This window comes from Neoarius graeffei, chromosome 19 (assembly GCF_027579695.1).
Source record: "Neoarius graeffei isolate fNeoGra1 chromosome 19, fNeoGra1.pri, whole genome shotgun sequence".
NCBI lineage: Eukaryota > Metazoa > Chordata > Actinopteri > Siluriformes > Ariidae > Neoarius > Neoarius graeffei.
The window spans coordinates 59731095-60005459 of NC_083587.1; the positions used below are offsets into that span (position 1 = coordinate 59731095).

At 42.2% G+C, this 274365-nt stretch overlaps 1 protein-coding gene across 2 annotated transcripts; it reads left to right on the plus strand.

Moving 5' to 3' along the window:
• The first annotated feature begins 51293 nt into the window (after nucleotides 1-51293).
• ext1a (exostosin glycosyltransferase 1a) lies at nucleotides 51294-239939 on the plus strand. 2 transcript variants are annotated; one of them, XM_060900379.1, is made up of 11 exons: nucleotides 51294-53034; nucleotides 182080-182173; nucleotides 195530-195637; nucleotides 204932-205051; nucleotides 212039-212171; nucleotides 217248-217366; nucleotides 221987-222082; nucleotides 222450-222539; nucleotides 222658-222818; nucleotides 225201-225372; nucleotides 236921-239939. In XM_060900379.1, exons 1-11 carry the CDS (start codon nucleotides 52115-52117, stop codon nucleotides 237107-237109), a joined length of 2202 nt encoding a protein of 733 aa, XP_060756362.1. In that variant the 5' UTR covers nucleotides 51294-52114; the 3' UTR covers nucleotides 237110-239939. The 2 variants fall into 2 exon arrangements, with proteins under 2 accessions (XP_060756362.1, XP_060756363.1); XM_060900380.1 differs by having other exon boundaries at nucleotides 236924-239939.
• The last annotated feature ends 34426 nt before the right edge of the window (nucleotides 239940-274365 follow it).

Genomic DNA, 274365 nt, shown 5'->3' on the forward strand with positions numbered 1-274365 from the left:
TTGTCTCATTTGTTTAACTGGGTTCTCTTTATCTACTTTTAGGACTTGTGTGAAAATCTGATGATGTTTTAGGTCATATTTATGCAGAAATATAGAAAATTCTAAAGGGTTCACAAACTTTCAAGCACCACTGTATGCTGCTCTCCTTTTAGTGGTTGATAAGGAGTCATCCTTGCGACAAAATCTTGTTATGACATTGCTCTCTGAGGCAGCCCTGACTAACTGTCTCACATTTAAATAATCTACGTCTGTGTGTTGTTTCAGAATGTCCTTGACTGTATCATGCAGCAATGGCTGGGAAAGTTCACATATCTGTAAAAGCTGTTGTATGACTTCTTGTACAGAACTTTCTGAAATATGAAGAATGGTTTGCATCTTTAAAAGAAGAGCAGCTAGGTTGTGCTCCAACTGTTTCGCTAGCTCATCAAGCTCTTCACTACTTGAACCCTCGCTGTCCTCTAAATCTGGGGTATCATTTATAGGAACAGTTTCTTCCTGGGGGTGGCACGGTGGTGTCGTGGTTAGCGCCGTTGCCTCACAGCAAGAAGGTCCGGGTTCGAGCCCCGTGGCCGGCGAGGGCCTTTCTGTGTGGAGTTTGCATGTTCTCCCCGTGTCCGCGTGGGTTTCCTCCGGGCGCTCCGGTTTCCCCCACAGTCCAAAGACATGCAGGTTAGGTTAACTGGTGACTCTAAATTGACCGTAGGTGTGAGTGTGAATGGTTGTCTGTGTCTATGTGTCAGCCCTGTGATGACCTGGCGACTTGTCCAGGGTTTACCCCGCCTTTCGCCCGTAGTCAGCTGGGATAGGCTCCAGCTTGCCTGCGACCCTGTAGAACAGGATAAAGCGGCTACAGATAATGAGATGAGATGAGATTTTCTTCTTGGGCCATTTCATTAGTTACACTACCAGAGACTACTTCTGCCTTGAACATCCTCCAATTGTCTGTTCTGTGCTGTTTACTGATATGTGCATTGAATGTGGAGTACACAGTTGTATGAAAGTCACATCCTTTATATGGACACTGGACTCTGTCATCTCATCTCATTATCTCTAGCCTCTTTATCCTGTTCTACAGGGTCGCAGGCAAGCTGGAGCCTATCCCAGCTGACTACGGGCGAAAGGCAGGGTACACCCTGGACAAGTCGCCAGGTCATCACAGGGCTGACAAATAGACACACAATCATTCACACTCACATTCACACCTACGGTCAATTTAGAGCCACCAGTTAACCTAACCTGCATGTCTTTGGACTGTGGGGGAAACCGGAGCACCCGGAGGAAACCCACGCGGACACGGGGAGAACATGCAAACTCCACACAGAAAGGCCCTCGCCGGCCACGGGGCTCGGACCCGGACCTTCTTGCTGTGAGGCGACAGCGCTAACCACTACACCACCGTGCTGCCCACTGGACTCTGTGATTAACTTTTAAATGTGTACTACGCAGGTGAGTGAAAAAAACTGCTTCCGTGCAGGGAGCAGAAAAATCACATGACTGACATTGAAATATCACTTAGGCTGTTTCACACAGTTGTGCATCCTGGGCTTTTTGGTGGATCTTAGATAAGTGGACTTTAAGTGCATTAATGGAGTTAAATGTGCACACACATTCTTGGTGTAAGCAAGGAAACGGTACAGTTCTACTGTAGCCCCCATGTTTTCACCTGTAATGTTTTAAGAGGTAACCCCTTTTATCAGTTAAAAACTCACAATACTTACAATTCCACTGCATCTTCACAAGAACCTGTAAAAACAGAAAATAAGAAAACTTTTAGCTCAACATCTCAGTCGCAGTAACATTAACTCCACTGCAAAACATGATCCAACCTCTGCAAATAACCAACTAATGATGTCGTCATTTGAAAAGTTCGCCAAGTTACTGCTAGAACAGCAACGCATCACTAATATGCAGCCTTTACATCATTTTGAATCGGACGTTAGCGACCGTTAGCCACAAGCACACGTAAACACACATTAATACTAAGCTAACTTAGCTTTAAGCAAACTTGTTACAACCGGACAGGTCTTAATCATTGCTTTACACACTCGCCTTTCCACTTCGTGTAATTAATGCTGCCTTCAAAAATCCACTGCTTATTTTTTTTTTAAACCCACAATTTAGCTTTCTCGAAGTAACGTTAACATTACATTGTCGCGCGCAGCAGGTATAAACTGTACCACCAGGACGTCGTTAGCACATTAACACTAAGCTTACTTTAGCATTTACCTGACTTCTCGTCACCGGAACGGTCTTTCGCCTTATAAAATTTCCCCAAAAACTTTCCACATATACTCACCATTCGACGTGGTGTAACTTTGGTTCTGAAAATCCACAACTTTCTTTAAGATGGCGCAGCGGTCAGACTCAACCACAGAACTTGCTTGTGTCGTGCTCGTGTGTTCGTTGAACTTCAAATAGGCCCCTCTCGTCCCTTTCAGAAACATAACATTCTAAGTTAACTCTGCTTTACATGATCATTGCACTGTATATTTTCAGCTCGATAATTCAAACAGGCGGCACGGTGGTGTAGTGGTTAGTGCTGTCGCCTCACAGCAAGAAGGTCCGGGTTTGTGGCCGGCGAGGGCCTTTTTGTGCGGAGTTTGCATGTTCTCCCCGTGTCCGTGTGGGTTTCCTCCGGGTGCTCCGGTTTCCCCCACAGTCCAAAGACATGCAGGTTAGGTTAACTGGTGACTCTAAATTGAGCGTAGGTGTGAATGTGAGTGTGAATGGTCGTCTGTGTCTATGTGTCAGCCCTGTGATGACCTGGCGACTTGTCCAGGGTGTACCCCGCCTTTCACCCATAGTCAGCTGGGATAGGCTCCAGCTTGCCTGCGACCCTGTAGAACAGGATAAAGCAGCTAGAGATAATGAGATGAGATAATTCAAACAAGTAATTTGATTTTGTAATGATATCGCTTTTTTACAAAACATGACAGCATAAGTAATGGCCACTAAAAAGTTTAATTAAAAACAAAATCTGGGTTTACAGTGCAGTTTTCAACCAATCATCACTAAATTTCACCTGAAGAATACCTCTGGGCTGAATTAAGTTGCTCTGACTTTTGGTGCAGATCTGGATCACCGAACTGGAATGACCCATGAAAAACAGGAATTTTTCCTCACTAAGCATCATTCTCTGTCTCTTACCATTCTGGATCTATAGGGTACAGTGACTAGACGTCCGGGTTTGTAACAGCTAGTGCAAATTACTGTGACTTTAATCACAGTCTCTATCTCGTTATATGATTATTATTGTAGTCACATTCAGCTAAATAGTTCATTAACACTATATGATTCCTCAAACACAACGTTTTTATAATAATTCCAACATGTGCTGTGGTAAAATTTCCCATACATGGGCACATCTGATTCCTACTGTGACTTCTCAACATGTAGTCCGAGCTAACACATCTCTCTGCTTTCATGCAGGGAGCTGCAGGTCTGCTTTGACCCCTATTGAATCGCTTACCAACGGGGAGTCATTAGAGCGCTGAACTCCTTTCATGGTGCTAAGTTGATTTGAATTCAGCGAGGAGATTAAAGAGAGTTTAGGGGCACTGACGTGAAGCTGTGATCCGCTCCTGATGTGTCGAATCTTTAATACAGGAAGTGGGAAGCACAGCTAGGAAAGGATGGATATGTGAAAGAAATACCTTATGTTTTTATAAAAGCAAGAGCTGTACAGTGTATTTATATTATTGTGCTTAGCAGGAGATTTAATCCAAAACATCAATCCTCCATGTTTGGTTTATTCACTCAGCTTCTCCCCAACAAGCCAGACACATTCAGGAATGCTATGAAGGTAGAGTATGCCACAAAATGAAGTCAAAATTATGAAGCGTTTACCAAAGAACTGTAACTTGTAATTTGATTTCATTTCCACTTAAAAAAAAAAGTGACTGATACAATCCGACAAGTCGTAGAAAGCTAACTAGCTAATACTAATGATAGTTAGCTCGCCAGTACATTGTGGGGTATTTTAGTTAGTTATATGTTGATACAAAACTTGGCTAGCTAAGCAGCTAATACAGGTTCAACATTAATCCTAAACTCAATGGCTAGTATCAACTAGCACTGAAAGAACAACTTACTGTGAGGAACAATCTCAAAAGTTAATATTAGCATACTGATACTTCTTGTTGTTCTTGAAATAAGATATGCCGATGTGACTTGGGGACATACTAGGCCTTTCAAAGTGGGCTGTTACCTTCGTAGTCTGTCATAACCTGAGACAGAAAATTGGTGAGTTAGAAAAGTGTCTCGGCGGCATGGTGGTGTAGTGGTTAGCGCTGTTGCCTCACAGCAAGAAGGTCCGGGTTCAAGCCCTGTGGCCGGCGAGGGCCTTTCTGTGCGGAGTTTGCATGTTGTCCGCATAGGTTTCCTCCGGGTGCTCCGGTTTCCCCCACAGTCCAAAGACATGCAGGTTAGGTTAACTGGTGACTCTAAATTGACCGTAGGTGTGAATGTGAGTGTGAATGGTTGTCTGTGTCTATGTGTCGGCCCTGTGATGACCTGGCGACTTGTCCAGGGTGTACCCCGCCTTTCGCCCGTAGTCAGCTGGGATAGGCTCCAGCTTGCCTGCGACCCTGTAGAACAGGATAAAGCAGCTAGAGATAATGAGATGAGATAATTCAAACAAGTAATTTGATTTTGTAATGATATCGCTTTTTTACAAAACATGACAGCATAAGTAATGGCCACTAAAAAGTTTAATTAAAAACAAAATCTGGGTTTACAGTGCAGTTTTCAACCAATCATCACTAAATTTCACCTGAAGAATACCTCTGGGCTGAATTAAGTTGCTCTGACTTTTGGTGCAGATCTGGATTACCGAATTGGAATGACCCATGAAAAACAGGAATTTTTCCTCACTAAGCATCATTCTCTGTCTCTTACCATTCTGGATCTATAGGGTACAGTGACTGTTGTCTGTGTCTATGTGTTGGCCCTGTGATGACCTGGCGACTTGTCCAGGGTGTACCCCGCCTTTCGCCCGTAGTCAGCTGGGATAGGCTCCAGCTTGCCTGCGATCCTGTAGAACAGGATAAAGTGGCTAGAGATAATGCGATGAGAAGTCTAAAGTCCTTCCCGCACCATATCCTCCTAAGAACCAACCCACAGACTTGTGTCCTCTGTAGCTGACATTTGTTTTATGTGCAACCCTCTTACTCTTTCAAGCTACTCACTTGAATCCTGGTGTCTTGTAAAGAGTACATCCTGGGCTTTCCAATGATATATCATGTGACTAGGAGGGTTGCTGGGAAATTCCTCGTAAGGAAATCACAATCAAAGAGAAATTGAGAGACGCATTTTTTTCTTGGTTCCCAGGAGGATATGGTGCATAAGGCGGCGCCGATCTCCGTTTCTGTAGCCCTCGGCCTCTTGCCTATTACATAGTGAGGATTACAGTGGGGGGCTAGTCCTCTGGTAACCGCAAGAGTTTGAGCAATATATTTAGCAAATGACTCCTTGGAAAGAAAATGGAGATGTCGGGTTGTTGTTTTTTTTGCACCAAGTCTTTTTATTTATATTTGTGCATCAAAAGATAATGTACAAAGTACATACATTCAAGAACGTATATGATCAAAAATGACACAAATATAAACAACAACAACCCCACCCGCCCATCCCTGCAACAATAATACTGTACTGGTGTGCAACCACTTACATTATAAAAATGATACAGATAGAGTAAATAAAGAAAAAGAAAAATAAATAAATAAATAAATAAATCAAACATTAATTAATTCAAACATGTAGTTTGAATTTTAGTTTTGATGGAAGTCCTGAAAATTTTCAACCTGATATTAGTGTTGTGCTTGAAGCATTTCACGGATGACATTTTGAACAAGTTTGCGCAATATCAGCTGGGCTTTGTGACAAAGCTGATACTGATATTGAATGATGGAGCTGTGCGTACTCTGTTGGATTCGGTCACTATTCTACAAACCATAAGTAAGTAAAAGTAAAATTCCCCCCCCCCCCAAAAAAAAATTTAATACTGGATTGGATATTGTAATAGACTTCTCCTTTTGGCCTGAATCTTATTTCACTTGCATGACCAAGCAGAGCCGACAGGTAACATTACCCAGTCAGCTAACGTTAACACACTTTCTCTGACACTGAATTTCGATCAAACATGTCGTTTGAAATACATAGTTTGTAAAGCTACCTCACCTGAATTGAACATAGTTTTGGAGTAATAAGCAACTCCTTCACTTCAGGCTGTTAGCTGTGGCTAGTTCAGGTTAGCTTAGCAAGGTGGCTTATACAGTGTTAGGGATGTGACATGTAAATACTTTTCAAACAGAAAGAATATTCGTTTCATAGTATGTACACAAGGATCTGGATTTTATCATAAAAACATCAATGTGACGACTGCAGCAAAACAATTCCATGGTTGTCTCATCTCATTATCTGTAGCCGCTTTATCCTGTTCTACAGGGTCGCAGGCAAGCTGGAGCCTATCCCAGCTGACTACGGGCGAAAGGCGGGGTACACCCTGGACAAGTCGCCAGGTCATCACAGGGCTGACACATAGACACAGACAACCATTCACACTCACACCTACGGTCAATTTAGAGTCACCAGTTAACCTATCCTGCATGTCTTTGGACTGTGGGAGAAACCGGAGCAAACCCACGCGGAGAACATGCAAACTCCACACAGAAAGGCCCTCGCCGGCCACGGGGCTCGAACCCGGGCCTTCTTGCTGTGAGGCGACAGCGCTAACCACTACACCACCGTGCCGCCACACATTAAAGTAGCTGGAATTTTAGCGAAGCTCCATACTTCAGAGAATATGCTAATGCATCGACCTGATTTCTGATGGCTTTTGCAACCATACTACGACCGTACATACGAACAACATCCGTGTATTACATCAGGGAACCCGATCGTAAGCAGAAGGCAACGTATGTCATCAGCACTCAACCACCGGACAATGAAATCTGTATCTTTATTTACATACGATAGACAGGTTTTTATCCAGTGCTTATTTTTAATTTGCTTTTCAAAAAATAACGTGGGATTATTTGCGAACACATTTCATGGAAAATATTCACGACAGTTTCCTGTTAAACTAGTTAAAACAGTTTGATTCATCCACTAACTTGATGGGCAACTGACAGTTGTAACCAGACCAACCAACTATTGTTTTGTTCAATCACAAATTTCCATGGATTGATATGGATTAGTTATCACATGTGATAATATTGGATGGTAACTCTATAGTACTGATGTAAAGTGAAAGCGCTGGTTCACTACTGTCCACCAGGCACCCAGCAGAGTCACACCATAATAAATGTCGTGGTGTTGTTTCTGGCGCACGGCATGTGGCGTCAAAGAAAGGAATAAATATGTATTCGTAACTGCGATGCGTATCTCATGATTGGTCTCACTGTCACAAGACAATGCAGCGATTTATTGACGTGAAATACACAACACGACACAATTCGATGGTTCATTCATGGTGCTGTAATATTATTATTCTATTGGAGGTTGACTTTGTGTCCTTTCGAATATTTTCCTCATAAACTCATCAGGAGCCCTGCTTTTAGGCAATGACTAAATATCTATCTATTTATCTATCACCGTCCACTTTAATAGGAATTTGTTCTTCATTCTAAGATCCCTGTTCTTGGCTACAGGAGCGGAACTCAATGTGTTCTTCTGTTGCATGCTGAGATGCTTTTCTGCTCACCACGGTTGTAAAGAGTGATTACATGAGTTACTATATCCTTCCTGGCAAAAAAGCTCGAACCAATCCGTCCATTTTCCTCTGACCTCCCTCTCTTATCAACAAGGCATTTGTTTCCACCCACAGAACTGTCGCTCGCTCACTTGATGTTTTTTGTTTTTTGTGCCATTCTAGAGAGTAAACTCTCGAGACTGTTGTGCGTGAAATTAAAACCCCAGGAGGAGCTCAGCAGGTTCTGAAATACTCAAACCAAAAATACTCATCTGGCTCAAACCAACACCCATGCCACAGTGAAAGAAAGTCACACTGCGAAATCACAATTTTTTCCCATTCTGATGTTTGAAAGGGCGGCACGGTGGTGTAGTGGTTAGCGCTGTCGCCTCACAGCAAGAAGGCCCGGGTTCGAGCCCCGTGGCCGGCAAGGGCCTTTCTGTGCAGAGTTTGCATGTTCTTCCCGTGTCCACGTGGGTTTCCTCCGGGTGCTCCGGTTTCCCCCACAGTCCAGATTTATTTATTCGGTATAAACATGTAAAAATTGTACATAAATATATAAAATATTGACATAATCATACCAGGATAACACAATAAAGCGCACAGCGCTTGTTTCCATTGTGCTCCTTGGGTTAAGTGACTAGCATGTGACAAGTGACTAAAAATGAAAATGGAATATTATACAAATTGTTAAAATAAATTTAACAAGATAAAGAGTATAAAATGAAAATGACTAGTAATATACATAAGGACTGTGTTCCTGGTTAATAAGTTCACTGAATAAAAACTGTTTGACTAGCAACTTAAAGAGAGACCTGCTTTGTGTACATTGAATATGAGATGGAAGCTCATTCCAGGCTAAAGTACCGGTATAAAAAAAAGAGGTGTTACCAAAAGATTTGACATGAGGAACATGGAGAGAAAAGGTGTTGGATCTTGTACCAATGCCGTGAATATTACGGGTAAGGGTAAGGGACTGAGAAAGGTAAGAAGGGGCGTTTCCATTGACAATTTTATGTACTAAATTTAATTTAAGTTGTTTAATATGAAGTTCCACCGGCAACATCCTAACCAGGCAAAATTCATCAGCTCCAACATGGCTTTCTGACGGTGCATTCAAAAGGTATCTAATGATTTTGTTCTGAGAAATCTGTAACCGAGACCGATGTTTCTTGGTTAATCCAGAATACCATGATGCACTGGCATAGTCATAGTGACTTTGGATTAAGGCTGACACAAGCAGCTTTTTAGTTTCAAGGTTGACATTTTTAGTCTGTCTATACAGAAACTTTAGTTTAGCATTGGCTTTCTTAACTATTTTATCCACAATGCATTCCCCATCCAGGGATTGGTCCAATTCGACCCCCAAATACTTAACACTGGATTGACATGTCAAAGTACTGCCAGCACATTGCACCTGAATGGAACTAATTTTGTTGAGTTTTCTCTTAGGCTACATCCACACGACAATGGCAACGAGATGTTATTTAAAAATATATCGCGTCCAAATGGGCAACGATCAGTAAAATATCAGGTCCATATGGCAACACAACACTTGCTGAAAACGATGCAATACACATGCCACACCTCTAGGGGCGCTGTAAGACAGTCCCTTTCGAGACACCAGAACAATAGAAGTAAGGACGCATGCGCATAAACTATTATGCGCGAGACTTCATATTAGCCACAAAGTCAGGAAAATCTGTTCGTAAAATTACGTTATAATGACCAAATACAATGAAAAGTATTTTTCCAGTCTCACCTGTGAAAGGTAATCCCATTTGATCTCGTTTGGACGGCAAACCTGTTGGTACAGTTAAACGCAGCTAATCTTTATTCTCCGCTTTGACCTATCCAATATGGCGGCAAGGATGACGTATGATTCTACGCGGAAGGCGGCGTCTTTAATGGTCCGGAATAAATTGAATGCTACACGTTGATGGATTAATTTGTTGTTTCTCACCTGTGAAAGGTAATCCCATGTGATCTCGTTTGGACGGTAAACCTGTTGGTACAGTTAAATGCAGCTAATCTTTATTCTCCGCTTTGACCTATCCAATATGGCGGCGAGGATGACGTATGATTCTACGCGGAAGGCGGCGTCTTTAATGGTCCGGAATAAATTGAATACTACACGTTGATGGATTAATTTGTTGTTTCTCACCTGTGAAAGGTAATCCCATGTGATCTCGTTTGGACGGTAAACCTGTTGGTACAGTTAAACGCAGCACATGAATCTTTATTCTCCGCTTTGACCTATCCAATATGGCGGCGAGGATGATGTATGATTCTATGCGGAAGGCGGCGTCTTTAATGGTCTGGAATAAATTGAATGCTACACGTTGATGGATTAATTTGCTCCTCTATGCCCTTTTTGAGGAATGTATTGTCGGACTTAAACCAACATCTGAAGAGGTGAGATCGCTCCTTTTTTTCCCTATTTTTGCTGGCGGGATTGACTCTGCCCTAAGGGCAGAGTCTCTCTCTCTCTCTCTCTCTCTCTCTCACTTTGCACCATTACACAATAAATATTCACAGTGAAAATATTTTGTAAGCGCGTTTCATGAACCAAGTTATAGGATTTGTTGACAACTCGCATCGCATCGCAATGAGAAGATCATTGACACTACTGGTGTTAAGAATCAGACCATTTCATAAATGAATATTTTGCTGTAGAGCTGCAGTGTTTGTACAATTGCATGTTTTTACTTCACTATTACTGTCATTATTCTGCTTCTTGCATTACTACTGTGAACTAACACTGAACATAATAATAATAATAATAATAATAATAATATCCAAGCTCATGTTTCACTCTCACTAGTGCTCTGTAAGGCTTTTTCCTGGTGATATCCTGGTGATATTCGTTACACTTCTACCCGGCGTGAAGCACTCACAGTCATGTGGTTGTGACGTCATCGTAAACAAATCCGTTCTACTCATCCAGACAACTTCACAACGGCAACGTTGCCAGATCTTTCCACTCTGGAACCCGTTCTCAAAAAGATTGCGTTTTGGGCACCCAAAACGCCGGTGCCGTGTGGACGCCAGGCCTAAACGATAAGCAATTATATCGGAGTCACCTGAATCCGTTGCCGTGTGGACAGGGCCTTAGATCCAAAGAGAATTGACTCCGTTTTGCCAAGATGTAAGGAGAGCTTATTGTCAATCAGCCATTCCCTGATTGACTCTAACTCCCTTGATAATCTATGTTGAATTTCCTCTGGATTGCTGCCTGGTACAATTATTGCCGAGTCATCTGCATAAAGCAGAAGTTTACATTTAACAGCTGAGGAAATGTCATTGACATAGGTTAACTGGTGACTCTAAATTGAGCGTAGGTGTGAATGTGAGTGTGAATGGTTGTCTGTGTCTGTGTGTCAGCCCTGTGATGACCTGGCGACTTGTCCAGGGTGTACCCCGCCTTTCGCCCGTAGTCAGCTGGGATAGGCTCCAGCTTGCCTGCGACCCTGTAGAAGGATAAAGCGGCTACAGATAATGAGATGAGATGTTTGAAGTGGAGCTCTTGACTTGTATCTGCATGATTTGATGCACTGATATAAAGAGAGATTGCAGTTTCTTAAAGGAGATATACATATTATTCCCCTTTTCAATTATTTTATATCATTTTATCAACCCAGACTTTTTTTTTTCCAAGTAAAAACCTCACAAAAGCATCTCAGGGAAGGAATAATATATAACCGTTGAAAAGTCGAAGTCATACCCCCTTTAAAGTCCAGAATGAAGCTAATTCATATTCTCCACTTTTTTCTTGCTTTTCCTTTGACGCGTTGCCTCCATTTGATTCTTTCAATTATCTTCAGTGTGATGTGAAATTGAATCAAAAGTGTTGATTAGCAGATCACTTGGTTTGTCTTCAGCAGAAACAGTATTGAGTGATAGCCCTAATCGAGAAACACATATTAAAAGGGCTGTAATTTGATGCGACTTGATTTGGTTTGGTTAATATTCCGCTCAGGCCAGTGTTCAAACTGAGAGTCTGAAGTGTTGTGGAGTGCATACATGAATCACAGCATGTCCACAGATCCGTGTCCTGCATTCGGGAAATGTGCACTGAGCTCTGAGTGTGTGTGTGTGTTTGATTTTTAAATGTGTGCAAGTTCAATCCTGACCATAGAAATCTCCCTGCAGTGATTTATAAGGCTCTGTAGAAACAAAGAAATTGATGCTCGATAATACACGAAAACATTTCTGAGCAACATGGCAGATTTTATCCGTGTTAATAAACTTGAATATTTCACCAACCTTGACTGATATTATTAATGCTGTATAGATACAGCACCACCATTCATTCAGTGGAATACAGGTCATATTTTGCTTATCTTTGCCCAAATATTCCATCATAAATGAGGCTTAAAAGGCTAACAGTGAGACACGGCCAAGCAATTAGACGAGTGTGAGATGGAAAACATCCAGCAGGGGTTCCCTGTGGTTCGGATCTGAAATTAGTCTCGATCAAGCGGCTGTCTTTATTATGGAAACTCATTGAACATGTCAGATAGATTTGCATATAAATGGTCTCCCCCGGCCAGACGAGAGGACGTGGACTGGCACAGACGACTTGGACACATCTCTGTCGGACAGGTTCGGGTTTACGACCAGCTTGTGCCGTTGAGGAATGAGTCATTGTGCACAAGCCTTGGTCTGTATGTCAGAAGTCCATTTTCTTGACATCAAGAGAACATTTATGAGCATTTAGCGATTTATACAATACCACATGCACTGCCGAGGCACCTAAGACCAGGCTATTACACTTATTTAATCATGAACCTACCTCTCTACGATTGTAAATATCTTACTTATTGTTTTATAATCTTCCCATCTCTGATATTTTGATTTCTAGCTTCTGTTTTGTGCAACCTGAGACCTTGGCCCACCCTTAATGAGTTTCCCGAGATTTATGTAATTGGAGTACAGTATAATGGAATAGTATAGAAGTGCAAAGTCATCCTAGCTGGCTAAATACCAAATCTCTTGTCCAGGCTAGCTATCCAAGCTCTGTTTCACAGTGCAACAACAAACAGGTCTGGATATCTGCCGAACGCATTCTTTAACTAATATAATGACGTTTACAGGCGGCACGGTGGTGTAGTGGTTAGCGCTGTCGCCTCACAGCAAGAAGGTCCGGGTTCGAGCCCCGTGGCCGGCGAGGGCCTTTCTGTGCGGAGTTTGCATGTTCTCCCCGTGTCCGCGTGGGTTTCCTCCGGGTGCTCCGGTTTCCCCCACAGTCCAAAGACATGCAGGTTAGGTTAACTGGTGACTCTAAATTGACCGTAGGTGTGAATGTGAGTGTGAATGGTTGTCTGTGTCTATGTGTCAGCCCTGTGATGACCTGGCGACTTGTCCAGGGTGTACCCCGCCTTTCGCCCGTAGTCAGCTGGGATAGGCTCCAGCTTGCCTGCGACCCTGTAGAACAGGATAAAGCGGCTAGAGATAATGAGATGAGATGCTTGAAGCCATGGAGTGTAGCTTGTGCTGCCAAGCTCATAATATGATACTTGGATTAAAATACGTGATGTTGTTCCAAAAACATGGGAGTTTCAATGTAAAATATGAATAAGGTAGTGTGCTGCATGCATATCATGGACTATGGTGCAACCGTCTGGGGAGAGACCTTAAAGGAGATATGCAGAACCTTTATCTTTAAACACTTTTCTCCATCTTTGACTCTTGTATTGCTGCATAAATGGGAATAATTTTTTTTTTTTGAGAGTTAAAATCGACCGCAAAGTTGGCATTGGAGCTGCCAGCCCTGAGTGAGTGACGTCACAGCGGTAACCGGTTTTAAGGCCAAGGCCTTTGGCAGCTATAGACCAAAGCCAGACTCGGCAGGCGAGAGCGGTTGCAGTGGCCTCTTTGTTCGGATTTATTGGAGAGTCTTCAGATTCCTCAGATAGTAATACATCTGACTGTGATAGTCCTGAAATTGGAGTGTGTGTACATGCTACTGCTGTACATGTAGAACTGTATCAGTTCGAACCATCAGAAAGTGAATCCGATAGTAACACGTCGGACGAGTGTGAGCCAGACTAAAACAGGATGGGTGTTATCACTTATGCAACATACATGTACAGTGGTGCTTGAAAGTTTGTGAACCCTTTAGAATTTTCTATATTTCTGCATAAATATGACCTAAAACATCATCAGATTTTCACAAAAGTCTTAAAAGTAGATAAAGAGAACCCAGTTAAACAAATGAGAAAAATATTATACTTGGTCATTTATTTATTGAGGAAAATGATCCAATATTACATATCTGTGAGCGGCAAAAGTATGTGAACCTCTAGGATTAGCAGTTAATTTGAAGGTGAAATTAGAGTCAGGTGTTTTCAATCAGTGGGATGACAATCAGGTGTGAGTGGGCACCCTGTTTTATTTAAAGAACAGGGATCTATCAAAGTCTGATCTTCACAACACATGTTTGTGGAAGTGTATCATGGCACGAACAAAGGAAATTTCTGAGGAGCTCAGAAGAAGCGTTGTTGATGCTCATCAGACTGGAAAAGGTTACAAAACCATCTCTAAAGAGTTTGGAATCCACCAATCCACAGTCAGACAGATTGTGTACAAATGGAGGAAATTCAAGACCATTGTTACCCTCCCCAGGAGTGGTCGACCAACAAAGATCACTCCAAGAGCAAGGCGTGTAATAGTCGGCGAGGTCACAAAGAACCCCAGGGTAACTTTTAAGCAACTGAAGGCCTCTCTCACATTGGCTAATGTTAATGTTTATGAGTCCACCATCAGGAGAACACTGAACAACAATGGTGTGCATGGCAGGGTTGCAAGGAGAAAGCCACTGCTCTCCAAAAAGGACATTGCTGCTCGTCTGCAGTTTGCTAAAGATCACGTGGACAAGCCAGAAGGCTATTGGAAAAATGTTTTGTGGACGGATGAGACCAAAATAGAACTTTTTGGTTTAAATGAGAAGCGTTATGTTTGGAGAAAGAAAAATGCTGCATTCCAGCATAAGAACCTTATCCCATCTGTGAAACGTGCTGGTGGTAGTATCATGGTTTGGACCTGTTTTGCTGCATCTGGGCCAGGACGGCTTGCCATCATTGATGGAACAATGAATTCTGAATTATACCAGTGAATTCTAAAGGAAAATATCAGGACATCTGTCCATGAACTGAATCTCAAGAGAAGGTGGGTCATGCAACAAGACAACGACCCGAAGCACACAAGTCGTTCTACCAAAGAATGGTTAAAGAAGAATATACTTAATGTTTTGGAATGGCCAAGTCAAAGTCCTGACCTTAATCCAATCGAAATGTTGTGGAAGGACCTGAAGCGAGCAGTTCATGTGAGGAAACCCACCAACATCCCAGAGTTGAAGCTGTTCTGTATGGAGGAATGGGCTAAAATTCCTCCAAGCCGGTGTGCAGGACTGATCAACAGTTACCGCAAACGTTTAGTTGCAGTTATTGCTGCACAAGGGGGTCACACCAGATACTGAAAGCAAAGGTTCACATACTTTTGCCACTCACAGATATGTAATATTGGATCATTTTCCTCAATAAATAAACGACCAAGTATAATATTTTTGTCTTGTTTGTTTAACTGGGTTCTCTTTATCTACTTTTAGGACTTGTGTGAAAATCTGATGATGTTTTAGGTCATATTTATGCAGAAATATAGAAAATTCTAAAGGGTTCACAAACTTTCAAGCACCACTGTATATGCATGCATTTTCACTGATAAAACATAAAAGGCTAATTAAATAATCAGATGAACTGAGACAATCACATTCTGAAGCAAATTAAATAATCTCATACCAGTAACTTAAACACACAATACAAGTTATATGTATTAATCTAAATGCAGGTAAACAACAAGTGCTGTTGTTTTTGTTGTTTTGTATCCAAACGAGAGTCGCATCTTACCCATCTGCGTTCTCACTTCTTGAAGGCCGACCTTGTGGCCGATTGTTTTGAAACAATCTGACTTTCAGTTCTTTGTTCATTCGCTTCTTCTTACACGTAAGGGCGAGATATTGCTGCTGAGGCGAGCATATCCAACGGAGAAATCTGACGGCTGGTCCACTCATTCTCCATTTTCTCCATACTGAGTACTCCGCCATTACTGCTCAGCTCACACTCCGGGAGAACTGGTGCAACTGAACTTACTTTCATTTCCTTGTAGTTTTCTTTTCCTTTAATTGTTGGTACTCCACCCTTTCAATATGGGCTTATAGCCAACGCTCCTCAAGAGATCAGAGGTCTTGTATGAGTCTTCAGTGAAATGTCTTCAGAGCAGAGGAGAGACCACTTCGTAGGCGCCCAATGTGCCCGTGAACTTCTCGCAAAACGCGTCCAAATCTTTGCAGTTTGAACATTCTTGGGCCATGAATGCAACGTAAATCCACCATTTGTCGTGTTGCTGCACCCGCCAGCAACACATCTACGTGGCACGGCGATAAATTAACTCAAAATGGAGGATTAGAGTTGCAGTCAGCTCTGTGTTTTAGTATAGCGCAAATGGTCATGAGACCGATAGACTTCCTGCTGTGACCTCACAGATGTCAAGGTCATTCACTCAGACCGCTACCTATATGAATCAGTTTAATTGTAAAAATTACGATATTAGATTTATTGTTTATGCTTAAAACTATTCCTGTGCCATTCTTGAGGTCTCAAGGCATTTATAAACAAAAAGTGAGGCCATGGTTCTGCGTACCTCTTTTAAAGAAACATGCGGATGGGATGCTTATCCTCCAGAATCATCATGGATGTGGCATGGGATCATCCATCCGAAAGCCTTTTTTAAAGCACTTGATATCATGCCATTCCATACTCGAGTAAAACGCATGAAATGCACCTTAGTGTTCAAGGCTCTTAATGGTCTTGCGCCGGAATACCTCAGGAAAAGGTTTGTCAACTTCGCGGAGGTCCATGGAAGGAACACTCGACATGTGAACACGAATGTTATCCTGCTGCATTTTAAATTGTTCTTTCAGCGATAAAACGTTTGTGTTCAGTGCTGCAAAACTGTGGAACTCACTTCCTCTGGACGTAAAACAATGCAAATCTCTTACGGTGTTCACAAGCGCCATCAGGACTGTTTTTCTGTGAAAACTATGCATCACTATAAATAATTTGTAAATAATTTTTGTTCAATTTTATGATAGATTTTTTCTTCCTATTACTATTGTCATTTATTTATTTTTTGTTAACTGAGAGCCATGTGTATATTATCTATAGGATACAGTGGCGGCTGGTAGTCTTTCAAACAAGGGAGGCTGGTCAGTTACGATATTTCCAGATTTTAAAAGAAAAAAGAAAAAACACATCAATTTTGCCCATACTCTTGCCTCTGATCTGGCTGATTGTTGGCAGGGTCACAAACTGTGAAATAACAGGTTCTTTTGGCCCATTAGCCTACTGTCCAATATACATGATGGTGGTGTTGGGGGAGGGTTATATTTTAACATTTTATATTTTTAAATTGTGGCATGTTGTTTAAAAATTGATCATTATTGAAAGCAGCTCTTTGTCAGGAACCTCAGCAGTAACAGCAGAGTGTTCTGGAATAGGCACAAGCACTGACCTTGGGGAGCCAAACATAGAGCTGGGTGCCACACATTTCATTCAATGACACTTTCCCTATATTTTACTTATTTTGACTGAGAAATGTTTTATTGACAATTTTGATAACCCTTCACTTTTAATCCAGGTCTGTAGTGTGAAATGTTCTCGGCTGTGTTTTTGTTTAAAAATGTTTTCCAAATTGTAGCTGTGTTTAATTCATATCCAGAGAAATATATATTCCAATATAATATACTCAGCATAAACATTTTAAATAGATTCTATATTTTTGGTCCATCCATGACATATTACTAAAGTAGCCTATTTACTGTTGTTGATGTGGGTCACTTGCTGTTAGCCAATTCACTTTCTCGTACCAGGAGAGCTGAAAGGAACGAGTATTATTCCCTACCTTTTTCACCAAGTCAATTTGAGGCGTTGGTCTACCCTGCTCTTTAATTTTAATTTTTTCCTCGAAAGGAAGACTGGCAAATGGCTTCGCCAAAATTAAATCAGCAATGCTTGGCATCCGTGCGCAGCTTTCTTGCTAGCTGACTAGCCCCCTCAAGTTCAAGTTCAGTCACTCAAATAAACGAAATTTCTGGAACTAAGATAGCAAACTTGACAACACTATATTTACACTTTATTTCCAGTGAAAATATATACAAACTAAAAAAGCTGGTAGAAACCGTATGTAATGAATGAAATCGAAATGTAAGCCGATCTCTTACAATACACCACAGCACTTGCGAATCCGCATGGGACTGAACTGAGATTCACCGCTGCCTGTCTATATTTGAAACGAGCTGTCAATCAAAGAAAATATCCGGCTGCATTCACCAATCACCAGTCTCCTCGCGGAAACTGCCATGTCCCTCCCACTGTGAGGCTGGGAGTCCGGTGGGCGGGCATTTTCGCAGTATTTGTCCAATAACCGTCTTGCATTTTGAGATCGAAAAGCACATAGCTCCCACATGCAATTGAAGTCCACGGAGGCTGGGCTGCATCGCGCTGTCACGAGGGGGAAAAACTCACGCACACATTAGGCGAACTGGGGAAAGTTATAACGGAATGATTTCGCACTGTAGTGGGTTGAGCACATATATTTCTATGATTCTGGATCTGAAATAGCAATGTTATAAGGTCGGCTATAACATAACCCTAGCGCAATTCATCCTACACGATGTTCGTCATTTTTAGAGGAGGCTGAGCCTCCCTCGTTGTCTTAGAGCAATCGCCCGTGATAGGATATCAAGTGCTAGCTCTCAACAAAAACATCTAGCTAGCGAGCTACCTAGCTGTGAACCTTTCAACATACCTGACTTGGACACGACTTTCAACAAAAATAACAATACATTTAAATTCTAAACTTTGTCACCCACATGACAGATGATGGGTTCTGTTTTGAGTCTGGTTCCTCTCAAAGTTTCTTCCTCGCGTTGCAAGGAGTTTTTCCTTTCCACTCTCGCCCCTGGCTTACTCAATACGACAACCATTTGAAATGTTGAAATTTATGTCCGAGATTTCTGTAAAGCTGCAGTGTGACAATGCCTATTGTTAAAAGCACGATATTTGTCATGCTAGCTTCCTCAATGCCTATTTCAATATATTAAATCCTGCATTCCTACATCGCCCCCTGGTGGCTAGGAGGTCTTAAGTGTCTGCTGATACCACGAAACACTCACCGGCCACTTTAATAGGAACTTGTTCTTGATTCTAAGACTCCTGTTCTTGGCTGCAGGAGTGGAACCCAGTGTGTTCTTCTGTTCTGCTGTCGCATGCTGAGATGCTTTTCTGCTCACCACGGCTGTAAAGAGTTGCGATGTCCTTCCTGGCAAAAAAGTTTGAACCAATCCGGCCATTTTCCTCTGACCTCCGTCTCTTATCAACAAGGCGTTTGTTTCCACCCACAGAACTGTCGCTCGCTCACTCGATGTTTTTTGTTTTTCGCACCATTCTATCTGTGTAAACTCTCAAGACTGTTGTGTGTGAAAACCCCAGGAAGGAGATCAGCAGTTTCTGAAATACTCAAACCAAAAATACCCATCTGGATCAAACCAGGGCGGCACGGTGGTGTAGTGGTTAGCGCTGTCGCCTCACAGCAAGAAGGTCCTGGGTTCGAGCCCCAGGGCCGGCGAGGGCCTTTCTGTGCGGAGTTTGCATGTTCTCCCCGTGTCCGCGTGGGTTTCCTCCGGGTGCTCCGGTTTCCCCCACAGTCCAAAGACATGCAGGTTAGGTTAACTGGTGACTCTAAATTGACCGTAGGTGTGAATGTGAGTGTGAATGGTTGTCTGTGTCTATGTGTCGGCCCTGTGATGACCTGGCGACTTGTCCAGGGTGTACCCCGCCTTTCGCCCGTAGTCAGCTGGGATAGGCTCCAGCTTGCCTGCGACCCTGTAGAACAGGATAAAGCGGCTAGAGATAATGAGATGAGATGAGATGAGATGAGATGGATCAAACCAACACCCATACTACAGTGAAAGAAACTCACACTTCACTGTGAGATCACAATTTTTCCCATTCTGATGTTTGAACATCGTGAACATTAATGAACTCTAGCTCTTGATTTGTATCTGCGTGATTTGATGCATCGTGCTGCTGCCAAGGGATCGGCTGATTAGAGAACCGCATCAAACCGAAGCAGGTGGAGCTACTGGGTGTTCCGAGTAAAGTAGCTGGTGAGTGTCACCAGATTATGTTTTTGGTTGTGCTTTAATTCAGAGCAAAAATACAGTTTCAGGTTTGTTTTTTTCCCCCATTTTTGTTCCTTGAACTGATTCTGATGCCTCACAGCTGATTAAAAAAAACCCCTCAGAGTAACCAGGACAGACGTCTGATTCGGTTTATTTTCCATATCTGAAACATGAGTACGCTATCTCGCTTGCAGTGTTCTGGCTTTTCCCGCGGGTCCGACAGATTTTCCAGTCACCAGATACTTTCAATCTGTTGGCCATCACTCATTACAGCAGAGCCATGACATGTAGAAGCCTGTTCCAACAGCAACACTTCGATTACACATCAAGGAAAAGCTGAGGACCTTCTTCCAGCAGGATGCATGCATTAACCATATGCTTCTGCTGTATCGATACCTCGCAGTAATGATTAGCCGAAGAGGAAGAGCTACTTTAATGCGTCTGTTGCATAGGGATGGATAATGGATATCGATGACCACAAGCGCAAAGCCTACTATTACTGCCTTATAAAGCATTCTGCTGTAAAAGTGGTCTCTTAGAAGTGAAAGCTTGGAGATAGACACCAGAAGGTGGCGAGTTCAATCCTAGGAGTGCCACAGAGCCAGTGTTGAACCTTAAAGGGGAACAGAGGGCAATATATCGAGTAAATATAACAATAAAACACACATTAACGAACCTTATTCAAGACTTACAAAAGTTTTTTGCTCTAAGGTTGGAAAGTTATAGTGTTTTGAAAGTAGCTCGAGCAAACTATTTCCGCAGTTTGAACAGCCCGCCATGATATTAATTTTATCCAATCAGAATGCACGTTCATTTTCTCTGCGTAACACTCATGACGTATGTATGTGCCCAGTTGTGTTGGCTCATTGAGGTTGGGAACAGCACGTGTGAAATACCTGTTTCTGCCTCTTGCGACGATTTCGCAAGTCCACGGGTGGCGCCTATCTCATTGCAGCAAATAAATTCTGCTGGACTCGTGAGCAACTCCACGTTACATTTTCCGCACGAGCACCACACTGTGTCACCTGCACACAGACGCTCTGCCCCACGCTCGCCATGCCCATGGTCAGCATCAGTCTCATCCTCGCCGTCATCCGAGCTTTCTTCTCTTATTTCATCACCGGAGTCGAGAGTACCTCTCCTAGGTTCAAACTGGTACCCTTCTAAGCCATAGCCTGCTTGCAGTGTGTCTTGCGGGATCTCTTCGTATGATTCGACAGAGCCGTCGCTTTCACTTGATGCGCCCGACGCCATGATTACACGCTTATCTCCTCTATTTCGGAGAGTTCCGCTAGTGCAGTGGGTAGCGCTGACGTCACGGTCTTTTAAAAATGGCGACTCTTGTGCGGTTTAGCGTATAAAGTATTATATTTACAATTACCAAGATATTTCGTTGTTTTCTAGTATATAAATTTGATAGAATACTTAAGAATACGTTACTTTGTCACATCAGCAACTGTATATATTATATTTGGTACCCCTTTAAATGCACAGTTATCATATCATCCCAGTGGAAAATGTTGTGTGTTTATACCGTATACGGGGAAGGGGGCGGGGGCGCATTTACAATGCCCAGTGTTTCTCAATTCATCTCAATTCTGAACTTAACATAAAAATGCTGATGAATACACGATCCTTTGAAAAACTAATCTGCCAGGAGTTACAGTATGAATCCATGCAACAATATCCAGTCGAAATTTCATATTAAGTCTGAGTGTCTCTGTGGCTTATTAGAATATCCAACATAGTGTGTGTGACTGTATATGTGTGTCTATGTGAGTACACCTGCTGCTAGGTGTCAGACTCATGCTTTATCTTTGTCACACTGAATTTGAATCAACCAGCTGGGAAAAATGAAAAAGACTCGGGCGAGTGGAAACGTGCTGCTCTCTCTCTCACCTCAGGCTGTTTCCACACATTAAGGCACATTTGGGACAGCGTACTCTTGTCATATCTCAGTCTCAGAAGCGTTATGGACAGGGAAGTTACTGGAAGAAGAATTGGGTAGATGTTTTATCAACCATCGAGTAGATTTACAAATAGGGAATATCCCAGTAACTACCCGACTAGGAATAATTCATCCACTTAGATCTGTGGTTCTCAAAGTGGGGGCTGGGGACGCCTGGGAGTCCATGAAGCCAGACGCTTACACTACCGTTCAAAAGTTTGGGGTCACCCAGACAATTTTGTGTTTTCCATGAAAAGTCATACTTTTATTTACCACCATAAGTTGTAAAATGAACAGAAAATATAGTCAAGACATTTTTCTGGCCATTCTGAGCATACCTACCCAGCTGATAACAGCATCGCTTGTTGTCATGCCAGAATGCACTCCTACTTGCTGATGAGACCAATCACAGGTCATGTTACGCCATAATGTATTCACCCAGTGTAACAGTTGTAAGAAAATTAGAAGTAGATTAGACCCATATCTTTACAATTTTTCATGGGCCATCTGGTTTGATGCTTTTGAAATACAGACGGACAAATGCGAAAATTACCGGTCAACGTCCGCCAGTCCGGACTTATTTCCCCCACACTGAGTAATAATAAATAAATAAAATAAAACATTAAAAATATTGAAACTTTTACAAAGCTAACTTATATTGAAAATGCAGTCTGTTAAAAAAAGCTACTTAAAACGTTCAGTATTAGCACGTAGAAATAGACTTCATGGATTTCTAAGGTGCAAGGAACTGAGTTTAATACAAGGTAAAAGATGAAAAAGAGGATGGCAATGCTTACTTGGAATCCTACTGAAAAGAGAAAGATCAGATTTTTCTACAAGGTCAGAGATAGTTATTGGTTGGGAAATGTACTTGCGTTTTAGCAGCGTGTCAGGAAATTCTGGACGGTAGTAAGTTCTGGAGGAGAAACGGCATAGACAGACAAACCATACGTAATTTACACTACCGTTCAAAAGTTTGGGGTCACCCAGACAATTTTGTGTTTTCCATGAAAAGTCACACTTTAATTTACCACCATAAGTTGTAAAATGAATAGAAAATATAGTCAAGACATTTTTCTGGCCATTTTGAGCATTTAATCGACCCCACAAATGTGATGCTCCAGAAACTCAGGCCCTGTCCACACGGCAACGGATTCAGGTGACTCCGATACAATTGCTTATCGTTTAGGCCTGGCGTCCACACGGCACCGGCGTTTTGGGTGCCCAAAACGCAATCTTTTTGAGAACGGGTTCCAGAGTGGAAAGATCTGGCAACGTTGCCATTGTGAAGTCGTCTGGATGAGTAGAACGGATTTGTTTACGATGACGTCACAACCACATGACTGTGAGTGCTTCACGCTGGGTAGAAGTGTAACGAATATCACCAGGAAAAAGCCTTACAGAGCACTAGTGAGAGTGAAACACGAGCTTGGATATTATTATTATTATTATTATTATTATTATTATTATTATGTTCAGTGTTAGTTCACAGTAGTAATGCAAGAAGCAGAATAATGACAGTAATAGTGAAGCAAAAACATGCAATTGTACAAACACTGCAGCTCTACAGCAAAATATTCATTTATGAAATAGTCTGATTCTTAACACCAGTAGTGCCAATGATCTTCTCATTGCGATGCGATGCGAGTTGTCAACAAATCCTATAACTTGGTTCATGAAACGCGCTTACAAAATATTTTCACTGTGAATATTTATTGTGTAATGGTGCAATCCCGCCAGCAAAAATAGGGAAAAAAAGGAGCGATCTCACCTCTTCAGATGTTGATTTAAGTCCGACAATACATTCCTCAAAAAGGGCGTAGAGGAGCAAATTAATCCAATTTATTCCGGACCATTAAAGACGCCGCCTTCCGCGTAGAATCATACGTCATCCTCGCCGCCATATTGGATAGGTCAAAGCGGAGAATAAAGATTCATGTGCTGCCTTTAACTGGACCAACAGGTTTACCGTCCAAACGAGATCACATGGGATTACCTTTCACAGGTGAGAAACAAATTAATCCATCAACGTGTAGTATTCAATTTATTCCGGACCATTAAAGACGCCGCCTTCCGCGTAGAATCATACGTCATCCTCGCCACCATATTGGAGAGGTCAAAGCGGAGAATAAAGATTAGCTGCGTTTAACTGTACCAACAGGTTTGCCGTCCAAACGAGATCACATGGGATTACCTTTCACAGGTGAGACTGGAAAAATACTTTTCATTGTATTTGGTCATTATAATGTAATTTTACAAACAGATTTTCCTGACTTTGTGGCTAATATGAAGTCTCGCGCATTATACGCATGCGTCCTTACTTCTTCTATTGTTCTGGTGTCTCCGAAGGGACCGTCTTACAGCGCCCCTAGAGGTGTGGCATGTGTATTGCATCGTTTTCAGCAAGCGTTGCGTTGCCATATGGACCTGATATTTTACTGATTGTTGCCCATTTGGACGCGATATATTTTTAAATAACATCTCGTTGCCGTTGTCGTGTGGATGTAGCCTCAATCTGCTGAAAGGAAGGTCAGTTTTATAGCTTCTCTAAAGAGCTCAACTGTTTTCAGCTGTGCTAACATGATTGTACAAGGGTTTTCTAATCATCCATTAGCCTTCTGAGGCAATGAGCAAACACATTGTACCATTAGAACACTGGAGTGAGAGTTGCTGGAAATGGGCCTCTATACACCTATGGAGATATTGCACCAAAACCCAGACATTTGCAGCTAGAATAGTCATTTACCACATTAGCAATGTATAGAGTGGATTTCTGATTAGTTTAAAGTGATCTTCATTGAAAAGAACAGTGCTTTTCTTTCAAAAATAAGGACATTTCAAAGTGACCCCAAACTTTTGAACGGTAGTGTATTTTTTGACAGTGGTGGAAATCACAACCCATATCAGATATCATCTCATCTCATTATCTGTAGCCGCTTTATCCTTCTACAGGGTCGCAGGCAAGCTGGAGCCTATCCCAGCTGACTACGGGCGAAAGGCGGGGTACACCCTGGACAAGTCGCCAGGTCATCACAGGGCTGACACTTAGGCTACGTTTACATTACGTCGAATCAGCGGATCATCAGATTAATGTTCTTAAAATGATTCGCGTTTACACTAAAACCGTTAGCCGTGCACATAGCGACGCCAATACGCAGATACGCTCGGCTCCGCAGGCATCCTGCGCTCCAAATCACTCCGCCCTGAACAGCGAGTGCCCTCTGGAGGGTGCGCACTCCGGCCCTGCGCAGCTCACACAGCGCGCAAGTGAAGTGCAGAAGCCACGATTCGGGACTGAGCCGCTGTGTGTGTGATCCCAGCGCATATCACTTACTACTTGCAAGTGGAAGGATGGCAAGCCTAAAGACAATCATAACTACACAATGGGCAGTATTTGCATCAGTATTTGCAGTATTTTCATACTTTTATACTCTTTAATGAAAGGTGATACAAGGCGGAAGTCCGCGCCGGTTTTCAGCAGTCGCGTCACATGACCAACGCCAGCGAATCAGGAAGGCGGATGTCACAGTGACGTTGTCCAATGAGACGCCAGCTAGAGCTCAGCACAGCGTATTCGCGTATCTCAATGTTTACACAGCACCGGACCAGATACGATCTAGATTGAATACGTGGACGCTGGCGGATTCCCGTTTCCTGGCTTTTCCAGGGGGTTTAATGTAAACGGACAGTGCCTCCGCGAAGAAAACGAGATAGATACGGTCTAATGTAAACGTAGCCATAGACACACAACCATTCACACTCACATTCACACCTACGGTCAATTTAGAGTCACCAGTTAACCTAACCTGCATGTCTTTGGACTGTGGGGGAAACCGGAGCACCCGGAGGAAACCCACGCGGACACGGGGAGAACATGCAAACTCCACACAGAAAGGCCCTCGCCGGCCACGGGGCTCGAACCCGGACCTTCTTGCTGTGAGGCGACAGCGCTAACCACTACACCACCGTGCCGCCCATCATATATCGTATCATATCATATCAAAGGTGTTATCAAAGGTGTTATACAGCTGTGGTCAGAAGTTTACATACAGTGACGAATGTCATGGCAATATTTGGGCTTTCAGTAATTTCTTTCAACTGTTCTTTTTCTGTGGCAGAATGATTGCACAGCAGACATCTTTAATTAGAAAAAACACTAGAATTTGGTGCACAATTTTTAATTTTCTTTGGGTTTTCTGAAATCAACACAGGGTCAAAATCATACATACAGTACAACACACCTAATATTTGGGTAAAATGTCTCTTCGTAAGATTCACCTTGACCAAACATTTTTGTTCACTATGAACAAGCTTCTGGCAGAATTCTGGTTGGATATTTCACGACTCTTCATGGTAGAATTCAATTAAATTTGTTTCCTTTCCATTCACACTCACGGTCAATTTAGAGCCACCAATTAGCCTAACCTACATGTCTCTGGACTGTAGGGGAAACCGGAGGAAACCTATGCAGACACGGGGAGAACATGCAAACTCCACACAGAAAGGCCCCCGTCAACCACTGGGCTCAAACCCAGACCCTTCTTGCTGTGAGGCGACAGTGTTAACCACTACACCACCATACTGCCCTGATATGAGCTATAGTGAAATATAATTATTAAGAATATAACACAATGTCCCAGTCTTTATCCGTACCAGTTTGGTGCTCCACATGTCTGTAAACTGTATCAGTATTGGCTTTAAACCTGAAGTGGGTGTGACCCAAACTGAACAAGTTATTACCTCCACCAAGGAGGTTATGTTTTTGGTGTGGTTTGTTTGTGTGACTATAAGCAGGATTGGGTGGCACAGTGGTGTAGTGGTTAGCACTGTCACCTCACAGCAAGAAGGTTCTGGGGTTGAGCCCAGTGGCCGATGGGGACCTTTCTGTGTGGAGTTTGCATGTTCTCCCCATGTGTGCATGGGTTTCCTTCAGGTGCTTCAATTTCCCCCACAGTCCAAAGACATGCAGTTAGGCTAATTGGCTACTCTAAATTGTCCATCGATCAAGTTTGGAGAGGGATGGGCTCCAGCAAGTTTAAATGCCCTAGAGCAGGGGTCTTCAATCCTATCCACAAAGGGCCAGTGTGGCTGCAGGCTTTCATTCCAACCAAGCAGGAGCTTGTTTAATCATTTCACCCTCGTCTCCAATCAACAATCAAGTGAGCCTCCAATTTGGCTGTAATGAAAGCCTGCAGCTACACCGGCCCTTTGCGGATAGGATTGAAGACCCCTGCCCTAGAGTGATGATGGACCCAGTGATGGACTGTTGAAATATCATCATCATCATCATCATCAATGGTGCCCCTGTGGCCTTTGCTGGCTATGGGACAAAGAAGAAGAAGCAGGATCGGTCACAATCTACTAACCTGATTTCCATGAAACTTGGTGGAAGGGTGGAGAATGGGCCAGGGAAGAAGCTGTTAAATTTTGGAGCAGATCTGAATCATGGGGTGGATCCACAAATTTATTTTCCATCCATCCATTATCTCTAGCCGCTTATCCAGTACAGGGTCGCAGGCAAGCTGGAGCCTATCCCAGCTGACAATGGGCAAGAGGCGGGGTACACCCTGGACAAGTTGCCAGGTCATCGCAGGGCTGACACATGGAGACAGACAACTATTCACACTCACATTCACACCTACGATCAATTTAGAGCTACCAATTAGCCTGACCTGCATGTCTTTGGACTGTGGGGAAAACCGGAGCACCTGGAGGAAACCCACATGGACACAGGGAGAACATGCAAACTCCACACAGAAAGGCCCTCATTGGCCACTAGGCTTGAACCCAAGACCTTCTTGCTGTGAGGCGACAGTGCTAACCACTACACCACCGTGCCGCCCAGTAAAGTTCAATAGTGACAAAACATAGCCAGTGTAGAAATATGAGGTGATGTAAATGGGGTGTTTTGGTGGTGATGCATGGTTATATGTGCTTTGTACAGGCGAGTTAAAAGTTGTGGTCACATAGCAGGTGAACACGGCCCTTTTCTTCTGAGGAGACCTGGCATTTTTCCGAGAAGGCATGCTTGAGGGTTTTGTACATATCAGCGTCTGGCAGGGGAATGATCGCCGATGCCTTGCTCAATAGATTTCAACAATGTGTGACATCAGCGCCAACCAATCGACTACGATCACAAATGCGCCATCTAACCGTTGCCAAACATTTACCCAACCAGTTGTGAACCTTGGCAAAGGACTGCTGAATGTAAATGCACTTTTCCAGTCTCAGCGAAGGTTAGGCTACATGATTATCTGGGATATGGATTCGAGACAAATCCATCTCAAGAGGCTTGGCAAAGGTTCCCCGAGCTTCGGGAAATAGTCCCAAACCCATCTGCAAGTATTCACAACTTAATTTGCCGATGAAAACATCGCCACCAAATTTCAGTGCATGCACCATTTTTTTGGCCACTCACAAGGTGGAGACGCACCAAAAAGCAACTTGTGAAGCTTGGAGAACATTCACCGTGCATTGCATGATTGGTGGCGATGCTACCAAATTTTCATTGCCAAGTATTCACAAATCCATCACGAGCTGTAGTGTGATCAGGGCCTTAGCCATTATTAAGCTACTGAATGAACTACAAAAGTCCAAAAGTCCTGTTTCTAATTTTTTTTTTAGCATTTAGTCACTTTTGTTCTCACCGGAGTCGAGTTTGTAATCTAGTATAATAATCTAAGAATGCCAGGTAGACATGCGTAATGGTGGTCCTCAATACATTAACTATCCTGCTGTTAAACATATTGTATTTTTTTTTATTAGCCTTTTAAGAACAGCAGCCTGAGCAGGCGAGCAAAACAGAGTACCGACCAAAGCATGACTTAGCATAAGGACTGGTCATTAACCCAGTGTGCACAAAAACATTATTCTGTGCCGAGTAAAGATGCGTTAACGATCTGTGAAAGTGGCTCAGGCTGTTGGGGGAATTTAAATGACCATCCATTGGCTCCTTTTGTCCCAGGGGTGAGCTTCATCCTTAATTGAAGATGGAGGCGAGCCGATGCAGGTCTGCTTTCAGGCCTAATGACATCCGCACACCACCTTTCCCATCACCATTTACTTAGTGTCAGCACTATCCTATTAGCTGTTTCTAACCGAAGACATAAAGAGCAAGCTTTTCTTATTAAATCACAAAAAGGGTTGGTTTTAAAAGACTATCTTTGGGCTTAAAGAGAGGAAATGAGCTTCAGTGTCACTACATGTTGTTGCTAACTTTTTTTTTTTAATATACCCAATAACTCTTCCAAATGTTTCATGTACAGGAAGCCAGTGATATGTTACGGTATGCAGTGTATTTATCTCAACATTACAGATACAGGTATTTAAGCCAGTAGTGCTGACTGCAAGGCTGATATGAATGCGCTCATCAATAAAAATACTTTATTGATTCTGGTGTAACAATATATACAGGGATAAATGCACCCAGTCAATGAAAATTGGTGATATATTGTCTGACATAACATTGCTTGATGCTGTTCCTCAGGGCTCTGTGCTAGGCCCTCTTCTGTTTTTACTCTTTTTTGCTCCCTTGGAAGAAGTAATCACTGCTCACAGTCTTATGTAGAGTAGAGTGGGGGAAAAAGCCCCCCTTAAGGAAAATTCAGTTTTTCTCCAAGTTGAAATGAACCATGTGTTTAGTTTTAATCATAGTTTTTGACAACAGTGACATGAACAATAATGCCACCTAAAGTTTGCCTAAAGTTAATACTTAATTATTTTTTTAAACAAAAACAAACATTGTGCCAAGGGGGCCTTTTACCCCCCCAGTGGGGTAAAAGGCCCCCTGAGGTGGGGCAATAGGCCCCCTCACTCAAAAAAAGCTGTTTGGATAGCAAAAGTGTTTACTTAAGCCTATAATGTGAAAGAAACAAGAAAATATCCCTGAATTAATGAATAGATGCATTATTTTATTATATTTCGCATTTTAATTTCAATTTTTTTAAATTTCAATTATTTTTAATATTAAGTTCAAATTACTTGCTTTACTCAACCAGGTAAGCGAGATGTTATTAAAAACTATGTATCTGCTATTCAGAAATGTATGAAATACAGTAATTATGATAAAAGGAAACGATGCCCCCTGGGGGCCATTTACCCCGCCATTAAGGGGGCGTTTTACCCCACAGACTACACTTTTACAAAAAAGGGTCTTACTTTCAAAATGTGATTCAACTTTTTATACCTAATGTATTTTTTTTAACATACTGACTTGTCTACTCATACCACATACACAGCTGTGATATCTGACGAAATAGCAGCTATCTAAATACAGTTTTACTGATATCTGAAAATTATATCACTTACCATGAAATTTGATTTCTCTCCGCTGCATTGCTGATATGCGATCCACAGTGATTATTTGTATATCCCCGTTGTCAAGCCAGTCCATAGCAACAATAGAAATGTAACTTTGTGCCATCTGGTGGTTATTTTGGGTAAAACAGGCCGGGGGCATATTACCCCATGGGGGCGTATTACCCCACTCTACTCTATGATGTACGCAGATGATACTCAGCTATATATTTCCATCAACACCAAGCATGATCATCCTACAACACCAACAATTGAGTTGTGTATGAAGGATATCATGATCTGGTGTACTGCAAATGGTTTCATGTGTAACCATAGGTGCTAAAGAAGGGAACTGGATTTGTTGGAAATCCTTGAAGACGTTTCACCTCTCATCCAAAAGGCTTCTTCAGGTCTGTCTGACTAGTGGAGAGTGCCAGGTATTTATCCCCTAGTGGACCAAAAGTAATCTGAAGGAGAGTTGTTGAGGTCACATGGGCCGCTTACCCTCTCAATCATCCTGTAGGTTGTTAGGGTCAGGTGTGAATGATGTTAGCAGCCTAGAGGGACATTAGGGTGATCTGTAGGTCATTGGTTTTCTCTGCCATCATGTGAGTCATTGAAGTCAGCTGAGTCTTGGTGTGGATGTATGGACCCTTTTCACGTGACGTCACGACAAACGCGGCCGCCATTTTGGACATGTACTACCAGTAGTTTACCACAGCCAACATTGAGGAACGGCAGCAAAGAAAGTGTTTATTTTCAGCATGACTTCCATCATGCCACTATATTGTTGTGCACCTGGATGTAGTAACCATCAACAAACAAGGCAAGGGTTATCATTTTATCAGATCCCGGTAGATGCTGACCGACGGAGAAGATGGATAGCGGCATACCAACGCTTGTGTAGTGACCACTTTGTTGGAGGTAAGACGAATAAAATTAGCCAGAAAAGGCATTACATTGCTGTTAACATTCCATTCTAGTTTACTGTAATTATGATCTGGCAGCTATTTACACCGGATCCAGTGTAAATAGCTGCCGGAGCCAACGTCCGAGGTTCCGGAGCGCGCGCGCGCTAGCTCGCGGCCCCGGCCGGGAAGCGCGCACGCTATCTCGCGGCCCCGGCCGGGAAGCGCGCGGCTCCGGCAGCTAGCGCGCGGCTCCGGCAGCTGGCTCCGGCAGCTAACTCACGGCAGCTATTTACACTGGATCCGGTGTAAGTAGCTGCCGGAGCCAACGTCCGAGGTTCCGGAGCGCGCGCGCGCTAGCTCGCGGCCCCGGCCGGGAAGCGCGCACGCTAGCTTGCGGCCCCGGCCGGGAAGCGCGCACGCTAGCTCGCGGCCCCGGCCGGGAAGCGCGCGGCTCCGGCAGCTAGCTCGCGGCTCCGGCAGCTAGCTCGCGGCAGCTATTTACACTGGATCCGGTATAAGTAGCTGCCAGATCATAATTACAGTAAACTAGTAAATACAGTTTTCTGCATCTCACTCCTTTTTCTTTTATGTTTGTCGCCTTCCTCGCATTCAAACCAATTCGAGCCGAAGTCCACTACATGTCCAAAATGGCGGTCGCGTTTACGAAGGTCACGTGACTGAAAAGGGTCTATATTCAGTTTTCTGGGAAGTGTACCAAGGACTGCATTGTAGGTGGCTGATAAGTGGTGTTTCAGATCACCTCCTCCATTCATTGATGGATGTTCCAGGTTGACAAAGATGGCTTCTTTTACTCCTCTTTCAAACCACCGGTCTTCTCTGGCTAAAATGCATACATTGCAGTCCTGAAATGAGTGTCCTTTGTTATTAAGATGAGATATTTTCAGGACTGAATACACATCCAGACCAAGACTCAGCTGACTTCAATGACTCACATGATAGCAGAGAGAGCCAACGACCCACAGGTCACCTTACAAACCCTCTAGGCTGCTAACACTGTTCACACCCAGCCTCCAGTGACCCAAACAACCTACAGGATGACTGAGAGGGTCAACGACCCATGTGACCTCAACGACTCTCCTGAGGGTTGCTTTTAGTCCACGAGAGGATAAATACCTGGAACTCCCCACGAGTCAGACAGAACTGAAGAAGCCTTTCGGATGAGAGCTGAAACGTCTTTAAGGATTTCAAGCAAGTCCAGTTGTCTTCTTTAGCGCCTACAGTTTACGATGACCTGGATGACTGAGAACCTTCACAGACATATGTCTCATGTGTAACCCTGACAAAACAGAGGTTCTCCATCTTATATCCAGGTACAAGATCAGTCGCAATAGGGACGGCCTATCCATTGACCCTAAACTGGTTGTTTGTAATCTTGGATTCACTGTAGAGCCTCATCTCCAAATGACCAAACACGTCAAGAACACATGTAAATTGGCTTATCATGCACTGAGAAATATAGGCAGGATTAGGAAGTGCTTTGAACAGGATGGCTGTAAAAGGCTTGTGCATGCTATCTCATCTCATTATCTCTAGCCACTTTATCCTGTTCTACAGGGTCGCAGGCAAGCTGGAGCCTATCCCAGCTGACTACGGGCGGGGTACACCCTGGACAAGTCGCCAGGTCATCACAGGGCCGACACATAGACACAGACAACCATTCACATTCACACCTACGGTCAATTTAGAGTCACCAGTTAACCTAACCTGCATGTCTTTGGACTGTGGGGGAAACCGGAGCACCCGGAGGAAACCCACATGGACAACATGCAAACTCCGCACAGAAAGGCCCTCGCCAGCCACGGGGTTCAAACCCGGACCTTCTTGCTGCGAGGCGACAGCGCGAACCACTACACTACCGTGCCACCTTGTGCATGCTTTCGTCATGTCAAAATTTGATTCTTGCAACAACTTACTCTTTGGACTACCATCGTCTGAAATTGACAAACTCCAGCACGTGCAAAATTCTGCCGCAAGAATGGTGGTTCGAGCTAAGCTAAGAAAAACGATCACATTTCTTCCATCTTAAAACGTGTACACTGGCTACCCGTCAAAGCAAGAACTGATTTCAAGAGCCTTCTCTTAACATATAAATGTCTCAATGATCAAGCACCAGAACACATTAAAGAACTCTTCACAAGTTACAAACCTCAACGTAACTTAAGATCATCTAACCAAAGTCTGCTCACAGGACCATCATCAAACTCAAAGAGCTACGGAGACAGACCATTTATGGTTTGTGCCCCAAGATTTTGGAACTCAATTCCAATGAACATCTGCATTATGGAGAGTTTAAACAACTTTAAAGCGAGACGGCCTTTCGATTTCATAAAATCAGTGAAATTTAGTTCCCTCTGAAATGTGGTCATTGTGATATATGTTTATTTCTGTAAAAATATCAGGCCATTCTGTTCTGTAGCTGGGAAGTTATTTAATTTGAAGGGATTCCTGAGCAAATAATGCGCATGAAATCGCTCACTTCGCGCAGTCAAGCAGACAGAGGAAGTCCGTGTGTGTATGTATGCGCAGGTTTCCCTTTGAGCGTGCACTGACAGTTCCATCATTGTCGCTAAACGAACAGCTGATCACACCGAGGTGCTCGCTGAGCGCCGATATTTATTAGTTTGATACTCCCTGCGTTTCCTTTCCTTCGTATAGAACGTAACGTCTTTTCTTCTCGCTTTCTTTCCGTTACTGTAGTCGGTCTTTCATGTTTCATTCGCACGCTCACGTCCTCCATTTTTCTCTCCTGTTTCAAATTTGTATCCCACAATGCCTTGCGTGAACGGGGAAAGCCCACCACGTCATGCATGATGTAGTATCTTGTATCGGGTCATGGTGAAGCAGGAAAAAATAGCAGAGAATTTCGGGCCACGTGGCCTTAAACTCATTAATTGTTTTATTTTTAAAAAAACTAATAAAATTGGAAGTCTGTGATTCGAATTTGGTAGCTTTCGGTCCACTAAACGAAAATAATTGGGTGTCGGGGAAAATTCTTTTTATGACCTAAACTTGAAAAACCTGAAAGGCAGTCTAGCTTTAAATCTCTGCTCAAAACATTTCTGTTTGTAAAATACTGCTGATTTGAGTTTCTTAAGAGCGCTGAGACTTAATGTGGCGCTCAGAAAGCCATTTTATTATTATTATTATGGATTATAAAATGTAATTGGAATTGTGTAAATTAATTTTTCTGGAAGGAGATGTTCATCTTGAATGCAGAATGTCGGAACGTGGGAAGCGTTCAAGATGAACTGTATTAAAGCGACTTCCTGAGAAGCTCCACATGTTCTATTAGCAGCCAGCAGTGGATGAAAGACAGGGATGGAAGGAATGCCGGGGAGTGAGAAGACGAGGTAAGGGCCGGGCTTTGATCACTGGATTGTAGAATCACACACACACACACACACAAAGGTCTGAGGCTACCAAGCAACATAGCTTTAAATTCCTCTTTGCATTCTCTCCTTCTCCAAGAAATCAGGTCTCATCTCTCAGATCAAAGCAGCTGGAAAAACAAATCAGGTGGGAGACGCGTCCGGGCTGCCTGCTGAAATGTCTTATTAATGCGAGGAAGCACTAATTTCAGAGTCCTTGTCTCCTGCCGTGGATTCTTTCATTGCAGTGATAACACTGATCTCAATATTGAAGACAATGCCATATTCGTACAGTGCTCTCGGTTCAGATTAGGTTACATTATAATCACTAATTACATTTTAAGTAAGGAGTAAAAAAAAAAAAAAAAGACAAAACACTTTGAGGTATGCTCTTATCGGGAAAAAAAAATCAGTGATGCAGTGGTGCGATGAAATGGAGTCACTGAAAATGGTATTTTCCCAAAAGACCACATTGTGTGATAGCGTTTTTATTTCTCCGAGACCACAGAAGTTTGCAAGTGATCAGAATTTTTATTCATGAATTTTTTTTGATCCATTCGTAGCTATATTTCATGTTGCAGATAGATAGATAGATAGATAGATAGATAGATAGATAGATAGATAGATAGATAGATAGATAGATAGATAGATAGATAGATAGATTTACTTTATTGATCCCAAGCTGGGAAATGGTTCCGTTACAACAGCAAGTTCTCAGACATGCGAAAAGAAAAAGACACACTGCACAACATAAAATAGAATTTAGAAGAAAAAAAATCCCAAGAACAAGCCGACTATACAATATACAGATAAAAACGTAACGATAAAAAATATATTTAGCTGTTATTCCACGAAATCGAGTCATACATGAGCTGATAGTGCCGCGTTAGCTATAAGCCATGTACGATGAGATTGAGTGGAATAACTCTTTTATTCTTTCCACATTCACTGGATTTTGAAAAACTGAGCATTTTTTATTTTTATTTTTTGCAAATCCGATCAATAAAACTTTACACAAAACGTCCGACAAAATCATTTCCGCTTAGAATGTAAACAAACCGGCGAAATGACAGGAGCAATTTGTGAAAAATGCAATAATAATACTAATAATAATTATTGAAAAATAAAAAAAGTGTTCTTACCATCAAATGCTTTCATTCCATATTTTGTTGCTTTTTTTGTATTTTTGGGGGTTTTGTTTTTGAGTAGAGTTTTTATTTCGTTTTCGGCTGGTTCAGGAACATGCTCCGCCATTTTTTTCTCTACTCACGGTATATGAGCTGATATCCTAGTAGTAGAGTAGCCAATCAGAGCGTGCGAATGCTCATATCCAGTGAATGTGGAAAGAATAAATACATGTATGTGCTTTGTACAGGTGAATGTGCATTAAAAGTGCTAAAACCAAGAACTGTGATGAATGAAAATAAAAAAAAACTGTGCAAAAGTCGCGGTATTGAATGGAAGATAAATTAATAAATAAAAACAAATAAACTTGAATGGTGCAATTTGATTAATGACAGGAAACAAATAAGCTTTGATGGTGTAAAAGTTACAGGAAGACCAGGGTTATAAACAGGACTATACAGCAGAGAGGTCAGAGTTCTCTCTGTCAGACAGAGGCGAGATGGCTTGGGGTCGGAAAGATTTCCTGTATTGGTCCCTATGACAGCAAGGCTGTAACAGTCTGTTGGAGAAGGTGCTCTGCTGTCTGTCCAACAGTGTTGTAGTCGAGTCACTAAACCTCGAGTCCGAGTCCAGTCTCGAGTCCCCAGTATTCAAGTCCAAGTCATTCAAAAAAAATTGAGTCGAGTCCGAGAACAAGACTCCAACGGCACCATTTGACGGTATCTGTTGCTACCTTTATGTGAAAGCGTCTCTGCTACTGTGTTGGACTATTGCCGCTTTTCCACTACAAACACGGCTGAGTCGGGCTGAGCCGTGCCGTGCTGAGTTGAGCTGAGCTGAGCGGGGCTGTTGGAGTTGCATTTCGACTACAACCGCGCTGAACCGTGCTGGCTGGAAGTGGGTGGACACATTGGGTGGAGTTAGCGAAAGTGGGTGGACGTCACGTGATGTCGTTAAGCAGCGCAAACAGTGACATCAGTGAGCTTTTAAGCGGTAGTCTCACAACCCGACAACGCGGACAGATACTGGCAAGAGCGTATAGATGAGGCGAGGCGCATAAGGCTTCAGAAATTCTCGTAATTCTTCTCCTTCCGGGTTTGCGGTGTTTACAGATCCCAGCGCGCTCGCGGGGCGTGTGTGGGCATGTGAGGACACTCCTCCTCACCAATCAGTGCACAGGGGAGTGTCTGCTCACGCCCCCAACCTCACTCGGCTCGCTTTGGCTCGCTTCAGCCCCACTCCAAAACAGTGCGAGTTTTAGGGGCTAAGCAGGGCTGAAACGAGCTGAGTCGTGCTGGTTTTTGGTAGTCGAAACGTGAGCCGTGTCGGGCTGAAGTGAGCTGAAGCGAGCTGAAGTGAGCTGAAAAAGGGTAGTGGAAAAGGGCCATAATGTTCCTGCTCGACTGCCCCGTTTTACTTAACAGGCTACAGATAAAAAGCTTGTTCATCGCTCAGCAAGCCCCGCCCACTATCAATAAAGCAAATAACACAAGAGATGGTTAACACTAGCTAGTTCATCGCTCAGCAAGCAAGCAAGCCACGCCCGCTATCAACAGAGCAATGAACATAGCATGTCACTTCCTTCTCTGGGTGGAGTCTTGCCAAATGACGATTGAAGTTCGAGGTCGTCCCCGTCGTCTCCTCGATAGTTCTTCTACATATGGAACACACAGCAGTGCATTTCTTCCCACTGCACGAGAAGTCTGTATAAGCAAAGTGGACAATCCTAGGGGCGTCTCTCCAGGCATTTTAGCACCATTAACGTTAGTTTGTTCCTGAACATGACGTATGAACAGGTGACTGCGCATTCTCTTGCACAAAATTAGTATAAAATTTATGTACATATAAATATCTTGTGCCAAATTATTATGGCATGTTACAAAAAAAATAAAGAAAAAAATCAGAGTCCTCGTCTCCAGTTTATGAGTCCGAATGCAGTTAATGCACGAGTCCAAGTCTGAGTCATCAGTGCTCATGCCCAAGTCACGTCGCGAGTCCTTGAAATTAGGACATGAGTCAGACTCGAGTACTACAAGCCTGCTGTCCAGTGTGTGATGGAGAGGGTGGTCAGGATTATCCATCATGGATAACAGTTTGTTCAGAGTCGTCCTCTCCATCACAGCCTCAAAAGTGTCCTGTTTGCAGCCAATTACAGAGCCAGCCTTTGTTATCAGTTTATTGAGTCTGTTGGTGTTACTGGGTCCAGTGCTTCTCCCCCAACAAACCACCGCAAAGAAAAGCACACTGGTCACAACAGACTGATAAAAGATCTCCAACTGGACACATTGAAGGATCTCAGCTTCCTCAGGAAGTCGAGTCTGCTCGTCCTCTTGTATACGGATTCCGTGTTGGATTTCCAGTCCAGTCTGCTGTTGATGGTAACCCCCAGGTACAGTGGTGCTTGAAAGTTTGTGAACTCTTTAGGATTTTCTATATTTCTGCATAAATATGACCTGAAACATCATCAGATTTTCACACAAGTCCTAAAAGTAGATAAAGAGAACCCAGTTAAACAAATGAGACAAAAATATTATACTTGGTCATTTATTTATTGAGGAAAATGATCCAATATTACATATCTGTGAGTGGCAAAAGTATGTGAACCTCTAGGATTAGCAGTTAATTTGAAGGTGAAATTAGAGTCAGGTGTTTTCAATCAATGGGATGACAATCAGGTGTGAGTGGGCACTCTGTTTTATTTAAAGAACAGGGATCTATCAAAGTCTGATCTTCACAACACATGTTTGTGGAAGTGTATCGTGGCACAAACAAAGGAGATTTCTGAGGAGCTCAGAAAAAGCATTGTTGATGCTCATCAGGCTGGAAAAGGTTACAAAACCATCTCTAAAGAGTTTGGACTCCACCAATCCTCAGTCAGACAGATTGTGTACAAATGGAGGAAATTCAAGACCATTGTTACCCTCCCCAGGAGTGGTCGACCAACAAAGATCACTCCAAGAGCAAGGCGTGGAATAGTCGGCGAGGTCACAAAGGTCCCCGGGGTAACTTCTAAGCAACTGAAGGCCTCTCTCACATTGGCTAATGTTAATGTTCATGAGTCCACCATCAGGAGAACACTGAACAACAATGGTGTGCATGGCAGGGTTGCAAGGAGAAAGCCACTGCTCTCCAAACAGAACATTGCTGCTCGTCTGCAGTTTGCTAAAGATCATGTGGACAAGCCAGAAGGCTATTGGAAAAATGTTTTGTGGACGGATGAGACCAAAATAGAACTTTTTGGTTTAAATGAGAAGCGTTATGTTTGAAGAAAGGAAAACACTGCATTCCAGCATAAGAACCTTATCCCATCTGTGAAACATGGTGGTGGTAGTATCATGGTTTGGGCCTGTTTTGCTGCATCTGGGCCAGGACGGCTTGCCATCATTGATGGAACAATGAATTCTGAATTATACCAGCGAATTCTAAAGGAAAATCTCAGGTCATCTGTCCATGAACTGAATCTCAAGAGAAGGTGGGTCATGCAACAAGACAACGACCCTAAGCACACAAGTCGTTCTACCAAAGAATGGTTAAAGAAGAATAAAGTTAATGTTTTGGAATGGCCAAGTTAAAGTCCTGACCTCAATCCAATGGAAATGTTGTGGAAGGACCTGAAGCGAGCAGTTCATGTGAGGAAACCCACCAACATCCCAGAGTTGAAGCTGTTCTGTACGGAAGAATGGGCTAAAATTCCTCCAAGCCCGTGTGCAGGACTGATCAACAGTTACCGGAAACGTTTAGTTGCAGTTATTGCTGCACGAGGGGGTCACACCAGATACTGAAAGCAAAGGTTCACATACTTTTGCCACTCACAGATATGTAATATTGGATCATTTTCCTCAATAAATAAATGACCAAGTACAATATTTTTATCTCATTTGTTTAACTGGGTTCTCTTTATCTACTTTTAGGACTTGTGTGAAAATCTGATGATGTTTTAGGTTCTATTTATGCAGAAATATAGAAAATTCTAAAGGGTTCACAAACTTTCAAGCACCACTGTACTTGTAATCCTCCTTCAGCACCTCCACATCCTCTTTCAGAATACGCAGTGGTCGTGAAGCCGTCCTGAAGTCGATCACCATCTCTTTGGTCTTGTGGAATTTCTCAGAAACATCTCTTCCATTATAGCAGCAATAAGCAGTCATTCCTTCACCACAGCAACAGTTACAGATCAGTCTGTTTGTGTACTGTACCTGTGTAAGTCCCTGTGAATGAGCTGTTACGATGGAAATGACGTTGCCTCAGAACGATATGAATTCAAACCCGTGATTCAGCTTTCACTCGACTCTCAGAGCTGCTGTGATTGGAAATGAATCAATGCTTTCTGAACTCAGCAGCGCAGCAACGCAACACAATCGTTTCTCAAGGTCAAGCGTAAGTATCATGGCTTTATGATGATTTGGAAAAACTCTCGCAGGACCAGCATTGTTCTTTCTCTTGCAGTTGAGAGAGTAAGCTGAGTACAGATGTTATGGCTAAGTGTAAAGAGCCAAATAGGAAAATTTAAATGCAAATGATGATATAATTGTGGTTCAGCTATTTGCAAATTGGAATCTACTATGAGTTCAGTGTCCAGATGTTGCATATGAGCAAATAAAACATCATGTTTTCTTCAATAATAATAATAATAATAATAATAGAGCGGCGGCTACGGTTATCAACACCTTTTCAGATTTACCAATAAAAAACAATTTTACAAAGGTGAGTTTCAGTTACAACAGTCATCATTGGTTAATTAATCAACCAAAAGATCGCCCTCGCCCTTTGATCTTGTCGTCTCATGACACAGCTCGTTACCTGAGATGGAATTTTTTTAGCACGATCAGCACCTTGAGAAAACCCCGATGTTATCATCGCAGGTAAGCATGGTGGAAAGATCATAGACGTGTTTTTACTCATCAAATTCACTGATATTTCATGATCTCCTTGTCCAAACCTACTTTGTTTCTTACGCTTTCATTCGACAGTCGCCATTTTGTATCTAAAAGCGTTTGAGAAGTCATGTGAGGTGTCGATAATAGTAATCACTTTTGCTGGTGTCCACCATTATCGACACCCTGTGGAATTAAGGGACATTTACGACTGTTATGGATCGAACTTTGGGTAACATTTGCCGCTTTTCCACTACAAACGCGGCTGAGTTGGGCTGAGCCGTGCCGTGCTGAGTCGGGCTGAGCCGTGCCGTGCTGAGTCGGGCTGTTGGAGTTGCATTTCGACTACAACTGCGCTGAACCGTGCTGGCTGGAAGTGGGTGGACACATTGGGTGGAGTTAGTGAAAGTGGGTGGACGTCGCGTGATGTCGTTAAGCAGCGCAAACAGTGACATCAGTGATCTTTTAAGCGGTAGTCTCACGACCCGGATAGTAAACAATAAACATGGAGGACATGGAGTCGTTAGTGTTGCTGGTCTTGGTTCTGTGGCTTGTTGTCACCGACAACGCCAACAGATACTGGCAAGAGCGTATAGATGAGGCGAGGCGCATAAGGCTTCAGAAATTCTCGTAATTCGTAATTATTCTTCTTCCGGGTTTACAGTGTTGACAGATCCCAGCGTGCTCGCGGGGCGTGTGTGGGCATGTGAGGACACTCCTCCTCACCAATCAGTGCACAGGGGAGTGTCTGCTCACGCCCCCAGCCTCACTCGGCACGGTTTGGCTCGCTTCAGCCCCACTCCAAAACCGTGCGAGTTTTCGGGGCTAAGCAGGGCTGAAGCGAGCTGAGTCGTGCCGTTCTTTGGTAGTCGAAACGCGAGCCGTGTCGGGCTGAAGTGAGCTGAAGCGAGCTGAAAAAGGGTAGTGGAAAAGGGCCAATTGTTGACGTAGATGAAGTACTTTAAAAAAATAAAAGTGCTGTGATTTATAATCTTTTTTTTCTGATTCAAAACAGAATGGAATGTTTATAGAGGATCCGATTGCAAGAAATAGAATTAGACCAGAATTAAATTCCTAGCATATAAAAAATTACATGTTTGAAATATTCAGATTTTTCTATTCCATTTAGAATTTTTTTTTTTTGGAGTTTGTTGTAAATATCTACCACATATTACAATATCAGTAGACATTTTATATTTTGGTTTGAGGAATGAGATGCGACCTTTGACCTGGGTGTTCATGTGGTTACAATATCAATCACCTGTTGACATTTACTGGTAAACGACAAAACTAGAAATTAATACTGTTAGGGTTTTGCTGGGATTCGAACCTGGTTTGTTGGTGTGATGATCCAGCCAACCCCCACTAGGCCACCAGGGGGATGACTCAAATGCAGAGGCGTGAGGCGGAAGTAGAAAAAGTATCAAAAGGTTTATTTATACTATGTACACTATATACAATCCAGGGCAAAACAAAAAAAAACAAAGAGTATAATCCAAAAGTTCAAAAAGAAAAAGGCAAAAATGCAAAAGCTCAGAAGATCCACAAAACACAGTCACTACTAAATCCAAAAGAAAAGCAAAGTGCAAAACAAAGAACACGGTATAGAGGAAACTGGAGATAAACATAAGGCAGCTGGGCCATAGAAGGTTCACGCTGCACGCTGCATACTACACGCTGCACGCGTGTAAAGAAAAGTGGAAAAACGTAGCATGACTTGCTCTGGGCCATAGAACGGCGTTCACGTTGCACGCTGCACACTTCACGCGTGACGCGTGAAATGAACATGCACACTTTTTTCTAGGCGTGAAGATGGAAATTCCAGTCAATGCATGCGGTCACCGCCGCGCCAGCCAATCAGAACGGGTCTAGGGAGATAACTCTATGCTTTCAGGGGAAAACTTCAGAAAAAATATAATTGAATGGTATAATTGAAAAATAGTTCTTCATCGGGATTGTCAAGCAGATTATAGAATGTTCGGTGAAATTCACCACGGGTTTCTCTCAGAAGGAAGTGTTCTCGGCTCCAAATTCTGTTCCTTTTTCTCTTCCTCTGTCTCAGTAAAAGCAGAATGAGGCAATCGTCGTCATCCGAAGAGTCCATATTGTTGGTTACTCGGTCAAAGTAGAACAGACGCAACACGTGAACATCCAAGCATGAAGTTTAATGGCCCAGGGTCCGGTTCTTCACGTGAACGTGTAGCGTGCAGCATGAACCTTCTATGGCCCAGCTGCCTAACAGCACAAAGACTCCGTGACAAGAGGACTGAACTCAGGGGTATAAATACACAAACTAATTAAGGACACAGGTGAAGATAATCAGGACAAACAGGCAATTAACAAAAACACAAAACACAGGAACAGTGGCGGCCTCTAGAGGCCAAAATAAACATGACACGAAAAGGAAATAACAGCGGCCTCTAGAGGCCAAAACAGTCCAAGTCCTAACAAATACAAACAACAACGAATGATGAATAAAATGCTATCTACAAAATACTTCGAAAGTGGAACAAAAAGATTTTCTGACAGGTTAAACATTATCAGTTCATTTGTTTACAAACATTAGAATTACTTCCTCATTTACGTAAACACCGACATCCAGATATTTATATAAAAGATAATTTGTACTAAATATAAGTCTGTGTAAAAATTTTTTAAATAAAAACTATGTTTTGTCAACTTAATACCACATACCGATTATCTTTATAAATAACCATCTCGGTGTCGATAATTGTGGAACGGTGTCAGTAACTGTGGACAAAGGTGTCGATAATTGTGGAACGGTGTCAGTAATGGTGGACAAAGGTGTTGATAATTGTGGAACGATGTCACGTGATCCGATACGCCAAGTAATCGGGAATCAACTCATTTTTTTCCCCAGTGCAAGTTTGAGTAATTATTCATGTACAATTTACGTATTGAAAGTCTTTTCTACTTTTGCAACGGCCAAAAGATCGTTAAGGTGTCGATAACTGTAGCCGCCGCTCTAATAATATATACAGTGCTTTTCTGGATGTCTTACAATGTATTAAAAAGGAACACAGAGAAGAAGAACTACGGAATGGTGATAGTGTTGGTGAAGAAAACGTACGTTTTCAGTCATTGATTTTTAAAGTCAGAAAGAAGCACAGAATAATCTTAACATGATGCTTTAAACATCACGAAAAGTAATTTATATTCAAAAATATATCAATCGCTATAAAGTGCATGAAAACTCTTGTCATAAATAGAACAGGTTTATTGAAACAGGGTGTAATCATTTCATTTTCAATCAATTCATTCCATTTCATAACTTTTTATATTATATAGACACGAGTGTTTTACTGGGAAATACACCACTCGTATTTTTCATGTACGAGCTCCATCTGGGACATGGAGAACCAAAACCGTGACATAAATCTCTGTCACTCGTGAGGCAATGGATGAATTGTTTTGATAAATTTAGGGACTTTTTGTTTTTGTGAATGTGTTGATATAATAAAAAGAAAACCACATGTTGGCTTGAAGATATGAAGTTTATCTTCTTGAGTTGAAAAGCTTGGATTTTTCATACGAAATACATCACAGATCTGAGTGACATATTCAAATAATATTGGCTGGCTTTTTTCGTGGTATATCAGATATACAGTGGCGCTTGAAAGTTTGTGAACCCTTTAGAATTTTCTATATTTCTGCATAAATATGACCTAAAACATCATCAGATTTTCACACAAGTCCTAAAAGTAGATAAAGAGAACCCAGTTAAACAAATGAGACAAAAATATAATACTTGGTCATTTATTTATTGAGGAAAATGATCCAACAGTACATATCTGTGAGTGGCAAAAGTATGTGAACCTCTAGGATTAGCAGTTAATTTGAAGGTGAAATTAGAGTCAGGTGTTTTCAATCAATGGGATGACAATCAGGTGTGAGTGGGCACCCTGTTTTATTTAAAGAACAGGGATCTATCAAAGTCTGATCTTCACAACACGTGTTTGTGGAAGTGTATCATGGCACGAACAAAGGAGATTTCTGAGGAGCTCAGAAAAAGCGTTGTTGATGCTCATCAGGCTGGAAAAGGTTACAAAACCATCTCTAAAGAGTTTGGACTCCACCAATCCACAGTCAGACAGATTGTGTACAAATGGAGGAAATTCAAGACCATTGTTACCCTCCCCAGGAGTGGTCGACCAACAAAGATCACTCCAAGAGCAAGGCGTGGAATAGTCGGCGAGGTCACAAAGGACCCCAGGGTAACTTCTAAGCAACTGAAGGCCTCTCCCACATTGGTTAATGTTAATGTTCATGAGTCCACCATCAAGGCCTCTGCATGCTCTTGCGACAAGGCTTTCGCAGACAGCTTTTCGCAGACAGTTGTAATTTATCGTTGAGTGGGGAGTAATAGGCATGTGCGATGTTATTCACCGCTACAACGCAAGGGGGCGCGAAGTCGCGAAATCACTAGGAGTAGTTGGTGGGTGTGGTTAGTGGAGTGTTTATCCTCCGGTTACTTATAATGACTAGAACTGGAGTCATATAGATGTACGTACTTCCTCACTTCCTCGATCAACCGCTCTTCGTGCTGCTCCATCTTCACTCGTGTTTTTAACAATGGCGGTAGTGAAAACAAACCAAACTGGGAAAGTAGGGAAGCGGAAGTGCGTGTACAGCGGATGTAGAGTGGACCAATCAGAGCCCTCTTGTCTGCGATGCTGTCTGCAAGGCTTCTGGGGTGGTCACAAATTTTGGGAGGTGCGTGCAGAGCGTCTGCGAAGGTGGGGGGGCTACGCAGACGCTATCTGCGGTGCCGTCTGCGAGGACTGGGTTGTCAGCATAAATTGGCCTTCAGGAGAACACTGAACAACAATGGTGTGCATGGCAGGGTTGCAAGGAGAAAACCACTGCTCTCCAAAAAGAACATTGCTGCTCATCTGCAGCTTGCTAAAGATCACGTGGACAAGCCAGAAGGCTATTGGAAAAATGTTTTGTGGATGGATGAGACCAAAGTAGAACTTTTTGGTTTAAATGAGAAGTGTTATGTTTGGAGAAAGGAAAACACTGCATTCCAGCATAAGAACCTTATCCCATCTGTGAAACATGGTGGTGGTAGTATCATGGTTTGGGCCTGTTTTGCTGCATCTGGGCCAGGACGGCTTGCCATCGTTGATGGAACAATGAATTCTGAATTATACCAGCGAATTCTAAAGGAAAATGTCAGGACATCTGTCCATGAACTGAATCTCAAGAGAAGGTGGGTCATGCAGCAAGACAACGACCCTAAGCACACAAGTTGTTCTACCAAAGCATGGTTAAAGAAGAATAAAGTTAATGTTTTGGAATGGCCAAGTCAAAGTCCTGACCTTAATCCAATGGAAATGATGTGGAAGGACCTGAAGCGAGCAGTTCATGTGAGGAAACCCACCAAGTTGAAGCTGTTCTGTACGGAGGAACGGGCTAAAATTCCTCCAAGCCGGTGTGCAGGACTGATCAACAGTTACCGCAAACGTTTAGTTGCAGTTATTGCTGCACAAGGGGGTCACACCAGATACTGAAAGCAAAAGTTCACATACTTTTGCCACTCACAGATATGTAATATTGGATCATTTTCCTCAATAAATAAATGAACAAGTATAATATTTTTGTCTCATTTGTTTAACTGGGTTCTCTTTATCTACTTTTAGGACTTGTGTGAAAATCTGATGATGTTTTAGGTCATATTTATGCAGAAATATAGAACATTCTAAAGGGTCCACAAACTTTCAAGCACCACTGTATTCCATTCAGCTAGCATGATACTGAATGAAAGAGTCAAAGATAAGTAGCTGAATGGCATATATCTGATATACCACAAAAAGTCATTATTATTATTATTATTATTATAATACACACTCTCTTCATATCAGCATTCTTGAAGGCTAACACGAGCTTACCTGCGACTTGGTGCTGTTAACGCAGCAGTCCAGTTCCCTTCTAGCTGGTGTAGTGTTCGTGAAGGCCAATGTTAGCGCAGTCAATCCGATTATTATTCTTATTCTTATTCTTCTTCTTATTATTATTATTATTACGTAAAATACCAAATAATAGCCGAGTTCCAATTAACCGCCGAGTTCCCTTTAACGGCCGGGTGTACGCGTGTGTTGTGACAAATAAAGGCCGGTTCCGAATACTCGCCGGGGTCTAAAAAAAAAAAAAAGCGTCCGAGCGTTCTATCTAGAATCTTGAGGCCCAGCACTTTTCTGGTTTTCTGGTGTTTAAACGATTTTGCATTGCATAGTTTTCTACCGAAACAATATGAATGAATGAATGAATGAAATTATTTCTATAATACTGTTTACAACATTTTGTTACGTGATAATAAACATGCCATTTCAATGTTATAATCTTGGTCTACCGTAATATTTCTTGAGGAATGCAACTCCGTAACTTTTGACAGATGTCTTAGCCACCCCTTTGGGTATACCCAACGAAAGCCAGCGTGTGTGGTGACATTGAGGACTGCGGGTTTCCAAGGTTGGACTGCTGCTTCTGTTAAACGACCTAAATTGCCGAATGCATGCGTCAAAGCACACACTGAGTTTTATTAAAGACCTTATACCATTTCACTTGCCCTTACCCATTCGGATCTGGAAGACGCTTTACAAAAAAGGTGAGAGCGTTCTAACATGCATTTCAGTCTGCTCGCGGCCAATCTAATCCAAGGGGCCTTTTCAACAAGTAATCTGTCGTGCAAGTTGGGCAGAAGCACGCGTCAGGCAGGCAACATGTAGGCCTACAAGTCAGTAACCTATTCAACTAACTTTCATCCGAACTTTAAGTTTTCTACGGGGTCGAGCCACCGTACCAACTCACTCGGGGAATAGGCTCATATCGGCCAAATAGGGAGACGTCTTGGAGAGAAACGTGAGAATGCAAGATGACAGTATGTAGCCACTGCAGGTCACTTATTTTTCAGCATAAGAAAAAACCCTTTGGTTTGACACTTCGCACCCTAATTATGTTGCTTCAACGTCGCGCCCTCCATGCAATTTCAGATTGACAGACATCGCGAAGCGCAAAGGGTGGAGGCTGCATGGGTGAGGGTGATAGCAAGTGACCATAACTTTGCAGAGTAATTAAATCAGTGCTGCGCACAGACAATGGTGTGGTTTCTTGATTATTTTGTAAAGCATGCGCTTAACTAGTCATTAACAGGAAAAGGTGTGTGATTTATCCTTTATCCACCCCGACTGTGCCATGCGAAGATGCATTCTGCGTCTTCAAAATTCCCCGAAGTCGGCACCGTGCTATCTGTAATCTAACTCTAAACAAACTGTAAGTTATACTGGTTAAAAGTAGGCCTATCTGAGAATGATTTTTTCCCCGTTTTGAGGTAGATTTTGGGGAAGGTATTTGTGAAGAAGGAATTAATCGCCTGTTCCAAATAGCCGCCTAGTCTCTAATACGCGCCGGGTCTCTTACGTGATTGAGACAAATAATCGCCCGGGCTATTATTTGGTATTTTACGGTATTATTATTTTCCCTGTCTAATTTACTTAGTTACTTTTACAATTAACATCAACAGCTACACACAACGGAGCGAACGAGCAGTCAAAATTCTCTCAAAATCCTCTGGTTTTAATGAAACAAACTTCACAGTCATGTTTGTTTACAAACTGTCACGGTCACTCGCTAGTGTGGAAGTTTTACGTCTCCAGTGTGTCTCTTTTCCAGTTTTTCAATGTCTGTTGGTATGTTTTTCTCTTGTAAATATGCGTGAAGTTTTGGTAGCCTTTCGGGTGTTCAGCGCGGCTTTAGTTTCCAGTTTATTTATTTAGTGCTTAAATGTACCACTGGATTAGCTTCATCTTATCTCTTTCCTGGCTGACAAAGAAATGACTGTGCACATGTGCAGCAGAAAAGTTTTGTCATTGGATCTTTGCATGAGCTGCGATGTGCGACGTCGTGTTGTCTTGACAACATGCAATATTATCACAATATTTCACACTCATTCTCCATTGAGAAGAGTGGTGTAATACAGTACATGGAGGATAAGCGATATGATAAAAATACTGCATGCCATCAATAAACCCACTAGAAGGGAATAGAACACATTTTGATTCCATGGAAAAAGAGTCCTGTATGGACAGTAATTTCCAATATTTCACTCTGATGATGTCACTCCCAGTGTTTTCCTGCTGACTGGATGTCAACTGGTTTAAAATGGTAAACCAGTTTAAAATTAAAATTCTTTTGATTAACTTGTGTATTTTTTATGGCTGTGTCAATATAAATCCATTACACAGAGGTGCGAAAATATGAAGTTTATCTTCTTGTGTTGAAAAACATTCCCCACTTGAAGATAAACTTTATATCTTCGCACAATCATGTAATATCCATCCATTATCCATAACTGTTTATCCTGTGCAGGGCTGACTATGGGCGAGAGGCGGGGTACACCCTGGACAACCATTCACACTTACGGTCAATTTAGAGTCACCAGTTAACCTAACCTGAATGTCTTTGGACTGTGGGGGAAACCGGAGCACCCGGAGGAAACCCACGCGGACACGGGGAGAACATGCAAACTCCACACAGAAAGGCCCTCGCCGGCTGCTGGGCTCGAACCCAGATGGGCTCGAACCCAGACCTTCTTGCTGTGAGGCAACAGTGCGAACCACTACACCACCATATATATATATATATATATATATATATATATATATATATATATATATATATGCCATCCATCATCTGTCGCCGCTTATCCTATGCAGGGTCGCAGGCAAGCTGGAGCCTATCCCAGCTGACTATGGGCGAAAGGCGGGGTACACCCTAGACAAGTCGCCAGGTCATCACAGGGCTGACACATAGACACAGACAACCATTCACACTCACATTCACACCTACGCTCAATTTAGAGTCACCAGTTAACCTAACCTGCATGTCTTTGGACCATACCTGTCAACTCTCCCATTTTTCCCGGGAAATCCCTTATTTTGACTTATTTCCCGCTGTCTTCCCGTTTTTTTATTTTCCCGAAAATATCCCGTATTTTCACATTATATAAAAGTCCCGTATTTTCACAATATAAAAAAGTCGGTAGGTCCAGAATTCATGACGCGCCTCTGACAGGAGTTTACAGCAGGAAGTCGGGCCATGAATTCACGTCCCCGCCCTCTCAGGCATCAGTAATTACATAACTACGTCCGGAGGCGAGGCTGAGCAAGTGATTAGGTCCAGTGTTGCCAGATTGGGCGGTTTCAAGTGCATTTTGGCGGGTTTTGAACATATTTTGGGCTGGAAAACGTCAGCAGTATCTGGCAACACTGATTAGGTCTGAGGTGAAGATGGCGATGCTAATAGCTAAGAAAAACATTAGCCTCTCTTTCTTTGATGATTTCAACAAGTGCGTGGCTGGAATGTTCCCAGACTCTTCCCTCGCAAAGAAATTTTGCATGGGGAAAACGAAAGCCTCCCAAATAATCAAAGGTAAGCTACACATGTTTACATTAAGTATGTCCTGGCTAAGACCTCATAAATAGCCTAGTGTAAACTAATTGGTGTATTAACTGTTTTATCCACTCATTGTCTATTTTATTTTCTATCTGAAACTTACCCATTTTAAATCACTCTTGGTTTAATATCTTATATTACTCTTTATCTCTTTATTACTCTATCTATCTATCTATCTATCTATCTATCTATCTATCTATCTAGTGTTCCAAGGCCATGACTATGGTAAAACCATAATAAATTGCAATGGAATTGAATTTATTGACTGCTTATATAATGACCTTTCTTATTTTAACATAAGATACGTATTTTAGCCCTTAATTTGGGAAATAACTGGTACCACTTAAAGCAAATAAAAATAAATGTATAGTTTATTCACAAATGCACTCTATAAACCATAAGCATATTGAGTTTGGGTCTTGGCTATCACCAACATGCACCAGAGTACAGGAAACCACAAATACTAGATAGAAAATTGCCCCCCATTCAACTACACACCCACTTTTGGTGAAGGGTATGACTTTCCGAAATTTTCCCTTATTCTGAGTTAAAAATCTGGGAAATATCCCTTTTTTTCAAACCTCAAAGTTGACAGGTATGCTTTGGACTGTGGGGGAAACCGGAGCACCCGGAGGAAACCCACGCGGACACGGGGAGAACATGCAAACTCCGCACAGAAAGGCCCTCGCCGGCCACGGGGCTCGAACCCGGAACCTTCTTGCCACTGTTACACTACATTTATATACTGAAACTATGAAAATCACAGTCTCAGATAGGAGGAAGGCTTTTAATAAATAATTTTTAAAATGTAATTTAAATATATATATTTTAAATTATTTAAAAAATAATGTTAACACATTTTAACAAAACAAATATATCATTTTTTTACATATCAAAAGTTGGATCAAGCAAAAATAATTATAATATTTACAATAAAGCAGATTCACAGAATTTACTATCATTTATTTCTCTCTCTGTGTGTGAGAGAAAATACAGTTGTAGAAATCCAAACGCGAGCTGTATCCTAATTACCTTCTTATTGGTCAGATAGTGCACTAAGTAGTGCTTAGAAGCCATTTTTAACTGCCCTACGTAGTGCACATATAAATGGAGGAAGAATTAATTTGGAACTCTGCTTCTGTGCGAGTTATTTGTAAATCACAAATATTTGTATTCCTGAATAACGTGTTGATTTTGAAATAAAAATAATACTATTTATTTGTTTTCGGATCATAATAGTGTATTTAAAAACAAAAAACAAAACAAAATAAACAGATTTACCGATACCGGTGGTGAATGGGTGCTTAGGAAGCCCCGCCCCTTGCGGAAGTGACGTTGGAGACACGTCATCAGACGACGTGCAGGGATTGGTATGCTAGCTACATTGAAACAATCCGAACAACTCCGGCGCTTCTTCTTTTTCTTCTGCTTGTTTGATGTTGTCGGACCGAACCGCCGCTTTACGGCGCTTTTATTTCCGTTTTGGCGTCTGCGGCGTTTTTACCGGGACGCTTCCGGAGGGCGCGAGCGCGAGAACTTGTCGCGTGAGTAAGTTTATCTCACGTTACTTCAAAGTCGGCTCGCGCTCCACTGCTGGACTGGTTTCCCTTTAAACACCGAAATGCAGGAACCGGTTCGGATTAAACCCGGTCCGGTCCTGGTTCTAGACTCGGTGTGTCTCAGATGAGCATGTATAACGAGGCTTAAATAGCTGGACATTGAGTAACATGGTTCTGTGGACCTGCTGGAGAAATGTTTCTCCTTTCTAAGTAAAAGATTCTTTCTCTGGTCTGGTCTGGTTCGGTTCGGTTCTTCTCCATGGACTTTTTTTTTTCTTCCTCATTTGTTTGTTTTTCCATGAGAAGATCTTTTCCTTCTTCTCTACTCTTTGCTTCTAGACTCTAAACTCTAAAAGATGCATGGTTCTGTGCTTCATAAGCATCCACACCAACACTGATTCCCATTAGTTCCTGCTGAAGAGGGGAGGTGAGTGCATGGGAAGTCAAAGTCGCCCACATGCTCTGGCTTTGGGAACCGGATCAGAAAAGCATTGAACCCTTGCAGGCTGGTGGAAGATGGCTGTGTTTCCCAGTAGGAGCAGGTGAGAGCACAACTTCAGGGCGCGTTGGATCTATCGGTAAAGATCTCGACCCGGACCGAAGGACACATGCAGGCCAAAAAGCGGTATTTCATCTTATTCTCCACCAGCACCTGCTTCGTCCTGCTGCTCTACCTCGGTGGGGTGCAGATCGCCGAAAGGAGCCCAGGTGGCAGCAAACGGCGTGGCCCGGAACCTCGCTGGCCCAGATTCGTCGAGCGTCTCGAACCTTTCCGGACGTCGGGTCAGGAGGAAAATGTTCCGGCGTCGCCGAGGGACAAAAGAGATGCCGTTTCCGGCGTATCCAAGGGTCGGATGTGCCGCATGGACTCGTGTTTTGACTTCTCTTTGTGCAAGAAGAACAGCTTCAAAGTTTACGTTTACCCTCAGGAGAAGGGCGAGAAGATCTCCGAGAGCTACCAGAACATTTTGGCTTCGATCGAGGGCTCGAGGTTTTACACGTCCGACCCGGGACAGGCTTGCTTGTTTGTCCTGAACTTGGACACCCTGGACAGGGACCAGTTGTCCCCGCAGTATGTCCACAATTTGAAAGCGAAGCTCCAAAACTTGGCTTTATGGAACGACGGCAGGAATCACCTGATCTTCAATTTGTACTCTGGGACGTGGCCGAATTACACGGAGGACTTGGGTTTCGACATCGGCCAGGCCATGTTGGCCAAGGCCAGCATCAGTACGGAGAACTTCAGGCCCAACTTTGACATTTCCATTCCTCTGTTCTCAAAAGATCACCCAAGGACAGGAGGGGAGAGGGGGTACTTGAAATACAACTCCATCCCACCGTTTCGGAAGTACATGCTGGTATTTAAGGGGAAGCGCTATCTGACCGGGATCGGTTCGGATACCCGGAACGCTCTGTATCATGTCCATAATTCGGAGGACGTGGTCCTGCTCACCACCTGCAAGCACGGCAAAGACTGGCAGAAGCACAAGGACGCCAGGTGCGACCGGGACAACGCCGAATATGACAAGTAAGTGGACTTTGCTTTGTTTGATCTCTATATTTAGGACAAGTCCTTATTTTCCGAAATGCAGCATCAGCTGTTTGCTGCCGCGTCTGGTAGCACGCAAACGCTAAGTTGGGATCGTTTTGGTGACGTCAGCCAGCTGCTTTGATCGATAGAAAGCAACTGAAAGTAAATCTGTAAGATCTGGGAACACAATCTGGCAGCAACGTGAATTGTTCTGCCTTTTATTCACGGTCCTGGTCCTCATTATGCAAAGTTGATTTAAGTCCAAATTTAAATGTCAGCTCTTTCACAATGTCGCACGGGCTTTCGTATAGAATTTGCCAGGATCGTCTGCCAACTCATAACCTCCACATGCCTCAGCTCGTCAGTCCAGTTTCAAAAACACGTCTGGTGATCAGGCTGGTTCTTACTGATGTGAAAAGTTCATCCTTTTCATGGCGACACAATACACACAGTCAGTCAGTCAGTCGCTCCCTCCCACGTTCATTTAACTTGCCAGATGTTGCTTTCAGATCAAAATCTCAGACTTGTGTCATTTGTAATGTAACCAGACTTTTTATATTGAGGGCTTCATATGACTGCAGCACCACAAGACTGAAAGATTTCTGTCGCTTCTCTGTAACCCTGAGAACCAGGCTGTGGACTGAAATGAACCCAAGAAACATCTGGGTTTAAATAACTGACACATCTGGACTCATTTTTGTGCTTTCGGTTTTGTAACTTGACTCAAGTTTTACGTCTGAATTACTTCCCGAATATGACCGGTATCCAAACTGAGCATTATTTTAGGGTGTTTTCACACTCGGTCCCTTTCAGCCATCTAACCGAACTCGGATCGATGACTCAGTATTTTTTGCGCATATGTGAACACTCCAACCGTACCCAGACCCCTTTAAAGCGAACCGAACTGAGACCACCTCAGGAGGTGGTCTCAGTACGGTTCGCTAAAAATCAACGGTACGGTTCGCCTAATCTGCGCATTTTGAACAAAAAGCACACCGGGTTCACTTCGCCTTTTTCACTGTAGTTTAACCTTCTTCGTTTGCCGTAGTTGGTCACGTGACTGTAGCAGGGAAACTCAACTTCCTTTTGGAACTTACCACAGCTGCTGGAATAAATTTTATTTTCCTTAATCCGTACTATTTTGATCAAAGAATACAGCAGGGCAAGCATGGCACCAGACATTTTGGCCCACTTTACACGGGGACGGTCTGAAACAAAAACGCAAAAGTCCGTTTTCGTTCTCACTTTTGTCCGCGTCTACACGACCGTTTTCAAGGAGGAAACCTGCGTCTATACGGTGAGGCATAAATGTGTGGAATTCAATTGGATGTGCATGCCAGGCGGCTAGGTGGTGCTGTGAAAGACCTCCGCTATGTCTGCACGCATGCGCAACGTCTTCCGTCTTGTCTGATCTGCGCATCTGCGCCGCGAAAACTTTGACTACTCTGGCTATGGTAAGTAAGAAAGTAAGTAAAAAAGTAAGAGCATACTATACCCGCCTCTGTTCATTAACGGTATATGTGCAGATTCGGTATAGATGTTGAAAGGACTCCTGGACGTTTATTAAAGCTGCCAGAGCAGCTTGAAGGTCCGTTGGATCGATGTAATCAGACATGCTCTTACTTTTTTACTTACTTTCTTACTTCCCGGGCTGGCATGTACAGTATATGACACATGTATGGCGTAAACACGTACCCGACGTGAGCAGAGTTTCGCATATTGGGTAGTTTAGACGGATATGTTTTTAACTTATCCACTCTGGAAGGCGTTTTCAATTTTTTCCGTTTTTCAGCCTCGGAAACGCCGTCCCCGTGTAGACGAAAGGCACTTCCGATAAAATATTTAGTCGTTTTTACCCGACAGCGTCCTCGTGTAAACGGGCCCTTTGATTCAAGAGAAAATTACCCAGAATTCCGTGCACTGGGGGTCTGAGGGCTCTAAAGGACCTGGTGTGAGCAGAAAGAGGACTGAGGCCCCATCAAAGCTTAACTGGACCAGAAAGAGAACCCAGTCCTCTTTGTAATAAATTCACAGTGTGAACACAAAAAGAACTGAGTTCTTTTTCTGTTGGTCCACTTTTTGGTCCACTTAAAGAGGACTGAGTCTGGTTCCTTTAAAGGGGACCAGGTGTGAAAACACCCTTATTTAATTCTTGGTTTTATCCTGAATTTGTTTGTGATGTTCAGCCTGAGGATTTGTGTATATTCCTTTTGAATGGTCACATGACCAGATTATTCATAGCGCAACCCGAGAGGAGATGTCGTCATTCAATTCCATTCGTTTTTTTTTAATCAGTCATTTGTCACAAAGCAGCTCGAGAGAAATCAGGATGGAGATTTAGATCCGTTGGGAACAAGCCAAAGGCAAAAATGGCGAGGAATTAAAAAAAAAAAAAACCCTCCCTGAGAAGTCATGAGCGGAATGATCCATGACCATCCGGGTGACGCCGAATAGTGAGCCACTTCATTAGGAACACCCATCCATCCATCCACCTGCTGCTGTTTGGTGCAGTTCTCCTAATCAGCTGATCGATCGCTCGCTTGACTGCAGCACGATGCATCAGAATCACGCAGATACAAATCAAGAGCTTCAGTTAATGTTCAAACGTCAGAACCAGAAAAATTGTGATCTCACAGTGAAGTGTGGCTTTCTTTCACTGTAGCGTGGGTGTCGGTTTGAGCCGGATGAGTATTTTTGGTTTGAGTATTTCAGAAACTGCTGATCTCCTCTTGGGGTTCTCACACGCAGCAGTCTTGAGAGTTTACACAGATTGAATGGTGCGAAAAACAAGCATCGAGTGAGCGAGCGGCGGTTCTTAACGCCTTGCTGATAAGAGATGGAGGTCAGAGGAACATGCAAATTGGGTCGAGCTTTTTCTTTTTTTTTTTTTTTTTTTTAGCCAGGAAGGAACTTGTAATAGCTCTGTATAATCACTCTTTACAACCATGGTGAGCAGAAAAGCATCTCGGCATGCAACAGAAGAACACATTGGGTTCCACTCCTGCAGCCAAGGGTTTTAGAATCAAGAACAAGTTCCTATTAAAGTAGCCGGTGAGTGTAGAATGGGATGAGTATTAGGGGTGTGCAAAAATATCGATACGGCGATATATCGCGATACTTTGTCTTCCGATTCAATATCGATACTCAAAATTTCTCATCTCATTATCTGTAGCCGCTTTATCCTGTTCTACAGGGTCGCAGGCAAGCTGGAGCCTATCCCAGCTGACTACGGGCGAAAGGCGGGGTACACCCTGGACAAGTCGCCAGGTCATCACAGGGCTGACACATAGACACAGACAACCATTCACACTCACATTCACACCTACGGTCAATTTAGAGTCACCAGTTAACCTAACCTGCATGTCTTTGGACTGTGGGGGAAACCGGAGCACCCGGAGGAAACCCACGCGGACACGGGGAGAACATGCAAACTCCGCACAGAAAGGCCCTCGCCGGCCACGGGGCTCGAACCCAGGACCTTCTTGCTGTGAGGTGACAGCGCTAACCACTACACCACCGTGCCGCCTACTCAAAATTTGAATATCGATATTTTTTCAAATAATAAAATCATGTTTCAGACGGGTTGTAAATCCAGTACGACTTCCGCACCTCCGCTCCGCGAGGTGTCGCTGTGCCGCTACCTCACTGCAAGGCACTCTTCGTCTTCTCTTTTTTCCCTGGCGGTTGCAGTGAGGAAAAAAAAACAGGCAAGCATGGCTGTTAACATAAACCTAGAGACACCGCCGAACTTTAAGGCAGATGTTTGGAGGCACTTTGGATTCCAAAGGAAAGGAGGAAAAAAAAACAGTCACTACGTTTACATGCACATAGAGAGAATCGAATTTCTGCCGTTGCTCGACTGAAATCGAAGTTCAAAATGCCATGTATACACCTTAATTCGGCTGAAATTGAACCGAACTTGATTTCTCGGAATCGAGCTACACGACCTAGTTTATGCGATTTCTGCCGAGCTACTTTGTGCATGTATACCCTATCGAGCTAGTTGTCGAGCTACTTCCGGAAGTGACGAGTGACGAGACCACAAGCGGGAAACACAACAGCCTCGGTCGGCATGACAACGAATCATGACAACAGCATGAATCTTTTCTTTTTGTGGCATTGTTTGCACTGTTAAAAATTTAGCTCACTTACTGTATCACCAAATACATCTGTACAGCTGTTGCATAGCTGTGAATTGTGTACATAAACAAGTCACTGTATTTGTGTGCGTGTATATATGTGTGTGTGTATATATATATATATATGTGTGTGTGTTTTATATATAAAAAATATATAATACACACATATATAAATAAAATATATAATACACACACATATATATATATATATATATATATATATATATATATATATATATGTGTGTGTGTGTGTATATATATGTATATATGTCCAACATCTGAAGAATGTCAATAAAAACAAAACAATTGAACTTTTTGTGTGTTTATTCAGACATAAGTTAAATTGTAAGCAAAAAAAAATATTTTTTTGTAAGCAAAAAATGGACTTTAGAAAAATATTGTCTGAATACATGTCTGAAACAAAAGAAAAACTAATTATTTTGATTTAAGAAGAAGACATAATGAACATAATATATTTATTTAGAAAAATATTATTGTGCAAAATAAGTTGTCTTACAAAACAGTGGTCTGTGCCGGACAGTTTGTAGCCATAGTCTGTTAGAGCAAGCCTAACAGCTTGAACACGGAACTGCTAGTGTTGCCAGATTGGGGGTTTTAAGTGCATTTTAGCGGATTTGAACATGTTTTGGGCTGGAAAACGTCAGCAGTATCTGGCAACACTATAGCTCTTCATGACGACAACTGGAAGTGTACCAACACGATGGGGCGTGTAGCGCCACGTGTGGCTCGGGTGCACAATGCACCTCGCACAATAGCCCGATTTCACTTGTGCATGTAGGATTGGATTTCTCTGGCACCCCTGCTGGGACCCTTTGCTCGATTACCAACAGCAGCTCGATTTGGACGTGCATGTAAACGTAGTCAGTGTGTTGTTCCTGCAAAATAAGCACAAGTTAAATGTTCTCAAGTTTACAAAGAACAAACTGATATTAGTGTTAGCACTGAAATGTATGTGCAGTCTGCAGTGCAAGTTTTAAGTTTTCGTAAAACAATTTGATTCTGCTTGTTAAGCAGCACTGATGTGTCCATGCTTACAGAAAAGTTGAGAATACTAGCACAGAAATGGGAATTTTCTGTATGTTGTAGTGAAGCAACTCTTGGTTTTGCCAGCAGTGGAATAGAGACAAATATATGTCTGGCAAGAGTGTGTAGTTATGTACAGTATGTGAAATGTAATTTTACAGTGGTCAATAAATTCTGATTTTCTTCAGTGACACAGATATTGTGATGTGGTTGAAATTTCTTGCAATATATCGATTATCGCAGAATTGCTGTACCGTGATATCGTTATCGTGGGCAAAATATCGCCATAGTATCGTATCGTGAGGTATCTGGTGATACCCAGCCCTAATGAGTATGGAGCAGGACATTTTTACGATTACAGCAGCAGCAGGTGATATTATTGACTGAAACAAGATGATGAGTTTGGGCATAAAGTGTGTAACGCTCTCGCACTCGATTTGATCTTTATACTTTGAAATGATAATCCAATTTCGTCAAATTGCACTTAATTTAAAAAAAAAAATTTGTGGAAACATTTCAAATTCAGCCGTCTTGTTTTCTTTCGGAGTCACGGAGCACTGCGACTACCCCCCACCCCAAACATGCTCCGAGGCATTCGGACTGATTAACAGGAATAATACCCATAGTGCCAGTGGGGGGGAGGAGGAGGGGTGTAGGGTCGTCAGACCACAGGGTCGTCAGACCGCAGGCCTTCCTGCCATCTGTGTGGACGTTTACCACATGGCAGTCAGTCAGCGGCGAGTAACCGCTTCCTGCACGACCTCGCACCCTAGAGACATGACCTCAGACTCTCGTCTCCTGCTGGCTCGCTGTCGCCGCAACACGCCGGGATGTTCACATGCCACGCACAGCAGTGACCCAGTGTAACCGCGTCGACTCCAGAGACGCATCACAGCTGTTCCGTGACGACCTTCAATCTCCGTTTACTTTCGAAATGGATTTATTATTCATTTATGCATCAGGATGGAAAACGCTGAATAAGAGCTGTTTGGTTTAATGAGCTGGAGATAACTTTTGATTTGATTCGAGTGGAGTTATGGAAAAAAAAAAACCACAGGCGAGTGCGAAAGTTTGTGCTCTCTTTGAACAAAGGGTTTTTTTTAACAATATTTTTGTCTGTGCTGATTTTAACCTTTTTTTTGATCGTTCCACTTATTTAATTTATATATTTGTCCCTGAAGACATCACAATTTTCAATTTCTTTTCAAAGACATTTTGACATGCTTTGATTATCCGTGTATTGTATTTAATGTCTACAAAAAATATATAACTTTAATATATTTTTTTTAATATTTACTGAATAATTTAGTTTACACAATTGGTAAGAGTGAAAGGAGAAAAAATTGTAAATATTTTAAAATAGTCAAAATTTTAAGATTTAACATTTAACTTCCATGCAACTTGTAATTATTTAATAAAACAAATACAGGATTTCTCATGATATTGCAGAAATGTTTGACCTGATAAATGAAGTTTATCTTTGAGTGGTGAATGTGTAGGCAAGAAAATAAACTTCCTATCCTCACACAACCGTGTAATGTTCTTTATATTATCTGGGAAACATCCACCAAAAAAAAAAACAACCCACAAATTAATCAGAAGAATTTTAATCTTGAGAACGCACGTCTAGTCAGCAGGAAAACATCAGGAATTATTAAAAACGTGCTCTATTCCCTTCGAGCGGGTTTCGTTCATTTGGTTTGATATCATGCGATATTGTTAGCATATCGCTTATCCTACGTGTATTACGTCACTCTACCCAATGGAGAATTCGGGACAATTTGTAAACAAACATGGCCGCCAGGTTTGCTTCGTTAAATAGTTTTCACATGACGTCACAGAGTCGGGGATTCCCTAGTGTCGGCCATCTTGCGGGTCAAGCTTACCGTACGGGTGACTGAGCACACATTGTAATGCGCGAGTACAAAGTCTTCAAAAGAACCCAAGCAGGCTATTTAAAGCTAGCAATGGTGCACACCTGTTGTATTCACGGCTGTCGTAATAGGTCAGATGATGACGTCAAGCGGAGCTTTTATGGAATTCCCACTGTACGGGAGCACGAAGGCGAGCAAACAAAGAAACTCAGAATACAAAGGAGAAATCTATGGCTTGCGAGAATCAACCGCAAGGATTATCAGCCTTCCAAACACAGCAAAGTCTGCTCCGATCATTTTATAAGTGGTAAGTTGTTTAAATAAGCAATCAATTGTGTTTGTTTGTTTTTGGAAACCAAAACATCATGTAAACAATCTCTGGAGAATGCCTAACTGGAACCGCTGAGTGTACGTTTACATTGTAATGTACACTTAATATCGCTCGTTTGTCACGTTTCTATTTGAAACTTGTCACTTCACTCACGCAAGGGTCATTTTTGAAAAACATTTTCGGTCTATTCTGTATGATTTGATTTGTGTTTGGGATGCAAACAGCGCGCCTTTTGGCGGATGCCGCCTGAATCGCGCAGATCCGATTTTTTTTTTTAGGGGGGCGTTGGAGTGTCTGATTTTAATTTCAAAGTAAATTCTGTATTAAAATTACTAAATAAGCAAATCCGTTACAGTCCATGAAACAGGAAGTATAAGGATGAGAAAAAAAAAGAGTTTAAATCGGAAAGCTGCACACATTTGCGCAGCCTGAGCGGTGTGCAGGACTGCGCAAATGTGCGCAGCTTTCCGATTTAAAATGTTTTTTTTCTCATCCTTATACTTCCCGTTTCATGGACTGTAGCGGATTTGCTTATTTAGTAATTTTAATACAGAATTTACTTTGAAATTATAATCAGACACTCCAACGTCCCCCCTAAAAAAAAAAAATCGGATCTGCGTGATTCAGCCGTGAAAAAGGCGGCATCCGCCAAAAGGCGCGCTGTGAATATATAAAGTTGTATATATCAGACAGCCTTTAAAGTTTGATGAAGTCAGTTTCAGGCTTTGGAGCAGGCTTTGGCAGTTTCAGGCTTTGGCAGCCCTGCATAGTCACTTGAAAATGCATCTTTGTCCACTTCGTAGGGGTCAATTCCCCCAATCAAGGCCAGTTTGGCTGCATACCGTTGTCATGAGATGTCGTCTAATGTATCTATATACTTCTGTTTGCTTGATTTTGCCGACATTGATCTTTATTTTAGAAAACTGACTATATAACTTCATAAATTCGTCCGAGATAACATAGCCGGTAGTGGCGATGGTCCGTTTTGTTTGCCCCGCAAGATGGCGGCTCGGGGGGGCGTTCCCCGGAATGCCGTGACGTCAGTGAAAACTATCTATACGGAAGGTTTTGAAAGAGAAAGATGTGTTGAGCACCCAAAAGGAACGTGTATGTAGTAGCAATAATAATATTGGCTGGCTTTTTTCGTGGTCTATCAGAAATATTCCATTCAGCTACTCGTCTTCAACTCGTTCAGTATCATGCGACCTGAATGGAATGTATCTGATAGACCACTCAACACCAGCCAATATTTAAACGTCACTCAGATCCATGATGCATTTTGAGTTTTTCAACACGAGAAGATAAACTTCGTGTCTTCAAGCCAACGTGTAATTTTCATTTTTATGTCATGTCGACGCATTCACAAACAAAGTATGCAAATTTATCAAAACAATTCATCGACTTCCTCACGAGTGACAGAGATTTATGTCACGGTTTTGGTTCTCCATGTCCCAGACGGAGCTCGGATAAATAATACGAGTGGCGTATTTCCCAGTCACATCCGTATAATATAATAAATCATGTGTCATCACCACTACTCAGCCCTTTAGTTGTTGTTTATTATGGATATAGAAGGGTGTTTTATACGGAAGCCGAGAGAGGCCCTTCATATAATCCTTTTTTTTTTTTTTATTCACCTTGTTATCTCAAGAAAACAACACAACTAATTCGAGATCTCGAGAAAACGAAACCGTTATTCCGTGATCTCGAGTAAACAGCTGAGAAATGGTTCATTCAGGTGCGCCAAGAGACTTGTGATATGCTGACTTTGGGGCTATTTCTCATTCTGTATAGACGCAACTTTGGTCATTAGAATGTCTGGAATAATCGATCGCCTAATAAGGCAATATTTTGATCAGGGGTTGGCACAGGGAGAGATTGCATTAAGTCTTTTAATAAGGGATCATTTCAAAATTAGTCGGCGGCACCTCCGCAGAAGACTGGCCCGGCTTCGTCTCTACCGACGGAGATACAGTGATCCAGCTGAGATCATGAAATAATTTTGTTTTCTCGAGATCTCGAATTAAAGGGGTACCAAATATAATATATACAGTTGCTGATGTGACAAAGTAACGTATTCTTAAGTATTCTATCAAATTTATATACTAGAAAACAACGAAATATCTTGGTAATTGTAAATATAATACTTTATACGCTAAACCGCACAAGAGTCGCCATTTTTAAAAGACCGTGACGTCAGCGCTACCCACTGCACTAGCGGAACTCTCCGAAATAGAGGAGATAAGCGTGTAATCATGGCGTCGGGCGCATCAAGTGAAAGCGACAGCTCTGTCGAATCATACGAAGAGATCCCGCAAGACACACTGCAAGCAGGCTATGGCTTAGAAGGGTACCAGTTTGAACCTCGGAGAGGTACTATGTAGTGGAAGTTCATTATGTCGAACTATTAAAGCTGTTTTAAGTTCGTTTCTTAAGACAAGGATTTTTTAAGATGTTACCTTGTTGACAGTTTCGGCGAGAATCTTCCGCCTTCTTCAAAACAGTCACCAGATGTCGAGTGGTGACGTGCCTTATCGGCTGATGTTACGCTACGGAGGCGTGAACGTCCCGCCCAATTTGACAGGTAGTTCACGCCTCCTGCTGTCAGGTCGCTCCACCAGGACACATCTGGTGACTGTTTTGAAGAAGGCGGAAGATTCTCGCCGAAACTGTCAACAAGGTAACATCTTAAAAAATCCTTGTCTTAAGAAACGAACTTAAAATAGCTAGGAGAGGTACTCTCGACTCCGGTGATGAAATAAGAGAAGAAAGCTCGGATGACGGCGAGGATGAGACTGATGCTGACCATGGGCGTGGCGAGCGTGGGGCAGAGCGTCTGCGTGCAGGTGACACGGCGTGGTGCTCGTGCGGAAAATGTAACGTGGAGTTGCTCACGAGTCCAGCAGAATTTATTTGCTGCAATGAGATAGGCGCCACCCGTGGACTTGCGAAATCGTCAGGTATTTCACACGTGCAGTTCCCAACCTCAATGAGCCAACACAACTGGGCACATACATACGTCATGAGTGTTACGCAGAGAAAATGAACGTGCATTCTGATTGGATAAAATTAATATCATGGCGGGCTGTTCAAACTGCGGAAATAGTTTGCTCGAGCTACTTTCAAAACACTATAACTTTCCAACCTTAGAACAAAAAACTTTTGTAAGTCTTGAATAAGGTTCGTTAATGTGTGTTTTATTGTTATATTTACTCGATATATTGCCCTCTGTTCCCCTTTAATTATGTCGTTATCTCGGGATAACAAGGTGAATAAAAAAAGATGATAAGAAGGGCCTCTCACGGCTTCCGTAGTTTTAATATCCTTCAGCTAGATTTAATTATGAAAATGAAGCAATAATCCAGAGTACAAGTTTTGGAGTCTTGAGGTGGTGATTTGAAATATTCTTGTCCTGGTTCTCTCCTTTTCTCAGGTTTTAACTTGAACCTCCTGAGTGATTTTTGGAATGTTGGCAACTGCCTGCCGAAGTCTTTCATTGACGAAGCGTTTCCGTGTGCTCGTGCTTTTCTGAGAAAGCTTGTAAAACAGTTTTCCTCCCTTGATGTCATGTGGCTTCATGCTCACATGCTGTGCGTGTGTATTATAATTAGTCTCAATTAGTCATTCAGCAACATGTTAATGGACTGAAACGCTTTCAACGTCTTTCACACCGAAAGTCATCGCATCTCCATCGTGGCAGTGTGGTAAGAACTCTAACGCGCCTTTTTGAAGTCTCGGGGAACATAAGGTTGTGTCCAGAATAAAAATATTTTCTCTTTTTTTCTAACGAGTAATATGGATAAATCCTGAACATTTCATTTCAGACGAACTTAATTTGTCGCCTTGAGCTGATTTAGACTAATTAGTAGCTAGCTAGCGTGCTGACTTGTAATTAAAGAAGTAGTTGTCGACATAAATGACCACGTCGCTTACATGTACAGTACATGACGACATTTTTTTTCGTCTTGGGTTTTTCAAGCTTTTTTGGATAATTAAAGGTTCCTACAAGGGAAACACTTTCTCTTGTAGTGTTCTGTAGAGAACTTTGTCCTCCAGAGAGACAATTATAAATAAAACGAAAAAGGTTGTAAATGTAGAAACATGGATTTTGCAGTGGTTCCTGAGATAGTTAAAGGTTCTAGCTTGTTGTTGAGGTCTGTGTAGAATGTTTTTATGGGGTTCCTTGAGGCGGACAAACTAAAGGAGGACTTACGGAGATAAAAATGCACAATTATAAATAATTACGTATCTCCGTAAGTCCTCCCTTAGTTTGTCCGCCTCAAGGAACCCCGTAAAAACATTCTACACAGACCTCAACAACAAGCTTAGAACCATTCACTATCTCAGGAACCACTGCAAAATCCATGTTTCTACATTTACAACCTTTTTTCATTTTATTTATAATTGTGCATTTTCATCTCCTTAAATGCATTTTGCGTATTTCGCAGTGGAAGAATGGTAATGCCGTTGACCTTTTAATATCTTTAAGAATTCCTCGAAGGGCACAAACCAAAGAACCACTTAGGTTCCTTAGAGGTTCTTTGGTTCGTCTGTGTAACCTACAGTTTTAGGATTCCACACAGAAATTTGCCCTCAATAGGGACAACCAAAGAAGTCTAAAGGATTCATTTCTTGCAAAAAGTGAGCATGTATTCTTGGAAAGAATGGTTCTCCAAGGGTTCCTTGAAGGGTTAAAGGTTCAAGCGTACATTGAGTCTTGAGATTTTTAGAAAAAAAAGCCCACCCTGTTTAGATCGAAGGTGTTCTTTGGATGGTGTTTGGAACCTTCCACGAAATCCACCGTTATAGGGTATGACACAGAACCTTGTCCTCTAGAGGGCCAACCAAAGAACCCTTGAGGGGGGTAAAAGCACGATTGGAAACAATGGTTCTGCATGGGTTCCTTGGATGGTTAAAGGTCCAAGCGTACATTGAAAATGGAGGAGTCTTGAGATTCTCAAAAAATGCCCACCCTGTTTAGATCAAAGGTGTTCTTTGGATGGTATTTGGAATCTTCCACGAAATCCATTGTTATAGGATTCTACATAGAGCCCTGTCCCCCAAAGGGCTAACCAAAGAACACTTGATGGGGTACAAGCACTCTCTTGGAAACAATGGTTCCTTAAGAGTTCTTTGGATGTTTAGGGGTCAAGCATCCAGTAGGGATTGTACTGGAATCCTTCGTTCAAACCTATGGTTGCAGGGATCCATGTAAAATCTTTTCATTTCAAGGGACAACCTAGAAGCCCTGAAGGATATAAAAATTTTAAGCATGTACATTTACTCCTGGAAGCAAGGGTTCTGCAAAGGTTCCTTGGATGGATAAAGGTTCTGATCGTGCTGTTTGTCCTGTCAGGGGGTTAGATGACCATCTTCACCAGTGTCATCAAACATCCATTGTTGTTATTGCATGCGTTCTTAGGTGGTTGATGAGGCCAGTCTTTGCACGGAATGTGCAGGGGTTAGCGGGTACAGGACAGTGAAAGAAAGAAGTGGTACTGCTTTTCCCGGCCGATTTTTGAGCAAGGGTCTGCCAGGGTTCTGGTAGTACGTAGGATAGGAAAGAAATGACTATTGAGCACTCTGATTAAAAAAAAAATACTATCTGGTTTTTATTGTGGCCAGGTTCTTGCCCGAACTGATAAATTGCGTCATCGTTTTTTCTTTGGCTAATCGGACACAAGATATGCCGCTGGAGCAGTTGGGGGTTACGTGCCTTGCTCAAAGGCACTTGAGCCAATCCTGCTGGTTCAGGGACTCCATTTGGCCATGGCTTCCCCTCTATCTGGTAGGGATGCTACAGATAAACCTGTCCTCCAGATGGACAAGCAAAGAACCCTGAAGGGTTTACATTTCTCCAAAGCTTGCTGGAGAAATTTGGGTTCTACATAGAACATTTTCATGGTTGCTACAAATTGAAACGGGCTCCTTGATGTAACGTTTCTTTTTCTCGGGACTGTAGATTTTGTTGCAAATCACTTATTTGCGAAATAATTTAAATTTTTTTAACAAAGGTTACGATCCTGACTTTGACTTTTGTACCGAAGGCACCAACCAGAGGCAAATCTGCCTCTTGCTGATGCTCATTAATACAGCGCGTCCTGTCAGCATTCAAGAATGGCGTGAATAATTTTCGTCTTGACAGGATTTCACGTAATTGCTCCCTGATAATAAAAAATGCATGGCACATTTTGAGGGCAGGCTGCAGCTCATTCTCTTCTCATTTCCTAACTAGCCATAGGCTTTTTTTTTTTTCTTTTCCCCCTCCCCACCTCTATCTACACGGACGCACGGTGAAGACGTCGTAAACGAACTTTAATGTGAACCCGCGACACTGACGGCAACATCGGTGAATAATTGATGGCCATATTTGAGTCGTTTTTTTCCGTCCCCTCATTTACTTGAAAGTTTCATGTCTTATTCATAGATGCCTCAGATCTTCATCATTTCTTGCGGCGCATCTCCAAAAGCAGGACTATTTTGGAAAATTCAGGAAGTGACTGACTATTGAAAATGAAACGATGATGGGAAAATTCAAACGCGGTCAGGACTCTGACGGTGTCTGGAGCAGTGTCTTAGATCCCAGAATTTGTAACTTGATGGTGTTTAATAGGAGGCCATCAGGCTATTTACAAAAGTGATAAGTCTGTTCATCAAACGTGTCTTTTTAGGAGTTCTTGAGCCTTTCAGATGGGATCATGTGTAGATATAGTTAATATTATTGGCATGGTTTCACAATGGTTGCCACGCTCAAGGTTCCATGCGTACACCACACGTTTTAATGCAAGCTGCAGTAGGTCTTGATCATTAATAGCTCATGTAACCGTAACATACGAAGGCTTTTAACCTGTACTCGACCAAACCCGCTTTAAAGGAACAGTCCACCGTACTTCCATAATGAAATATGCTCTTATCTGAATTGAGACGAGCTGCTCCGTACCTCTCCGAGCTTTGCGCGACCTCCCAGTCAGTCAGACGCGCTGTCACTCCTGTTAGCAATGTAGCTAGGCTCAGCATGGCCAATGGTATTTTTTGGGGCTGTAGTTAGATGCGACCAAACTCTTCCGCGTTTTTCCTGTTTACATAGGTTTATATGACCAGTGATATGAAACAAGTTCAGTTACACAAATTGAAACGTGGCGATTTTCTATGCTATGGAAAGTCCGCACTATAATGACAGGCGTACTAACACCTTCTGCGCACTTCGGCAGCGCATTGATATCTGAGCTCCGTATCGTGAGCTATGGAAAAGCAAACTGGTTCTCAGCTGGCTCGCAAGTTGAACGAGTTGTGAACCAGCGCCAGCACTGGCCCCGAACCAGCCCTGGAACTGATTTGGTGGAAAAGGGGTATCTGTGGTAAAAAAAAAAAATACAAAAGTAATATCAAATCCCACGTCTAAACTCGTCACGTCTGATTAATATTGGCGCAAGAGGTTTCTCGAGTTGAGTTTTATCCCGCCAGCCCCACTGTTGCGCTAACAGCTAGCGGGTCGGTTGTACGAATCGTTTTACTATTTTTATTTATTTTTTTCATCGATCACAAAGCATAAAATCTCTGTCATTTATTACATTCCTAGAATTTGCTTTCTGAGCAAATGCTTGCTGCGTGTGGTCAAAAAAGTGTCTCTCTGTGCACCTGAAGTGAAAAGTACTGTAATTACGCTAAAGGTTTAGCACCTGCATAACTGGCGATACGCAGCATAGCGACGTTTGTATGACCGTACCCTTTCGGGAATGGCTGCGAATTAACCTGGAACGTTTTCCGAATTTTTTTATTTTGCAAGCTTTTGGAAAATGCTTCCAAGTGACTGAATTGTCGAGTTCCATTTATACCCTGTCCACACTAGGGATTTTGTACCGATACGAAACTACTTTCGTACCGCAACACCTGTCCACACTAGCAACTATACCGGTACTGTAGTGGTATAACTGTATCGGTACGAAACCCACAAATGTATGGGTTTCGTACCGGTACAGTATCGGTACTGTAGCGCTTCGCTGTAGTGTGGACAGATGAAGCGGTTCTGTATCGATACAAATATAATGCGCAAAGTCACACACCTCAATCGATGTCTTCGCTGAATAAAATAGTGAAGAACGGAGATTCGTTTGTTTCTTTCTCAACTGCCTCGCACGTTTTATACGATTCGACTGAATAAATGACCACCAGAAATACAGACTGTACATTGACAACAAAAAGCACACACACGTTGTTTCATCCGCCATATTCTCGGAAGGAAGTTACTCGGTAACCACGGAAACATTTCACGCACGCGCATTTCAACTACCGTGAAAGAAAACTGCAAACATTTCTCGCTAGTGTGGACAGATGCACTAAACTGTACCGGTATACTTGGTATCGATACAGTTATACCACTTTCGTACCGGTAAAAGTGTGAACACAGCATTGGATGCCTTCCTGCATTTTTACACAATCCGAAAAGGGTGCGAGTTTAAAACCCTGAGAGGAAAATCCGAGGAAAAAGAAATGCCAAAACGCGACAAAGTAAACTTGCTAAAACAGTTAGAGGGCTGAAATGAAAGATGAACCAACAGACTAAGCGACTCGACAATAAAATCGGAAGAAAAATCAGCTTGTGAATGAATATCTGAAGCGTTCCCTTTCTCTCTCAGCAGCGTGTGTTGGTTTACCTGAGTGTGTAATTATGCTAACGGGCCGCTCGGAGCCATCCATGGTTGTAACGTAAGGCGTGATTTTCGCAGGCAGCTGTTTCACTCGTCTAATAGCAGATTTGGCCACTTTCGCCCCGACAGCCGCTGTAATCACACGCCGAGACATCACGGCGGATTTAATGAGATGGTGATACTCGGAGATAACAGACTGCTTACAGATCTCCACCAGCGCTGTAGTGGGTGATTATGGGTAGGAAGCACAAGCACTTGGGCTGCTGGAGGGCCTTTGACGAGGGAGTCGAGTGGAGGACATAATGATCGAAATAGTAACTGACTCACATCGGTTTGAATCAGAATAGCTGCAAAAAAGGACGGGCTGAGACGTCTGTGGCTCGGAATGACTAACTTTAGCACCTTTCATGCGTTCAAAGCGCGGCTTAAATCACAGCAAGGTGATGAACGGATCTCAAAATATAAGACGTAGGACATGTTTTGCTTTATATACCCTCGCTGGTCACTTTATTAGGAATAGGTGTACTACATCCTGCGGTTCGATGCAGTTCTTTCATCAGCCAATCCCCTGACAGCAGCAGAACGCATAAAAATTGTATTTTTGAAGTGTATTTTTGAGGATTCAGAATGAGGACCTCTGAACGAGCTTTAAAGAATTATTAGTTTGTAATGTGAAAAAGAATGTTCCCTGAATATCAGCGCCGTCCCGTCTCCTGAGGTTAAGGTCTCTCGCTGGAATGCTTTATAAGGCTTGATAAATGTTACAGGTCAAAATATTTCAGCCTCGTATTGTTTTATTTTTGACCTGGGTTAAGATTTTGAACTTGGTTCATAATTTTCAACCTCGGTACAATTTAAAATCATCTAATATTCTTAAAAGGGATTTTCCATCACTTCTTTTGTCAAACCACGCCCCCCCCCCCCCCCAGTATTTCCTCGTCTGTCTGTGCCTACTTATTCTTATCTACTTAATTGGCATTTTTAAGAAAATATCTTTTTTTTCATACTTGACCAGGATTTGAACTCAGAGCCTTCTGTTTCTTCACCCAACACCTGAACCATGTCAAGTAGTTTAAAATACAAAGTCTTCCCAAATCCAAACCCTAAACCTAACTCTCGACGGCGTAAGTCTCTCTGATACAAGTAACAAATTACGAACTGGGTTAAAATTTCTAACCTGGGTTGAAAAATTCCACCCGACCGATAATTCTGACCCGTAACACAAACATGAGTGGAAACGTCAGGTCAGGTTTGTTCAGGTAACGTAATCGCACAACTTGAGCAGTTTCCTCACCTGGTCTCTCCAGGCTTGACCTGGACTTGAGCACTGATGACTCGGATTCGTAAATTGGAGAAGAGGACTCTTTTTATTTTTGTAACATGCCATAATAATTTGGCATAAGATATTTATATCTACATTAATTTTTCTCCTAATTTCGTGCAAGTGCGTCACACTTGCACGTAGGGTTGCAAAGGGCGGAAAATTTCCGGAAAATTTCTGGAAAGTTTCCGGTAAGTTTCCATGGAAACTTTGGTATGGGAATTTTGGGAATTTTCAAAAAAAAAAAAAAAAGCACTGGAATTACGGTAATTTCGGGGAATTATTAAATTTTTTATTTATATATATAAACATTTATTATTTATTAATTATTTATTAAGTCATAAACAATAGGGCTGTAACGATATGCGTATCGAAATCGCGATACGCAGAGCCACGATCCGTATCGCAATACAAGGCAGAATCACGGTACACCCTTTCAAACTTCTCCTCAGCCCAAAAACAGAGGCGCTTCCAAACTTCAATTTATGAATACTTTTTATTTAAATTACATTTTAAACTTACTTAAATGACTTTTATTTTTTTATATCTATTAGTAAGTCGTTTTTTCGCCAACCTGCGACAATCTTCTGCGAGTCACGCAACGTCCACACTCGCCACTGGCAGAGCATTCATTTCTTTTAAGCGGTCGCCATTCTGGTTGCGACGCGGGGAGCGAATCTGTAAACAAGCAGCTCATTGGCTGGCTAGGTGTGCCACAAGCCAATCACAATCACTTGACCGGAAAGGCATGCAGTGTTGCCAGATTGGGCAGGTTTAGGTGCTTTTTGGCTGGTTTTGAACATATTTTGGGATGGAAAACGTTAGCAATATCTGGCAACACTGAAGGCATGTCTGCTTGGGCGGAAGCCTTCTGCGGCAGTTACATTTTGACACGCGAGCAACGTTTCACCATAAAAATTCCGTAATTTCCATCTGTTTTCCGCGATCACAGAAAATCATTGGCCCTATGAGAGTGAGACAGTGAGAGAGCCACCCCCCCCCCCCCCCCCCCCCAAAAAAAAATCTTAACAGATTTACACGATTTGGAAAAATGACTTTTTCAGAACCGAAAAAAACAGAGCTTCCGGCTCAACAGTATTATTTTGAGAAATAAAACAATCTTTGGATATACATTTGTTCATTTTTGCATACATATTACTCATTCTCTGCAGTGGTCTGAATTATTTGTTATTAAATAGTTAATGTAAGTAAGTAAATGTTAATAAGTCAAATTTACTACTTTAAAAAAACATTTTTAAAAAATCGTGGGCGTATCGAATCGTGGGTCAAAAATCGCGATACGAATCGAATCGTGAGTTGGGTGTATCGTTACAGCCCTTATAAACAAACAAAAATATAAACATTTTATTTTTTGTCATCAGCAGACATTATTGCAAAATGGAGACAATTAAAACACATGACTCTGATTTATTTGTAAGAAGAACTTTATCAATGCTTATTTCTTTTATTGAACAAAACATGAACGTTTGCCAATATGTTGCTTACAGCTCCCACTTATGGGACAGAACAGACAGAACGTAACTCTCTTTCTGACTCAAAAACTCATTCAAAATGTAAAATGAAAAATGTTTTCCCCTTCGAAAAAAGTCTTGAATGTCAAATAAAGTCTTGCATATCAATGCATTTACACAAAGTTTCTCAAGCCTTATTTTTGCATGCTCTCCATTTTTTCCAAATTCTTTCAAGCTTCTTCCTGAACCTCAATATCCTCAGTGTTCACTTCCTCAATATCTGAATCCTCTTCTACTTCAGTGTCTGTGTCTGTGTCCAGTCTTGTTGAGGATGGCTCTGGGTCAGGCTCAAAGAGCCTGAGGTTTGCTCGTATGGCCACTAATTTCGCCACTCTTTCATTGATGAGCCTGTTCTGAATTTTTGAAAACTTACTTGATGGCATGTAGTCCTTTGTTTGTAATGTGTGATCTCGGCAGTTTGTGTTTAAAACAGTTCTAGCTCTTCAGAATTCTAGAAGTTATTGTGCATGTGATAGAGGGATGCAAAATGCATGTAAGGGGTGTGGCTTCAATGGCTCCTGAGAAAATAACATGTTTTGTCCATGTGAGTGAGTAACAGCGTGCTATGCACAACTTTATTCCCATAAATCTGCCTCTTTTAACCAAGATTATGCTACAGTATTTTTTTTCTACTTACTTAATTGATGTCCACTTTCAAAATTCCCAGTCTTTTCCCGAAAATTCCCGTTAATTCCCGAAAATTCCCATGGAAAGTTTCCACTTTTGAAAATTCCCGGAATTTTGCAACTCTACTTGCGCGCCTTGGCTCGTGCATCAGAAAGACTCTCGGGCGCGCTCCGGACAGCGCACTTGCCGAGTGGATTCTCACACACGCCGTAAACGACTCGCACCTGAACAGAATTAAAGCACAATCAGTGCGCCGATATAAAAACTGTGAAAACACACTCACTTTGTGAAGTATTGAGTTGCGTTGCTGACATGTTCCCGAGCCTTATTTCCTTGTTTGGTTTCCTGATTTCCTGTTTCTCGTCTGTGATCCTGCCAAGTCCATGATGGCCTGCCTGTGCCTCGCTCAACCTGTCGCCTGTTTCTGATTTTGCCTGCCGTTCTGGATTGTTTACCGTCTTCACTTGTATTAATAAACACACCTTCTGCACTTACATCCGTCTCCCAGCCATCTCTGACAGGATACTGTACACTCCCTGACAAAGAGAAGCACGTTCACCTGTTCAGGAACAAACTGATGTTAATGGCACTAAAACAGACACCATCACATGGTCCGGTTGGAGTCTTGGTCTCGACTTGACTCGGAATTTTCTTTCATGACTCTGACTTGAACACTGGGGACTCGAGACTAGATTCAGACTCGAAGTTTAGTGACTCGACTCCAACACTGGGACTGTGTCCAAAATCACTCCCTACTCACTATACAGGGCACAATATAGTGAGGACGCCATTTTGTAGTGCTGTCCGAAACCTTAGTGAGGATTATTTACACCCTATATAGCATAGTGCACTCAAAGTATCCCACAGTGCATCACGAAATGCGTCACTAACCAAAGCAATATAAAACCAAAGCATCATGCATTGCGGTCGCGCTGAAAGAAATCAAATTAAAAGTCTCAAATTTGATTTAATAAAAGGCAGCGACAAAGAAGAAAGTAAGTATTCAGGCTTGATTAAAAAAAAAAAGAACTGAAAGATGCACGTACTTTGCGTTGATTGATTAATGTGGGAAATGCGCTCAGTATAATATGGATTTATCACAAAAACACACACGTGTATTTATTACTTTGAAAACCCACCAGCCGACTGATCTGGCACGTTTTAATCGTGCGACAGTAACGACGTAAATACCAGCGCCCGAAAACGTTTTTTCATTTTACCAATGAGCTCACTATATCGTCCTCTATAGTCTTAGCCGTGTTGAATTTAGTTGGTTTGGTCCACGGCAGGCGTCGCTTATCTGCGCGATCTTCATGAGACTTGTGCGAGACTTCGAAACGTCAAGTGTCAGCCAGGTGTCAGTGCCGCCATTTTGAAAACCGTTTTCCAAACGAAGTATTGCACAAAATCGAGTTTAAATGACGATTGCTGCCTACTTTTTTCAAACTTTCCTGATTGCTATCAAAACAAACAAAACTTCTGGCTTGATTACGTCAGCGTTCGAAAGAGGGCGCGCGCGGCTTGACAACGTTGGCAGATGTTGCCGTGTCCAAAATCGCTCCCTACTCACTATACCGTATAGTGACGACGCCATTTTGTAGCGCCGTCCGAAACCTTAGTGAGGATTATTTACACCCTATATAGTGCACTCAAAGTATCCCACAATGCATCACGAAAAGTAGTGTACAACCGATGGTCACTAACCAAAGCAATATATCCCATCATGCATTGTGGTTGCGCTGAAAGAAATCAAATTAAAAGTTTCAAATTTGATTTTTAGGAAATGCTCTCGGTATAATACGGATTTATCACAAAAACACACACGTATGTGTTTTTTATTTTGAACGAACACCCACCAGCCGACTGATCCGGCACGTTTTAATCGTGCGACAGTAACGACGTAAATACCAGCGCGACGGACGAGTGTCCGAAAACGTTTTTTCATTTTACCAATCGGCTCACTGTGTAGTCCTCTATCTAGTAATTCCCTATATAGGGTGTAGTGAACGAGTGAGCGATTTCGGACACAGATACCCCTTTTCCACCAAATCAGTTCCAGGGCTGGTTCGGAGCTGGTGCTGGTTCACAACTCGTTCAACTTGCGAGCCAGCTGAGAACCAGCTTGCTTTTCCATCGCTCGTGGTGCTAAGAGAAGACACGTCATTACGTCGCTGTATACGTCAGTGACGTCACTACGTTTGCATAAACCTTGGCGCAAATGTCGAAGCAAAAACAACGCAGAAGAAGCAGCAGCAACAACAACAATAATAATAATGGATGACTTCGCGTTTGTACAGCTGCTGCTTCTCGTCGCTTAAAACTGGCGATCTTTCGCGGTCTTGTTATTGTTGTCGGTCTTAACAACTCTGCCCCCCCGCTGACGTAAGCGGTTCTTTCGTCTGGCCCAGCAGAGAGTTGGTGCTAGCCTGGAACCGGTTTTTCTGGCCCCAGAGCCAGTTCTTTGTCACTGACTACGTTTACATGCACGTCCAAATCGAGCTGCTGTTGGTAATCGAGCAAAGGGTCCCAGCAGGGGTGCCAGAGAAGTCCAATCCTACATGCACAAGTGAAATCGGGCTATTGTGCAAGGTGCATTGTGCACCCGAGCCACACGTGGCGCTACACGCCCCATCGTGTTGGTACACTTCCGGTTGTCGTCATGAAGAAGAGCTATAGTGTTGCCAGATACTGCTGACGTTTTCCAGCCCAAAACATGTTCAAATCCGCTAAAATGCACTTAAAACCCCCAATCTGGCAACATTAGCAGTTCCGTGTTCAAGCTGTTAGGCTTGCTCTAACAGACTATGGCTACAAACTGTCCGGCACAGACCACTGTTTTGTAAGACAACTTATTTTGCACAATAATATTTTTCTAAAGTCCATTTTTTGCTTACAAAAAAATATTTTTTTTTGCTTACAATTTAACTTATGTCTTAATAAACACACAAAAAGTTCAGTTGTTTTGTTTTTATTGACATTCTTCAGATGTTGGACATATATATATATATATATATATATATATATATATATATATATATATATATATACACACACACACACAGAGACAAATACAATGACTTGTTTATGTACACAATTCACAGCTATGCAACAGCTGTACAGATGTATTTGGTGATACAGTAAGTGAGCTAAATTTTAACAGTGCAAACAATGCCACAAAAAGAAAAGATTCATGCCGTTGTCATGCCGACCGAGGCTGTTGTGTTTCCCGCTTGTGGTCTCGTCACTCGTCACTTCCGGAAGTAGCTCGACAACTAGCTCGATAGGGTATACATGCACAAAGTAGCTCGGCAGAAATCGCATAAACTAGGTCGTGTAGCTCGATTCCGAGAAATCAAGTTCGGTTCAATTTCAGCCGAATTAAGGTGTATACATGGCATTTTGAACTTCGATTTCAGTCGAGCAACAGCCGAAATTCGATTCTCTCTATGTGCATGTAAACGTAGTGAGTGGAAACAGAAAACCCGGTTCCAAACTAAGCACTGGCCCCGAACCAGCCCTGGAACTGCTTTGGTGGAAAAGGGGCGAGAGTGGGTCTCTGTTTATGATCGGAGATCTTTTCCAGCTGTCACTTTTTTTTGAGAGCTTAAACACATGGCATTCTCGTGCAGCACAGAAGTAAGGAAAGCCGAGAGCGTTTTCAAGCCTCTCGTCATCGTCGTTGTCGTCTGCATTCCTGATTCGGAAAGCCGTTTGTCAGTGTGGGAAAATGCAGGTCAACCGCTTGTCCTGTTGCATGTCTATGCACACACTGATCTTACCATCACGCGACGGCGAAAACAGCCGAGCCGGCAGCTGGCAGGAGGCTCTGTGGTCCTCACAGTGCAGCCACAAACAGGAAAAGCGGTTTGCTGGATTTCTAAAAGTTTGACGTTGCACTACTTCTTCACCATTCATGCGTTTATAATTTAAGCCCTTCCAAAATGATGTCTTTCCTTCTTGTAGCTCTGTCATATTTCCACAAGCCAAGCATTTTTTTTTTTCCTTCCCCCCTCCCGTCGTGTTCATGATGGAAGAGGAACAAGTGTGGACTCGGATAAAAATTCAACACGACGCCTCAGTGAACCTGTCAATTTGCATCGATTCATTTCCATGGGCTGTTTTTGCATTTATTCCCACTCCCGCATGCTGTTTTTCTCCAGCGTGCGGCTATTTTTAGTCAAATCTCGACCGAAAAGAGGAAAAGTACTTTTTACTTTTTAATGAGCGTTTTTGTTGCTTTTGGTTTTTCATGCATCCAGAGAGGAAAGGAGCAGATTCAGCACTTGAGTGAAAATATTCGTATCAAAGCAGATCATTTGGCGAAGCTTTTAAGGGAGAACTGAAGGCAGATTTTTTTTTTTTTTATCATCAAAATTCTATTTCTCATTTTATTAAATATCGGGATGCATTTCTGATCGCTATTTTGTCGCCGCTATAGCAAGTTATGAGCGTTTGAGAGATGCTCTGTAATACATCAGTCCATACGCATACATGTCAACCTTTGGTCGATCAAACCTGTATAACCAACCTCCAAAATCCGTATTTCCCTTATAAAATCCGTATAAGATGCAAATTAAAATAATTTACCTAAAATTTGAATGATAATTAACAATGATATATCCCAGTTACTTTTTATTCAATATTAATAACAATAAACCTTCAGAATGAATACAAAGCTCCAATGTTCGACAAAAACACAGTGTTATCAGCGTAGTTACGAAGGAAATACTTCGTTGTTTGGAGACAGGTTTCACCGAGCAGCTATTATGCACGAGACTTCATATTAGCCACAAAGTCAGGAAAATCTGTTTGTAAAATTACGTTATAATGACCAAATGCAATGAAAAGTATTTTTCCAGTCTCACCTGTGAAAGGTAATCCCATGTGATCTCGTTTGGACGGTAAACCTGTTGGTACAGTTAAACGCAGCACATGAATGAGGCATCTTTATTCTCGGCTACTGTCTAGACGCTATACCAGACATGGTTGAAGAATCTCCATTTTGCCACATCCAATATGGCGGCGAGGATGACGCATGATTCTACGCAGAAGGCGGCGTCTATGTTTATATGTCTATGACTTCATGGTTGGCGGGATTCTCGCAATGCGGTGTGCGCATGATCAAAAGTGGAACGAAGTCTCGCTACCACAAGATAACGCGCGATTTCATAAGACTCTTTACTGGCTTTCTGTGGCGTACAGTACGTTTGTAAATGTTATGCGCTCTTTTATCATCGTGGGAATTGATTATAGCTCTAAATAAATATTGAAGTTTTTTTTAAAGAATCTGTAGAACTTTATTTATACGCCCGTATACTACGTTTATTGAATGAAATCCGTATAAAATACGGACATTCCGTATAGGTTGACATGTATGGATACGTCAAAACAATGGCCGTAAACGAGATTCGTTGAGATCTGTGCGAGACATCGTAGGACGGAAGTAAAACGTACAGCGGAAATCAAAGTGAAAAACCCTGTGTCCGAAATCACTCACCCGTTCACTACTCCCTATATAGGGAATTACTAGATAGAGGACTACATAGTGAGCTGATTGGTTAAATGAAAAAACGTTTTCGGACACTCGTCCGTCGCGCTGGTATTTACGTCGTTACTGTCGCACGATTAAAACGTGCCGGATCAGTCGGCTGGTGGGTTTTCATTCAAAATAATAAGCACACGTGTGTATTTTTGTGATAAATCTGTATTATACTGAGCGTATTTCCTAAAAATCAGATTTGAGACGTTTAATTTGATTTCTTTCAGCGCGACCGCAGTGCATGATGGGATATATTGCTTTGGTTAGTGACCATCGGTTGTACACTACTTTTCGTGATGCATTGTGGGATACTTTGAGTGCACTATATAGGGTGTAAATAATCCTCACTAAGGTTTCGGTCGGCACTACAAAATGGCATCCTCGCTATACTGTATAGTGAGTAGAGCGATTTTGGACACGGCAACATCTGCCAGCATTGTCAAGACGTGCGCGCCTTCTTTCGAATGCTGATGTAATCAAGCTGGAAGTTTTGTTTGTTTTGATAGCAATCAGGAAAGTTTGAAAAAAGTAGGCAGTAATCGTCATTTAAACTCGTTTTTGTGCAATACTTAGTTTGGAAAACAGTTTTCAAAATGGCGGCACTGACACCTGGCTGACACTTCACGTTTCGAAGTCTCGTGAAGATCGCGCGGATAAGCGACGCCTGCCATGGACCAAACGAACTAAATTCAACACGGCTAAAAACCGAATAGTCCGATAAGGATTTAATTGCAATTAGTTGCCAATACGAGTCACGATATAAGGTTACTAAAACCGAAAACGTAACTCAATAACGCATTAATTAAGAAATAAAGCAAGTTTAAAAATGACTTCAGTTCTCTATTAAGGGATCCTTGGTGACAAACTGGACGACCCTTCAATATGATCTTGGATGGAAGCTGCTTTTTTTTTTTTCCCCCTTCTTCTTCCCCTTCTAAGAGCGTAGCTATAACGCTTCATTCACACAAGCAAGCGACAGAGCAGCATTTCTCAATTTAGTGTCAGATGTTTGGTATCTAAATGCTTGGCTCCATGGAATCTCTTGGACCAATTTTCCATCATCGGTTGCCTTTGTCTTGGGTTGTCCACGGAAAATCTCCTAGGCTGGATGAGCTTATGCGATCATGCGTCATCCATCTGTCGTCATCTGTTTACAGAAATCGCTACTCCTCCGACAGGATTGATCAGACTTTGATCAAACTCGCATAGCGTTCTCCAGGTGGCTGTGCATAAAAGTTGTCCAGATGGTGGCTCCACTTGTTAGATTTGCGATTTTATGGGCGTCTGGAATTTCAGGTGACTCCTCACATTTTTAAACTGCAAGGATGTTTTCACTGAAACTCACCCAGAAGACTCTAAAGACATATTCTAACAATACTTGTTCACCAGGTGGCGCCATCTGCCATGGCTGAGGCTACAGAGAGGCCATGTGCAGTTTCATGAAAAAAAACTCGCATCCCATGTTCCCCAGGTTGGTTTGTATAAAAGTTGCCAAGTCGGTGGCGCCACCTGTCATGGTTACAATTTTATGGGCGTCTGAAATTTTGGGCAATTCATTACTGCTAGGATGTTTTCACTGAAACTCACCCAGAAGATTCTAAAGACGTATTGCAACAAGAGTTGTTCACCAGGTGGCGCCACCTGCCATGGATGCAGCTACACAGGGGTCAGGTGCAATTTCACAAAAATCGCGACTCCTCCTACAGGATTGATCGGATTTCAAATTTGCACACAACAGTGGCTGGTATGAGCTCCAGCGTCATTGAGACGCTGGTTGTAATTAAACCGAAGTAACACAGTCGTGTCTGAACTTCGCAGTGGAGCGTCGACGTTTTAGATCCTACCATCCGGTCCAAAGTCAAAGCATCCAGGGCTTTTTCTAGAAAAATTTAGTATGAGGGCGCTCACCATGGCGAGGGAGCGAAGCGGGGGGGGAGATGGTGCCGGTTGTCGTCCCCCCCCCCGCCATGCAGAGCCTTTGAAAAATGCTCCAATGGGACATTCTGAGGCTGTCTGAGAGGGAAATTGTAACAAATTGTCTGTCAACATTGAAAAAAAAAAAGAAGTAATCTTCTTCTGTCCCCGACAGTCTTTGGCTTTCTTCCACTTCGTGCCGCGGGATGACATCTTTAAATGCCCAAATGTCAACAAAAACAACTCGCGAACTACTTCTGTCAAAAGCTCCCGCGCCGGTGGGTTGTTGAGGTCATTCAGTCTCGAGAAATCTCGCTCTACAAGTCAGCTGACCTTGTATGTAACCCATGTCAAATCTCGCGAGAGCAGCCGCGACAAGTAAACAACTAAACAACATGGCACATCAGTCTGGAAAACGCCAATTCGGATTGTTTTTGCACCGTCTGGCGGTGTATCTACTATGACTGGAATATTTTTGGAGCAATTATAACGTATTTGATGATCAGACACATTGTCACGTGGTGTTGCTGGGATGTTTTCACGGAGTCGGTAAGGGGGCGCACACCGAGAGTAAGAGGGCGCAGCGCCCCTGTTCCCCCGTTTAGACGAAAGCCTGGCATCAACAGGAACAGTCTCGAGCGCCCATAAGAGACAGATGGCACTTGCTCAGGCTTCACCTGCCTCCAGGACGGCTGTATTACTGTGTGTGTTGAGAATCGTGATGTATAGTTGTGAGGTTGTGTTTTTTAAACACAGCCACTGTGTCCTGACAGATGAGACGAATGGTCTTGTCCTTGCACTGCGCAAAAAAACTCATCAGAAATCGTAGCTCCTGCATTCAGTCAATTTTTCTTTTCTTTGACGTTGTCGAGCCCGGCGAGTTTGAGAATGGACGCAGAAGTGATGTCGCCTCGGGTAAATATGATGTCGATGAGTGAGTAATGAAATTGTGTCGCTGGTTTGTTCTGAACTTTTCTATGAAGGCTCTCGGTGGCTGGGGGTGTGGTGTTTTTTTTTTTTTTTTTTTATAAATGAAAGAGAAGAGTTTGAGCCATCAGGATCTAAGCTGTCGTCGGCCTGGTTGTTGAACTAAAGGCACTCTGTCTGACTGATGTATTACATTATCAACAGGGTTTATGAACTGGGCGTAAAACTAGTTTTTCTTTTTTTTGCCCACTCGTAAAGTTTGACACACCATCGTCAAAGGTGCAAATGGTGTGGACTGATTTTCCGCCACGATTTTCAGTTACATCAGAGTTGTGGCTGTACACAATAACGCTATACAGAATTATTTATGTACCATTTGTAATAAATACCAAAAAAAAAAAAACCCTGTTGCTGTGGGGCCAGTATGGTTCCAGACTGATGGGGTGTAGGGGGCGGAACAGTTCAGAGCTGGTGGGGTGTGTGTTGGGGCGGCACAGTTCGGGCTGTGGTGTGTGTGTGTTTGGGCGGTGTGGTTCCAAGCTTGTGCGTTTGGGTGGTGGAGTTCCAAGCTAGCTTGGGGAGGGTGTGTGTGTTGGGACAGTACGGTTCTGACCTGGTGCGTACGCAGGGGCAGCGGGGTTCTGAGCTAGCTAGGGGGATGCTGGGGCGGCACAGTTCTGAGCGTGTGTGTGTTTGGGTGGTGCAGTTGTAAGCTAGCTTGGGGAGGGTGTGTTGGGGCGGCACGGTTCTGAGCTGGCGGAGGTGTGCGTGTGTGTTGTGGCGGTGTGGTTCCGAGCTGGTGGAGGTGTGTATGTGGGTGTGGTGTGGTTCTGAATAGATAGAATGTAACTGAGTAAACTTTTTTCCCCTCCCCCCCCCCCCTTCCTTTCACATTTAGATTGTTCTGTTACGGTGATGTCAACTCTGTTACCCTTTTTCCACCAAATCAGTTCCAGGGCTGGTTCGGGGCCGGTGCTGGTTCACAACTCGTTCAACTTGCGAGCCAGCTGAGAACCAGTTTGCTTTTCCATAGCTCACGGTGCGAAGGGAAGCCATGTCGTTACGTCATTGTATACGTCAGTTACGTCGCTATGTTTGCATAAACCTTGGCGCGAATATCGAAGCATAAACAGCACAGAAGAAGCAGCAGCAGCAACAACAATAATAATAATAATAATAATAATGGATGACTTCGCGTTTGTACAGCTGCTGCTTCTCGTCGCTTAAAACTGGCGATCTTTCGCGGTCTTGTTATTGTTGTTGGTCTTAACAACTCCGCCCCCCCCGCTGACGTAAGCGGTTCTTTCCTCTGGCCCAGCAGAGAGTTGGTGCTAGCCTGGAACCGGTTTTTCTGGCCCCAGAGCCAGTTCTTTGTCAGTGGAAACAGAAAACCCGGTTCCAAACTAAGCACTGGCCCCGAACCAGCCCTGGAACTGCTTTGGTGGAAAAGGGGCATGTGAGACATCACACAATTTGGGAAAGTTTTTTTTTTTTTAATTAATTCTCTAGGGAGCATCAACACGGTGCTAATTACCAATCGATGAGGAGTTTGATACCACTGCGTTACATTACTGCCTCACCTTGAGCAGAGACACAATGCTATTGTAAGTTAAAATCTGAATGAAATCTGACCAAACCGAGGCCTTTGTTGCGCCCCAAAGCGGTGACGTTTGATCCGATCCCTTCCTGATGCTTTCCACCCTAGAACTTTGTGTTCCGCTCGCCAGCCTGAGACCCGAGTGTGTATGATGTATTTTTCTGCCTAGTTGATGCCCGTCATCTGCTTTCTCATCCACCCACAGTCCTCCATCTCCATGTGCATCTGCGCCACTCAGCCATGCAGCAGGGTTTAAAACTGCTCTATAAATATAAAAATATAAATCCCTGAAGGGTGGCATGACGTCAGCCTGTCTCCGTGTCACATGCACCGCACACACACTTCTTCTCCTCCGTGCTTCGGCAGCGCTGCCTAATTAGAAATGTGGTCAGCTTTTTGCTTAATGGCTGCTGTTTGATCTTCCTTCGCTGGCTGCATGGGACGGAGCTTCGGGTTTGAAAGAAGGGTGACTGGTGGATTCATTTGGTGCAGCCAGCTTGATTGTTAGTTCTTTGGTTAGCACCAGATAGACATTTCGATAAAGATCTTTCTATGATGAGATGGAGAGGAATTTTTGGGGTAATTCCAAAGACTCGTAGTGTTACGGTCACTTGTGATGAGTTGTATTTTACCGGTTTGAGATGGATAAAGTGGGAAAGCCTTTTTATTGGGATTGAATCCTGAAATGGCAGCGCGGTGTCTCATAGCAAGGAGGTTCTGGGGTTTGCATGTTCTCCCCGTGCCTGCATGGGTTTCCTCTGGGTTCTCCGGTTTCCTCCTACAGTCTAAAGACGTGCGAATGAGGTGGATTGGCTACTCCAAATTTCCCAGAGGTGTGAACGAGTGAGTGTGAATGGTGGTTGTTTATGGAATCAATTTTGTGCCAAAATGTTCAAACAATACTATTGAAATATCAAACAAAAACGACAAATCAAAATACAAAAAAAAAAGTCAATTTTTTTTAGACTGGCAAACAAATTATTCGTGCAAAATATCAGTCTATTACTCTTCAGAAACCTTTTATTTTTGTTCCGCGTCTTTCTCAGTTTTGTTTGACGTAATTTATTTTGGTTGCGATTCCAGCTTTCTCGTTTGCGCTCCCTGACTTTTTGCTTGCAGTTTTGGCACAAACTTCCCGTGTGGGTGGGCTGTCCAGGAATGCATTCCCATTGGCTAACTTGTGTTTGACTGACAGCTACGCTCAGCCATTTCCTACTCGGATTCTGGCGGACTGTTTGACGAGTGACCGATCCATTGACGGTAAACAAGGATGGAGTGGACTTCAGTGGCGACTATGATATTGAATTAATTCAACAAAGTGTAAGTACGGGACAAATGTGTTGTATGTGTTGCAGTAGTGCACATTATGCAGGTGTGTTTAACGTTAGCAAGACAACTATTATATTGGGTAGTGGAGCTAAGGCTAACATTTGACTTGCCACGAAACACCTGCATAATGTGCACTACTGCAACACATACAGCACATTTGTCCCGCACTTACACTTTGTTGAATTAATTCAGTATCATAGTCGCCACTGAAGTCCACTCCATCCTTGTTTACCGTCAATGGATCGGTCACTCGTCAAACAGTCCGCCAGAATCCGAGTAGGGAATGGCTGAGCGTAGCTGTCAGTCAAACACAAGTTAGCCAATGGGAATGCGTTCCTGGACAGCCCACCCACACGGGAAGTTTGTGCCAAAACTGCAAGCAAAAAGTCAGGGAGCGCAAACGAGAGCTGGAATCGCAACCAAAATAAATTACGTCAAACAAAACTGAGAAAGACGCGGAACAAAAATAAAAGGTTTCTGAAGAGTAATAGACTGATATTTTGCACGAATAATTTGTTTGCCAGTCTAAAAAAATTGCCTTTTTTTTTTTTTTTAATTTTGATTTGTCGTTTTTGTTTGATATTTCAAAAGTATGAACATTTTAGCACAAAATTGATTCCATAGTTGTTCATCTCTGCGACAAACCCAGGGATTGACTCCAGCTTCTTCATGACCCTGATGGATAAACGGTATCGATGATTGATTGATTGATTGATTGATGGACACATGGATCTGAAGAACTTCTAGATAGAAGCATAAGTTTTCTTTCCGCACATGATTGCACCGTTTCCTTCTTACTGTTTCATTTTCAGCATTTCGAACATACAACCCACCTGTATGCTCTAAAAGCCACTCTCCATTTTTCTTGTTGAAGAATGGCTCGCTTAACCGTAGCAGTTTACAATCATACGAGAAGTCTTTTTTTTTTTTTAATCCCCTGCTGGCCGAAAGGCCCGAAGGGGGATCATGTCATGGCAATGTCTATCTGTCCATCCCAGGAAGGGTACTCATCTTCTGAAATCAACTCCTCTCACAATTTTTGGAGGAATTTCACGAAACTTGGCAGGACTCCTGTTATATGTCGGTAATACGCATATTGTAATTTTGTTAAATTGGGTCACATTTTACCGGAGTTACAGCCCTTGATTAATAAAATGATACTTTTGAAAATTTCATGAGTGTGTTTTCCTTCTGAAATCAACTCCTCTCACGATTTTTGGAGGAATTTCACGAAACCTGGTAAAAGGCCTTGTTATATGTTGGTAGTACGCATGTTTTTGTTCAATTCAGTCGCATTTTACCAGAGTTGTGACTTTTGATCAACAACCTTGTACTGTGACAATATCATGAAGGTGTGCTCGCCTTCTGATATCAACTCTTCTCACAATTTTTGGTGGAATTTCACCAAACTTGGCAAAAGGCATTGTTATATATCGGTAATGTGCGTATTACGATTTCGTTCAATTCGGTCACATTTTACCAGAGTTACAGCCCTTGATTTACAACCTTGTACTTTGACAATTTCATGAAGGTGCGCTCGCCTTCTGACATCAACTCCTCTTATAATTTGTGGACAAATTTCTCGAAACTTGGCAAAAGGCCTTGTTATATGACGGTAATACGCAGATTGCGATTTAATTTCGTTTGAAATTTTTCCCAGAGTTTTGACCCTTGATTAAATAACTTTGACAGTTTCATGAGGGTGTACGTTCTTCTGAAATCAACTCCTCTCACAATTTGTGGAGGAATTTCACCAAACTTGGCAAAAGGCTTGATTATATGACAGTTATACGCAGATTGAAGTTTCGTTTAATTCGGGCAAATTTTCCCAGAGTTATGCGCTTGATTATTAACAAACTTGTACTTTGGCAATTTCATCAAGGTGTGCTTGCTTTCTGAAATCAACTTCCATCATTTTTATTATCCCCCGCTGGCTGAAAGGCCCGAAGGGGGATTATGTTGTGGCGATGTCTGTCCCGGGAAGGTTGCTCACCTTCTGAAATCAACTCCTCTCACAATTTTTGGAGGAATTTCACGAAATTTGGCAGGATTCTTTGTTGTATGTTGGTAATACGCATGTTGTAATTTTGTTCAATTCAATCACATTCTACCAGAGTTATGACACCGTTGCCAGCGGGGGATATTGTGCTCTCGGAGCACTCTTGCCCGATGATAAAATGTTGAGCAACAAACCGACGCAATTACTGTTCGAATATAATCGGACTCAACGTCAATATGACTGGATATTGTAGCAGTGTGGTTTTTTTTGGGGGGGGGGTTTCCCTCCTTCTTCTTCCATCTCCATATCCGATTGTGGTTGGAGCTGGTACGGATGTGGACAGGAATGCCGGCGTGCGAAATGGCGGCTTTTTCATCTGGTTTGATCTCAGTTTACCGTCTCGCTTGTGTTTATTTTTGATTGCACTTACTGGACTTTGCCTTGGTTTGTGGTTGTGAAAGGTAGCATTACTCAACACGTGTAATGAAAGGCTTTCCAGATGCTTCCCAATAAAACTGTTCCATCTATGTCTGGACTTTCCCTCTGCTGATGTCATGAAACTCGGCACCATGCTAGTTGTTTTTTGAAGCATAAAGGAGCGACTAGATTTCTTAGTCATGATTGGACACTTTTTTTTTTTTTCTTCTTTTTTCCCCAAAGCTTTCATCACAAAATATTTGAGTTGTTTGGATTTGTGCAGACCATGGATGCCTGTGATTTTTTTTTTTTTGATACAGGGACTATCCAGTGTGGATTTGTTCATGTAATCTTTAACCAGGAGGCTATCAGGATATCGTTTATCACAGGATTTTTTTTTTTCCCAATCCATGACCTAAAAAATATTGTATTGCAGCTTTAGGATATACAAAAAAGGAAATCCTCCTACTAATTATGTAATAATTCAGGGTTGTTCCGGGCTTCTGAAAGTATTCTCCACTTTTTCTCAGTCTGTAAGATTTTATTTTTCTTAGTTCCCGACTTATCAGAGTGGACTTAATACAGGTTTGTACCAACCAAACTGGCACAATTCACATATTTGTACAGATACAGTGAGGTCTCTCCATTCCAGATAAAATTTAGGCTCCACTCAGACTCAAATAAGAGACTTGATTTTGGGCCCCTGAGCACCATCAGGCTAAAATAAACCTCTTTAGTTTGAGCTTACTGAAGATTATTTTAGTCTGGAATTATTCCGGAGAGGTATGAGGGACTCTCTTTAGCCTTTGCTTCAACACACAACTTGATTTACAATTAAACAGAGTCGAGAAGAGTCTTGGACCAACCAACAGTGAAGGAATTCGATTTTCCCGTCAATTTACGAACCGAACACAGAATGACACGGCGTTTTTCATCATGCTTTAGTTCGGCACGGGAACTCAACACTCCACACCGCCTGGAACACCGCTCCCTTCAGTCGCTTGCTGGCTGACTGCACTTTCACTTGAGCAATTTTTTACCGACCCCTGTATTACTGACACTGACCGATGAGCTCGGGGACGGTCGGGGCTCCGAGGGTGTTTTACCGACCCCTGTATTACTGACTCTGTGCCCGGGGACGGTCGGGGCTCCGAGGGTGTTTTACCGACCCCTGTATTACTGACACTGTGCCCGGGGACGGTCGGGGCTCCAAGGGTGTTTTACCGACCCCTGTATTACTGACGCTGTGCTCGGGGACGGTCGGGGCTCCGAGTGTGTTTTACCGACCCCTGTATTACTGACTCTGTGCTCGGGAACGGTCGGGGCTCCAAGGGTGTTTTACCGACCCCTGTATTACTGACTCTGTGCTCGGGGACGGTCGGGGCTCCGAGTGTGTTTTACCGACCCCTGTATTACTGACACTGTGCTCGGGGACGGTCGGGGCTCCAAGTGTGTTTTACCGACCCCTGTATTACTGACGCTGTGCTCGGGGACGGTCGGGGCTCCAAGTGTGTTTTACCGACCCCTGTATTACTGACGCTGTGCTCGGGGACGGTCGGGGCTCCGAGTGCGTTTTACCGACCCCTGTATTACTGACGCTGTGCTCGGGGACGGTCGGGGCTCCGAGTGCGTTTTACCGACCCCTGTATTACTGACACTGTGCTCGGGGACAGTCGGGGCTCCGAGTGTGTTTTACCGACCCCTGTATTACTGACGCTGTGCTCGGGGACGGTCGGGGCTCGGAGTGTGTTTTACCGACCCCTGTATTACTGACGCTGTGCTCGGGGACAGTCGGGACTCCGTGTGTGTTTTACCGACCCCTGTATTACTGACGCTGTGCTCGGGGACGGTCGGGGCTCCGAGTGCGTTTTACCCACCCCTGTATTACTGACACTGTGCTCGGGGACAGTCGGGGCTCCGAGTGTGTTTTACCGACCCCTGTATTACTGACGCTGTGCTCGGGGACGGTCGGGGCTCGGAGTGTGTTTTACCGACCCCTGTATTACTGACGCTGTGCTCGGGGACAGTCGGGACTCCGTGTGTGTTTTACCGACCCCTGTATTACTGACGCTGTGCTCGGGGACGGTCGGGGCTCCGAGTATGTTTTACCGACCCCTGTATTACTGACTGCTAGTAATTTTCTTTTCATCACTGATGGGTTATGTTCGTCAATGACAAGCGCCAGCAGGAACCCTGATAATTTTGAATAAAGAGTTTTGTAAATTAGCGTCTTCACTACTAATGCTAGGAAACTAGCTAACATGCGTGAACGGGTGTGTTTTTTGTAAATGTGTGCATGCGCATTTTCAAAAATCAAAATCAAGCCACCAGCTTAGTCTGATGTTGATACCTTGAAGGTTCTGATGGAGTTTTGCGAATATAATTTATACAACAGTGCTGTCGAATTCTCCATTCTGATTGGTCAGAAGGTGTTTTGATTTTCTGTAGTAACCGCTCATTCACCAAGTCTTAACATAATCTGAACTTGATATTAAACAGGATACGTGACGTTATCTAGCATTGATACGTATGTCATGATTGATATGATGTTGGATATTTTTGGAAGGAGTCTCCAGTGTGAGCGCTTTGTAAAGTCGGAGGAAAGTTTATCTGAAGATTTACAGTACTGTAGGTGTGTCAGAAAATGTGTGATTAACTCGACGAGAGATTCAAAACGCACGATTTGATATTCAAGACCTTTACATTGATGATTATGGAGCATGTGAGGGAGCGCTTGCTTGCTCCACATGTCACGTATAAACCGCTTGGACCAATTAGTGATGAGGAAATGGATAAGCTGGATCTTGCCGATGGTCTCACAGATGCGTCTCGTCTGGATTGCCAGATCTGCCTAACAAAGTCTCTGGATGGCATGACGGTGCGTGTTCCTGAGAGCTCGATGGACATCAGTCAGTCAGATGGCTCCGTTTAGTTTCTTGAACCATCCCGTGCCTGTCTACTGACCATAAACCAACATAAATTGATCATGAGAGGCAGCAAAAACATTTCCGTGATTGATGAAGATCTAGAAGAGTACGATTGTATTTAGAAAGGTGTCGTCATGTTAGGAATCGTGGTTTTGTCCAGTCCTTTTAAAGCTAGACTGAGTTTCAGATTTTTCAAGTGTAGGTCATAAAAAGAATTTTCCCGACACCCAATTATTTTTGTTTAGTGGACCGAAAGCTACTGAATTCGAATCACAGACTTCCAATTTTATTAGGTTTTTAAAAAAATTGAACAATTTATCTCCACGTGGCCCTAAATTCTCCGCTATTTTTTCCTGCTTCACCATGACCCAATACAAGATACTACGTCATGCATCACGTGGTGGGCTTTCCCCGTTCGCGCAAGGCATTGTGGGATACAAATTTGAAACAGGAGAGAAAAATGGAGGACGTGAGCGCGCGAATGAAACGTGAAAGACCGACTACGTTAACGGAAAGACAGCGAGAAGAAAAGACGTTATGTTCTATACGAAGGAAAGGAAGCGCAAGACCAAACTAATAAATATCGGCGCTCAGCGAGCACCTCGGTGTGATCAGCTGTTCGTTTAGCGACAGAATGATGGAACTGTCAGTGCACGCTCAAAGGGAAACCTGCGCATACACACACACACACACACACGGACTTCCTCTGTCTGCTCGACTGCGCGACGCGAGCAATTTCATGCACATTATTTGCTTTAATCCCCTCAAATTAAATAACTTCCCAACCACAGAACAGAACGGCCTGGTATTTTGTCAGATATTACAGAAATAAACTTTTTTTTTTTTTTTTTTTGCAGTCCAGTTTCCATCAAATCCTGCGCTCTGATTGGCTGGCGAGCAGGTCCGTATCCTACGGTACGGACCCCGGTTACGGACCTCTGCTGACTCGCTCGTCCACAACAACAAACAACACAGTAGAATTTTTTGTCAACATTTATTTTCGCATTTCTCAGGAGAATAGCATTAATTTTACAGCATGGATAGCGATAACGACAGTGTTCACAGCGAAAGCGAGTTTTACTCCCCTGAGGAAGAAGAAATAAAAGAAAACATTTCAGGAGAAAGCTAAAAACCTCTAACTGTTGCTAACGCCGAGCAAAAACATGGCTGAATCCTGAATGACTCAATTTTGTATAAATAGGGGACTACATAGGCGGCAAAATGTAGTTTTTTTTCCTGCCATGGAAGTGCACTGGTATACCGAGGAGGAAGCCATTTGCATTACAGCCGTGAATGAGGATTCAAAATGGCGGCTCGGCTCGGTTTTCCCTTTCGGGCGCTCTCGTTTTCTGTTAGAATTTCATTCATCTCATCTCATTATCTGTAGCCGCTTTATCCTGTTCTACAGGGTCGCAGGCAAGCTGGAGCCTATCCCAGCTGACTACGGGCGAAAGGCGGGGTACACCCTGGACAAGTCGCCAGGTCATCACAGGGCTGACACATAGACACAGACAACCATTCACACTCACATTCACACCTACGCTCAATTTAGAGTCACCAGTTAACCTAACCTGCATGTCTTTGGACTGTGGGGGAAACCGGAGCACCCGGAGGAAACCCACGTGGACACGGGGAGAACATGCAAACTCCGCACAGAAAGGCCCTCGCCGGCCACGAACCCAGGACCTTCTTGCTGTGAGGCGACAGCGCTAACCACTACACCACCGTGCCGCCCCCTGTTAGAATTTGGGAAAGAAAAAAATATATTATTTACCAGCTTAAGGTCGGTCCATATGGTGAAATACCGTGACCTCGGCCCAGAGAGCCTCGCAATCCACAACAAAATGCAAAGGAAAATATGTTTAAGATTTAAAAAAAAAAAAAAAAAAAGAGAGATTTACCGTATTTTCTGGACTATAAGCCGCTACTTTTTTCCTAGGTTTTGAACCATGCGGCTTATACAAAGGTGCGGCTATTCTGTGGATTTTTCTTCCACTGCTAGGGGCGCTCTAACCGGAAGTAGAATCAAAAATAAGATAGACAATTCTTCAATGCGAAGAAGAATTAGCAGATCTTTAGCAGATAGAACACGCACGACAAATTACTAACTGGTAATTATTTTCAAATCCAGCCAAGATGATTAAAGTGACTTGTGGTTTCAAACACAGGAGAAATGAAGGTAAATAAATACCGGTTATTTTCTCTTGGTTCTGTTCCGTTTTAATCAGCAAAGTTGCTGCCGTGTTAAAAGGCACTGTTCGGAAAGAATCTGCTCAGGTACATACATGTACATTTACAGTACAAAATCGTTCTGTACATGCAGTAAATATCTAATTTTTCAACATAGATATCTGCGGCTTATAGCCCGGTGCGGCTTGTATATCTTTTTTTTAATTTTTTTTAAAAAATAGAGCGGATGCGGCTTATATACAGGTGCGCTCTATAGTCCAGAAAATACGGTAATCTAATCTCATGTCTAATAGTGTGGAGGCTGGTAAAGAAACGACTTTTTCACAAACATCCCATAACATTTAAACGTAACTGTAAATGGATAAAAAGCATACATCGTTCTGGAATAAATAGAAATTTGTCGATTAACCGATGTGAGATTTTTGGGATGAAACTGTAATAAAGGAATATGATTTTGGCTTCATCATGCCACCCTGTTGTTTTTTTGTTTTTCGATAACAGCACATCAAGTGTGGTGGTTTTTTTTTTTTTTTTAAATCTCCTTATTAGCCGAGACGCACTTCAAGCCAAACGTGATTTCTAATCGATTTGCAAGAGCTGTGCACTGAATGAGGTTTTATTGGCAATTTTGTATTAGTTTCCTGCAGTTTTTAATTTTACGATGGTGCTTTTTGCCTGGAGTAATCCTTGTGGAGCCGTTTAAATCACCGTGCTGTCTGTCAGACTGTGTTTAATTTATTCAGCCGTTGTAACTGAAGAACTGTGCGTGCACACGCGCGCACCAAAAAAAAAAAAAAAATCAGTGCTGTTGCCAGGGTGTCGTTTACACAGCGATCCCACGCTTCTGATGGAGAGATGGCGGAGGATTCTGGCCAGGTCTGGGCACGTCCGCCTCCAGCCGGAGACACAAGAATGCTGGGAAATTTGATGGAAAGTTCACCTCCTCCCCAGTCTCCTTTTCTAAAGAAAACACCAGCCTCACCTGGCCTTTCACTCAGAACTGGACAGGAGTGTGGAACTTGTAGAAATCTGACCAAGCTTACATTCGAGATCTGATCTGATCTTTTCTTTCTTTTTCTTTTCTTCCACCAGTTCTTTAGGCTTCTCTGTGACTGCAGCCTTTAAGCTGGTTTCTGTAAGTGTGTGTGTGTGTGTGTGTGTGTGTGGGAAGGAAAAGTGGACACAGAACTGAGACGCTGGACTGGACTGAGCGGCGCTTTCGGCTTTTGCCGACGGATACGCAAGTGAATCCGAGTGCGATCCGTGTTAAAAAGGACACAGTCCGACTGCGTTCCTGCAACACGCTCCATTTTTACACGTCCGAGCCAAATCCATTTCTCTCAACGAACATCAGAGTTCGTTCATTTGAACGGGAAAGTGGCGTCCAGGACGAGCCAAATAAAATCTTGGCTGAATTCTGGAACAGACGGAGCATGTTCATGTCACATCGTTTAATGAAGGAGACATTAGAGCTGAAATTCTAAACATTTCTGCTCACGTCATCAATCAGAACGAGCCAGATTCGTGCTGAAAACAGCTTCGCAATAACACAATAAACGCTGTGAGCTTGAGGTAATGGAGGCGTGTCTTTGGTCGCAGTGGCACTAAAGGCCACACTGTGTTAAAATTTTTTTTAAATTTAGTACCGCTGTTCCGAAGGAGGTGGGTATACTGGCTTACCTCTGTCTATCCGTCCATATTTCCATCCGTCCGAAACACCCCTTTCTCAGCAACCACAAATCATAGCCACTTGGTACCAGGCTTCAGCTTGGGGTTCTATACCGTGTTTACCATTTTCATGTCTGTCCCATATCAACTTCCTGTTTACCGACTGAATGTGTTTTACGACACACATGAGGTGGATTTACAACATTTTTGTAACACTTTTCTCAGCAACTACAAATCACAACTGCTTGATATTTGGTACTGAGCTTCAGCTTGGGGGTTCTGTACCGTGTGTACCATTTTCATGTCTGTCGCACATCAACTTCCTGTTTACCGACTGAATGTGTTTAAGACACATGCACACGGTGGATTTTACAAAATTTTCCTAACACTTTTCTCAGCAACTACAAATCACAACTGCTTGATATTTGGTAGCGAGCTTCAGCTTGGGGTTCTATACTGTGTTTACCATTTTCATGTCTGTCGCACATCGATTTCCTGTTGACCGACTGAATGTGTTTACGACATGCATACGGTGGATTTACAAAATTTTCGTAACACTTTTCTCAGCAACTACAAATCGCAACTGCTTGATATTTGGTAGCAAGCTTCAGCTTGGGGTTCTATACCGTGTTTACCGTTTTCATGTCTGTCGCACATCGACTTCCTGTTTACCGACTGAATGTGTTTACGACACACATACGGTGGATTTACAAAATTTTCGTAACACTTTTCTCAGCAACTACAAATCGCAACTGCTTGATATTTGGTAGCGAGCTTCAGCTTGGGGTTCTATACCGTGTTTACCGTTTTCATGTCTGTCGCACATCGACTTCCTGTTTACCGACTGAATGTGTTTACGACACGCATATGGTGGATTTTACAAAATTTTTGTAACGCTTTTCTCAGCAACTACAAATCACAACTGCTTGATATTTGGTAGCGAGCTTCAGCTTGGGGTTCTATACCGTGTTTACCGTTTTCATGTCTGTCCCACATCGACTTCCTGTTTACCGACTGAATGTGTTTACGACAACCGTACGGTGGATTTACAAAATTTTCGTAGCATTTTTCTCAGCAACTACAAATCACAACTGCTTGATATTTGGTAGCGAGCTTCAGCTTGGGGTTCTGTACCGTGTGTACCGTTTTCATGCCTGTCGCACATCGATTTCCTGTTGACCGACTGAATGTATTTACGACACACACACGGTGGATTTACAAAATTTTCGTAACATTTTTCTCAGCAACTGCAAATCACAACTGCTTGATATTTGGTAGCGAGCTTCAGCTTGGGGTTCTATACTGTGTTTACCATTTTTATGTCTGTCGCACATCGACTTCCTGTTTAACGACTGAATGTGTTTACGACACGCATATGGTGGATTTTACCAAATTTTCGTAACGCTTTTCTCAGCAACTACAAATCACAACTGCTTGATATTTGGTACCGAGCTTCAGCTTGGGGTTCTATACCGTGTTTACCGTTTTAAGGTCTGTCGCACATCAACTTCCTGTTTACCGACCGAATGTATTTACGAAACGTATAGGGTGGATTTTGATGCTATTTCAAGAAGCAGAATGCTCTTTCAAAATGCCAGTTGACCAGGATGCTGTTTGAAATCCCTGGGGAGAGACGCGGCTCTTTACTTGTTTCAGGGCTCATTATTTATTGAAGTTATCATTCATAATAAGTGTCCCATTCCTTCAATTGCTTGCTCATAGTTGATCTGGGGGGGTAAATTCCCCCATTAAACTGATTGGATGACGATCGGGTCTTCAAAACTTTTTAATCTTGGTGTAAAATCCGATGTGGTGCTCTTGGATTAGTCATTTGACTCGTATTAGCATTTCATTATTTGATTTCGGTGTGTTGGAGCTGGAAATATTCCTCGAGATCACAAGTTTTTGTCACACCAATAAAATCTCAATATGAATTTAGCTTTGGTTTTTTGGGGGCGCTGAAATTGACTGGTACAAAACGCGTGGAAGAAAATGCAACATCCGAAATAATAATGAAATTGAAAGTTTTGACTTAAAAATACTGTAAAGAGGAGTGAACAGGAATAAAATAAAGCAACTTATGATGTGGTGTGATGAGACAGCCCTGTACTGAGGTGTTTTTTATTTTTATTTTTTTCTCCTCCTCTTAAAGTAGTACTCTCAAGTACAATTTGTAAAGATTTTAAGGATGTTAGCTGATGGGTTTTACTGAGCCTTTTGGAGAACCAGACAGTTTTTCTGGAGACTGTTACACTTGCATTAAAAAAAAATTATAATTTATTATTATTATTATTATTATTATTATTATTATTATTGTTTTTTTGGTCTGAGAAGTGGTCTGTTTAGGTTTCTTTCCTTTCTGAAATAGATTTTACTGTAACTTTTTTTTTTTTTTTTTTAAAGTAGTGTTTGCAAATATAAAATACTGACGTGTGTGTGTGTGTGTGTGTGTGTGCGCGCGCGCGCAGGTTGTCGTCATGGACGTTTGTTTTTGGGTGGTTAGAAACTTTCAGAACATCCCAAATTATTCTATCCACATTCACTGGATATGAGCAATCGAGCGCTCTGATTGGCTACTCTACTACCAGGATATCAGCTCATATCCCATAAGTAGAGAAAAACAAAATGGCGGCGCATGTTGCTGAACCAATCAAGGATGAAATAAAAACTCTACTCGAAAACAAAACCCCAAAAAAACCAAACTTTATTTGGGGTTTAAAATGTATTTATTTATTTATTTATTTATTTATTTAGAGATTGGTTCAATTTGACTATTTTACTAGGCGTGTATGCAATTCGTCACGTTCCTGCTAAGCAGAAATAATTTTGGCAGACATTTTGGATGAAGTTTTTATCGAATTTGCAAAAAAAATGAAAAATATAAATGCTCCGTTTCTGGAAATCCAGTGAATGTGGATAGAATAAAAGTTATTCCATTGAATCTGGTCATACCTGGCTTATCACCGATTCAGTGTTGCGTCGGCTATCAGCTCATTGGCGGCACGGTGGTGTAGTGGTTAGCGCTGTCGCCTCACAGCAAGAAGGTCCTGGGTTTGAGCCCCGGGGCCGGCGAGGGCCTTTCTGTGTGGAGTTTGCATGTTCTCCCCGTGTCTGCGTGGGTTTCCTCCGGGTGCTCCGGTTTCCCCCACAGTCCAAAGACATGCAGATTTGGTATAATGGGGCCACTGTAATTGGTGCAAGCTGTAGTGGTTTCCCAGCCTGTGTGTGTGTGTGTGTGTGTGTGTGTGTGTGTATATATAATATATGCACACACTATATATTAGAGATGCACCGATACCACATTTGTGAAAACCGATACGAGTATGAGTACTATCATTTCAGTACTTGCCGATACCAAGTACTACCGATACCGATACTGTTGATGTTATTAAAATATAATTTTTCAAAAATTGCAGCATTTGAATATTTAATAGGCCTACTTTATCTATTTCCCGTGAATGTTGTTTTCTAACTGGAGTGATCATGCACACGGGTTCACATTGACAATCTCCGCTGCTCCAGAAGCGCAGAGTAGCCTCGAGTCCGCGTCACACAGCCAGACGGCGCCTCTTCACGGTAGCGCTTATCTTTTGCAACATTGTTACAATAATGTTGCAAAACCTAAGCGCTGCTGCACTAGGCCTACATAACAATGTTGCAAAAGAAGCGCTACCGTGAAATGAAGAGGCGCTGTCTGCTGGCAGTGTAACGTGGACTACAAGGCTATCTGCGCTTCCGTGTGCAGCCTCTCTCGATTGTCGCGCAACATTCACTCCCAGAAAACTACACTCATTGCAAATAGCCTGCACAAAGAATTAAATATTTAGCTGCTGCAATTTCTGAAAAAGGCTGCTGTTTATTTGGATTAGATTACAATGTCCAACTTTCGAAGTCAAGAAAGACTTGCACTCTTGCAACATGTAAGACCGATTGTTGATGAAGGGAGGAGAGAGCAGTGAGTTACCACATGCAGCGTGATCATTTCACTCCGCTGGTCACTTAAGGCCAATTTATGCTGACAACGCAGTCCTCGCAGATGGCGTCGCAGACAGTGTCTGCGTAGCCCCCCCACCTTCGCAGACGCTCTGCGCGCACCTCCCAAAAATTGTGACCACCGCAGAAGCCTCGCAGACAAGAGGGCTCTGATTGGTCCACTCTACGTCCGCTGTACACGCACTTCCGCTTCCCTACTTTCCCGGTTTGTTTTGTTTTCACGACCGCCATTTTTAAAAACATGAGCGAAGATGGGAAGAGCGGTTGATCGAGGAAGCGAGGAAGTACGTACATCTATACGACTCCAGTTCTAGTCATTATAAGTAACCGGAGGATAAACACTCCACTAACCACACCCACCAACTACTCCTAGCGACTTCGCCCCCCCCTTGCGTTGTGCCGGTGAATAACATCGCGCACGCCTATTATCCCCGCTCAACAATAAATTACAACTGTCTGCGAAAGCCGTGTCGCACAAGCATGCAGAGGCCTTTACCCCCTCTATCATCGGCCTTCCGCAACATTGCGGTCTTGCTTGACTTAAGGGTTGTTCTGGTGGTGCACTTAAACTACTCCAATTACATTTAGCAACAAGACAAGGGCGTGAAAGGGAGGAGCAGTGACCATCGCAACATCACAGAGAGCGCACAAGATAACAGTGGCGGCCGGCGACGATGTATTATTTAATTTCCATCGCCAGTAATGCAGACTAAAATATGCCCCCCCCCTCCTCTCATGTGCATGTGCGCACATCCTGCTGTGTGCTGCAGGAGAGTTGAATGCCGCGAGCACGCTCTTGTTCAGTCGCAGAACTTGTTAGGCAGATGCTGTTGCTTTCCATTCGCAACATCGCGTCCCGTGCTCGTGGAGCTCCATACCTGTAGATGGGACGTCAATTTCCTTGGTCTTAGCGTTGCCCTCAACTGAAACAAGTTGGAAAACTCAATCAGCCATTTCTTAAAAAGCTCTCTCTCTCACTCTTCACTCTTAGGCCGAATCCCATTTCACCCCTTGGACCAACCCCTTGGCCCTTCCCCTCCGTTTTGCGCGTTCACGTGAAGGGGTAGGGGTATCCCAATCCCAGTTAACGCGGAGGGGTAGGGGAAGGGGTAGGGCTTCTGTACCCCTCCAAACGGAGATTTTCCTGGAGCTGACTCCGAACGAAGGGGTTTGAGTGATTTCCCACAATGCCATGCGGATTTCAGCGAGATTTCATGCGGATTTCAGAAAGATGGCGGTTCCCGCGGCGAAAGATTGTCATAAATGTATTTTCTCCATTATTTACGTGTTTTAAGTTGTTATCCAGAGGAAACACGCCGCTTGATTCGCTTTCGAGCTGAGAATGAGCAGTGATTTCTGAAATCCAAGCTGCTGCTAAAAAGCTTTGGGAGTGAGTATTGTTTTCGGTTGCTTGACTGCGTACGTTTTGTTCTGTTATTCTCGCTTTTATTGTTTACATGAGTGTTCTGACACCTCATTCTGTCGGATGTGGTGCACGAAGCGCCGAAGATATCCCATTCAGTGGTGTTAGTTAACAAATCACACCCTGCCAGCAGAGATTTCTGGCTCTGACTGTAGCGGCTGGTCGCTGCCAATGACGCATTTGGTCGCGTTTTGCTAACGTAAACGCTGACGGAGGTACGCGATGACGTATGCGATCGTTGAAGGGCTATCCCAATACGTAAGGGTTGAATTTCAAGCCCTATCCCTTGTAGGTCAGTTTCAAGGGGAAGGGCCAAGGGGAAGGGGAAGGGGGAGGGGTAGGGGTAGAAATTAGAATTGGGATTGGGCCTTAAACTCTCCCGGTTGGACTCGTACTTAAAAACTCTGCCGGTTGGATTCACCTATACAAAAATCCGATTTTCATTTGTTTGTTAGTGAGTAGCCTGTCCTACAAAACCCTTACCTAGGCGAATAGCCAACATTAAAAAAGGACAACGTTGGGGATCTTAGCGTAGGCCTATCTGCGTATGGCAGCGAAAGGGAGTGGAGTGTGGAGAGATGTTTAAAATGACAGTGTTGGGGAAAGATGTTGTGACGGCACTGTTTCATGACTACGCAAACACATCTTCGTCATGGAAAAATGGGTTGTTGTTGAACAATTTTTTTTGTCTTCTGACGAAATTAGCCTACGCTCAATGCTTGAGATTTACAATTTTTTTCCTGGGAGAGGCTTTTTTTCCTCGAACGGACGCTGGCAAAAGGCGCTTCACGGAACACTATCGGCGCATGGTATAGCCTATCATATTATGCTCAAGCCTGAGCTCAACAATGCTTCAGTTTTTTTTTTTCTCTCTCAAATGGAACAAAAAGCGCTGCGGGGAACATTGGGATCGGCACTGGTATCGGTTCATGGTATCGGCAACTGTTTGACAAGTACGAGTATGAGTATATTAGTGGAGTATCGATGCCGATGCCAGTATCGGTATCGGTGCATGCTTACTATATATAGTTTAAGTTGTATTTTCATCATGTGGTAATTATTAGTTGTTTTTTTTTTAAAGTACTTCAGTTGATGTACAATTTACAGTCAAGTTTCTTTAACTCTAAGTATTAAACTGCCGAAACAAATTTGGGGAAAAACAAATGACATCATATCAAGCCATCAAAGAATGGAACAATCTAAGTGACGATAGTAGAGAACGGAAGTAATTTTTAAACTTTCTTTATTTCTTAATTAAAATTATTCAATTACGTTTTCGGTTTTAGTAACCTTATATCGTGACGTGACTCGTATTGGCAACTAATTGCAATTAAATATTATACTTATCGACCTATTCGGTTTTTAGCCGTGTTGAATTTAGTTCGTTTGGTCCACGGCAGGCGTCGCTTATCCGCGCGATCTTCACGAGACTTGTGCGAGACTTCGAAACGTGAAGTGTCAGCCAGGTGTTAGCGCCGCCATTTTGAAAACTGTTTTCCAAACGAAATATTGCACAAAAACGAGTTTAAGTGACGATTACTGCCTACTTTTTTCAAACTTTCCTGATTGCTATCAAAACAAACAAAAAACTTCCGGCTTGATTACGTCAGCGTTCGAAAGAGGGCGCGCGTCTTTTGACAACGTTGGCAGATGTCGGTCACTTTGTCGTACTTCCGTCCTACGATGTCTCGCACAGGTCTCGACACATCTCGTTTACGGCCGTTGCTTTGACATATGGACTGATATATTACAGAGCATATTTCAAACACTCATAACTTGCTATAGCAGCGACAAAATGGCGGTCAGAAATGCGTTCCGATATTTAATAAAATGAGAAATAGAATTTTGATGATACAGTGGCATGCAAAAGTTTGGGCACCCTGACTGAAAATGTCCGTTACTGTGAATAGTCAAGTGAGCAGAAGACGAACTGATCACCAAAAGGCATAAAGGTAAAGACGAGACATTTCTTTTCAGCGTTTTCTGCAAGATTTGTGTATTATTTTTGTTTCGTACAATTGGAGAGTGAAAAAATAAAAGGAACACCATGCGAAAGTTTGGGCACCCCAATACATTTGAGTTCTCAGGTAACTTTTACCAAGGTTCCAGACCTTAATTAGTTTATTGAACTGTGACTTGTTCAAATTCTTCATTAGGAAAGGTCAGATGATGCAGATTTCAAAGCTGTATAAATTCTCTGACTCCTCAAACTTGTCCCTAAAATCAACAGCCATGGGCTCCTCTAAGCAACTCCCTTGCATTCTGAATAATAAAATAATTGATGCTCACAAAGCAGGAGAAGGCTACAAGAACGTAGCAAAGTGTTTTCAGGTAGCTGTTTCCTCAGATTGTAATGTTATTAAGAAATGTCAGTTCACAGAAACAGTGGAGATCAAGGTGAGGTCTGGAAGATGAAGAAAACTTTCTGAAAGAACTGCTCGTTGGATTGCTAGAAAGGCAAATAAACCCCCCTGTTTGACTGCAAAAGACCTTCAGAAAGATTTAGCAGACCCTGGAGTGGTGGTGCACTGTTCTACTATGCAGCGACACCTGAACAAATACGGTACAACTATGACCTTCATGGAAGAGTCATCAGAAGAAAACCTTTCCTGCGTCCTAGCCACAAAATTCAGCGTCTGAAGTTTGCAAATGAACATCTAAATAAGCCTGATGCATTCTGGAAACAAGTCCTGTGGACTGATGAAATCAAAATAGAACTTTTTGGCCACAGTGTGCAAAGGTATGTTTGGAGAAAAAAGGGGGCCAAATTCCAGGAAAAGAACACCTCTCCGACTCTGAAGCATGGGTGTGGATCGATCATGCTTTGGGGTTGTGTTGCAGCCAGTGGCACAGGGCACATTTCATTGGTCGAGAGGATTCGAATAAATACCAGCAAATTCTGGAAGCAAACATCACACCATCTGTAAAAAAGTTAAAGTTAAAAAGAGGATGGGTCCTACTGTACAATAAGACGATGATCCAAAACGCACCTCAAAATCTACAATGGAATACCTCAAGAGGCCCAAGCTGAAGGTTTTGCCCTGGCCCTCACAGTCCCCTGACCTAAACATCATTGAAAATCTGTGGATAGATCTCAAAAGAGCAGTGCATGCAAGACAGCCCAGGAAACTTGCAGAACTGGAAGCGTTTTGCAAGGACGAACGTGTGAAAATCCCCCAGGTAAGAACTGAAAGATTATTAGCTGGCTACAAAAAGTGTTTACAAGCTGTGATACTTGCCAAAGGGGCTGTTACTAGGTACTAACCATGCAGGGTGCCCAAACTTTTGCTTCAGTCCCTTTTCCTTTTTTGTCATTTTGAAAATGTAAAAGATGAAAATAAAAAATTGTTTTTGCTTAAAATATAAAGGGAATGAGTCGTCTTTAACTTTCTGCCTTTTGGAGATCATTTCATCTTCAACTTGCTTAACCGTTCACAGTAACAGCAGTTTTGACCAGGGGTGCCCAAACTTTTGCATACCACTGTAAATCTACCTTCATTTCTCCTTTAATCAGTGCCGTCAGATTTCCCAGTTTAAATCTCAAGTCTTTTCACGGCATATGATTAAAATTTTTACATTCTTGCATTATAATAATGCTAATTTTATCAGTGTATTTCAATTAGTTTAAAGGAACAGTCCACCGTATTTCCATAATGAAATATGCTCTTACCTGAATTGAGACGAGCTGCTCCGTACCTCTCCGAGCTTTGCGCGACCTCCCAGTCAGTCAGACGCAGTCAGATGCGCTGTCACTCCTGTTAGCAATGTAGCTAGGCTCAGCATGGCCAATGGTATTTTTTGGGGCTGTAGTTAGATGCGACCAAACTCTTCCGCGTTTTTCCTGTTTACATAGGTTTATATGACCAGTGACATGAAACAAGTTCAGTTACACAAATTGAAACGTAGCGATTTTCTATGCTATGGAAAGTCCGCGCTATAATGACAGGCGTACTAACACCTTCTGCGCGCTTCGGCAGCGCATTGATACGGAGCTCAGATATCTATGCGCTGCTGAAGCGTGCAGAAGGTGTTAGTACGCCTGTCATTATAGTGCGGACTTTCCATAGCATAGAAAATCGCTACGTTTCAATTTGTGTAACTGAACTTGTTTCATGTCACTGGTCATATAAACCTATGTAAACAGGAAAAACGCGGAAGAGTTTGGTCGCATCTAACTACAGCCCCAAAAAATACCATTGGCCATGCTGAGCCTAGCTACCTTGCTAACAGGAGTGACAGCGCGTCTGACTGACTGGGAGGTCGCACAAAGCTCGGAGAGGTACGGATCAGCTCGTCTCAATTCAGGTAAGAGCATATTTCATTATGGAAATACGGTGGACTGTTCCTTTAAATATTTTGTTTTTAAACTTTTCTAACACGTAATTGGTTTTTACAGGACCTTCTTGAAAATCACTTTGGTGAAGAAGCATCCTGTTCAAAGATGATTAAATCAGTGGAACCCTCTGTTATGAGCCGAATGAAGTTTTGATCCCTCTCTCGACGCAGAAGCAGCTCCATCGTAATGAACTGTACAACAACGCCGTTTAATTAACATCACGCTTTTCACCAACCCAAGGACGCTTTACACAGTAATGCACGTTTAATTTAATAACATGACTACGCCGAGGATATTTATCACGTTGCATACACTTGATAAATGATCGCAGACTTCGTGTTAGCGTGCTGATTTGAGACCTCGATGAACACTGACGTGCTGCAGTGCACATACTTTCGATCTCCTGAGCCTTTCCAGGAATAAAATAATTTATATCCTGCTTTTGTTCATCTATCTGCATGGTGTTTATTTGTGAGCTCAGCCTACAGCAGAATACTTTTAGTTCCGGGAGCTGCAAGAGTAAAAGCCTGTCTCGTACACGCACACACGCCACTGCTGTCTCGGTTCTCGGCCCGCTCCGGCTTCGCTTGTAAATAATTTAGCACATTAGAATATTTCACACTGACAGTTTCCTGGAATTCAGATTTTATTTATGGGCACGTTTCACCGCCCTAAGTGTCCTCCTCGCAAATGATGTCAGATGTGCACGCATGCAGAGAAGTGGGGGGGGGGGGATTTGTGTAAACGGTGTCAGTTGGAGTTAGAGAGCGTGAAGACGGAGCAGGAGGATTTCACCGAGACGTTTTGGGACCGTGGGTGAACATGGATGGAGAAGTTATACAACCCCGATTCCAAAAAAGTTGGGACAAAGTACAAATTGTCAATAAAAACGGAATGCAATAATTTACAAATCTCAAAAACTGATATTGTATTCACAATAGAACATAGACAACATATCAAATGTCGAAAGTGAGACATTTTGAAATTTCATGCCAAATATTGGCTCATTTGAAATTTCATGACAGCAACACATCTCACAAAAGTTGGGACGGGGCAATAAGAGGCTGGAAAAGTTAAAGGTACAAAAAAGGAACAGCTGGAGGACCAAATTGCAACTCATTAGGTCAATTGGCAATAGGTCATTAACATGACTGGGTATAAAAAGAGCATCTTGGAGTGGCAGCGGCTCTCAGAAGTAAAGATGGGAAGAGGATCACCAATCCCCCTAATTCTGCGCCGACAAATAGTGGAGCAATATCAGAAAGGAGTTCGACAGTGTAAAATTGCAAAGAGTTTGAACATATCATCATCTACAGTGCATAATATCATCAAAAGATTCAGAGAATCTGGAAGAATCTCTGTGCGTAAGGGTCAAGGCCGGAAAACCATACTGGGTGCCCGTGATCTTCGGGCCCTTAGACGGCACTGCATCACATACAGGCATGCTTCTGTATTGGAAATCACAAAATGGGCTCAGGAATATTTCCAGAGAACATTATCTGTGAACACAATTCACCGTGCCATCCGCCGTTGCCAGCTAAAACGCTATAGTTCAAAGAAGAAGCCGTATCTAAACATGATCCAGAAGCGCAGACGTCTTCTCTGGGCCAAGGCTCATTTAAAATGGACTGTGGCAAAGTGGAAAACTGTTCTGTGGTCAGACGAATCAATTTGAAGTTCTTTATGGAAATCAGGGACGCCGTGTCATTCGGACTAAAGAGGAGAAGGACGACCCGAGTTATCAGCGCTCAGTTCAGAAGCCTGCATCTCTGATGGTATGGGGTTGCATTAGTGCGTGTGGCATGGGCAGCTTACACATCTGGAAAGACACCATCAATGCTGAAAGGTATATCCAGGTTCTAGAGCAACATATGCTCCCATCCAGACGACGTCTCTTTCAGGGAAGACCTTGCATTTTCCAACATGACAATGCCAAACCACATACTGCATCAATTACAGCATCATGGCTGCGTAGAAGAAGGGTCCGGGTACTGAACTGGCCAGCCTGCAGTCCAGATCTTTCACCCATAGAAAACATTTGGCGCATCATAAAACGGAAGATACGACAAAAAAGACCTAAGACAGTTGAGCAACTAGAATCCTACATTAGACAAGAATGGGTTAACATTCCTATCCCTAAACTTGAGCAACTTGTCTCCTCAGTCCCCAGACGTTTACAGACTGTTGTAAAGAGAAAAGGGGATGTCTCACAGTGGTAAACATGGCCTTGTCCCAACTTTTTTGAGATGTGTTGTTGTCATGAAATTTAAAATCACCTAATTTTTCTCTTTAAATGATACATTTTCTCAGTTTAAACATTTGATATGTCATCTATGTTCTATTCTGAATAAAATATGGAATTTTGAAACTTCCACGTCATTGCATTCCGTTTTTATTTACAATTTGTACTTTGTCCCAACTTTTTTGGAATCGGGGTTGTAGTATAGAGAAAGTCAGGGGCGCAGATAGGATTTTTGAACTGGGGGGGACTGAGCTGTCAGCAAATGATTCCATTTTGTGTAAATGCATATATATAATGTACTGAAGCTTCAATATAGGGATCGACCGATATGTTTTTTTTCAGGGCCGATACCGATACCGATTATTATGGAATTGGGATGCCGATAACCGATATGTGCAACCGATAAATGTAAACATTATAATTCACATGAAATTAAACAGAGCACACACTGACACAGACCTTCATATCCATGAAATGTATGTTTAATTGTAAAATTGAAGATGAAATTTCGTGCAGGGAGATGCCAGCAGCATTTGTACAATAAAGGCAGATTCTACCGTAACTGGATCCATTAACCACTTGCCCACAAAATAAGACATTTTTCTTGTCCTTTTTTCAGTGAGGTAATATTTTCAAGATTGAAAATATGGTATTTGGTCTTCTAAAACAGCACGTCATTTAAAAATACACCGAGTATATCAATAAAAGATTTTTAAAGAATAAAGTGCTATTTCTTTGACATATCTGACAGACATAACTCCCATTTTAAAAATGCCTTTCATTATCCCTGTTGCTATCGTCAGTGAATTTCTGTCAGATGACCTGACGATAGACTCGGCCATTCTGGATCATTTTTGGGTGTCAACAGATAGAGTTGAAATAGATTAACAGCGAAAAAACCATTTCGTTCACGAGAGAAGCCCACAGTTATTTTTAAAAAATGCTATCGTCAGTCTGTCAGTCAAATGCACCTGACGATAGCAAAATTCAAGCCCTCGCCACGCACATGTTGACCGACGCAAAGAGGAAATTCTACTGCGCATGATTTTTGTGACAGCAGACATTTACTTCCGGGCAAGACTTGATTTCATCAAATAAATCAAGGTAAGGGGCCGTTCACAATTGTCAACATTTTCATGAGTGTACAAAACGTACACTTTTTAACCACCCCCCCTCCCCAAAGTGTACGAAATAAAATGTTGATTTTTCTGTATTAAAAAAAGATCTTGTTTATTCACAAAAAAATAGAAACCACAGGAACAAAATATAGAAACCACAGGAACAATTTTTAGTCCTTGATGATATTGCCTGGCCTCCCTCTTTTCTCTTTATGTTCTTCACTGTCTTGATGTTTCAGCAGCTGGTACCTGGTAGGATATGTCTGCTGACACACAGGACAGTTATAAATCTTCACAAAACCACTATCCGCCCGCTATCCATTTGCACAAACGTTTTTTCACCAATTTTCAAAACCGAGCCCGCCCGCCATCCGCCAATTGGAGCCTCGATGATTTTCCTCTGTTGATCCATCGATATGGAAGTTTGTGGAGGAATACTCCCCTACTTCATCCACAAATTCAATATTTGTTATTTATTTCAGTGCTTCAACCGCCACCTGCCCGAATTTAATTAAATTTTTATTTTTCGCTAGTTTACCCGCCCGATCCGCGGATTATCTGCGGACTCCGCGGCTGCAACCGCCATCCGCGCATCTCTACTAGCTATGGCCTAGCTACACGCAGTAGCTTTCCACACTGACGTGGCCAGCCTTCCAAAATTACCCTCAGAAGCAAAGAAAAGTCAAACTAACCTTTTGAAATAGGTCCACAATAGTTTTCTTTGGCCGCACTTTGAGTTTTTCCATCCTTTCACGACCTTGTTGATACAGTGCACATCGGCCGGCATTCAGACCATCAGTTTTCAACCTTTTCCAAAGGTTTTATCTAGCGCTGACTGCCTCAGACCATTTTAAATTGTGGTTGACGAAATGGAACACATTGATGAAGTGGCAGTATTCATTGTTCGGGGACCGACGTATTGTGTCTGGCCTATTTTCACATAAATCTCCAGCTCATTGAACCACTCACACTGGGACGCCATTGTTCAGCAACGTCAGAATGTGTGTATCAGCCAGCGCCACCGTCGGACGCCCAGGGAACGTCTGTATTGTGCATTCATGCTGTGTACAAACACGGCAATTAGAGCCATTGGAGTGAGATAGGGCTGTATTGACGATCTTCTCTTGAGATAGCCACGGATCAAGAGCCGTCAATACAAGGAGGTATAGCCGTTGATACAAAGAGGGATCGACATTTTTATAACTATTTTAAAAGCGTACACGGCTGATTAACCCCCTCCCCCCCAGCGTACGTTTTGTACGCTCATGAAAATGTTGATAATTGTGAACGGCCCCTAAGATTTTCAGTCAGCTATCCTGACGATAGAAATTTTTGACGATAGAAACATTGAGAATATGTTTGTCCGTTCATATTTAAAGTTTTCCTCCAGAAAAATATCGTAAGTTGAGATAAATCAGAGCCACTTGCGACCCTTTCAGCCGACAGGCCGTTTCAATGTGTTATTTCCCCGCGAAAGTGACACAGTCGTGTCTATCGTCACTGTTCTGACAATTATTGTTGATATTTCAATTTTGAAAATAAATTTTATCTTTTTTTATTTCAATATTTTATTTTATTATTTGGTTCTAGTGATGAGGTATTTAATATCATTACTAAATTTGTCAGATTAATAATGTAAGAAACAGTTTTGTTGCTATTGTCATCTAGAGTGTCTGTCAGAATATGATGGTAGACGTTAGTTTGTCTGTCAGATTTTGATGATAGAAACCGATGTGTTTCTATTGTCATTTAGCATGTCTGTCATGTCAGGCTTTTATTAATTATTTCCCAGGACTACTGTCCGAAAATTTACTGTGAATGTCCAAGACCCCAAATGCTACGAGAAAAACTTAACAGAATGATCAAAATAATCACTTCAGCAATTTAAGGAGATGGGACTTAACTGGCCTCTGTTATGGTAGAATCTGCCTAAAGTCAAACATTAGTTAGAATAAAATGCGAAATAAAATAATAATAAAATAAATATTCACCAATAAAAAAATAAATCACTCCCTACTATATTACAGCTCACCATTTTCAGTGGAAAATAAATGAAAATACACTCCGGATTCTTTTACACTAAGAACTAAGGAAGACTTACCAACTTCAAGTAGTTTTTAAAGAACAAATCAAGTGTCGGGAGCTGCCTGCAGCATTTTTTAAAAAGTAAAATCAAACATAAAGTCGGCTATCACTCCCTATTATATAACAACTTAACAAGTAACCATCTACATTCTAATGCTTTTAATGCCCAAGCCTAATATTCCCAATTTAGGAGGATTATATTGTAGTGAAGGAAGCATTACATGTAGTTTCAGCGAGACTAGTTGGTTGTAGGCTAATTCAAGTGCTTCCTTCCGTAAGCTAAGTTTGCCTGGCTACACAGATGCAAATGGACAATTTTAACGAGTAGTAGATGAAGAATGTAAGCATATAATGATGATGTGCTTTTGCAACTTGTGTGTTTGCGACTTATTGCGGCAAAAGCAGCGTGTCCTTACCTTGAAGTGGGATCTGCTTCTGCCCGAGTGCCCATACGGCCGCCTTGAAACAGTTCACGGCGTTTAGCTACGCGCGTTGATTGGCTGTATCCCTTGTGCCGCTTCTGCCCGAGTGCCCGTACGGCCGCCTTGAAACAGTTCACAGCGTTTAGCTCCACGTGTCGATTGGCTATATCTCTTGTGCCAAACAAATCAGATGTTGTGGTGGGCGGGACTGTGTTCTTGAACTCAGAGAGGCGAGTGCAGGAAAGGACGTGCAGTGACAGTCGCGTTAGGAACGAAATGGCTGCAAAAAGGCATGTTATCGGCATATCGGTGGAAATTATGGCCGATACCGATAACCCTAAAAATGCAGAATATCGGCCAGGCCGATTATCGGTCGACCCCTACTTCAATATACATAAGAATTGGGAGTTTTCTAACTGAATGAACATTGGTAGACAAAGGCCTACCTGGTCAACACTAGCCATCTCATCTCATTATCCTGTTCTACAGGGTCGCAGGCAAGCTGGAGCCTATCCCAGCTGACTCCGGGCGAAAGGCGGGGTACACCCTGGACACGTCGCCAGGTCATCACAGGGCTGACACATAGACACAGACAACCATTCACACTCACATTCACACCTACGCTCAATTTAGAGTCACCAGTTAACCTAACCTGCATGTCTTTGGACTGTGGGGGAAACCGGAGCACCCGGAGGAAACCCACGCGGACACGGGGAGAACATGCAAACTCCGCACAGAAAGGCCCTCGCCGGCCACGGGGCTCGAACCCAGGACCTTCTTGCTGTGAGGCGACAGCACTAACCACTACACCACCGTGCCGCCGTGGCTAGATGTATTTTTGATAATTTCTGTAGCAAGTGGTCGAAATGTTAACAAAAATTTCCAATATAATTCTTCTAGAATATTTCAAGATGGGGCAAATTACTTAAGTTAACACTGTTACATTGCTTGAGAACAAATATAGCGAGCGTCTTAATGCATAGCCAAGAGTCCTGGATTGGTGTGAGCATTGCTCTTTATACTCTAAAATCTACAGTACCAGTCAAAAGTTTGGGCACACCTTCAAATTCAGTGTTGACCTCCCCCGCTATGGAGGAAGCGGGGCAATGTATTGTTTTTGGTTGGGTTTCTTTGTTGTTGTTTTTTTTGTTAGCAACATTGCGGGAAAACAGCTGGACCAATCGTCATGAAACTTTCAGGATGGATGGGCATTGGTCTCAAATAGAACCTCCAACATTTTGAGGGTCATCCAGTCAAGGTCATGGTGACCAAAAATGTCTAAATCATTTTTTTCACGATATCTTCCTTCATATTCATCATGTTTACTTCAAACAAAATCCAAAATGTTCATCTTTCAATTCTGTTTCCAATGATATGCTACATAGTGGGGTATCTCTCATAGTTTTCTTCGCAGTTGGGGGTCAAATATCAGGGGTCAAGGTCACGTGTTTTCAGAGGCTCTTAACTATGAAACGGTTCAAGACAGACAGATACTTAATATTATTGACATAATTATAGAAAGTCATATATGGGCTCTCATTTGGCATTAGTCTAACCACTACACCACCGTGCCGCCCCAACACTAGCCATACATGATCAAATTGTTATTTGTCTGGTATGTTAATCACGCTCCAAAACTTCGTCTAATGCATGTTTTATTGAAACATTTGCTGATCTCAGCAGGATGAAGAATCTCATCACAGAAACTTGAACTGTAACTTCTGACAAAAAGGGAAATGTCCAAAAATGAATAACAAAATAAAATTGAAATGATTCACACTTCATGTAAATGATTAGAAACGTAAAATATGTATGAAAACAGAAGTATAAACACTTGAACAACAGATTCACACAAGTAAAAATAAAAAGTATTTTTTCCAATAAACAAAATTGATAGAAAAAAAAAAAATTCCCTCTGCAGCCAAACAAATTTACCGTCTCGAAGCAGACTCGATAGGTCCCCAAAACATCTCTCCGCCGTTTCCCAGTTTAAAAACTGGGACAACATGGAATTCGAAAAAAATGGACAGTTAACCCTTTGATGCAAAACATATGCGCACCCCTTCTAATGCACAACACGGGTCAAAAATGACCCGCATTCATTTTCCAGGTTATTTCATGCTGACTGAGTTTTTCTTTGCTCTATCTTTTGAAATCAATTTATTTTATGATTGAATATTCCAAATATTCTTTAAATATTTGGAATATCCTATATATTTTATTTATATTTATATATATAAATAAATAATTAGTGCTGTCAAGCGATTAAAATATTTAATCGCGATTAATGTCGCGACTGTCATAGTTAACTCGGGATTAATCGCAATTTAATCGCACATTTTTGTCACATGAAAAACCATTGTAATTCTCTTATCAGCATAAAGTGAATGGGCTTGCTCACCGTTCGAACTACGGGGGTACACGGGGGATCCGAGATCCCCTGAAACGGACATGAGATCCCTTGAAAACATGATTTGGGAAATGTTTGGGGGGGTCTCTAAAATATTGGCAAAATGATGTTTATTGACATAGCAATCGTGTGTAACGGGAAGCATTTGCATATCCGAAGTGAGCGCGCGATGGAGAGCCGCGCTCTGAGACAAGCGCAAGCACCCCCAAGGGAATAAAGGGACCCCCCGAAAATATCGGCATAGTTCGAACACTGGTTGTACCAATGTTTTTTTTTTTTTTTTTTTATTGCAGAGCATAACACGTCTTGTCACAGCCACTGCAAAGTGGGGCTGGAGCCGCTGATGGGAAAACGAAACCAAAGCCGAGCACCATGGCTCTTCGGGGGGGGGGGGCAGAGGACTCTGGCTGTGCGGGGCGTGGCATCATGTCACAGAGCGTTAATCTCACGAGAAAAAAATTATCGCCGTTAAAATTGAGTCAAGTTAACGCGTTAATAACGCGACATTTTTGACAGCACTAATATATATGAGTGATTCCATGCTTATGGGTACTGAAATGGGGACATGAACTTATTCACCTAAAACCATTTCTTTTTTTACCATCAGGTCACAAAACATGTAATCTTTAATGAATGATATGTTAAAAGATAACTTTAATTTTCTGAGATGTAATAAAAACATATTTATATGCCAAAGTCAAGCCTATGAGTTCCAAAATGATGTCTGTTCCATTACTTCTGTTACGATTGTCCATCTCGCGTCTGTTACAAATTAATTACAATCTAGCTATATACCATGTTAATCTTATTGAAAGAATGTGTATGTTTATTCTACTACACATGCTTATTAATTATATTTGCTAAAACATCACCTTCCTATGTTTCAAAAAGTAATTCTACATTGTTAAAATTGAGAATATATATGTCCACAACACTTCTGTTACGTTCTGACTTTGGCATATAAAAATGTTTTTATTACATCTCAGAAAATTAAAGTTATCTTTTAACATATCATTCATTAAAGATTACATGTTTTGTGACCTGATGGTAAAAAAAGAAATGGTTTTAGGTGAATTTTTAAAAATACGTTCATGTCCCCATTTCAGTACCTATAAGCGTGGAATCACTCATATAGTTCGTTTGGTCCACGGCAGGCGTCGCTTAACCGCGCGATCTTCACGAGACTTCGAAACGTGAAGTGTCAGCCAGGTGTCGGTGCCGCCATTTTGAAAACTGTTTTCCAAATGAAATATTGCACATAAACGAGTTTAAATGACGATTACTGCCTACTTTTTTCAAACTTCCCTGATTGCTATCAAAACAAACTAAACTTCCGGCTTGATTACGTCAGCATTCGAAAGAGGGCGCGCGCGCCTTTTGACAACGTTGGCAGATGTCGGTCGCTTTGATTTCCGCTGTACGTTTTACTTCCGTCCCACGATGTCTCGCATAGGTCTCAACAAATCTCGTTTACGGCCATCGCTTTGACGTACGGACTGATATATTACAGAGCATATTTCAGTCACTCATCACTTGCTATAGCAGCGACAAAATAGCGATCAAAAACTCATTCCGATATTTAATAAAATGAGAAATAGAATTTTGATGATAAATTTGCCTTCAGTTCTCCCTTAACTTTTTTTTTTTGTAGAAAGTGCTGTCTTGTATAGAACAGCTTTAGACATTTATTTAATTCTTCCTCGGACATTTCAGTTCTGTAATTTTCAAACTTCTTTGAGCTTTTGAACCAGTCTAAAAAAAAAAAATTAAACACATTTTAATGCTTAAAGATAATTTCCGCTTAGAATGTAAACAAACCAGCGAAATGACAGGAGCAATTTCAGAAAAATGCGATGATTCTTGAAAAATAAAAAAAAATATCAAATACTTTTATTCCATGTTTTGTAGTTTTTGTTTTCAAGTAGCTTTTATTTCGTCCTCGGTTGGTTCAGTAACACGCTCCGCCATTTTGTTTTTCTTTACTGACGGTATATGAGATGATATCCTTGTGGTAGAGTAGCCAATCAGAACGCACGATTGTTCATATCCAGTGAATGTGGATAGGGTAAATATATTTTATAACGTATATTTTAAGAGCATTTAACGCAGACCTGGGCATTTTCCGGCCCGCGGGCCGCATCCGGCCCTTTGGTTCATTCTGACCGGCCCGCGTAAGGTTAATTAGAAATTACAAAATAAACGTATTTTCTAATTTTACCTCATGCATGGACTGAATGTGCATTGCTTTTATTTTGAAGTTGTGTTCAACAAAACGCAATGCGCGCGACATGAACATGACATGAAATCCCACGAAACCTAATCCCGCGATAACTACTTCCGTAATTTGTCCAGACCAACCACAAACTTGTACGTCATCCTTCAAACGGTCCAGCCAATCACATAGTGTGACGTCACCAGCAGGCGCCGGAGCCCGAGCCGATCTGTAGATCTGATACCTACACCGAATGGACTGATGATCATCTGTCAGCTGTGCTTCGCATCTCCACCTCAGACATTCAACCTGACTCTGATGCACTCGTTAAAGACCAACAGAGACTGGATTTCTCTCACTGAACAAATAAAAAACTGAAAAACACCAAATGAGGTGATTAGACTACAAATGTGGGCATCATTATTATAATATGATGTATCTTGCTTGATATTTGGAGTAGAAAGACAATATTGTGATGTCTTTATTGTGTTTTGGGGTGAATGTGACTGGGGAAAAAAAAAAGTACAAACGTTCACATTTTGTTAACCATTGTTTTGGGAAATTTGATTGAATAAATTAAATTTTTTGTAAGGCAACCTCGTTTTTTCCATACTCTTACCAGTCTTAGCAGCTTGTAAAAACAATGTTATTTACTGCTTTATAATTAATATTCTGCAGAATTTAGTTCAGCCTTTTGGTCCGGCCCTCCACAAAATTTTCTGTTTCTCATGTGGCCCCAGGGGAAAAAATAATTGCCCACCCCTGCTATAAGGCATACAGGTAATTCACAGAGTGCTGAAATTGTTGGTGAATAATTCTAGAAAACGCATCTAGCCAATCAGAGTTGAGAATTCAACACCACTGTATCGACCAGCATGGCAGCCGGAATTAATTTGCCATCAGCTCTGGTTAACGTCGCTACAGTGACTATTTTTTGCTTCACAAAACAACTCGCTGGATCCCACTCCTTTTATCCAGTTTTCCCAGTTCATACAAACCACGTGATGGGCAATGTCACGTCAAATGTTCATCCCAGAACCTCCACTGTGACTCCTGAACCCTATGGGAAGTTGATTTCGTGCTCCACGGATTCCCAGAAGCAGCTGATTGGGGCTGAATCAGCGCCTCTGCCCGTCCCCGGGGAGCTCACCACTGCAGGATGAGGAGTTGTCATTTGTTCACCGAGTATTTCGGCAGGATGATGTATTTGTGGACCTTGGCAGCGCTGAGACGGTGATGTATTTGACCCAGAATGCAAAGAACTGGGATTTGAACCTCACACACTGCCGTGGGCCTGTGGGTACACAGCCATGTAGGCATGGGTTTATTTCTCCTCCACTGATCCTCGGCTGGGAGAGCCGCCTTTTCTGACCTGACGGGGCTTTTGCAGTCTCCCTGCTTGTACAATAGCACAACTGTCTGTCTGTCTGTCTGTCTTTATACCCCGCTCTGAAGGGGGGTGGGGTATACTGGTTTACCTCTGTCCGTCCGTCTGTCTGAAACACTCTTTTTCTCAGCAGCTACAAATCATAGCCACTTGGTACCAAGCTTCAGCTTGGGGTTCGCCACCGTGTTTCCCGTTTTCAGGTCTGTCGCACATCGACTTCCTGTTTTCAGTAAATTCAAAATACTGAATGTATTTACGAGACATACGGTGGATTTTGATGCTGTTTCAGAATGACAGTTGACCAGGATGCTGTTTGAAATCCCTGGGGAGAGACGCGGCTCTTTACTTACGAGTTTCAGGGTTCATTATTTGTTGAAGTCAGCATTGATAATAAGTGTCCTGTTCCTTCGATTGCGTGCGTTCTGATATACGCGAGAGTGGCGGGGGGGGGGACGTAACTGAGCAGGAGCTCACAGTTTACCTTGGTTCGTTCGTTCGTTCGTTCTTTCTTGCGGTCTGTGTTTTTGTGTGTGTGTGTGTGTCTCTATCTCTCTTCATGTCTCTCTGTCTCTTTCTGTCTCTCTTTGTCTTTATCGGTCACTCTCTGTCTCAGTCTCACTCTTTCTTGTCTTTCTTTATCTGTCAATCTGTCTCTTTTTCTTTTTTTTCTTCCTCTTTTTTTTCTTTCGTCTGTCTTTGTCTCTTTTTGTCTTTCTTTTTCTGTCAATCTGTCTTTTTCTTTCTCTCTGTTTCTTTCTGGCTGTTTTCTTTCTTTTTCTTTCTCCCTCTTTTTTTCCTTTCATCTGTCTTTCTCTCTCTTTTTGTCTTTCTTTGTCTTTTTCTGTCCGTCAATCTGTCTCTTTCTTTCTTTCTGGCTGTTTTCTTTTTTCTTTCTCCCTCTTTTTTCTTTCATCTGTCTTTGTCTCTTGTCTGTCAATCTGTCTCTTTTTCTTTCTCTCTCTCTGGCTGTTTTCTTTTCTTTCTCCCTCTTTTTTTCTTTCGTCTGTCTTTCTCTTTCTGTCTTTCTGTCAATCTGTCTCTCTCTTTGTCTTTTTCTGTCTGTCAATCTCTTTCTTTCTCTGTTTCTTTCTGGCTGTTTTCTTTTTTCTTTCTCCCTCTTTTTTTCTTTTGTTTGTCTTTTTCTTTCTCACTCTCTCTGTCTATCTGTTTTTCTTTTTCTTTCATCTGTCTTTCTCTGTCTCTCTTTTCTTTCTTTTTCTTTCTCCCTCTTTTTTCTTTCGTCTGTCTCTGTTTCTGACTGTTTTCTTTTTCTTTCTCCCTTTTTTCTTTCGTCTGTCTTTCTCTGTCTCTCTTTTTGTCTTTGTCTTTGTCTTTCTCTCTCTGTTTCTTTCTGGCTGTTTCTTTTTCTTCCTCTTTTTTTCTATCGTCTGTTTCTTTCTCTCTTTGTCTTTTTCTTTCTTTTCCTTTCTGTCTCTCCCTCTTTTTTCTTTCGTCTGTCTTTCTCTCTGTCTATCTATTTTTCTTTTTCTTTCGTCTGTCTTTCTTTGTCTCTTCTTTCTCTTTCTTTCTTTCTTTCTTTCTTTCTTTGTCTCTCCCTCTTTTTTCTTTCATCTGTCCTTCTCACTTTCTTTATCTGTCTTTTTCTGTCTCCTTTCTTTTTCTTTTTTCTTTCGTCTGTCTTTCTCTCTGTCTATTTTTCTTTTTCTTTCATCTGTCTTTCTTTGTCTCTTCTTTCTTTCTTTCTTTCTTTCTTTCTTTCTTTCTTTCTTTCTTTCTTTCTTTCTTTTTTCTTTGTCTCTCCCTCTTTTTTCTTTCATCTGTCTTTCTCACTTTCTTTATCTGTCTTTTTCTGTCTCCTTTCTTTTTCTTTTTTCTTTCGTCTCTTTCTCTCTTTTTCTCTATTTCTTTTTCTGTCTTTCTTTCAAAAAAGAATGTAATGGAGGGAGGTTTAAGCAGCTCTCAGACCGCAGGCTTAAAGCCTCGCCCTGTATTGGTGGGTTCTGCATGTCATCATGGCGTCTCTGATCCCGGGATTGGGGGATTAGTGGCTGATTTAATCATCCTGAGTAATCCTGGTCAGCAATGACAAACCCCATGATGGAATCCAGTTTCCAACCAAAAATATATTCTAATTTCTAAAGCAGCTTCTTGCTTTATTCACAGTATTTTCTGATGCTGTTCTTTTCACATGAGCAGCTTTTCACAACTTGCAAGTCAGAGCTCGTAGCGTGAGCACTGACGCTCGGATCACGCCAGGCATCGAGGCGGTTTCATGTTTGGAATATCACGCATTTCTGATTTAAGCCCTCAAACTTATCCAGCAACAAGAGATTCAGTGAGTTCCTCAAGCAAACCAGAGTTCTCTTATTAAATCACCTTCAATCCATTTTCTCTGCATTTTCCCTTTTGAATGAAACCATCCATAAACCTCTTTTGGAAGGTAATCCATCCAAATACGCAGGCTTCACTGGGGTCCGAACATCATCGTGTGCGTTATTAACGTACTCTCGTTGCTCTAAGAATTGGTCAGCTGTTTGTTTTAAAAGCTCTTTGTTAAAATCGGGATGTTTTTGTGTCAGAAAATGACCCGTTGAGCCTGGAAGTGGAGGATTTTCTTACAATAACACTTTGCAAATTTTTAGAACCGATACGCCACAGTATAATTTGCAAAGAATTGCAATTTTACTTTTATTAAAGCTAGGCGTGCTTTCGATTTCATAAAATCAGTGAAATTTAGTTCGCTCTGAAATGTGGTGATTGTGATATATGTTTATTTCTGTAATATCTCACAAAATATCAGGCCGTTCTGTTCTGTGGCTGGGAAGTTATTTAATTTGAGGGGATTAAAGCAAATAATGCGCATGAAATCGCTCACTTTGCGCAGTCAAGCAGACAGAGGAAGTCCGTGTGTGTGTGTGCGCATGCGCAGGTTTCCCTTTGAGCGTGCACTGACAGTTCCATCATTCTGTCGCTAAACGAGCAGCTGATCACACCGAGGTGCTCGCTGAGCGCCGATATTTATTAGTTTGGTATTTCCTGTGTTTCCTTTCCTTCGTATATAACATAACATCTTTTCTTCTCACTTTCTTTCCGTTACTGTAGTCGGTCTTTCACGTTTCATTCGCACGCTCACATCCTCCATTTTTCTCTCCTGTTTCAAATTTGTATCCCACAATGCCTTGCGCGAACGGGAAAAGCCCACCACATGATTTGATGCATGACGTAGTATCTTGTATTGGGTCATGGTGAAGCAGGAAAAAATAGCGGAGAATTCAGGGCCACATGGAGATAAATTCATTAATGAATTGTTCTATTAGAAAAAAAAATGAAATTGGATTTGAATTCAGTAGCTTTCAGTCCACTAAACAAAAACAATTAGGTGTCGGGAAAATTCTTTTTATGACCTACACTTGAAATCTGAAAGTCAGTCTATGTTTAATGAATGCTAATTTAAGCTATTGATCAATCCATTATCTATCCAGTTAAAGTTATATTACATTATAAGCAGTTTATAAGTGAGCGTAATATCTTGGGGAAGTTAAGAAGTCAAAATTATTATTATTATTATTATTATTATTATTATTATTATTATAAGCAGCTTATATTCCCAAGAAACTCAAACTCCACTGTCTTGAAAACTTTCCTGTGGTGGAAAACTTTTCTGCTTTACCTCTGACTGGCTGTTCCAAAGCACCGAGACTGAAGACTCCTTCCATAAATGCCAAGTCATCATGTGCTTCACCATATATAGAAGATATTGCACAGTTTATCTTCGAGTGCTGAATGTTTACGAGCAACATATTTTCAACAGAAGAAGATAAACTTTGTATCTTCGCTCCACCGTTTAAAGATCTGATGACACGAACATGACTCTATGCAATTTCTTAAATAAACTATACAACATGGCAAACATGTTAGATTTCTGTTATAATTACATGAAAAGAAGCTGTTGTTACACGAATATCCAACTTTTAATTGCACAGCGCAAGTAAACTGGGTCCGTGGCTCGCGGCCATGCTGTGACGTCAGCGGAAGAACACGCTGCGGTTCACTGGCTGTTCTACTCAATGGAAATGGCGCATGGTCACTCAGATCCGTGATGTATTTTGTATAAAAGTGTTTAACATGAGAAGATAAACTTCATATCTTCAAGCCAACGTGTGATTCTCTTTTTATTAAACTGACACATTCACAAACAAAAAGTCCCCAAATTTATCATAAAAAAAAATTCATTGATTTGTCACAAGTGACGTATAGAGGGATCCCGCATGACGTCACCGCGCCGCGAGATTTCGGTAGTCGCCATATTGGAAGACCAAGTACACATCTATGCAAGTACATACATACATAAAACAAACTACACCTGAAATGTAGCCAGGGCCGGTTCTGCCCTAATCTGGACCCGGGTGCAACATCGCGCAACACCCCCCCACCCCCCCCCCCCCACCCCAAAAAAAAAAACACCAGTCTAAATCAGGACAACCAGTGTTCGAACTACGGGGGTACTCGGGGGATCCGAGATCCCCTGAAAACATGATTTGGGAAATGTTGGGGGGTCTCTAAAATATTGGCAAAATGATGTTTATTGACATAGCAATCGTGTGTAACGGGAAGCATTTGCATATCCGAAGTGTTGTGTTTACATCAAAGATAAAATAAACCGATATGACAACGACTGCTGCTGCCAGGTTGGTTGTTGAGTAGCCTGACTCTTGTTTTTTTTTCTTGCGTGTGGTATCACTGTTGACGCGAGGTTGTTTTTTGAACATGCCAATGCGGACACGATTTCCCCTGAGGAGTTATGACTTCAGACGCGATGCGTGTGGAGGTATGGAGTCCACGTGATATGTGCGTAAGATAGGCTTCTCATGTGTTTGGAGATCCGCGCTCCAAGACAAGCGCAAGCACACACACCCCCCCCAGGGAAAAAAGGGACCCCCGAAAATATCGGCATAGTTCGAACACTGAGGACAACCATCACATAACTATAAACATTTTAGATCAACTATTTTAACTAAATGGGCTATAATAAATAAGCCTGCAGGCAGCCACGGCGGGCTGCCTCAGAAAAGTAACCATTTGTCCTACCTTACCTCGTTTTGCATTTTCTGCCTCCTTTTTTGTATTTTCGACCCTCCGTTTATTTTCTTTCCTTTTCTGCAAACCCGATTTGTGTCCAGACATTTTGTTCTGCTACCAACGAACTAACTCGTCAGGTCTCGTCTCTCGAGCCCGCGATGAAGGGCAACAATTGATACATTTTTACAAACAGCCAATAAACAGCCAATAGGGAGGTTGCAACGTTCAGGCTCTCCTTTGCTCACAGACACTCAGTAATGCACTTATTCTCTGTCTCCTGGCAGAAAGCTCCTTGGTTTGCTCCCCTTGTGTCTCAATCACAGCTGGTATTCTGTAGAAAGACTTCTTTTCACCTTTCCCATCAGCTTTGTTGGAACACCCTAACACAGCACAAAAGTTTACCATTGTAGGTTTATGATGAATCAAGTGCCTCGTGGGTTTAAATTCCGCGCGCTGCCATTATTTCCCCCTGATCACGAGTTTGTTGGTCTTCCAATATGGCGCAGGGTCTGTTTACTTCCGGTTTCCGGTGACGTCAGTGGGAAGGGTCTATTGAGACTTATGTCATGGTTTTGGTTCTCCATGTCCCAGATGGAGCTCGGATGAAAAATACGAGTTGCGTGTTTCCCAGTAAAACACTCATGTCATCTCTGTAATATAAATGATTAAGGGTTGTTTTACAATCAGGGTACAAAGTTTGTGTCACAGGGGTCCAAAATTCAAATTGATTCAAACTGGTTCTTGTACCAGTTTTTAAGTGAAGGACAAGTTAAAGAACAGATTTCAGGTCATTTTTTGACGCGTGTATGGTAGTTTTGTGTAATCTGCTAGAAGATGGGAGAAACAAATGAAGTGATTCTCGGAGAGGACTTTTTTTTTGACACAATTCCATACTAATTTGATCAAAATAGTCTGAAAACTTACTGGCATTCAACATTAAAACTTAACTATGTTTCCAATGATATGGAACCAAATATGTGTTTTATGGTATAAAGAATGATGTAAGTGCATCCCTTTTGGAGCTACCTGTGGTCAAAAAAAGCACTTTTTCTAAATGACACGAGTAATTTTGCTAAATATGACACATATTGCTAGCCTGGCAAGCCAGACTAAATGTGAATATTTAGTCTGGCCTCGCTCGTAGACATTTCCGAAGCGGGTAGGAAGAACAAACCGCTGTCTTTCAAACTGTCTCTGTGCGTATAGGCCAACGCTCTGACCAATCAGCGCAACAGTGACTGTGACGTAGTCAGAGCGACAGAAAGCAGTGGGGGAGGCCTTGAAATAAATAATTTTTCAAAATGCGTATTAATTAATAAACAGGTTCTAGATATTAAGAAGTTTGGAGATAATGACCACAAGTTTGGAGTCTGTACCACATACACTCATTTTTTTTTTTTTCAAGTGTTTGCTTAAACTGTTTTTGAGAGTTTTTATTTAGTGGTGTTTGGTGAAATAATTTCCCTTCAATTTAAAATAACGGGAAAATAAGAAACAATCAAAAAGTCATGTTTCAAAGCTGTTTATTAATTATTCGTACTGCACAAACTAGCCCATCCTTTTGGCTACCAGCGGAGACAGCTGGTAGATCAGACTTTTGCTATAGCCGGTCGGCAAAACGGCGAAAACGTCCTTCTTGAAAAGGAATGAGCGGAGAGCCTCTTCCTGCTCATGTTTCAACGAAAACTCCAAGTCTAATTCTTCTAAAACTGATTCCAAAGCGGAGTCAAACGCGCGCTGTTCACTAGCCGTAGCCATCTTTCCTGTTGCACTTTCTCCAGCGTCGCGCAGCTTTGTCGTCACTCCTGCAAAAGCCCGCCCAAAGAATCCAAACGAAAACCTTGCGTTGTGATTGGCGGGCACGATTTGATGCCCGGGGTGTTTTGTTGATATGGTGCGAGGCTAGACCCACTCGCAGGCAAAAAATATTTTTGGCCACTAGGCGGCTGGGTCTAGTTTACTAGGCTAATATATTGCCATACATTCACCAAAAATAACGTTATCACCAATTTTTTTTTTTTGCATGGTAAATAGAGCTATCACAGTGCTACAATAAACAACCAAGTTTATTTAGTCAAGCCTTTTGATTTTAAAGATAAGTGTTAAATGTGATTTTTAGCTTGCGTACCCTGATTGTAAAACAACCCTTATTATTTTGCGTAAATAATCTGAGTGCTACTGGCCCTGTGATGAAGGATTATTTGTTTTAATGTCGAGATATACAGATTTTTATGTTTCACATTCAAACACTACGTTCACACTGCAGGCTGAAGTGACTCAAATCCAATTTTTTCGCCCATATGTGACCTGTATCCGATCTTTTATTGACAATATGAACGAGACAGATCCTATTTTTTCAAATCCGACCCAGGCCGTTTGGATATGTGGTCCTAATTCCGATCCCTATCCGCTCTTTTCATATGCGACTTCAGTCTGAACCGCCAGGTCGCATTCATCCGACTTACACGTCATCAACAAGCCACAAACGTCACTATTCTGCGCTGAAGTAGGCGGCGGGTCTCTCAAAAAAAGTTACAACAACATGGCTTTGATGTTCCTTTGAACGGAGGTTGCAGTCACTACCCCGCAGAACGCCTGAGCCAAAACCCTTGCCCTCTTCCTTCTCAACCTCCTCCTTAACATCAGGCTATTGTGCATGTTCTGGCTCCGTCGCCGCAACAACTGCATCATCGCCAGGTACTCCATGCTGGCTACTGTCATACACAGGAAACTTGAGGTTACTTGCGTAAACACTGGCCATGCTCACTGCGTGTGACGTCGTCGTATCCTGCAATGCGCATGCGGAACACTTTTAGGTCGCTTTTCGTTCATACTGAGGATCACATACAAGTCGCATATATTTGTTAATGTGAACGACCTCACAAAAAAATCGGATTTCACAAAAAAATCGGAATTGAGCATTAAGCCTTGCAGTGTGAACGTAGTGTATTACTCATCATTATTATCTCTAGCCGCTTTATCCTGTTCTACAGGGTCGCAGGCAAGCTGGAGCCTATCCCAGCTGACTACGGGCGAAAGGCGGGGTACACCCTGGACAAGTCGCCAGGTCATCACAGGGCTGACACATATGCCGCTTTTCCACTACAAACGCGGCTGAGCCGTGCCGTGCTGAGCGGGGCTGTTGGAGTTGCATTTCGACTACAACCGCGCTGAACCGTGCTGGCTGGAAGTGGGTGGACACATTGGGTGGAGTTAGCGAAAGTGGGTGGACGTCACGTGATGTCGTTAAGCAGCGCAAACAGTGACATCAGTGAGCTTTTAAGCGGTAGTCTCACAACCCGGATAGTAAACAATAAACATGGAGGACATGGAGTCGTTAGTGTTGCTGGTCTTGGTGCTGTGGCTTGTTGTCACCGACAACGCCAACAGATACTGGCAAGAGCGTATAGATGAGGCGAGGCGCATAAGGCTTCATAATTCTCGTAATTCATAATTCTTCTTCCGGGTTTACGGTGTTTACAGATCCCAGCGTGCTCGCAGGGCGTGTGTGGGCATGTGAGGACACTCCTCCTCACCAATCAGTGCACAGGGGAGTGTCTGCTCACGCCCCTAGCCCCACTCGGCTCGGTTTGGCTCGCTTCAGCCCCACTCCAAAACCATGCGAGTTTTAGGGGCTAAGCAGGGCTGAAGCGAGCTGAGTCGTGCTGGTTTTTGGTAGTCGAAACGCGAGCCGTGTCGGGCTGAAGTGAGCTGAAAAAGGGTAGTGGAAAAGGGCCAATAGACACAGACAACCATTCACACTCACATTCACACCTACGGTCGATTTAGAGTCACCAGTTAACCTAACCTGCATGTCTTTGGACTGTGGGGGAAACCGGAGCACCCGGAGGAAACCCACGCGGACACGGGGAGAACATGCAAACTCCGCACAGAAAGGCCCTCGCCGGCCACGGGGCTCGAACCCAGACCTTCTTGCTGTGAGGCGACAGCGCTAACCACTACACCACCGTGCCGCCCTCATTTTATTATTACTCTTTGGTCGAAATGTAGTATCGGATCGGACCTTCAAGATAAAAGCACATCACTGAACTAAACATGATGGAAAGAGAACCGTCATAGCTGCATATATAATATGAAGTCTTGATAAATTTGCCCGTCAACACTCGAGTGCATTTTCGCATGCCAATCCTCCCACCTCCCGCTCGAGCGCTCTTGTGAATCTTCTACTCCATCAGCAGAGATGAATCGTGTCATACAAGTTTCTCTGTGCCATGTGAGAGCTCTCATCAGATATTTTGGGGTTTTTTGTTCACAGCCTGATCAAAAGTGACTGCTTGGTTCACATCACTGCATGTAATACCATCTCTGGGTTTTTAATTAAAATGTCTCTTGGGCTTTCCACATGGATTTTTTTTCCCCTCTTCTTTTTGGAAAATGGGTGCTATTACTTGAAGACTTGTCTTGGCTCGTGTTCTCTTGTTGGAAACGGTTGGGAGATTGGGTTGCCCCATTCCAGAACGTGGTGCCGTCTGGTACCTGTGCCACCTTAATTCACTTTAATGTACCAACAGCATAAAAACCCCACCAAATACTCAATCAGCTTTCATGACTTTGAAGGAGAATGTTCATCTGTCATTACAATTCGAATAAGATCCTTCTTCCAGATTGCTAAATTTTGATTTTGTTTGTAAAATCTCATGCTATTGTGGCGTTGTTTAATTATACGAAATACAATCAGGCCACCTGGTTTGTCAAGACATTTGAGGGGTGTTTGCTCGGAATACCCAAGTCTGTACCCAGTGTCCCTGTTACCGTACATGACGCCAGAGAACACTGGTGAACCGTTACTATTAGAGCTGGGACTTGAGCTTAGCCAGACACCAAAAAAAGCAACAGGGCGAAGGATTTTGTAAGGGATTAGCGGCAGGCTGCCAGGTCGCTCCGTTGTGTGTAGCTGTCGATGTTGATTTTTAAAAGTAGCTAAGTAATGCTGTGTTCACACTTATACCGGTACGAAAGTGGTATTGAGGTTTTTCACCTGACGTCACAGGGTCACGTGACGCCCCGGTGTCCGCCATTTTGAAGGTCAAGCTAGCTAATGTCAACAACATCATAGCTGGTATGTTACTGTAGCAATGTTTACGTTCAGTCATTTGGATGACTGTTAAAACCTTTCAGTCTCAAGTTTTTCCTTTACTGTATTTACTAGTTTACTGTAATTATGATCCGGCAGCTATTTACACCGGATCCAGTGTAAATAGCTGCCGGAGTGCGCTCCGGCTTGCTCCCAGAGTGCTCCGGCCGAGGTTCCGGAGCACGCTCCGGCTTGCTCCCCCTCAAATTAAGCAGCGCGCTCCGGCTTGCTCCCGGAGTGCTCCGGCCGAGGTTCCGGAGCACGCTCCGGCTTGCTCCCCCTCAAATTAAGCAGCGCGCTCCGGCTTGCTCCCGGAGTGCTCCGGCCGAGGTTCCAGAGCGCGCTCCGGCTTGCTCCCGGAGTGCTCCGGCCGAGGTTCCGGAGTGCGCTCCGGCTTGCTCCCCCTCAAATTAAGCAGCGCGCTCCGGCTTGCTCCCGGAGTGCTCCGGCCGAGGTTCCGGAGCGTGCTCCGGCTTGCTCCCCCTCAAATTAAGCAGCGCGCTCTGGCTTGCTCCCGGAGTGCTCTGGCCGAGGTTCCGGAGCGCGCTCCGGCTTGCTCCCCCTCAAATTAAGCAGCGCGCTCTGGCTTGCTCCCAGAGTGCTCCGGCCGAGGTTCCGGAGCGCGCTCCGGCTTGCTCCCCCTCAAATTAAGCAGCGCGCTTTGGCTTGCTCCCGGAGTGCTCTGGCCGAGGTTCCGGAGCACGCTCCGGCTTGCTCCCCCTCAAATTAAGCAGCGCGCTCCGGCTTGCTCCCAGAGTGCTCCGGCCGAGGTTCCAGAGCGCGCTCCGGCTTGCTCCCGGAGTGCTCCGGCCGAGGTTCCGGAGTGCGCTCCGGCTTGCTCCCCCTCAAATTAAGCAGCGCGCTCCGGCTTGCTCCCGGAGTGCTCCGGCCGAGGTTCCAGAGCGCGCTCCGGCTTGCTCCCGGAGTGCTCCGGCCGAGGTTACGGAGTGCGCTCCGGCTTGCTCCCCCTCAAATTAAGCAGCGCGCTCTGGCTTGCTCCCGGAGTGCTCTGGCCGAGGTTCCGGAGCGCGCTCCGGCTTGCTCCCCCTCAAATTAAGCAGCGCGCTCTGGCTTGCTCCCAGAGTGCTCCGGCCGAGGTTCCGGAGCGCGCTCCGGCTTGCTCCCCCTCAAATTAAGCAGCGCGCTTTGGCTTGCTCCCGGAGTGCTCTGGCCGAGGTTCCAGGGCGCGCTCCGGCTTGCTCCCCCTCAAATTAAGCAGTGCGCTCCGGCTTGCTCCCGGAGTGCTCTAGCCTGGGCCCGCCCATCCTAAGCGTGATGCAACACGAGGGCCTGTTCCGAGCTTTGAAGTCGCATTAGCCAGGCTAGGAGTGCTCCGGCCGAGGTTCCGGAGCGCGCTCCGGCAGCTATTTACACTGGATCCAGTGTAAATAGCTGCCGGATCATAATTACAGTAAACTAGTAAATCCAGTAAAGGAAAAACTTGAGACTGAAAGGTTTTAACAGTCATCCAAATGACTGAACGTAAACATTGCTACAGTAACATACCAGCTATGATGTTATTAGCTAGTGCTAACAGCTAGCTGCTAGTACACTGCTACAACACAGACCCTAATAATACAGTTCTTGGTCATTGCCTGGTAACAGCAAATTTATAACGGGCCATGTCTCAACAGACTAAGAAGTTATTTCAATGACATTTAATAACATTTTGTTTATCCTGAGGACCGAAAGTAAATGAAAATGTGAACAAACCTTAGCTGTAATAAGATGGCGACCACCGGCTCCAGGGACGACCCGCTGATGTAGGCATGTTACCCAGCCTGACACAAAATATTTGTAGGCATCCAAACTCTTATACGCTTTCAGATCAATACCTGTGTATGGCGATGGGTTTTTAACGACATAGGTATACAGATCATGTGGGCCGAAGTCAGGTAAAGACGAGGGCTTGGTGTACTTCCGTACGTCAGTGAACAATCCTGGTGGAAGCAGGTAAACGTCGTTCTCTAAGCCTGCTAACCTCAATTTTTGCAAATCCCTCTCCCTCTGCTCGCCCTGTAAATGCCCTACGTCGCTGGATAGTGAAGGTGTTTTCTGCATCTTGCTCCTTTTTCTTTTGTCGCCTTCCTCGCATTCAAACTGATTCGAGCCGTGACGTCCAAAATGGCAGCATCACATGACTTGGTCACGTGGGTGAAAAACCTCTCTCTCTCTCTCTCTCTCTCTCTCTATATATATATATATGTATGTATATATGTATGTGGATGGATAAGAAATCGCAATGCTGTTTGCTTTTTCTTTCAGTACTTTTTTATTACAAAAGCAGACACATTTAATAAAATGACAGTTTAATCAACTGAAACTTGTACAAAAACACGGACTTTTTGTAGTTCTAAATCGATCGTTAGGCCTAGTTCGGATGAAATTACACTATTAAAATGATCACTGAATGATTTGTTTTTCTGAATCTTTACTATTTTGTTGTTCGCTAGAATACCATTTTGCGATTTCACACTTAAGCAAATGTTTGAAAGCTCCGGATCTCCTTCCTTCATGGTGGCTGCCATTTTTTTGTGCCGCACGGCGCATGCGCAGAGCTGATTCGATTCTATATTCTGCGCGGAATGCGTAAATGCCAAGTTCGATTTTAGATTTACGAACCCGAAAAAATGTCGAAAAACCAGCGTTAAAAAAAAATTCCAACCGCACAAACGGCACTCACCCAGCCGGTGGACCGGAAACAGAACATTTTTCAATCATGGCCTCATTGGATAACTCGATTTTAATGTTTTCAGGACAGTAACGCTTTCTTTTCTGAAGCACATTTGATAGAAAATGAGGCCAAATTAAATTCGAAGAGAATAATGAAATTATGAAAGAAATTAAATATAACATTTGAAATACTGATATGTTCAGGCCTTCTCTGAATGCCTCGGCGGTTCCTTTCTGCCAGACAGCAGTCTTTCCAAGTGGTTTGTTTGCAGCCTATAAACAGGGTTCTGTTTTTGAGTCGATTCCTCACAGACATTCCGTTTCATCTGCAACATCCATTTCTTGTCCGTCGTGAAACTTGTAACAGGAAATAAAATGACCAGTGCAGAGTTTCCCAAAAGCATCACAGCACAAAGATCATCATTAAATGGTAGAGCGAGCAGCACAATGAACACTCTCTCTCCAAGTTAAAGGAGAACTGAAGGCAATTTTTTTTAATCATAATTCTATTTCTCATTTTATTAAATATCGGAACGCATTTCTGATCGCTGTTTTGTCGCTGCTATAGCAAGTTGAGTGTTTGAAATATGCTCTGTAATATATCAGTCCGTATGTCAAAGCAATGGCCGTAAACGAGATTCGTCAAGACCTGTGCGAGACATCGTAGGACGGAAGTAAAACGTACAGCGGAAATCAAAGTGACCGACATCTGCCAACGTTGTCAAAAGATGCGCGCGCCCTCTTTCGAATGCTGATGTAATCAAGCCGGAAGTTTAGTTTGTTTTGACAGCAATCGGGGAAGTTTGAAAAAAGTCGGCAGTAATCGTCATTTAAACTCGTTTTTGTGCAACATTTTGTTTGGAAAACAGTTTTCAAAATGGCGGCGCTGACACTTCACGTTTCGAAGTCTCGTGAAGATCGCGCGGATAAGCGACGCCTGCCGTGGACCAAACGAACTAAATTCAACACGGCTAAAAACCGAATAGGCCGATAAGTATAATATTTAATTGCAATTAGTTGCCAATACGAGTCACGATATAAGGTTACTAAAACCGAAAACGTAATTGAATAACACGTTAATTAAGAAATAAAGCAAGTTTAAAAATGATTTCAGTTCTCCTTAAAGGAACAGTCCACCGTACTTCCATAATGAAATATGCTCTTATCTGAATTGAGACGAGCTGCTCCGTACCTCTCCGAGCTTTGCGCGACCTCGCAGTCAGTCAGACGCGCTGTCACTCCTGTTAGCAATGTAGCTAGGCTCAGCATGGCCAATGGTATTTTTTGGGGCTGTAGTTAGATGCGACCAAACTCTTCCGCGTTTTTCCTGTTTACATAGGTTTATATGACCAGTGACATGAAACAAGTTCAGTTACACAAATTGAAACGTAGCGATTTTCTATGCTATGGAAAGTCGGCACTATAATGACAGGCGTACTAACACCTTCTGCGCGCTTCGACAGCGCATTGATACGGAGCTCAGATATCAATGCGGTGCCGAAGCGCGCAGAAGGTGTTCGTATGCCTGTGACAGAAAAAGTATCACTTTTCTTGGGTGACTGTACATTTTTATCAAACTCTGTGAAATTGTAAACCTAATGTTGAAATGGAGATATCCGTTTGATAGAGGGGTCCAAGGTGAATATTAAAAAATCTTTGTTTAAAATATTTTGTATTTCATGCAGAGTTTCGGAAGGAAAAGTCAGCGTTATGGATGTGACGAAATTCCGTTATGGATGTGACGCATCTGAAAAAGACATGGCATATGTTTAGAAAATCAGCAATTTAACCACCATAACCCTTTGAAAAACTCTCTAAATATCAGCTAAAACTATCAAAGTTCTTCAATAATATTTAGGATGGCTATTGTTTTGCTGTTTTGTGGATTTTAGCATACATTTCTGTGGCTTGTGGCAATAATATAGAATTGTACATGATCAAAGTTGATTTTAGCTTGGGGTTTACATTATAAGAAAGAAAGACTGACATATTAAGGCGAAGGGAACAATTCTTGTGACAAATTGGTTCAACTTATTCACATCTGTAAAATACAGACCTAGGTGATATCTCTGGGAGTGGGTTTGATGTATTACATGTTGCTTTATTTTTGCATGGTGAGGTTGACATTTACATGGAATTGCCCTAATCGAGCTACACGACCTAGATTATGCGATTTTTGCTGAGCTACTTAGTGCATGTAAACCCTATCGAGCTACGTAGTCGAGCTACTTACTTCAGCACTGCCCCTTCTGGAAGTGACGAGACCACAAGCGGGAAACACAACAGCCTCGGTCGGCATGACAACGAATCATGACAACGGCATGAATCTTTTCTTTTTGTGGCATTGTTTGCACTGTTAAAATTTAGCTCACTTACTGTATCACCAAATACATCTGTACAGCTGTTGCATAGCTGTGAATTGTGTACATAAACAAGTCATTGTATTTGTGTGCATGTATATATGTCCAACATCTGAAGAATGTTAATCAAAACAAAACAATTTAACTTTTTTGTGTGTTTATTAAGACATAAGTTAAATTGTAAGCCAAAAAAAAATATTTTTTTTGTAAGCAAAAAATGGACTTTAGAAAAATATACAATTGTGCAAAATAAGTTGTCTTACGCAGGACAGTTTGTAGCCATACAGTCTGTTAGAGCAAGCCTAACAGCTTGAGCACGGAACTGCCAGTGTTGCCAGATTGGGCGGTTTTAAATGCATTTTGGCGGATTTGAACATGTTTTGGGCTGGAAAACGTCAGCAGTATCTGGCAACACTGCTGATAACTTTGTTTATACTCTTGAATAGCTCTTCTTCATGACGACAACCGGAAGTGTACCAACACGATGGGGCGTGTAGCGCCACCTGTGGCTCGGGTGCACAATGTACCTCACACAATAGCTCGATTTCCTTGTGTGCATGTAGGATTGGATTTCTCTGGCACCCCTGCTGGGACCCTTAGCTCGATTACCGACAGTAGCTCGATTTGGATGTGCATGTAAACGCACTGAGTGTTTTGATGAATCGCCGGATGTTTCTATTCGGAAAGAGCGATGTGCGCATGCGCAATATTCCACTTGCGAAACCAGCCAATACCGCTTGGCCAGTGGGGTCAGAACACGCAGAACTCAAGGGTTGATAGATGAAGATGAATAGAAACTTTTTATTTGTATCCATTCATCTGTGAGTCAATAGAGGTGTGGAGGTTTTCATAAGATATATTATTTTGTCATTTGATAACTAGATTTCAGTGTAGAATAATCAGTGATTTGCAGTATTAATCAGTCAATTTTGTTATCAGTTGTTTTTATTTGTAGCATTGTTGTTATTTGTTTCTCTTGTCCAAACTAGTGATATCATCAGGTCATAAATTTTATGATGTTATTTTTTGTAATATTTGTTACTGGACTGCAGATTACTGATCTGTGTATACTAGTACAGGGGTTTTCAAAGTGTGGGAGAGTCCGCCCCCCCCCCCCCCCCTCGGAGAGCAAATAAACAACAGCGCCCCCTTGACAATTTTTGTTGTTGCTATACTTAATGTTCCATTCGTATTTTTAAAAAATGGTTGTTGTACACATTATTTTTTTATTTTTCACATTTTAAACAGGGTGGCACGGTGGTGTAGTGGTTAGCGCTGTCGCCTCACAGCAAGAAGGTCCGGGTTCGAGCCCCGTGGCCGGCGAGGGCCTTTCTGTGTGGAGTTTGCATGTTCTCCCCGTGTCCGCATGGGTTTCCTCTGGGTGCTCCGGTTTCCCCCACAGTCCAAAGACATGCAGGTTAGGTTAACTGGTGACTCTAAATTGACCGTAGGTGTGAATGTGAGTGTGAATGGTTGTCTGTGTCTATGTGTCAGCCCTGTGATGACCTGGCGACTTGTCCAGGGTGTACCCCGCCTTTCGCCCGTAGTCAGCTGGGATAGGCTCCAGCTTGCCTGCGACCCTGTAGAACAGGATAAAGCGGCTACAGATAATGAGATGAGATGAGACATTTTAAACATCTGTGCTTTTTAAAACATCTTGTTTTACACATTTTAAACATCTCATAGCATCGTTAGCTAGCACCTCTTGGCAGACAACACACTGTGGCAGTGGAGCATCTTCAGATCCAGTCCATGAAAATCCAAACTTTAAATAATCGTGGTCATACTTCCTTCTTTTTTCAGGCCCCCTAGGATTCCGCGGGCCTTTTTTGTGATTGTTGCGGGCTAAAATGTCTGATGTTGCGGGGGGGTTTCCAAAAAATTGCGATGAAAGTTGCAGTGTTTTTTAGGTTTTTGTTGCGATTACATTGCGGGAGGAAGTGAAAGTTGCGAGAAATTGTTGCGATTTTCTCTTTTTGTGATTAAAATTGAGTGATATGTTAAATATTAAGTTATTACTGAAAAACTATTGATTAAAAAAACAAAGACACTGAGAAATGGTCCTATAAACAACTTTACCAATATAAAAGATTACCAGGACTACAAACATGCAGAAAAATAGGCTTTACTTATCCAAATGCTCCTGTTGGTTCAAAAGTTAAAGTGCAGAGAACCTCACAGCACAACATGAAGTTACCTTCAAATATAATATAAATGCCTCAGCTTTCATGTAAGAAAAAAAACTATTAATACTAGTACTGTGTGCAGGCAGTCTCTCCTGAAGACTAAATTAAACAATAATTATAAACTAATAAAATAAATGGCTCAGGCTTCATAGAAGAAAAAAAACAATTTGAACAGAATCTCACAGTATGATGCTGAAGCTGCCTAAACAATGGAAAATAAAATACCATTTTGGCAAAAATATTGGCGTCCATTAATTTCTTGTATTAAGTAAAAAAAAATAAAATAAAGTGCACTCACTGTAAACATAACATACGTTCAGTAACAGAATTTAAGCCTACATAAACACTGACTCGCACATCATGCAATGTTGCCAGATACTGCTGACGTTTTCCGGTCCAAAATACGTTCAAAACCCGCCAAAAGGCACTTGAAGCCGCCCAATCTGGCAACACTGCGCGCATGCTGCTTCTCTTGAACGTATACACGGAAGTAAGGCGGAAGGTAGTTTGTCGATGTCACTTCAAGACGACGCCAACGATTGGTCAAATTTGCGGGAAAGTTGCGGTGATTTGATATAATTGCAACACCGCCCTGAATTCGCGGCGATTGGTTGAATTTGCGTTGAAGTTGCAAATCGCAACATCCTGGAGGGTCTGTTTTTTTGCTTGGCCCAGACTCTGTCTCCTCACTCACTGTAGCTTTAGGCACTAAAAATCGATCCATTTTGTCTCTGGTAAAGGCTAGCTGAAGTTCGCTAAATGTACGCAATAGTAACTTATTCTGGTTTATTTTTCCTCACGTTGCCCCCCCCCCCCCCCCCCCCCCCCGGAAGAACTCTGGCGCCCCACACTTTGAAAAGCCCTGTACTAGTAGATAATGATTAGTGTTTCTGGATCTCATAGTATAGTTATTTTGTTCTTAAAATTTTATATGTTCATAATTTCTACTCTATTGGAATATATTGCTTCTGAACTTCAGCATAATAATTGGTGAATTATGGTGTCAGTCTGTTTTACTATATTTTTGAACTTTTGCCTCATATCAAGTATCGATTACTTTTGATTCATAGATATTATGCATATGTTGTGAATTCGGAAACAAATGCAATAAAGATTGTTGGGTTATAAATAGTTTTTGTGTTTTTTTTCCTTAAATATTTCTTCAGACAAGTCAACTTCACATTCGGACAAGTAATATTCCTTTCAACTTGCCCGACAGGACGAGTGGTTTCAAAAGTTAATGTAGAGCCCTGCCACCTCTCCTAAATCACAGCGGTGCCAAGACCTATGGTTGGTTGAGCTGTAACGTTTAAACGATTTGATCCTGGGAACCACGTTAGAACTAAACCTTGCGTTTTCAGGGCGTATTCACACCTACGTTGTTTGGTCCGGACCAAACGAACCAAATTTCCCTTGGTCCGGACCAAACGAACCAAATTTCCCTTGGTCCGGACCTTTTGGGTTGGTCTGAATGCAAACCACCGAACTCTGGTCCGGACCAAACAAGCGGACCGAGACAGAGCTGCAAGGTCGGACTCGGTCCGGACCAAAGGAACCCTGGTGCAGATCTTTTGGAGGTCTGAAAGCAGACCGGACCTAATCCGACAGTTTTGCTTTTTTGTACCTCGAGAGCTTCCGTTGTTTGTCGAGCATTATGGGAAACAGAGTCTTGACACTCCACCGCAAAGTGCAAACACTGGTTCGGTTGTCAAGGGAACCTTACAACAGTCGTTCAGTCATTCAGACCAGTGGTAGGCTAGACTACAGAGTACAAAAAATGAGTAGGGGGCAAACGTGGGCCGAGGAAGAAACGCGTACCCATGTGGATATATGGGCAGATGTCCACATATCTGAGCTTTTGGAGAGAACACACAAAAATGCCGACGTGTTTGCTGTATTCAGTGAGAAAATGAAGGAGAAGGGGTTCACGCGCTCCCCAGAACAATGTCGGCTAAAAGTGAAGAAACTCCGTCAGACCTACATTAAAATCAGGGACATTCTTTCAAAAAGTGGCGGTACTAGCGACTTGCATGAAGAGCCAGAACTGTCACAACATGATGTGCGCTCATCAGCGCTATCCTCCGTGACTACTTTTGAACTTAACGCTTTGTGCGTGTGTCGTCTCTGACCAATAGCTGAACGGCCTCAGGGCGCGCGGCTTTGTTGACAGATTTTGGTCTGCTTACTAAAATGTACAGTGTGAAAGCGAACCGCACCAAAATGAAAAAATAAAAAAAAACATTTGGTTCGGACCAAAGCAAGTGAACTATCGAACTATCCTGGTCTGAATACACCCTAAGTTTAAAAAAAAAAAAAAAAAAAGCAATCTGAACAAATGTGAGGAAAATTCACCAGGTGGAAAAGCCAGTTCATTTGAGAAGAAAGGATGCGGGATGTGATGTGCTGCTGACTTTATCTCGGTGACCTTTGAATTGGCAAGTTTCGGTCTTGAGGCGGTAAAAAAGAAAAAAAAAAACAAACAAGGCAAGACCGTGGTTCTTTTGGTTGGTTTAAAAAAAAAAAAAGTAGCTACTGATTATTAAGTCGTATTTGCAGCAGGTTTTTACTTCACTGTTTTCTTACCTGAACCAAACCAAATTCTGCTCTCTTTTGCCAACATGTGCTGGGGATTTTTCCTGATAAAATTGTTTCCTTGCAATCTTGGCCCCACTGTCTACTGGATCGTCTGGTATCTTAGAAATTCAGAGTTCCTGTCTGGAGGCTGGAAGATCACCAGTTGGTCCTGGTGCACCTGGTGTTCGAGCGCAAAACACAGGCTTCCTTTTCCTCAGCACCTGGCACGGCTTCATAAAAAAATGCCATCCTTCTCCTGCCACCTCTCTGAAACTTTTGACTTCCCCTTGTGATCCCGTAACCTGCAAGCTTGCCAGGAACTGCACTCTTTCATCCTTCCGCACTGTTAAACTAATTACCTGCCTGCAGTGATGGCCTGGGAAAGCATTAACCAGACTTACGGGACGTGATTTGTTGGCTAATTTTGACCACGAGGCCCTGGTGCTTCATGCCAGCATGACGGCGTATGAGCCGAAACGAAAACGGAGTCCCTCGAGCTCTCCCCACATTAGGGGCGCAAATGAAATCAAAAGCAATTAAAAATCTCAATGGGGCATTATTTCCCCCATGCTAACCTACTTCCATCATCATCCCTCTCTTTCTTTTATGGTTATTATGAGAGCTCTGGTTTCAGGATCTGGGTTGCAGTCACATCGCTTCCCCTGCTCTTGAGTATCTGTAATGACTTTCCACCACTTTCTGACCCCGAGCCATTTATCGAGGCCGTGTGGTGATTTGCCGTATCTCGCTCAGTCGGTGGGTTTTTTTTTCCCCCTTTTGCTCCTTATTCCTTCTTAACGCCCTCATCCTGACCCCCAGAGGATTATGGGCTACACTGGTGCATTCCTCAACGTCTTTTCAGTCATTCAGAAATTCTTAACGCTTTATTTCTAAGTGGATGGAACATGGTGACCTGGGTAACTGATGGAAGAAACGTCTAAGAGTATATCTTGTGGGGATAAATAGTTTTTGCCTTGAGGTTTATTTATCATGGGGCGTTTCAGTCCTGGAATTTTACAGGTTAACACACCTGGTTTTAGGTCCTGTCCCTTTTCATTGTTCAGGTGTGCCTTCTCGTCCACGTTTCTCAGCGTTCCTTGAGATTTGGGATTGTTCTTGGTGGACTGCCAACTCTGTGAACAAACGGTGTAAGCAAAACGATCAATGTTTGCATGTCCGGACTTGTGTCTTACTGTATTTCCTAGTCGCCCTGCCCTCAGTGCTTCAGCAATGAATAATTTAGAAGGATGCAGTTGGGGACTAAAATAACATCTGTCGTAGCAGCTCGGCAGCACTGTAAACAGGACATAAACTTTAGCCCTGATGACAACTTTTCCCCAGTTTTTAATCCTGTACTAGTGATTCTTAAGGGAGAAACTTGGGACCGGTGCTTCAATTTTTCCACCCGAGTCTTACTCCGGAACCGGAGGAAACCACTTTCCGGTGGGTAACACACCACTGCTGCATGTCAAAGGTTTAGTGAGTTCCAGTTCTTCCTTCCTGAGTACCGGATTTTATTCATAAATCAGGTTGAAAATGTCACTTAGTGAGGGAATCCATTTTGTAACCATCATCTCCAGTGCGACGTATTTTATCATTTCTTCTCTCCACGTTCACTGGATATGAGCAATCGCGTGCTCTGATTGGCTACGCTACTACTAGGCTATAAGCTTGTATACCGTGAGTAGAGAAAAACAAAATGGCGGAGCGTGTTGCTGAACCAACCAAGGACGAAATAAGAACTCTACTCGAAAACAAAACCTCAATTATCAAGTATTTAGAAGAAACATAAATATCTCAAGTAATCTAGTTTCCCCCTCTCTCCAAATATCTCCTGTTCCACACTCCAGCCCAGTTGGTGTGACAGTAATGCACCTTTAAGTTGGTTTGTCAACCGCCAACAAACTCTAAAGTAAAAGAAAACCCCAAAATTTTCGCCCCCAAGGGCATGAAAATGATCGATTGTCAAAGCCACAAACATGATTGATTATAGAAAGCATAAACACACTTTTTTTTTTTTTTAAAGCCTTCAAAAACGTATCTGTTGACTATAAGGCAGACCTGGGCATTTTCCGGCCTGCAGGCCGCATCCGGCCCTTTGGTTCATTCTGACCGGCCCGCGTAAGGTTAATTAGAAATTACAAAATAAACATATTTTCTAGGGCTGTAACGATACACCCAACTCACGATTCGATTCGTATCGCGATTTTTGACCCACGATTCGATACGCCCACGATTTTTAAAAAAATGTTTTTTTAAAGTAGTAAATTTGACTTAACATTTACTTACTTACATTAACTATTTAATAACAAATAATTCAGACCACTGCAGAGAATGAGTAATATGTATGCAAAAATGAACAAATGTATATCCAAAGACTGTTTTATTTCTCAAAATAATACTGTTGAGCCGGAAGCTCTGTTTTTTTCGGTTCTGAAAAAGTCATTTTTCCAAATCGTGTAAATCTGTTAAGATTTTTTTTTGGGGGGGGTGGCTCTCTCACTGTCTCACTCTCATAGGGCCAATGATTTTCTGTGATCGCGGAAAACAGATGGAAATTACGGAATTTTTATGGTGAAACGTTGCTCGCGTGTCAAAATGTAACTGCCGCAGAAGGCTTCCACTCAAGCAGACATGCCTTCAGTGTTGCCAGATATTGCTAACGTTTTCCACCCCAAAATATGTTCAAAACCAGCCAAAAAGCACCTAAACCTCCCCAATCTGGCAACACTGCATGCCTTTCCGGTCAAGTGATTGTGATTGGCTTGTGGCACACCTAGCCAGCCAATGAGCTGCTTGTTTACAGATTCGCACCCCGCGTCGCAACCAGAATGGCGACCGCTTAAAAGAAATGAATGCTCTGCCAGTGGCGAGTGTGGACGTTGCGTGACTCGCAGAAGATTGTCGCAGGTCGGCGAAAAAACGACTTAGTAATAGATATAAAAAAAAAAAGTAATTTAAGTAAGTTTAAAATGTAATTTAAATAAAAAGTAAAGTATTCATAAATTGAAGTTTGGAAGCGCCTCTGTTTTTGGGCTGAGGAGAAGTTTGAAAGGGTGTACCGCGATTCTGCCTTCTTGTATCGCGATACGGATCGTGGCTCTGCGTATCGCGATTTCGATACGCATATTGTTACAGCCCTAGTATTTTCTAATTTTACTTCATGCATGGACTGAATGTGCATTGCTTTTATTTTGAAGTTGTGTTCAACAAAAACGCAATGCGCGCGACATGAACATGACATGAAATCCCACGAAACCTAATCCCGCGATAACTACTTCCGTAATTTGTCCAGACCAACCACAAACTTGTACGTCATCCTTCAAACGGTCCAGCCAATCACATAGTGTGACGTCACCAGCAGGCGCCGGAGCCCGAGCCGATCTGTAGATCTGATACCTACACCGAATCGACACGGCATCATTATTATAATATGATGTATCTTGCTTGATATTTGGAGTAGAAAGACAATATTGTGATGTCTTTATTGTGTTTTGGGGTGAATGTGACTGAAAAAAAAAAGTACAAACGTTCACATTTTGTTAACCATTGTTTTGGGAAATTTGACTGAATAAATGACATTTTTTGTAAGGCAACCTCGTTTTTTCCACACTCTTACCAGTCTTAGCAGCTTGTAAAAACAATGTTATTTATTGCTTTATAATTAATATTCTGCAGAATTTAGTTCAGTCTTTTGGTCCGGCCCTCCACAAAATTTTCTGTTTCTCATGTGGCCCCAGGGAAAAAATAATTGCCCACCCCTGCTATAAGGGTATGCAAAAAATACTTTTTTTTTTTTTTCGTTCAGTTAATCACTTTTTTTTTTAATTAGAATTGCATCACGATTAAAACAAATCATTAGCTCATGAATCAGATTCGAATCGAACCGGGCAGGGTGTCTGCACCCAATCTCTACCCAGCGCTACTCAGCAACGTGAAGAAAACTCCAAAAATATACAAAAAAAAGGCAACAAAATATGGAATAAAAGTATTTCATGGTAAGAACGTATTCCCCCTCCAAAGAAAAAAAGAAGAATCGCATTTTTCACAAATTGCTCCTGTCATTTCGCCAGTTTGTTTCCATTCCGAGCGGAAATGATTTTGTCTGACATTTTGTATAAAGTTTTTATTGATCGAATTTGCAAAAAACAAGAAGAAAAATGCTCCGTTTCTCAAAATCCAGTGAATGTGGATAGAATAAAACAGTTATTCCACTCCATCTCGTCGTACATGGATTGTAGACGACTCGGTGCTACGCGCCTCATCAGCTATCAGCTCATGTACGACTCTATTTCGTGGAATAGATAGTTTGCACATGACGTCATAGAGTCGGGGATTCCCTAGTGGCGGCCATCTTGGGGGTCCAGCTTACCGTACGGGTGACTGAGCACACATTGTAACGCGCGAGTACAAAGTCTTCAAAAGAACCCAAGCAGGCTATTTAAAGCTAGCAAAGGTGCACACCTGTTGTATTCACGGCTGTCGTAATAGGTCAGATGATGACGTCAAGCGGAGCTTTTATGGAATTCCCACTGTATGGGAGCACGAAGGCGAGCAAACAATCTCAGCATACAAAGGAGAAATCTATGGCTTGCGAGAATCAACCGCAAGGATTATCAGCCTTCCAAACACAGCAAAGTCTGCTCCGATCATTTTATAAGTGGGAAGTTGTTTAAATAAGCAATCAATTGTGTGTGTTTGTTTTTGGAAACCAAAACATCATGTAAACAATCTCTGGAGAATGCCTAACTGGAACCGCTGAGTGTACGTTTACATTGTAATGTACACTTAATATCGCTCGTTTGTCACGTTTCTATTTGAAACTTGTCACTTCACTCACGCAAGGGTCATTTTTGAAAAACATTTTAGGTCTATTCTGTCTGATTTGATTTGTGTTTGGGATGCAAACAGCGCGCCTTTTGGCGGATGCCGCCTGAATCGCGCAGATCCGATTTTTTTTTTTAGGGGGGGCGATGGAGTGTCTGATTATAATTTCAAAGTAAATTCTGTATTAAAATTACTAAATAAGCAAATCCGTTACAGTCCATGAAACGGGAAGTATAAGGATGAGAAAAAGAGTTTAAATCGCAAAGCTGCGCACATTTGCGCAGCCCGAGCGGTGTGCAGGACTGCGCATATGTGCGCAGCTTTCCGATTTAAACTGTTTTTTTTCTCATCCTTGTACTTCCTGTTTCATGGACTGTAACGGATTTGCTTATTTAGTAATTTTAATACAGAATTTACTTTGAAATTATAATCAGACACTCCAACGCCCCCCCTAAAAAAAAAATCGGATCTGCGCGATTCAGCCGTGAAAAAGGCGGCATCCGCCAAAAGGCGCGCTGTGAATATATAAAGTTGTATATATCAGACAGCCTTTAAGGTTTGATGAAGTCAGTTTCGGGCTTTGGCAGCCCTGCATAGTCACTTGAAAATGCATCTTTGTCCAGTTCGTAGGGGTCAGTTCCCCCAATCAAGGCCAGTTTGGCTGTATACCGTTATCTTGAGATGTCGTCTAACTGTTTGCTTGATTTTGTCGACATTGATCTTTATTTTAGAAAACTGACTATATAACTTGATAAATTCGTCCGATATAACGTAGCCGGTAGTGGCGATGGTCCATTTTGTTTGCCCCCCAAGATGGCGGCTGGGGGGGCGTTCCCCGGAATGCCGTGACGTCAGTGAAAACTATCTATAACTGTTAAATAAATGCATGTCATCAAAAAATATTCACCACGTTTAACATGAGCAGTGACTTGTTCACATCGTCCTTCAAACCTTAGCGATCTGCGTTTCTCCAACTCTCCCACGGCCGTCTGCCTGACGCTCGTTTGCTGCGACCTTCTTGGCTCAGGAGCAGACGAATTCCTGCGAAGTAATTATCTGTCCAGAGTACCCTATCTCTTTCAGGAAGTGGGGCTCGGGTTACGCAGATTTCGCACAGCTGAGTGACTCTGGATTAAGGGGTTTTTGTAGCTATTTTTATGGACGTGATTTTCCTATCTCATGATTAGTGGGGGGTTTTTTCTTTCTTTTAAATTTTATTCCGATGAAAATCCATCGATCTAAAGGAGATTTACACCAGGTCGGTGTTTATATGCATGCTTGCATCACCAATTGTGGTGAGCTTTTTTTTTCCCCCCTTATTATTTTAAAATCTTAAGTTGATTTCCTATCACCACCCAACTCATTTCATCTCTGACTCCCATTGACCTCCTGTTCGAAACCATCCATATCGCTCGTCGCCGTATCCCTCTGTCCTTTTTCCACACTTTTGATCAATATATAAGACGATGCCTTCAACTTGAGAGTGAACGGCTCAGTTGAACAGCCAGAGAAAAAGGGACTCATGAAAGGAACGGGTAATGAATCTGCTTGGCTAAAGGGGTCGCGGAAAAGGGGCCGATGCGCCTCCTTTGTGGAGCAATTAGATAAATTAACCCGAGGTCAGAGAAAACAGCGAGGCAGCGAGAGCCTGCGCTCTGGGCGAGTCTAAATCTTTTATGAATCCGCCTTTGAACTCCAGCGGCGCTCCAGGAACCCAGGAACTCGGTGCTCTGCGGGAACCCTTTGATAGTTTCTTTTTTATTTTCTTTTTTATTTTAATTTGTTAGTGCAGCAAATGAAATTAGCCCAAATGTGCATCCATGTTTTGTTTATTTAGATGTCCAGAATTATAATATACTTGTCATTTTTTTATGAAAAAAATTGTCCAAGATGTTAATTGAGTTGTGCTGTTAGGAACAGTTACTGTTGGAAGTTTAAAGGTCGGGGGGGGGTTCTTTGTTTTTTTCCCTCTTCCCTCTCCTCTCTCCGACAGGGATCATTATATTCTATAAGCGACAATCATACCCCTTTTCCACCAAATCAGTTCCAGGGCTGGTTTGGGGCTGGTGCTGGTTCACAACTCGTTCAACTTGCAAGCCAGCTGAGAACCAGTTTGCTTTTCCATAGCTCGCGGCGCTAAGGGAAGCCACGTCGTTACGTCGCTGTATACGTCAGTTACGTCGCTACGTTTGCATAAACCTTGGCGCGAATATCGAAGCAAAAACAACGCGGAAGAAGCAGCAGCAACAACAACAACAAGAAAAATGGATGACTTGGCGTTTGTGCAGCTGCTGCTTCTCGTCGCTTAAAAATGGCGATCTTTCGCGGTCTTATTGTTGTTGGTCTTAACAACTCCGCCCCCCCCGCTGACGTAAGCGGTTCTTTCCTCTGGCCCAGCAGAGAGTTGGTGCTAGCCTGGAACCGGTTTTTCTGGCCCCAGAGCCAGTTCTTTGTCAGTGGAAACAGAAAACCCGGTTCCAAACTAAGCACTGGCCCCGAACCAGCCCTGGAACTGCTTTGGTGGAAAAGGGGCATCAGTGTGAAACTGATAATCTAGTACCTTGACTGCTTGATAATTGGATCACACCACTCCATGTAGCTGATTGGCCAGTTTCTAATTCCCAGATGCAACATTTAAATCCTATTGACTGGCTTTTTTTTTGTGGTATATCAGATATATTCCATTCAGCTACTCGTCTTCGACTCTTTCAATATCATGCTAGCTGAATAGAATATATTTGATATACCATGAAAAACAGCCATTATTATTATTATACATACACACTCACTCTCTTCCAGTTTTTCAGTGTCCGTTGGTATGTTTTTCTCTTGTAAACAGAGGGGAACTGTCCGGGCCTTCAGAGAAGCCCAAACATATCACCATTCTCGAAGGTCGAGAAGGCCCTGACGGTTCCCCTCTGTTACAAGGCCAACTCAAGTTGAACTTCCAGTCAGCGCAACAGTGAAGTCACTTTCCACCCAGTGTCCCAGTCATCAGTAGCATTAGCGAATGCTAATAAAGCGGTCAAGCCAGTGCTATCGAGAGCAAGTAGCACAGGCTAACGACTGAGAAACTAAGATTTCTGTCTCCAGACTCTTCTTCCATGCTGCACGCTCACCACAGTATTTTTCACTCAGACTTAAGTGTTCATTTCGCCATGTCATTCACAGAGTTACTTTTAAAATCAACATCAACAGCTATACACAACGGAGTGACCTGCATACCTGTCAACTTTGAGGTTTGAAAAAAAGGGATATTTCCCAGATTTTTAACTCAAAATAAGGGAAAATTTCAGGAAGTCATACCCTTCACCAAAAGTGGGTGTGTAGTTGAATGGGGGGCAATTTTCTATCTAGTATTTGTGATTTCCTGTACTCTGGTGCATGTTGGTGATAGCCAAGACCCAAACTCAATATGCTTATGGTTTATAGAGTGCATTTGTGAATAAACTATACATTTATTTTTATTTGCTTTCAGTGGTACCAGTTATTTCCCAAATTAAGGGCTAAAATACGTATCTTATGTTAAAATAAGAAAGGTCATTATATAACCAGTCAATAAATTCAATTCCATTGCAATTTATTATGGTTTTACCATAGTCATGGCCTCGGAATGATAGATAGATAGATAGATAGATAGATAGATAGATAGATAGATAGATAGATAGATAGATAGATAGATAGATAGATAGATATTAAACCAAGAGTGATTTAAAATGGGTAAGTTTCAGATAGAAAATAAAATAGACAATGAGTGGATAAAACAGTTAATACACCAATTAGTTTACACTAGGCTATTTATGAGGTCTTAGCCAGGACATACTTAATGTAAACATGTGTAGCTTACCTTTGATTATTTGGGAGGCTTTCGTTTTCCCCATGGAAAATTTCTTTGCGAGGGAAGAGTCTGGGAACATTCCAGCCACGCACTTATTGAAATCATCAAAGAAAGAGAGGCTAATGTTTTTCTTAGCTATTAGCATCGCCATCTTCACCTCAGACTTAATCAGTGTTGCCAGATACTGCTGACGTTTTCCAGCCCAAAATATGTTCAAAACCCGCCAAAATGCACTTCAAACCGCCCAACTTGGGCGGGAAACCGCCCAATCTGGCAACACTGGACCTAATCACTTGCTCAGCCTCGCCTCCGGACGTAGTTCTGTAATTACTGATGCCTGAGAGGGCGGGGACGTGAATTCATGGCCCGACTTCCTGCTGTAAACTCCTGTCAGAGGCGCGTCATGAATTCTGGACCTACCGACTTTTTTATATTGTGAAAATACGGGACTTTTATATAATGTGAAAATACGGGATATTTTCGGGAAAATAAAAAAACGGGAAGACAGCGGGAAATAAGTCAAAATAAGGGATTTCCCGGGAAAAACGGGAGGGTTGACAGGTATGGTGACCTGGCACCCTGCCACTAATCCCTTGCAAAATCCTTTACCCTGTTGGGTGTAACGGTTAGTAATGGTAACGGTTCACCACTGCTTGTAAATATGCATGAAGAATATCTAATGAAGTTTTGGTAGCCTTTCGGGTGTTCAGTGCGTCTTTCTCTTTCCCGGCGAACAAAGAAATGCTTCTGAGCACGCGCAGTAGAAAACTGTCATTGGATATTCACATCATCTCCGACGTGTGACGTCATGTCTTGACAACCATGCAATATTGTAAACCATATCCAACGCTCATTCTCCATTGGGTAGAGTGGCGTAATACACGTCGGATAAGCGAAACACTAACAATATTGCATGCTATCGAACCAAATGAATGAGACCCGCTAGAAAGGACTAGAAGACGTTTTTATTCCATTGATAAAGTGGAAGCATGTATCATGTTTTACCAACTGCAACTGGTCATCAAGCTGCTGCTCTTCAAATATTCCACAGGAAGTGTGTGGTGGTTTTTTTTTTTTGGTTCTCCTTTAATGGAAAGGCTTGTGTTTTTACTGGGAGTGGAACCAGGATAGAGAACAGGAGGATGAACTGGAATGAATCTCTGCACGAGAGAGGATTTTTCCAATGTTGATGACGAGGACTTTCCAGAGGTTTTGAGCTGTTATGGTTATACAAGACTGCCAGATCTTGAGTGGTTTAGGACGACAGTTTTCAGGTATTTGTCGAAGCATAATCTTTAAAATGATGATGATCAAGGTTTTTTTTTTTTTTTTTTGCATTGGATTTGGAGCCAGTCCAGAGAACACTGGACGCAGTGTCGGAATATACCCTGGACGACACACCAGTCCACCATACGTACGCATGGGCAATTTAGCATGGATCACAAACTGACATGTTTTTGGGAGGTGGGACGAAGAGCAGAGCCAGACAGAAAATCACATGGACACAGGGAGAACATTTCAGACTCCACACAGACAGTAACTCAAGCTCAGGAATGACCTGGAGATCCGAGTCAGCTCAGTAACGCTACCCGCTGTTGCGCATTACTGCCCCGAGTGAATTCAGTTTTGTCTGAACATGGTGACATGGACACCTTTTGGTATTTATTATAATAAAAAGCAACGAAAAATTAACTTTGGTATAATGATTTATCTTCATTTTTTTGAGTGACATATTCATGAATACTCGTGGTGTGGTAATAAAATGCTGCCCATAACTTGTGAGATACAAGTAGCCCACTCGGTAGTCGACTCGCGCTTGGCTGCAACCGTACACCAATTCTTGGATTTTGTTTAGTTTTCCAGATGGTTTGCAGACTCAACCTCACTGCAAGGTCAGCTGGGATTGAACTGTAGGGCTGTTCGAGTTGAATATGCACACAGTGTGGGATTTTGCTGAAGCCAAGAGGAATTGGTGGCGCATTGCAAAATGAAGAACACCAGGAATCTAATAAGAGCCCCAAAAATCAGCCAGCTGTGGATATTTTTTCCTCCAAGTGCCTGGTAGATGTGTGCAAACAAGAAGTATGGCTTCTTCAGAGCTGTTTAGTTAATGGTAATGAGTGGTTAATGGCTAATTAATGCTTCAAGGATGTGTGGGTATGCACAAACCAGCAACTGTGCTAACAAGCAACTGCTGAAATGACAAATAACAGAAAAACGTACGAATGAGACCATCGATAAACCATATGGGCTTTGATTGGGTTTATGGGAAATGAGTGTAAGACGAGGAGGCATTAGAATCTGAGAAAGAGAGCATGACTCTGTGTGTGTGCGCGCCGACTGCCACACCGATAGCATACACTTTTTCAGTGTTTTCTTTCAAGGCGGACATTCCTCCAGCTCGATCTCGTGTTCTTGGCAACGCACGGCTCTCTGTGAGGGATTAAAGATACTGCCATCCTCCTACACACACACACAAGCTCAGCGTCAGTACTTTTTCAGAGAACAGCCCGTGGCATAAACGCACCCCATCTCTTTGTTTTGGAGAATGTTTCAGTTTAACTCAAAGTGCACGTATATGGGAATATTCAGTTGGCTCAGTTTTTCAAACATTACGCATAGTGCTGTTCAGCTGAGAGTTGAACAGTTGCTTCATCTCAACATAAAGAGAGCGATGCAGCAGTGCTTTATGCTGCTTTTCCACTACCAACGCGGCCGAGTCGGGCTGAGCCGTGTCGTGCCGAGTTGGGCTGAGCGGGGCTGTTGGAGTTGCATTTCGACTACAACCGCGCTGAACCGTGCTGGCTGGAAGTGGGTGGACACATTGGGTGGAGTTAGCGAAAGCGGGTGGGCGTCACGTGATGTCGTTAGGCGGCGCAAACAGTGACATCAGTGATCTTTTAAGCGGTAGTCTCACGACCCGGATAGTAAACAATAAACATGGAGGACATGGAGTCGTTAGTGTTGCTGGTCTTGGTGCTGTGGCTTGTTGTCACCGACAACGCCAACAGATACTGGCAAGAGCGTATAGATGAGGCGAGGCGCATAAGGCTTCAGAAATTCTCGTAATTCTTCTTCTTCCGGGTTTACGGTGTTTACAGATCGGGGCGTGTGTGGGCATGTGAGGACACTCCTCCTCACCAATCAGTGCACAGGGGAGTGTCTGCTCACGCCCCTAGCTCCACTCGGCTCGGTTTGGCTCGCTTCAGCCCTACTCCAAAACCGTGCGAGTTTTGGGCGCTAAGCAGGGCTGAAGCGAGCGGAGTCGTGCTGCTCTGAGGTAGTCGAAACGCGAGCCGTGTCGGGCTGAAGCGAGCTGAAAAAGGGTAGTGGAAAAGGGCCATTAGTCGTTCACTCTACCAGCTCTCACTTCATCTGTACGGTTTTGTTTAAACAGAGCAGCTTCAGGAGCGTCAGCATTCTTGTTTATCATCTGCAAGTACCTACGGCATCAGATTTATCATCTCGTAGATCACTAACTAGCCAGGCTAAGTCTTTACCGCGCCTAGCTGCGTATTGAAACTTGAGCGACTTTGGAAAATGGTGAGCGAGAAAAGAAGCCATTGCTTGGGTTTTTTTTTTTTTTTTTTTTTTTTTTGATGCGTAGAGCAAACTCTGTTATCTCTTGTGAGGTAATTGAATTTTTTCCCCAATTAAACAACGCTGTAACTGTGAGCATTAATACAGTGGTGCTTGAAAGTTTGTGAACCCTTTAGAATGTTCTATATTTCTGCATAAATATGACCTAAAACATCATCAGATTTTCACACAAGTCCTAAAAGTAGATAAAGAGAACCCAGTTAAACAAATATGACAAAATATTATACTTGGTCATTTATTTATTGAGGAAAAAGATCCAATATTGCATATCTGTGAGTGGCAAAGGTATGTGAACCTCTAGGATTAGCAGTTAATTTGAAGGTGAAATTAGAGTCGGGCGTTTTTCAATCAGGCACCCTGTTTTATTTAAAGAACAGGGATCTATCAAAGTCTGATCTTCACAACACGTTTGTGGAAGTGTATCATGGCACGAACAAAGGAGATTTCTGAGGAGCTCAGAAAAAGCGTTGTTGATGCTCATCAGGCTGGAAAAGGTTACAAAACCATCTCTAAAGAGTTTGGACTCCACCCATCCACAGTCAGACAGATTGTGTACAAATGGAGGAAATTCAAGACCATTGTTACCCTCCCCAGGAGTGGTCGACCAACAAAGATCACTCCAAGAGCAAGGCGTGTAATAGTCGACGAGGTCACAAAGGACCCCAGGGTAACTTCTAAGCAACTGAAGGCCTCTCTCACATTGGCGAATGTTAATGTTCATGAGTCCACCATCAGGAGAACACTGAACAACAGTGGTGTGTATGGCAGGGTTGCAAGGAGAAAGCCACTGCTCTCCAAAAAGAACATTGCTGCTCATCTGCAGTTTGCTAAAGATCACGTGGACAAGCCAGAAGGCTATTGGAAAAATGTTTTGTGGATGGATGAGACCAAAATAGAACTTTTTGGTTTAAATGAGAAGCGTTATGTTTGGAGAAAGGAAAACACTGCATTCCAGCATAAGAACCTTATCCCATCTGTGAAACATGGTGGTGGTAGTATCATGGTTTGGGCTTGTTTTGCTGCATCTGGGCCAGGACGGCTTGCCATCATTGATGGAACAATGAATTCTGAATTATACCAGCGAATTCTAAAGGAAAATGTCAGGACATCTGTCCATGAACTGAATCTCAAGAGAAGGTGGGTCATGCAGCAAGACAACGACCCTCAGCACACAAGTCGTTCTACCAAAGAATGGTTAAAGAAGAATAAAGTTAATGTTTTGGAATGGCCAAGTCAAAGTCCTGACCTTAATCCAATGGAAATGTTGTGGAAGGACCTGAAGCGAGCAGTTCATGTGAGGAAACCCACCAACATCCCAGAGTTGAAACTGTTCTGTATGGAGGAACGGGCTAAAATTCCTCCAAGCCGGTGTGCAGGACTGATCAACAGTTACCGCAAACGTTTAGCTGCAGTTATTCCTGCACAAGGGGGTCACACCAGATACTGAAAACAAAGGTTCACATACTTTTGCCACTCACAGATATGTAATATTGAATCATTTTCTTCAATAAATAAATGACCAAGTATAATATTTTTGTCTAATTTGTTTAACTGGGTTCTCTTTATCTACTTTTAGGACTTGTGTGAAAATCTGATGATGTTTTAGGACATTTATGCAGAAATATTGAAAATTCTAAAGGGTTCACAAACTTTCAAGCACCACTGTATATTGGATATCAGAGTGGGAGATGATGCTAACTTCTTATGCCGACGACAAAAATGCAGCACCAACCAACAAATTTCATTTATTGATTTATCAGGACAGTACACATTTAATCAGCATTTCTGTAAATGTGCTGGTGTTATCCAGAAGGCTAATTTTCAACTGTAGTCCTTTTGGCAAGATGTTTTGATCACCTGTGATTGACCAGTAGTTCTTTTAAAGCCAAGCTGAAAATAAAAAAATTAAAATAAATAAATAGAAATAAACAGAACACCAGAATACTACAGGACACTATATAGAGACGGCAACCACACTAAGACTTGACATCAAGCATATCGGCTGATGCAAAACCATAAAACAGTAGCACTAGAATGATGAAAAACAACAAATATTTCACGATAAACATGTTTCATGGTGGACTTTTCCTTTTCACATGGTGTGCATCACAAAGTGATGTTGCTCGAGTTCGGTGATGTTTTTATTTAGTGCTTCTCCAGAGATGGGGGTAAAAATGTACGATGGAGCCAGATGGTGTGGAGCACAGCGGGTCATGACACTCTGAAGCTCATGCAGTCTCTCTCGGACCAAACATGTTCCCATCTGTCTCACAAATTTCAAAAAGTCAAAGGCGAAAGAGATTACTAATCATGAACTGCCATTAATGTGGAATACGCTGAAGAAAAAGGCTGTTGCTTGGAAACCAGGACGTAATGATTGAGAGTGGTGATTTAGTTAGCGAGCTAGCACATAGCTAATCCATATGAACCAATGGGAACAGTGCAAGATCTGAATGATGAAGGAAATGTGAATTGTTCAACGTTCTTTTCATGAGTAGCATTTTTTTTTTAGATGTTAAAATTAATTTCGAAAGACACCATAGTGAATTACTTTCGAATTCCGCTTAGCATCGAATGCTAACCAAACCACCGTCGAGCTTCATTTGTGTACATGGATAGTGTCCTCAAGAATCTCGGTATTTTCCTCAGATGTGGTGTTAAATTACTTTGAAAAATTCAAAATGGCGTCGTCTTCTGGTTGTGCCACACAAAGCTATTTGAATTTGTCTTAAATGTTTGGCAAATTTTTAAATAGTTGGCTAAACTAAATGCTAATCATAAACCACGTATGGTAAATAAGCTTAAAACAAATTGTACCATCACTCGGCTGTTGAGAAATATAAACGTAAAGCACAAGATAGCTGATGACTGAAGCTGCTTGTGAGCATGTCACCTTCAAATCTTTAATACAAACATTATAAAGGTGTAAAAACTAGACAAAATAATCCAGAATATCAACATTTACCTCAGATGTAAGGATAAATCACTAAAAAAAAAAAAATTGTGTACAGCTACAGTTAGAGTTAGCCATGAATGCTAACCAAACTCACATGTAGCCCTTTTTTGTTTGTTTGTTTGTTTGTTTGTTTAAAGGTGCCCTTCCACCAAAAACGCTGAATACTGGCTCTTTTTGAAATACCATAGTTCACTCCGAGTTGCATATGCATGCTGCATGTGAAAATGTAATTCTACCCCTATTCCCTGTATTAGCTTATGAAAGAAAATAGTTGGGAAAAACGAGCGGATCTAAAAAAGCCATACGATCTTGCGTCACTTAGTAAATTAGTATTCATGGCCTCGCCCACCTTGGCTTGCGATCGCCCACCTTGGCTTGCGACCGCCCACAGGAAGGACGTTCGGATTTAAGCGCGAGGAGAGATAGCAGAGCCAGTGTTGCCAGATTGGGCGTTTTTTTGGCGGATTTGAACATATTTTGGGCTGGAAAAGGTCAGCAGTATCTGGCAACACTGAGCAGAGCCCATCTCGTCAGTAGCTAACGAAGAGGACCTAACAGCAAGTTGAAAACATGTCTGAACAAGTTCGTGCCTGTGTTATTTGTGGCAGTAAGACATCAACGTTGCATTTCTTGCCCAAGATAGAAGAGCTGAAGAAGAAATGGTTGGAATTTATCTTTGGAACACCACCAGCGAAGTATAATGCAGCGTTAGTACCGTGTTCTGATCATTTCAACCACAGTGACTTTTTTTCAAACTTCGGTGCCTTCAGTAGTGGTTTTGCTTCGAGGTTGTTTTTAATACCTGGATCTGTGCCGTCAAGACGATCGACCACCATCTAAAGGACAAATACTAATGGTGCAAAACCCTCACCGGGAGGTGGCAAGTTTATTCATCTCATCTCATTATCTCTAGCCACTTTATCCTGTTCTACAGGGTCGCAGGCAAGCTGGAGCCTATCCCAGCTGACTACGGGCGAAAGGCGGGGTACACCCTGGACAAGTCGCCAGGTCATCACAGGGCTGACACATAGACACAGACAACCATTCACACTCACATTCACACCTACGGTCAATTTAGAGTCACCAGTTAACCTAACCTGCATGTCTTTGGACTGTGGGGGAAACCGGTGCACCCGGAGGAAACCCACGTGGACACCATGCAAACTCCGCACAGAAAGGCCCTCACCGGCCACGGGACTCGATCCCGGACCTTCTTGTTGTGAGGCGACAGCGCTAACCACTACACCACCGTGCCGCCCAAAATTCGTGTTATCTACATGGTTATTGGTCAAAACATCGACGTCGAGACCATAATAGCCAATCAAAACAGTTTTTACAAACACACCCACATTTTTTTTTAAGTCACTCGTTCATTTTATTCGTTTGTTTGTTCAGTAAAACCCCAAACATTTGTTGAATTTTTCTTATTTCCTCGCGTCGCACCTCAATGATGTCAGCGCGCGGTATTTTTCCCTTCGCGGTTTGTTCCTTCTCTCTCGCCGTAGTAAGACCCCCACATCTGCTTGTTCTGACTCACTGGAGGTAGCGTCACAGTGCTGTTAGCCAATCAGAGGTAACACGTTTACATGTCATGAATATTAATGAGTAAGAGCTGAAATCCTGTCGTTCTCCCGCCACCCGCTCCTCCAGCAAACTAGAACAGCCTGAAACAGGAGAGCCACAGCATTTTTTTTCACCAAAACCGACTCACAGGGCATTCATTCATACTAGAGACCACCGCGCAATTAATGAAAAAACGATGCAAGGAGACCTTTAATATGTACCTTGTAAAGGCAGAGGCAGTGAAAACCAGACAAAATAAACAAGAATGTCAGTATTTACCTGAGATGTGTGGCTACAATTACATTATGATTTCACTTAGCACTGAATGCTAACCGACTTCTTTCCTGTCACTCTTAGAAGTTTTTTTTTTCCCCTTAAATGTAGGTCACAGAGACAGTTGAAACCAGATACAGTAATTAAAATTTTCAACATTTACCTCAGATGTGATGGTACATCATGAAGGAAAGTGGCGCTGTAGCTACAATTATGCTGTAATTACAGTTAGCATTGAATGCTAAACAAACTGTAAACCGCTGTGAGGGTTTTTTAAGGACACGGACAGCAGAAACCACGGAATTATTAAGAATATCAACATTTACCTCAGATGTGAGGGTAAATCAAGAAGAAAAGATTGTTTGCAGTTACAGTTTAGCCTAGGTCATAACCAGACGTACGATTTTTTGGCCATGCGATTTTTGCCGTTTCCCAAATCTCTGCTTTTTTTTTTTCGTGGAGAAAGACGCACGTTGGCTGTAAGTTTGTCTTGCAACCTGAAAAAAACGTAAGCGCCCGTAGAGTTTGTTTGACATGACAAAGAACCTCTGCGGCCGGTCTACGGCTTGAAAATCAGCACGTCACACGCGCGCCCTCCGTGCGTTTCTTTCTTGCGTTTTTTGCACGTAGATCGGCCATAGGAGCACGTACGGCCGGTTGTGACCGAGGCTTTAGACTTAGCCATGAATGTTCACCAAACTTGCATGTAGCCCGTTTTTGTTTTTTTCTTTAATATGTACATTATAAAGGCAGAGGCAGTGGAAACCAGACAAAATAATCAAGAATGTCAGCGTTTATCTCAGATGTCAGGGTAAATCACTCAAGACTGTGGCTACAGTTGCATTATGATTTCACTTAGCATTGAATGCTAACTAATTTCCTTGTTGCCCTTGCATGTCCGCCCCCCCCCCCCCCCCCCCCCCCAAAAAAAAAGTAGGTAAAGACACAGACAATAGAAACCAGACAGTAATTAAAATTTTCAACTTTTACCTCAGGTGTGAGGGCAAATCGCTAAAAAAAAAAAATTATGTACAATTCGACTTGGCCAAGAATGCTAACCAAACTCATCTGTAGCCCATATGTGGGTTTTTTTGTTTGTTTTTTTCTTTAATTTGTACGCTATAAAGGCAGAGGCAGTGGAAACCAGACAAAATTATCACGAATGTCAGCGTTTACCTCATGTGTCAGGGTAAATCTCAAAGAAAAGACTGTGGCTACAATTACATTATGATTTCACTTAGCATCGAATGCTAACCGACGACTTCCCTTTCAGTCTTACAAGTTTGTTTGGGTTTTTTTTCCCCTGAAATGTAGGTAATGTAAAGATACAGTGACGGTGGAAACCAGACACAATAATTACAATTTTCAACCTTTACCTCAGATGTGACGGTACATCATGAAGGAAAGTGGCGCTGTAGCTACAATTATGCTGTAATTAAAGTTAGCATTGATTGCTAAACAAACTGCAAACCGCTATGAGGGTTTTTAAGGGCCCAGAGACAGCGGAGACCATATAACTATTAAGAATATCAATATTTAACTTGGGTTGGCACGGTGGTGTAGTGGTTAGCACGGTCGCCTCACAGCAAAAAGGTTCTGGGTTCGAACCCAGTGGCCGGCGAGGGCCTTTCTGTGTGGAGTTTGCATGTTCTCCCCGTGTCTGCGTGGGTTTCCCCTACAATCCAAAGACATGCAGTTAGGTTGACGTGGGGCGTTGGGCTGAGGTGCCCTTGAGCAAGGTACCGAACCCCTGACTGCTCCCCGGGCGCTCTGGTGTGGCTGCCCACTGCTCTGTGTGTGCGCGTGCGTTCACTGCTTCAGATGGGTTAAATGCAGAGGATGAATTTCACTGTGCTTCAAGTGTGCATGTGACGAATAAAGGTTTCTTCTTCTAAATAAGGGGACGGCGAACACCAGACACACACCATCATGAATTTCTGTATTTCCCTCACATGTTGTTGGTAAAATGCTCAAACAAGATTCTATACAACTAATTTAGGTGTAATTACACTTTGTTCCAGACAAAATAATCAAGGATATCAGTTCAGATATCCTGGAGAATAAGGCTACGTTCACACTGCAGGCTGAAGTGACTCAAATCCAATCTTTTTGCCCATATGTGACCTGTATCCGATCTTTTATTGACAATATGAACGACACAGATCCGATTTTTTCAAATCCGACCCAGGCCGTTTGGATATGTGGTCCTAATTCCAATTCCTATCTGCTCTTTTCATATGCGACTTCAGTCTGAACCGCCAGGTCGCATTCATCCGACTTACACGTCATCAACAAGCCACAAACGTCACTATTCTGCGCTGAAGTAGGCGGCGGGTCTCTCAAAAAAAGTTACAACAACATGGCGCATAATCACAGGCGCAGATAGAGGGGGGGGGGCTCGTCCCACCCAGATTTAAATTCACCTCGTTCAGTCCCCCCCACTTATAGGGAGGAAAAAACGTCTATGCTGTCTTTCTTTGCATAAGGCAAACCTCACGGAAAAATCAAAAGACTAATTACCATTCGGTTTATTGAGGTGCACAGCAGTGTATACATAGTTGCAACAACTCACATAAAACAAAGACTGATATTCGGTTGGTTGAGCTGCGCAGACTGCACAGGTTGCGAGCTCGAGCTTGGTTGCTATGGTAACCCACAACAAGTTTGACAGGCATATCGGGGTTGGGGTTGGTTTGCTGGCAGCTTTGTCCCCCCCCAGTTCAAAAAACGTATCTGCGCCCCTGCGCATGACATCAATGCGAGGGACGCTTCGGGCTGTGAAGGTTCTGAATCTTCTCAATGGAAGGACGCAGAGGTTAGGGAGCTGATTTCCATTTGGGCGGATACAGCTATTCAAGCTAGATTGGATGGGTCATACCGCAACCGGGCGGTTTTACTTCCGTAAACACTGGCCATGCTCACTGCGTGTGACGTCGTTGTATCCTGCAATGCGCATGCGGAACACTTTTAGGTCGCTTTTTGTTCATACTGAGGATCACATACAAGTCGCATATATTTGTTAATGTGAACGACCTCACAAAAAAATCGGATTTCACAAAAAAATCGGAATTGAGCATTAAGCCTTGCAGTGTGAACGTAGCGTAAAAGTAGTGCTGTAGGTACAATTACACCGTAATTAAACGTAGCATTGAATGCTAACCAAACCGCCACAGATTTGGGTTTTTTTTTTGGGTAATGTTACTTTCTGTACTTGTAACGCAGTTGTTCAGAAGTGTGTGTGAAGATCCCGAGCTGAACCTGCTGTACTGCAGTGTTCTGTAGCAGAGCCGTTTTTATTTCCTGCCCTCTGTTCCTGGCCCAGCATGGCCAGCGAGTTCCTCAGGCTGCCCCAGTGACCCAACATGCCCTCGCTGGGTGTTCTGTGGTGGGTCACCCTCTGCAGGGGTCACGACCTCTCGGCTTTCTCAGCCTTCACCCTCCTCCACTCTGCTCGCTCGTTCGCTCCCATGGAGATTTAATTAAGAGATCTCGGAGCCTGCAGCTCTCTCCAGATTACCTCTTCACTGCCACGTCTCAAACAGCTGTTTTCTAACAGCCAAGGAAAAACAAAAACTCTGCATTATGGCTAAACTGAGGATGAAATTGATGAAGTGGTGACCTTGGAGTGTGTTGTTTGTACACAAGGGTTTACAAAGGAGACAAAACCACAAGAATTGTTGTAAAGAAGTTGGAGAAGCTAATGGCAGAATGGAGGCCTATTTGAATACATCAGAAGCTTTGGTTTGGATTTACAGGATTTGCGGCTGTTTCGTCTACAATCCAATGTCAAGCCATTAACATAAAAGCAGACGGTGATAGAAGTACAGATGCTCGTTCCAGTTTTTTTTTTTTTAAAACAATGCTGATACTAGTGCGCAGAGTATTGCCCAACCTGATTGAACACCTAATTTTTTTTGCTTGTAAGTGTTAACGTTTGGCTACTGCTTAGCTACTTACCCTATGACATGTTTCTTTCCACATTGAACCCGAGTAATCAAGTCCACACCCAGGACCAGTTCTTGGCTTGTTTGGGGGCGTGGCTTATTATTGCAGATTTACATTAATATGGAATTCCCTGTAAAAAGTGACTCGATTGTGAATTCTATACGTCATTTTAGCACGTGCAGAGTTGCGTAATAGTAGATACTACGTTCTTTCTTTTCTTCGTTTCATCATGTAGCATCCATCGTCCATCCACAATTCATATAAATTGCTACTCCTCCCTGAGTTTTCAATGGATTTTGATTCTGATTGTTCTCATGAACAACTTCACTAATTATAAATGAGTCTGGTTTCTCATGGTACGCCCGTGTGAGCGACTGCGTCGCTGGTGCTCTGATTTAATTATTTTGCTGTCGTACCAACATTCAAGAGGCAAAGAACAGGGGATTTTGGATGCCGGACATATCCTCATGCAGGAATACTTACAAACGATGTGGTGTGTTCTTACACGAAGATTTTCAGCCATGTTGGCTCTCACGAGATGTGCCGTTTTTGCGATGCTTTTAGTTCAAACACTTGCATACCAAAACTAAGATACAGTGCTCCAGTCCTATGAAACTTAAGAAGGCATGCTGTCTCCTCCGCTGACCTTGACAAGCTTTTCACCAACATGTCCTTCTACTTCTATTGACATCATCTCCCACTTCTATGTGAGGTCGATGGATTTGATGAGTCTCTTCCATACTGCATGATTGCTCACTACTTCCTGTCCAGACAGGCCTTTCTCTCTTTGATGCATTCTAATACTTTCAAACCATCTTTGTTTCGGTCTTTTTCTTTTTTCCTTCCACCTCTTCTACCAACATACTACTACTCTGTCCATAGGTCCTAACAAAGGCAGCTGGACTTGCTTGAAATCATTGAAGACGTTTGACCCCTCATCCAAAAGGCTTCTTTAGTTCTGTCTGACTAGTGGGGAGTTCTAGGTATTTATCATCCAGTGGACCAAAAGCAAACCTAAGGGGAGTCGTTGAGGTCACATGGGTCATTGACATGGTCATCCTGTAGGTGTTCGATCATCCTAACAAGACTCTAGGCTGCTAACACCGGTCACACCCAGCCTCCAGTGACCCAAACAAACTACAGGATGACGGAGAGTGCAAACGACCCATGTGACCTCAACGACTCTCCTTAGGGTTGCTTTTGGTGCACTAGAGGATAAATACCTGGAACTCCTTAGTCTGGCTAATGCAACTTCAAAGCTCTGCGAGCATTGGTCTGGCATAGATATTAAGCCCAACCGTTTCCCAAAGCGCGTGGTTGACCCGCCTCCCTGAAATGCCTCAGTTTGCTACTGGTCGAAGCCAGAAAAGGCTGTGACGAAGCACGTCACTCTTTCCTCTGACGTATGTGACGCGACGGAAACTGCTTGAGTAACAGGAAGAAGAAGGAGGAGCTGAAGAGGAAGATGATAACACGAGCAGAAATGGAGAGAAACTTCCCGTTGAATGCTTTCAATACAGCATCTACCGCTGTGTCAAAGGCTTGCCGCTGCTTCATGTTCGTAATGTTTCTAGTGAATGAAGCGCTTCCGGCATAGATTCTGTAAACAATCTATGGCTTCCGGTCGCAGTTCTACTACGTCACTGCCTTGAACACGCCTCTACCCAGGGCCGTTGGAGGTGCTCAAAGTTGATTGGCTCCCGATTTTTCAGGATCTTGGAAGAGCTGGAGATAGCTTGTCCTGCCAGATTAAGTTCGCAACAGCCCCCGTGTTGCGTCACACTTAGGATGGGCAGGCCCAGGCTAGGAACTCCCCACTAGTCGGACAGAACTGAAGAAGCCTTTCGGATGAGAGGTGAAACGTCTTCAAGGATTTCAAGCAAGTCCAGCTGCCGCCTTGAGCACCTACAGTTTACGATGACTTGGATGACAGAGCTTTCACAGACATACTACTCTCTCCTCATCACATGACCATACCACTGCAACCTCCTTTCCTGTACTTTCTCTGATATCTTCACCCTTTTTGTCGTCACTCCACACATCCACCTCAGCATCCGCATTTCCATGGCATCCAGCTTCTTCTCATGAACTTTCTTCACAGCCCATGTTTCTGCTGAGTACAGCTCATTTTATGTTTTCACCAACATGTCCACAGTTGGTTTAAAGTGAGCCCCAAGACCATCGTTTTCAAGAGAACCAGGGATTGGTTCTCTTGACTGCTCCCAACTCTGAAAACAGCTTTCACACTCCACCAAATTTACTGAACTCATGGGGCAAATAGCACAGGGTCCAGAAAAAAATGCAAGTTTGAAAACAACCTTAGACTGCACAAGCTTTATTTCTTTGAAATCTCAGGGCTGTCACCAGCTCAGAAACAAGTGCACTTTGGTTGTCAGAGTCGAAACCACAAATGAGCACCACAGCTCGAGGAAATGCTCGTCCTCCAGAGCTCGATAACCACAAGACCAACGTGCAATGTAGACTTCCAGGAAACTTCCACGAGCAACACGCTGTAATCGCACTGAAAACGGAACATTCTGAAGTCTTAAGTTTGCATTCAAAGCCAGTTTTATTATGATGATCTCATCCACTCGGAGTGGTCTTTGGGGAAAACAATTTTTGCTTCCCTCTGCTTGATGTAAGCTCTTCGTTTTGGGTTCATCACAACTTGTGGCTTCTAATATCAGGCCTTGGTTACAAGTGGTTTATAAACTGTAAGCATCAGCATTTTGCAAAACTCATGGCATGCAGTCTGTGGTCTTGCAGGTTTACGGTTTCAAAGCGGTTCTGAGAATTTTTAGTTTATCTTGAGACGTGCAAGTTTTTAATTGCTTCTTGCTACTTCAGTGTGACGATCCAGTAGTGTTTTTGAGCAAGATGCAACGTCGAGGTACATCAAAGCTAAAATAAATCAAATGCAGTGACTCCTTTTGCAATTTCATTTATATTTATCAAGCCACACAGCTCACATTTACATGGTGAAAGTCTTCAGCTTTGGATTTCCAAACCGAGTGATCCCATGTGTTGATTTTTGGCCTGTAAGACTCTTTATTTTGGAGCTTTGTCATAACCCACAGTTTCTCAGCATGGAGTTTCCAGTGAACTGGTGCAGAAAAAAAATCTTGCTCAAAACCAGTCTTGGTCACCAAAAGCATTTTTTCATCAGGTATCAAATAAGCTTACAAAAGACGCATTTGATCCAGATTTGGTTTAAACGGAGGTTGTTTTCCATTTTCTCCATTGTACATGCTCAAGGGTGGAGAAATTACCAGCCCAAGGATGAGCAGATAACGTGTCTGGACCTTCAATTCAATCAGCTCCTGATGTACGCTACCGTTCAAAAGTTTGGGGTCACTTTGAAATGTCCTTATTTTTGAAAGAAAAGCACTGTTCTTTTCAATGAAGATCACTTTAAACTAATCAGAAATCCACTCTATACATTGCTAATGTGGTAAATGACTATTCTAGCTGCAAATGTCTGGTTTTTGGTGCAATATCTCCATAGGTGTATAGAGGCCCATTTCCAGCAACTATTGCCGCTTTTCCACTACCAACGCGGCTGAGTTGGGCTGAGCCGTGCCGTGCTGAGTTGGGCTGAGTCGAGCTGAGTGGGGCTGTTGGAGTTGCATTTCGACTACAACCGCGCTGAACCATGCTGGCTGGAAGTGGGTGGACACATTGGGTGGAGTTAGCGAAAGTGGGTGGACGTCACGTGATGTCGTTAGGCGGCGCAAACAGTGACATCAGTGACCTTTTAAGCGGTAGTCTCACAACCCGGATAGTAAACAATAAACATGGAGGACATGGAGTCGTTAGTGTTGCTGGTCTTGGTGCTGTGGCTTGTTGTCACCGACAACGCCAACAGATACTGGCAAGAGCGTATAGATGAGGCGAGGCGCATAAGGCTTCAGAAATTCTCGTAATTCGTAATTCTTCTTCTTCCGGGTTTACGGTGTTTACAGATCCCAGCGTGCTCGCGGGGCGTGTGTGGGCATGTGAGGACACTCCTCCTCACCAATCAGTGCACAGGGGAGTGTCTCCTCACGCCCCTAGCCCCACTCGGCTCGGTTTGGCTCGCTTCAGCCCCACTCCAAAACGGTGCGAGTTTTGGGTGCTGAGTAGGGCTGAAGCGAGCCGAGTCGTGCTGCTCTAAGGTAGTCGAAACGCGAGCCGTGTCGGGCTGAAGTGAGCAGAAAAAGGGTAGTGGAAAAGGGCCATATCACTCCAGTGTTCTAATGGTACAATGTGTTTGCTCATTGCCTCAGAAGGCTAATGGATGATTAGAAAACCCTTGTACGATCATGTTAGCACAGCTGAAAACAGTTGAGCTCTTTAGAGAAGCTATAAAACTGACCTTCCTTTGAGCAGATTGAGTTTCTGGAGCATCACATTTGTGGGCTCGATTAAATGCTCAAAATGGCCAGAAAAATGTCTCGACTATATTTTCTATTCATTTTACAACTTATGGTGGTAAATAAAAGTGTGACTTTTCATGGAAAACACAAAATTGTCTGGGTGACCCCAAACTTTTGAACGGTAGTGTAGCTGTTTTCTTCTACCAACTAAAAAAAAAACAAGCATTTTTCGCTTTCATTTAAAAAAAATAATAAAAAAAAGCTATTTAACAAAGACGCATCGTTGATGTGAAGTATTCTGTGAAGTAATGTTTGTTGTATTTCAGAGGTAGTTTTTCCGCTACAGGAAAGTCCTCACGATGCTTTCCAATTTCTCGGGACAAGCTTTGCCCCTCCCCCCCCCTTTTTTTTTTGGTCTTAATAACTTGGAGGAAAAACATGAGCCTTTTGAAGGAACGACTTTATAGCTGCTTCAGGTGTTATGTTAGATTTTTGTCGTATCAGTTCAAATTCATTGAATTTAAAAGTGGATGTGTTTCGAAGTGTTTCATGAGTCAGGAGTGTGTGTCGTCGCAGCACTGGTGTCGTGTACTGATCATGTCCGAATGTGTCTCGCTCGGGTAGGGTGAAGTCCCGTGACCTCCTGAGTTTATCAGTGTAATCGATGTGTGAGGGTTTGAAATTGATTTCTCCCCCCCACTGACATTCTGTTCAGAAAAGAGGCATTATGGCATCCAGCTGAGATGCTTTATATTTCGAGAGAGGAGGGAGGGAGAGTCGGATGGAGAGATTCATTCTCTGTCTCTCACTGCGTGAGAGAGAGACTCTTACTGTGACTTGTGTGTGTGCTCTCTCTCTCTCTCTCTCTCCATGTATGAGAGAGACTCAGTATATCTTTCTCCATCCCTGTCTTTCACACTGTCTCCCTGTCTTTCTCTCAGTTTGTCTCCTCCTCTGTCTGTATCTCTTTCTTTTTCTCTCTGTGAGTCGGTATATCTGTCTTTCTTCATCTGTGTCTTTCGCTCTGTGCCCCTCTTTTTCTCTTTCTTCCTCTGTCTATTTGTCTTTCTCTCTCTCTGACTCATTGTATCGGTCTTTCTCCATCTGTCTTTCACTCTGTGCCCCTTTTTCTCTCCATGTTTCACACTGTGTGTATTTATTTATTTATATACACACACACACACACACACACACACACACACACATATACAGGTCGTCGTTGACTTACAACCTCTGCGACTTGCGACCGATGGAAGGTCGTCGTCGACTTACGACCGCTCGACTTTACGACCGTCTGGTTATGACTGGCAAGTGTTTCCCAGCTGAGCGTACGACAGTTTCCGCCCAAGCTCCCGGCAGCGCCTCTCGCCGCGTACGACAGTTTCCGCTCCAGCTCCAGGCACATGCTCCGTCTCTCTCGCGCACTCCGTCATACAGTTTCCGCCCCAGCTCCTGGTTTATGAAACGAGCAAATCCTCCCGCCAGCCCGAGCGCTGCAACAGCTGATGATGACGTAGACGACCCACAGCCAAGCACCAGTGATGCCAGCGGTCACTAAATTTTCTATTTTGCCATGTTTTACATTTGTATTTTGGTATGTTTCAAACTAAAATGTTTTCTATTTTTCACACCTGTATTTCATATTTTTTGTTTTGCACACATTAAATGAATTGTACTGTACGCAGTGTTTGACTTGAACCAAATAATGAGCCGAGGTAATGAAGTAAGAAAATGTTGATAAAATAAGACTTTAAGACGATTACAATATCATTACACATCACAATATACTTACGTTCATTTAACACAGGCCGACTTACGACCAGATCGGTTTACGACCGGTCAGTCGTAACCAAACGCAGTCGTAAGTCAACGACTACCTGTATATAAAATCTGTGACTCAGTAGATCTCCTTCACTCTGTGCCCATTTCTCTCTCGCTCTGTGTGTGTGTGTGTGTGTGTGTGTGTGTGTGTAAAATAGCTTTTTCCATCTGTTTTTCACTCTGTGCCCCTTGTTCTCTCTCTATGTTTATCTCCCTTCCTCTCTTCTTCCTGTGTCTGTATCTGTCTGCTTCTTTCTGTCTCTCTGTGACTCATTGTATCTGTCTTTCTCCATCTTTGTGTCTTTCACTTTGCACCCCTCTTTTTCTCACTGTTTATCTCTCTCCCCGTCTGTATCTGTGTCTCTCTCCATCTTTCACTGTGCCTCTCTCTCCCCCTTCTGTATCTGTGTCTCTCTCTGTCTCTTTCACTCTGTGCCCCTCTCTCTCTCTCTCCCCCATCTGTGTCTGTCTCTCTCCGTCTGTCTTTCACTGTGTGTCTGTCTCTCTCTCTCCCCCTTCTGTATCTGTGCCTGTCTTTCACTCTCTCTCTCCCCCATCTGTATCTGTGCCTCTCTCTGTCTGTCTTTCACTCTGTGTGTCTGTCTCTCTCCCCCTTCTGTATATGTCTCTCTCCGTCTGTCTTTCACTCTGTCTGTCTCTCTCTCCCCCCCCTTCTGTATCTGTGCCTCTCTGTCTGTTTTTCACTCTGTGTCTGTCTCTCTCTCCCCATCTGTATCTGTGTCTCTCTCCGTCTGTCTTTCACTCTGTGTGTCTGTCTCTCTCTCTCTCTCTCTCCCCCTTCTGTATCTGTGCCTCTGTCTGTTTTTCACTCTGTGTCTGTCTCTCTCCCCCTTCTGTATCTGTGCCTCTCTGTCTTTCACTCTCTCTCTCCCCCATCTGTATCTGTGCCTCTCTCTGTCTGTCTTTCACTCTGTGTGTCTGTCTCTCCCCCACTTCTGTATATATCTCTCTCCGTCTGTCTTTCACTCTGTCTGTCTCTCTCTCCCCCACTTCTGTATCTGTGCGTGTCTGTCTCTCTCTCTCTCCCCATCTGTATCTGTGTCTCTCTCCGTCTGTCTTTCACTCTGTGTGTCTGTCTCTCTCTCTCCCCCTTCTGTATTTGTGCCTCTCTCCGTCTGTCTTTCACTCTGTCTGTCTCTCTCTCTCCGTCTGTCTTTCACTCTGTGCCCCTCTCTCTCTCTCTCTCTCTCCCCCCCATCTGTATCTGTGTCTCTCTCCGTCTGTCTTTCACTGTCTGTCTGTCTCTCCCCCCTTCTGTATCTGTGCCTCTGTCTGTCTCTCTCTCTCCCCCACCTGTATCTGTGTCTCTCTCCGTCTGTCTTTCACTCTGTGTGTCTGTCTCCCTCTCTCTCCCCCTTCTGTATCTGTGTCTCTCTCCGTCTGTCTTTCACTCTGTGTGTCTGTCTCCCTCTCTCTCCCCCTTCTGTATCTGTGTCTCTCTCCATCTGTCTTTCACTCTGTGCCCCTCTCTCTCCCTGTCTCTCCCCCATCTGTGTCTGTGTCTCTCTGTCTTTCACTCTGTGTGTCTGTCTCTCTCTCTCTCCCCATCTGTATCTGTCTCTCTCCATCTGTCTTTCACTGTGCCCCCCCTCCCCATCTGTATCCGTCTCTCTCTGTCTGTCTTTCACTGTGCCTCTCTCTCTCTCGCGCGCTATCTTCTTTTTCTCTCCTCAGTCTTTATATGCCAAATTTGATGTGATGTCGCGGAAGAGTGCTGTTTTAAGGCATCATCATCATCATCATCATCTTGGTCACTCTGATCAGTGTAGCTGATTTTTATTTATTTATTTATTTGGAGAGCAGGGTCGTTGGACTCATCAGCTCATCACTACACCTGACATTCCACTATCCCGCTGTGCCTCGTGCCTCACTTGTAAAGCGTCTGCCTGGAGAATAATTGGAAATGAAAGCGGAACGCTTTCCTCTATCAAATTTAAAGCATCTTTGTCTCCTTAATACCGGTTCAGAAGTGGTTACTGAATGACTTGGGAGCAGTTCTCGTTCCTTGAATTGGAGCTGAGCAATTTAAACCAGATTCTTTTTCCTTATTCGAGCCTAATTTTATTTCCAGCCATACGATCTGTCAATTTTTCCATTTAAACACTGCTACATGAAGTGAATAAAACGTGAGGCGCTACACAGACGACGATGTGTGAAAATTTGAAGGGATAAAAGTGTGTGGATATGTATATTAAGATTTTATGGTGTTTAACCGTGGCTGATGTTAGAAGTTTTGTTTGCAGTAAAGCCACAGAAGTTCTGCTGCGAACACGTAGTGCACGTCTGTCTCACCCGAAGGCTTTCGAGAAATTTCTGCCAGTTCTTCAGTGAAGCCACAGACTTGCTAATGTGGTTTAGGACACAGTGCAGCTCTTGCAGCTGCAGAGCAAATCTCAGGTTTATACAATATTAATTTGCTCCGTGTAATAGGTTATGGTTTCTATAGTAACAGCTCGTACACTGGGGTCTGTGCCGCATCAGCTAAACAAAATAAATCTTTCAACAAATATGGTGTTATTAAATAAAGAAAACCGTAAATGTTGAGTGTTTAATAGTTTTTCCACCATGGGAAAGTCTTCAGAACAGGAGTTTACCCTTTGTGCTTTTTTTTTTTTTTTTTTTAAATTAAAACCCCTGATTGTTTCGGGGGGTTTATTTTATTTTTTAATTATTATTATTTAACTTCGAAAGGTACAAGATCATCCGATGAGGGAATGACTGTTCGACGACTCCTCACTTTTGTTATACAAGTGATAACATTCAGCGTAGCTGTAAATGGATAAAAACTATCACATGACGTTTTCTTTAATGAATAAAATAAAAAATAAAAAAAGATTGAAGAAACCCTTACAGAAGGAGTCTCTAGTTTTAGTAAGTTTTCTGGACAGATGTTTTTACATTTTCTGCAGTTTCTCGGAAACATGATGAGTTAAAAATAATACACTATTGCCGCTTTTCCACTACCAACGCGGCTGAGTCGGGCTGAGCCGTGCCGTGCTGAGTCGAGCTGAGCGGGGCTGTTGGAGTTGCATTTCGACTACAACCGCGCTGAACCGTGCTGGCTGGAAGTGGGTGGACACATTGGGTGGAGTTAGCGAAAGTGGGTGGACGTCAGGTGATGTCGTTAAGCAGCACAAACAGTGACATCAGTGATCTTTTAAGCGGTAGTCTCACGACCCGGATAGTAAACAATAAACATGGAGGACATGGAGTCGTTAGTGTTGCTGGTCTTGGTGCTGTGGCTTGTTGTCACCGACAACGCGGACAGATACTGGCAAGAGCGTATAGATGAGGCGAGGCGCATAAGGCTTCAGAAATTCTCGTAATTCGTAATTATTCTTCTTCCGGGTTTGCGGTGTTTACAGATCCCAGCGTGCTCGCGGGGCGTGTGTGGGCATGTGAGGACACTCCTCCTCACCAATCAGTGCACAGGGGAGTGTCTGCTCACGCCCCCAGCCTCACTCGGCTCGCTTTGGCTCACTTCAGCCCCACTCCAAAACGGTGCGAGTTTTAGGGGCTAAGCAGGGCTGAAGCGAGCTGAGTCGTGCTGTTTTTTGGTAGTCGAAATGCGAGCCGTGTCGGGCTGAAGTGAGCTGAAAAAGGGTAGTGGAAAAGGGCCATAAGTAACTTTAAAAACGCACATTGATAAAACTTGCTGAATTCGTGCTGAGTTTATCTCAAGAAGAAAAGAAATATATCTCAATGGAAAAATAACTTCGTTCCGCCCGAATAAGTTCCAAATCTGTGCTCAAATCAGAATTTAAGGGCGTTGTACTCAATAACGTACAGTATGACTCGGGTAGTCAATGACATGGACAGGCTTTAATTTTCAAACAAATTTTGCATACACTGTACACACACAATCTTGCCTATAAACACCCGGGGGAAATGATGGGAAAATTGTCATTATTGAAGATGCCACGCCTAAGCCAAAATCAACGTGAACAGGCCATCGGGATGTTGCGTGCCGGAAGTACACAGACGGAGGTCGCCCGGCACTTCGGTGTTCATCATTCGACCATTTCCCGTTTGAGTCAGCGTTAGACAGGGAGCACCAGGGATCGTCCACGCCCTGGTCAGCCTCGAGTCACGACGCCAGCTCAGGATCAGCACATCAGGCTAGCTCACCTCCGTGACAGATTCCTGACCCCCTCAGTCACTGCTGCTGAGACCCCTGGACGACACAGACCCAGAATCTCCAGCATGACGGTCCGAACATGGACCAACTGCCACTTTGAATTTTTTTATTGTGAATTAATTCTCGAGTTTGACAATAAATGTCCTTTATCGATGTTTCAAGATGTGTGCATTACATACAATATCATAAATTTCAAATATATGCATGGATCTAAAGCGATATCGTGTTGAATTCCATTGTGCGTTTTTAAAGTTACTTAGTATATTTGTTTATTTTATCCACATTTACTAGATATGAGCAATCGTGTGCTCTGATTGGCTACTCTATTACTAGGATATCAGCTCATGTACCGTGAGTAGAGGAACAACAAAAATGGCGGCACGTGTTGCTGAACCAACTGAGGATGAAATAAAAACTCTACTCGAAAACAAAACCCCTCAAAAAAATACAAAAAAAAAGCAGCAAAATATGGAATGAAAGTATTTGACGGTAAGAACTTTTTTTTAAGAATTATCGCATTTCTCACAAATTGCTCGTCATTTCGCTGGTTTGTTTACATTCTAAGCGGAAATGATTTTGTCGGACATTTTGTACAAAGTTTTTATCAAATTTGCAATAAAAAAATGCTCCGTTTCTCAAAATGCAGTGAAATGTGGATAGAATGAAAGTTATTCCACTCAATCTTGCCGTACATGGCTTATAGCCAACTCGGTGCTACGCGCCTCATCAGCTCATGTACGACTCGATTTTGTGGAATAACTGTTAAAAATATATTTTTTGTCTTATTAACTTTGATCAGGAAATAAGAGAGTATGATAAAGGAAGGACTTCTTTTTTTTTTCTTTTTTTCTTTTTTAATTCCTATTATGCAAGCGATAATTTGTTTCCCAACATTAAGTGTAGCTATAAAGGGATAAAAATTACTAGGCGAATTTTTTTTTTTGCATGTTTTATTAATAAAAAACGTCATTGTTTGTAAAACACTATAGTATGAGATGAAGAAAACACTGTGTGAAAACAAGAAAATATTTACTGTATGGAAGGAGTCTCCAGTTTTAGTACATTTTGTGAGAAGGGAAGTTTTCAAGACCGTTGTTTATGCTTTTTGTAGTTTCTCGGTAATATGACAGGCTGGATAAGTGTTGTAGTCGAGTCACTAAACCTCGAGTCTGAGTCTAGTTTCGAGTCCTCAGTGTTCAAAACCAAGTCATTTAAGATATTTTTTTGGGCTTTTTGCACCTTTATTGGATAGGACAGTGTAGAGACAGGAAATGAGCGGGAGAGAGACGGGAAGGGATCGGGAAATGACCTCGGGCCGGAATCGAACCCGGGTCGCCCGCATTCATGGTATGGCGCCTTAACCACCTGAGCCACGACGCCCCCAAAACCAAGTCATTTAAAGAACATTTCGAGTCGAGTCCGAGAGCCAGGTTCCAACCGCACCATGTGACCGGTGTCTATTTCAGCGCCTTTAACATTAGTTTGTTCCTGAACATGGCGTACGAACAGGTGAGCGTGCTTCTCTTTATCAGGGAGTGTACAGTATTCTGTCAGAGATGGCTGGGAGACGGATGTAAGTGCAGAAGGTGTGTTTATTGATCCAAGTAAAGACGGTAAACAATCCAGAACGGCAGGCGAAATTATAAAACAGTGAAACAGGCGATAGGTCAAGCGAAGCACAAACAGGCTATCGTAGACTCGGCAGGATCAAAGACGAGAAACAGGAAATCAGGGATCAGGAACCCAAACAAGGAAATAAGGCTCAGTAATGTATCAGCAACGCAACTCAATACTTTGCAAAGTGAGTGTGTTTTCACAGTTTTTATATTCGAGAGCTGATTGCGCCTTAATCCTGTGCAGGTGCGAGTCGTTTACGGCACGAACGAGAGTCCGCTCGGCGCGTGCGCTGTCTGGAGCGCGCCCAAGAGTCTATCTGATGCACACACCAAGGCACGCGGGTGTGACACTCTGGCACGGAATTAGTGCAAAAATTAATGTAGATATAGATATCTTGTAGCAAATTATTATGGCATGTTACAAAAAATAAAGAAAAATAATCCAAGTCCTCGTCTGTTTTTAACTTCAAGATGGACAAAAACGGAGCATGGTGTGAGAGCGGCCATTTCTTTTTTTTTTTAAGATTTTTTTTGGGCTTTTTTCACCCTTATTCACCTTTCTTTTCACCTTTATTTCTAACTGCTATTCCATCAGCAAGAACTTTGTTTCACAAAGTTAAAAGTTGCCCTAAATGGATAAAACGTTCTCTCTCTCTCATATATATATATATATATATATATATATATATATATATATATATATGTGTATATTATATATATATATTATATATATATGTATTATATATATATATATATATATATATATATATATATATATATATGTATGTATTATATATTTTATATATATATATATATATATATGTATTATATATATATATATATATATATATATATATATATATATATGTGTATTATATATATATATATATATATATATATATATATATATATATATATATGTATATATATGTATGTATGTATGTATATATATATATATATGTATGTATGTATGTGTGTGTGTTATTTACCAGTTGGGAGGTCTGTATCATGAAATCCCGTGACCGAGGTCTTGAAAGTACTCATTCACGGCTGTAATGCAAATGGCTTCCTCCTCGGTATACAAGTGCACTTCCATGCCAGGAAAAAAACTACATTTTGCCGCCTATGTAGTCCCCTATTTATACAAAATTGAGTCATTCAGGATTCAGCCATGTTTTTGCTTGGCGTTAGCAACAGTTACAGGTTTTAGCTTTCTCCTGAAATATTTTCTTTTATTTCTTCTTCCTCAGGGGAGTAAAACTCACTTTCGCTGTGAACACTGTCGTTATCGCTATCCATGCTGTAAAATTAATGCTATTCTCCTGAGAAATGCGAAAATAAATGTTGACAAAAATTGCTACTATATGTGGTGGTCTTGTGTTGAACGAGCGAGTCGCTAGAGGTCTGTAACTGTAGTCCGTACTGTAGTATACGGACCCGCTCACCAGCCAATCAGAGCGTGGGATTTGATGGAAACCGGACGGCGAAAAAAAAAGTTTTTTTCGCGGTCCAAATCCTGCGCTCTGATTGGCTGGCGAGCGGGTCCGTATCCTATGGTACAGACCCCGGTTACGGACCTCTGGCGACTCGCTTGTTCACAACAACAACAAACATTGTAGCATTTTTTGTCAACATTTATCTTTGATTTATAAGATTATCAAAAATCTTATAAATTTGTGCCGGCATTTCTCAGGAGAATAGCATTAATTTTACAGCATGGATAGCGATAACGACAGTGTTCACAGCGAAAGCGAGTTTTACTCCCCTGAGGAAGAAGAAATAAAAGAAAACATTTCAGGAGAAAGATAAAAACCTCTAACTGTTGCTAACGCCGAGCAAAAACATGGCTGAATCCTGAATGACTCAATTTTGTATAAATAGGGGACTACATAGGAGGCAAAATGCAGTTTTTTTCCTGCCATGGAAGTGCACTTGTATACCGAGGAGGAAGCCATTTGCATTACAGCCGTGAATGAGGATTCAAAAGCTCGGCTCGGTTTTTTCCCTTTCGGGCGCTCTCGTTTTCTGTTAGAATTTGTTAAAGAAAAAAATAAATATATTATTTACCAGCTTAAGGTCGGTCCGTATGGTGAAATACCGTGACCTCGGCCTTGAATACTGACCTTGGCCCAGAGGGCCTCGCTCAGTACTTTCAAGACCTCGGTCACGGTATTTCACCATACGGACCTCCCAGCTGGTAAATAACACGTATGTATTTTTTTAAATTAAAAAGGATGCAAGCGTTGGCAAAGTGCTGTGGTACAAGAGGAATAAAACATTTGAGCGTGAATTATCATTTCGCTCCATCACACCGCTGTGCGTGTGATTATTTTCTGATAATGGCACGACCCCAAGTGTGTTACTACTTATTTAAAGAGACCACAACATTAACTTCATGAGGTTGTTTGAGTCATGAAGATGAAAAAAAAAAATGTTATCCATTTTGGGCAACTTTTAACTTCGTGAAACAAAGTTCTTGCCGGCATGAAGATGACCTTGAGAGAGCCGTCCAGTAAAAATAGAGGCGTATGTCACATGACAAACTTGTCATGGCTGATGGGATGCATTTTTGCGTTTTTCACGAAGATATCCCTTTGTAGGATTCGAACACATCGAATACTGGTTTTCCTCCTAGTTTAAATCTCCAGGTTCGTACACGTCAGTGGGATGGTTGGAAATGGTTCGAATGTCACATGCGGCTCACAGGATTGTCGTCGTCGTGCTTCGGAAATCAATCACCGTGGCGATTTCTCCCACACGGCACTTGCATCATGTGGGCTTTAAGCCTGCCACTGGGCTGCAGTTATACACCATGTAATTAGTGCATGAATGTGTCGCAGTGGTTGTGGCACGATAATTGACACATCATCCTTCTGGTGTGTGTTTTGTCAGGTTTATAGTTGTTGACATGGCGGTGGGTGGCTCAGCACAACGAGTGCATGTCTGTCTTTAGTGCTGGTGTGGTTTTTTTTTTTCTTGTTCTAATTACACGGCTATTGCAAACAGGTTTCCTGTGTGTGTGAGAAGTGGTTGTTGCCAAGTGAGCCTTCATCTCCTATAATCTGATTTATGCCAGTCTGCCGGTTACTACGGCAACCATGCCAGCGTATAAACACAGCAGCCAAATGGGTGTGTTTGAGTTATACGCCAGAGGGACGCGTTCACGCGACACGACGGTGAAGTTAGGGTTGAGTACTCGTGCTCCGGAGCACGTTCCATATGAAGTCCGTGTTCAGAAACCACGAGCAATCATTTTAACTCGACAACGTTTACATGATTACATTCCTCGTGTGTACGGGAATGAAGCTTTCCTTCTGTCCACTCATGGAGTTATTCAAAAGGCTCAGCAGAACAGACAAACGAACGCGTGTGTGTGGTGTTTTTTTTTAAAGGTTTTTCCTCTCAGTCAGGAAAGAGGGATTATGGGATACGAGCGTAAATGATCTCAGCTGTGTTACAAACGTTGGTATGTCCGTTTTGTCTAAATAGAGTCTCCGAACTTTCCGTTGCGCGTTGGATGGATGGATGGATGGATGGATGGAGGAAAAGAATCGTTGGCCGTAGGATATCTGGAATACAAAATAAACCAGATGTTCATTTCCTGAAGAGAGTTCAAGGAGCTGAAAAAGGGACGGAGGCATGAGGGAGACATTTTATCTCTGTTTGAAAAGTATTCCAAAGCTGTTCAGAAAGCTAATAGTGTGGAAAGTGTCTGATGATGAAGTGAGATTGGGATAAAATCGGAAAAACGTGCAAATAAGGGAGGAGGATGGGGGGGTTTCTGGTGTTCGAGAGTCGGGTTCAGGAAAAAGACCTTTAAAGGTGATTGTTTTGAATGTATGTTTGTTTTTTCCCCGTCACTTCCGATTTACTTTCTTGCAGAGGTGGACAGTAACGAAGTACATTTACGTGAGCACTGTACTTGAGTTTTTTTTCACTCCACTACATTTCTATCAAGGTCCTCATGACTATGAAGCGGCTTTGAAAGCGGCTTTTTTTTGTGTTCTTTTCTAAAAACATGGTTGGTTTTTTCGCAGGTGACGCCGAGAGAGCCGATCAGTAATCACTAGGGTCACGTCACGTCCATAGACTGGATAAAATCAAGATCAGTGATTTCTCAGCAGCGTTATTTAACACGATCAGTTGATGGCGGAACGGGAGGAGGCGGTTCTTCTGGAGAATCCACGCACTCATGGCTTTACCTAGAACCCAGGTTTCAGTTTTCTGAAAGGATTAAAGAGTCGTTTCGGTTTAAATGTTTGCCGAAAACGAACCACATCACGGCCTACAAAAACTCGCCATCCAACCTGCAGAAGCATATTGAGGGATGTAAACGTTTTATTCCAAGAGAAAGCTTGCAGTGAAGTTGTCTGTGCTTTTAGAGCTTGTGGTAACGTTGCAATAGCTATGCAGTCTGGTTAGTCAAAGGACTTTCTATGGATTTGCCCACCAAGTTGCCGTAGCCTTGTCCACGGCTAACGTTAACAACTTGGACACTGTTAGTTAGCATGCAAAAACAGAGTTACGCTAACATGAATAAAGTTAACTTGTCTGAAGTCGTTTCAGAAATGTGTTTTAACATAATCTTGCCAAATAAACAGTGTAGAAATCTTTCTTTTCTAGTAGCGTTAGCTACACAATATGATTTCAAGTTTGAAAAGAGTTTGCTAGCATGTCAGGTGGAGCTTTACTAACTAGCTAGCTAGCTAGCTTAACATTAAACCACCATGATGCACAGCATGCGTTCGTTTTCTGAATTCACATTTCTGACTTTGGTAACAGCGTTAGGTTTTGTAAGCGCTGTGGCAATAATACAACAATGCATTGACAGAAAATGTACTTTTAATACTTATTTTTAAAAGTAAGTACTTCAGTATTTGAGTAAAAATGTGACTGGACAACTTTCACTCGTATCGGAGTAACATTTAACCAGTGGGATCTGTACTCTGACTTAAGTAATGAAGTTGGGTTCTTTGTCCACCTCTGCTTTCTTGTACTTATTAAATTACTTACTATTTACATACAGCCAGTTATTTCCTGAAGTCGCTTCAGGTAGTTACTTAACTACTGAGATGGATTTTTATATACATCCATCATTACTTCATTTATTATACAACCCTGATTCCAAAAAAGTTGCGATAAAGTACAAATTGTAAATAAAAACGGAATGCAATGATGTCGAAGTTTCAAAATTCCATATTTTATTCAGAATGGAACATAGATGACATACAGTGGGGCAAAAAAGTATTTAGTCAGCCACCAATTGTGCAAGTTCTCCCACTTAAAAGATGAGAGGCCTGTAATTTTCATCATAGGTACACTTCAACTATGAGAGACAGAATGGGGGGAAAGAATCCAGGAAATCACATTGTAGGATTTGTAATGAATTAATTGGTAAATTCCTCGGTAAAATAAGTATTTGGTCACCTACAAACAAGCAAGATTTCTGGCTCTCACAGACCTGTAACTTCTTCTTTAAGAGGCTCCTCTGTCCTCCACTCGTTACCTGTATTAATGGCACCTGTTTGAACTCGTTATCAGTATAAAAGACACCTGTCCACAACCTCAAACAGTCACACTCCAAACTCCACTATGGCCAAGACCAAAGAGCTGTCAAAGGACAACATAAACAAAATTGTAGACCTGCACCAGGCTGGGAAGACTGAATCTGCAATAGGTAAGCAGCTTGGTGTGAAGAAATCAACCGTGGGAGCAATTATTAGAAAATGGAAGACATACAAGACCACTGATAATCTCCCTCGATCTGGGGCTCCACGCAAGATCTCACCCCGTGGGGTCAAAATGATCACAAGAACGGTGAACAAAAATCCCAGAACCACACGGGGGAACCTAGTGAATGACCTGCAGAGAGCTGGGACCAAAGTGACAAAGGCTACCATCAGTAACACACTACGCCGCCAGGGACTCAAATCCTGCAGTGCCAGACGTGTCCCCCTGCTTAAGCCAGTACATGTCCAGGCCCGTCTGAAGTTTGCTAGAGAGCATTTGGATGATCCAGAAGAGGATTGGGAGAATGTCATATGGTCAGATGAAACCAAAATAGAACTTTTTGGTAAAAACTCAACTTGTTGTGTTTGGAGGAGAAAGAATGCTGAGTTGCATCCAAAGAACACCATACCTACTGTGAAGCATGGGGGTGGAAACATCATGCTTTGGGGCTGTTTTTCTGCAAAGGGACCAGGACGACTGACCCGTGTAAAGGAAAGAATGAATGGGGCCATGTATCGTCAGATTTTGAGTGAAAACCTCCTTCCATCAGCAAGGGCATTGAAGATGAAACGTGGCTGGGTCTTTCAGCATGACAATGATCCCAAACACACCACCCGGGCAATGAAGGAGTGGCTTGGTAAGAAGCATTTCAAGGTCCTGGAGTGGCCTAGCCAGTCTCCAGATCTCAACCCCATAGAAAATCTTTGGAGGGAGTTGAAAGTCCATGTTGCCCAGCGACAGCCCCAAAACATCACTGCTCTAGAGGAGATCTGCATGGAGGAATGGGCCAAAATACCAGCAACAGTGTGTGAAAACCTTGTGAAGACTTAGAGAAAACGTTTGACCTCTGACATTGCCAACAAAGGGTAGATAACAAAGTATTGAGATGAACTTTTGTTATTGACCAAATACTTATTTTCCACCATAATTTGCAAATAAATTCTTTAAAAATCAGACAATGTGATTTTCTGGATTTTTTTTCTCATTCTGTCTCTCATAGTTGAAGTGTACCTATGATGAAAATTACAGGCGCCTCTCATCTTTTTAAGTGGGAGAACTTGCACAATTGGTGGCTGAATAAATACTTTTTTGCCCCACTGTATTTACTTCATTATTAGACAATAACTTGGCTACTTTATGTACTTAAACATTCAAATAAGTATTTCACTACTTATAGACTTGCTTATTTTCATACAATTTATTTACTGATCGTAATTACCTACTTATGTACATACGAAGTTAATTACTTAGTTATTGACTTGGTTGCTTTATTTACATAATTATTTACTTGCAAATATACTTATTCACCTGCTTCTTTACATCTTTTATATAGATACCGACATTTAGTTGTTTACTTAAGTAACTTAATTACTTTATGTGCTTGAGTATACATTCAAGTCAGTAATTAGCTATATTTATTAGCTATATATAAAAGCTATAATTTATTTACGTAATTACTTCCTTGCATATATACTTACCTACTGAGTTATTTACCTGCTTATTTACATCGATACATGCATAAAGTTACTTAAGTCACATGTTTATTGAGTTCCAGTGACTGACTTTATTTACATATTTGCTTATTTACTTACTTGAATGTTTACTTGGCTACTTATTGACTTGCTGATTTAGATACATGGTTATCTACTTATTAACTTAGATATATTTAGCTACTTTATTTAGTTATGTACAGTGCCTACTAATTACTTATCCATCTACCTCCTTAATGGTTTAAAAACTTGCTTATTTACTTGCGTATATATTAAGGTATTTAAATTTTTTAATGATTTTACTTTTAAACCGCTTTATTACATGTATGTATAAAATTACCCAAGTTACCTTTTTGTTTACTTACCCATTAAGTAACTTCGAAACATTGTAATTATTTCCGTTACTTATTTACTTAATTTTTACTTTTCTTACTTTGATACGTAATTAAAAAGCTACTTAAGTAATTACTTATTTGTTTCCTTAATTATTCATTTAAAGATTTAAAATTAGCCACGCTTTCTATTTCAAGCAGTGAAAAGTAGACCACTGAATCATAAACACGCAAGCGTGCCTTTGTTTCGCTTTTGAATCCATGAAATCTTGACCACCGTTTTGGAAATACGTTTTTTTTTTTTAAATGATTATATAGAGGATGTTACTCGGTTGTGCGAAGATATGAAGTTTATATTCGAGTGGCGAGCATATTCACAAGTGAGCGACGCAAACAAGTGAAAATATTTTCAATGCAAGAAGATAAACTTCATATCTTCTGGCCAGCGGTTTGTCATGGTTGTGGTTCTCGATGTCCCGGACGGAGCTCGTATGAAAAATATAAACATATCATAAAGGATTAATATTGTATCTTAAAAGTAGGAAGTTGTCATCCTATAAAATTCATAACGTTGACTGGAGAAATAATTTTACAAAAGAATTGATTCATAATCGCATCATGTCTAGATTAGAACTCGTTAATCGTTTGAGCTCATATTCCTGAATTAGAGCTCCGTAAGATCTGCATCGTCAGCCGTACGGTGATGTAATATGGACTCAAAGCTAAGAAGAACCACGATCTCGATTCTGGAACGTTCTTTGTGTATTTTTCATCGTTTCTTCAGTCAGCCTGCGGTGTAACACGAGGTGGAAGTAGAAGTGTCGGCTGCACATCATTACTGTGTGTGTGGACTTGCAGAGGCGCCGAGTTGCGATGCATTAGCTTTTCTCAGAGACTCGGTGCAACTTGACCTGCGCGTCTAATGAAGGCAGCTTTCAGTGCTTCATGTGAGAAAGCTCAGTGTGCGCAGCGCTGCCAACAAACCCTGTGGCTCCTTTACCACTGATCCTTGATCCTCACGGAGGAGGAGGAAGAGGAACGTGTTCGGGTGGGCGATTCTAGCAAAAAAAAATCCTATCCCAGGGATTGGTAGATGTTGCTGAACAAACAAAAAAAAAAGCAACAAAAAGCCGGTGACAAGATTAACAAAAACCTACAGGATGACTTGTTGAATTAATGAATGAATTTATTTATTTATACTTTCATTGACATGTTGGCATTGACATTGCTGCATTACCAGCAATACCTTTCGACTACCTGCTGATTTGTGGTGCAGTACCGGTGCATTAACCCTTAATCCATCTCGACCTAAAGAGAGCGATGCAGCGGCGCTTTAGTCTTCGTCAAATAGGCCAGAAGTCTCATTTCCTCATTTGTACACTCTGCTCAAACAGATCTGCTTCAAAGCTTCACTTTTCATGCAAACACAATCACGTCGACTGTCTAGTAGAGTCGAGTCTCTGCCGTGATCGATGGAATAGCTGCGTCGCTTTCTGGAACATTTGATTACTAAAATGATAGTTTGGAAAAAAATTATTATTATTATTCTCTTCACATTCACTGGATATGAGCAATCGTGCGCTCTGATTGGCTGCTCTACTACTAGGATATTAGCTCATATACCGTCAGTAGAGAAAAACAAAACGACGGCGCGTGTTGCTGAACCAACCGAGGACGAATTGAAAACTCTCCTCAAAAACAAAACCCCAAAAATTATCTTCAAGTATTTAAAAGAAAAAGAAATAGCTTAGAATATAGTGTTTTTTTTTTTTAATCTCCCCCCCCCCCCCCCCCCCCAAAAAAAAAAATAAAAATAAATAAAGAAAGAAAAATCATTTCCTGTTCCACACTCCAGCCTAGTCGGTGGCGGTAATGCATCTTTAAGTTGATTTGCCAACCACCAAAAAAAAAAAAAAAAACAAAAGAAGAAGAAAAATACAAAAAAAAAGCAACGAAATTTGGAATAAAAGTATTTGATGGCAAGAATGTCTTTTTTTTTGTTTGTTTGTTTGTTTGTTTGTTTTTTAAGAATTATTGTATCATTTTTCACAAATTGCTACCCTCATTTCACCGGTTTGTTTACGTTCTAAGCGGAAATGATTTTGTCGGACGTTTCGTATAAAGTTTTTATCGAATTTGCGAAAGATAAAAGAAACTGTGACGAAAGTCAGAATGATTTGCGCTAGCTGTTACAAACCGGGACGTCTGGTCACCGTGTCCTATAGATCCAGAACAGTACGAGACCGAGAATGACGCTTCGTGAAGGGGGGGGGAAGAAATCCTGTTTATCATGGATCATTCCGGTTCGGTGATCCAGATCAGCACCAAAAGTCATTGCAGCGTAACTCAGCCTAGAGGTATTCTTCATGTGAAATTTAGTGATTGGCTGAAACCTGAGGGAGAACGAGCGTCCTAAAAAACATTAGGAGAATAATTATTAAGTCGAAAGATCCTGAGTGAAAGTAAGAATTTGCGCCAACGCTCCTTGCGCAAATGAAAAATGCTCAGGCTCTCAAAATCCAGTGAACGTGGATGGAATCAAACGGTTCTTCCACTCGGTGCTACGCGCCTCGTCGGCCATCAGCTCACATACGACTCGATTTTGTGGAATAACTGTTAAATAATTAACACCTCCTCACCCGCTCATGACTGTAAAAGTGCGATACCCGACCCGAGGCATGTGTTTAGATGTATTGTAATGTGACTTCTCATGATATCAAGATCAGCCCGTCCTGAGGATAGGAGTAGGAATGTTTCCCTTCACTTCTTCTTGATTAGAGATAGAAAGACGGAGATGAGGGGGAAAAAAAAAAGCCTGAGAATCTGCTGGTGGAGGAATCTGGATAGACAGGCCTCAGCGTCGGAACAGTGAAGGAATGTTCATTTCGGAATTCCAAACAGTCTCTCAAGCCAAGCGCTGACAGACACTCGATATCTCCTTTCTTCCTCGAAATAAAGGAACAGCACAGGGTCATCAAGGGTCACGTCTTTGTCCAGCGTCCGGTTCACGTGCAGCCAATACTGCACTTTAAAACACTCTACGCTTTTATGTTTTACACTCTTATTTCTTACTGTAGCTCCGAATAAAATGCGTTGTAATACCTGTGACCTCGCATGACCTCACGTCAGAGGGAGCACCGGGTTCACACACCACCCCATGGACCTGACTGAAAGGATTACAGAGCGCAAGACAGCGGAAACACAGTCGTTCTGCTGTTCCCCTGTTATCAGTTTAGATCAGCGAACGAAGCCAACTGCTGATTGTTAACGTCAACGAGGGTGACGGGGCAGTAAATGTGTGTCAGAGTGTAAAGGGGAGTTCAGAGTGCAGTATTGCTGTCCGATTGCCTGAGGTTTTTAACATGAAAAGTCAAAGAAGACGAGATGTAGATTATTCTGGATTACTGGCTTGGACCAAATCATAAATTCATTCGCTAGCACCAGGTCGAAATACTTGGGATAAAAAGCATGATGTCGTGCAACCCTATTATCGAGACCTTCTTGGGGGACATCGAAATAGTTCGTTATACCGAAAAGTGTGTGTATTGGATCCACTCGTCACACCAAACACTCACTCTGCCGTAAAACAAGACTTTTTTACGAAGACGTATTTGCGAAGTAAAGCAAATAAGTCGCACTTGCCATCGTTTCCTCGGCGCTTTTTTTTTTTCTTCTTTGCAGCCAGTCATGTTGATCGCAGTTATGGGCAAAGTCTCGGAGCTCTTTTTAAAGGAGAACTGAAGGCAATTTTTTTATCATTAAAATTCTATTTATCCCATTTTATTAAATATCGGAACGCATTTTTGATCGCTATTTTGTCGCTGCTATAGCAAGTTGAGTGTTTGGAATATGCTCTGTAATATATCAGTCCGTATGTCAAAGCAACGGCCGTAAACAAGATTCGTCGAGACCTGTGCGAGACATCATAGGACGGAAGTAAAACGTACAGCGGAAATCAAAATGACCGACGTCTGCCAACGTCGCCAAAAGACACGCGCGCCCTCTTTCGAACGCTGACGTAATCAAGCCGGAAGTTTAGTTTGTTTTGATAGCAATCAGGAAAGTTTGAAAAAAGTCTGCAGTAATCGTCATTTAAACTCGTTTTTGTGCAATATTTCGTTCGGAAAACAGTTTTCAAAATGGCGGCGCTGACACTTGACGTTTCGAAGTCTCGCACAAGTCTCGTGAAGATCGCGCGGATAAGCGACGCCTGCCGTGGACCAAACGAACTAAATTCAACACGGCTAAAAAAAACAAATAGGCCGATAAGTATAATATTTAATTGCGATTAGTTGCCAATACGAGTCACAATATAAGGTTACTAAAACCGAAAACGTAATTGAATAACACGTTAATTAAGAAATAAAGCGAGTTTAAAAATTACTTCAGTTCCCCTTTAATTTGCGTGAGCAGCGCTGGCACAAATTGTTACTCTCACTCAAGATCTTTCTACTTTATTCTTATTTATTATTCTCCATTTTTAGGACACTATTTCTCCTTCAGTTTTCAACCAATCACTAAATTTCACATGAATACTTCTGGGCTGAGTTCCATTGCTGTGACTTTTGGTGCTGATCTGGATCACTGATCCAGAACGATCACTTTTTTGTCAATTTTCATGGTTTTTTTTTTCCAATCAATTTTTTTTTGTTCAGGGCGCAAATTTTCCTCACTAAGCGTCGTTTTCTATCTCTTACCATTCCGTATCTAGGTGACCAGACGTCCCAGTTTGTAACAGCTAGTGCTAATTACTGTAACTTGAGTCACAGTCTCTTGTTCTTTTTTTTACATTAGAAGTTGAAATTGAATCTTTCGGAATACCATATTCTTTAGACAAAATTTTTCTTCTTCTTCCTTCCCCCCCGCTCTTTCTTCTTACCCCACTTTAGATGCTCCAGGATGTGAAGTTTGTCTTCAACAGGGAGCATCTTATGCTTACAAGTAGCCATGGCAGCACTTCTTATGGAGTAAAGACTCGAGTAAAATTGCTTTTATCTCATAAAATAAAGTCTTTTAATCGTTAAGGGATTTTTTTTTTTAAAGTCATTGATCACTGTTAATTGTTGATAGTTGTTCGTGATAGACACCGAAGCGAGACTCGTTAAACCTTTGTTTTATAGCGTTAACACATTGTTTTTTGAGAAGACTCCGACTCACTGGCACTAAAGGCAGGGGGCACGAAGTTAGTTTCTAGTAAATGAGTTCGTTATCACAGGGCTGCAGTGTCATATCATGATCGAAACTCAAAACTATGGTGAGCTAATTATTATAAGCCCTTGAGAAATTATCCTGTTTACACCCTCGTCAGATTGTTACGGATACATTCTCGATAAGTAATCATGTTTGAGTCCTTGACCATGGATTAATCACATTCGCTTCCTCAACGGACTCGTCTTTACTTGTCTTTCAACAAGTTAATTAATTGTGTGTGTGGCCTAATCAAACATCTGTGTTTAAGCCCTCAGAAAAATAATCGTGTTTACGCTTTGTACAAATTATCCCGATGCTCCGGGGGATACTGGTTTGCCTCTGTCCGTCCGTATTTCCGTTCGTCCGAAACACCCTTTTTCTCAGCAACCACAATTCATAGCTACTTGGTACTGAGCTTCAGCTTGGGGTTCTACACCGTGTTTACCGTTTTCAGGTCTGTCACACATCGACTTCCTGTTTACTGACTGAATGTATTTACGAAAAATATCGCATGGATTTACAAAATTTTCGTAACACACTTTTCTCAGCAACTGCTTGATATTTGGTACCGAGCTTCAGCTTGGGGTTCTACACCGTGTTTACCGTTTTCAGGTCTGTCACACATCGACTTCCTGTTTACTGACTGAATGTATTTACGAAAAATATCGCATGGATTTACAAAATTTTCGTAACACACTTTTCTCAGCAACTGCTTGATATTTGGTACCGAGCTTCAGCTTGGGGTTCTACACCGTGTGTACCGTTTTCAGGTCTGTCCCACATCGACTTCCTGTTTACCGACTGAATGCATTTACGAAAAATATCTCATGGATTTACAAAATTTTCGTAACACACTTTTCTCAGAAACTACAAATCACAACCTCTTGATATTTGGTACCGAGCTTCAGCTTGGGGTTCTACACCGTGTTTACCGTTTTCAGTTCTGTCCTACATCAACTTCCTGTTTACTGACAATGTATTTACGAAAAATATCGCATGGATTTACAAAATTTTCGTAACACACTTTTCTCAGCAACTACAAATCACAACCGCTTGATATTTGGTACCGAGCTTCAGCTTGGGGTTCTGCACGGTGTTTACTGTTTTCAGGTCTGTCCTACATCAACTTCCTGTTTACTGACGTCGCTAGTGGCTCTCTGAATTGTCGCTACATGATGTGATGACCCCACACAATACGTAACCATGTCTAATTTGCATACATCATGTACAGAGTTGCCAAAAATACGTCTACAGATGTCGCGAGTGGCTCTCTGAAAACTATAACGGGAAAAAACTATCTTACTTGAGCTATTTCTGTTTCTTCTAAATACTTCTGTGGTTTTGTTTTCGAGTCGAGTTTTTCTTTCGTCCTCGGCTGGCTCAGTAACGCGCCGCCATTTCGTTTTTCTCTACTCACGGTATATGAGCTGATATCTCCTAGTAGTAGAGAAGCCAATCGGAGCGCGCGATTGCTCGTATCCAGTGAATGTGGATGGAGTAATACTGAACGACTTCTAATTGAGGCTTTCACTGTGTGTGTTTCTGTAAAGCATGTTTCGTGAGAATTTCCCGATCTCGAGGTTCGTTTCTCAGCACGCTGGCGATGATTGATTGGAGTCCGCGCTCGTTTTTGAGTCAGACGGTGGGAACTTGGAGCGCTTGTTGAACAGCTTGTATTGTATTGTGCCTTCATTATAATCATCTTTTCAGTAAGAGCTTCCGGAGAATTAATAAATATCAACACGTCCTCCTTTTATTTTCTTTCCAGGTACGACTACAAAGAAATGTTGCACAACTCCACTTTTTGTCTGGTGCCGAGAGGACGGCGTCTGGGCTCCTTCCGCTTCCTCGAGGCTTTACAGGTGACGTTCTTTTCGTCGGCAATATTTTCATTTCATTCATGATAGATCGAGGCCACACCTTCTCACTGGGATTGACGGGAACAGAGGCCACGCCTCCTTCAGTCATTCAGTTCCCTGATTTAAAAAATAAAAAAATAACACGAATGGACATCATTGACACTGTTGTACGGAGACAAAATCATTTTCTGAGACGCGTGTATTTGGATGTGATAGTGTGAGAGTGTAAGATGTTAGTCATCCTGCGTGCCGATCTGATTTTATAGTCTCTCACACACACACACACACACACGTCCATGTGTTGTGCGTAGGCTTTGTGTTGTATGCTGGTGTATTATTTTAAAGCTTTGTGTGTGAGCGAATCTCGCAGTGTCGGTGCTCAGTGACCGTATCAGTGTGTGTTTCAGCAGATCTGGTTAATGACGCTGAGGGGATTAGGGCGAAGGAGCAGCAGCCAATCACACACTGGCATCCTGCTCAGCAGATTAGCGGCAGGACACGAGGACACACACACGCAAAAGCAAAGCACAAACCTTGTTAAACACTGCCTCTTATTTTTCCATGTCGAGGACGGTTTGGTAAACGCATTTGAGGATCGTTTCCGAGAGGCCCATTTCCTGTTATTGCTGCCATTGTGGGACGCCATAAACGACACCTTTTCTACAGCACGCCGTGACTCCATTTTAGTTATTGCCGTTCCACACACAGGGCACTCCAGTCGCACACGGCTGGAATTAGTTCAGAGGGAAAAGAAAAAGGCAATAAATCAAAGGAGTCATTTCAGGCTGTAACTGGAATGTTACCGTAAATTGATCATTTCCTAACGTTTTATGACGTCTTTTTATATCGGTGTCATGTTTGAGTTTGCGCATGTGTCACACACTTTTTCATGGCTCGGGCAACAGTTCTGTCCTCCGTGTATTTCATAGTTAATGGAATACAATGCTTCCAAAAAAAAAAAAAATCTCGCCAGAAGGTGCTACTGGCTCTCTGAAATGTCGCTAGATTGTATGATGACATCATACATTACATAAACGCATTTAATTTGCATATGGCACATACAGTTTTGGCAAAAAATCTCGCCAGAAGTCGCTACGGGCTCTCTGAAATGTCGCTAGATTGTACGATGACATCATACATTACATAAACGCATTTAATTTGCATATGGCACATAGTTTTGGCAAAAAAAATCTCACCAGAAGTCGCTAGGGGCTCTCTGAAATGTCGCTAGATTTTCCGATGACATCATACATTACATAAACGCATTTAATTTGCATATGGCACATACAGTTTTGGCAAAAAAAAAAAATCTCACCAGAAGGTGCTACTGGCTCTCTGAAATGTCACTAGATTGTATGATGACATCATACATTACATAAACGCATTTAATTTGCATATGGCACATAGAGTTTTGGCAAAAAAAAAAATCTCGCCAGAAGTCGCTAGGGGCTCTCTGAAATGTCGCTAGATTGTACGATGACATCATACATTACATAAACGCATTTAATTTGCATATGGCACATAGTTTTGGCAAAAAAAAAAAAATCTCGCCAGAAGTCGCTAGGGGCTCTCTGAAATGTCACTAGATTGTATGATGACATCATACATTACATAAACGCATTTAATTTGCATATAGCACATACAGTTTTGGCAAAAAAAAAATCTCGCCAGAAGTCGCTAGGGGCTCTCTGAAATGTCACTAGATTGTACGATGGCATCATACATTACATAAACGCATTTAATTTGCATATAGCACATACAGTTTTGGCAAAAAAAAAAATCTTGCCAGATGTCGCGACATTGCGTGACGAGGACATAATTGCGTAACTGCATCTAATTTGCATACAGAGTTGCCAAACAAATCTCGCCAGAAGTCGCGAGTGGCTCTCTGAAACGTCGCTCGATGATGTGAGGGCGCTTCACAATACGTCACCGCGTCTAATTTGCATGCGTCGGACCAAAAGTCGCTCTTGACGCTCTGAAACGTCTTTACATGATGCGATGTCACAAAATACGTAACCATGTCTAATTTGTGTATGTCACGTACAGTTTTGCCAAAAATTCTCACCAGAAGTCGCTCATGACGCTCTGAAACGTCTTTACATGATGCGATGTCACAAAATACGTAACCATGTCTAATTTGTGTATATCACGTACAGTTTTGCCAAAAGTTCTCACCAAAAGTCGCTCTTGACGCTCTGAAACGTCGCTACATGATGCAATAACGTCATAAAATACGTAACCATGTCTAATTTGCGTATGTCACGTACAGTTTTGCCAAAAATTCTCACCAGAAGTCGCTCATGACGCTCTGAAACGTCGCTACATGATGCGATAACGTCACAAAATACGTAACCATGTCTAATTTGCGTATGTCACGTACAGTTTTGCCAAAAGTTCTCACCAAAAGTCGCTCTTGACGCTCTGAAACGTCGCTACATGATGCGATAACGTCACAAAATACGTAACCATGTCTAATTTGCGTATGTCACGTACAGTTTTGCCAAAAGTTCTCACCAAAAGTCGCTCTTGACGCTCTGAAACATCGCTACATGATGCAATAACGTCATAAAATACGTAACCATGTCTAATTTGCGTATGTCACGTACAGTTTTGCCAAAAATTCTCACCAGAATTCGCTCATGACGCTCTGAAACGTCGTTACATGATGCAATAACGTCATAAAATACGTAACCATGTCTAATTTGCTATGTCACGTACAGTTTTGCCAAAAATTCTCACCAGAAGTCGCTCTTGACGCTCTGAAACGTCTTTACATGATGCGATAACGTCACAAAATACGTAACCATGTCTAATTTGCATACGTCTCACACAGTTTTGCCAAAAATTCTCACCAGAAGTCACTTGTGACGCTCTGAAACGTCGCTACATGATGCGATAACGTCACAAAATACGTAACCATGTCTAATTTGCATACGTCTCACACAGTTTTGCCAAAAATTCTCACCAGAAGTTGCTCATGACGCTCTGAAACGTTGCTACATGATGCGATAACGTCACAAAATACGTAACCATGTCTAATTTGCGTATGTCACGTACAGTTTTGCCAAAAGTTCTCACCAAAAGTCGCTCTTGACGCTCTGAAACGTCGCTTCATGATGCAATAACGTCATAAAATACGTAACCATGTCTAATTTGTGTATGTCACATACAGTTTTGCCAAAAATTCTCACCAGAATTCGCTCATGACGCTCTGAAACGTCGCTACATGATGCGATAACGTCACAAAATACGTAACCATGGCTAATTTGCATACGTCTCACACAGTTTTGCCAAAAATTCTCACCAGAAGTTGCTCATGACGCTCTGAAATGTCACTACATGATGCGATAACGTCACAAAATACGTAACCATGTCTAATTTGCATACATCTCACACAGTTTTGCCAAAAATTCTCACCAGAAGTCGCTTGCGACACTCTGAAACGTTGCTACATGATGCGATAACGTCACAAAATACGTAACCATGTCTAATTTGCATACGTCTCGCACAGTTTTGCCAAAAATTCTCACCAGAAGTCACTTGTGACGCTCTGAAACGTCGCTACATGATGCGATGTCACAAAATACGTAACCATGTCTAATTTGCGTATGTCACGTACAGTTTTGCCAAAAATTCTCACCAGAAGTCGCTCATGACGCTCTGAAACGTCGCTACATGATGCAATAACGTCATAAAATACGTAACCATGTCTAATTTGCGTATGTCACGTACAGTTTTGCCAAAAGTTCTCACCAAAAGTCGCTCTTGACGCTCTGAAACGTCGTTACATGATGCAATAACGTCATAAAATACGTAACCATGTCTAATTTGCTGTGTCACGTACAGTTTTGCCAAAAATTCTCACCAGAAGTCGCTCTTGACGCTCTGAAACGTCGCTACATGATGCAATAACGTCATAAAATACGTAACCATGTCTAATTTGCGTATGTCACGTACAGTTTTGCCAAAAATTCTCACCAGAAGTTGTTCATGACGCTCTGAAACGTCGCTACATGATGCGATAACGTCACAAAATACGTAACCATGTCTAATTTGTGTATGTCACGTACAGTTTTGCCAAAAGTTCTCACCAAAAGTCGCTCTTGACGCTCTGAATCGTCGCTACATGATGCAATAACGTCATAAAATACGTAACCATGTCTAATTTGTGTATGTCACGTACAGTTTTGCCAAAAATTCTCACCAGAATTCGCTCATGACGCTCTGAAACGTCGCTACATGATGCGATAACGTCACAAAATACGTAACCATGTCTAATTTGCATATGTCACGTACAGTTTTGCCAAAAGTTCTCACCAAAAGTCGCTCTTGACGCTCTGAAACGTCACTACATGATGCAATAACGTCATAAAATACGTAACCATGTCTAATTTGTGTATGTCACGTACAGTTTTGCCAAAAATTCTCACCAGAAGTTGTTCATGACGCTCTGAAACGTCGCTACATGATGCGATAACGTCACAAAATACGTAACCATGTCTAATTTGCGTATGTCACGTACAGTTTTGCCAAAAGTTCTCACCAAAAGTCGCTCTTGACGCTCTGAAACGTCGCTACATGATGCAATAACGTCATAAAATACGTAACCATGTCTAATTTGTGTATGTCACGTACAGTTTTGCCAAAAATTCTCACCAGAATTCGCTCATGACGCTCTGAAACGTCGCTACATGATGCGATAACGTCACAAAATACGTAACCATGTCTAATTTGCATATGTCACGTACAGTTTTGCCAAAAGTTCTCACCAAAAGTCGCTCTTGACGCTCTGAAACGTCGCTACATGATGCAATAACGTCATAAAATACGTAACCATGTCTAATTTGCGTATGTCACGTACAGTTTTGCCAAAAATTCTCACCAGAAGTCGCTCATGACGCTCTGAAACGTCTTTACATGATGCGATAACGTCACAAAATAGGTAACCATGTCTAATTTGCATACGTCTCACACAGTTTTGCCAAAAATTCTCACCAGAAGTTGCTCATGACGCTCTGAAATGTCACTACATGATGCGATAACGTCACAAAATACGTAACTATGTCTAATTTGCATACATCTCACACAGTTTTGCCAAAAATTCTCACCAGAAGTCACTTGTGATGCTCTGAAACGTCGCTACATGATGCGATAACGTCACAAAATACGTAACCATGTCTAATTTGCATACGTCTCACACAGTTTTGCCAAAAATTCTCACCAGAAGTTGCTCATGACGCTCTGAAACGTTGCTACATGATGCGATAACGTCACAAAATACGTAACCATGTCTAATTTGCGTATGTCACGTACAGTTTTGCCAAAAGTTCTCACCAAAAGTCGCTCTTGACGCTCTGAAATGTCTTTACATGATGCGATGTCACAAAATACGTAACCATGTTTAATTTGCGTATGTCACGTACAGTTTTGCCAAAAATTCTCACCAGAAGTTGCTCATGACGCTCTGAAACGTCGCTACATGATGCGATAACGTCACAAAATACGTAACCATGTCTAATTTGCGTATGTCACGTACAGTTTTGCCAAAAGTTCTCACCAAAAGTCGCTCTTGACGCTCTGAAACGTCTTTACATGATGCGATGTCACAAAATACGTAACCATGTATAATTTGCGTATGTCACGTACAGTTTTGCCAAAAATTCTCACCAGAAGTTGCTCATGACGCTCTGAAACGTCGCTACATGATGCGATAACGTCACAAAATACGTAACCATGTCTAATTTGCGTATGTCACGTACAGTTTTGCCAAAAGTTCTCACCAAAAGTCGCTCTTGACGCTCTGAAATGTCTTTACATGATGCGATAACGTCACAAAATACGTAACCATGTCTAATTTGCGTATGTCACGTACAGTTTTGCCAAAAGTTCTCACCAAAAGTCGCTCTTGACGCTCTGAAATGTCTTTACATGATGCGATAACGTCACAAAATACGTAACCATGTCTAATTTGCGTATGTCACGTACAGTTTTGCCAAAAATTCTCACCAGAAGTCGCTCATGACGCTCTGAAACGTCGCTACATGATGCAATAACGTCATAAAATACGTAACCATGTCTAATTTGCGTATGTCACGTACAGTTTTGCCAAAAGTTCTCACCAAAAGTCGCTCTTGACGCTCTGAAACGTCGTTACATGATGCAATAACGTCATAAAATACGTAACCATGTCTAATTTGCTGTGTCACGTACAGTTTTGCCAAAAATTCTCACCAGAAGTCGCTCTTGATGCTCTGAAATGTTGCTACATGATGCGATAACGTCACAAAATACGTAACCATGTCTAATTTGCATACGTCTCACACAGTTTTGCCAAAAATTCTCACCAGAAGTTGCTCATGACGCTTTGAAATGTCACTACATGATGCGATAACGTCACAAAATACGTAACTGTCTAATTTGCATACATCTCACACAGTTTTGCCAAAAATTCTCACCAGAAGTCACTTGTGACGCTCTGAAACGTCGCTACATGATGCGATAACGTCACAAAATACGTAACCATGTCTAATTTGCGTATGTCATGTACAGTTTTGCCAAAAATTCTCACCAGAAGTCGCTCGTGACGCTCTGAAATGTCGCTACATGATGCAATAACGTCACAATATACGTAACCATGTCTAATTTGCGTATGTCACGTACAGTTTTGCCAAAAATTCTCACCAGAAGTTGCTCATGACGCTCTGAAACGTCGCTACATGATGCGATAACGTCACAGAATACGTAACCATGTCTAATTTGCGTATGTCATGTACAGTTTTGCCAAAAGTTCTCACCAAAAGTCGCTCTTGACGCTCTGAAACGTCGCTACATGATGCGATAACGTCACAAAATACGTAACCATGTCTAATTTGCGTATGTCACGTACAGTTTTGCCAAAAGTTCTCACCAAAAGTCGCTCTTGACGCTCTGAAATGTCTTTACATGATGCGATAACGTCACAAAATACGTAACCATGTCTAATTTGCGTATGTCACGTACAGTTTTGCCAAAAGTTCTCACCAAAAGTCGCTCTTGACGCTCTGAAATGTCTTTACATGATGCGATAACGTCACAAAATACGTAACCATGTCTAATTTGCGTATGTCACGTACAGTTTTGCCAAAAGTTCTCACCAAAAGTCGCTCTTGACGCTCTGAAATGTCTTTACATGATGCGATAACGTCACAAAATACGTAACCATGTCTAATTTGCGTATGTCACGTACAGTTTTGCCAAAAGTTCTCACCAGAAGTCGCTCATGACGCTCTGAAACGTCGCTACATGATGCAATAACGTCATAAAATACGTAACCATGTCTAATTTGCGTATGTCACGTACAGTTTTGCCAAAAGTTCTCACCAAAAGTCGCTCTTGACGCTCTGAAACGTCGTTACATGATGCAATAACGTCATAAAATACGTAACCATGTCTAATTTGCTGTGTCACGTACAGTTTTGCCAAAAATTCTCACCAGAAGTCGCTCTTGATGCTCTGAAATGTTGCTACATGATGCGATAACGTCACAAAATACGTAACTGTCTAATTTGCATACATCTCACACAGTTTTGCCAAAAATTCTCACCAGAAGTCACTTGTGACGCTCTGAAACGTCGCTACATGATGCGATAACGTCACAAAATACGTAACCATGTCTAATTTGCGTATGTCATGTACAGTTTTGCCAAAAATTCTCACCAGAAGTCGCTCGTGACGCTCTGAAATGTCGCTACATGATGCAATAACGTCACAATATACGTAACCATGTCTAATTTGCGTATGTCACGTACAGTTTTGCCAAAAGTTCTCACCAAAAGTCGCTCTTGACGCTCTGAAACGTCGCTACATGATGCGATAACGTCACAAAATACGTAACCATGTCTAATTTGCGTATGTCACGTACAGTTTTGCCAAAAGTTCTCACCAAAAGTCGCTCTTGACGCTCTGAAACATCGCTACATGATGCAATAACGTCATAAAATACGTAACCATGTCTAATTTGCGTATGTCACGTACAGTTTTGCCAAAAATTCTCACCAGAATTCGCTCATGACGCTCTGAAACGTCGTTACATGATGCAATAACGTCATAAAATACGTAACCATGTCTAATTTGCTATGTCACGTACAGTTTTGCCAAAAATTCTCACCAGAAGTCGCTCTTGATGCTCTGAAACGTTGCTACATGATGCGATAACGTCACAAAATACGTAACCATGTCTAATTTGCATACGTCTCACACAGTTTTGCCAAAAATTCTCACCAGAAGTTGCTCATGACGCTTTGAAATGTCACTACATGATGCGATAACGTCACAAAATACGTAACTGTCTAATTTGCATACATCTCACACAGTTTTGCCAAAAATTCTCACCAGAAGTCACTTGTGACGCTCTGAAACGTCGCTACATGATGCGATAACGTCACAAAATACGTAACTGTCTAATTTGCATACATCTCACACAGTTTTGCCAAAAATTCTCACCAGAAGTCACTTGTGACGCTCTGAAACGTCGCTACATGATGCAATAACGTCACAATATACGTAACCATGTCTAATTTGCGTATATCACGTACAGTTTTGCCAAAAATTCTCACCAGAAGTTGCTCATGACGCTCTGACATGTCACTAGATTGCATGATGACATCACAATGCATAACCACACCTAATTTGCATACATCACATGCAGTTTTGGTTTAAAAAAAAACACCCTCACCACATGTCATGAGCGGCTCTCTGAAATGTCACCAGATGACGTGATGACGTCACACAATAAATATACTAGAAAAGCACTTGGCGAGCGCAGACCTCAGCCAAGAATCCTTTAAAAAATTCCAGGATCCAGACAGTGATCCGGATCACCGCCAAAATTTAATGGATTGTTACTTGTGCCCAGTCGCACCTCTGGAAAAAAATTTCAGAGCAGTCCGTTCATAACTTTTTCCGTAATGTTGCTAACAAACAAACCAACGCTACGGAAAACATAACCTCTTTGGCGGAGGTAATAACCGGGTCTAATTTACGTACATCACGTACAGTGTTGGCGAAAAAAGGGAAAAAAGAATCTCACTCGAAGTTGCTGTTGACTTTCTGAAATGTCCCTAAAAGTCGCGAGATCACATCATTCACAAATTGTTGAAAGCTGTTGCTTGACCACCAGAATTGAGATCGCGATGGTTGCGATAACTCGTAACTCGCCAATTTGTCGCTAGTCACCAGATCAGATTTTTAGCCACAAAGGAAGTCAGAAAGTGTGTAAATTGGCAGCATGTTGGAATAGTATGCGTTTTTCCAAGGAATGAAAATCTGTCTTGCCCGAAATATCAAATACACACACACACACACACACACACACCGGTCTTCATATTTTCTGCGTCAGATAAAAGATCTAAACGATTTTTTTTCCCCGTTTTAAGAAGAACGAGCGTATAACGTGCATCACTTGGAAATTTCAATTCGATTTCACTTTGGAAATTTGAGAGGCGGAGCCTAAAACATCAGGCTATACCTGACGGTCATTCAGATTATTCAAAATGGCCGCCTAGGCGTTATTACAGCGTTTGGCTACACGGTGAACTTTTACCTAAGAAATAAGACTTCTTCAGGGTGTGTTGGTAAAGGAAAATGATCAACAGCAGGGTGGTGCTTTGCGGCTCGCGTCGCTATCATCACTCTGACGGTAGGTTCTTTATCATAGACGCCACGTCATAAAGTTTTATTCCTTTTCTACGACTGCAGTTTCAATTTTAACAAATTCATATTCATTCATAAAGAACGACGTTTGTAATTTTTATTCGTTTGTTGTTGCATTGAACTACGTGTATACAGATTTGCTCCGGTTTTCACTTTTGTTGCAGTCGGAACTGTAAATATTTGTTCCATTGTGAGCCTAATACCCTGTCCACACTAGGGGTTTTGTACCGATACGAAACTACTTTCGTACCGCAACACCTGTCCACACTAGCAACTATACCGGTACTGTAGCGGTATAACTGTATCGGTATGAAACCCACAAATGTATGGGTTTCGTACCGGTACAGTATCGGTACTGTAGCGCTTCACTGTAGTGTGGATAGATGAAGCGGTTCTGTATCGATACAGATATAATGCGCAAAGTCACACACCTCAATCGATGTCTTCGCTGAATAAAATAGTGAAGAACGGAGATTCGTTTGTTTCTTCCTCAACTGCCTCGCGCGTTTTATACGATTCGACTGAATAAATGACCACCAGAAATACAGACTGTACACTGGCAACAAAAAGCACACACACGCTGTTTCATCCGTACGGAAGCCGAGAGAGGCCCTTCATATAATCCTTTTTTTTATTCACCTTGTTATCCCGAGATAACGACATAATTAATTCAGGATCTCGAGAAAACAACACAACTAATTCAAGATCTCGAGAAAACGAAACCGTTATTCCGTGATCTCGAGAAAACAAAACAATTATTCCGTGATCTTGAGTAAACAGCTGAGAAATGGTTCATTCAGGTGCGCCAAGAGACTTGTGATATGCTGACTTTGGGGCTATTTCTCATTCTGTATAGACGCAACTCTGGTCATTAGAATGTCTGGAATAATCGATCACCTAATAAGGCAATATTTTGATCAGGGGTTGACACAGGGAGAGATTGCATTAAGTCTTTTAATAAGGGATCATTTCAAAATTAGTCCACGGCACCTCCGCAGAAGACTGGCCCGGCTTCGTCTCTACCGACGGAGATACAGTGATCCAGCTGAGATCATGAAATAATTTTGTTTTCTCGAGATCTCGAAATAACGGATGCCATATATTCCAGGGATCCCAGACGTCCGCTATTTAGCAGAATTCCGCTATTTTTCTAGCCAAAGTGGTGGTGGTGTTTTTTTTTTTTTTTTTTTTTTTTTTAAAATCTCTTGTATATCCGTTAAAAATATGTTTAAGTAAAATGACCAGCAGAATACGTTCTGATTTGGTTTGCTTGTTTAGCGATGTTTTTGTCAGCTTCGTTTGTTCTCGTTGACATTCGGGAACACTCGGAAGTTAAATTGATGTAAATACCGCGAGACTGTACGCGATAGAACGAGAAAACAATACGGCTGCGCCCATTTGCTAGAAAATGTGTTTTAACTCCGTTCGTGCTTTTGTTTCTAATGCGTTGAACTTAATTCAATATGTCGTGGAAAAAAGATATAGTCCATAAAAGAGATAGCGGAACAGTGTCCGGGTTAGAAGTATATTCTTCAAAGCTACATTTTCATCTACACTGAACAAAAATATAAACGCAGCACCTAAAGATTTTATTTATTTTGTACATCCGATACTGATTTTTTTTTTTCTGCCCACATCAAATGATAGTATAGCATACCAGTAAACATTTTTTGAAAAAAAAAAAGTCCCTCTACTCAAGTTCTGAGCAGTGCCCAGACTTGAGATAATCCATGATCCAGTCGGGTGTGACCATTGCAGACAAAAATTTCACTGAGTAATGCATGTCATGACCATCCTTTATGTGGGGCCAATAAAAGGCCACCCTAAAATGACAAAAATGTTCAAATGTCAAGATGCCACAGATGACCAGAATCAACCGGGAACGAGCCATTGGCATGCTGCAGGCTGGAATGTCCATCAGAGCTGTAGGGCGTCAATTGGGGGTGCTATTCCACGATAGTCCGCCTCCGATGACGATTTCAGCAGCATGGCACCACAGACAACATGCCACATGCACGCAGGCCACGTGTCACCACTCCAGCACAAGACCGGCATATCCGTCTGACCCACCTGCGTGATCGGTGCCGGACTGCAACACGGACCGCAGATGAGACCATGGAGAGACACAATCGCAGGGTCAGCAGTCAAACTGTGAGAAACCGACTCAGAGAAGCTGGCCTCCATGCACGTAGACCTCATCGAGGATTGGACCTGACTGCTGGGCGACGACGTTCTCGTCTGGACTGGGCTCGGGCACATAGAAAATGAAAATGAATTTCTATCTGAACATTTGTATTTCATAAAATATGGACCGCTGCGTTTATATTTTTGTTCAGTGTAATTTTTATAAAATTTTTTTTGCCACTTATGTCATTGATTACAAAATATGGCATCAGATAGATACACATTATTGTTAAATTCTGTTGCTTTTCTATGTTAAATCTATGTAAAAAATGTGTTCTATAGCATCTTTAAATGTTAAAATCTGCAGCCCCCTTGACCCCTGCTGATAGTTTCTTACATTCCTCTATTTTTTTCAATTACTGCTGGGATCCCTGATATTCTCGGAAGGAAGTGACTCGGTAACCACGGAAACATTTCGCGCACGCGCATTTCAACTACCGTGAAAGAAAACCGCAAACATTTCTCGCTAGTGCGGACCGATGCACTAAACTGTACCGGTATACTTTGTGTCGATACAGTTATACCACTTTCGTACCGGTATAAGTGTGAACACAGCATTAATGTTCGCATTATGTTATTAATACGACAGAAATGCAGCTGGTGTGAGAGAAAGCTGTTTATAGCTGCTCTAACGCAAGTGATAACAGGAACGAGCTCATTTCGTGGATAATTCACATTGTTAAATATTAACGTAAATCCTTTTTTTTCCCATCGTTCTGTAATAAATAAAATAATTATTGGGAAATTGCTGTGGTGTAAAAGGAATAAAATACCATCACTTTAACACCTGGTGTTATTGGAAAATGATGATCTTTGGGGTGCTGACAGTAACGTCTCACTACGCTGTAATTAAAAATAATGTTCGTTATTGGAAAATAATCAACGCCACACCCTAAAGTGTGTTGTTGTTTTATCAGCTTTTGTGCTGCGTGGGCAGCAGCTTCGGTTGCCGTTTGAACCCAACAACCGCAATCCGTCACGAAGCTTTTAGTCGAACTGAAACCTCAGCGTTCTTCACACAAACACCGTGTGCCGTTTTTTGTTTTTTTGCTTATTTTCCGATAAGCACATTTTCCGGAAAGCGTCAGCTGCTGGATGGGCGCTCACACTGTTATTCTCGTCACTGCCGCCAGCGAGAGCTTTAACACACCGCTGTCCTGCTGGGTTTCCTGTCTCCCGCTCGGTGTTTCTCGCTCCCCGCTCCGTGCCACCGCTGATCTTTATCTCAGCTCTGTTCCTCTCCGCTGTGATCGGATCGAAAAGCAGCAGTTTTGAGACGGAACAGTGCTTTCTGCCGTCATCTCCGAGTCCTCCTCGAGGCTCACGTTTAGATTTGGTGAAAAATAACCTGCCTTGTGGCAGAACTTCAGGAACGTTTACTCAGGAGATTTCAGAACAGTATTGTGCATGAGGAGTGTATCATATAATCAATTATAGATGTAATGTACTGAAACGTGTGTGTGTGTGTGTGTGTGTGTGTAGGCCGCCTGCGTTCCTGTCGTGCTCAGTAATGGCTGGGAACTCCCCTTCTCCGAGGTCATTGACTGGAACACGGCCGCCGTCATCGGCGACGAGAGGCTGCTTTTACAGGTACGTTACATCACACCAGCAACATCCTCAGCGTGTTTATACGACTGATAAGGTGATGTTTATTTATATGTTCTGACGTCTTCAGGACGGAATTGTTTACGCTTTTTTTCAGTTTCTTGACACCATGACGAGCTGCTTTTTTTTTTGTGTGCACACGCTCATATCCACATTCACTGGATATGAGCAATCAAGCGCTCTGATTGGCTCCTCGACGACTAGGATATCAGCTCATATACCGCGAGTAGAGAAAAACAAAGTGGCAGAGCGTGTTGCTGAACCAACCGAGGACGAAATAAAAACTCGACTCGAAAACGAAGCCCTAAAAATGATCAAGTATTTAAAAGAAACAGAAATGGCGCGAAAAGCATGTAGTCGCCCCCCAATATCTCCTGTTCTACATTCCAGCGCCGTCGGTGGCAGTCAGGTACATTTAAGTTGGTTTTCCAAACACCACAAAAAAAACCAACCCTAAAGATGTTGATGATGATGAAACCCCCCCCCCCCCCCCCCCCCCCCATACCTGTCAACTTTGAGGTTTGACAAAAAGGGATATTTCCCAGATTTTTAACTCAAAATAAGGGAAAATTTCGGAAAGTCATACCCTTCACCAAAAGTGGGTGTGTAGTTGAATGGGGGGCAATTTTCTATCTAGTATTTGTGATTTCCTGTACTCTGGTGCATGTTGGTGATAGCCAAGACCCAAACTCAATATGCTTATGGTTTATAGAGTGCATTTGTGAATAAACTATACATTTATTTTTATTTGCTTTCAGTGGTACCAGTTATTTCCCAAATTAAGGGCTAAAATACGTATCTTATGTTAAAATAAGAAAGGTCATTATATAACCAGTCAATAAATTCAATTCCATTGCAATTTATTATGGTTTTACCATAGTCATGGCCTCGGAACACTAGATAGATAGATAGATAGATAGATAGATAGATAGATAGATAGATAGATAGATAGATAGATAGATAGATAGATAGATAGATAGATAGATAGATAGATAGATAGATAGATAGATAGATAGATAGATAGATAGATAGATAGATAGATAGATAGATAGATAGATAGATAGATAGATAGATAGAGTAATAAAGAGAAATATAAGATATTAAACCAAGAGTGATTTAAAATGGGTAAGTTTCAGATAGAAAATAAAATAGACAATGAGTGGATAAAACAGTTAATACACCAATTAGTTTACACTAGGCTATTTATGAGGTCTTAGCCAGGACATACTTAATGTAAACATGTGTAGCTTACCTTTGATTATTTGGGAGGCTTTCGTTTTCCCCATGGAAAATTTCTTTGCGATGGAAGAGTCTGGGAACATTCCAGCCACGCACTTGTTGAAATCATCAAAGAAAGAGAGGCTAATGTTTTTCTTAGCTATTAGCATCGCCATCTTCACCTCAGACCTAATCAGTGTTGCCAGATACTGCTGACGTTTTCCAGCCCAAAATATGTTCAAAACCCGCCAAAATGCACTTGAAACCGCCCAACTTGGGTGGGAAACCACCCAATCTGGCAACACTGGACCTAATCACTTGCTCAGCCTCGCCTCCGGACGGAGTTCTGTAATTACTGATGCCTGAGAGGGCGGGGACGTGAATTCATGGCCCGACTTCCTGCTGGAAACTCCTGTCAGAGGCGCGTCATGAATTCTGGACCTACCGACTTTTTTATATTGTGAAAATACGGGACTTTTATATAATGTGAAAATACGGGATATTTTCGGGAAAATAAAAAAACGGGAAGACAGCGGGAAATAAGTCAAAATAAGGGATTTCCCGGGAAAAACGGGAGGGTTGACAGGTATGCCCCCCCCCCAAAAATAAATAAATAAATAAATAAATATGGAATGAAAGTATTTGATAGGAAGAACATATTAATTTTTTTTCGAGAATTATTATCGCATTTTTCACAAATTGCATTCGTCATTTCGCCAGTTTGCTTACATTCTAAGCGGAAATGATTTTGTCGGACGTTTTGTATAATTTTTTTTTTATTTATCGAATTTGCTAAAAATAAAAATGCGCCGTTTCTCAAAATCCAGTGAATGTGGATAGAATAAAACAGTTATTCCACTCAATCTCATCGTACACGGCCTGTAGACAACTCGGTGCTACGCGCCTCGTCAGCTATCAGCTCATGTATGACTCGATTTCGTAGAATAACATAACTGTTTTTCCCCCCAAGGGCATGAAAATGATCGATTGTTGAAGCCATAAACACGATGATTCATAGAACGCATCAACCCTTTTTTTTTTATCGGTTGACCTATAAGGTTGTGCAAAAATACTTTTTCAATGAATCGCTTTTTAAAATTCGATTTGCATCAGGATTGAAACAAATCATGAACTCGTGAATCCGATTTGAATCGAATCGGGCGGGGCGTCTGCACCCAGTCTCTCCCCAGCGCTACTGTTAACAACGCAAACAATTATTTGTACAAAGCGTAAGCATGATGATGATTTTTCTGAGGGCTTAAATACGGATGCTCGATGAGGCCGTGGATATGATTCATTCGTCGAAAGATAAGTAAAAACGAGTCTGTTGAGGAAGCGAATGTGATTAATCCATGGTCAAGGATACAAACGTGATTATTTATCGAGGATGTATACGTAACAATCTGACAAGGGTGTCAACAGGATAATTTCTCAAGGATTCAATCCGTTTGACACTTATTGACTTGCTTATAAAACAACCGCCAGAAACCCTAAAGAAGAAGAAAACATCAAAAAATACAACATTTTTAAAAAGCAGCAAAATATGGAATAAAAGGATTTGATGGTAAGAACGTATCTCTTCCCCGCCCCTCCCCCCCAAATAATTATTGCGTTTTTCACAAGTTACTCTGGTCATGATTGTCAGATGTTTTGTATAAAGTTTTTATCCCCCGCTGGCTGAAAGGCCCGAAGGGGGATTATGTCCATCCCGGGAAGGGTGCTCGCCTTCTGAAATCAACTCCTCTCTCAATTTTTTCAAGGAATTTCACCAAACTTGGCAGGGTTCTTTGTTATATGTCGGTAATACACATATTGTAATTTAATTAAATTTGGTCACATTTTACCAGAGTTACATCCCTTGATTGATTAACAAAATTTTTATAATTTGACAATTTTATGGGAGTGTTTTTTCCTTCTGAAATCAACTCCTTCTCACAGTTTGTGGAGGAATTTCACCAAACTTGGTAAAAGGCATTGTTATACATCGGTACTACGCATATTGTTATTTCGTTCAATTCGGTCACATTTTACCAGAGTTGCAGCCCTTGATTAACAACCTCGTACTGTGACAATTTCATGAAGGTGCGCTCGCCTTCTGACATCACAATTTTTGGACGAATTTCTCGAAGCTTGCCAAAAGGCCTCGTTATATGACGGTAATACGCAGATTGCGATTTAATTTCGTTTGTGAAAATTTTCCCAGAGTTTTGACTATTGATGAAATAACTTGTACTTTGACAGTTTCATGAGGGTGTACGTTCTTCTGAACTCAACTCCTGTCGCAATTTGTGGAGGAATTTCACCAAACTTGGTAGAAGGCTTTGTTATATGACAGTTATACGCAGATTGAAATTTCGTTTAATTTGGGCAAATTTTCCCAGAGTTATGCCGTTGATTATTAACAAACTTGTACTTCAGCAATTTCATCAAGGTGTGCTCGCTTTCTGAAATCAACTTCCCTCATGATTTTTGGAGGAATTTCACGAAACTTGACAGGATTCTTTGTTATATATCGGTACTACGCATATTGTTATTTCGTTCAATTCGGTCACGTTTTACCAGAGTTACAGCCCTTGATTAACAACCTCGTACTGTGACAATTTCATGAAGGTGCACTCGCCTTCTGACATCAACTCCTCTCACAATTTTTGGACGAATTTCTCGAAGCTTGGCAAAAGGCTTCGTTGTATGACGGTAATGCGCAGATTGCGATTTAATTTCGTTTGTGAAAATTTTCCCAGAGTTTTGACTATTGATGAAATAACTTGTACTTTGACAGTTTCATGAAGGTGTACGTTCTTCTGAAATCAACTCCTGTTGCAATTTGTGGAGGAATTTCACCAAACTTGGTAGAAGGCTTTGTTATAGGACAGTTATATGCAGATTGAAATTTGGTTTAATCTGGGCAAATTTTCCCAGAGTTATGCCGTTGATTATTAACAAACTTGTACTTTGGCAATTTCATCAAGGTGTGCTTGCTTTCTGAAATCAACTTCCCTCATGATTTTTGGAGGAATTTCACGAAACTTGACAGGATTCTTTGTTATATATCGGGACTACGCATATTTCAATTTCGTTCAATTCAGTCGCATTTTACCAGAGTTATGGCCTCGTTGCCAGCGGGGGATATTGTGCTCTCGGAGCACTCGTTATTTATCGAATTTGCAAAAAAAAAAAAATGCCCCATTTCTCAAAATCCAGTGAATGTCGAGCGAATAAAACAGTTATTCCACTCAATCTCGTCGTACACTGCTTATAGCCGACTCGGTGCTACGCGCCTCGTCGGCTATCAGCTCCTGTACGACCCGATTTCATGGAATAACTGTTAAATAGCTGCTGTCTTTCTTTCATTAATCAATTAAATTTGCTGAGAGTTTGTTCTGGGGGATTAAAATGCCGTTTAGGACGCAGAACCAACAGTCAAGGGGGTGGACCTGGACCTGATCTAACTCCTCCCCTAACCTTTACAATCCAAAGCAACACCACAACACACTTCTCCAACCTGAAACACACCAAGTTCTTTGTGCTTCTTCGGCTTTTTGGCTCATGTCCACACGGATAGGCGGAGCTAGATCAGTTCCGACTCCACCCCATGGACTTTTATGCCTGATTTAAAGCTTTTGCGGTTGCTTGGACTGCATTAAACCATTCATTTCCACTCAGCGTACCTGTCCTGTTTACAAAGAGCCACTTAGATTTTGCGTATCGCAAGCAGCATCCATCCTCGAGCATCTCATAAATATTTCAAGCTCGTGTTTTTCTTTCACCCAAGCGCTCATTTAAACCCAGTACTTTCCTCCCTGCTTTCCTAACATTGACATTTCTAATTGTCGTGCCACGGAATATTTTCACACACTGATAGCGCTGCTAGCTAAACGCCCCAGAGAGGATTTTCCGAACAAGCCGCAGTGCAATTGAAATGCTGGAACCGAACCCGAGTCTCCTGTGTGCAGCTTCGGGCCAAAGGAAACAGCGTGGTTAGAAGAGTGACAGGTTCTGTCTGAGCCGAGTCGCACGTTTGCACATTCAATACGCCTCTGACCACGCTCGCCGTCCCAGAGCCATTACAGCTGAATACATTTCTGTAATTGCCTGGCGACCGGTATGTTAGAGCAGCGATCACATCTTTCAGATTCCTGACTGAATCCATCAGCTTTGTATAACCAAATTATTTAGCTGTCAAGAGGAAAAAGATACAGCACGACTTTGTTTTATAGAGAAATGTCAAGCCCGTTTCATGAGGAAAACAAAATCGACCCTTGAGAATGGGTTGCGTTAAATTCTGATTCAGTTAGAAATTAAAAGCAGTGCTTCACACGTATACAGGAATGTCCGGACTTTGAAAGTAGTCTAGTATTTAAATGGGAGGGAAAATTAAATTAACTACTTATTAACCTCGCTTGCTCGGTCTTTACGGGAAAATATCAGACCGCGGTCTGATATTTTCCCGTAAAGACCAAGCAAGCGAGGTTAATAAGGACTTTATTATCTGGCTTTTTTTTTATTATTTATTTCTAAGATTAAAATGGACGGTTATTATAATAATGAGGCGTGACGCTGCTTTCAGTCACGTCATATTTGTAACGAAGTTGAGTCACACGTGCAGAATAAACGCCTCGCGGTTTCAAAACTGAATTTCTCTTCGTGGTTTCCGAACGCTCTTCGTTGCTCATTTCTTGAATAACCTGGTGACTCTTGTTTGTCTTGGCCGTTTTTGATGCCGTTTTGATTTCCAGTTCATCTTTGTGTATTATTTTTTGCGACATTGAAAGCCAGCGTCTTGGAAAGAAAGTCCGTAATCGCCCACGGGCATTACAGGAAAATTCTGCCCAATCAGAGTGCCCGATTTTACCAGAAGGTGCTAGTGTAGTCGAGTCACTAAACCGCGAGTCCGAGTCCGGTCTCGAGTCCCCAGTGTTCAAGTCCAAGTCATTCAAGCAAATTGAGTCGAGTCCAGACTCTGTCTAGAGCGCTCCCAAGAGTCCATCTGATGCACACATCAAGGCACGGAAGTGTGACACTCTTGTGCAAAATTAGTACAAAACTTAACAAGGATATAAATATCTTTTGCCAAATTATTATGGCACGTCACAAAAAAATAAAGAAAAAACTCGAGTCCTCATCTTCAATTTACAAGTCCGAATGCAGTTAATGCACGAGTCCGAGTCATCAGTGCTGAAGTCCAAGTCGAGTCACGAGTCTTTAAAATTAGGGCACGAGTCTGACTCGAGTACTACAAGCCTGGCTCATGCTATATATTAATAATAATTATCGACTTTTGTTAAAGGGACGGCATGGTGGTGTAGTGGTTAGCGCTGTCGCCTCACAGCAAGAAGGTCCGGGTTCGAGCCCCGGGGCCGGCGAGGGCCTTTCTGTGCGGAGTTTGGATGTTCTCCCCGTGTCCGCGTGGGTTTCCTCCGGGTGCTCCGGTTTCCCCCACAGTCCAAAGACATGCAGGTTAGGTTAACTGGTGACTCTAAATTGACCGTAGGTGTGAATGTGAGTGTGAATGGCTTCGGCAGCGCATTGATGTCTGAGCTCCGTATCAATGCGCTGTCGAAGCGCGCAGAAGGTGTTAGTACGCCTGTCATTATAGTGCACACTTTCCATAGCATAGAAAATCGCTACGTTTCAATTTGTGTAACTGAACTTGTTTCATGTCACTGGTCATATAAACCTATGTAAACAGGAAAAACGCGGAAGAGTTTGGTCGCATCGAACTACAGCCCCAAAAAATACCATTGGCCATGCTGAGCCTACCTACATTGCTAACAGGAGTGACAGCGCGTCTGACTGACTGGGAGGTCGCGCAAAGCTCGGACAGGTACAGAGCAGCTCGTCTCAATTCAGATAAGAGCATATTTCATTATGGAAGTACGGTGGACTGTTCCTTTAATATCAGTAGTACCAACAAGAATTGTGCAAGGATTAATTTTCAAAAGTTGTTGTTTAGAACCTATAATTAGAAATTCAGTCTTATCATCATTTAACTAGTAACTGAAGTCATTTTTAAACTCGCTTTATTTCTTAACGTGTTCTTCAATTACGTTTTCGGTTTTAGCAACCTTATGTCGTGACTCGTATCGGCAACTAATTGCAATTAAATATTATACTTATCGGCCTATTCGGTTTTTAGCCCTGTTGAATTTAGTTCGTTTGGTCCACGGCAGGCGTCGCTTATCCGCGCGATCTTCACGAGACTTGTGCGAGACTTCGAAACGTGAAGCGTCAGCCAGGTGTCAGTGCCGCCATTTTGAAAACTGTTTTCCAAACGAAATATTGCACAAAAACGAGTTTAAATGACGTTTACTGCCTACTTTTTTCAAACTTTCCTGATTGCTATTAAAACAAACAAAACTTCTGGCTTGATTACGTCAGCATTCGAAAGAGGGCGCGCGGCTTTTGACGACGTTGGCAGATGTAGGTCACTTTGATTTCCGCTGTACGTTTTACTTCCGTCCTACGATGTCTCGCACAGGTCTCGACAAATCTCGTTTACGGACTCGTATATATTACAGAGCATATTTCAGTCACTCATAACTTGCTATAGCAGCGACAAAATAGCGATCAGAAAGGCATTCCGATATTTAATAAAATGAGAAATAGAATTTTGATGATAAGTTTGCCTTCAGTTCTCCTTTTTGCTATGAATATACTTTGAGGTTCAAATCTGTAGAAACGTAGAAGAATTGGTGAAAAGCTGGATAAGTAGATCGTTTTTTGCAGATCTAATTTGAACCTGGCTGGCTTCAGGCTAGCTTAACGTGCTCTGACGAAAGCGCTATCTGCCCTCTTTCACATACATGAGTATAAAGACGCTAACGATTTGACACGGAGACAGAGTATGCCCGTCCCATCCAGACAGCGAGGCCAATTTTGCACCATGGATGGCTGTGGCATCGTCCAACTCGCGATCGAACTCATGAGCTCGTTTTCTGTTGCGACACTCGTCATTTTCATTCCTGAGCTTGAAAAAAATTAAAATGTACGTGATTTATATGAATCTCTATCATTATTTGTTATTCTACGTAATCATGTCGTACATGAACTGATAGCCAAATTGGCTATGAGCCATGTACGACGAGATTGAGTGGAATAACTGTTTTATTCTATCCACATTCACTGGATTTTGAGAAATGGAGCCTTTTTTTTTTGTGCAAATTCAATAAATAAAAACTTGATACAAAACATCCAACAAAATCATTTCTGCTTCGGTGGACGACTTAAAAACCTATCGCTGGCTGCACGAATTGACTTGTGTTTTTTTTTTTTTTTGTCGAAAGTGCCGTCTCGCCGTCGTGCCGAGGTATGCAATAGCTTTAGACGTTTATTTAATTCTTCCTTGGACAGTTCGGTGATATAATTTTCAAACTTCTTTGAGCTTTTGAACCAGTCTAATAAAATTCAATACGTTTTCATGCTTAAAAATGAAGAATATAAACAAACTGGCGAAATGACGGGAGCAATTTGTGAAAAACGCAATAATTCTTGAAAAAAAAATGTTCTTACCGTCAAATACTTTTTATTCCACATTTTGTTGCTTTTTTTTTTTCGACTAGAGTTTTTATTTCGTCCTCGGTTGGTTCATCAACATATTCCGCCATTTTGTTTTTCTCTACTCACGGTATATGAGCTGATATCCTAGTCGTAGAGTAGCCAATCAGAGCACGCGATTGTTCATATCCAGTGCATATAATAATACTAGACTGACATCATGCATAGAAGTCATTTTTCAGGTCCAGATGCATCAAGCTCCACAATTTATAGTCGCTAGTGAATACAGGCTTTATAGTTGAACTGGGTTTAGTTTATTGGCTTATTTCTTCAAACAAAGTATGTATAGTAATGAAACATCGCATACACCATAGGTCGTTAATATTCCAGCTACAAATAGTAATTTATCAAATAGAGAAGCACAATGGGGGGGGAATCACCCTGACAATTAACAAAATTTCCGAGAAGAAAAAAATGTCTATTTATAATAAATCATGGCAATCTTGTTCCTCCATATAGTATGCATCAATTTAATTTTAAAACCAGTCCTGCTTATTTTTGCTGCAGATCCCCTCCACTATCCGCTCCATCCACCAGGACAAGATCCTTTCCCTCCGGCAGCAGACGCAGTTTCTTTGGGAGGCGTATTTTTCCTCCGTCGAGAAGATTGTGCTCACTACACTAGAGGTACAGTACACTCTCGAGTTAGCCCTCATGATCGATGAACATCCTTCACTGCATTTAAGACATGCCCTCATTAAATTTTAATGTTCCTCGAGCTGTAATGGCCCCGTCCGTACAGGTTTGTAACAAACAGACGATAGGCTCCTCGGCTTTTTCCACACTCGGAAGCCTGAGACATGGCGTGCTCGATTCATCACTTAGATGAGCTATTCCTGAAAGAGCTCTGGTTTCATACACTTCTCTGGAGGAAGTGTTTAAGGGCCTGCTGGGTAAGAGAGACTTTGAAAGAGGATTTGTAGCCAGGAAGTGGAACAGGGGTCCGAGGAGAGACAAACAGATCGAGACGGATAATCTTTCAATATGGAAACGGTTTTGGTTTTCCTTGACGGTTTCCTCCAGGTTCTCCAGTTTCCTCTCGCCACCCAGAAACGTTATGCCTCCGGATAACCAGCAACCCTGACCACGATATTTTCCATTCTTGGAAATGTTTCACAAATCGTATGTGGAAACATTTCCAGTTCCAGAAAGATATTTCATTTTCAAAGCCAATTGGAATCTTTTTGCCTTTTATCTAAAATATTTCCTCCTCTGGCTAATCCACCATTTTTTAGCTCGGCCTGGTCATCATCGTATTGGTGTCACCTCTATTGACAACAGTTGGCTTGAGAAGAAGAAGCCTTTATTTTTGTCACACACACCCTCAAGCACAGCGAAATCCCTCCTCTGCATTTAACCCATCTGAAGCAGTGAACACACGAGCACATGTGCATGCAGACATACCCAGAGCAGTGGGCAGCTATGCTGCAGTGCCCAGAGAGCAGTTGGGGGGTTAGGTGCCTTGCTTAAGGGCACTTTAGCCATGATGCAGAAAAAGAGGAAAGTTGAGTGAATGAACAGAACTTTTTCCTGCTGGTCCCAGGAATTGAACCGGCGACCGTTTGGGCCCAAGACTCCTCTTCTTCTTCTTCTTCTTCTTCTTCCTTGTCCAACACTATTGCCAGGTCGGGGTCCATGTGGACCCTTCTGATCCACATGTTATACCAATCGGAGCATAGTTTTACGCCAGATGCCCTTCCTGCCACAACCCTGCCATTTTTAGGCTTGGGAAACAAATCAAATCAAGTTTATTTGTACAGCACTTTTAACAATAAACATTGTCGCAAAGCAGCTTTACAGAATTTGAACGACTTAAAACATGAGCTAATTTTATCCCTAATCTATCCCCAATGAGCAAGCCTGTGGCGACGGTGGCAAGGAAAAACTCCCTCAGACGACATGAGGAAGAAACCTCGAGAGGAACCAGACTCAAAAGGGAACCCATCCTCATTTGGGCAACAACAGACAGCCTGACTATAATATTAACAGTTTTAACAGGTATAACCCTCAACTGTCCTCATGGGGCCGTCCTTCACAGGAGTGGGGCGATAAAACTCCGACCAGACACAGGGCACCAGGATGGATCAAGCAGGTCCAAGGGGCAGAAGAGGCCAGCATCTCAATCCCAGGACCAACATGTAACTCAGAGGGACAGATTGGGGGGGGAAGAGAGAGAGAAAGAAAACACGTTGTTAGGTATGCCCTAAAAATGACAAGTATTAAATCTGTGTGGTAGACTCGCAGAGACGAGAGTCTTTACATCAGGCATAACACGCAACAATGGCATGTTAATATGGTAAAAAATATCATGACCTGCTCTGATATTTGTTGTTTCTCTGTGGAAACAACCCCACAGAGAGACACATTCACACCTATGGGCAATTTAGAGTGGCTAATTAGCCTAACTGCATGTCTTTGGACTGTGGGAGGAAACTGGAGCACCTGGAGAAAACCCACGCAGACTCGGGGAGAACATGCAAACTCCACGCAGAAAGGCCACTCTTGGCCATTGGGAGAGCTTTGCGGGTGAGGCGGGTAGCGTATATGTCTTGCAGGGAGGGGAGGGGTGCATTGATGATCACAGCTGGGAAGATCATCAATGCACCCCTCCCCTCCCTGCAAGACATACACACCACCCGCCTCACCCGCAAAGCTCTCACAATCATGAGAGATGAGACTCACCCAGCACACAACCTGTTTAGCCTCCTGCCCTCTGGAAAGAGGTACAGGAGCCTACGGTCCAGAACCACCAGACTCACCAACAGCTTCATCCACCAGGCCGTCAGGATGTTGAACTCCCTCCCTTCTCTCCCATCACTGACAGCTCCACCCACCAGACAGCCAAGAAGTTAGGATCTTATTATTTTTTCTAAATGTTAAATGTTTCAATTCCCCCCCTTTTTTTTTTTTTAAATCATTACTTTATTTATTGCTTGTTACACTGTTATTGGTCCTGTCTTGCGCTTTAATGTTTGTCTTGTTAATGTCAGTCCTATGTTTGTCTATGTCTTTACATGGGATAGAGAGAAACGTAATTTCAATTTCCTTGTATGACCTGCGCATATGAAGAAACTGACAATAAAGCTGACTTGAACTTGAACCCAGAACCTTCTTGTTGTGAGGCAACAGGGCTAACCACTACACCACGGTGCCGCCCTTTGGGCCCAAATCCGCTGCTGTTTTTTGTTTGCTGTGCTACGACTCTTGGCACTCAAGCGCTCGTATACAAAAATAAACCCAAAACTAAACCTAATCAGCTGCAGCGTCGAGGTCAAGTTCAAGGTTCAGGTCAGCTCCATCATCATCATCTCCATCTCTCGACGATGTCTGGAAGCCTGCTGAGAAAGAAAAGGAGTGTGCGACTATAAAACGTACCCAGGTGTAGACAATCATTTCATGGCCTGCTCGTTCTCCGCAGCCTTTAGTGGATCAGATATCTGTTTTAGAGTATGGTTCTAAAATCTGATTGGCTAAGCCCTCCTTAATGTCAGAACGCACGCCTCTGATCGCATCACAATAATTCAGTTCTGTATTAATGCACCAGGTTTTAAATCATTAAAATCCATTCCACTTGAGCCATCGCTTTGCTGACGGTAGACCCTAATCTTTTTCGTTTATGGTGCTTAGCAACCAAAGATTACGGTTAAGACTGGCTCACTTTGTAGAAAGGGTTGAGTGAATATTATTAATAATTAATTCGATTATTTATTCAACACTGGATGTATTTCTCGAGAGGGAGTACATTTAGTGATTTTATTAAAGGGATATTCAGGCACTCGGAGCAAACGATGACTACATGTATGAAATGAATGGAGTGAGCGAGATAGGGCTACAGGCTCTCATCTCATCATCTCTAGCTGCTTTATCCTGTTCTACAGGGTCGCAGGCAAGCTGGAGCCTATCCCAGCTGACTACGGGCGAAAGGCGGGGTACACCCTGGACAAGTCGCCAGGTCATCACAGGGCTGGTTACAGGCTCTATCTTTTAAAAAAAAAAAAAGATTATTATACGTTTGTACATCGAGCGGGTTTATCAAAACCTGTTTTCACCCACAAGTTGAAAAGTCGTTCTGTGCAGAAGAACCGAAACGGTGACTCGTTATTTAATCAGGTGTTAATATCACTGCTTTCAATTTTAATTTAAAGAGGACACTACACTCTTAGACACACACGATTAAAGTTTTATATTCAACAGCAGTTATTTTTGCATTGGATTTTGTCTGGAGTCGTCCCTGAGTCCGTGGTGAGGGGAATGATGACAAAGGCAGCAGAGAGAGAGAGAGAGAGAGCGGCTGTTGTTTTATTGTTTTCTGTGCTACGCCTCTTGGCACTCAAGCGCACATATACAAAAATAAATATGAAACCAGACATAATCAGTCGCAGTGTCCAGGTCTTGTTCAAGCTCCAGGTCAGCTCGATCATCTCCATCTCTCTGTGATGTCCGGAACCCTGCTGAGAAAGAAAAGGAGTGCTTAACCAGGGCTTTCCACAAGCGCCGGCTGCCGGCCATACAGCCGACTACACAATTAAGTCCAGCTGGCTACTTTAATGACTTATTTTTGTAGCCCACAGGCTCTAAATATTAATTTTCGAGTTTAATAAAATTAAATGTTTATCTAACGGACTGACAATAATGTCAAACTGAACCGCACTCATTTAAGTTGTGATTCACGCTGTTTGTACCGATAATAACCACAAATTCCCCGCCGACTTCGTTGATCAAGGGAGAGTAACTCATCCGCGGCCCCGACATGCGGTGTGCGCGCGCACTCAGCAGAGGCAGTAGTGTGTCGGGGCCGTCAGAGGCGACATCGGAGGGAACAGAAGCAGAGATGACGCTTATTTTGTCTCCGGTAAACCAGTCTTCTCTCGTTCAATTACATGCTGGCATCAAAAGACACCGTTGGTTGTAAATGAACCCAAACTGAGTGGTTGGAGTGTATTTTCATACACAAATGGAGAAATGTTCGCTGAGTGTGTAATTGTGTCGCCCCACTGCAGACCGTTGTCGTTGTTAATTCATAGCATGCTCAGCTGCGTGAATGTGTCATGCACCGAAAATAAGAGATTTACAAGCCAGGAATGCCTCATGATGCAATACGCAGGAAAAGAAAGAAGATTTACTGCCATTTTACTTTGTATTTGAGTAAAGTGAATAAATAAATGGTCTGTGGAAAATACATTTAATCCTGGGAACTGCGTGCACAGGAGTTTACTCCTCCCCCCGGCTGGCTACTTATTTGTCATGGCTGGCTAGTATGAGCCTTAGTGGAAAGCCCTGCTTAACCCTCTGGGGTCTGAGGGTATTTTCTGGCGCTCTGATAATGTCGTCAATTTCAACAAATCTCACAGTATTTTCAAAGTCATATGACTTTTTTGTGTTCAGCACAAGTTCAGTAACAATAATATCTCTGTAGTCTGTATGTCTTGATTGTACTATTTAAAAAAAAAAACAGATAAATGAAGCTGTTGTAAAAAGCAGTTTTAGAACTGTGTTGGAATGTGTGAAACATGACCTTACCCATTGCGACGAACCGTTTTGGTCACTTGAGGTGATTCTGTTCAGTCTTAGGAATGGATCAAGCACAAAAACTTAAATCTGCTCCATTGATTTGGACAATTAACTGGCCATCAAAAAATTGTATGTCCTATTGTTTTGGGATAAAGGGCTGGCAGTGGGAGGGGTATTCAACGAGAAGGGTAAAAAATTTCATTCCGTTCAATGAGAAAAGTGAAAACCTCTCCCACTGCCAACTCTTAAAATGCACATCACAGGTAAATTCAGGAGCAAGATCAATGTAATTCTCCTATTTTATATTAAACTTTGGTTAAATATCTGTCACATTTTGCATTTAGTGCAATTTTTTTACCTTGCGCAATACCAGAAAAATTCAGTTGAAATCAAGCCATTTGAGGCGAATTGGTCCACCTCTGAAAAAACTTGGCATTTGGATTTCCTGGCAAACATTGATTTTCGTGACGTCATCTGTGGGACGCCTCCTTCTGAATCCTACGTCAGCGCTGGTTTGTTTATGAGAAAACGACCTGGTGGTTTTCTGCAAATTTCTTCAACGTTATGGCGTAATTATTAAAATGGTTAACAGATGTATCGTAGGAGGGTGTCGCAACACCAATCTTGATGGGATTAGTACTCATCGTTTCCCAAAAGACCGGACAATGAGAGAGAAATGGGAGCGCTTGGTCTACACAGGCTGTGCACTGAAACCGTGCAAAGCTCTCGCAGCCTGCTGGCGCTTCCGCAGGTAACGTCACGAATCTGGCTCCAGACTCCCTTGGGATTTTTCCAGACGCGTTTTGTTGTTGTTTATTTTTTTTCTGTTGTAGACAGATGGCCTTGTGCAAAATTACCCTTCTGGATGAGTGTGTAAAGGAACATACTTTCATATAAAAAAAAAAACAAAATACGAAATTGGTCCAGAATATGCCCTTTAATCCCATCAGGTCAAGTGATCAAAACGGTCATGTTTTTTTCACACATTCCAACACAGTTCTAAAACAACTTATGACAGCTTCATTTATCTGGTATTTGACTTTATTTTGGTATTTGACTCTCTTCAGTGTGTTTTGAAATAAATTCTTGTACTATTTTACTCAGTTCAGAGTCACAACCAACTCTGTTACACAATTACTCTGTAATTTTGCTCCCACTCCAACTCCAAATTTTACTCTCTAAACTCAAAGTAGAGCAAAATGAACTATTTTTGAGGAAGATGCTTTTAACTCTGGAAAAACTGCTGTCATTTTTCCTGTGTATGCACTACAGCGCACGCGTATCAACCGATCTGCTCATCAGAAATGGGAGAAATATTTACACTTACTCAAGCTGATCCTTAGCTTGATCAAGTCAAAGCAAAAATAAATAAATAAATTTAATTAATTTTAAAAAAAGGCATTGCTCATCATCAGTGTCGCGGTTCTCAAGATTGAATTGAATCGCTGTCCTGAATCATCTGAATGCATAAAATCCGCGTGCCATCTCGCAACAAGTTTTACCTCCAAATAGCCTAAAGTTTATCTGACAGATTTGATCCTGTTTACGGTGGGCCTTCCCACTGCGAAAGAGAAACCAATCAAAACCAACAGAGTCAAAGTGATTATCATGTCGTTACCATGGGAATAGTCTTTTACGAATGAGTAAGTGGACGCTCAGCACTCCGACTCCGGTGTGACTGAGTAAGGTGCCAAGTTTTTCATATTATTTAGGTAATTTTAAAAACTATAATATTACTGGGCACATAGGAAAGTGTAAAGTATAAAGTTCTTGTTGATCATGCTTGTATGATTAAAAACTTGTGAAGATATTTATCTGAATACATGACCTACTCATTCTAAACCTATCAGGCTTCGCCGGCGAAGCTCTCGACCCCAGAGGGTTAAATATCCTACCGTAAAAGGCGTAGACAATCATTCATTACCCGCTCATTCTCCGCTCCTCTGTAATACAGAATCTCCTACACTTTGACCATCATCCAAACACACTATACACTATGGTGCGTATTTTAGCCCCTGTTAGCTTTTGTTCCAGCAAATTTAACCATTTTAATGAGTTCGGAGTGCTGCTCTTGACTGTCGTTCATTGCCGTCTCTCCCTCAGATCATCCATGACCGCGTGTTGCAGCACATGAGCCGCAGCAGCGTGATGTGGAACAACCTGCCTGGAGGTCTCTTCACCCTGCCTCAATACTCCTCCCACCTGGGACACTTCCCTTTCTACTACGCCCTGCTCGGTGAGCCACCCGCACACTCCTCATGCATGTGCACACACTTAAGACAACAAGTGTTTTCTTTCCAAACGTTGCTTTACAGGAGCAGCTCTTAAAAAAGTGCTTAAGCGTGGGCTGTTTACTGTCGTGCACGAATCACAGTTCATGGTGCTTTCGAGATTTTTATATTTTCCATCAGTGATCAAGTAAAGTTTGAGGTGTGGATTATTTTGTCTATTAAAATGTTTTTTTTTTCCCTTCATAAGAATGTGTGTTAGGAGAAAAATATTGTCAATTTTAATAGATTTTCTCAAAAATTAAAAATTGTCTCAATTTAAGAAAGTAATCATGTTTCTGTAATTTTTCATAATATTCTCATACGAATGTTGTGTTTTGGGGGCAAAAGGAAAGCTTTTCTACTTGCTTAAATGGAAAAAATGTACACTACCGTTCAAAAGTTTGGGGTCACTTTGAAATGTCCTTATTTTTGAAAGAAAAGCACTGTTCTTTTCAACGAAGATAACTTTAAACTAATCAGAAATCCACTCTATACATTGCTAATGTGGTAAATGACTATTCTAGCTGCAAATGTCTGGTTTTTGGTGCAATATCTCCATAGGTGTATAGAGGCCCATTTCCAGCAACTCTCACTCCAGTGTTCTAATGGTACAATGTGTTTGCTCATTGCCTCAGAAGGCTAATGGATGATTAGAAAACCCTTGTACAATCATGTTAGCACAGCTGAAAACAGTTGAGCTCTTTAGAGAAGCTATAAAACTGACCTTCCTTTGAGCAGATTGAGGTGGCGTTTACATTAGACCGTATCCGTCTCGTTTTCGTCGCGGATGCACTGTCCGTTCACGTTAAAACGCCGGGAAACGACTCCACAGGCGGAACAACTTGAATCCGCCAGGGCCCACGTATTCAATCCATTACGTATCTGATCCGGTGCTGTGTAAACATTGAGGAACGAGGATACGCAGTGCTGAGCTCTAGCTGACGTCGTCATTGGACAACGTCACTGTGACATCCACCTTCCTGATTCGCTGGCGTTGGTCATGCCATGTTGGTCATGTGACGCGACTGCTGAAAAACGGCACGGACTTTCACTTCCTGCTATTTGTCCTGAATCACTGCTCGTGCGCTTCACTCGCACGCTCTGTGAGCTGCGCAGGGCCGGAGTGCGCACCCTTCAGAGGGCACTCGCTGTTCAGGGCGGAGTGATTTGGAGCGCAGGATGCCTGCGGAGCCGAGCGTATCCGTGTATTGGCGTTGCTGTGTGCATGCGAATCGTTTTAAAAACGTTAATCTGATGATCCGCTGATACGGTCTAATGTAAACACCACCTGAGTTTCTGGAGCATCACATTTGTGGGGTCGATTAAATGCTGAAAATGGCCAGAAAAATGTCTTGACTATATTTTCTATTCATTTTACAACTTATGGTGGTAAATAAAAGTGTGACTTTTCATGGAAAACACAAAATTGTCTGGGTGACCCCAAACTTTTGAACGGTAGTGTAATTATTGGGAAAGGGTAGTAGTTTTTTTTTTTTAAATTATCCCCTGCTGGCCAAAAGGCCTTGAAGGGGGATTATGTCGTGCCAGTTTCCGTCTATCCATCCTGGGAAGGGTGCTCACATTCTGAAATCAACTCTTCTCACAATTTGTGGAGGAATTTCACCAAACTTGGCAAAAGGCTTTGTTATATGACCGTTATATGCAGATTGAAATTTCGTTTAATTTGGGCAAATTTTCCCAGAGTTATGCCCTTGATGATTAACAAACCTGTACTTGGGCAATTTCATCAAGGTGTGCTCGCTTTCTTAAATCAACTTCCCTCACAATTTTTATCCCCCGCTGGCCGAAAGGCCCGAAGGGGGGATTATGTCGTGGCGACGTCCATCCGTCCGTCTCTCCCAGGAAGGATACTCGCCTTCTGAAATCAACTTCTCTCACAATTTGTGGAGGAATTTCACAAAACTTGGTAAAAGGCCTTGTTATATGTCGCTAGTTCGCATATTGTTACCGTATTTTCTGGACTATAAGCCGCTACTTTTTTCCTAGGTTTTGAACCATGCGGCTTATACAAAGGTGCGGTTATTCTATGGATTTTTCTTCCACCGCTAGGGGCGCTCTAACCGGAAGTAGAATCAAAAATAAGATAGACGAAAAATCAATGCAAAGAAGAATTAGCAGATCTTTAGCAGATAGAACACGCACGACAAATTACTAACTGGTAATTATTTTCAAATCCAGCGAAGATGATTAAAGTGACTTGTGGTTTCAAACACAGGAGAAATGAAGGTAAATAAATACCGGTTATTTTCTCTTGGTTCTGTTCCGTTTTAATCAGCAAAGTTGCTGCCGTGTTAAAAGGCACTGTTCGGAAAGAATCTGTTCAGGTACATACATGTACATTTACAGTACAAAATCGTTCTGTACATGCAGTAAATATCTAATTTTTCAACAGATATCTGCGGCTTATAGCCCGGTGCGGCTTGTATATCTTTTTTTTTAATTTTTTTTAAAAAATAGAGCGGATGCGGCTTATATACAGGTGCGCTCTATAGTCCAGAAAATACGGTATTTTGTTCAATTCAGGCACTTTTACCAGAGTTACAGCCCTTGATTAACAACCTTGTACTTTCACAGTTTCATGGAAGTGCGCTCGCCTTCTGACATCAACTCCTCTCACAATTTTCAGACGAATTTCTTGAAGCTTGGCAAAAGGCCTTGCTATATGACTGTAATACGCAGATTGCGATTTAATTTCGTTTGTGAAGATTTTACCAGAGTTTTGACCCTTGATCTAAATAACTGACAATTTTACGAGGGTGTACGTTCTTCTGAAATCAACTCCTCTCTCAATTTGTGGAGGAATTTCACCAAACTTGACAGGATTCTTTGTTATATGTCGGGAATACACATATTGCAAATTCGGTCGCATTTTACCAGAGTTATGGCCGAGTTGCCAGCAGGGGATATTGTGTACTCGGAGCACTCTGAGGTGTTTTTTTTTTGTTTTTTTTTTTTTTTTTTAATATACTTTGAATGGAAAAACAAATACAAAAGAATACATTTTTGTATTTTTATTATTTAATGAATGTGTTCTTATAAGAATTATGTCTTAAGTGAAAGAGTTCTTCCAGTTAGAGTGGGAAAGAAATAATTCTCTTAAGGGGTGCCAGTATTTTTGAATCTAGCTGTTGGACATTGTTAGCTAATGTTAAAGCATGTTTGTTTGTTTTTTCCTGATTGTTGCTAATTGCTGGTGTTGCAAGTCATGATTTCTGCATGAGTCATTTGCTTCTCTCAAAGGACCAATTAAACTTGGCCACAAATAATGAGTTTTTTTTTTTTTTTTTAAAGGATGCTTCCTGGTCTGAACGTCGTATAATTACCTTACCAGTGTTACTGTATGTGTGTGGTGTTTAATTAACTTTAGTGCACAATATTTCAATAAAGTAATTGCGAGTCTGGCAGCACCACCATGTTTTAAAGAAAAGCCCGTAATGCTGTAGTGTCTGGGTTTATCAGGCGTCTTGAATTTTCCGTATCGTCCTTTCTCACAGTTGGAACTGGATGACTCGGGTTTTAAAGCTGATAGGCAACGGTTTTAATTTTATGCACATTTGAAACTTTTATATGTTAAAAAACCCTCCGTAATTTTCTTCTGGTCCCAAGAAGTATTGTTAATAAGTAATAATTAAAATAAGTTAGCACGGATCGTGACGAATTTTTGTCGACTATTTTGGTGACCACTCGGCGCGTGACGTCATTTAAGCCAAACAAACCGCTTGAGTTGAGTCCACTTGCGTTTACTTACATTGCCGTTCGGCATGAGTGCAGACGTGCGTTCGGGAATTTCCAAAGAAAAACCATGCCTTATTGTTGTGCAGTGAACTGTAACAGCGGGACCGGTTCAGGAAGAAGTTTTTACATTTTTCCGAGAGAGGAGAAGAAGCAGAGAGAGTGGATTGGCTTTTTCCGGAAGAGGAGAAGAGGCGGAGTGAGAGGGTTGGCTTTTTCCAGAAGAGGAGAAGAGGCGGAGCGAGAGGGTTGGCTTTTTCCGAAAAAGAAGAAGAGGCGGAGCGAGAGGGTTGGCTTTTTCCGGAAGAGGAGACGAGGCGGAGAGAGTGGATTGTGCGCGTGAAACAAAATCAAGCAGTCAAAGAAGAAACGGAGCAGCAACGCTCAAGCAAAAAGGAGAAGATTGGCGGTAAACATTTTTACTTTTGCTTGCAATTGACAAGTCAAGAATCCTGAGGGATCCTGTACAATCATTGTGGAAATGAGACAAAGGGATATTTCCTCGTTTAAAGTCGGCTATAAATAGTATAATGCCGCGGATGGCAGGCTAATGTGGCCTACCGGCGCACTGTCAAATAATCGTTCCCTATATCCACTAGGGAGGGCGGTTTAATTATTCTTCAAAAGGGCTCTTATTTAGTATTACGCCGAAAGTAGGAATTTATCATAACTACCAGGATAAATCGTTTGGGCGTGAGTCTTGTTGAGGTCCGGGGTCACCGCGATCAGAGTCGCCCGAGTCGCTGTCCGATTCCGAGGCCGCACGGTCAAACCGGTGAGCCACATTCACCGATTGCTTCGCAACGGCCATAGGTTCATACATATATGGTTTCACCTCTCGGTGTTTAATTTGGAGAGTTCCTACTTCAAAATCGCTCTCGCTTTCAGACATTTTACACAACCTCTCACGACCAAAGTCCGTACACGTGTGCTCGGTTCGCAAGTAAACACAGAACCGCTCCCGGTCTGTTTGGCTTACATGATGTCACGACGACGGCCCCCTGGCGGTGAAAGTGCGCATAAGTGAGATGTATTAAACAAACCTTCGGAAATTGGGCAAAACGGTATATTTTAACCGTTTTATTCAACTTTAGGGTGCAAATTAGACACCGGGAAGATTGAATTCGCTTTTTGGGTCGTTCTTCTAGACAATAAAGTTGATATTCTACGTTTCACCTCCGACCGTTGCCTGTGACCTTGAAACATGTCATGGATGACTGAAGATGTTAAAATGAACTTTTTGTGGAAAGGTTTTGAGCTGACGAAGTACTTTACGCCTTTGTCTTTAGGTATCAAACCACATCAGAGGTTCACGGCAGTGATCCACGCTGTAACGCCGCTGGTCTCACAGTCGCAGCCCATCCTGAAGCTGCTCGTGTCTGTGGCCAAATCACAGTACTGTGCACAGGTGTGGATCTAATCTTTTAGTCTGATCCAGGTTTTTAAAAAAAAAAAATGTTCCAGCAAAATATGCACTGTAGGTCAAGAGTTTGCGGACACCTCACCAACGTGGACGTGTGCTTTTTGAGCATCTCATTCTAGGTTTAGTCCCCTGTTGCTGCTGTTATAATAACCTCCACTCTCTTCTGGGAAAGCTTTCTGCTAGGTTTTGGGGTGTGGCTGCTGGGATTTGTGTTGATTCATTTCAGCCACAAGAGCATGACTGGGATCAGGTACGAATGTTGAGTGGAGCTCCAGTTCCAATTCCAGTTTATCCTAAAGGTGTTGAGTGGGGTTGAGGTCAGGATGCTGTGCAGGATACTCAAGTTCTTCCACTCCAAGCTTGACAAGCCATGTCTTCATGGAGCTCGCTTTGTTATTGTCATGCCGTAAGTGTTTGGGCCTCTTAGTTCCAGTGAAGGGAAACTGTAGTGCTACAGTATACAAAGGCATTCTGTACCAGTGTGGGAAATAAGGAATGTTAAGTATAGACAAGTCTGAAATGTTGTCCTTCCAAATTTCAGCCTGTCCGAATGACGGGCCAAAGGCCTGGAACAATGGGGTCGGGCCCCGGGTGATGCCTGGACATGGCTTCTTAGCTATTTCCAGGTACATTTTTGTGATCTCCAAAGGCCAAATTACACGAGACATTAGTTGCTAATTACACGACAAATTGAATCTAATTTACAAGAAAATGTCAGAAGATTCAAGAAAAACATGCTTAAAGTTCTACTCAAGAAAACGGTAGTGCGCACACAGGTCAGTTCCATGTCTAGAAAAAAATATGTGTGGGCCAAGGATGTTCCAGTTGGCTACAACTTACTGGTACTCATCTATAGACCCCTTTCACATGACGTCACCGCGCCGCGAGATTTTGTTAGGCGCCATATTGGAAGACCAAGTACATGCATTCACAATATAAAACAAAGTACGAGCGAGAGTAAAGTGACACGATGGATGATAATTCGGGTTATGTGAGTACATTACCAGCTGCAGAAAGGGCACGGTATGTGGAGAAACTGGCTGTGATTGATGGGTTTGACCCATATGATAAGACTCGCAGCAAGGGAGAATGGAAACATAAGGAGGACCGGACACCAATTCTGCCATCTGTTTGCTACCCAGACATTGTAAACTATTTGTTGTTTACACCCAGTGCCTACACTCAGTGTTCGAACTATGCCGATATTTTCGGGGGGCCCCTTTTTTTTCCCTTGGGGCGCTTGCGCTTGTCTCGGAGCACGGATCTCCAAACACATGAGAAGCCTATCTTACGCACAAATCACGCGGACTCCACACACGCATCGCGTCTGAAGTCATAACTCATCAGGGGAAATCGTGTCCGCATTGGCATGTTCAAAAAACAACCTCGCGTCAACAATGATACCACACGCAAGAAAAAAAAACAGTCAGGCTACTCAACAACCAACCTGGCAGCAGCGAGCAAGCCCCAAACCATCCTAAATTATTATTATTATTAAATTGTAGAAGTCTGGGAGGCTTGCTCCTCATCCAGTTATCAACTTGGGGCCAATTTAGCATGTTTTAAATCTGAATTTCTTGCGTTTGCTTACCTCAAAGTGTCCGCAGATCATGCACAGACTTATCCATTATATCCACAGTTTTTTGCCAAGTCTCACACAGGTTTCTTTCAAGTCTACTGTTGGGCCAATAAATCATAAATAAAACAGCTCAGATTTGTTTAAGTCGTTTGCCACTCCACTTTATTCTCGTGGGTTCACGTACCGCTGCCGTTATTATCCCCTTATCACGAGTTTGTTGGTCTTCCAAAATGGCGCAGGGTCTGTTTACTTCCGGTTTCGGGTGACGTCAGTGAAAGGGGTCTATAGGTACTATAACAACGCTCATGAAACATTACATCAACAATGACTCTCTTTATACTATGTCTATAAGAAATTTAGTCATTAACAATACAACTCTTCTTAAATAATAGAGTTAAAATTTTGAGGACGAGATTCCGAGTAATTTTGGAGCAAAATGACTTAAAACTAGACACGGTGATGTTTCGCATTCAGACTAAAATCTGCAGGACTAGAACTTAGAAAACAGAAGAAAAATAAAAACTCTGTTAAAGGAGAACTGAAGGCACGTTTTTTTATGATCAAAATTCTATTTATCTCATTTTATTAAATATCGGAACGCATTTTTGATCGCTATTTTGTCGCTGCTATAGCAAGTTATGAGTGTTTGAAATATGCTCTGTAATATATCAGTCCATATGTCAAAGCGATGGCTGTAAACGAGATTCGCTGAGACCTGTGCGAGACATCGTAGGACGGAAGTAAAACGTACAGCGGAAATCAAAGCGACCGACATCTGCCAACGACGTCTTTCGAACGCTGACGTAATCAAGCCGGAAGTTTTGTTTGTTTTGATAGCGATCAGGAAAGTTTGAAAAAAGTCGGCAGTAATCGTCATTTAAACTCGTTTTTGTGCAATACTTCGTTCGGAAAGCAGTTTTCAAAATGGCGGCGCTGACACTTCACACTTCGAAGTCTCGCACAAGTCTCGTGAAGATCGCGCGGATAAGCGACGCCTGCCGTGGACCAAACGAACTAAATTCAACACGGCTAAAAACCGAATAGGCCGATAACAGGGTTCTCGCCAGCGCTTTATATGGTTGCGGCCCGCTACGCTAAAATTTCAGACCGCAACGGTAATTTCCCCCCGCTACGCTAAATTTTTAATATAGCGTAACGGTTGTTTTCAGTTGTTCATCACCATCGCCAAAAGTTTTTTTTTTCCTGCGCACTTGAGCAGTTTTCAAGGTGTCAAAATCAGCCTACGTTTGTTAGGAAACCCATGCCTGGAAATCAGTTCCGAGAGAGAGAGAGAGAGATCCTGGCGATAACTTTCTCTTGAGCTGGACTTCGGTGAATGACAATGGATGACGGACCCCCTCGCAAAAAAAGAGACATTCGCTCTTTCTTCACAGTTAGAAATGTAAGTGCACCACTTCTACAGGTTTTCCATCACGCTTGAAAACTTAACCCAAAGCCCTTTGATGAATGAAAACGTCTACTTTGTAAGCAGGTTTAGCAATATGACAGGGCGCACGTATCGGATGATTAGCGCTAATTTACTGGATCCCACTGTGGCTAACATTAACACACTGGTAATCTGCCTGCATGCCATCCATCGTTATATTTCTATAAGGAGACAGGCACAAGAGAGGTTGGAGGAGATGAAGGAAAGGACATAGAAGGCAGAGGAAAGGAGGTAGCAGATAAACGGGCAGAGGATGGAGGTAGGCCTAGTGAATGGCTAGGAGGAGATTAAATGTCATTTAATAGTTTTAGATTATATATTAATTATTTATTAAGGGGGCTGGGTGTATGTTATGCCTGAATGAAAATGCAATTTGTTTTTTTTTTATTTTTATGTGCTCAGGCATTTCTTAATTTCTTAATACAATAAAACATTCATTATCTCTTTGGTTGTGTCTGAGTTTACATATCTTTTGACAACACCCTTTGTAGTTCAGTGAAATACAACAGTAGGTAACACATTGCCAAGATCCAAAGATGTAACAATTTTCCATCAAGGATATACAACATAAAAAATGCAATTTATCCCCTCCAGGAACGTCAAATATGGCCAATTTTGGGCATGATTTTTCAAAATCTCCGCACCATCCCCCCGCTCGGTCGCTACGCTCCCTCGCCATAACCCATTACGCTAAAAAAAATCCTGGTGAGAACCCTGGATAAGTATAATATTTAATTGCAATTAGTTGCCAATACGAGTCACGATATAAGGTTACTAAAACCGAAAACGTACTTGAATAACGCGTTAAGAAATAAAGCGAGTTTAAAAATGACTTCAGTTCTCCTTGAAAATATAAATCTACATCCTATAAAGCATGTGACTGACTCATTTTTATGATGAATGGAAAAAAAAATGCACATAATAACATAACCATTGATTCAGAGTTTGGCACTGAACGTAATACTTGAAACAAATTCATCCAACTCAAATCAAATTTAACACACAAGTGTTAAAATATGATTTTTTTTTTTTTTTTGGGGGGGGAGCTTTGTCAGCAACCAAACCCTGTAGTAGTCTTTTCTTTTAACGTTTGTGGTATACCTACGCAGCTGATAACAGCGTCATGCCAGAATGCGCTCCTACTCGCTCATGAGAGCTGGTTTGTCGTTCATCGAGAGCGTCCATGGGCCGTGTTATGACATAATGTATTCGCCCAGTGTAATATTTAGAAGTAGATTAGAGCCGTATCTTTACAATTTTTCAAAGGCCATCCAGTTTGATGCTTTTGTGAAATACAGACGGGCAAACGCAAAAATTACCGGTCAACATCCGCCGGTCCGGCATTATTTCCCCCCACAGTTGTATGCTTTCAGCTCTGTGGCAAGAGTTTGGGGAAGAACCACGTATGGATGGGGTGTCCACATACTTTTGGCCTGGGCTCTGATCGGAGTCACTTGGCAAAATAGTTGAATTAAGCATACGGGAGCAAGAACACTTAAGTTCAGACATCCAAGCCGAGAGTTGAAGACCACACTCGAGCCCTCACGTTTTCTCCACTTTTCCATTCGATGATTTGTAGATTATCGTCCTGTGGAACTGTGACAAGCCTCTTCCTGCAAAGCACCGCTGGCCTGCGACCTCTCAACCCGTCATCGTTATAGAAGGGGAGAGTAAGGTAAGAGGAATACTCTGCAGTAAAATGTAGGTTTTCTGAGGTTCCTGAGATTATCGTTGTGTTCCGTCCCTTGGGTTCACACTGCTTCGGTTTCCACAGCTGGGTACTTGGCTGGAAATGAGTTGCAGAGATTAAGTAATGTTTGTTGTACCACATCTGTTTGGCATTCAGAGTCAGTGTGCCAAACACTCACCCTTATCAGATCGGCTGCAGGTCACAGTTTGCAACAACCGTCATGCACTTCGGGGTTTTACCAGAACATTCCATTGTAGTGAACATGATGCGGGGCAGCAGAGTTTCAAGTGGGCATGTACCGTGAGAAGATTTTGGGAAAGTCATTGTTTGTATGATTCGCTGATGTCTCCAGGTGATGAGCAGCCGTTTCCTGCCCTACAGCACCATCGTAACAGATGCCGTGCTGAGTCTGGACGAGGACACGGTGCTCTCCACGACTGAGGTAGGTGGCGCCATGTCGCAGCTCTTTATCACACCAGAGAGATACAGTTCATCTCTGAATCTCCAAGCATGATGTAGAAGGCGAGGTCAGATCAGAGCCCGGGTGTTTTATCTCGTAGGTGGATTTCGCCTTCACTGTCTGGCAAAGTTTCCCTGAGAGGATTGTGGGATATCCAGCCAGGAGCCATTTCTGGGACGTGAACAAGGAGCGCTGGGGCTATACTTCCAAATGGACCAATGATTATTCGATGGTGCTGACTGGAGCTGCTTTCTACCACAGGTATTGAAGAGAGTATTGCCTTTGTTTAAACCATGAACCTGAGAGAGGGAGGGAGTGTACAGTCTCGGGCTAGTCGCGCTTCAGAAGTTAAGTCTCTGGGTTGCTGATTAGAAGCCCTGGCAATGCTACACTATACTACATTGTGGTAGCGCTTGAGCAAGCTCCTGCTCAAGGGACGCTGTATCATGGCTGACCCCGCTCTCTGACCCAGACTTACTAACAACCTTGAATACATGAAGAAAAGAATTTCATGTCTTGTACAGTGGTGCTTGAAAGTTTGTGAGCCCTTTAGAATTTTCTATATTTCTGCATAAATATGACCAAAAACAACATCGGATTTTCACAGAAGTCCTAAAAGTAGATAAAGAGAACCCAGTTAAACAAATGAGACAGAAATATTATACTCGGTCATTTATTTATTGAGGAAAATGATCCAAGATTACATATCTGTGAGTGGCAAAAGTATGTGAACCTCTAGGGTTAGCAGTTAATTTGAAGATGAAATTAGAGTCAGGTGTTTTCAATCAATGGGATGACAATCAGGTGCAAGTGGGCACCCTGTTTTACAACCCCGATTCCAAAAAAGTCGGGACAAAGTACAAATTGTAAATAAAAACGGAATGCAATAATTTACAAATCTCAAAAACTGATATTGTATTCACAACAGAACATAGACAACATATCAAATGTCGAAAGTGAGACATTTTGAAATTTCATGCCAAATATTGGCTCATTTGAAATTTCATGACAGCAACACATCTCAAAAAAGTTGGGACAGGGGCAATAAGAGGCTGGAAAAGGAACAGCTGGAGGACCAAATTGCATCTCATTAGGTCAATTGGCAATAGGTCATTAACATGACTGGGTATAAAAAGAGCATCTTGGAGTGGCAGCAGCTCTCAGAAGTAAAGATGGGAAGAGGATCACCAATCCCCCTAATTCTGCACCGACAAATAGTGGAGCAATATCAGAAAGGAGTTCGACAGTGTAAAATTGCAAAGAGTTTGAACATATCATCATCTACAGTGCATAATATCATCAAAAGATTCAGAGAATCTGGAAGAATCTCTGTGCGTAAGGGTCAAGGCCGGAAAACCATACTGGGTGCCCGTGATCTTCGGGCCCTTAGACGGCACTGCATCACATACAGGCATGCTTCTGTATTGGAAATCACAAGATGGGCTCAGGAATATTTCCAGAGAACATTGTCTGTGAACACAATTCACCGTGCCATCCGCCGTTGCCAGCTAAAACTCTATAGTTCAAAGAAGAAGCCGTATCTAAACATGATCCAGAAGCGCAGACGTCTTCTCTGGGCCAAGGCTCATTTAAAATGGACTGTGGCGAAGTGGAAAACTGTTCTGTGGTCAGACGAATCAAAATTTGAAGTTCTTTATGGAAATCAGGGACGCTGTGTCATTCGGACTAAAGAGGAGAAGGACGACCCAAGTTGTTATCAGCGCTCAGTTCAGAAGCCTGCATCTCTGATGGTATGGGGTTGCATTAGTGCGTGTGGCATGGGCAGCTTACACATCTGGAAAGACACCATCAATGCTGAAAGGTATATCCAGGTCCTAGAGCAACATATGCTCCTATCCAGACGACGTCTCTTTCAGGGAAGACCTTGCATTTTCCAACATGACAATGCCAAACCACATACTGCATCAATTACAGCATCATGGCTGCGTAGAAGAAGGGTCCGGGTACTGAACTGGCCAGCCTGCAGTCCAGATCTTTCACCCATAGAAAACATTTGGCGCATTATAAAATGGAAGATACGACAAAAAAGACCTAAGACAGTTGAGCAACTAGAATCCTACATTAGACAAGAATGGGTTAACATTCCTATCCCTAAACTTGAGCAACTTGTCTCCTCAGTCCCCAGACGTTTACAGACTGTTGTAAAGAGAAAAGGGGATGTCTCACAGTGGGAAACATGGCCTTGTCCCAACTTTTTTGAGATGTTGTTGTCATGAAATTTAAAATCACCTAATTTTTCTCTTTAAATGATACATTTTCTCAGTTTAAACATTTGATATGTCATCTTTGTTCTATTCTGAATAAAATATGGAATTTTGAAACTTCCACGTCATTGCATTCCGTTTTTATTTACAATTTGCACTTTGTCCCAACTTTTTTGGAATCGGGGTTGTATTTAAAGAACAGGGATCTATCAAAGTCTGATCTTCACAACACATGTTTGTAGAAGTGCATCATGGCACGAACAAAGGAGATTCCTGAGGGGCGGGGAGAGATACGTACCGTAAGTGAGCAGTAGCTCACAGTTGATCTTGTTTCTTCTCACGTACTTGGCTTTATCTTTATGAAAAAGATTCATATGGCTCCCCTGTCTCCCCCCCCCCCATTTTCCTACCTATATAGATATTACAACTACTTGTATACAAATTACCTGCCAGCCAGCTTGAAGAGCATGGTTGACCAGCTATCAAACTGTGAAGATATCCTCATGAACTTCCTCGTGTCTGCTGTTACCAGGATGCCCCCCATCAAGGTCACACAGAAGAAGCAGTACAAGGAGACCATGATGGGACAGGTAAGCTTCATTACCAGTAAATTCAGGGTTTTTTTTTTTTTTTTTTTGGCTTATACCACAAGTACGATTGAATTCTCAAATCTTTCTCTTTTGTTTTATTCACATTCAAAGAGAAAAATGAGAGAATGACTGTTTATAGTTGCTGTGATATAAAAAACAAAACACAGGAACGTTTATTCCTTCTCTCATTAATCAACAAATTATTAAAACTGAAACGGCTGTGGATTAAAACACTTCAGATGATGCTGTTTTTGGAAAACGCTTGACTTGATGTCATGGATTATTTTCCTAAACCAACCCAACGTGCGCATGTGTGTTCTTCCTGGCTTACCTAAAAGAAAACATCTCACAAATAAAGCTCAAAGTCGGTCTTGGTCTGTCCTTTATTTAAAAAAAAAAAAATAGCTGCATGTTGAATTTGTTCTGAACGATAAAACCACTAAAGTGATGAAAATAGACGGGACTATTTTTCATCAGGGAGGCCGCCATAACTCCATCGTGCGTGATGTCATTTTCCGCGAGCACAGCAGAGGTGCACGCTGTGCGAGCGTCAGCCGGGCGAAGTATTCTTTCGGGGATGGTTGGAGATGGATGGATGTAAATGCAGAAGATCTTTATTATAAAGAAAAGCGCAAACAGTCCAAATCAGCAGGCAGACAGGATATCCTGAACGGTAAAACAAGCAAAAGGTCGAGCGGGGCACAAACAGAATATTGTAGATAGAAGCAGGATCAAAAACGAAGATCAGGAAACAAGGCTCGGTAATGTGACACAAACGCAATACTTCGCAAAGTCAGTCTGCATCCTGAGTCCTTATTTGGGTGCGCTGATTGCGCCTTAATCCCGTGCAGGTGTGTGTCATTCGCGGTGCGTGAGTCAGTTCGGAGCGTGCGCTGTCCAGTAAGTCCTTCTGTTATGACAACTAGACGATAGTATTATAATATAATATGATCTAGCGTGACTTCAGTCAATTTGTTTGCATTTCTCCATAAAAAATAACAGCGCAGTATTAGAAAAGGAATCAGAATAAAGTAGTGGCTAGTTTATTGCCTGTTTATTTTAAAAAAAGTATACATTTACCTGTTTATCTTCCATCCGTTTGATGCGTGACGTGGTATGCTGTCGTGTGGAATCTTGCATCACGCAGCGCCACCCTCGTTTTCGTCTCCTAATACATCGATGTATCTGGCGAATCCAGTACGGCCGCGCCCGGGGAAATGGCCCAACGGACTGATGTTACAACTTGAACATTTTTTTTTTAAGCTAAAGTCTGCTGAATATTTTTTTTTTCGTCGAGAACATCTTGTACTAATGATCTTGTAATTTCAAAATTTCCTGGTTAATCACTTTAAAGCACTGGTTCGCTCACAACTTGTGTTCTTGGCGTGAAGCAGAATTTAAGTGATTTATGTTGCAAGTTAGAATTGTAGGTCAGGTGGAATTTTTATCCCCCGCTGGCCGAAAGGACCGAAGGGGGATTATGTCATGGCGATTTCCGTCCATCTGTCCATCCCGGGAAGGGTACTCACCTTCTGACATCAACTCCTCTCACAATTTTTGGACGAATTTCTCGAAGCTTGGCAAAAGGCCTTGCTGTATGACGGTAATACGCAGATTGCAATTTAATTTCGTTTGTGAAAATTTTCCCAGAGTTTTGATTGTTGATTAAATAATTTGTACTTTGACAGTTTCATGAGGGTGTACATTCTTCTGAAATCAACTCCTCTCACAATTTGTATAGGAATTTCACCAAACTTGGCAAAAGGCTTTGTTATACGACAGTTATACGCAGATTGAAATTTCGTTTAATTTGGGCAAATTTTCCCAGAGTTATGCCCCTGATTATTAACAAACTTGTACTTTGGCAATTTCATCAAGGTGTGCTCGCTTTCTGAAATCAACTTCCCTCACAGTTTTTGGAGGAATTTCATGTTATTTGCCAAAAGGTTTTTATCCCCGGACATTGCCACGACATAATCCTCCAAGAAATGCCAGAATGGGGATTATGTCGTGGCAATGTCCGTCCATCCCGGGAAGGGTGCTCACCTTCTGAAATCAACTCCTCTCACAATTTTTGGAGGAATTTCAGGAAACTTGGTGGGATTCTTTGTCATGTCGGTAATACGCAGATTGCAATTTCATTCAATTCAGTCACATTTTACCAGAGTTATGGCATCGTTGCCAGCGGGGGATATTGTGCTCTCGGAGCACTCTTGTTCAACTTAGGTTTGAATTTTTAACCCAGTTTATAATTTGCTACTTGTATTAGGGAGACTTGCGATATCTCGGGTTAGGATTTGGGAAGACTTTGTATTTTAAATTACTTGATGACATAATAAGACTGGACTCATTAATAAATTCAAAAGGTACATCACTCCTTCCATTGCAGTTGTCGCTGGTGTCGTGGTTAAGGTGTTGGGTGAAGAATCGGAAGGTTCAGAGTTTGAATCCCGGTTAAATATGAAAAAAGATATTTTTAAAAAAAAAGCTAATTAGACAGACAGACAAGAGGAAATACTGGGTAGGTGTATACAGAGAGGAAGGAAAGAGAGAGAGAAAAGTGATGGAAAATCCCTTTTAAGAATCTTCGATAATCCAAAATTTTACCGACGTTGGAAATTATGAACTAGGTTAAATTTTAACCCACGTCCAAAAAAAAAAAAATCACCAAGGTTGAAATTTTTTGACCATGTAACAATTACATACAGTTCTGATGTCATACGATTTTAAAAGGGAATATAATTAGCCAGTTAATTGGGTTTCTTTGCTGGAAGTAACTTTCTGAAAACCGCCACACAAACATCTAAGTTGACTGCGACCTAATAGCAGTCTGATTATTATTCACCGATCGAAGAGGCTACAGTTCTGCCCAAAGTTTCCAAACCCGTAGTAAGTTTATCAAGATGATCCATCCAGATGTGAAGCTAAATTAAGTCTTTTTGCGTCCCATTTCATGTGAATTGCCATTTTTGCGTGAGGTCTGACTTTGTTTAGAAGGTTGTTTGGGAGCTTGGTAGTCCAGAGGAAAATATTTCCCAAGAAGACAGTTGTGTTTACGTGGATTCGATGAAACTGTTGATCGATGCAATTATCACAAGCCAACAGGAATTCATCTGTATCTTGCTATTGTTTTGCTATTATTATTTTCGTATAAATACGCAGGTGATTATAGAAAATCGTGTGCGCTGATCGGTCGAGAAATTCAGACTATTCCTTGATCACCTCGAGCGACTCCGCAAAATGGCACCCAATTGCTTTAGCACCGTAAGTGAGGAAGAATTAGAAATAATGAAAGAAAATGCTGTTCCGAAAAGCACTAAAGATGCTACAAAGTTCTGTCTAAAACTATTCAAAGGTAAGCTGGAGTTGTGATTTTATTTTATCGAGTTTGAAACAAGGTATTTTATGCGACTCGTCTGAGCTGCACCGTTATTACATTTACATGCCATTTTTGAAGATTAAAAAAATATTTTTTTTTAATAATCATCTGTGTATTTATACTAAAACAATTATCCACCAGTTATCCTCCATACAGGATACTTTTTCCATGGATTAAAAACATGTTTTACAGTGGTGCTTGAAAGTTTGTGAACCCTTTAGAATTTTCTACATTTCTGGATAAATATGTCCTAAAACTTCATCAGATTTTCACACAAGTCCTAAAAGTAGATAAAGAGAACCCAGTTAAACAAATGAGACAAAAATATTATACTTGGTCATTTATTTATTTAGGAAAATGATCCAATATTACATATCTGTGAGTGGTAAAAGTATGTGAACCTTTGCTTTCAGTATCTGGTGTGACCCCCTTGTGCAGGAATAACTGCAGCTAAACATTTCCGGTAACTGTTGATCAGTCCTGCACACCGGCTTGGAGGAATTTTAGCCCGTTCCTCCATACAGAACAGCTTCAACTCTGGGATGTTGGTGGGTTTCCTCACATGAACTGCTCGCTTCAGGTCCTTCCACAACATTTCCATTGGATTAAGGTCAGGACTTTGACTTGGCCATTCCAAACCATTCTTTGGTAGAACGGCTTGTGTGCTTAGGGTCGTTGTCTTGCTGCATGACCCACCTTCTCTTGAGATTCAGTTCATGGACAGATGTCCTGACATTTTCCTTTAGAATTCGCTGGTATAATTCAGAATTCATTGTTCCATCAATGATGGCAAGCCGTCCTGGCCCAGATGCAGCAAAACAGGCCCAAACCATGATACTACCACCACCATGTTTCACAGATGGGATAAGGTTCTTATGCTGGAATGCAGTGTTTTCCTTTCTCCAAACATAACGCTTCTCATTTAAACCAGAAAGTTCTATTTTGGTCTCATCCATCCACAAAACATTTTTCCAATACCCTTCTGGCTTGTCCACGTGATCTTTAGCAAACTGCAGATGAGCAGCAATGTTCTTTTTGGAGAGCAGTGGCTTTCTCCTTGCAACCCTGCCATGCACACCATTGTTGTTCAGTGTTCTCCTGATGATGGACTCATGAACATTAACATTAGCCAATGTGAAAGAGGCCTTCAGTTGCTTAGAAGTTACCCTGGGGTTCTTTGTGACCTCGTCAACTATTACATGCCTTGCTCTTGGAGTGATCTTTGTTGGTCGACCACTCCTGGGGAGGGTAACAATGGTCTTGAATTTCCTCCATTTGTACACAATCTGTCTGACTGTGGATTGCTGGAGTCCAAACTCTTTAGAGATGGTTTTGTCACCTTTTCCAGCCTGATGAGCATCATGATAGATCCCTGTTCTTTAAATAAAACAGGGTGCCCACTCACACCTGATTGTCATCCCATTGATTGAAAACACCTGACTCTAATTTCACCTTCAAATTAACTGCTAATCCTAGAGGTTCACATACTTTTGCCACTCACAGATATGTAATATTGGATCATTTTCCTCCATAAATAAATGACCAAGTATAATATTTTTGTCTCATTTGTTTAACTGGGTTCTCTTTATCTACTTTTAGGACTTGTGTGAAAATCTGATGATGTTTTAGGTCATATTTATGCAGAAATATGGAAAATTCTAAAGGGTTCACAAACTTTCAAGCACCACTGTATTCCCTTCTAGCAGGTTTCATTCATTTCCTACGTGTATTACGTCACTCTACCCAGTGGAGAATGAGTGTTGAATATGGTTTACGATATTGCATGGCTGTCAAGACAACATGACATCGCATGTCAGAGACGTAAAACTTGCGCGCTCGTGAGCGACCGTGACAATTTGTAAACAAGCATGGCCGCCAGGTTTGCTTTGTTAAATACGGAAGGTTTTGAGAGAGAGATGTGTTGAACACCCAAAAGGAATGCGTATGTAAAATAATATTGGCTGGCTTTTTTTCGTGGTCTATCAGATATTATTCCATTCAGCTACTCGTCTTCGACTCTGTCAGTATCATGCTAGCTGAATGGAGTAATATCTGATAAACCACTCAACGCCAGCCAATATTATTTCAATAATAACCTCGACTTGGTCTCCGATATTATTCACGCCACCTTCAGCGAATAGTTGTTAGCTCATCCCGTGTGAATGAAATGTTGACATTTAACCCTGTTCTGTTGAGTTTCGAGAACTCGACACTTTCCAAGACGAACCTTTTTGTTCTCTTTCCAAACCACAATAATCATCATCTTTTACTCATTTGTTATCAAGGACGCGTTATCCTAAGGGCCTCTGCATGCTCTTGCGACAAGGCTTTCGCGGATAGCTTTTCGTAGACCGTTGTAATTTATCGTTGAGCGGGGAGTCATAGGCGTGCGCGATGTTATTCACCGGCACAACGCAAGGGGGCGCGAAATCGCTAGGAGTAGTTGGTGGGTGTGGTTAGTGGAGTGTTTATCCTCCGGTTACTTATAATGACTAGAACTGGAGTCGTATAGATGTACGTACTTCCTCACTTCCTCGATCAACCGCTCTTCGTGCTGCTCCATCTTCGCTCGTGTTTTTAAAAATGGCGGTCGTGAAAACAAACCAAACCGGGAAAGTAGGGAAGCGGAAGTGCGTGTACAGCGGATGTAGAGTGGACCAATCAGAGCCCTCTTGTCTGCGACGCTGTCTGCGAGGCTTCTGCGGTGGTCGTAATTTTTGGGAGGTGCGCGCAGAGCGTCTGCGAAGGTGGGGGGGCTACACAGACGCCATCTGCGACGCCGTCTGCGAGGACTGGGTTGTCAGCATAAATTGGCCTTAATGGGCAGCTGCCCAGGGCCTCGGCCACTAGGGGGCCTCGGAGGTAGCAAGATCGGAAAATATGAAACAATATTTTCAGAAGTTTTGATCATATTGATAATATTTTTGATGCATTTCGCCACCCGTAAAGAAGCCCACCTTGTCCCGTCGCATAAATCACCCGTCATTGTCAATATGATCACTGTCCACCATGTCTTCACATGCTACGCCAGCTTGGGCCATCCTTAAAAAAAAAATCCGTTTCCTGTCCACCAGGTGAGCAAAAAAATTTTCAGTCGGGAAGGAGGGATTTTTTTTTTTTTTTTATGGATGGATAAGAAATCGCAATGCTGTTTGCTTTTTCTTTCAGTACTTTTTTATTACAAAAGCAGACACATTTAATAAAATGACAGTTTAATCAACTGAAACTTGTACAAAATCTTTAAGTTAGCATTTTAAATGCTGACTGCGACATTTGCAAAACTTTTACAAAGGTACTTAAAATGTCCGACACGCGGACTTTTTGTAGTTCTGAATCGAGCGTTAGGCCTAGTTCGGATGAAATTACATTATTAAAATGATCACTGAATGATTTGTTTTTCTGAATCTTTACTATTTTGTTGTTCGCTAGAATACCATTTTGCGATTTCACACTTAAGCAAATGTTAGAAAACTCCGGATCTCCTTCCTTCATGGTGGCTGCCGTTTTTTTGTGCCGCACGGCGCATGCGCAGAGCTGATTCAGTTCAGAGTGCGCGCGCACTCGGCGGAGGCAGTAGTGTGTCGGAGGGAACAGAAGCAGAGATAACACTTATTTTGTCTCCGGTAAACCAGTCTTCTCTCGTTCAATTACGTGCTGGCATCAAAAGACACCATTGAAAATGGTGTAAATGAACCCAAACTGAGTGGTTGGAGTGTATTTTCATACACAAATGGAGAAATGTTCGCTGAGCGTGTAATTGTGTAGCCGCCACTGCAGACCGTTGTCGTTGTTAATTCATAGCGTGCTCAGCTGCGTGAATGTGTCATGCACCGAAAATAAGAGATTTACAAGTCAGGAACGCCTCATGATGCAATACGCAAGAAAAGAAAGAAGATTTACTGCCATTTTACTTTGTATTTGAGTAAAGTGAATAAATAAATGGTCTGTGGAAAATACATTTAATCCTGGGTACTGCGTGCACAGGAGTTTATTTTGTGTTTACTCCCCCCGGCTGTCTACTTATTTGTCATGGCTGGCTAGTATGAGCCTTAGTGGAAAGCCCTGGGAATGCGGAAATGTCAAGTTCGATTTTAGATTTACGAACCCGAAAAAAGTGTCGAAAAACCGGCGGTAAAAAAAAAAATTTCAACCGCGCAAACGGCACTCACCCGGCCGGTGGACCGAAAACAGAACATTTTTTTAATAATGGCCTTGAGTTCAATGATTTAATTAAAGGATATGGGACATGGATTTTTTTCTGGGTATAATTATGTATAAAGGACATAAGAAATGCCATCTAAATCACTGCAGGGCGTCAAAAATGTGAAAATCATCACATTATTCAAGTTTTTTTATACATCAGCGTAAAACAAGGATTCGTTAATTAGCTAGGTGGTCACGTGACGCAACAAAAACTTTCCAAGGAGCCAGCGCTTGGGAATCTAATGTAAACAGGTTACCGAAAAGGACACCATCGACAGTGACATTCCCGATGTTTCACAGAGATGTGAAGTTAGACCCTATCGATTCGAACCGATAGCTGGAAATTCACATGAACATGGATCTTGTCTTTACTCTGACGGGTCAGATGATTCTGAGAGTGAGAGTTCATTCAATCCCCATGAAACTGAAAGCGGTCGGCTCGATAACACTTCCTGGTAAGTTAAAAACAATTCTGCTCAAAGGCTAATGATCTGTTGAAAGAAGTATTATTTTTGTATCATACATTGAAAGTTCATCATAGATCTAGCTAAAGTCCGTTGCAAGCTAGTTTTTTTTTTTTGCTGATGTTTTTCGAGACTGATTGAGATACAATGCTTCCAGAGTCAAAATGGCGAAACGAGTCAGAATTTTGATAATCAATAATTGATACACCCAAAATTATAATACTAATCCTTACCTCGGCTTTCAGACGCTTAGCACAGAGCTCTTTAACAGGGGGGTCGCGAAATCGCACCGGATCACTCATATCAACAAAAATATTCCTGCCCTGTCCCCTGGCCTCCGCAGGGATGCAAACAACGCGCCTTTCAGCGGATGCCGCCTTTTTCACGGCTGAATCGCGCAGATCCGATTTAAAAAAAAAATAGCGATATTAATTCATGAAACAGGAAGTATAAGGATGAGAAAAAAAAACAGTTTAAATCGGGAAGCTGCGCACATTTGTGCAGCCTGGCGCAAATGTGCGCAGCTTCCCGATTTAAACTGTTTTTTTTTCTCATCCTTATACTTCCTGTTTCATGAATTAATATCGCTCAGTACCTGAGTATTAATGTTGAAAGAATCCTCAGTGAAATGGTCCGAACACGGTTTGTGGGAAACAGTAGGTGCAAAGTTTTTTCAACAGGTGCTCTGTAAAGTTATCCTACCTCTTGGATTTGTCCTACCAAGCCTACTGCGCATGTGCGAAGCCTACTGTGCATGCGCAGGTGAGCCCACACTTTCCTCAGCTTCGGGTCCTTGGGGAATGCAAAAAAACTTACTCCAGGGCATTTCCCATTGGAATTATTGCAACCATAAGCAGCACAATACACCATGATGTCCAATGTATGATGTCCAATGTACTTTAAAGACTATAAAAACAATTTTCTTGTCATCCACTTCTCCATTCATCTACCCGCTTGTGCTGTGCCCGAAGGTTTTTGTGACGTATGATCACGTGACAGCGGCTCTTCCAGTTGCAAAAAATGCATATCGGAAGTCGAGCAGAAATGCCATATAATCATCACGAATATAACGATTTTGCTGAATTTAATAGATGATTTTGTATTTGTTGATGCAATTAATTCATATTTTTAATGGAAAGAAACTGATATAGCGTGCATTTATGTTTCATGTCCCATATCCTTTAATGACTTCGCTTTCCAGAAAAGTAGGAAAGTGCCCTTGTAAGTTGACCCATGGCTGTCAAACTGGGTGCGCAAAGCTGTGTGCCACTGCTGTTTGGGACATTACGTGTGTGAAAGGATGAAATGTTTCACATAGCCTAACATTTTGAGATTTATTTCTGAGAAGCAAGATATTTTTCTTTCTTTGTCATCACTCTTTGTTTTCACAAGTTAAAAGTCGCCTGGGTTCCAAAATGAAAACGAACGGTTTTGTTGTGTTCACACTTATACCGGTACGAAAGTGGTATAACTGTATCGATACAAAGTATACCGGTACAGTTTAGTGCATCTGTCCACACTAGCGAGAAATGTTTGCGGTTTTCTTTCACGGAAGTTGAAATGCGCGTGCACGAAATGTTTCCGTGGTTACCGAGTAACTTCCTTCCGAGAATATGGCGGATGAAACAACGTGTGTGTGCTTTTTGTTGTCAGTGTACAGTCTGTATTTCTGGTGGTCATTTATTCAGTCGAATCGTATAAAACGCGCGAGGCAGTTGAGAAAGAAACAGACAACGAATCTCCCTTTCTCCCCCCTCACTTTCTCTGTCTTCCCTTCTCTTCCCCTCCCTTTCTCTCCCTTTTCACCTCTTCCTCCTTTCTTCCTCCCTCTTTCCCCCTCCCTCCCTCCCCCTCTCCCTTTCTCCCCCCTTTCTTTGCTCCATGTAGCTCCACGGTCATTTTGAACCATTTTACAGCTGGAAAGCGTGTGGTATTGTATTGTATTGTATGAATAACCCGGAAGACGTAGGAATGGTTCATTGCGCATGCGCATTATATTTGTATCGATACAGAACCGCTTCATCTGTCCACACTACAGCAAAGCGCTACAGTACCGATACTGTACGGTAGGGATGTCCCGATCAGGTTTTTTTGCCCTCCGATCCGATACCGATCATTTGATTTTGAGTATCTGCCGATACCGAGTCCCGATCCGATACTTCTTATAATCCATAAAAAATAAAGACGAGGAAAGAAACGGATCCAGGATGTTCCTCATTTTTTATTTAACACCTTATTTTAATATCCAACAACTCCGTTAGCAAACAGAGCACTTACGTGAGGCAGTTTGAACAATAAATAACAAATTAAAAAAAATAACCTTAAAATACCTGGCAGGAATGTAAACAAATAAAAAAAATAAAGTGCCACAGTGCCGGTAATTTGCTTTTAAGAACGCATCTCACAGTGGTGTACAGTAATTTCAATTAAGGAAATGAACGTTTTTCTTGATGAAAACAAGCATTTCTACCCTTTCAGGTTAGAGCCCGTTTCTTTTGTCATCCAACGAAAAAAAAATGATCTCATGCTTTGCTTTCCGCTTCAAACTGCTTCCGTGTTCAACTTTGCCGGCAACAGGCAGCCAATAACCAATAGCGTCTCCGCTACAAAGTGATGTCATGCCGCACGCGTTGATGTTGCTGTGTTGAGACAAGAGGTCTGGTCTCACTCTGTGCCAACGCATAGCTATTGATGTATTCAAAATGAGAATATATTATATAGATATACATCCGATCCCTGATCAGGAGGCAATGCCTGATTCTGATCAAGTCTGAAACCATGTGATCGGGCCCGATTTCCGATCACGTGATCGGATCGGGACATCCCTACTGTATGGTACGAAACCCATATATTTGTGGGTTTCGTACCGATACAGTTATACCGCTACAGTACCGGTATAGTTGCTAGTGTGGACAGGTGTTGCGGTACGAAAGTAGTTTCGTATCGGTACAAAATCCCTAGTGTGGACAGGGTAATATACCAAATGAATGTTCTTGTTCTGAATACTAAAGAAACTGTTGTAGGCCGAGGTTATGTTCTTGACATGTTGTTCATTGGCTCAGTCATTCAAAGGCTTCTTGAGGCTAAACTTTAGTTAACCAGACTTGTTAACCGTGATGTCTGATGGATTTTTTCACCATGCAACTGCCTATTTCACCATTGCTTTTTCTCGATTAAATACAGTAGGCGTTGATGGATATAAAGTTTTATCGTTCAATAGTATTTCTAATTGTGCCACTGTCATTATTTAAGTTTCTGTGTCTAGTTAGACAGGCACGTCTGAGGGGGTGAATTTGCTGAGCGGAGCTGACAACAGGCAGGGGTGGGGCCTCGGGGGGTGTCTGCCCAGGGCCTCGGCAAGGGTTAACACGGCCCTGGTTGTTATTCATACACGAACAAAAATGTTAATCCAGATATACGCAGCATGATGTCCAAACGGAAAAAGAAATGTATTTAAAAAAGTGCTACTTTCACTAAAGTGACTTCTTTTTCTTCTCCCCAGCAGACGTCACGAGCCTCCCGTTGGGCAGACCCGGACCACTTCGCCCAGCGGCAGACTTGCATGAACAAATTTGCCAGCTGGTTTGGCAGCATGCCCCTCGTCCACTCCCAAATGAGACTGGACCCCATTTTGTTCAAGGACCAGGTGTCTATACTTCGCAAAAAATACCGAGACATCGAGAGACTCTAACCAAAATCCCTAAGAACCCTTTCCAGAGGGAACAACGGCGCTTCGGGTCGCCCCATGTCGGGCAAGAACAAGGGGAGGAAGTGGAACCGTCGGTTCGGCCAAGGAGCGAGCTGGTCAAGAAGAAGTGGATGGTGGAGGAGGGGTTGTGCTTAATGAAGTCCTGCTGTCAAACAATGTCCAACATATCATTGCGCTTGTCTGATACGTACACATCATTTCTTTTCCACTACAGCAGGGGTTGTTTTTTTGGCAGTCGGACTAGCTTGGCGCGCGCACACACACAGCGCCACGGTCATATCAGTGTGTCAGACTTCCACCCCCCCCCCGTGTTCATGTCGTAACGCTTCGCCAAGGTTAACCGTAACCATGGCGACCTTGGATGCGACAGGGAGCCACACATGCACTTAACCACGCACAGTCTTGGACTTGAATCGAGAATGGTTAACAGGACCCTGAAGGTTTTTGCACCATAATCCTGTCTCATCATCATGCATGATGGGATGCACTCTACAGCTCTTACCTGCGTGTTTGTGTCATCAGCCTTCAGTCCTGATTGGTTCCTCAGAAGTGCTGGGATTGCTACGTCCTCCCAAGAGGCTGAAAAATGCCACAGTGTCACCGTGCCTGACCTTTCTAGGTGCACTTGGGAACGAATGCAAAAAAAAAAAAAGCGCCTCGGTCATGCTGCTTGTATATCTTCTCGTAGTTCTCTCCTTTTGTTGTTGTCGTTTTGCTTTGTTTTTCACCCCGATTCTTCTCCGATGATAAGCTTTTATGTCTCGTTGGAAGAGATCATGACCTTGAGCTTAAACAAGCCTCTAGTTGCACGCTACTTTCTGAGCCTGTGTCATTCGAGTCGCAGCCTTTGGAACGAAAAAAAAAAAAACACTACGACATTCATTTGAGATTTAAGCTTAAATACCTTTTGGGTTAACCTTGCTTTCTTTTTTGGACAAGCTTAATTAAGCCAGTACTTGCCGTTGATTTTTTTCTTCACATATCTGAATATTAATTTGCACATCTTGAAAAATTTAACATGAAGAAATCTGATTCAGTCCAATACCTACTGTAGTAAGAGATGTTAAAGGTAAGGGGTTTTGTTTTATTCGTGTATTTTTCAAGGCAAGTTTTGGATGTTTATTTGAAAGAGAAACGTATTTCTGTGGTATACGGAAGCCGCGAGAGGCCCTTCGTATAATCTTTTTTTTATTCACCTTGTTATCCCGAGATAACGACATAATTAATTCAGGATCTCGAGAAAACAACACAACTAACTCGAGATCTCGAGAAAACAAAACCATTATTTCGTGATCTCAGCTGGATCACTGTATCTCCGTCGGTAGGGACGAAGCCGGGCCAGTCTTCTGCGGAGGTGCCGCCGACTAATTTTGAAATGATCCCTTATTAAAAGACTTAATGCAATCTCTCCCTGTGTCAACCCCTGATCAAAATATCGCCTTATTAGGTGATCGATTATTCCAGACATTCTAATGACCAAAGTTGCGTCTATACAGAATGAGAAATAGCCCCAAAGTCAGCATATCACAAGTCTCTTGGCGTACCTGAATGAACCATTTCTCAGCTGTTTACTCGAGATCTCGGAATAACGGTTTTGTTTTCTCGAGATCCTGAATTAATTATGTCGTTATCTCGGGATAACAAGGTGAATAAAAAAAAAAGGATAATATGAAGGGCCTCTCTCGGCTTCCGTAGTGGTAGGTGCTTTAGTAGTTTTGTTTTATTGGGGGTGAGAAATCAAAGAGAGCTTCGTGTCAAGTTCTTGATCTTTCCCTCATTCTTTCACATCAGTCACATGGCCTGAGCAAAGTGAGTTTTATTAAAGAGGTGATCTTGTAACTGTACGTGTTTAATTCCTAATTATCTTCTCCTGAAGTCGTGACAAATCCGTATCGAAACCGATTCCCCCAGTGAAGATTGTACGATTTGTACCCGAAAGTATTATAACTTTTAAATCAGTCTTGGAGATTCATATCACTTTTCGTTCTTCAGTTTATGATTATTTTTTTCCAAACAGATCATCAAGATGGTTGTATATCCGTGCATGTTTTACAGATCTTTCTTTTGTACGTCATGACGAACACTGGATGTTCTTCCCAAATCCAAATCGATTGTGCCATTCCTTTTTCCGTGCAGGATTTGCCAGAAATACTTGTTTCCGTCATCATAGTCAAAGGAAATTAATCCCAAATCTCTGGGCAAAAACACTAATCCAGTCTTAGCATTGTTCGAAGCGCAGAGTACGGCTGAACGACCTTTTAAACGTCTGAAAGTAATCAAGTGTCCTGTTGTGGGTTCTCAACAAAGTTCTCGCTTTCGAGAAATGTCACATTTGATCCCTCGCATTCTCTGACATTTTCAAAGATCTCTCAATTACACGAACGTGCCTTTCTCGAGACACTTGCGAGTTGTTTTTTTTCCGTTCGCCCCGAATGGAAAACTCTCGTGTGTTCCCATTCCTGTGTTGCTTCAGTCACATGGACATTTCCTGATCTAGTACCATGTGGGTAGAGTTTAGTTTACTTTGTCTAACACTGGATTATTTTCTTGTTATTGTTGCAGTATTATGCTGTACTGACATTCCTACCTGTTTTGTAGGAAAAATGTTGCTGTGACGTCTCGGTGTAATTTTGTTCTATGACCACACTTCCTCTGTGTGTGTATAAGGACTCGTGGCTCTTCTTTGCCCAGTATGGACACTGATGTAATTCAATGACATTATTTTACACACTTGCAAACAATAATATAGAACAAATGACAGTTTTGTAAGAATGGTTTTATAAAAAAAAAAAAAGAAAGGAATAAATACTATTTGCCTAAGTTTGTCTGCATTGTATGTTCTTGCGTTTTATTCGTAGTGTACGTGTTTATATCGAAACACACACCAAAAAAATTTAGTCACCGTCAACTCTGTTATCATTAAACTGGGCAGTCCGTTTCCAGAACTGACGATAACGGAGTTGACCTTTTCCCACCATTTTGTGCCCTAACTCCACATGCTAACCTCAAACTAGCTCCCACGGGTTTGTATAAAAACAATTTTATGGATTTTAATCATTATTGTTTTTTAAAAAAAAAAAAGTGAGAGATTCACGCCAGTATCACAATAACAGAGTTAACCGATAATCTACTGTTGGTGTAAAATCCTCAGAATTTTGTTTGAATTAATGAGAGAAAAACGTAACGTAGAACTAACTCGCCGCCTTTCTGAAGTTTCCCGCCGGAGGACGTGATATCACTCGGTGCAGGTGTCATGCGTATTATTAAAAGTCTTTTGTGGATTTTACGCGGTTTTATAACAGAGCTAACGGAGTTGACGAGAGCATTGGGACGGATACATTTTTTTTTTTAATGATCCGAAATGTCACATAATCCAGAAAATAGACTTTCTTTGCAATTGATTTTATAACAGTTAATAGAATACGCCCCGAAAAAAAACGTTGTTAGACTGAATCACTTCCTGTTTATTCGAGTTGAATGGATGAATCAGGAGTCGAAGACCGCCAATAATGTGGGGGGAGGAGGGGGGTGGGAGTCATTTAGTTAATGTTTTAGGGATAAATTGGGTCTAAAATGTACATCGAGCACTGCTATTGGTGAAAAGTTGTCATAATTTGCATTATTGTTCAAAACTTATTCAATTTTGTGGAATGTAACAAAAGGTTTATCTCGGAGACGCGAAATGTACCTCATATTCTAAAATGGCCCGTATGTATAACATTTGAGGGAAATGGGACTTTTTTCCTATCTTTTTAATGTTTAATTGCTTAATTACATCACAATATGGTATATCACCCAATAATAATGTATGTAAACCAATAATATAGTGTCTAACACAGTAATGGAGTGCATACCCCAAAAGTATTGTACAGTATTTAACCCACTTTAAACTAATAGTATAGACTGGTACCAAAATCCAGAATTGAGACACCCAAAGGCATTTTTGAGACAAAGTCTGCAAACAGTCTTATTTTGTCAATTTGGGTGTGCCGAATTCAAATCTGCAATATGCCGAGCTCTATCTGACCTCTGTTGACCTCTAGGGGTCATTGAACTTTGGGCCTGTAAACGTCTCAGCTGAACCCAGTTTCTCAGCTTTCTAAGGAATGAAATGTACTAAAATGATTAATGAAGTTAGCAAATGGCCTTGTTTGTTAAATGTTTGGGTGCTGAATTCATTTTTCATTTGTAAAACGACATATGACCTCTGATAACCTCAAGGTCATTAAACTTGGCCTATAGGCCTATGCATTTAACAGCATTTTTAAACTGACTTTACTCCCCCAAAAAGAATATGAACAGACAAAAAACAAATAGAAAGGAACAAATACAACATTAAATGCCAGTCCATGTACATGTGACTTACTTTTCACAATGAGAATGCCTCGGCCATCACCTTACATAACATTGCATTACATTTAGCGGTTATTGTTTATACAAAGCTACTGAAAAAAGGACAGATTCAGCAGCATACAAAATGTGGGGGCATACAGGGTATACAGGTTAATCAGGGTTAGTATATATGAGTTTTTTTTTCTTTGTTGTTTGTTTTTTGTAAAGGCTTTACCCCGTTTAAAACAAACAACAAAGAAAAAAACTCTCCTATATACTAACCCTGATTAACCTGTATACCCTGTACGCCCCCACATTTTGTATGCTGCTGAATCTGTCCTTTTTTCAGTAGCTTTGTATAAACAATAACCGCTAAATGTAATGCAATGTTATGTAAGGTGATCGCCGAGGCATTCTCATTGTGAAAAGTAAGTCACATGTACATGGACTGGCATTTAATGTTGTATTTGTTCCTTTCTATTTGTTTTTTGTCTGTTCATATTCTTTTTGGGGGAGTAAAGTCAGTTTAAAAATGCCGTTAAATGCATAGGCCTATAGGCCAAGTTTAATGACCTTGAGGTTATCAGAGGTCATATGTCGTTTTACAAATGAAAAATGAATTCAGCACCCAAACATTTAACAAACAAGGCCATTTGCTAACTTCATTAATCATTTTAGTACATTTCATTCCTTAGAAAGCTGAGAAACTGGGTTCAGCTGAGACGTTTACAGGCCCAAAGTTCAATGACCTCTAGAGGTCAACAGAGGTCAAATAGAGCTCGGCATATTGCAGATTTGAATTCGGCACACCCAAATTGACAAAATAAGACTGTTTGCCGACTTTGTCTCAAAAATGCCTTTAACTCCTTAAATAAGCACTTTTTTGAATTTTGGTACCAGTCTAGTATTATATCTTTCCCACTATTGTGCGTATATATTGTAACCCAATGACATTTGCACTTGAGACACATGGCTCATGTTTGACTAATCACTGTTTGACCAGTTGCATTACTCATGGTTCCTTTTGTGCTGGGAGAGTACCGACCATGAAGTAGGAACTAAAAAATTCCCTCAAAATGACATTCTAAGAACTACGATCGTTCTCAGTTCTTGCAGTGTACACACGTAAAAAGGGGATTTCCTCCAACATTTCTAAGAACTATGAAGAAGTTCCTCAGGTCAAATATCTGGGGTCAACTGGACAAAGTAATGGTGAGTGAAGAAGAGAGTGCAAGCAGGTTGGAATGGAGGAGAGTGTCAGGAGTGATTTGTGACCGAAGGTTGCCGGGAAGAGTGAAAGTGTACAAGACAGTAGTAAGAGCGGCGATGGAGACAAAACGACAGGAGGCTGAACTGGAGGTAGCGGTGCTGAAGATGCTGAGATTCTCATTGGGAGTGACAAAGTTGGACAGGATTAGAAATGAGAATATTCGAGGGACAGCACAAGTAGGACGGCTTGGAGGCAAAGTGAAGGAGGTGAGATGGAAATGGTTTGGACACGTACAGAGGAGAGATCCAGGGTATATTGGGAGAAGATTGCTGAAGATGGAGTTGCCAGGTAGAAGGAGATGATGATCATGATGATGATGAAAAAGTTCCTCAGGTCCAACCAAGCATGGCCAATATCAACTTCCAGCCAGCAATTGAACAATTATCATGAAACTTTGAATGGTCACTGTATGTCCGAGTATGGATTTCAACCATTAAGGGTGGTATCTCTGCAGCCTGTTGTCCGATCAAGCTGAAATCTTGCATTCTGGATCTAATGGATGTACTGTATTTTAAACATTCTGTCAAAAGACAGCTTCATATTTATAAAAAAAAAAAAAGATTGCCCTCTATTTGGGAGCAGGCTCAAGTGCTTTGGACCCCAGTGATTGCTACTTGCACTATTTGGCTTTGGTCCATCAAATTGCTCTTGACCGGTCAGCCTGATGCTAACTAGTACAAGTCTGCCTTCCACTGATGATCACACCATCTTGGCCTTTTTAGCAAGAATGAACAAGGAAGCACAACACTGGGTTGACGTAAATGAAGAAATTAGTGACGATACACATTATGTACAGTGGGGCAAAAAAGTATTTAGTCAGCCACCAATTGTGCAAGTTCTCCCACTTAAAAAGATGAGAGAGGCCTGTAATTTTCATCATAGGTACACTTCAACTATGAGAGACAGAATGGGGGGAAAGAATCCAGGAAATCACACTGTAGGACTTTTAATGAATTAATTGGTAAATTCCTCGGTAAAATAAGTATTTGGTCACCTACAAACAAGCAAGATTTCTGGCTCTCACAGACCTGTAACAACTTCTTTAAGAGGCTCCTCTGTCCTCCACTCGTTACCTGTATTAATGGCACCTGTTTGAACTCGTTATCAGTATAAAAGACACCTGTCCACAACCTCAAACAGTCACACTCCAAACTCCACTATGGCCAAGACCAAAGAGCTGTCAAAGGACACCAGAAACAAAACTGTAGACCTGCACCAGGCTGGGAAGACTGAATCTGCAATAGGTAAGCAGCTTGGTGTGAAGAAATCAACTGTGGGAGCAATTATTAGAAAATGGAAGACATACAAGACCACTGATAATCTCCCTCGATCTGGGGCTCCACGCAAGATCTCACCCCGTGGGGTCAAAATGATCACAAGAACGGTGAGCAAAAATCCCAGAACCACACGGGGGGACCTAGTGAATGACCTGCAGAGAGCTGGGACCAAAGTAACAAAGGCTACCATCAGTAACACACTACGCCGCCAGGGACTCAAATCCTGCAGTGCCAGACGTGTCCCCCTGCTTAAGCCAGTACATGTCCAGGCCCGTCTGAAGTTTGCTAGAGAGCATTTGGATGATCCAGAAGAGGATTGGGAGAATGTCATATGGTCAGATGAAACCAAAATAGAACTTTTTGGTAAAAACTCAACTTGTCGTGTTTGGAGGAGAAAGAATGCTGAGTTGCATCCAAAGAACACCATACCTACTGTGAAGCATGGGGGTGGAAACATCATATTTTGGGGCTGTTTTTCTGCAAAGGGACCAGGACGACTGATCCATGTAAAGGAAAGAAAGAATGGGGCCATGTATCGTGAGATTTTGAGTGAAAACCTCCTTCCATCAGCAAGGGCATTGAAGATGAAACGTGGCTGGGTCTTTCAGCATGACAATGATCCCAAACACACTGCCCCGGCAATGAAGGACTGGCTTCGTAAGAAGCATTTCAAGGTCCTGGAGTGGCCTAGCCAGTCTCCAGATCTCAACCCCATAGAAAATCTTTGGAGGGAGCTGAAAGTCCGTGTTGCCCAGCGACAGCCCCAAAACATCACTGCTCTAGAGGAGATCTGCATGGAGGAATGGGCCAAAATACCAGCAACAGTGTGTGAAACCCTTGTGAAGACTTACAGAAAACGTTTGACCTCTAACATTGCCAACAAAGGGTATATAACAAAGTATTGAGATGAACTTTTGTTATTGACCAAATACTTATTTTCCACCATAATTTGCAAATAAATTCTTTAAAAATCAGACAGTGTGATTTTCTGGATTTTTTTTTTCTCATTCTGTCTCTCATAGTTGAAGTGGACCTATGATGAAAATTACAGGCCTCTCTCATCTTTTTAAGTGGGAGAACTTGCACAATTGGTGACTGACTAAATACTTTTTTGCCCCACTGTAGCTACCCAATCAGGACAGCTAGTCAATGGTGGAAAAGAGGCTCCAGTAGACAGCTGGACAGAAGACTGATGTGGTTAAGTGTAAATTGAGGTAATGGTATTTTGTAAACTTAACTGGTCAGACTTTGGGGTTTGTTCACTTCCGTTTTCAAATGCATTACAGGCTGTTCTTTGGAAGCCTTTTTTTTTTCCTCAATTAAACATGGAAGATGTAGTAAAAATCAATGCAAGTCAATAGGGGGCATGTATGTCCAGGAAGGGGTCTAACATCGATATCTATGGATTATGGTGTGCGCTCCAGACTGGGGAGGCGCAAAGAGTTTGCAAGACTTGAGCTGAAACAGAAATACGTCCTCCTCAAATAAATTCCTGATCAAATAGACCTGACATGAAATAATTCGAATGGCTTTGAAGCAGGTGAAAGGGTTTCAGCCAAAGGCAAGTCAACAAAGGTATGTTAAAGACAATACAGACCGAGAGTAAGACTGCTTCTTGTTGCATCACGTAAAGCCGAGCTAATTCATATTCCTGCTTGTTCACGGTGACCCCAATCTCATGCAAATCTCCCTGCAATTGGTTTACACGCACAAGCTGTGCATAAATAAGTAAATCAAGGCTGGCTGTCCGCTCTGCTGCGTTTGAACGTGACAGTCGAGGCTTATCGTAATCGTGCCAGGCATCACAGAGCTTGACTGGGTTGGTTATTTTTTTGTTTTTGCTTTTTAAATGAAAAAATACCAATGTGCCGGCAGCTTGGAGAGAGTTGCAGCAGAAGAGAAGTTCAGTGTGAGACAGGAATCCTAATTAAAGCTCTTCTGACTAAATGTATTCGCCGAGTGTTTTTAAATGGTCATATTGCCTAATGTTTGAAAAGAGACACGATGTATAATACATAATATTTCACAAAAAGTACAAAGATTTCTACAGAGATGAAAAGTAATGCATCATATAAGTACTTATTAGTCTTACAGTGCCTTGCAAAAGTATTCATACCCCTTGAACTTTTTCACATTTTTCCACCTTACAACCACGAGATTTTATGCGATAGACCAACACAGAGTAGCACATAATTGTGAAGTGAAACGAAAATGATAAATGGTCTTCAAAATTTTAAACAAATAAAAATCGGAAAAATGTGGTGTGCATTAGTATTCAGCCCCCTGTACTCTGATACCTCTAAATACAATCCAGTGCAATCAATTGCCTTCAGAAGTCATCTAATTAGTTAGTAGAGTCCTACTGTGTGTAATTTACTCTCAGCATAAATACACTTGTTCTGTGAAGGCCTCAGTGGTTTGTTAGAGATCACTGAAGAACAAACAGCATCATGAAGACCAAAGAACTCACCAGACAGGTCAGGGATAAAGTTCTGGAGAAGTTTAAAGCAGGGTTAGGTTATAAAAAAAAAAAATATCCCAAGCTCTGAACATCTCAAGAAGCACTGTTCAATCCATCATTCAAAAATGGAAAAAGTATGGAACAACTGCAAACCTACCAAGACATGGCCGTCCACCTAAACTGACAGAGCGAGCAAGGAGAGCACTGGTCAGAGAAGCAGCCAAGAGGCCCATGATCACTCTGGAGGAGCTGCAGAAATCCACGGCTCAGGTGGGAGAATCTGTGCACAGGACAACTATAAGTCGTACACTCCACAAATCTGGCCTTTTTGGAAGAGTGGCAAGAAGAAAGCCATTGTTGAAAGACAGGCATAAGAAGCCATGTAGGGGACACAGCAGACATGTGGAAGAAGGTGCTTTGGTCAGATGAGACCAAAGTTGAACTTTTTGGCCTAAACGCAAAGCGCTATGTGTGGCGGAAAACGAACATTGCTCATCACCCTGCACACACCATCCCCACTGTGAAACATGGTGGTGGCAGCATCATGCTATGGGGATGCTTTTCTTCAGCAGGGACAGGGAAGCTGGTCAGAGTTGATGGGAAGATGGATGGAGCTAAATACAGGGCAATCCCGGAAGAAAACCTGTTGGAGGCTGCAAAAGACTTGAGACTGGGAAGGAGATTCACCTTCCAGCAAGACAATGACCCTAAACATACAGCCAGAGCTACAATGGAATGGTTTAGATTGGTGGTTCTCAACTGCCCCCCCCCCCCCCCCCCGGGGGGGGGGGGGGGGGGGGGGCACGAGTAGGCTAGGATGAGGGGAAAAAAAATCACGAAAATTCCCATGTCGAAAATGCAAGTGGTTGGACTACTATATAACAGAAACAAATCAACCACACAGTTTCATTTCAAATTTACCAACACAGGGGGTAGTATTTTGAGCCTGTGACGCGATGTCACGTAACTGCTAGGCTAGCCTACTATATAAACGTCTGCACACGCGTTGAGCTTCATTCACTCTAGTCTAGTCTCTTGCCAAGTTCGCTTGTGCCAGCTCTTGCAAGTCTATCTGTTATCAGTGTCGATATCGATCTACTTTAGGCCTTTACTTCAAACCCAAACAGTCTTTTTAAAGACTAATACCACAAAAAGTATTTTAAAAGACTAACCCAATCTCAGCCCTAGCTATTTTTTAACTGCTAAGCGTGCACTTAGTTAATAGGGTAAGCCTCTGCCTTTTTCACCGTGTTGCAACACATACGACACACGACTACAATCTTAAGTCTTCAAATAAAATTGGTATTGCCTGCAAAATTGTTAAACACTTGCATTAAAGAACGTGCATAAGTCCCGTCTGATTAGTCCCCGATACTTGTCTCTTATCATAGCCAGACATCCAAATTATATTTAACAAAAATGGAGAGATTTCTAGTGAGGACCAACAAGGCAACCGACGCACCACCAGCTGCAAAAAAGCTTCGAAGGTACGATGAAGCATACCTGAAGTTTGGCTTTACAGTCACGGCTGATCTGGGACCTCAGTGTGTCGTGTGTGACGAGGTGCTAGCAAACGACAGCAGGAAGCCCTGCAAACTTAAAAGGCACCTCGAAACAAAACATGCTGCTATTAAAGATAATCTCATCTCATTATCTCTAGCCGCTTTATCCTTCTACAGGGTCGCAGGCGAGCTGGAGCCTATCCCAGCTGACTACGGGTGAAAGGCGGGGTACACCCTGGACAAGTCGCCAGGTCATCACAGGGCTGACACATAGACACAGACAACCATTCACACCTACGCTCAATTTAGAGTCACCAGTTAACCTAACCTGCATGTCTTTGGACTGTGGGGGAAACCGGAGCACCCGGAGGAAACCCACGCGGACACGGGGAGAACATGCAAACTCCGCACAGAAAGGCCCTCGCCGGCCACGGGGCTCGAACCCAGGACCTTCTTGCTGTGAGGCGACAGCGCTAACCACTACACCACCGTGCCGCCCTAAAGAGAAACTTGCAGAATATTTTAAAAGAGAGCTTGATGGCCTCCATCAGCAACAGGCAGCCATTTCAGTGCACAGCACTGTGTCTAAACAGTGTTTAGAGGCATCGTACCGGGTATGGGTAAACCGCATACAATTGCCAAGACTTTTTTTTTTTTTAACTTCAGCTATCCTTTATTTTTATTTTTATTTATTTGCACATGATAACAGAGATTTACAAGAAAACATAAATGGAACAAAAACAGAAAATGTGCTGGGGGAAGAAAAAAAGCACAATGGCTTGTTCTAAGTCTTCCCCCATTTAAATTAACAAGTAATTAATACAAATTTAACAAGTTAGAGAATATATTAACAATAGTAAATAATAACAAATAATAAAGATAATATAATAATTGGTAACAAAATTATACATTAAACTGTAACTGGTATCATATCTCATCTCATCTCTAGCCGCTTTATCCTGTTCTACAGGGTCGCGGGCGAGCTGGAGCCTATCCCAGCTGACTACGGGCGAAAGGCGGGGTACACCCTGGACAAGTCACCAGGTCATCACAAGGCTGACACATAGACACAGACAACCATTCACACTCACATTCACACCTACGCTCAATTTAGAGCCACCAGTTAACCTAACCTGCATGTCTTTGGACTGTGGGGGAAACCGGAGCACCCGGAGGAAACCCACACGGACACGGGGAGATCATGCAAACTCCACACAGAAAGGCCCTCACAGGGCTCAAACCCGGACCTTCTTGCTGCGAGGTGACAGTGCTAACCACTACACCACCGTGCCGCCGGTATCATAACTGAAATAACAAATATAAACAAAATGTCAATTGCAAATAACAAAATACAAGTTAGCGAGTGAAAATAAGAAACGAATAAAATGTAACCTCGGATCTATACATAAAGTAAAAAAAAAAAGTATAATTGATTTCGAATGGTGAATAAATATTGTACTAATAACAGAAGCCTGGTGCATGGTGTAGTGTAATATTTTACAATTTGATCCAAGATAAAGGTCAAGTGTGGCTGGGGAATGAGAATAGGTGGTTTTTGAGCTTACATTTAAAACTAATCATGGATGTAAAACATTTAAGGTGGAGGGGGAGGTTATTCCATTCAATTACACGTTTGTATTGAACACTCTTTTGACCTAGGGATGTTCGCACTAGGGGGATATGTAGTTGGTCGCTTTGTCGGGTTTGGTAAGCATGAAATTGGGAATTAAGATTTAAAAAACTATCAAACGTGTCTGGAAGAGAATTTCTAAGAAATTGGAAAGTGAAGATATTTAGCTGAAGCCTATTGATATCAATAATATTTAAAATCTTAAGCTTCGTAAATAGAGGTAAAGAACGGGCATACGAACAAATCTTTTTTTGTAGTAGTATTAGGGGCTGTAGTGTACAACCCCAGTTCCAAAAAAGTTGGGACAAAGTACAAATTGTAAATAAAAACGGAATGCAATAATTTACAAATCTCAAAAACTGATATTGTATTCACAATAGAACATAGACAACATATCAAATGTCGAAAGTGAGACATTTTGAAATTTCATGACAGCAACACATCTCAAAGTTGGGACAGGGGCAATAAGAGGCTGGAAAAGTTAAAGGTACAAAAAAGGAACAGCTGGAGGACCAAATTGCAACTCATTAGGTCAATTGGCAATAGGTCATTAACATGACTGGGTATAAAAACAGCATCTTGGAGTGGCAGCGGCTCTCAGAAGTAAAGATGGGAAGAGGATCACCAATCCCCCTAATTCTGCGCCGACAAATAGTGGAGCAATATCAGAAAGGAGTTCGACAGTGTAAAATTGCAAAGAGTTTGAACATATCATCATCTACAGTGCATAATATCATCAAAAGATTCAGAGAATCTGGAAGAATCTCTGTGCATAAGGGTCAAGGCCGGAAAACCATACTGGGTGCCCATGATCTTCGGGCCCTTAGACGGCACTGCATCACATACAGGCATGCTTCTGTATTGGAAATCACAAAATGGGCTCAGGAATATTTCCAGAGAACATTATCTGTGAACACAACTCACCGTGCCATCCGCCGTTGCCAGCTAAAACTCTATAGTTCAAAGAAGAAGCCGTATCTAAACATGATCCAGAAGCGCAGACGTCTTCTCTGGGCCAAGGCTCATTTAAAATGGACTGTGGCAAAGTGGAAAACTGTTCTGTGGTCAGACGAATCAAAATTTGAAGTTCTTTATGGAAATCAGGGACACCGTGTCATTCGGACTAAAGAGGAGAAGGACGACCCAAGTTGTTATCAGCGCTCAATTCAGAAGCCTGGATCTCTGATGGTATGGGGTTGCATTAGTGCATGTGGCATGGGCAGCTTACACATCTGGAAAGACACCATCAATGTTGAAAGGTATATCCAGGTTCTAGAGCAACATATGCTCCCATCCAGATGACGTCTCTTTCAGGGAAGACCTTGCATTTTCCAACATGACAATGCCAAACCACATACTGCATCAATTACAGCATCATGGCTGCGTAGAAGAAGGGTCCGGGTACTGAACTGGCCAGCCTGCAGTCCAGATCTTTCACCCATAGAAAACATTTGGCGCATCATAAAACGGAAGATACGACAAAAAAGACCTAAGACAGTTGAGCAACTAGAATCCTACATTAGACAAGAATGGGTTAACATTCCTATCCCTAAACTTGAGCAACTTGTCTCCTCAGTCCCCAGACGTTTACAGACTGTTGTAAAGAGAAAAGGGGATGTCTCACAGTGGTAAACATGGCCTTGTTCCAACTTTTTTGAGATGTGTTGTTGTCATGAAATTTAAAATCACCTAATTTTTCTCTTTAAATGATACATTTTCTCAGCTTAAACATTTGATATGTCATCTATGTTCTATTCTGAATAAAATATGGAATTTTGAAACTTCCACATCATTGCATTCCGTTTTTATTTACAATTTGTACTTTGTCCCAACTTTTTTGGAATCGGGGTTGTAGTTTTGTAGGCACATCCCCATACAATATTTCCGTATGTCAGATATGGGTATATTAAGCTATTATATACTTGGGCAAATTATCAATAAAAATTCAATTTTGTATCACTGCTATGCAGATGACACCCAAATTTATTTTGCTCTATCACCTAATGATTATGCCCCCCTTGAATGTCTCTACCAGTGCATCGATCAAATCAATAGCTGGATGTCACAAAATTTTCTTCAGCTGAACACAGATAAAACAGAAGTAATTCTATTTGGAAAAAAAGATGAAAGACTCAGGATTTCCACTATTCTTGACACAAAAGGGATTAAAACTAAAGAAATGGTTAAAAATCTTGGTGTTTTCATTGACAGCGAGCTAAACTTTGACAGTCACATGAAAGCAATCACTAAAACGGCATTTTATCACCTAAAAAACATTTCCAAACTAAGGGGACTTATGTCAAAAAATGATCTGGAAAAACTTATACTTGCCTTCATCTCTAGTAGGGTTGATTACTGCAATGGCCTTTTCACAGGCCTGCCAAAAAAGACCATCAAACGACTTCAGCTGGTTCAAAATGCAGCGGCGAGGGTTCTCACACGAACAAAAAGAACAGAGCACATTACTCCAATTCTAAGGTCCCTTCACTGGCTTCCAGTAAGCTACAGAATTGATTTTAAAGCATTGCTGCTGGTGTACAAATCTCTAAATGGTACAGGGCCCAATTACCTCTCTGATATGTTGCAGCGGCCTAACCCAATCAGATCTACCAGATCAAAACAGAAAAATTTACTATTAAAACCAGTTGTTAAAACAAAGTGTGGTGAAGCAGCTTTTAGCTACTATGCAGTGCAGCTATGGAACCAACTGCCAGAGGACATTAAAAATGCTCCTGCTGTTGGCAGCTTCAAATCTAGGTTAAAGACCAAGCTGTTCTCAGATGCTTTCTGTTAAATAATTAATATTGTCTTCTTTACATTTTTTATAATCTTTACTTTCTCTGCATGTTTTAAATTTACTTTAACTTTATTCTATTTTATTCTTTATTCTATTCTGCTGGTTTCTTTTTTCTCCTCCAATTTGAACTACTACTTCATTTTATTATTTTATTTCTACTATTGTTTAATTCTTATTTTCTTTTAATTCTTTTAATTAATTGTTTTAGAATAAAAATAAAATTATTTTATGTAATTTTATTTCTCTATTGTTTACTGTTTTTGTTTTTACTTCTGTAAAGCACATTGAACTGCCATTGTGTATGAAATGTGCTATATAAATAAACTTGCCTTGCCTTATATATGGTGATGATGGTTTGTTGAGACTCTCATTTTGCCGGCCGCACAAGATGTGTGCAGAATAATGATAGGAGATAGTGCAACAGCCAAACTCAGTGCAGTACCACTGTCCAATGACACAGTCGCTAGGAGGATTTCAGACATGTCTAATAACATCAGAGAGCAACTCGTAGAGTTCATAAAACAGAGTCCTTACTACGTGCTGCAGCTGGACGAATCCACTGATATTGCTGGGCAGGCACAGCTCCTCGCCTATGTCAGGTATCTGCGTGACAAGGCGATTGAGGAGGATGTCTTGTTTTGCCGGCCTCTTCAGTCGTACACTACAGGAGAAGCCATCTTCAATGTCCTTGATATTTTTATCCGCGAAAATGGTTTGGCTTGGGACCGATGCGTTGGGCTATGCACGGATGGTGCACGGGCAATGACGGGCCGCGAGCGTGGCCTAGTTGCTCGTGTTCAGCAAGTACAGTGGTGCTTGAAAGTTTGTGAACCCTTTAGAATTTTCTATATTTCTGCATAAATATGTCCTAAAACATGATCAGATTTTCACACAAGTCCTAAAAGTAGATAAAGAGAACCCAGTTAAACACATGAGACAAAAATATTATCCTTGGTCATTTATTTATTGAGGAATATGATCCAATATTACATATCTGTGAGTGGCAAAAGTATGTGAACCTTTGCTTTCAGTATCTGGTGTGACCCCCTTGTGCAGCAATAACTGCAACTAAACGTTTGCGGTAACTGTTGATCAGTCCTGCACACCGGCTTGGAGGAATTTTAGCCCATTCCTCCATACAGAACAGCTTCAACTCTGGGATGTTGGTGGGTTTCCTCACATGAACTGCTCGCTTCAGGTCCTTCCACAACATTTCAATTGGATTAAGGTCAGGACTTTGACTTGGCCATTCCAAAACATTCACTTTATTCTTCTTTAACCATTCTTTGGTAGAACGACTTGTGTGCTTCGGGTCGTTGTCTTGCTGCATGACCCACCTTCTCTTGAGATTCAGTTCATGGACAGATGTCCTGACATTTTCCTTTAGAACTTGCTGGTATAATTCAGAATTCATTGTTCCATCAATGATGGCAAGCCGTCCTGGCCCAGATGCAGCAAAACGGGCCCAAACCATGATACTACCACCACCATGTTTCGCAGATGGGATAAGGTTCTTATGCTGGAATGCAGTGTTTTCCTTTCTCCAAACATAATGCTTCTCATTTAAACCAAAAAGTTCTACTTTGGTCTCATCCGTCCACAAAACATTTTTCCAATAGCCTTCTGGTTTGTCCACATGATCTTTAGCAAACTGCAGACAAGCAGCAATGTTCTTTTTGGAGAGCAGTGGCTTTCTCCTTGCAACCCTGTCATGCACACCATTGTTGTTCAGTGTTCTCCTGATGGTGGACTCATGAACATTAACATTAGCCAATGTGAGAGAGGCCTTCAGTTGCTTAGAAGTTAGCCTGGGGTTTTTTGTGACCTCGCCGACTATTACACGCCTTGCTCTTGGAGTGATCTTTATTGGTCGACCACTCCTGGGGAGGGTAACAATGGTCTTGAATTTCCTCCATTTGTACACAGTCTGTCTGACTGTGGATTGGTGGAGTCCAAACTCTTTTTAGAGGTGGTTTTGTAACCTTTTCCAGCCTGATGAGCATCAGAAACACTTTTTTCTGATGTCCTCAGAAATCTCCTTTGTTCGTGCCATGATAGACTTCCACAAACATGTGTTGTGAAGATCAGACTTTGATAGATCCCTGTTCTTTAAATAAAACAGGGTGCCCACTCACACCTGATTGTCATCCCATTGATTGAAAACACCTGACTCTAATTTCACCTTCAAATTAACTGCTAATCCTAGAGGTTCACATGCTTTTGCCACTCACAGATATGTAATATTGGATCATTTTCCTCAATAAATAAATGACCAAGTATAATATTTTTGTCTCATTTGTTTAACTGGGTTCTCTTTATCTACTTTTAGGACTTGTGTGAAAACATGATGATGTTTTAGGTCATATTTATGCAGAAATATAGAACATTCTAAAGGGTTCACAAACTTTCAAGCACCACTGTAGCTCCACTTGTGAAATGGACACATTGTATGGTCCATCGCGAAGCATTAGCTGCTAAAAAAAATGCCAGTTCTCTTTGACTCCGTGCTGAACTAATCCGTGAAAATGACAAATCTAATCAAATCATGGCCGCTAAACTCTTGCTTGTTTGGGGTCCTCTGCCAGGAGATGGGGTCAGGGCACGAACAGCTGCTTCTGCACACTGAAGTTCGCTGGCTCTCCAGGGGCCGGGTGTTGCAGCAGTTGTATGAGCTGCGAGAGGAGGTGAAGTGTTTTTTGACAAATCAAATCAGATCTGGCGAAGCATCTGGATGACGCTATGTGGCTTGCGTCTCTGTCCTATTTGGTCGATATATTTGACAGTTTGAATGGCCTCAACCTGTCTCTGCAAGGCCGCGAAACTCATATTTTGCTCCTTGCAGACAGAGTGGACGCCTTCACACAAAAAATTGACCTCTGGCATGGCCACATCAGTCGAGGGAACTGCAACATGTTCCCCAGCCTTGCAGACTTTATCACTGATGCAGGCACGTCACACGATTTCTCCTTTCTATTTCAATCAGCGTCTGAGCACCTGTCTGCAATGAGAAAAGAATTTGCGACGTACTTTAAGAGGATTATCGCTCTTTTGCGTGGGTTCGAGATCCATTTGTGTGCACAACGAGCTGTTAATTGATATGCAGGAACAGCTTATTGAGCTGAAGAGTGACAGTAGGCTGAAGGGACTTTTTACCTCCTGCCAGCTTTCATCATTCTGGGCAGTACTGATGCAGGAATACCCTCAACTCTGTGACGTCGCCTTGAAGATTCTCCTCCCTTTTGCGTCCACATATTTGTGTGAGGCACGATTCTCAAAAATGACTGCACTCAAAACGAAATACCGCAATCGTGCACAAATCGAGGATGATTTGAGGCTATGTTTATCAGACATTGCACCAAAAATTGAGGATCTTTGCGAGGCAAAGCAGGCTCAGGTCTCACCTGCAAGCTTCTGTAAAACATGCAGATGATGCGCCTGTTATTAGGCCTAGTAATAATAACAATAATAAAGCATAAATTCATATCAGAGGTCTCGTGCCAATTCCCAGTTACAGCAATAGCCTAGTAATGATAATAGGCCAACTGATAATAAAAGTGATAATAATAACAGCAAAACATGTAACCTCATAATTATATAGCTATAGCCTAGTAATGATAATAGGCCTACCACTACTCATAATAATAATGGTAATAATAATAATGCCTGCAAGCTCACATTAGAAGTCTGATGATACTTCCAGTTATAAAAATAGCCTAGTAATGATGATAGGCCTACCTACCGCTACTACTGATGATGATGATAATAGTGTGGGCCTAAAAATAATTATCTATCTATCTATCTATGCATGCAAGGTGGTGTAGTAGGGGGGGCCCAACTGCAATGAACCAGCTTTGGGGGGGCCCAGCTTGAAAAAAGTTGAGAACCCCTGGTTTAGATCAAAGAATATTCATGTGTTAGAATGGCCCAGTCAAAGTCCAGACCTAAATCCCATTGAGCATCTGTGGCAAGACTTGAAAATTGCTGTTCACAGATGCTCTCCATCCAATCTGGCTGAGCTTGAGCTATTTTGCAAAGAAGAATGGGCAAAAATTTCAGTGTCTAGATGTCCAAAGCTGGTAGAGACATATCACAAAAGACTTGCAGCTGTAATTGCAGCAAAAGATGGCTCTACAAAGTATTGACGCAGGGGGACTGAATACTAATGTGCATCACATTTTTCAGATTTTTATTTGTTTAAAATTTTGAAGACCATTTATAATTTTTGTTTCACTTCACAATTAAGTGCTACTCTGTGTTGGTCTATCACATAACATCTCAATAAAAAACTTTTAAGTTCGTGGTTGTAAGGTGGAAAAATGTGAAAAAGTTCAAGGGGTATGAATACATTTGCAAGGCACTGTATACACAGCCTATGAAAGGACAGTAACCTCACCATCGACCAAATAAAATACATTTCTGTCTCTTTTTTTCGAGTGGTTATCCCCTTTGTCTGGCTGCAATTCCCTCAACAATTTACAATTCGTTACATAGATTTGTCGATATTCAAAATATTTCCACTTAAAGCTAGACTGCCTTTCAGATTTTTCAAGTGTACGTCATAAAAAGAATTTTCACGACTCCCGGTTATTTTTGTTTAGTGGAACGAAAGCTACTGAATTTGAATCACAGACTTCCAATTTTATAAGGTTTTTTTTTCAAATTGAACAATTAATGAATTTATCTCCACGTGTCCCTAAATTCTCTGCCATTTTTTTCCTGCTTCACCATGACCCAATACAACATACTACGTCATGCATCAAGTGGTGGGCTTTCCCCATTTGCGCAAGGCATTGTGGGATACAAATTTGAAACAGGAGAGAAAAATGGAGGACGTGAGTGTGCGAATGAAATGTGAAAAACCGACTACAGTAACGGAAAGACAGCGAGAAGAAAAGACGTTATGTTATATACGAAGGAAAGGAAACGCAGGACCAAACTAATAAATATCGGCGCTCAGCGAGCACCTCAGTGTGATCAGCTGTTCATTTAGCGACAGAATGATGGAACTGTCAGTGCACGCTCAAAGGTAAACCTGCGCATGCGCACACACACACACACACGGACTTCCTCTGTCTGCTTGACTGCGCGAAGCGAGCGATTTCACGCACATTATTTGCTCAGGAATCCCTTAAATTAAATAACTTCCCAGCCACAGAACAGCCTGATATTTTGTGAGATATTACAGAAATAAACATGTATCACAATGACCACGTTTCAGAGGAAACTAAATTTCACCGATTTTATGAAATCGAAAGGCCGTCTAGCTTTAAGATACAACCCCGATTCCAAAAAAGTTGGAACAAAGAACAAATTGTAAATAAAAATGGAATGCAGTAATTTACAAATCTCAAAAACTGATATTGTATTCACAGTGGAACATAGACAACATATCAAATGTCGAAAGTGAGACATTTTGAAATTTCATGCCAAATATTGGCTCATTTGAAATTTCATGACAGCAACACATCTCAAAAGTTGGGACAGGGGCAATAAGAGGCTGGAAAAGTTAAAGGTACAAAAAAGGAACAGCTGGAGGACCAAATTGCAACTCATTAGGTCAATTGGCAATAGGTCATTAACATGACTGGGTATAAAAAGAGCATCTTGGAGTGGCAGCGGCTCTCAGAAGTAAAGATGGTGTTAGGGTTTTGCTGGGATTCGAACCTGGTTCGTTGGTGTGATGATCCAGCAAACCCCCACTAGGCCACCAGGGGAATGACTCAAATGCAGAGGCGTGAGGCAGAAGTAGAAAAAGTAACAAAAGGTTTATTTATACTATGTACACTATATACAATCCAGGGCAAAACAAAAAAAAAAAAACAAAGAGTATAATTCAAAAAGAAAAAGGCAAAAATGCAAAAGCTCAGAAGATCCACAAAACACAGTACAAAGGAAACTGGAGATAAACATAACAGCACAAAGACTCCGTGACAAGAGGACTGAACTCAGGGGTATAAATACACAAACTAATTAAGGACACAGGTGAAGATAATTAGGACTAACAGGCAATTAACAAAAAAAACCACAAAACACAGGAACAGTGGCGGCCTCTAGAGGCCAAAATAAATATGACACGAAAAGGAAATAACAGCGGCCTCTAGAGGCCAAAACAGTCCAAGTCCTAACAGATGGGAAGAGGATCACCAATCCCCCTAATTCTGCACCGACAAATAGTGGAGCAATATCAGAAAGGAGTTCGACAGTGTAAAATTGCAAAGAGTTTGAACATATCATCATCTACAGTCCATAATATCATCAAAAGATTCAGAGAATCTGGAAGAATCTCTGTGCGTAAGGGTCAAGGCCGGAAAACCATACTGGGTGCCCGTGATCTTCGGGCCCTTAGACGGCACTGCATCACATACAGGCATGCTTCTGTATTGGAAATCACAAAATGGGCTCAGGAATATTTCCAGAGAACATTATCTGTGAACACAATTCACCGTGCCATCCGCCGTTGCCAGCTAAAACTCTATAGTTCAAAGAAGAAGCCGTATCTAAACATGATCCAGAAGCGCAGACATCTCTGGGCCAAGGCTCATTTAAAATGGACTGTGGCAAAGTGGAAAACTGTTCTGTGGTCAGACGAATCAAAATTTGAAGTTCTTTATGGAAATCAGGGACGCCGTGTCATTCGGACTAAAGAGGAGAAGGACGACCCAAGTTGTTATCAGCGCTCAGTTCAGAAGCCTGCATCTCTGATGGTATGGGGTTGCATTAGTGCGTGTGGCATGGGCAGCTTACACATCTGGAAAGACACCATCAATGCTGAAAGGTATATCCAGGTTCTAGAGCAACATATGCTCCCATCCAGACGACGTCTTTTTCAGGGAAGACCTTGCATTTTCCAACATGACAATGCCAAACCACATACTGCATCAATTACAGCATCATGGCTGCGTAGAAGAAGGGTCCGGGTACTGAACTGGCCAGCCTGCAGTCCAGATCTTTCACCCATAGAAAACATTTGGCGCATCATAAAACGGAAGATACGACAAAAAAGACCTAAGACAGTTGAGCAACTAGAATCCTACATTAGACAAGAATGGATTAACATTCCTATCCCTAAACTTGAGCAACTTGTCTCCTCAGTCCCCAGACGTTTACAGACTGTTGTAAAGAGAAAAGGGGATGTCTCACAGTGGTAAACATGGCCTTGTCCCAACTTTTTTGAGATGTGTTGTTGTCATGAAATTTAAAATCACCTAATTTTTCTCTTTAAATGATACATTTTCTCAGTTTAAACATTTGATATGTCATCTATGTTCTATTCTGAATAAAATATGGAATTTTGAAACTTCCACATCATTGCATTCCGTTTTTATTTACAATTTGTACTTTGTCCCAACTGTTTTGGAATCGGGGTTGTATTTTTATTTACATGGTAAGCAGCAAAAGACTGTAAGGGCACTTGGTAGAGTGCATACTTCTGCCAAGTCACATGTTATCAAAATCAAATCACTTGAACTGAGGAGAATATTAAAGCTGTACACCAAATTTCATCCAAATCCGTTCATTACTTTTTTCAGTTACGGTACATTGGGGAACAGACAAAACAATCCTGGATTGCCTGGATCGACATACATATCCAGATTTGCACCAAATTCTAATGAGTTGTTCTTTGGCCCATGGCTCACCTTTCCTCCAAATTTCACCCAAATCCGTTCACTACTTTGAGTTACGTTAGGAACAGACAAACAAACGGAGGCAAAAACATAACCTTCTCCAGCAAAGTTGGCAGAGTTAAAAATCCCCATGCTGTTTTCAGACACAGTTAGCAGGCTAATTTACAAACATGAACAAATTAATAAAAAAGTCTATGTACAACCTGAACAGTGGATATCAGAAATGGTTCCAAATAGAACCCTTGAGGAGTTCCAGGACCTTCTAGGTTGCTCCCAAGTAGCAACACATTGACAAAATTTTAATGGCTTTACAGAATGTAAGAAGGTCCTAAGAAGAAAGTAATGATCAGCGAGATTGTTATGACAGCGTAGCTCACTCTGGCCACGTCTAGTCCAGAAGGAATCATCTAAAGTGGACCACCTTGTACAGTTCTAGTCTCAACCAGTCCAGCTGAAATATTTGCCAAAAAGAATCCAAAATGGCGAGGAATTGACCGAGAAGCGATTTTTGTTGAACTGCTCATTAAGGCTTAATTAGTCCATAACTTTATTAATAATTGTCATGAAGCAAATCTGGGTAGAAGTTCTATGCACCCTAGATACCCCTACCTTCATGATAGAAAGAATCAAAATCGGTGAAGAATTGAGGGAGAAGAAACGATTTGTGTGGAAACTGCTCATTAGGGATTGATGAATTACTCCGTATTTTCATTATCAGTTGCAATTATGCAAATTTGGGTAGACGCTATATACACCCCAAGCAGACCTACTGTACATTCCTGCCAAAAAGAAAAAATCAATGAAGAATTGAGGGACAAGAAGCGGTTTTCAGGAAATATGGATGACGACGGACAGACGTTGGTGGCACGGTGGTGTAGTGGTTAGCGCTGTCGCCTCACAGCAAGAAGGTCCGGGTTCGAGCCCCGTGGCCGGCGAGGGCCTTTCTGTGCGGAGTTTGCATGTTCTCCCCGTGTCCGCGTGGGTTTCCTCCGGGTGCTCCGGTTTCCCCCACAGTCCAAAGACATGCAGGTTAGGTTAACTGGTGACTCTAAATTGACCGTAGGTGTGAATGTGAGTGTGAATGGTTGTCTGTGTCTATGTGTCAGCCCTGTGATGACCTGGCGACTTGTCCAGGGTGTACCCCGCCTTTCGCCCGTAGTCAGCTGGGATAGGCTCCAGCTTGCCTGCGACCCTGTAGAACAGGATAAAGCGGCTAGAGATAATGAGATGAGATGAGACGGACAGACGTTACATGAGGGCATGAGCTCATCGCCTGTTGGCCGGATGAGCTAATAATGTGAAGTTTGTAGCACACACTCACCCAGTTATGTACACTCTTGGGGCAGGGAAATTTTCTTCAAGAGTTCTTTGCTTTCAAACTCGGAAAATACCTTGTTCTATGGTTCTCGACGGGACAGAAATGAAAATAAACGTCCTCAGATGAAACATGTGAATTGAGAATTTTCCTTAGAACTAATCACATTTAGGATGTATGATAAAAAGACTAAGTAAGAACACAGTCATAAATACTAGGATTTGTACATGCTTTTTTCATTTGCATAATGCAAAATTCTCAACGATTAGCTTTCATCCATCATGGCTGCGTGATGCAGAGCCAGAGAAACTGAAGGACAAGACGTGGGAAAAAAGCAATGCCAACTTGAGTCATGATTCATTCTGGGAAACTATAAAATCTAACCACAAAGCTCAGTATGGTTTATGGAGCTGTGATCAAAGGTTCGTGTTGGGATGTGAAAACTGAAAACCGATCCAAGATTATCACTCAACCTCAAAGATGTTTTCCTACATGCCACTGCCGTTCTTACTTTAGCTCAGATTGTAGGATTTGTAGAACTGAGAGCCTGATCCTGTTCTTCCTCTCCAAAAAAAAAAAATTATTTCCCAAGACTGCAGTCTTGAGTTGTGAATTTGAGATGGATTGAGCTGGCAGAAATTTGTATAACATTTCCGAAGAAGCTCACGTTCATAAATCATCATAATCGTGCCGAGAATTCTTTGCAATTTGATAACAGGGCTTAAAAGCACTGTAGAAACATGTATAAGGAAAGAATACAGAAAGAATTCTCCGTTCTCATTGGTCAGAAACTGGTCAAGCTGTAATGTTGGATGCTCCAAATGTCGTGTCGTTACTTGATACTGATTATTGGTGAATTTTTCTATGAGACGATGTTTATTTCGCATTTTTGGAAGGAGTCTTCAGTTTCAGCATTTTGTAATTTTTGTTTTATCTCCTTAATGTCAAAAATTGGGGGCATAATACACTCACTCGCTTTACAGGAGTTGATGACACGGTCCGTGAGGTGGTTTTTACAAGGACTCCTATGCCACCATATCCCTTACCATTTGCTGATGGAAAGTAGAAGTTGTAATCTGATCGCTTGGGTGTATCAACATCATGGTCCGTTCTCCACCAATGTTCTTGCACCGTTATTATGCCAATGTTTTTCTCTTTGCAGCCTTTTAATAGTTGATGTTTACCAGTCTGTCCTAAAGTTCTTACATTATACATTGATATGAATGGTTTGCGAACTTTCACTCTCGCTTTATCGATCACGCCAGTCCTTTCGGTTTGTTCATGTGATGTCATAATCCTATTGCTCAGTAACAAGTGTGTTGGTTCAAGAATTGAGTTTTCAAAGCATGTAGTTGTCGTAATCGGTTTGCTCCACCACAGGCTGATCGGGCCCCAAGGCTTCACCAGAGCTCCTGTTAGCTTACTGGGAATGTTGCCCAGCGTTTCCACTTCCACATGATGATGACGTAGGAGTTGGACTTTGAGGAAGCAAAACTTTATGGGACAGAATCATGGACACTCAATCACACCATGAAGAATCAACTGAACCTGTTTGCCACCAGCTGGTATCATATTATGTTGTCGTTGTCGTCGGCTGTCCATCGCAAGCAATGATGACTGCTTCATTAGGATGCGCAGAAACGCAGATGGGCCACAAGGCCCGCACCAGACTTATTCTCCTTTCCGAATGAAGCACCTTGCACAGTAAGGTAAGACACATGTCATGCCCCCATCATGTTGTCTCTCAAGACGTCCAGATCTGATGCCAAGTGGTGCACAAAAGTGCCACAGACCTGACGAGTATGGAAGTTGCCTTGCAGTGACAACTGACCTGCCAAGTGATGCTATCTGTTGGCCATCTAAGCAGCTCTTCTGCATGCCATCAGGTGGTGCGCCATTGACCCTGTTGGGCTCATCTGCCACATTGCACCAAAAAGCACCCTGTTGCCAGCACCTTATTGGTGATGTACTATTTAACCCATAGCTAGAACCCAGGTAGGTGCTACCATTCCAGGTCAGAGCAATGGTGATTAAGGGGTAACTCCACTTTCCCCAGTACTCAAGTTCTCCCAGACCTGAGACTTGCCACCGGTTACAGTTTAAAGTCATACCCAGGACTAATGTATCAGTTTGCTTGATGTTTGATTATGTTAAACATCAAGCGAACTGATAGAATCACCAACGAATATGTCCTGGCGACAACCAAAAAGAGAAACCTTGCAGAAATACTCTTAGGAAGACAATTACGCATCCTCAGACACCAACTGAATCAACCATACATCGCTATTCTTGATACACAACAACGCAAGGCCGTAATAGGAGAGGAAGACCTCGACCTCAACTAACCTACGTCAAAAACGTGCAAGAAATCACCAGCCTCAGCATAGATGAGATGTATTGTTGTGCGATGGAAAGAGATGACCGGAGAAGCAGCGTAGACAGGAGATTTGACCCACAAGCTCCCGACTAGGAAGGAAGGAAGGATGTCAAAAGAGAAGAAGCTAGCAAGAAAACAGTTCTTTATAGTTGTTTGGATGGAAATGATAACAGGAACTAACTTTTTTTGTGTGTGTGTGGATGTTCGATAACATTAAATATAACTCTAAATGGATAAAGTATTTGTCATTCTTTAATAAATAAATTGTAATCATTGGCAAATTGCTCACAGATAAAAGGAACAAAACAATTAATGTGCTATTATGGGAAAATAATCACCTTTGGTGGAATACCAGTAACTCTGCTTCATCACACCACCGCTGTGAATTATTTTCCCAACATGCCCCGTCTTGTTTTATTCTTTACTTATAAAACACTGTAATTACAACCAACTTACAAAGAATTATAGGTACAGTACAATTAGAGTCATATGCCTCTATAACCTTCTCAAGAAGTTTCCACAAGTATTGCAACAACAAAGGGCTAGATTTCATGTTTACAAAATATCTTTTTAAGGTTGAGCGCTAATCTTGGATCAGCTTTTGCTTTCTTCGCATCCCAACTCGAACCTTTGATCACAGCTCCATAAATCATGCTGGGACGTTGTGGATTTCACAGTTTCCCAGAATGAATCATGATGCAAATTGGCATCGCTTTTATCCTGGGTCTTCAGGACACTTTCTTTGTCCCTGAGCATTTTACAGTTAATGATGGATGAAAGATAACCGCTGATGATTAGCCTGATCTCATTTGCTCAAAGCTAATGTCATTTAGAGTTTACTGGGAGAAACCTGGACGTTTTGTATTTACGAATTTGCACGAGTGGTTAAAAGAGAAACTTGTTCATTAAAGTTCAAGAGTATCCAAACAAATATTCTCAAGGATTATTAAAAAAAATGTTGTTTTTTTTCATGAAAATTAGGAAGTCAGGGCACTTTTTTTCCCCCAGTATAGTCTCAGTCTTCACTTTTTTTTTTTAAACTAGTTTAAATATTACATGATATCAGGTTCTTTTTTCCATTAAAGTGATTCTAATGTATTAATGTATGATTGGACTGAAATATTTGGCTTTGGGAGCCATTCATCAAAAATGCCATGAATGTAATGTAATTCAAATTGGTATAAATTTAATAGGGTTTTTAAATATACACTCACCAGCCACTTTATGAGGAACACCCATATATATACACCTGCTGTTTTATGCAGTTATCTACTCAGCCCTCAAGGGGTTTGCTGTCCCTTGACAGCAGCACGATACAAAAAATTGTGATCTCTCAGTGAAGTGTGACTTTCTTTCACTGTAGCGTGGGTGTTGGTTTGAGCCAGATGAGTATTTCTGAAACTGCTGATCTCCTCCTGGGGTTTTCACACACAACAGTCTCGAGAGTTTACACAGAATGGTGCAAAAAACAAAAAACATCATTGAGTGAGTGAACGACAGTCCTGTGGGTGGAAACGAACGCCTTGTTGATAAGAAACGGAGGTCAGAGGAAAATGGCCAGATTGATTTGAGCTTTTTTTTTGCCAGGAAGGATATACACTACCGTTCAAAAGTTTGGGGTCACCCAGACAATTTTGTGTTTTCCATGAAAAGTCACACTTTTATTTACCACCATAAGTTGTAAAATGAATAGAAAATATAGTCAAGACATTTTTCTGGCCATTTTGAGCATTTAATCGACCCCACAAATGTGATGCTCCAGAAACTCAATCTGCTCAAAGGAAGGTCAGTTTTATAGCTTCTCTAAAGAGCTCAACTGTTTTCAGCTGTGCTAACATGATTGTACAAGGGTTTTCTAATCCTCCATTAGCCTTCTGAGGCAATGAGCAAACACATTGTACCATTAGAACACTGGAGTGAGAGTTGCTGGAAATGGGCCTCTATACACCTATGGAGATATTGCACCAAAAACCAGACATTTGCAGCTAGAATAGTCATTTACCACATTAGCAATGTATAGAGTGGATTTCTGATTAGTTTAAAGTGATCTTCATTGAAAAGAACAGTGCTTTTCTTTCAAAAATAAGGACATTTCAAAGTGACCCCAAACTTTTGAACGGTAGTGTTTATAATCACTCTTTATAACCATGGTGAGCAGAAAAGCATCTCAGCATGCAACAGCAGAACACATTGGGTTCCACTCCTGCAACCAAGAACAGGAATCTTCAAATCAAGAACAAATTCCTATTAAAGTGGCCGGTGAGTGTAACTCCAAAAGGTAATATAATATGAACTAACTTGTTTTGTGGACATTTGAGATTAAATGTAACTATAGATCGATAAACAGTGCGATGGTGTTGTGTAATCAATAAAAAAAATTTTAATCATTAGCAAGTTGCTATGGTATAAGAAGAGTAAAACACATTGTGATGTGGTGTTTTAGGAAAATAATCAACTTTGGGGTGGTAACTCCAATTGACTACATCACCCAGTCAATAATTATTTTTCTATAACAGCACACCCCCAAGTGTTTTATTCCTAACTCAATGAATAAAGTTAAAATAAACATAGCTGCAACTGATTATCCTGTTCAGCCATCAGCTTCTTATCACAGAACCACTGAGCTGCAACGTCTTGTTGAACGGATCTGACTATTTCACTCACTGCAATATGCATGAAATAAAATGCCACGAAGAGGATTCTTACATTTTCTGAAAAACGAACCTGAACTGAGAACGGCTGAGATGTTTGATTCGTTCCAAATGCCGTTTTGAACATTATTTTATGAAATCCATGCTTTACCACCTCAACAAAACCTCACAGCAAAACAAAAAAGATGACTGATGACAATATGGCTTTGAAGACATGCAAATGGGTCGAGTGCAGTTGATTTGCTACTGTATTCCTATTTTCCTCTTGGGAAATACACATTGAGCATGCACGATGAATCCGCTGCTCCATGGATTTGAGTTAAGGAATGAGAAAAAAATGCAAATGAAACAATAACCCTGTTGAGAAACTGTAATATGTTGCAATTGAACATGTCAAATATTCTCATTTCCAGTTCCGAGGTTCCAAAAGGATGATGGGAACCAGTGGTCCCATGGTAGCAGAAGAACCTAACTCTGATTTCCCCTGATAGATGTGTTAGAGCAGAAAATCTTCAAGCTGCACTGATCAGATTTAGGCTCCACTCTCGAGTTGTGTATGAGAGTCTTTTCTTAAAACCCACGTCCGCCTGCTATTGCAGTTATTTCTGTTTCTGCCAGCCCACAGTATTTTCTAATGGGCTCAGTTGGTGCAGATACCCAAAATCCAACTGAATAAATTATTCTAAGACTATTAGGTGTTTAAATTAACAAAACAAACAAACAGCAACACTATAAGAAGACTCACTTAGCATATCGCAAACATCATACCACAGCGCTACTGAATTCATGACAAGATGCGTGTTTTGTCGTATTAACTTAAAGAAAGAGAAACTGGGAAGGGACAAAATGTGTGTGTGCTTCCAACTTTGCGGCAACAGTTTGAAGAAGGCCCACGTATGGGTGTGATGGTCAGGTGTCCACATACTTTTGGTGATATTGTGTATCATTTATCGTGGTATCCAGTATCGCCACTTTGGAACTGCCAGTAAGTTTTCCACCACAGGAAAGTCTTTAGGAATAAAGGTTTGTGCTTTCTGGTTTCTCTGCGAGGAAACAAGCAATAACAGGAACTGGATGTTCCAATCCACAACATCTCATCTCATCTCATTATCTCTAGCCGCTTTATCCTTCTACAGGGTCGCAGGCAAGCTGGAGCCTATCCCAGCTGACTACGGGCGAAAGGCGGGGTACACCCTGGACAAGTCGCCAGGTCATCACAGGGCTGACACATAGACACAGACAACCATTCACACTCACATTCACACCTACGGTCAATTTAGAGTCACCAGTTAACCTAACCTGCATGTCTTTGGACTGTGGGGGGAAACCGGAGCACCCGGAGGAAACCCACGCGGACACGGGGAGAACATGCAAACTCCACACAGAAAGGCCCTCGCCGGCCCCGGGGCTCGAACCCAGGACCTTCTTGCTGTGAGGCGACAGCGCTAACCACTACACCACCGTGCCGCCCCCAATCCACAACATGTAACATATAATTGCAATATAACCGGTTAAAAAGTGGCGGCATGGTGGTGTCGTGGTTAGCACTGTTGCATTACAGCAAGAAGGTTCTTGGTTCGAGTCCAGTAGCCGACGGAGGCCGCTCTGTGTGGACTTTACACGTTCTCCCCGTGTCGGCGTGGGTTTCCCCCACAGTCCAAAGACATGCAGGTTAGGCTAATTGGTGGCTCTAAACTAACCGTAGATGTGGATGTGAGTGTGAATGGTTGTGTCTCTCTATGTGTCAGGCCTGCGATGACCTGGCAACTTGTCCAGGGTGTACCCCGCCTCTCGCCCATAGTCAGATGGGATAGGCTCCAGCTTGCCTGCAACCCTGCACAGAATAAGTGGATGGATGGTTAAAAAGCACAATGCGTTATTCATTAAGAAATTGAAAATTGTAATCATTGGTCAATTGCTACGGAAGGGTGGCATGGTGGTGGAGTGGTTAGCACTGCCACTTCACAGCAAGAAAGTTCTGGGCCTTTCGGTGTGGAGTTTGCATGTTCTCCCTGGATCTTTGTGGGTGCTCTGGTTTCCTCACACAGTTCAAAGACATGCAGATTCGGTAAAATACCCAACTGGGTTTGCACAAGCCAGTGCATACTTAGTGCTAGTTCCAAGGCTGGATAAATTGGGGAGGGTTGCATCAGGAAGGGCATTCGGTGTAAAACCAATGCCAGATCAAGTTTATTTGTATCGCACTTTTAACAATAAACATTGTCGCAAAGCAGCTTTACAGAATTTGAATGACTTAAAACATGAGCTAATTTTATCCCTAATTTATCCCCCCAATGAGCAAGCCCGTGGCGACGGTGGCAAGGAAAAACTCCCTCAGACGACATGAGGAAGAAACCTCGAGAGGAACCAGACTCAAAAGGGAACCCATCCTCATTTGGGCAACAACAGACAACATGACTATAACATTAACAGTTTTAACATGAAATCTGTTTCGTTGATGTTATAAACTCTTCACTGATGGAAACTTGAGTGCAAAACTGTTCATGACAACTGCAGTCCTAAAGTTAGCGAGCCAACTGTAGTGCTCAGCCATAAAAGCATTACTGTAAGTGTCCAGAGTGTCTTCCAAGTGTGACTTTCAACTGTCCATATGGGGCCATCCTCCACAGGAGCGATGTGATGAGACTCCAACCAGACGTAGGGCATCAGGATGGATCAGGCAGGTCTGAGGAGCAGAAGAGGTCAGCATCTCAATCTCAGGATCAACATCTAACTCAGAGGGACAGATGGGGGGGAAGAGAGAGAAAACACAGGTCGTTAGGTATGCCCAATGTCACCTGAATAAGTAGGAACGGTATACATTTTGTGCTGAGTACAAGCAGGAACTCCGGCAAAACTAACTATGACAGCATAACTAAAAGGGGAGAGCCAGAAGGTAACACAGGCATGAGGGAGCCCCGGGACATAAAGCAGCAGCCACTACACCGTCAACAAACTCGAGTGAGCAAGCGACTGGGAAACTGACAGCATCAGTTTACCAAATATACGGAATAGATCCACTATGGGGTGGCACGGTGGTGTAGTGGTTAGCGCTGTCGCCTCACAGCAAGAAGGTCCAGGTTCGAGCCCCGTGGCCGGCAAGGTCCTTTCTGTGTGGAGTTTGCATGTTCTCCCCATGTCCGCGTGGGTTTCCTCCGGGTGCTCCGGTTTCCCCCACAGTCCAAAGACATGCAGGTTAGGTTAACTGGTGGCTCTAAATTGACCGTAGGTGTGAATGTGAGTGTGAATGGTTGTCTGTGTCTATGTGTCAGCCCTGTGATGACCTGGCGACTTGTCCAGGGTGTACACCGCCTTTCGCCCGTAGTCAGCTGGGATAGGCTCCAGCTTGCCTGCGACCCTGTAGAACAGGATAAAGCGGCTAGAGATGATGAGATGAGATCCACTATGGCTCAAGCAGCCGAAAGAAGAAGAAGAGGGCCAGAGGTGGACAGTAACGAAGTACATTTACTTGAGTACTGTACTTAAGTACCCTTTTTGAGTATCTGTACTTTACTTGAGTATTAATTTTTTCGGCAACTTATGACTTTAACTTCACTCCATTTGAAAGACAAATATCGTACTTTTCACTCCACTACATTTCTGTCAAGGTCCTCGTTACTATGAAGCGGCTTTGAAAGTGGAGGTTTCTTTTCTTTTCTAAAATGTGATTGTTTTTTTCGCAGGTGACACTGAGACAGCCGATCAGTAACCACTAGGGTCACGTCACATCCATAGACTGGATAAAATCAAGTTCAGTGATTTCTCAGCAGCATTATTTGAACACGATCAGTCGATGGCAGAACGGAAGGAAGCAGTTCTTCTGGAGAATCCATGCAACTCATGGCCCATGAACCCATGTTTCAGTTTTCTGAAAGGAATAAAGATTTTTTTTTGTTTAAATGTTTGCTTTGTATGCCGAAAACAAACCACATCACGGCCTCCAAAAATCCCCGTCCAACCTGGGACGCATATTGAAGTATATCAGTGTTTTATTCCAAGAGAAAGCTTGTAATGAAGTTATCTGTGCTTTTAGAGCTAGCAGTAATGTTGCAATAGCTATGCAGTCTGGTTAGTCACATGACTTTCTATGGATTTGCCCGCCAAGCTGCCATCGCCTTGTCCACGGCTAACATTTACACACAGCTAGTTAACCTGGCCACTGTTAGTTAACATATAAAAACAGAGTTATGCTAACATGAATAACGTTAACCTATCTGACGTCCTTTCAGAAATGCATTTTAGCATCTCATCTCATTATCTCTAGCCGCTTTATCCTTCTACAGGGTTGCAGGCAAGCTGGAGCCTATCCCAGCTGACTACAGGCGAAAGGCGGGGTACACCCTGGACAAGTCGCCAGGTCATCACAGGGCTGACACATAGACACAGACAACCATTCACACTCACATTCACACCTACGGTCAATTTAGAGTCACCAGTTAACCTAACCTGCATGTCTTTGGACTGTGGGGGAAACCGGAGCACCCGGAGGAAACCCACACGGACACGGGGAGAACATGCAAACTCCACACAGAAAGGCCCTCGCCGGCCCCGGGGCTCGAACCCAGGACCTTCTTGCTGTGAGGCGACAGCGCTAACCACTACACCACCGTGCCGCCCGCATTTTAGCATAATCTTGCCAAATAAACAAAATGTAGAAATCTTTCTTTTCTAGCAGCATTAGCAACCCAGTATGATTTCGAGTTTGAAAAGAGTTTGCTAGCATGTCAGGTGGAACTTCACTGACGAGCTAGCTTAACGTTAAACCACCATGATGCACAGCGTGCGTTCATTTTGTGAATTCACATTTCTGTCTTTGGTAACGGCATTAGGTTTTGTCAGCGTTGTGGCAATAATACAACGATGCATTGACAGAAAATGTACTTTTAATACTGAAGTATTTTTAAAAGCAAGTACTTCAGTACTTGAGTAAAAATTTGACTGGACATCTTTCACTTGTATTGGAGTCACATTTAACCAGTGGGATCTGTACTTTGACTTAAATAATGAAGTTGGGTCCTTTGTCGGGCGGCACGGTGGTGTAGTGGTTAGCACTGTCGCCTCACAGCAAGAAGGTCCTGGGTTCGAGCCCAGCGGCCGGCAAGGGCCTTTCTGTGTGGAGTTTGTATCTTGTCTGCGTGGGTTTCCACCGGAGTCGAAAGACATGCAGGTTAGGTTAATTGGTGGCTCTAAATTGACCGTAGGTGTGAATGGTTGTTTGTCTCTATGTGTCAGCCCTGCGATAACCTGGCGACTTGTCCAGAGTGTACCCCGCCTCTCACCCATAGTCAGCTGGGATAGGCTCCAGCTTGCCTGCGACTCTGTTGAACAGGATAAGTGGCTACAGATAATGGATGGATGGAAATTCAACTCCATTTTAAGGAAAACCAATTTTTGGCGGGGGCGGCATGGTGGTGTAGTGGTTAGCACTGTCGCCTCACAGCAAGAAGGTCCTGGGTTCGAGCCCAACGGCTGGCGAGGGCCTTTCTGTGTGGAGTTTGCATGTTCTCCCCGTGTCCGTGTGGGTTTCCGTTTCCCCCAGAGTCCAAAGACATGCAGGTTAGGTTAACTGGTGACTCCAAATTGACCGTAGATGTGAATGTGAGTGTGAATGGTTGTCTATGTGTTAGCCCTGCGATGGGATAGGCTCCAGCTTGCCTACAACCCTGTAGGACAGGATAAGCGGCTACAGATAATGGATGGATGGATCCTTTGTGCACATCTGAAGAGGCCAAATTGCTATGGAAGAAGAATGAAATGCTTTGGGACAGAGAAAATGATCAGCTTGAGGGTGAAATCACTTGTGATCGGCTGCATTTTACCACACGGTTGATGTGTAGCTATAACTATAAACATAAATGTTTGATTTATGTATTAAAATATTACATATTTTATAGTCATGTTTTGAAGAAAAAACTATATTATCTGAGAACATATATATTATATAGAGTATATATTATATAGAGCATATATATATATTATATGCTCGCACACACCCCCTTCAGCATCTGACATGTCATCCTCACAGTTTCCCCCCCAACACACACACACACACACACACACACATCTCATGGTTCATTAACACACTGAACTCAGGGACCGCACATCTCACTTTACCTCGCTCATTTGCACTATTCCGCACTACCTCATCTTAACAGCTGCTAGTTTGTTTATTCTGCTTTTTTCATGTTTACCTGCTATACCTCAAGTGCCGGCGGCACGGTGGTGTAGTGGTTAGCGCTGTCGCCTCACAGCAAGAAGGTCCTGGGTTCGAGCCCTGGGGCCGGCGAGGGCCTTTCTGTGCGGAGTTTGCATGTTCTCCTCGTGTCCGCGTGGGTTTCCTCCGGGTGCTCCGGTTTCCCCCACAGTCCAAAGACATGCAGGTTAGGTTAACTGGTGACTCTAAATTGAGCGTAGGTGTGAATGTGAGTGTGAATGGTTGTCTGTGTCTATGTGTCAGCCCTGTGATGACCTGGCGACTTGTCCAGGGTGTACCCCGCCTTTCGCCCGTAGTCAGCTGGGATAGGCTCCAGCTTGCCTGCGACCCTGTAGAACAGGATAAAGCGGCTACAGATAATGAGATGAGATGACCTCAAGTGCCCTTGACTGTTTGGTTATTTGAACCAATTTATGTGTGTGTGTGTGTGTGTGTGTGTGTTTAGTCTACGTCTAGTTCATATCTAGAATGTTTATACTGTTTATATTGTCTGAGTGTTTAGTCTATGTGTTGTTCTTATCTAGTGTTTACACTGTTTATATTGTCTGAGTGTTTAGTCTGTCTTGTTCTTATCTAGTGTTTACACTGTATATATTGTCTGAGTGTTTAGTCTGTCTTGTTCTTATCTAGTGTTTATACTGTTTATTTATACTGTTTATATTGTCTGAGTGTTTAGTCTGTGTTTAGTTCTTATCTAGAGTGTTTATACTGTTGATATTGTCTGAGTGTTTAGTCTGTCTTGTTCTTATCTAGTGTTTACACTGTATATATTGTCTGAGTGTTTAGTCTGTCTTGTTCTTATCTAGTGTTTATACTGTTTATTTATACTGTTTATATTGTCTGAGTGTTTAGTCTGTGTTTAGTTCTTATCTAGAGTGTTTATACTGTTTATATTGTCTGAGTGTTTAGTCTGTCTTGTTCTTATCTAGTGTTTACATTGTTTATATTGTCTGAGTGTTTAGTCTGTCTTGTTCTTATCTCGTGTTTATACTGTTTATATTGTCTGAGTGTTTAGTCTGTGTGTAGTTCTTATCTAGTGTTTACACTGTTTATATTGTCTGAGTGTTTAGTCTATGTCTTGTTCTTATCTAGTGTTTACACTGTTTATATTGTCTGAGTGTTTAGTCTGTCTTGTTCTTATCTAGTGTTTATACTGTTTATATTGTCTGAGTGTTTAGTCTGTCTTGTTCTTATCTAGTGTTTACACTGTTTATATTGTCTGAGTGTTTAGTCTGTCTTGTTCTTATCTAGTGTTTATATTGTCTGAGTGTTTAGTCTGTCTTGTTCTTATCTAGTGTTTATACTGTTTATATTGTTTGAGTGTTTAGTCTGTCTTGTTCTTATCTAGTGTTTATACTGTTTATATTGTCTGAGTGTTTAGTCTGTCTTGTTCTTATCTAGTGTTTATACTGTTTATATTGTCTGAGTGTTTAGTCTGTCTTGTTCTTATCTAGTGTTTACACTGTTTATATTGTCTGAGTGTTTAGTCTGTCTTGTTCTTATCTCGTGTTTATACTGTTTATATTGTTTGAGTGTTTAGTCTATGTCCAGTTCCTATCTAGAGTGTTTATACTGTTTATATTGGTTTTTTTTTTCAATTATTCTATTTTTATTTATTGCATTGCCTGTTTGCACCGTGGGTCAGAGAGGACTGATATTTCATCTGTGCTGTACGTCGAGCATGTATAGCATATTTGACAATAAAGTTGACTTGACTTAGAGATTTTATAGTCATGTTTTGAAAAAAAAAACCTATATTATCTGAGAACCACGAAAGAGAAATACAA

Coding starts and splice junctions, on each gene's coding strand:
- ext1a (XM_060900379.1), top strand. CDS start 52,115: ATGCAGGCCAAAAAGCGGTATTTCATCTTATTCTCCACCAGCACCTGC. Junction 53,035..182,079: donor GACAACGCCGAATATGACAA/GTAAGTGGACTT, acceptor TTTTCTTTCCAG/GTACGACTACAAAGAAATGT. Junction 195,638..204,931: donor ACGAGAGGCTGCTTTTACAG/GTACGTTACATC, acceptor TTTTTGCTGCAG/ATCCCCTCCACTATCCGCTC.